At 37.0% G+C, this 288358-nt stretch overlaps 10 protein-coding genes, 2 long non-coding RNA genes and 1 other non-coding gene across 23 annotated transcripts; 6 read left to right on the top strand and 7 right to left on the bottom strand.

The window, feature by feature from the left end:
- Positions 1-19002: 19002 nt before the first annotated feature.
- Positions 19003-21899, top strand: LOC122402992 (translation factor GUF1 homolog, mitochondrial). 2 transcript variants are annotated; one of them, XM_043406248.1, is made up of 7 exons: positions 19003-19227; positions 19379-20188; positions 20310-20549; positions 20819-21084; positions 21170-21384; positions 21480-21692; positions 21756-21899. In XM_043406248.1, exons 1-7 carry the CDS (start codon positions 19142-19144, stop codon positions 21879-21881), a joined length of 1956 nt encoding a protein of 651 aa, XP_043262183.1. In that variant the 5' UTR covers positions 19003-19141; the 3' UTR covers positions 21882-21899. The 2 variants fall into 2 exon arrangements, with proteins under 2 accessions (XP_043262183.1, XP_043262182.1); XM_043406247.1 differs by having other exon boundaries at positions 19376-20188.
- Positions 21900-22064: 165 nt separating this feature from the next.
- Positions 22065-23278, bottom strand: LOC122403014 (mediator of RNA polymerase II transcription subunit 21). Of its 3 annotated transcripts, none has more exons than XM_043406289.1 (4): positions 23207-23278; positions 22949-23007; positions 22764-22875; positions 22065-22510 (listed from the first exon to the last, which is right to left on the bottom strand). In XM_043406289.1, exons 2-4 carry the CDS (start codon positions 22988-22990, stop codon positions 22128-22130), a joined length of 537 nt encoding a protein of 178 aa, XP_043262224.1. In that variant the 5' UTR covers positions 22991-23007; positions 23207-23278; the 3' UTR covers positions 22065-22127. The 3 variants fall into 3 exon arrangements, with proteins under 3 accessions (XP_043262224.1, XP_043262225.1, XP_043262223.1); XM_043406290.1 differs by having other exon boundaries at positions 23220-23263; XM_043406288.1 differs by lacking the exon at positions 23207-23278 and adding an exon at positions 23095-23196.
- A 15578-nt stretch (positions 23279-38856) lies between these two features.
- Positions 38857-46083, top strand: LOC122402995 (SH3 domain-containing kinase-binding protein 1-like). Its single transcript, XM_043406252.1, has 9 exons — positions 38857-39128; positions 39262-39474; positions 40189-40590; positions 40673-40877; positions 40963-41300; positions 43881-43982; positions 44064-44161; positions 44317-44494; positions 44602-46083. Exons 2-9 carry the CDS (start codon positions 39316-39318, stop codon positions 44704-44706), a joined length of 1587 nt encoding a protein of 528 aa, XP_043262187.1. The 5' UTR covers positions 38857-39128; positions 39262-39315; the 3' UTR covers positions 44707-46083.
- Positions 46084-54773: 8690 nt separating this feature from the next.
- On the bottom strand, positions 54774-57987 carry LOC122403005. 2 transcript variants are annotated; one of them, XM_043406272.1, is made up of 4 exons: positions 57611-57987; positions 57203-57346; positions 56912-57142; positions 54774-55027 (listed from the first exon to the last, which is right to left on the bottom strand). In XM_043406272.1, exons 1-4 carry the CDS (start codon positions 57909-57911, stop codon positions 54858-54860), a joined length of 846 nt encoding a protein of 281 aa, XP_043262207.1. In that variant the 5' UTR covers positions 57912-57987; the 3' UTR covers positions 54774-54857. The 2 variants fall into 2 exon arrangements, with proteins under 2 accessions (XP_043262207.1, XP_043262208.1); XM_043406273.1 differs by having other exon boundaries at positions 57614-57987.
- A 50-nt stretch (positions 57988-58037) lies between these two features.
- On the bottom strand, positions 58038-66757 carry LOC122403011 (adenylate kinase isoenzyme 1). The gene is made up of 5 exons (XM_043406281.1): positions 66627-66757; positions 65961-66239; positions 61976-62101; positions 61708-61893; positions 58038-58835 (listed from the first exon to the last, which is right to left on the bottom strand). The coding sequence occupies exons 1-5, from the start codon at positions 66654-66656 to the stop codon at positions 58764-58766; spliced, it is 693 nt and encodes a 230-aa protein (XP_043262216.1). The 5' UTR covers positions 66657-66757; the 3' UTR covers positions 58038-58763.
- Positions 66758-68221: 1464 nt separating this feature from the next.
- LOC122402994 (T-complex protein 1 subunit eta) lies at positions 68222-72906 on the top strand. The gene is made up of 6 exons (XM_043406251.1): positions 68222-68360; positions 68935-69195; positions 70914-71243; positions 71311-71783; positions 72142-72411; positions 72468-72906. The coding sequence occupies exons 1-6, from the start codon at positions 68358-68360 to the stop codon at positions 72748-72750; spliced, it is 1620 nt and encodes a 539-aa protein (XP_043262186.1). The 5' UTR covers positions 68222-68357; the 3' UTR covers positions 72751-72906.
- A 2502-nt stretch (positions 72907-75408) lies between these two features.
- Positions 75409-78271, bottom strand: LOC122403052. The gene is made up of 3 exons (XR_006259579.1): positions 78215-78271; positions 78045-78157; positions 75409-75731 (listed from the first exon to the last, which is right to left on the bottom strand). It is a non-coding gene; the product is annotated as an uncharacterized LOC122403052 (long non-coding RNA).
- LOC122403051 lies at positions 75922-77313 on the top strand. Its single transcript, XR_006259578.1, has 3 exons — positions 75922-76130; positions 76924-77037; positions 77125-77313. It is a non-coding gene; the product is annotated as an uncharacterized LOC122403051 (long non-coding RNA).
- Positions 78272-78486: 215 nt separating the features above from the next.
- Positions 78487-87979, top strand: LOC122403077. The gene is made up of 7 exons (XM_043406373.1): positions 78487-79588; positions 79657-79752; positions 86491-86664; positions 86869-87131; positions 87203-87307; positions 87382-87544; positions 87636-87979. Exons 1-7 carry the CDS (start codon positions 79120-79122, stop codon positions 87803-87805), a joined length of 1440 nt encoding a protein of 479 aa, XP_043262308.1. The 5' UTR covers positions 78487-79119; the 3' UTR covers positions 87806-87979.
- On the bottom strand, positions 80344-83321 carry LOC122403078 (UPF0565 protein C2orf69 homolog). Of its 7 annotated transcripts, none has more exons than XM_043406375.1 (7): positions 83284-83321; positions 81704-81804; positions 81477-81636; positions 81272-81399; positions 81049-81211; positions 80717-80960; positions 80344-80646 (listed from the first exon to the last, which is right to left on the bottom strand). In XM_043406375.1, exons 3-7 carry the CDS (start codon positions 81603-81605, stop codon positions 80450-80452), a joined length of 861 nt encoding a protein of 286 aa, XP_043262310.1. In that variant the 5' UTR covers positions 81606-81636; positions 81704-81804; positions 83284-83321; the 3' UTR covers positions 80344-80449. The 7 variants fall into 7 exon arrangements, with proteins under 7 accessions (XP_043262310.1, XP_043262311.1, XP_043262313.1 ...); XM_043406376.1 differs by lacking the exon at positions 83284-83321 and adding an exon at positions 83239-83272; XM_043406378.1 differs by lacking the exon at positions 81704-81804 and having other exon boundaries at positions 83239-83294.
- Positions 87980-90471: 2492 nt separating the features above from the next.
- LOC122403059 (V-type proton ATPase 116 kDa subunit a1) lies at positions 90472-214411 on the top strand. Its single transcript, XM_043406340.1, has 14 exons — positions 90472-90652; positions 169501-169641; positions 169868-170047; positions 192635-192763; positions 192877-192959; positions 193093-193219; positions 196452-196628; positions 196770-196982; positions 200806-201019; positions 202026-202452; positions 202993-203120; positions 203294-203535; positions 210642-211033; positions 213198-214411. The coding sequence occupies exons 2-14, from the start codon at positions 169525-169527 to the stop codon at positions 213292-213294; spliced, it is 2526 nt and encodes an 841-aa protein (XP_043262275.1). The 5' UTR covers positions 90472-90652; positions 169501-169524; the 3' UTR covers positions 213295-214411.
- On the bottom strand, positions 112423-112548 carry LOC122403086. Its single transcript, XR_006259587.1, has one exon. It is a non-coding gene; the product is annotated as a U4atac minor spliceosomal RNA (small nuclear RNA).
- On the bottom strand, positions 151864-153601 carry LOC122403027. Its single transcript, XM_043406305.1, has 2 exons — positions 153595-153601; positions 151864-153527 (listed from the first exon to the last, which is right to left on the bottom strand). The coding sequence occupies exons 1-2, from the start codon at positions 153599-153601 to the stop codon at positions 151864-151866; spliced, it is 1671 nt and encodes a 556-aa protein (XP_043262240.1).
- Positions 214412-288358: the final 73947 nt, after the last annotated feature.

Raw genomic sequence — 288358 nt, 5'->3', positions numbered from 1 at the left:
GAAAAACTGTAAAAAATAATCCAAGAAACGGACGTAAACGAATAATAAATGAGTATACCGGTCGATGGATAATTCGAAAAATAAAGCAAAATCCAAAGATAAGTGTGGTGAAAATCACAGCTGAACTTAAAAATGATCTGGACAATAATGTATGCGGTAGCACAGTGCGTAATTTTTTACGGGATAGAGGATATCACGGCAGAGTAGCTCGTAAGAAATATTTCGTAAATGAAATTAATAGAAAGAAACGATTGCAATTCTCGAAAGAGTACGTTAATGTTCCTATGGAGCACTGGAACCGTATTATATTTACCGATGAGAGTAAATTTAACATATTTGGGTCAGATGGACGATGTACAGTATGGCGGAAAAAAAATACCGAGTACGAAAAAAGAAATTTGAAGCCGACCGTAAAGCATGGAGGAGGATCAGTCACAGTTTGGCAGTTAGGCTCTATGAGTGCGAGCGGGGTTGGATCCCTCCATTTTATCGATGGTATCATGGATTACAAAATGTACATCGATATTCTAAAAGAGCATCTTCAGGTTAGTGCAAATAAAATGCAGTTACAGGGCAATTATATATTTTTGCAAGATAATGATCCAAAGCATAATGCTTATAATACACGTCAGTGGATCCTATATAATGTGCCGCAGCAATTAAAAATCCCTCCACAGTCTCCAGACGTAAATGTGATAGAGCACTTATGGAGTCATCTTGAAGAAAAAATTGGAGACTATCACATTTCTTCGAAACAAGATTTAAAAAATGCACTTTTAGAGGAATGGAACGAAATTTCTAGTACTATAACCAAAAATTTAGTAAATTCAATGCCGCCAAAGGCTTAAAGCGATTATACAATCTAAAGGAAATCCCACTAGATACTAAAATAGCAAATAGACTGATTTTTGTTACGTTTATGTACTAAAATTTACAGCTTCTGTTATAAAATTAGAAGTGTACGAATACTTATTACACGTATATTTCACGTCAATTTCTGGAAATTTGTTAATATTTTCATAATAAATATAAATAAATAATTTGTTGTTAATGACATTTGTTCCAGAGATTTCTAAGAATATGTATGCATGTTTTTGTTAACATACTTTTGTAATAAACAAAGTTCTGCAAAGTTTTTGTTCAAATTGACTAGTGTACGAATACTTTTTACACTCACTGTAGATATTGGTGGAAATGTTTGGTTGCCCAAACAATCGCTAGTAATTCCTTTTCAGTCGTTGTGTATCGGGTCTCTGCGTTATTTAAGGTTCTCGAAGCGTACGCGATCGGTTTGTCTTGGCCGATAGCCCCTTGCGATAATACCGCACCTAGGGCGTAATTGCTCGCGTCGGTCGTTAACACGAAAGGTTCCGTCCAGTTCGGGTATTGTAAAAGGGGTTGCGTCGTCAGTGCGTTGCATAGGGTCTTGAAAGCTACCTGTTGGTCGTTCGTCCATTCAAACCTTTTATCTTTTCTTAAGAGCTGATTGAGGGGTTTCGCGATTCTGGCGAAGTTTTGTATGAATTTCCTATAGTACCCGCACAGTCCTAAGAATTGCTTAATTTCTTTGGGGTTTTTGGGAACCGGATAGTTTTTCACCTTGTCGATGCGTTTCGGATTGGGTTGTACACCGTCAGACGAAATAACATGACCTAAGTATTCTAGTTCCGGCTTTAGATATTCGCATTTGTCAGGTTGTAGTTTTAAACCGCACTGTCGCAGTCGTTCGAACAAGATCTTTAAGTTGTTGTTGTGTTCTTCTAAGGTCCTTCCGAAAACTACGATATCGTCGATGTAGACGAAGCAGTTGTTACCGATCAGTCCTTGTTAAAACTTTTATATTAGGTTTTTATTATTTTAGGCGACAAGCAAATTACTTTGTTCCTGATACAACGGCTCACGCTTTACTTCGAGAGCATTCCTCACGACGCGATACATATTTATATGCATACATACAAACATACCTACATACATACAAACATACATGGTAGATATATTTGGACAATAGATGTCATGAGTCTTTATTTCGTGCGTAGATCGCGTACTGCCTTACCGATTTCAGTTATTCTTAACACTTCCCCTTAACTGTAAATCCTTTCTAACGTTAATACTTTTACATAATTATACAGAATATGGTTATATTGCGCATAACAAGTTGTCTCTAAATTCTTGTAATTTAACATAGTTTAATGGCTTTGTAAGTAAGTCTGCTAATTGTTTATTTGTTGGACAGTATTCTAATTTTATTGTGCCATCATTATATCTTTCGCTGATAAAATGGAAACGAACGTCTATATGTTTGCTTCTTTTGTGGATTATCCCGTTCTTGATTAGACTTAATGCACTTTGGTTGCCCACTAATAATTTCGCGTTTACTTTTCTATTTAACAACGTTTCCAGTACGCTTTTTAAATAAATTAACTCCTTACAGCATTCTGCCGCTGCTATACTATATTCGGACACTGTTGTCGAAAGTGCTACGATTGATTGTTTATGTGAGCACCAGCCTATTGGCCCACTTCCGTACATGATGACGTAACACGTTGTACTTTTTCTTGTAGTCGTATCGCCCGCGAAATCTGAATCGCTGTAGCCAATCAATTCGTCCATCTCTTTAAACTCATTCATCAAGTACTTTATGCCTAAATTTTTGCTACCCTGTAAATACCTAAGAATCCGTTTTATATTGCATATATTTTGATCTATGGGGTTTTCTACAAATCTGCTAACGTAGTTTACAGCAAACGCAATGTCTGGGCGTGTTTTATTTGATAGGTACTGTAAACTGCCGACTAATTCTCTATAGGGGAAACATGTTTTTGGTTTTGTATTATCTAAGACTGTATCTACATTCATACTCACGATAGGTGTTGGTGCAGTTTTTGCATCTTTCATACCGAATTCCTTTAGTAATTTTTCTATATACTCAACTTGGTCCAGTTTTAACATTCCCTTAACCATTGTAACATTTAAACCTAGAAAGCTTTCAAAAGTATTATAAAATTTTACATCGAACTCTGCGGCTAATTTTTCTTTTATACATTTTAAATCTTTTAAGTTTTTAGAGAAGACGATGCCATCGTCTACGTATAATCCTAATATTATTCCTTCTTTAGATATAAAAACACATTGATCGGATGGTATTGGTTCGAGTCCATTTCGTTTTAAAAATGTTTTAAAGTGATAATTCCACTTTATTGGTCCCTGCTTAAGGCCATATAAGGCCTTTTGTAATTTGAATACTTTATTTGAATTTTCGAAGCCCTCTGGGAGTTTAATATAAAGAACCCCGCACTAATTACATGGGAAATTTAATCCCGGTTAATCTCGTTCATTTTCACATATGTTGTAGCTTATGACCTGGTGAACAAAAAATGTAATAGGCAAAAACGTCTGTGATGGATAGTTACTGAGATACAGCTAATCAAACGGCAAAAAGAAAAGTTACGGTAGGCTCGCGCTGTCTCGCATCGGCAGGACGCAGCTCTCCTTATTCCTTGTCTTTTCTAGAAGCGGGTAAGCAAAGATAGGGTACAATTCTAGAAAAGCTACCGCCTCATCTGTATACATACATTGAAAAGGATTCTCTCCTGGGTAAAATTACATACTAGTGCAGTACAATCGTTACGAATCGTACAGAACGTTGACATAACGTTATACAGTATTTTCGCAAGCAACTGCTTTTTTGCCATTGTTCCTGTTTTTATATTGTTACGCCACGCTCACGTGTTACACGAGGTAATTGACGACACTGGGTGCTTTTACTTTGGTGTTTTACCTCACTCTTTTATTGTTACAAATACTTTACATTTCGTTAATCCTCTACACACATGGCTGTCCTCAGAAACAATCGCGAATCGCCGCTCGCGCTCTTCGCGCTCCCACTCTCGCTCGCGCGCCCTCTCATTCATACCCCGGTTCCTTCCTTACCGACTATCTGTCATCTCAGCCGCTACAATATATCTACAGTTTTATATTATATTTTATATTTATATTGATATTATATATAGTTTTTTTATATATACAGAGGTATTAAAAAACATTGTATCCAAAACTATCAGGGAGTGGTCCTTCTACAGGTTCACCTAACATTAAAACATATTTTCGCATAATTCGAAAACTGTGGCCAACCGAAACATACGTATATGTATAGTAAAAGGTTATTCCATATGTTGATGACTTCAACATATTTAAAAATCATCCGAATCGTTCAGAAAGCTGCTTTCCTCGAACTTTACTAAGGACAACTCAGTCAGAATTAGCAATATTGAAGTTCTCGTTTGGATGTTGTTGCGGTGGTCTGTGAGCAGCATCTAATAGTGTTTCTAACAATAACAAAGATGGACAACGAACATTGTCTTGATACCTTGCATACCCTAGGTACCACAGCACACTTGCCACATGTGAACATGTACCAAGGGTCCTTGCACCAGATTTACAGGTACAATAATAACCTAAAATTGGCTCGGTATCATCGTCTACACCATCTGATTCAAGAATGTTGTATGCTATAAATATTTGATGTTTTGTAGCATTTCTAAACCGTGAAAACACTCGTACCCTTATGAGACCAGGTTCGTCAAGGAGCGAATCTAATTGAAACTCTTCTGTGTCGTCACGCTGCATTTTATCCTGAACGTAAGATCGTGCCAGACGAACCTGGAATGTTCCAATCGTCAAATCTCGTAAATATTCTAAGGTCAGGTGCGGAAAATTATGTAAATGCTCGTCATTTAAATGTATCCACATTGCATTTCTATAGCACAGCCTTTCAATTTCAACTCGTGCGTGCACAACATTAACTTCTTTGGACTTATGAAGAAGTTCTTGTGCCAATTCTGTATTAGCGCCTTCCATTGAAATTAGCGGGTGATATTTGTTAATTATAGCCCCTGCAATATTATAAAATTCACCAAGATGATGAATATGGTGCATATTAATTATGTGGTTAAAAAACTTAAAAATAGACTTAATATGCCCATTTCTAGTTTCAACTATCCATCTTGTTTTCGTCACCAATCGAGACTCATTTGCCTCTTCGGTAGATAGTTGTTTCTGATAGCATTCAAGTAAGGCTGGCATCCTGTAATGAATGCCTAATTCACGTAGTAACGGTTGGGCATCTCGATACCCACGATCTAATACGAAAATATCGCCATCTTGGAACCATTGTCTCATATCATTCACGTCGCGTTCAAATTCGCTATTTAACATTCGAGCATCATTATTTCGCGAGTCAGAAAAGTATGGTCCTTGAATAGCCAGTATATATCCATCTGGAGCAACTATTAACGCTGGTTTTACCAAATGTCTACCTTTATGTACGGAATACGTTTGTCGTAAAACACGAAAGTTACTACTTTTGTTAATATACGAATAAGTCCCATCAATATAAGCAATTACTTTTGAAATACTCGGTTCAGAATTGTATAACTCATTTGCAAAAGACGTAACATGATTCGTTATATATTCATCTCGAGTTATTGCTTGAAAACCAATATTCATCGGGACAAATCTTTGTAATAAAGACTGTCGAACTTTGGTAATAGCTAAACTTACCGACTGTCTAGAGGAATATCGAAAAATGACTTTAAGAAATTCGTCAGATAATCCTTGCCGTAACTTACATAAAAAAGTCAAAGGGTCTTTTTTACTAATGTTTCGGAAACCGTGTTCTTGAGGCACTCGATCGCAGTATGTTAACAGATCCTGAAACTGTTCTTTTGTAATAGGTGCTACAGTCTTAAAATCATCATCTGTAAAACAGTTTTCACTGTCGTAGCAACTTTTACTGTTCGCTACATCTCGAAGTGCCTGTAGAAAAGTTTGCAACTGCTGCCCTTTTATTACAAATGGTCTATTTATGTAACGCAAGGCGGAAAGTAATGGTTGTAAAATATGACCATTGTTATCTAAATGTCGATTACAGCAATTAACATATTCAGGGATATAAATATTTTTCATAACGAAAACATTTACCCTGCATTCTAGAGAAAGCCGATGGACATTTGCAGAGGAATTGCAAAATATACATGAACTATTTCGGGTTTGAGTAACAATGTTCAGTCTTAAAGAAGCTGGATCGCGATTTATTTGCTTTATTTCATCCTCAATAGATAAATTACAATTAAAACATAGTCGACTTTCAGCCCCTATATCAATGGGTTCAGAACCTAATCGGTGGCGTCTAAGAATTGCAATTTCCTTTTTGATAACATTTTCTTCGCCATTTATTCGCGACATTTGTCGATTACGAAAACTACGACTGCAAACATAGCAGCAAGTTCGATTTCTATATGCCATAATGTAACAGTTTAAAAATAGAGCGCGCGTGCTGCGCTAAGCAATCGGACAGCGGAATGTATTACTACAGTGTTAGCGTCGATTTCGTCCTCCAGCATCGGCAACGATTTCATAGCTTTCGGCTGGCTAGCTAAACGCGAGATCCCTCGTGCAGCGTAGTCCCTCACCACTTCTGACAGATCGACGGTGCGGTGGAGGGGGAACTACTAGCGAGGTGGTAAAGCGGAGAGAGACCGCTGGTCAAAGTCAAAGTGAGACGTAGCGCAAGCCTACCGTAACTTTTCTATTTGCCGTTTGATTAGCTGTATCTCAATAATTATCCATCACAGACGTTTTTGCCTATTACATTTTTTGTTCACCAGGTCATAAGCTACAACATATGTGAAAATGAACGAGATTAACCGGGATTAAATTTCCCATGTAATTAGTGCGGGGTTCTTTCCAAGAACCTTATTCATCAACCGTTGGAAAACAGCAGGTGCGTTGGTTAACCCAAAAGGCATTCGAAGGAATTCGTAATGTCCTTCCGATGTAACAAAGGCTGTCTTCGCAATCGAATCTTCAGCGACGGGTACTTGGTAATATCCTGACGCTAAATCAAGACCCGTGAAATACCGATTGCCTCCCAGCTTATCGATTTGATTGTCGATCAGAGGCAGAGGATATTTGTCCTTTACAGTTATAGCGTTTAACTTACGATAATCTACGCACATCCTCACGTCCCCTGTTTTCTTCTTCACGAGCGTAATCGGGCTCGTTTCCGACCAGCTGTCTTCCTGATGGCACATAATCGCCGCCTTCAACTGCCGATGGAGGCGTTCGACGGCCCCGTTGGCCTGCGGGTGATACGCGGATGTCCTGTGATGCTCCGCTCCTAACGCTCTCGCCCAGGACTTGAACAACACGGACTCAAACTGCCGGCCCTGATCGGTTGTCACCCTGAGCGGTACGCCATACCGCGCAACCCAGCCCGCGAACAGTGTTCGCGCGACGGTCTCCGCGCTCACGTCCTCTACCGGAAAAACCTCCGGCCACCTGGAGAAACGATCAATCACCGTTACACAGTATGTGTACCCTTTTGAATATGGCAGCGGTCCCACGATGTCCACGTGTATGTGGTCGAACCGCGCGGTGGGAGTAACAAACTCCCCTACCGGCGTCGCCACTTGTCGCGTGACTTTCGCCCGTTGGCACTGCAAACACCCTCTCGCCCAGGTCCGGCAGTCCTTCTTCACCGATAGCCACACGAAACGTTGGGTGACCAGCTTCATCGTCGCCTTGGGTCCCGCGTGCGCCAGGTTGTGTAGGCTGTCAAACACCCTCCTTCGGAACACTGACGTCACCAGAGGACGGGCGTGCCCAGTAGAAACATCGCAGAACACGTCTACGCCGGACTGTAGGAAATGGACCTTCTTTATCACCAGGCCCCTGGGCTCGGCTACTATCTGCTGAACCTCGCTGTCTGTCCTCTGCGCCTCAGCGAGCGCCCGGTAATCTACCGGCGCGATCACCTCTGCTATGCGGGACAGCGCGTCCGCGGTGGTGTTGTCGGTGCCCTTGATGTGTTGGATATCTACTGAAAACTGAGCAACATAATTAAGGTACCGGAACTGGATGGGCGTACATTTCTCTGGCTTCTGACTCAGTGCGAAGGTGAGCGGTTTGTGATCCGTGTAGATTGTGAAAGCTCTTCCTTCCACGGCGTAGCGGAAATACTTCACCGCCGCGTACATCGCCAACAACTCCCGGTCGTAGGCACTGTATTTTTGCTGCGCCGGATTGAGCTTCTTCGAAAAGAAGGCTAGTGGCTCCCATGCGCCGTCCTGATACTGCTGCAGCACCGCTCCTACCGCAACCTCCGAGGCATCCACCATCATTGCCAGCTTGGCCCTGGATGACGGGTGCGCCAGTGTAGCTGCCTTGGATAGAGCTGCTTTCGTCTCCTCGAAGGAGGCCTCGGCCTCAGGTGTCCAGTCGACCTTATCGCCCTTCTTTCCGGTTGTTAGGCAGCTCACCAGCGGGGCTTGGATTCCCGCTGCTCCGGGTATGCATCGCCGGTAAAAGTTTACCATCCCGAGAAATCTGCTGAGCTCCGCCTGATTTACCGGCTTGGGATAACCCGCAATGGCCTCGACTTTTTCGGCCAAAGGGCGGATCCCTTCCTTACCGACCGCGAAACCGAGGAACGACAGCTTCGGCACCGCGAACTTGCACTTTGCCGAGTTGATTACTACCCCGAATTCCGCGAACCTCTGAAACAGCTGTTCAAGGTGTTTCACGTGCTGCTCCTTCGAGTCTGAGGCTATCAGCACATCGTCTATATACACGTAAACACTGTCCAACCCGCGCACGACCTCGTCCATAAAACGCTGGAATGTTTGCGCGGCGTTTCGCAGTCCAAAAGTCATCACCGGAAACTCATATAGCCCAAACGGCGTCGTGATCGCGGTTTTGTGCACGTCCGCCTCCGCGACCGGGATCTGGTGATACGCGCGCGCCAAATCAATTTTCGAGAAAATTGTCTTCCCGTGCAGGCTCTGCGCAAAGTCCTGAATATGCGGCACTGGGTACGCGTCGGGTACCGTCCTAGCGTTCAACGCGCGATAGTCTCCGCACGGACGCCACGCACTATCTTTCTTTGGCACCATGTGCAACGGCGATGCCCACGACCTCTTCGACGGCCGGGCTATGCCCTGCTGAAGCATATATTCGAACTCCTGCTTCGCCGCCTTCAACCGGTCCGTCGCCAAACGCCGCGGTCTCTGCGACACCGGAGGTCCCGGCGTGGTGACAATGTGATGCCTCACATCGTGCTTGGCTGCACCGCTGTTCGTCGCGGGCCGTGAGATGCATTCGTACTTCTGTAGCAACGCATACACCGCATTGTCCGTCACCGGCGCCACACACCGCACTGACTCGACCCCCCGGGTCGGTATTGTTCCCGGCACTGAGAGCCCGGTGATCTTATCAATTAACCGTCGGTCCTGAACGTCCGGCAAGAGGCCGTATTGAGCAAGAAAATCCGCACCAATAATGGGACTTTCAATGTCTGCTACGATAAACGTCCACGGGAAAGCCCGGCGTAACCTTAACTCTACACTTATGATAATTTGTCCGTAGGTGCTGAATAGCGACCCGTTCGCCGCCGTGAGCAGAAAACTAGATTTCATCCGCGCACCATTTACCTTTTTCCGCGGAAACACACTTACCTCAGCCCCGGTGTCGACCAGGTACTGGGTCTTCGTTGTCCTATCGGTGATGAAAAGGTGACGTATCATTCGTTCAGGGCCGCTTGTCGCCATCAGCGACTCTGCTCCTCGTTTCCAGCGTAAGTGCACGGCCGCGTGCACTTTATCGCCCTTTCCTTAAACCGCCAGTGGTACCAGCAGATACCTTTCGGGCGTTCTTCGGACCTCGCCTTTGAACGTGCGCGGTTCCGCCCGCCAGACACGTTGCGCCAGTACGAGCCAGGGCGGTGCAGCGCGCGTGGCCTGCGAGTGCAAGAGAGAGTACGGAATATGGTACCAATTTGTTAGTGAGGTGCACGGACGAACCCGATGCAAGATCGGGGAGCCGCTAGGATAGTTGATAACGAGGACGAACCTGATGCGAAATCAGGGAGCCTCTAGGATGGAGTCACTTACGGACGAACCTGGTGCGAAACCAGGGAGCCGTAGGAGGGTGTAATGTCGTGAACGAACCCGATGCGTAATCGGGGAGTCACTAGGATGGTTAATAACGACGCAGACGAACCCAATGCGAAATTGGGGAGCTGCTAGGAGGTTGGAAGAAACGCAGACGAACTCGATGCGTAATCGAGGAGCTGCTGGGAGGTTGGATAAATCACAGACGAACCTGATGCGTAATCAGGGAGCTGTAGGATGCGGACGAACCTGGTGCGTAAGCAGGGAGCCGCTAGGATGGTATTAGATTGCGTGGACGAACTCAATGCGTAATCGAGGAGCCACTAGGTTGTAAGAATTTGTATTTGGATTAAGGAGATGTTAATTGACCTCGTAACTTCAATTATTAGATATAATATAACCCGAGCGGTAAGGTTATATTATTGTGGGAACGTTTAACTAACAATAATCGCTTTATATAATGATGGGTTAAAGAAGATAAGTAACTCTGATTTAATAATGAAACTAGATATATTCTTAACAAACAAATAAGATACACGTGTCTTGTGTCAGTTATGTCGCGTTGTAAGAATGATTATAATTACCTAAGAATGATTTTTGCACGGTGTTGACGCACTGGCGATGCGGGGGTAAGTCGGTTGACAATAGAGGCCGTAATAGAATTTATACCGGTTCACGGATTCTATATGGTTTAAAATTGATACAAAAGGGTACTGTAGCCCGATCTCACGAAATGCAACTGACTGTCAGAACCGTGGACAGCGTAACGAGACGTGATGTTGACTCTAAACGTAACTGTACGATTCTGATCCCCCGAGTAAGGAAACGAAGGGGTTTATATACCCAAAAATCTGTGGGGGAGGATTCGAATGTTCGTTAGACATTACCATATTTGGTAATCTCTGAGCTTCGTTAGTCACCGAGCAGCTGCATTTCGTGGGAACTGACTCTACATTCCAAAGGGGTAGATAAGTAGCAGGGCGTTTTCCTAATGCACGCATGTGGTATAGAAAAATTGGGGAACGAAACGTTCGGCATACGTAACATCTCCAAGATGAAACATCGCGTTTCGCGTGATGCTTTCACATTAGGAGAACGCCTTGTTACTTTATAATGAAGAAAGAAACAGAAAAAATATATTCGCGAAAATAATAAAATACTAAGAAGTTAAACGTGTCGGGTGTAGTGTTGTGTTGTATAGTGTACTTATCGTTAATGATGATTTTTTAGCTCCGCACGACGTAGCCCACCTCCAACCAGTGTTGTGCTACGTCCACCGGTGGTTGTCCTGGGAGACGGTCCAGGTGGAGTACTGCGGTGATTCCGTCTTCCGTGTCGTCGATTTCGGTGACTCGGCCCCTCCTGTTGCACAGTGCGAGGGTCGCGATTCTTGTTATCGCATTTACCGGCCTGTTGTTCCTCGGTTTGACTCCCTTAAGATGGATTTTCACCGCCATCCATGGCAGTGCTTGGTAGCGTGGTTTGAGTGCTCGCAGCTGGCGGAGTTGAACCTCTGTCGTTTTCCCGAAGTCGCCGAGGAAGAGGTTGCATCCCTGCGTGGTGGCCTGTTCTATTCTTCCCCTTCTCCATAATCCATTTACGAGTGCCGCTACCAATCGTCCCGGCTGCAGGGCGCTCAGTGGCAGGGGGTACAGGTCTCCCCGACTCTGCATATGGTGGTGTAGCTCGTGGGCCATTGCTTTTGCTCGGGGGAGGTCTGCCTCCGTTACTGTCCATAGCTCCGTCATCCCCACCACGTGGGTCGTAAGCACTCTGGCCTCTGTGCCCAGTGCTCCAGCCGTGATGGTCTTCATCTTAATGTTTTATCGGGCTCCCGGTGTAAATAAAAGAACGTTTTCGTCCGTTACTATTTTGATTCCCGTCCAGTCTCGTTGTGGCTGCTTCCTTATTATTTTTCCTGGCTGTTGCGTTTTCCTCGTCTGCGTGGCGCGGCCCTTTCGCACTGCTCCGGCTGGACAGGGTTGATATCTTCTCGGTGTCAGGAGCGTTCGGTAGCAGGGCGTTTTCCTAATGCACGCAAGTGTATACTCTCTACTCTGTACACACTTTCCTCAAACCGTACAGTCTTTTTCACTCTCTCTTTGGTAGTTTCAGGTACCTCGCAGCTTACATTATCTAAACAAAACGCGGGTTTCAGTCTTTCTATCGAAATGTTTACCTCTCGATCACCCACGCGCACAATAAAGTTCTTCTCGCCTCGGCGCACTACCGGGTATGGTCCGTTGTACGGTGGCTGCAGCGGCTTCCTTACTGCGTCCTTCCGCACGAATACGTGCGACGCCGTTGCCAAATCTTTAAATACGAAAATGGCTTTCCTTCCGTGGCTCCCTGATCTGACTGGCTGCACCGTTTTCATGTGCTGTCGGAAACGCTCCACAAAACGTGACAACTCCCGACATTCCTCTCCCTGTAACATGTCTCCAGGAAGCCGTAAAGTTTCTCCAAAAACCAATTCTGCTGCCGTGGCCTGGGCATCCTCCTTGAACGCTGCCCGGATTCCCAACATGACAGCCGGTAATACCTCCGACCAGCTGCCGTCTGCGTGGCAAGCAATGGCCGCCTTCAGCTGTCTGTGGAACCTTTCCACCGCTCCGTTCGACTGCGGGTGGTACGCCAACGTCCGGTGGTGCTCCACCCTCAGGGCTCGCGCCAACTCCTTGAAAACGCACGACTCAAACTGCCGTCCCTGGTCCGTTGTAATTTTGAGGGGCACGCCGTACCTCGCTATCCAACCCTCGTACAACTTGCGCGCCACCGTTTCTGCCGTTGCATCTCGTATCGGAAATGCCTCTGGCCATCTGGTGAACCGATCCACTATGGTAAGGCAATACGTATATCCCCTCGACACCGGTAACGGCCCCACCAGATCAACATGAATATACTCGAACCGCGCGGTGGGAGTTACGAACTTCCCAACCGGCGTCGACACATGCCTTGACACCTTCGCCCTCTGACATTGCAAGCATGCCCGTGCCCATCGACGACAGTCCGCTTTTACCGATGGCCACACGTAACGCTTCGTCACGAGTTTGGTTGAAGCTCTTGCCCCCGGATGCGCTAACCCATGCAGCTGGCTGAATATGGTACGTCTAAATTCCTGCGTCACAAATGGGCGTGCCTGGCCTGTTGACACATCACAGTACACGTCCACGTCCGATTCCCTCCAGCGTATCCTCTTCAGCTGCAGTCCTCTCGGATCTTGTAATACACCCCTCAGCTCCTCGTCTTGCTGTTGAGCGAGGGCCAACCTCCGATAGTCGAAAGGTGAAATCTCCTCTATCCTTGACAGCGCATCCGCCACCACATTTTCTTTCCCACTGACATGCCGTATATCCGTGGAAAACTGGGCGATGTAGTTCAGATGGCGGAACTGCATTGGTGTATACCTCTCCGGTTTCTGGGCGAGAGCGTACACCAATGGCTTGTGATCTGTAAAAATCGTAAATTCTCTCCCCTCCACAACGTACCGGAAATACTTTATCGCTGCATACACCGCCAACAGCTCCCTGTCGTATGCGCTGTACTTCCTCTGCGCGGTGTTAAATTTCCTGGAGAAAAATGCCAGGGGCTGGTACTTCCTCTGGACCTGCTGTTGAAGGACTGCGTCCATCGCCGACTCCGAGGCATCGACCATGATACTTAGCCTCGCCTGAGCTACTAGGTGTGCCAGCATTGCTGCATTCCCTAATGCCTCCTTGGTCAGCCGGAATGCTGCCTTCGCCTGGTCTTCCCACACCACCGGGTCTCTTTTCCTGCCCCCCTTTATAAGGCTCACTAACGGCGCTTGAATCTCTGCCGCTCCTGGAATAAATCTCCTATAGAAATTTACCATGCCTAGGAATCTACTCAACTGGGCCTGGTTTCCCGGTTCTGGAAAATTCGTGATAGCATCCACCTTTTCCTGTAAAGGCCTGATACCCTCACTATCCACGGTGTATCCCAGAAAAGTCACGTTCGGCCTCGCGAACACGCACTTCGCGACATTTATCACCACCCCGTACTCTGCCAGGCGCTCGAACGCCTGACGGAGGTGATTTAAATGTTCGTCTATGTCCTTAGAACCTATAATAATGTCATCTATATAGCACGCACAACAGTCTAATCCGCGTAACACCTCGTCCATAAACCGCTGAAACGTTTGAGCTGCGTTCCGCAACCCAAACGTCATCATTGGAAATTCATATAGTCCAAACGGTGTCGTGATGGCTGTCTTCTGCACGTCCTCTTCTGCAACAGGAATCTGCTGGTATGCACGCACCAAATCGACTTTGGAGAAAATCGCCGTGCCTTGCAGACCCTGTGTGAAGTCTTCCACGTGGGTAACCGGGTACCGGTCCGGTACGGTCCTCGCGTTCAAAGGTCTGTAGTCCCCACATGGCCGCCAATCGCTCCCCTTCTTGGGAACGAGGTGCAACGCCGATGCCCAGCTACTCTTTGATGGTCTCGCAACCCCTGCTGAAGCATGTACTTAAATTCCTGCTTCGCTGCTGCCAACCTATCCGTGGTCAGACGCCGCGGCTTGCACGATACTGGGGGTCCGGGTGTCGTGACGATGTGGTGTACCGTCGAGTGCCTCGGCTTCTTCGCCGCGACGGAGGGTTTCGTGATGTCTCTTGGACTACTGTGGGGACCATGCACCGATGAATTGCGAGTTAGTGTGGAATCTCAACCAGTTTTACGGACTACGAAAAGAACACTTTTATCCGAAGTATCCAAAATTTTTGATCGGCTTGGGTTAGTGGCGCCTGTTATTATCCAGGCAAAACTAATTATACAGTCACTATGGCAGTTGAAACTCTCATGGGACGAATCCATGATTTTTATGCGGACCTCAGGTCACTGACACGGCTCGCAATTCCTCGGTGCGCATTGTGCCCGAATCTTGTGCAGGTAGAGATGCATGGGTTTTGCGATGCCTCTGAACGGGCATTCGGGGCGTGCATCTACCTGCGCACGATTTCAAAAACGGGCAAAACATTAACACGGCTCCCCTGCGCAAAGACACGCGTGGCACCGCTTAAAACAATAAGCCTGCCTCGCTTGGAATTATGTGGTGAATTATTACTAGCGCAACTTGTGAATAAGGTTCGAGTTGCGTCCCGCAGTCAAAAGGTCTAAGAATTCTATTGGACCGATTCAATGATCGTACTGGCGTGGATCAAAGGGTCCCCGAACCGATGGAAAACCTTCGTAGCTAACAGGGTTTCTGAAATTCGGACACTTTCGGCGGGACCATGGAATCATGTGCTTTATGGGAATAACCCAGCTGATTTATTGTCGCGGGGAGTCAAGCCTTCCGCTTTGAACAAGCTATCTTTTTGGTGGAACGGTCCATCATGGCTCGCGCAGCCATCGACAGAATGGCCAATCACTGGTTCTTTCTCAGCAGAAGTACCAGAAGAAAAAGCCATTTCTTGTATTGTAGTAAGGGAAATTGCAGCCGAATTACCGGAGTTCCTATTAAAATTTTCAAATTACACACGTTTGCTCCGCGTGATTGCTTACTGTTTGAAATTCTATCACGAATTAAAATATAGAGTAAGTCTTCGTAACGATCGTACTAATCGTCTGTGTAGCCTTCAATTGACGGTGCAGGATCTTGACCTTGTAGAAGTAATCGTCCTTCGAGTAATACAAGCTAATGCATTATCGCAACTGTCTGATTTGCGTATGTAGACAATTGGAGAGGTGGTAGGAACTTTGGTACTCACAATTCAGGTTAAAATGTTCTTTATTTTATATCAGGGTACAGACCGACAAATCAACGGAGATCTGAATAACACAAAACTGACTGACACTGACGATCTCTGATTCTGACTCTGACTATGACTCTCTGGCGATCGGGGCCCGGGCTTATATATCCCCAGATCCGATCGTCTTTTGGCTCTTTCGTACCGGGTGCAAAACTTCCCGGCGCGTGCCGTGGAACCTTCTCGATCGTTCGACGATGTTCCACGGACACGTGCAGCCGATCGATTTTTGCACCCGGTCCGAACTGGCGGCCCACGGCCTCCTTTGACGGTCTACAAAGTAACAAATCTAACGGTCTACACGTAAAAATGAAACAGTGCCATCCAATAGCCCGCTACGGTCGTTGAACCCGTTTATTGACGACAAGGGGCTCATTAGGGTGGGCGGTAGGCTCGCCAATGCGGAGCTAAAATGCCACCAGCAACACCAAGTGATTCTACCGAAGAATCACCACGTCACTCGAATGATCATTCGTCGTGGACATGAACGTGGTTTACATGCCGGTTGCGAAACGGTATTATCAATGGTTCGAACGCGGTATTGGCCATTGACAGGACGCAATCTAACCAAGGGGATAATCCGAACCTGCATTAAATGCAATAGAGCTGCTCCAAAGGGTACCAGCTACCTGATGGGGCAGTTACCTGCACCGAGAATAAGAATCAGACCGCCGTTCTTTTCCACCTGTGTCGATTACGCGGGTCCTTTCTACCAGCAAGACGACGACCAAAGGCTACCTGTGCGTGTTTGTTTGCTTAGCCACAAAGGCCGTCCATTTAGAATTAGTTTCGGATCTATCGACGGATGCCTTTTTAAATGCCTTGAGACGGTTTGTCGCGAAATATATTCGGACAGCGGCACCAATTTTGTAGGAGCACGCAATGAAATGCAGAGAATTAAAGAATTCTTTGCAGACCAAAAACGAAGGGATACCCTCTCTGAGTTTACTGTCACTGAGGGTATGCAGTGGCATTTTATCCCACCGTACTCTCCGCATTTCGGGGGATTGTGGGAGAGTTGCGTGAAATCCGTGAAACGACATTTGACTCGAGTCGTTGGGGAAACTCGGCTAACGTTTGAAGAAATGGCCACTGTTCTAGCGCAGATAGAGGCGTGTTTGAATTCTCGACCACTATGTCCTGTGTCAACCGATCCCACAGATCTGAATCCCCTCACTCCTGGTCACTTCCTAACCGGCAGCCTACCCATGGACCTTCCATATTCTGACGTCACTGACGTCAGAGTTACTCGATTAAGTCGGTTTCAGTTACTCCAACCAATGTCGCAGCATTTTTGGAAACGGTGGCAGTTGGAATACCTCCATCAGCTGCAACAGCGACATAAATGGAAAATCGCTGTACCAGAAGGATTCGGAGTGGGCACTATGGTCGTCATCAAGGAGGCTAACCTCCCTCCTCTAAGATGGAAACTAGGAAGGATCACGGCTTTACACCCAGGCGCTGACCAGATCACCAGAGTCGTTTCCATCCGGACAGCCGATGGAGTCATCAAGCGACCTGTGGCAAAAATTTGCATTTTGCCTACGGAGGATGAAAATTCATCCCCAAAGGATCAGCCTGGATCGAGAGTGAATCGTGAATTAAAAGACTCTGAATCCGTGGAAGCCGAGCCTGCACATGTATAAACTTTACTCAATGTTAAGTGTACTAGAACATTTAAATTTAGGTTGCAAGGTCATCAATCATTTGTAAATAGTAGCTTAGGATGATTTGCAATTACATTAGGTATAGATATTTGTTGAACTAGTATACTACCATTTTTGTTTGCTTCCATGTTTTTGTTATATGATAGTACTTCATATTCGTTGATATTTGTTTTGAACGACAGTCGTTCAAGGTGGGTGGCATGTTCGATGAAACAAAATGCGCACATTCCGCTGGCCGACTCGAGCGGTTTCCGGTCCTTTATGTTGCCAAATGCGGGATCGGTACTACGTTGCGAAGGTCTTCGAGTCTCCCGCATCTGGCAAATGTCAGTGCAAAAGAAAGGAATTTTGGTTTTTGAAAGAAACGCTACACTCGAGTTGACCAGCGAAGGGCTATATTGTTCCGCGGGTGGCACGGTCATTGAGGCCAAATGTAGGCACCGACGACAACGGCCATCGCCGACGCGCGGAACAATATAGCCATAAAACAGATACAAATCAGACGCAACCTTTTGTTGCGTTGATAATCCGGAGTTCCGTTACTTCCTTGATAAATTAACGCGGCCTTCGACTTGGGGAGGAAACCTCGTCCACTCTCACCGGGGTGGCCTGAGACTTTCTTCCACCACCGAGGTGAGGGAGGAGTTTCCTGCCGAAATGGGGCAGGAAAATGGGTCTTCCTCTCCCAAGTCGATGGCCAATCAATACAGTCTAGATTCCACAGAGGAATCTGGAAAACACCCCCAAACCACCTCTTGGTGGGGATCTAACCTGAGGAGGAAACGTACTCCGGACGGGACTGCACTCTTAGTTTGGTCTTTGAGAGACATAGTCTCTCAGTTTGTTTTTCGAGCGACGAACATTGAACACATTTTGTAAAGTAACACGGGGGAACAGGTCCTCACATAGTTCATCGCGTTCAATAACACATGTCTACATATACAGTCCACTTTATCATTGTAAAATAAAATAAAATTTCAATCCAACCACAACCATTTCGAACGCGAACAGTGTATATGTATCAATATAATTATAAAACTATAAGACGTATAATCATCATTATCCAAGAGCATGATCACTGCCATATACACTTAACTAGAATTTAGGGTACCGTTGGATCCCAGTAGGGAACAAAATTTAAGGAAGTTACAGGGAAAGAGCATTTTGTACAAAACATGGGGCAATCATTTGTCAATAAATAATGTTAAAATTAACTTATCGATGATCCCATACGTATTTCTCTAGCTACTATTTTTGAATAAATATTTTTTTTACACGCTTAACGACATGGTTAATAACATTATTGAATATTATTATCCTCTTACTTTTCCATCCATCCAAAAAAAAATCGCAAGAAAACGCTTTATTTCAGGTTTTTACAGTGGTCTTACCCCTTAAGGTAATATTAAACTAAATGTTGAGGTGTCCGCTAATAAAATGTTGGAATTTCCAACAGGCCCCTTACATGCACCTCTTTTTGCGCTAAAGATACATCTATGGTAACGGACGACAGGTAAGTAGCTGTGACATCGTTGACGCATGCGCAGAAAGGAATCTCACGAAGTAAAATTCCCACGAAAGTCCATCACTGCACTGAAGATGGCTCGTATCAGAGTCGACTATGGTACAATTTGTCGCCACGTAAAAACGTGCCTTAAATAGTAAATAGAATCAATGACAACAGAAGAAAAAAAATATAACCTATCATATAAATATGTTTATTTAACCGTAAACAAATATAAATTATTAATTCATTATGAAAATAAATAAAATTGTTTGTCATGTACAATATGCCAAGAAAAATCATAACTTTTTCCGAACATGTGTGTCGATGTTTAACAGGTTAGTTTTAATAAATTTTCTTCTTCTAATATCAATTTTAATTTCCTAATGCACTTAAACGATACAATAAAAAAGAAATTTTAGAAAAGTTTAGTCAAAATTTCTCATAACTATAAGGAGATAGTGATTTTTGTATGTTTAATTTCAGTAAATACTGGCACATTCGTAGTAAATATTACTCAACCACGTCAGAAGCAACTCAGGAACGCAATACATTAGTAGAAAACATTCGTAATTTTAGTATTATAGCTCATGTTGATCATGGAAAGAGTACCTTAGCTGACAGATTCTTAGAACTAACAGGTGCAGTGAAAACAAACTCTGGGAAACAAATATTAGATAATCTGCAAGTCGAAAAAGACAGAGGGATAACAGTTAAAGCTCAAACAGCTTCTCTGAACTATACTTACAAAGGGACCAAGTATCTTCTTAATTTGATAGACACACCAGGTCATGTAGACTTTTCCGCAGAAGTCCATCGTTCTCTGGCTCCCTGTCAAGGTGTAGTATTAGTGATCGATGCGAATGATGGCGTCCAAGCTCAAACAGTGGCCAACTTTTACTTGGCTATTAAGCAAAACTTGGTCATAATACCAGTAATAAACAAAATAGATTTGAAAACTGCCAAGCCAGATAGAGTGATAAGTCAGTTAAAAACATTGTTTGATATAAAGGAAACAGACGTATTGAAAATATCTGCAAAACTGGGAACCGGAGTAGTTAAAGTCCTGGACGCAGTCATAGAGAAAATTCCACCACCAGATGTCTTCAGAGACAAACCATTAAGGGCTCTAACATTCGACAGTTGGTACGACAAGTACAGAGGAGCCATTTCGTTGGTCTACATCAAAGAAGGGTCTTTGTCAATTGGAGACCACATTGTTTCAATGCTCACTAAAAAATCTTATGAAGTTAAAACTCTGTCGCTGTTGAGACCTAGCGAAGAAATTGTAAATAAGTTGTAAGCCTCATTGCTATTAGTTTTTTATTTCTGTTATTAAAGAATTAAAAAACATTTGGAAACGTAGACTTTAGAAGCACAAGAAATCAAAGTTTGAGTTTGTTTAATCGAACAGTGTTAGATTCGCAGGTCAAATAGGATGTGTTTCGTGCAATATGAAATCTTCAAAGGAAGCACTGATAGGCGATACATTGCATTTGCAGAAGTGCAGCGTAGAACCTTTACTGAGAATCAAGTCACCTAAGCCGATGGTCTTCTCAGGAGTTTATCCACTGGATCAGTCGCAATTCGGCACAATGAGAACCGCAATTGAAAAGTTGACATTGAACGACAGTGGAGTTTCCATTGCATCGGATTCTAGGTATATGTTAGAATATTGTTTTAGATTCGATGAGTCAACATTTTAATACTTTGATATAGTTTGACAAAGATTATTTTATGAACGATCTTTCAAGTAATTAAACAATTATAAGTAACGTGTATCAATTTCTGAAATCCAGTAAACAATTGGACAAATAACTATTTTGTTCGAAATTATATTTATAGAATTCTAAAAAAATGAAAAGTAAAATAGTTTCTTCGCATCAAATTTAATTTCTTTCTTCATATTTTTGTATACTTCTATATTAGTGTAGCTCTTGGACAAGGCTGGCGAGTAGGATTTCTCGGTTTATTGCACATGGAAGTCTTCATGCAGCGTTTGGAACAAGAGTATAATGCGCAACCAATTGTAACAATACCAAATGTCACGTACAAAGCGACTATTGTAGGTAACAAGAATATTAAAAAACTTGGTAGCGATACGATGGTGTTCAACAATCCTGCAGACTTTCCCAACTTACAAATTGTGTCGCAGTTTTACGAACCCATAGTGCTAGGAACTATCATAACGCCAGGTATATCCAATTGTAGAATTTTAAATCGCAGTACAATTGAAAAACAGTTAAAGATTCAATACTTTACAATTCTATATGTATCCAGTTGAATACATAGGGGTGATACTAAGTTTGTGCATGGAGAAGCGAGGAACGGAAGAAACGAGAAAAGATATTGGTAACAATAGAGTAATGTTGCAGTTTTTATTACCATTAAATGAAATCATTGTAGACTTTCACGATTCATTAAAATGCATTACTTCCGGATACGCTAGTTTCGATTACGAAGAATATGACTACAAACCAACGAACATAGTGAAGGTATCTGTAATTAGTTTTGATTTATTTATTAATCGTATCAATAAATATATGTACATTCGTATATTAAAGCAGCATTGTGTACGTATGTTCCCCAGTTAAATATCGTTTTAAACGGTATTCCGGTGGAAGAATTGAGCAGTATTGTTCACATAAGCAAGAGTTATGCAATAGCCAAACAACAGTGCGAAAAGTTGGTGGAAGTTATACCGCGTCAAATGTTTGAAATCGCGATTCAAGCTGTGGTAAACGGAAAGGTTATCGTGAGAGAAACTTTGAGGGCGTTTAGAAAAGACGTAACAGCCAAACTGGTAAGAATCGTATTACAACAACTTGTTTATATACATTTGCAAATTTGTTTTTTCCAATTTCAGTATGGAGGAGACGTCTCAAGAAAAAAGAAACTATTGGCGCAGCAGGCGCAAGGAAAAAAACAAATGAAAATGGTTGGGAAAATTTCTCTACCTCGAGACACATTCATAAAAGTTCTAAAAAGATAATAGAAATTTTACGAACGCGTATAATTTTATATATCCGTAGATACTTTTATTTAAACTTAGCAAATTGTAAAATAAAATTCGAAACAATTCGATATTAAAACTGTATTAATTGCTATGGAAAGTAAACTAATTCAGTTATTAAAACTTATTTGAATGTTTTAATAATTGGATATGAAGTATAGATGGTTGGCAAAGTTTATTTTGTGTTCAATCATTTCATATAATTAAATAATTACAAGTAAAGTGTCAATTTATGGAATCTGGTGAACGATCGGAGAGTTGATGAGTGTTGTTTGAAAGTACAGTATTTACAGAAGTAGGATTATCTTGTCTGAACGTTACATTAGTATTAAGATTAATATTAATCACAGACATAGACGCTGGGTCTTGCATGTCCAATTGACTTTGAGCAATATCCTGTAAAGCGGCTTGAATTCTTTGTAAAAGTGCTTCTCCTTGTTTTACCACTTCCTCTAGTTGTTCTCCAGCTTCTTGATTTTCCTGCTCCAGACGACTGAGACTTGCTACCTGCAATTCTTGCGATGATTCTTCGCTCGGTAGACTTTCTATCAAGGTGTCGATATCTTTCGCACATCTTGCTATTAGAGTTGCAAATAAAGCTGCATAATCTAAAATTCCATTTATGCTTTATATAGAAATGGCAATAAGAAGTCAATCATAGTACCTTAGCAAATCTTTGACGAAAAGAATGACTGCAGTTATTAAATGTAACTTGGAAAGTTGTAAAATACAAAGTATCGAGTATAAATATATTGTTTATGCATTCACGTTAATGAGAATATTAGTGTTTATGGAAAAGAATGGTGATATTTCTAATGGCAAAAAAGAGAAATATGTGTGAATTATGTTGAAAAAAATTACCTTCTTGAGGTTGGTGAGGTTGTGGCGTCCCTACACGATCGAAACCAGGAAATTTACTGGGTGTAGAATATTGTTGCAAAATACCTACACTGTTACAAAAATGTTCAGCTTGCTACAATAATATCCAAAATTAAAAAATCATCGTTCGTAAGAATTTTAAATGGGAAAACGAAAAATTTTATTACTTGATTTATGGTATCTTGCAATTGCGTTAGACGATCCGCCATATTCTTCAAATCAACCTCTAAAAATTCATACGATTATATTTTCACTATAATTAATAGCCGATACTTATTAACTTTATAACATTACTGTTACTAATTATTATTACCGCTTTAAATACTGTTCGATATGTAACTTAGGAAGTAAATTATGCAACGAACAAATCGATTTTCGTCTATTACGTGCGAAATTTATTTAGTTTTCAATATAAATATACATACATTTCGTTATTACATTTTAAATTATTGTTTTCGATGTATACTCTATTTCATATTGAACATCGTTGAACCATAAACTATAAAATTAGAATAGATGACGATACAATATGTAGTTTATATATATCAAAACTATAGATGGCGTGCAAAATCACTAACAGTGATGACAAAATCACGATCACGTCACAGCCGACTCTAGTACTAGCCGAGCTATGGAACGTGGCAACACCGCTCATGTGCGGATCGGGAGTCCTATTTTCAATAGTGGAGTTTTGTGTTCAGGATTATAATTAACGTTATTTTGCGATATAAAATTATACTAATATACAGTATTTTTTATTAATTATGTATAAGGAATATATGAATATCATAACTATAGTAAATAGAAGTAATACAGAAGTATATTAATATTTATAAATGTGGTATATATTTTGTGGGCTGTCGGAATAGTTTGGTGTTGTGATGCATTATATTTGAAATATTTACAGAGATTTCAAGAAAATAGAAGTGTGAAACAAGTTAAAACCATCTTTGAACCAAACTGAAGGATTTAAAAATTGATAAAGGTATGTATAAGTTAATAGAGACCTGAAATAGGCAAAATTATTGGTACGAAGCCAAACAGGTTAAGTGCCCGTGGAAAAAGAGGTTAGCATAATTAGCTATTGAAAGGAACAATTATGGAGTTAATTATAAAATCGTGTTAGAGGACAGTATGATAATTGTGAAAAATTGCCTCACCACCCTAGGGGTATTTACCATGGCGCGTTACCTTTTTTTTTTATTATAATGGGTGGTTCGTCAATAGCCATATCATCCCATTTTCTAAAATAAAATTGATATTTTTAAATAGAACATAACAAAAACATAACTTTTGTATTCTTAAAGAAATAAAGTATTACATTTTGAAATAATAATAAATAATTTTGAATAATATTAATAACAAAACATAAAGGAATATTGAAAGGAATAAGTAAAATATATATAAAAATTAATGTTTTAAGAAAGATGAAATTAAAAAAAATCATTGAAAATCTAGTTCCTATTAAAAGTTTTTAATTTACGATTTTTAGAAGTGATGTCTGTATGTGTTTCCAACTGACTATTATTTACAGTTTTCACATAATCGTTTAATAAAATATTTGAAAAAATTGATAATAATTTAAACCAAATACTTTGGTAAGTTCGACCACAAACGCATGTATCTGAAAATGCTAAATAATGTATGTCTGATTGAATGCTAATATATGTTAATTTACATAAAATATGTTTATGATTTCCAGATTGCAAAAATTGAGATTCTAAATTGCCATCATTTATTATGGCTTCCATTATTGCATACATATGAATAAATGAGGCTATCGCTTCTTCAGTGGGGACAGAAAGGCCCCCTCTTTGTAAGTGATCAAAATATACATCGCCTACAGTTTTACCTTTATCCTCCACAACTAATTGTTGGATTTCTTTATTGTAATTTTGTACATCGCACCTCGCTTCCAAAAACGCTTCTTCTCTTTTTTCCCGATCGCGCACACCTTTTTTTCCTTCTCACCAATCATACCCACTCATCATTCATACCAACTCATCATTCATACCAACCCAGCAAAAGCTAGATATTTTCACACCCTTCCTCAATTCAAATCGCAACGATGAGAATTGCTAATCAAGCATTTGCAAGTTGTCTCTATGTTTTATAAACAGCTTTGACACCAGTGATTTTGTTAATATGTCCGCAGTGTTTTTGTTTGTCTCTGTTGGGATAGGTTGTTGTAGGAACTACACTTCTTGTGGGGTGACAAATCTTTCTTTATTTTTCGATGTTTTCGGTTAGAGCGCGCAAAACCAAGTGTCGTTCTTCTTCGCTCGTCTCCATGTCGACCCCTCGGTTGCACTGGCAAAATTGTTAAACAACCCTGATTGGTTAACCCCACGCGTTGGGCCTTTCCAATCAGGGCCGTTTATTTTTCCCAAATCACCGCCTATTTCTTACGCCCACGGCGTGCTTGTTTTCGAAACGGCGTGGTGATTGAGGGGGACGACGTTGCGCCCTCACTGCAAGATTTCCTTCGGACCACCCGCGCTGGGCCCACTTGGCGAAACTCCGATGGGTACGCGTCGAGTGTCCTCTGGAAATCCCTAATTTACGACGGTCTCTATTTGCTGTTGAGGGACTTAGGAAAAGAATTTACTAAACGCATTCGATACGCGAGTCTGGAAAATATCTTCCTCAAAAACAGCTTCGACGAACGAGAGTCGTAAATTACGTGGGCCGTTTGCACGAGAGAAAAACTTTCCCATGTGCACACGACCGGTCGCTACATCACCCCCTTACCAGTGCAAACGTTACCTTACTATTGTACTTTTTATACTATTTACACTATTTAAACCTACTATATACAAAGTACAATCTAATTTGATCTATATACAATATATACATGTGTTTTACCCAACTTGCAAGCGGTCGGGGAACCTTACTCGTCTACCTGAACGGGTGCGTAAGGGTTCCTGCGTGCAAGCTGGCGGAGTGCTAGGCGTTTCTACGACTGCAAGTGTTTGCGCGGCGCGTACCTGCTCATTACCTGCACTTGGCTCTAACATGTAGGCGGGTCTGAGCCGGTCGATTGAGACTGACGCCTCTTTGCTTCTAACCCGCACTACAAAATACTTTTCGTTTCGGGATACGACTGGGAATGGCCCGTCGTACGGATTCTGCAACGGACCCCGTACCGCGTCTGTCCGAATGAAGACGTGCGATGTGGTCGCTAAATCTCTGAATATAAAAGTCTTTTTCATTCCGTGACGTGTACCATTCACCGGTCGTATCCCTCGGAAATGCTCGCGGAGCTGCAGCACTAACGTCGCTGGATCCGTTTCGCGGATCGGCTCGTCGCGAAACATTTCTGCCGGAAGGCGAATATTCTCGCCGTACACTAACTCCGCGGTAGATGACCTAAGGTCGTCTCTATACGCGGCGCGAATACCTAGTAGAACGGCAGGTAACGCATCTGTCCACCGTTCGTCGGCGCGACACTTTATCGCGGCCTTCAGCTGCCGGTGGAACCGTTCCACTAAACCGTTCGCTGCGGGGTGGTAGGCGGTTGCCCGTAAATGAGTACTTCCGAGCAGTACATTTAACTGCCTGAATAGGTGGGACTCGAACTGGCGGCCTCGGTCAGTGGTGACCCGTGCCGGTGTCCCAAATCGCGCGACCCACCCCGAAACGAAGGTTCGCGCGACAGTCTCAGCCTCGATATTCTCGAGCGGGAAGGCTTCAGGCCATCGCGTAAACCTATCAACGCAGGTAAGGCAGTATTTATTGGCTAACTTTTGCCCGTTGACACTCGAGACAATTGCAACACCACTCTCGGCAATCTCTCTCCATCGACGGCCAAACGAATCGATCCTTCAATAAACGCACTGTCGCCTTCGCACCTGGGTGCGACAGTCCGTGTACCAGGTCGAACACTTGGCGTCGGAAGATTTGAGTCACGAACGGACGCACACTTCCGGTTGAAACGTCGCAGTAAACGGGTGCATCGCTTATATTTATGCGTATACGTTTCAATTGCAATGAGGTGTCAGACGCATCAAGAAAACTCCGAAGCTCAGTATCCCGCTCTTGCGCGTTCGCGAGTTCTGCGTAACTCAGCGGAGCGGTTACTGCCTCGATTCTTGAGAGTGCGTCTGCGACCTCATTGTCTTTGCCGCTCACGTGCTGTATGTCCGTCGTGAATTGTCCGATGAGATCGAGATATCGAAATTGTCTCGGCGTACACTTATCCGGTTTTTGCATGAACGCGAACACTATTGGCTTGTGGTCCGTGTAGATCGTAAATTCGCGACCCTCGATTGCGTGGCGAAAATGTTTAACCGCGGTATATGCGGCGAGTAATTCGCGATCGTACGCGCTATATTTTCGCTGCGCGGGCGACAAAGCTTTCGTGCAAAAGGCTAACGGTTGCCACGAACCGCTTTGTCGCTGCTGTAATGTCGCGCCTAATGCGAAATCCGACGCATCTACCATGATCGCGAGTCGCGAATTGTTCGACGGATGGGCCAATAATGTCGCGTTCACCAAGGCAGTCTTAAGACTTCCTAGTGCAGACTCCGCTTCGGTCGTCCATAGGACGGGGGCATTGCCCTTCAACCTGCGTCCGCGCAGCAGTTGATTAAGCGGGGCCTGCAATACGGCGGCGCCAGGGTATGAATCTACGATAGAAGTTTATCATACCCAAGAACCCGCGCAATTGTTTAATTGTCGCTGGCTTTGGGTATTCTTCTATAACTTTAACTTTCTCGGCTAATGGCCTTGTACCCTCGGCGCTGACCGTATATCCTAGGAATTTTACCTGCGATTTCGCAAACACGCACTTGTTCGGGTTGACTATTATGCCGTACTCTTCGAGACGTGAGAAAAGCGCGCGCAGGTGATCTCGATGCTCCGTCTCACTATCCGACGCTACTAAAATATCGTCGAGATACGCGTAGCAGAAATCAAGTCCCCTAACGATGGTATCGATAAACCGTTGGAACGTCTGCGCGGCATTTCTCAATCCGAAGGGCATGACTAAATACTCGAATAACCCGAATGGCGTCGTTATCGCGGTTTTCGGGATGTCATCCGGATGGACCGGGATCTGATGGTATGCCCGAACCAGATCGATCGTCGAAAAGATTGTCTTTCCGGATAACATCCTCGAAAAATCTTCGATATGCGGAATCGGGTAACGGTCTGGGACTGTGCGGGCATTGAGTAATCTATAATCTCCACAGGGTCTCCATCCGTTATCCTTCTTAGCAACCATATGCAGGGCGGAAGCCCACTGGCTCTTAGAAGGACGGATGTGACCGAGATTCAATAGATCCTCAAATTCCGCTTTGGCTGTTTTAAACAGCTCCGGCGATAGCCGGCGCGGTTTGCAAAATACCGGAGGTCCTGGGGTCGTTTGTAAATGGTGAACTACGTCATGCTTTACCTGCCGTCCACCGTGGATCGTCGGGCGCAGGAGGGCTGGGAATTCCGCCAATAATCCCTCGTAGGGAGAGACCCCGACGATGGCCTTGACCGACGGTACGTCGACGGCGGCGACCCTTCCCGTCGTGGTCAGCGTTGTCGTCCTGTCGAGGAGCTGCTTCCCTTTGAGGTCCACCAGGAGGCCGAAGTGCGCCAGGAAGTCGGCGCCGATGATCGGCTTCGAAACGTCGGCGACGACGAACCTCCAAACGAAGGCGCGTCGGAGTCCCAGGTCGAGACACGCTGGTTTCAATCCGTATGTCGGGATAATCGACCCGTTGGCGGCGAAGAGCTCGTACTTGGTCTTGGGGAGCGGACCCTTGATGAACGAGCGCGGGTAAACGCACAGGTCCGACCCCGTATCGACCAAGTACTCTTCGTTTCGAGCCCGGTCGAGGACGAAAAGGCGGCAGGTACGTGGTCCATCACTGACTGCCGCGTTCAGTGCTGGGTGGTCGAGTTTCCCGACGTGTATGCACACGGCTGTCGGCACTTCGTCGACCTGTCCCCGAACGTCCGGTGGTACCAGCAGTGGTCCATTTGCTGGGGGGATTGGCTTCTCCTCCGCGATTTTGACCTCCGGCGGTTCCTGGAGGCACTGCGTGGAGCTCGCGATCGGCCGAACTCGTTCATCCGGAGTTCCATCGCCTCCAGCCGTCGCACCAACTTCTCCATGACGCTGTCTTGCGTCGTAGCTCCATGGGCTTTTCGTGGGGAAAATCTTCGAAAGACTCCCTCCCACCTCTTTGGGGAGAGGCGGGAGGGGTGTGTGGGATTCCCCGCGCCCATTATAACGGGCGCGGGACCTACCCACTAAAAACCCCACGGTGACCCTTCCGCACGATTTGGGAGGATACCGGGAATCGCTCGAAGTATACTTCCGGTATCCTCCCCGTGCCCGCGCTTTGCGCCCACCCGCGGGGGGACAAACGGTCCCCCCGGTAATCGCCCTGTCTCATAGCGGCAGGACGAGGCCACATCGTCCTGCCGCCATCCGTCCCGGGGCCGCGTCTAGTGGCGGCTGCGAGCCCCAACTCGCAACCGCCGCGACCCCCGTTTTCTACCCCTCGGAGGCCGGCAGCTCATGGCCGCACCAGGCCACCGAGGGTGCCGCTCCGTGCGCCGGACCCGGACAGGAGGCACTGCCACCCCATCCGGTCCGACCCTACGCCGCCTGGCGGGAGGGGGCTCCTATCAGGACCCCCCTCCCAGCCTGGGTCATGCGCCACGCCGAGGGGGCCGCCCGCGTCGCCTGACGCCCAGGCGACGCTCTCTCGCCACCAAACGAGCGCGAGCCTCAGCACGCCGCTGACGCTCGCGCTCCCTTCCCGCGGTCTCCTTCTGCAACATTACGATTTCGCAGAAGGAGGCCACGGCCCTCCACTTCTCCTCGCTGCCGAGCATGGCGCGCACCATGCCCGGCAGCGAGACATCCCGCCCGATGACGCCGATCAGGACACGGCGTTCACCCTCCCATGCAGCGCATACCTCGAGGGTATGTTCCGCCGTGTCCTGCTCAGCGTCACAATGGCAGCAACGCGCCGTCGGCTCCTTCCCTATCCGGCACAGGTATCTCCCGAAGCTGCCATGCCCCGAGAACACCTGTGCCATCCTGTAAGTGAGGCTTCCATGGCCTCTGTCCAGCCACTCACATAGGAGTGGCCGAACAGCCCCGACTGTCCGGTGCCCCGCGGTAGGCAGAGCCAACCGCTCTTGCCACGCGTGCACCACGGACTGCCGGGCCTGGCGCTTCAACTCGCCCCAAGCAGGTTCCTGCACACCCGGGACCGCCCCCACCCCCGCGCGACGGTCGACGCGGTGACGATACATCATCGCGTGCGACCGCGCGAGGAGATCCATGGGCGGCATCCCCGCAAGAACCGTCGCCGCCTCATGTGACACGGTCCGGTACCCGCGGACGACCCTTAGAGCCATCCGCCTCTGCACCCGACGCAGCATAGTCATGCCGCGCCGGGAGGCCGCCAGGTCGTCCGCCCAGACGGGGGCCCCGTATAGGACCACCGACTGAACCATTGCCACATAGAGGCGGCGAACTCGGCCCGCCGGGCCCCCCAGGTTGGGCAGAATCCGGCCCAAAGCCCCGACCATCCTCTCCAGCCGGGGGACCAGGCAGCGGAAATGCTCCTCGAAGCGCCAGTGGCTATCGAGGATCAGCCCCAGATACCTCATCTGGGGCTTCACCTCGATATTAGCCTCACCCACGCGGATCAGAGGGGGTGGCGGATCCTGCCGAGGTGAATGGAACGCTATCACCTCGGTCTTATGGACCGCCACCGTCATCCCCATCCCTCTGATCCGGTCGACGACGCGTTGCGCCCCCTCCTCCGCGAGACGCTTGGCCCTCCCCCAGTGCGCCCCGACGGCCAGCACCAGTGTGTCATCTGCATAACACACGGCGCTGACGCCGTCGGGGAGGTCGGCCCGCAACACTGCGTCGTACGCGATGTTCCACAGGAGTGGCCCGAGGACCGACCCCTGCGGAACACCGCAGTACACCTCCCTCCGCATATGCCCATCCCGGCTCGGATACTCGATCCACCTGCCGCGGAGATAATCCCCGATGACCGCCCCGAGACAAGGGGGGACCCGATGATATTCGAGCCCCCTCCTTATCTCCTCCCAGGGCAGGGTGTTAAAGGCGTTGGCAATATCCAAGGATATTGCCAAAGCCACCCCTCCCCGGGAGACGGCCGACTCCGAGAGGGCCCTGACACGACCTATCGCGTCGATGGTCGATCGACCCTCCCGGAAACCGTACTGGCAGTCGGCCAGGCCGGGGGCACCCCGCGCCAGGTGCTCGACGAGGCGGGCAGCAATCACCCGCTCGAAGAGCTTGCCCACCTCGTCGAGGAGACAGATGGGCCGGTATGCGGAGGGAGACTCCGCGGGCCGACCCTCCTTCCGGAGGAGGACCATCCTCGCCACCTTCCAACTGGGGGGGAATCGCCCGTCCCTCAGGCATCGGTCGAACAACCGCCTGAGGTCAGCCCCAAGGACGCCCTGGGTCAAGACCCAAACCCGGCCGGGCACACCATCCGGACCCGGGGCCGTGTTACGCGCCCCGAGCCGTCTGATGGCCGCGGCCAGCTCCCCCTGAGTGACCCCCAGTTCGGCCGCCCACTCCCTTGGGACTGCCGCCTCCGCCGGAGGACGTGGTCCCCTCACCCGAATTGGGAAAAGAGTATTGACCACGTCCTCCAGCAGCCGGGGGTCAAGACCCTCGGTGACGGGGGGCGCCCACGGGCGGAGCTTCTTCAGCACCACCCTGTACGGGCGCCCCCAAGGATCGTCATCGATTGTCTGGAGGAGATCCTTCCATGCCTGGGCCTTGGCCCGTTTGATGGCGACCTGCAGAGCAACCCGCGCCATCCGGTATGCCTCATACAGGTCATCTGCCCTCGCTCGCGCCACGCCATCGTCCGGTCGTAAACGACGGCGCGCGCGGGCGTACTGGCGTCGGGCGCGGACACTCGCGACCCGCAATTCCGCGATCGCGGCCGACCACAGCTCCATGGGCTGCTGCTACGGCGGCTATCTGGGGCTGGTTCGTCCCCTCGTGAATCTGGTCGGCTATTTCCGCCAGTTTCCCTAGCGGCAGGTCGGCCTGTGCGCTGACGATGGCCCTCGTCATCGGCGGTAATCGGCTGGCCCACAGCGTCCGCAGGAAATCCTCCGATACTGTTTTCCCTGCCAGCCCCTGCATGTGTCGCAGGAACTGGGACGGTGTCCGGTCCCCCATGTCTTCTTTTTCCAGCAGCTGTCGTATTCGCTGTGTCTGCGACGAAGACAGCCGTTGAATCAACTCCCTTTTCAGGGTCTCATACTTATCGGTCGCTGGCGGAAACTCTAGCACGTCCTTGACCTCCACCGCGTACTTGGGGTCAAGGTGGGACATAACATAATAAAATTTCGTAGAGTCCGTTGTGATGCCACTCAACACAAACTGGCCCTCCACCTGGCAAAACCAGATTTCGGGCTGCTCCGGCCAAAACGGCGGCACTTTTATGCCGACGCGCTCTATTTCGGGCGTCGCGACGCTGCCCAGACTCGCGGCACTACCCCGAACCGCGGCACTTGGTCCATTTCCGGCCGACTGCATTGTCTTTCGCAGGTTAAAAGTCAAAAATAAAATACACAAAAACTAGTAAAAAATAAAAAAACGATTGTCACTTCCTACTCTAAATCACGTCGTAGGTTGTTGTAGGAACTACACTTCTTGTGGGGTGACAAATCTTTCTTTATTTTTCGATGTTTTCGGTTAGAGCGCGCAAAACCAAGTGTCGTTCTTCTTCGCTCGTCTCCATGTCGACCCCTCGGTTGCACTGGCAAAATTGTTAAACAACCCTGATTGGTTAACCCCACGCGTTGGGCCTTTCCAATCAGGGCCGTTTATTTTTCCCAAATCACCGCCTATTTCTTACGCCCACGGCGTGCTTGTTTTCGAAACGGCGTGGTGATTGAGGGGGACGACGTTGCGTCCTCACTGCAAGATTTCCTTCGGACCACCCGCGCTGGGCCCACTTGGCGAAACTCCGATGGGTACGCGTCGAGTGTCCTCTGGAAATCCCTAATTTACGACGGTCTCTATTTGCTGTTGAGGGACTTAGGAAAAGAATTTACTAAACGCATTCGATACGCGAGTCTGGAAAATATCTTCCTCAAAAACAGCTTCGACGAACGAGAGTCGTAAATTACGTGGGCCGTTTGCACGAGAGAAACTTTCCCATGTGCGCACGACCGGTCGCTACATCTCTATATAATCTAAAATTATGAAACCCCTATTAACTAGATCCTTGATATAATGATACTTAATATCTATGTGCTTGCTCCGCTTGCTGTTTTCGTAGTTCCTTGCAATATTGATCGCTCCTTGATTGTCGACAAGCAGTGTTGCATCTATTTCCTTTTTGCACATCTCTACAGCAATTCCTTTTAATGATATTAGCTCGGCAGATATTAGAGCAGCAGCAACATATTCGGCTTCTGTCGATGACAGGGCAACGCTTTGCTGCTTTCTTGATATCCAATGTATCAAATGGTTATTGAAGAAAATTGCCCCTCCTGTTGTACTTTTTCTGTCTATTATATCTCCTCCCCAGTCGGAGTCTGAAAAGGCAACTAGACTGTATGAGTTAGTTTTTACATACCTTAAGCATTTATTCTTCGTTCCTTTCAGATATCTGAGTATTCTCTTTGCAGCATTCCATGTAGTTTGACTCGGTTTGTCAAGAAACCTGCTCAGATATGACACTGCAAATGTAATATCAGGCCTTGAACCCATTGAAATGTACATTAGACCTCCTATTAACTCTCGGTAAGGTACATTTTCTGCGCATTCGTTCCCTTCTGCTCGAAAGTTTGCTTCCATAGGAGTTGAGGCCTCCTTGCATTGCTCCATTCCGAAGTTTGTCAACATTTTGTTGATTAGAGTTTCTTGAGAGATCTTGATTGTATTTTCATCTCTAAATATTTGCATTCCGAGAAAATTTTTGATTTCTCCCAAATCTTCTGTGTGAAATTCTAATTTCAATGGCTGTATTATCTGATTGATTGCTGTTCCCGTTATCAATATGTCGTCTACATATACCAACATTATTGTTCTGCCTTTTGTGTACAGACAGAAGTCACTTTTGGATCTGTTGAATCCGTGTTTAATGGCAAAGTCATTAAACGTCTTGTTCCAGCATTTTGGTGCTTCTTTGAGACCGTACAATGCTCTTTTAAGTTTGAGCACCGTTCCTTTCTCTTCGTTTAAACCTTGAGGTGGTTTGATATATACCTCCGATTGAAGTCGTCCATTTAGAAATGCTGTTGGTATATCCATTTGATTTATTTTCCAGCCATTTTGTAGAGCGATCGAAAACAGCATCCTCACTGTCGAGAGTCTAGCTACCGGTGCGTACATAGACTCCTCTTCATGTAGTTGGTATCCTTTAGCGACCAACCTTGCCTTTTTGATACCTTGTTCTTTGGTTCTGAATATCCACTTTGTATCAATAGCTTGAACTCCTTTGGGCAGCATTGTTTTTTCCCAAGTTCCCAGCTTTTTGTGAGCTTCTAGCTCTTTGTCTATTGCTATTTTCCATTCTTCTTGTTGTACTGCTTCATTGTAAGTTTTGGGATCGGCGTTGGCCAATAAACAGTAACTCATATACACCTGATAGTCTTTTAAGTGACTAGGTGCTTTCCTAGCTCTTCTTGTTCTGTTTGTATTCTGTGGTAATTCTTCATTCTTCTCTTCTTCATTCTCTTCTTCTTCAGTGATGTTTTCTTTTTCTTCATCTGGTTTATTCTCTTCTCCCAGTTGTTCATTTTTCTTTTCTTCTTGCTGTATTTCTTCATCTATTCTTATTGTTTCTTTTTTCAGTTGATTTTTCCTTTCATCAAACTTTACGTCTCTCACTGAGATAATCTTGTCCGTCGATGGGACCCACACTCTATATCCATTATCGCAATATCCTACCATTCTTCCTTCTACTGCTCTGTTTTCAAATTTTCCTGTTTTTGGTAATATGTATGACCATGTTTTGCATCCGAATACTCTTATTTTTCCTAAATTCACATGACCATACCATCTTTTGGCTGGTATGTCTTCTTTGAGAGCACTTGTAGGAGATCTGTTCAACAGAAATGCAGCTGTCCTTGTTGCTTCTCCCCATAGATTCCTCGGTAGATCATTTCCTGACATCATTGCTCTGGCTTTGTCCAGTAACGTTCTGTTCATCCTCTCGCTTACCCCATTCTGTTGTGGTGTGTAAGGGATGGTACTTTGTATCCTTATTCCTTTAAGATTACAGAAATTTTTTAATTCTACATTTAGGAACTCTTTTCCATTATCACAGCGTATTTTGTACACTTTGTTTCCAAATTGTGCTTTGATTCTTCGTACATAGTTTTTTATATTATTAACTGCTTCATCTTTGCATTTTAACAAGTACACTGTTGTGAAGTGAGTATAATCGTCGATAATTGTCTGAAAGTATCTCTCACCATTGATGGTTGGTGGATTTATTGGTCCACAAAGGTCAGTGTGGAGCAATTCACCAGTCCTGCGTGATCGAGGATATTGACAACTCATAAATGGCACTCTTGTGAACTTACCCTCTGTGCATGTTTCACAATCATTCTCATCCACTGGTAATTCCATTATCTTCATTCCTTTTCTATTCAGGTGACCCATTCTTCTATGCCATAATGATGAATCGTTCTCCGCTCCATATGCTACGTTCCTCTCATTTCTTATTTTGAACGTCATTGTGTATATTTTCCCTTCCTTCTTTGTAACCAAACTCACGTTCTTACCTTTTATTTTTGTTATGTCTTCATCGAAGGTGATGGTGAAGCCTCGTTTTGTCAATTGGTTCACTGACAGCAGATTGTGACTTAAATTTTTTACGATAAGAGCTTCTAAGCATATTCTTTTTCCTTTATATAATAGCAACAGTTTTCCTTTTTTCTTTGCTTTTAATATATCATCATTTGCTGTTCTTATTAAGATTTCTTGAGAAATCATTTCCACGGATTTCATACTTTTCTCTAATTCATCATTTACTAGATGCTCAGTGGCACCCGAGTCGATGACAAATGTCACTGTTTTTTCTTCGCACTTTGTTTCCAAACATATATTATTTTCATTCATTGCTAGAAACGTTATATTATCATTATGTGAAACCATCTTTGCGTGACTTGGTTTGCCTCTTTGACTGAAACGCGTTTTTCCTCCTCTGCTTTCATACTTGTTTTCTCTGTGTTTGTTGGGACACTCATAGCTTTTGTGATCCTTTTTTCCACACCCGAAACATACCAGGAAACTTGTTTCTTTTTCCACGACTGTTGCAGATACATCTTCCCTTTTCAGTTCATATTTTAGCAGTCTAGTCTTCACGAAATCCAAAGTAACACTTGTCGTCATCGTTTCAATAGCGGTGACTACATTGTCGTAACTGGCTGGTACCGTTATTAGCAAATGACACACTTTGTCATCTTCCTCAATTTTTCTTCCTGAGGCTGATTCGAGATCTCTTATCAATGAGTCGAATTTAATGAAATGTTGTTCCAATTTTTCATTTTCTTTTAGCTTTAATGATAATAACTTCTTTTTTATGTATATTTTAGTGAATACACTTTTCCTTTCAAAGACATTCTGTAATGCGTTTATCATATCACTTGCATGTTCTTTGTCTTTCACATATTCTAAGTGCTTATCAGTTATGCACTGTATTATGATGGCTTTAGCTACACTATCATCTTTAGTGTAAGTGGCACCTGTGGGATCAGGATCTTCCACGACTTTTCTTACCCCTCTTTCTTCCAATATTGCCAGCACCCTAAATTTCCAGTTTGAGAAATGTTCTCCATCGAACAGTGGCAAATATTTAGTAGTTGTTTGTAACATTTTTGCTTTCGTGTATTTTTACGATAACGATATAATCTTACTTTTCCTTTCCTGACGCCACGTGGGTACTGGGCCCATAACCTTTGTTGGATTTCTTTATTGTAATTTTGTACATCGCACCTCGCTTCCAAAAACGCTTCTTCTCTTTTTTCCCGATCGCGCACACCTTTTTTTCCTTCTCACCAATCATACCCACTCATCATTCATACCAACCCAGCAAAAGCTAGATATTTTCACACTAATAAACGACATATATTGCAATTTAATTTTTTAGCAACAGAATGGGACCCATAACCAGAAATATAAATTTTAATGGAATCATCTACAACACAATCGGACAAGTATTCGGTATCGAAGATTCCTGAGAAACAAGTCACATCAGTGGGAAGATCATGAAGATCGTTATTATTGTCATCACAAATTCGAAATTTATTTTTGATTTCAGTAAGAGAAAACGAATTTGCCGATTTTGTAAATATATGTTTTAATCTAATTTTTTTTTCTGCATGAATTATTTCGTTATATGACACATGATAATTACAACCAGATAAAAGTCTATAATTTCCAAATCGTTTTTCTAATTTTTCGGTTGTAAAATGGAGGGTACTACATTCCTTATAAGCCTTGGACATCTCAACAAAACATTCTCCAGTACACCATTGGGCGATAGAATACCGTGGTACCTTTCAATATCAGTTTCTGCAAAATGCAAACTACAGACGGCAGAATATTTTGATGGTGTCCAATTCTTACGAGGAATAGCAACCCTCCATTTCTCCCGCAATTCCTCATCTTTGGGGAATAAAAATATAGAATTGTAATTATTATCTTTTAAGGTACTGTCATAATTTCCCTTGCAATTGGGAACACAGCAACGCCGTGGCATTATTAATGAATATGTGAAATTTATAAAAAAAGTGTATATAAAACAAAATGTCCAAAAATGCTATAGATTATATTAAATAAGTGTGCTACACACCAAAATCAGGATCTGTAGAGTTAATATAAATAAATGAAACACCTGGATTATTGCTCCGTTGCTCACATTTAATGGACTTCAGTACATTAATATTTGAAACATTTGAAAGATAGGCGGGAGACGGGAAGGCCGGTAGATGGAGCCTATGTAGCCCAGAGGCCGGTGGGTAGTGGGAGGCTGGGAGGCTGTTACGATAGGTTGGGCTAGGTATATCGAAGCCGGACTCCCGCGGTGTTGCCATTTTACTTTCAGCACGGCTAGTAATTACTAGAGTCGGCTGTGCTAACAGTGATGACAAAATCACGATCACGTTCATGATTAAACTCCATTCACGACCGAGATCCGAAAGATGGCGTTCTAGTAGCAGTTTTAGAAATGGCGTGAATTGCTACTTTTGAATCACTCGTGATTCGATCACGTTCATTCCCAATCATAATGATTTTTCACAATGATTCGTGATTCTTTGTGATCGCTTTTGATTGATGGGAAGCGTTCTTTTCACTTTTCACAAATTATGTCCTTAGATTAATTTTCTTATTAGGAGAAAGAAAAGGAAAAATTAAAAGTGATAAATAGATGTAAGTATAAGTTTTATTTCTGATTGTTTCAACATTCGTTTCATAAATGTTTGTGAAATTTTTCAACAAAGTAATGTATACGCAAAACTAACTTCTTTGTAATTTGAAATTCTAACTTATTTCTTTATAATATAAATATGTACAAAATGTCATATTAATGTATAAAAACGTATATAAATGTATAATATGTATGTTTTCATATAAATGAACATAAAAATTTCCATTACAGATAATTTTATACTTTTTCTTATTTTTAAAGCGAGTGTTTCATACCTAAGCAATACTTCTTATAATTTATTTAAATAATCGACTGAAACAATTTGACATTTGAAATGTACAAAATATACAATTAAGCAAGCTTTTTCATTGCTTGGACTATATTACTATACTATTTAAATTTGACGCATTTGTAATTCTTTGAATTTCCACTGAGGAGAGTTAGCGGAACACTAACGATCACAGTTAACGTAAACCGCTACTAAAACGCCATCTTTCTGGTCACGGTCATGAATGGAGTTTAATCACGAGCGTGATCGTGATTTTGTGCTTACTGTGATAAATCACTGTTAGTGATTTTGCACGCTATCCCTAGTTAGCATGCGCGTTTCTTACGCAAAATTGCATCTCGATTCTCGAATCTCGAAGTTCGTTTGAGTTGTCGACTTCGGTATCCAAGATGGCCGCGATGACAGATAGACCGAGCTGTTAACTGAACGCGGGATACGCCTAAAATTCCAGTGATCCGATCGAACCATATCTTTTCTATATTTTCGATAAAATGAACGTAATAAGTTGGTGCAGTGGTGTGAAAGGCGGAGGATCCATGAGGGACAAATGACTTTTGCACACGCGTATGCTACGTTTTGTGTTCGGTCTGTTTTTTCACGGAGATCAATTTGTCCGTCAAAAACAAGAACTCGCTCTAAGGAAAACGATCAAAGGTGTCGTATAATTCCTGTGATAATTAGTTTCTACACGTGGCTTGTGCTCGAAGAAAGAGTCTTCAACGTGGAAGAATCGTTTCTGTTACTCGTTTTTGTGCCTCTAATTTAAACGAGTGTATACTTCTTGCAGATTAAAAGTTCTGAGGCTTATGCATTGAAAAATTTGAGCTTCAGAATAGAGAAAATGGAGGCAGTCGTGCTGCACAACTACGAAGCTCAGGAACCTGACGAGCTTACTTTGAAGAAACGAGACATTATCACCGATATTAAAGTTACTCTTGGCGGTTGGTGGGAAGGTACCATAAGAGACAAACGTGGCTTGTTTCCCAACAATTTCGTCAAGGTATTTTCTCTGATTCCTATAGAATTTATGTTTCGTTGAACTTTTGTTTAACGCTTGTGTTAAAAACTGCTTTGAATCACTCGTTTTTGGCAATTGTACGCTAATTTATGTTTTGTGAAATAAAAATATATTCATAAGGCTTTTAGTACAAAGGTTTTAAACTTATTAAGACCTTTTACGAATTCTGTTAATTTCATTCCCCTAGGTATTTTAAAATTATTTTAATATCTATGCAGATTATTCCACGCTTATGAGAACAGGTTACAAATTTCAAAGTTGTCAAAGCCAATAGTAGTGTCAGACTATGTTTGTTTATTCTCAGCACCATTGTTTAATACTATATAAAAATGGTAATAGTTTATTTGAAGTGAGTTTTAAATAAATTAAAGGGAAAGCGTAGGAGCAAAATTGTTGCTATATGTTTGATTTACCTGAAAAGAAATAGGGCACTATTGAACACTGAAGAAAAAATTAGTTATTGAGATAAGGTTTAAAAAATAACATTAATTGATATATATGAACGCGAAGATTGGATGCGTAGTGGTATATGGGTGTCGATGCATTTTTGGGAGAAATAATTTTATATAATTAGACAGGGTTAATCAGATAAAGTAAAGTAAGAACAAAAGGAATGATAATGTGGTACAAACGGTGTAATGTAGAGACAGAATCCTTGTAATCCATATGGAAATCTATTAAGTAACATTAATTTAGGTATTAGAGCCTTTGTCGGGTGGAAGTGCAGGAAACGGAGGATGCAAAGTGGCTTCGGAAGAAGTTCCTTTGAAGAATGGAGGCTCGAGAAAACGATTTTGTAAAGTGCTTTTTAGTTACGAGCCTTGTAAAAATGACGAATTAAAATTAATACCTCAAGATACAATAGAATTTTGGGGCGAGGCCGAAAATGGATGGTGGAAAGGTAGACTCAAAGACAGAGTTGGAGTATTCCCCTCCAACTTTGTATCTCCGCTTTACGAAGAATCCGAAACGCACAAAGATCAAGAGAAAAAAGAATTGTGCAAAGTAATTTCCTCTTACGAAGCTGCCAATGAAGATGAATTAACGTTAAGCGAAGGAGATATAATAACCCTTTATTCGAGAGATGCTCCTGACGAGGTACAGAAAAACATAATCGTATAACTATGTACTAACTCCAAAAGGAATTATCCATGTGAAGTAAACGTCGAGTAATTTTTAGGGTTGGTGTATAGGAGAATTGAAGGGCCAAGTGGGTTGGTTTCCTGATAATTTTGTCGAAATGATAAATTCTGTAACGGATCATCAGGATCACGAACAGAGACATGAATCATATGTGAAATCGCTTACAGAACATTCCGATCGGGTAAAGAAGAATAAAAAACCGTATATTAGAAGAAGTTTGGATGTACAATCTGTAAACACAGGTATTAACTTATTTCTACAATACAGTTCAAAAAATTGTGTGAGGTCTGGAAATGGATTGTAAGGTCATGATTTTCTTAAATGTAGAATCAACTAAGGTGACCATATCAACGACTGTACCTTCTTCGATAACATCCACTTCTCCAGGTGTAGGAGGAAGTAATGGGGAAAGAGTATCGATAGGAACGCATTTAATCATATCGAATTTAAAACGCCTTGTACGCGACGTTGAACCCAACAGTGACAATGGAAGCAATAATACAGCTTTGGGCGAAGAATTGGACGGTGTGGAACGAGGAGGAGCACCACTTTCACATTTAACAGCATCTCGAGCTAAAGCACCCCGTCGGCGCCCACCTTCTTCGCGACGCTTACGACATCATGCCACTGGACCAGCCAACACCACCACATCCACCACGAAACCGGTTAATATTCATAATATTGTTCAAATACGTAAAGTCGGGCAAAGGGTATAGTCGAATAAGGGGGTATAAATGTGCCCTTGAACCAAATTTGACATATAATGGATCCATTGATAGAGCATCAGAATCAAACATTCTGTGCCAAGTTTCAACCCTCTATCTTGATCGGAAGGGTAGTTACAGGGAAAATTCGGATTATCGAATTTGTGCCTATTTTCCGTATTTAATCGAGTATGAAAATTACGTAAAAAATCTGGTGCATTGTGGTTATCGAGATACGAGTTCAGGAATTTTTTTTGATTTTTCAATTCCAAATTCTAGGCGTGAAAAATTAAAGACACAAAAAAATGCAGAAAAATACCGATTTCGTATTGAAGCTTTCGAGACACTAGATTTATATAATTACTGTAAATGCGTATTGTCATTGGTTATGTCCCTGAATTTTTTTAGATTTTTTGGCAGGGTGCGCCGTAGTGGCATAAATCAAAAACCGATTTTCCGGTATTTTTCGTGTGAAAAAGCAACTTATACTTTGAATTTTTGTATTCTCTTTAATGGGTAACTATATTTTATGGGTTTAAACAATTTTATGTTGAGTAGAACGGTGTATAAAATAGAAAAACAAAAATAAGTCACCAAATTAAAGGTGCAATGCGTATTATACTCGGAAGTATCAGCTGTATTTTCAAGAGGTGAGATGGTGCAGTGAGTAAAATGCTTGACTGTGGATACGCTGCAAACTTTTTGACACTGTTTCGTGCCCCGTTTAAAGCATATCTTTTTTTTATTATATTAATTATATATTTTTTCAATTTTCAACTATATGACAATGAAAATCTATTTAAAATATTTAAATAATATTTTCATCTAAAATATACACAAAAACAATTATGGAGCAGTTTCTATTCCATGGTTTATCTAACAAAAAATTACGCGTTATAAAAATAGTCGGATTATATTTTAGAATAGCATGCTTTCTTAACAATTCATTTTGAAAACGCTTAAATTCAAACGTTGCACTCCGTGATGAAATAGTAAACAGAATGTCAAGTCAATAAGAGTGAGATTTTAAAACTAAACACGTATATTCACTTAACGTAGAAAAAATAAAACAGTATGGTATTTAAGCGAATACACAGCTAGAGAAACGATGGAATAGAAACTGCTCCATAATTGTTTTTGTGTATATTTTAGGTGAAAATATTTTTTAAATATCTTAAATAGATTTTCATTGGCATATAGTTAAAAATTGAAAAAATATGTAATTAATAAAATTAAAAAAAGATGTGCTTTATATGGGACGCGAACCAGCGTCAAAAAATTTGCAACGTATCCACAGTCAAGCATCTTACTCACTGCACCATCCCACCTCTTGAAAATACTGCTGATACTTCTGAATATAACACGCATAGCACCTTTAATTTGGTGACTTATTTTTGTTTTTCTATTCTATACACCGTTCTACGGTCATATGTCAAATTTGGTTCAAGGGCACATTTGACCCCCTTATTCGGCTATACCCTTTTGTTTACGATTAACAAATAAAAATGTTAAATTCACTCGTAAACTAGCTTTTGCACACGGCTTTTGTGATTAACTATATTGTCTACAATATTAGACAGAAACATCTATATTCAAATTATGGAAATGTTTATGTGTCATAAATGGTTATCAATCTTGGTAAACCTTAAGTTTAGGGGAGGCAGCTGCGATGACCTTGACCTTGACACATGTTGTCAAGGTCACCCCTCTGAATGACCCTCAAAAGGTTATAGCCGTCGCTCGCTTTATATTAAAAAGTTATTAATAAAAATGTATTATTGGTATTACACTAGAATCAGCGTATAACTATACTCAATGTGATCTTGATGTTCACATAGTTTATGAAGGTCACACTCTTGAGCATCCCCCCAAAAAGTTATAGCTACCTCTTGCTTTTTATTAAAAAGTTATTAGTATATAACAATTACTGGGAACAAAAAACAAGAATATGGAATTTCATGAGCATAATATAAAACATCCCCCACGAGTTGAACAGTATCATATTAAATTCGTTTTGCTGACTGGGGGGCTGCGACCCCCAGACCTCCCTAAAAACTACACTAACTAATACCGACATCCATTTATACACACAAAATATAGAAAGATTGTGGAGGGATATGATAGCAAATATGTCTCGCTATGGCACTCATGAATATCATTATACGAATTACCTGGCAGAATTTTTATTTAAAAGAATTTGTAATTTTGACAAACGCATTCAGAGTTTCTTTGAAATAATGAGTTCTGTATGTCCATTAGATCATTTACATACTGATTAAATTTTCATTTTACATACTCATCAACTGTTTCTTATATTATATCACAGTAATCGTCTATTCATTATTGATCCATTATATAATTTTTCTATGCTAATAACTTTTTAACTGAGTAACTTTTGGATGTCAAGGTCAAGGTCGTCGGAGCTGCCTCCCCTAAATATAAGGTTTACCCATATCTCTAATAATTATTTTATGGGTATACAAAGTTTTGGAGTATCGGAGTTTTGACAAAATTTCGATTATTTTTATTTATTTACGATAGGAAGATAATTTAGCAAACTGGAATCCAGACACTATGTTAGAACAGTTTCGCGAAGAAGAATCCGAAGGACTGACTGCGAAAGCAAGAAGGAAAGCGCCATGGGTAATTAAATATGCTTACGCTCGTACAGACCTTGCAATAGTAAACGTTCAATTTATTTAATGATAAATTATTGATATCTAGGTAGAAGAATTGAAATTAAATCAACTAGAAAAGCGAAAAATAGGACCGATCGATCGTGTCGATAAAGCCGAAGTTAAGAAAGAACGCAGTTATCCACGGTAGGTTTAATTGAATTTTTTTTTCCTTTCAAGTTAGCCTCTCATTTCCTAAATTAACGGTTTCCATAAATCTGGTGTTAATCCCGATAACAGTTTCAAAACAATATCTTTACTCAACAAGTTTTTTAAAATTGTTGCTTTTAATTGCTATACAGGTTGACAACGACGTCTGCCTTGGAGTTGATTAACAAATTGAAAGCAAAAAGTGAAGAAATTAAATCAAAAGATAAGAGTCAAAAATCTGATACGTCTCCGCATCTCGAGCAAACTTTAGCTACGTCTGGTACTCCTGCTTATGTTCCGTATGGTCTCTACAATCAACTATTACAGAGGGTAAGCACAATAACAACGCTAATTAATTGGTACAGTCGTATATTACAAGTACAATAATTTTATTTTAAATGCGGTAAACATTTATTGATAAAAATTATTTAAAACAGGTTGCAGCGTTGGAAGAGGAACAAGCATTGTTGCAGCAAATGATGGACCTTTTTTTGGATCAGTTTGTACCTCTTTTGTCTTGGATCAACAGCCCTACAGATTAAGAGATTCGAACGCATAAATTCTACAGTATGTTTCTTTCTTTGTTATCGTTTTACGCATAATGTAATTGTTTCGATTTTTCTATCTATTGTAAATAGGAGAGTCAGCTGGCAATTCTTTTATTTATTATAATATGGTAACAGTATTTCTCTAAACTTGTTGATAAATGTAACATTCCGTACGTTGTGTTTTGTAGATAAGAAAAAGTATTCCTCTGGTTCGCGATTAGATTACATCGCAACTGCCTGATTATTTGATATATGCATATTTTTGTAAGTGGAGCCCAAGTATTTCAGACAGATGCATTTCTTACTATACCGTTCGAATTCTTTTATTTCTATAACGATATAATTTTTTATTAGTTTTTGATTATACGTAATTGGATGAAATTTAAAGTATGTTTTCTTAATCAGTCAACGTGGAAGCATTTGAGTCGTTACAAGCCAAAGTGATTAACTCCACTTGTTGCGCTTTTTAAAATCTCAGTATCAAAGCACTCGATTGATACATAACTTTATATTTAAAATAAAAGAAATTTAAATATTGAACCGAACCTTAAGAAAGAATATATATTATTTTATCGATTTCTTTTCTTTTCCTTTTGTGGAATTAATTGATTTGGCAAATGAGCGGCTCATTTAAGAATGTACTTACTGACGATTAGATGCTGGAGGATATTCTTCTGGGACAATTTCAGCTTAAACGTACGCTAATTTATTTGAAGTAGGACACGTGATATGTCTGAAAGCTACGATTAACAGTGCCACTTTATGCTGACCAGTTAACAGATACCTGGCATATACAGATACACGGGTAATTATTTTAAAAGTATTCTCCAACATTCATTTAAAAAATAAATGTATTTTCAACGTGTATTTAAGATACACGTGTACCAGTTTAGACGTTATTCGAATAAGGAGTAACAAATGAAATTTTATTTATTATTCGATTATAATTCTCGAAGTTTATTCATTATTTATTATTATTCGTTCAGTATTGTTCATTTTATTGATCTATGCTTGAGCATGATTGGGAAGTAGGGAATAAGGAAAACAGCTATAAACATTTTGCGTAGAGCAGATTCATAAACTAATTTCTATCTACGTTAGCTCACGAATGAACTAACTTTATTCGCGAATAAAATTTGCCCAACTCTGAACGAGTTTAGACATTTTTATTCGTTATTCGAGAATAAAATCGGTTTATTCGTTATTTGAAACAACTTTGGTCTGACGTTGGTTCGCGTGTATACAAAATAGAATTTGATATAGTCGATTTCGAAAACATTGATATACAGGGTGTTCGGTCACCTCTGGGAAAAATTTTAATGGGGTATTCTAGAGGCCAAAATACGACGAAAATCAAGAATACCAATTTGTTGATGGAGGCTTCGTTAAAAAGTTATTAACGTTTAAAGTTCCACCGTACTGAATTTTTTTTTTCAAAAATGCGTAAGATTTCGGGGGTATGCCTATTCACAAAAAATGGATGTAACTGACCCCCGCAACCGAAAATAATTTTTCCAGAACGATTTGAAATTTTTTAATTTAACTGTTAATAACTTTTCAACGAAGCCTCCATCAACAAATTGGTATTCTTGATTTTCGTCTTATTTTGGTCTCTAGAATCCCCCATTAAAATTTTTCCCAGAGGTTGTCGAACATCCTGTATAAAATGCATAAAATAGTATTAGATAGTTAATCAAATTGGCTTTTGAAATAAATTATTTATTATTTACAGGCTAAAAAGACATGGTCATTTAGTGGTCTTAGAGCTAATTATTAACCCCTTGCACTACGCTGAAATTCGGAAGAAGCCCGGATTGAGCATCGGGTGCATTACTCACACTATAAGAGCTCACATACGTGTGATCTGGCATAGTGTGAGAAAGTGTCTTCGGTGCACTTCTGGCATCTCTGAGTCAGACTCGTGTTATTCACGTTTGACATGAAATTAAACAATGAGCCTGACTCGTGATATTCAAGTTTAGTTTAAAATTTTCATCACGAGTCAGACTCGTGAAAATGGTGCAAGGGGTTAAGGAAATTTATTTTAAATATAACAAGTAAAGAGTTAATCAACTTGACTTGCAAACGGCTCAAATATCGAAATACAAAATAATCGAAAGATCGATTATTTTTTCTCTGATAAAGGCACGTGATCAAGCCCATCGCAGACGAGCAAATTTTCGTCACACGATTGTCTTCGTTGTTTTTAATTGGCAAAATAAGAAAAGACATTCGATCTTGTATAAAAAAAATCGTTCGTCCGTTTCGAGACTTTCCATATTTTTTTTTTTTTTTATAAAAAATAGAACACGATTGTTTTCTAGACTTTCGTTGACTAACATGGCTAGGTTTTCTCCCTCCGAGTGTACTTACGTAAGTCGTTAAATAATTGAAAATTATATAATTTGTATTTATTTGTTTGTTAAAGAGCTGCCTCGCAAATACAATACGATGGTTAATCATTCTTAAGTTTATCGAATAATTCAAGTGCCAATATATTTAATTTCCTCTTGCATAATTTTGTAATGTGAAAAAAACAAACGCTAAACGTCTTTAGTTGTAATTAATAATACGAGGAGAGAACTCGAACCGACTTGGATTTCATCGACCTTTTGCAAACTAATAGCTTACAGGTTCCTAGCTATACGTGTAAAATATTTTTAAAGTTATAAATAATTGAGGTTACGTAGTTTTCAAGGACCCATTTTCTGCCCAACTGTTTCACTTGAAATAACGAATCTAACGTACCCTTATAGCTGCAGTTAAAATGAAAATAGAAAAGACAGAACTTATTTTTGTTGTTAATTTTGAAAACAAATTGTAGTAGTTTAGTTATAGTAAATAAAGTTTTGTTTTTCGCAATTTTGTGATGCAGGATAATTGTTAACGTACGTATAGAAAAGACAAAAAATATTCCAGCACGATGGACACATAATAAAACCTTGTTTGTCGCACAAATATTTTTTAGTTTTTGCTTTGGAAAGAGAATTTCAATACTATACTAATAGTACCTCTTTCAAACTGTTATCTGAAAAAATAAGTATTGATTATTATTTATACATTCAAATAATTATCACGGAAAAATAAATAGGTTTAATAAGAATCGATCATAAAATTTACAAGCCACAAAATTTTCTTGTTTCGCTATTGCAATTTTTGTAACATATAAATACACTTTAGTTGTTTATATCTTTTAAACTATCAATCAATTATGTCCAATATTTCACTATTGTATCGTTAGACACCTGCGTATACCATAGTTCTACAAAAACTCAATGAAATCGAAGTAAATACTTTGAAACTAAGTTTCCTAATCGATTAGCAAAATGTATTTTCCCCTCCGTATGTAAGTTGGAATGGTGCTATGTGATAAAATAATTGTGATATGTTCTGTCACATATTATAATACGACTAAATAAGGCAGCAAACTATGATTAACAATTTTTGTCCTAATTACGATTACTAACAAACCGAGTAACAATATGTATCGATGCTCGCCTGATTAAAATCGCATATTGATAACTTTATTCCATATAATCACGAAACTGTTAAATACTTGAAATCTTTTTATTTTTTTAAAATAAACAAAATTTTAAGTAAATACGATAAAACGAATTAAAGATATATGAGATAAATACAATCTAAACGATATTTAATTTTTTATATTATTACTTCACGAAATAGACATACTTAATGCTTTGCCTCGAAAAAGGCAGATTCAAAGGTTTCCTTCGATTGTAATCGTATTATTTCAGACTACATATATCTTAATATACAGAATGTTTACTACTAATGGTCAAAATTTTAGGGGCCAACTAGAAAGAACAACTCGGAATTAATACATTAAGCCATTTTATTTATTTATTTATTTATTTATTTACTTATTTATTTATTTATTTATTTATTAAAGAAGATATAGAAAAATTCATTTAAGATGTTGGTAAACGACGTATATACATATTATATTAGAAAGTTCAATCATTAGTCATTTTGCTTAAAAATTAAACACTGAGATTTGAAATTTACTCATTAAGATTATCAAAGTTAAATATAGTTACAGTTTCATTAAAATACATTTTAAACGCAATTCTTTTCTACTAATATATTGAGAAATAAAAAAGAATGGAATAAAATCTTTCGTCATTCTTGAGTTATATCTTATTTTGGCACGTAGAATCGTCTTCCCCTAAAATTTTGCCCGCGATCATTCTATATTTGCAAACGTGTAAATACACACTATTATAAATTAGTCGAATAACGTTAAAATCCTATTGTAATTTGCAATTTAGCCAATTCATGTACCATCTTGGAAATTCTAGTCTGAAAGAAATAGATTACGGTGATTATAGAATTGAAGTGCCAGGGCCAACGATGAAACCAATCAACACTGTCATTATGAATGTCGTTCTTGACAAGTACATATGTCCTTCAAAAGGCAATGGTATACTTTAACATTCATTAAAATCGTTTTAGAAAGATTTGAAGCTTACGAATGGACGAATTCGATGTTTAAAGTACAGTAAGTCCTCGAATTTCACAAGTTTTTGTACATATTCAGTAGAGGTGTACGGAAGAGCCCGGGATTCCCGAAGATATTCGGGAAATAGTTCAGGAGGATTCTCGAAAATTTGAAATAAAACATTTTATACTTGTTATAATTTTTTTCGAGCATTGTAGTGGCTCCAATAAAATATCTCCGAAAATCCCGGGGATTTTTGAGTACCCAAACAGCTTTGATATTGACATATTAAATGAAATTTTCCTTTATTCGACGTTTATTTCCATAACGAAACAATGATTATATGTATACCAAATATATTGTACGTAGAAAGAAAAATGAGTCTTGTAAGGAGTTGTGGATCGTATTCGATCGGACACATTCCCTCGACTCATAGTACCACATTATTCTTAATGTCAGGACCAATCATCGAATTAGGTTTTCTTTTCTCCTTATAACACATTATCTAAGTTGAGGATTTTCTGTAATAGTATTGTCAATATCTTTCATATTTCGTATTTCGTTACATTTTGAAGGATGTTTGATGTAATATATAATATAGTATATTATAGTATTGTATAAAATTTTTACATATTTCAGGTGATTATAACTTATTTAAGCTGGGGTATAAATATAAGTAAGAGGGGTTAAAATAATTATGAAACAAGTATTCCGTTTGCATGCGAGGAGAGAGATACGTTAGAAAATGTTAAAGTTTGGCAGCTTTAAAATTATATGTACATTTAATTGTTTGCTTTTTTGTTAGATTTTTTTACACTTTGTTGCAGTCGATACTTTTTGCAAACTGCACGTAAAATGTAATCGTTTTAAGCATTCGAAAACAATATACTATTTCGATCACTAGAAAAATTTGTTTGTCGATCAAAAATTTCACGCCATATGTATATGCATATACATATAATATAATCATGTTACGATACATTAAATGAATTTTAAATGTAATAGGTGCTGCTTGAACGTATCTTTCACATGGTAGCCATTTTCTAGCTTAAAATACAAAAGCATAAATTTGTTACTTAAATTGAATTAAAATTCAGTATATAGATTGAATGTATACCTTTCTAAACAAATTAAATTGGTGTTTACGTTTACTATATTTAAATACAAATTTTTATAGGTTTCTTGCAATACCTATTATTGTGTGTGCGTGTGTGTATATATGTATATATATGCATGCATATATATTTATTGTATAATTGTGTAATATGTTTATGTATGATATTGATATTGTGCTAAATATATTTGATCTCCAATAATTATGTTGAATAAACGCAGTAAATAGATATAATGCAGAATAAACAATGTTAAATTTAATTGTAACTTAGTTGAAAATAATTTCCAGAAAGGAACAAGTATGTTTGCTTCGACAATCTTTGATCTTCTTCGTGCTTTTGTAGCGAACGAAACCTACGTAGAAACTTCTGAAATGCCTATCATGATTTCGAGGAATACTTCTCTAATTTCATATTTAATCGAACGAATTAAAAAATATGTAGCACACTAGAAAGTTGGACAAATTGTATTCATAAAGAATGGAATATATCAGATTAGTTTCTTGCTTAACTTCTGTTTGTATCTGTTGTTTCTAAACCAATATCTTAGTGAATAAAGTTGCAGGCAAAAAGTTAGTAAATTTAAATGTTTCATTAATTATTCATGAATAAAATTTGTCCGACTCTGACACATCGATTGTATTTAAGAAAACACCATAGAAATCAAATTCACGCTAATCGCCTATCGTTAGAAATTTTTGTATACGTTTATACATTGTTACGATTGAAACAATTTAATGTAAGATTTTTATGTAGCAATATGTTTACATCCTATAAAATCATAACTTCTATTTACCTAACGAAATAAATTTTGCACATACTTGCAGAAAGATAATACGCGACAATAACAGTACTAAGTGAAACGAAAGCAACCTTTCCAATCTTCTACATATTGTTAAATGTATCTTATTATTTTCGCGTCACGATTACTTTCGAATATAATGTAACGTTGAAGTTTTGAATACGGATTGACCATGTTTTTTAAACACATATTCAAGTTATCAATTTATCAGTTTCGTAAACTACTTAAAGTAATATTTAAAATAGTGAGACTATTATTTCAAATAGAATAATCAAACGTGTGCCATTTGCAGTGTCTGTCACTTAAAATCGTACACCTAACGGTTCAGCCGATATTTTTTCAATAAAACATGAAAATTGTACAAAATTGTTGAAACTTGTATAGAGGCATTTAGTGTAACATAACAACAATGCAAAAAAACCTTTAGCAGTACTCAGTAAATTAAATAAAATTTGAGGTTGCGTATGAAATTTCGCTGTCAGTAAAAATCGTATACTGTTGGCAACATTGGAAATCCGGTGAATCCCCAATTGTATTTTGTGTAATAATGTTTAGCAACGATTGAATCTAGCTGATTTAGTAGTATTTTGATTGTTATATGCGTTGTTCTACCAAAAAATAAATATAAAAAAGACCTAAAATGCAACAAACTACAGTAATCGTACACTGTTGGTAACATTGGAAATCCAGTGAATCCCCAATTGCTTTTTGTCTAACAACACTTAGCAACGATTGAATCTAGCTGATTTAGCAGCATTCTGATTGCTATATGCGTTGTTTTGCCAAAAAATCAACAAAAAAAGACTTAAAATGCAACAAACTACAGTAGCAGAGCGTGAATTAGTTATTTATTACACTAAAAACAAAAAAAGTTATAATGAAATTAGTAAAATTATTAATTGAAGTAGAAGCTCAATTCAATGTATACTAAAACGAAAGAAAGAAGAAGACTGTATTGTGAATAAATTAAAAGAGAGGTCTGATACGAAACTGAATATCAGAGATGAACGATGGATTGTTAGAAAAATCAAGGATGATCCGAGGATTAGTGCTCCAAAATTAGCGTCGGTAGTTGAAAAATATTTAAATAAGAAAGTAAGTGACTCAACCATTAGAAGAGTATTAAGACTAAAGAAGTATCGTGGTAGAGTTGTTAGAAAGAAGCCGTTCATAAGTTTGCAAAATAGGAAGAAGAGGTACGAGTTTGCTAAGAAGTATATCAAAGAACAGTTTACTTTTTGGAAAAATGTAATTTTTACTGACGAATTGAAATTTAATACGTTTGGTTCGGATGGAAGAAAAATTGTATGGAGGAAACCAAATACAGCTATGGATATTAAAAATCCCAAAGCAACAGTTAAATTTGGTGATGGGTCTCAAATGGTCTGGAGCTGCATGTCAGGCATCTGGTGTTGGAAATGTGGTATTTATTGATAATATAATGGATAAGTGGTCGTATTTGAGTATATTAAAAAATAATTTAAAAGAGTGCCGAAAAAATGAGAATTTTATACGGTTTTAAATTTTACACTAACAACGATCCGAAGCACAAGTTTTATGTAGCATAAAGTTGGCTCTTGTATAACTGCCCTAAAGTTCTTCAAACGTCCCCATAATCTCCTGATATCAATATCATAAAACATATTTGGAACAAATTGGACAAAAAAGTAAGATTACACAATATTACAAAGGAGAGCCTTAGAAAAGCTTTGCAAGAAGAATAGTCGAAAATAACACCTGAATTTTGTGCGAATTTAGTAAAATCAATTTCTCTACGACTGCAGTGTGTTCAAAATGCATTTAGTTACGCAACTAAATATTAATATAAACAATTTTTATTATATATTATTCTAAAACTGTATCTCATTTCCTCTGTACGATTTTTACTGAGTACTACTAAAAGTTTTTTTATATTGTTGTTATGTATCAAATAAAGAAAGATTACACTATATGGCTCTATACGAGTTTCAATAAATTAGTACAATTTTCATGTGTACGATTTTAAGTGACAGTCATTGTATGTGCATTTCTAAATAAATGGAAGACTATCGAAGTTTGCCTTGTATAAAACAGTTCTTTAGTAGTGCAAATTATTTTACTGGCTCGAAAACAAACGTTTTCATAAATAACATGTACTAAAAATGAATTCGTAATGTTTTAGATCGACAGATGTAAAAATTGTGGATCCTCTTACAGTAATCCCGCGTTACGTGACAAAGAATCAGTTCTACTGGGAAAACCCTAAACTGTTCGACGAAGAAAGCGAAAGGAATACGTCGAGAGAGTGGGAGGAAGAATAATAGCGAGTTAGTAATTCAATTTTGTATACTTTTAATTATATCTTTATGAAAATATTACTAATGAATTTGTGAGATTTTCCCAATAAAAATGAGCCTAAACATTTGAAGGGTTACGTACTTAAATCAGATTTAATTTTATAGATGTTTAAAAACAATCAATAGACTCGTGTTTAGAATCATTTTCGTTGAGAAAATCTCGCTGGATTCATTAGTAATATAATCGTGAAAAAATAATGACAAATATACAAATTTTAATCGTCAAAGTTTGAAAGTAGCTGAGAATAGAGTGAAGAATATAAAAATGTTTAAATAGCATTAACACGTTGACTGCCAGTCTTTAAATCCTAAAATTGTTTACGAGACCAATACTTTGATTTTCGGCAATTGTAAACTACATAACTTAAAAGTTGTCGTAGTAGTTATTTTTGTGACCACATTAAAATTTACGAAGCTTATTAAAATTTATTTTCTGTAACATTTCAACTTGAGAATTAATTGTTTTAGTTCCACTGTTAAAAGTTCTGTCACCCATATGTAGGCGACGTAGCAGTCAAAGTGTTAATAGCTGAAGTTCAGACAGTCGTTTTTGAAATTCATAGTTGGCCTACTCTAGTTACAAAGATAAAAAAATAGTGTTAGAGATTTCGGTTATCAAGAGAGGGATTACTGTATATGCTAAACAAATTTATACTATCTGTAACTTTAAATTTCCAATTTAAAGCATGCAAATTAATTATTAGGCAATAAATAACATAACATGTTTTCACAGTAAAACACCTAAATTACGGGAGTATAACGCATGATATGAAATGAACGAGTACCAATTGTTTCGTTCTTTTCACTTATTGTTGCACATAAAAATATTAACGAGAATATAAATGCTTGGTAAAATATATAGTAAAAAATGTATTTACATTCTATAACTTATATGTATATGGAGAATTTTAAATATTGCTTATAGTTATTAAAATGCATTCCTATTGAATATTGCTGAAATCTTTAACAAAGTATTAATGCAACATACTATTAAGTGGTTATTTTAAAAATCATGTAATAGATAAGGAAATAATTGGAGAAAGCACAACTTTTAAAAATATAGTCTTAGAATTTTACACGTGTATATATAAAAAGTAAAAATTGTATTTTTTTTCTTTTGGATTAACTAAAATTTGTAAATAATTTCACTAGTTTTTCCATTAGTAACAAAAACTATATGTGTATGTTAAACACCTGTATAGATGTATTTAACATTCGTATTTTAATTGCATCGATATATGTATATGTATATTTATGGATTTATCAAATCAATTATTGATTTTAATTACTCTTTACGTTTATTTAGTTTTCGCGCAGCTATAAAATTATTTCCAAAATTGTTTATTGGCTATTTAAATTTCTTTATTCGAACAGTTTTGAACGCAGTACACAAGTTCGCAGTGTGATTTTATATTTTTGATTGTGTAAAAGTATAATTACATCGGTGGAATTTCACAAATAAAGGGCAATGTGCTATCACAAGACAGTACTTTCCAAAATGGACCAGATCTCGATTCAGATGGTCGAAAGAGACCAACGCATCCTTTCCAGTGCGAGGGTTCTCCTTCTGCCCATGCTCTGTATTTAAAACAAGCAAGTGGTTCGCCTAAAAAATGTGTATTACGCGTTAAAATTGTTATTCTCCATTTCGAAATGATTGGGGAAAGCACAATTTGTAAAAATATAGTCTTAGAATTTTACACGTGTGTATATAAAAAGTAAAAATTGTATTCTTTCTTCTGGATTAACTAAAATTTGTAAATAATATCATTAGTTTTTCCATTAGTAACAAAAACTGTACATGTAGTTGTATGCTAAACACCTGTATAGATGTATTTAACATTCGTATTTTTATTACATCGATATACAGTGACTGTTACTTAAAATCGCACACCTAGCGATTCAGCTGATATTTTTTCAATAGAACATGAAAATTGTACAAAATTGTTGAAACTTGTATAGAGGCATTTAGTGTAACATAACAACAATGCAAAAAAACCTTTAGCAGTACTCAGTAAATTAAATAAAATTTGAGGTTGCGTATGAAATTTAGCTGTCAGTAAAAATCGTATACTGTTGGCAACATTGGAAATCCGGTGAATCCCCAATTGTTTTTTGTGTAACAATGTTTAGCAACGATTGAATCTAGCTGATTTAGTAGTATTTTGATTGTTATATGCGTTGTTCTACCAAAAAATAAATATAAAAAAGACCTAAAATGCAACAAACTACAGTAATCGTACACTACACTGTTGGTAACATTGGAAATCCGGTGAATCCCCAATTGTTTTTTGTGTAACAATGTTTAGCAACGATTGAATCTAGTTGATTTAGCAGCGTTCTGACTGTTATATGCGTTGTTTTGCCAAAAAATCAATAAAAAAAGACTTAAAATGTAACAAACTACAATAGCAGAGCGTGAATTAGTTATTTATTACTGTAAAAACAAAAAATGTTATAATGAAATTAGTAAAATTATTAGAGAGGTCTGATACGAAACTGAATATCAGAGATGAACGATGGATTGTTAGAAAAATCAAGGATGATCCGAGGATTAGTGCTCTAAAATTAGCGTCGGTAGTTGAAAAATATTTAAATAAGAAAGTAAGTGACTCAACCATTAGAAGAGTATTAAGACTAAAGAAGTATCGTGGTAGAGTTGCTAGAAAGAAGCCGTTCATAAGTTTGCAAAATAGGAAGAAGAGGTACGAGTTTGCTAAGAAGTATGTCAAAGAACAGTTTACTTTTTGGAAAAATGTAACTTTTACTGACGACTTGAAATTTAATACATTTGGTTCGGATGGAAGAAAAATTGTATGGAGGAAACCAAATACAGTTATGGATATTAAAAATCCCAAAGCAACAGTTAAATTTGGCGATGGATCTCAAATGGTCTGGAGCTGCATGTCAGCATCTGGCGTTGGAAATTTGGTATTTATTGATAATATAACAGATAAGTGGTCGTATTTGAGTATATTAAAAAATAATTTAAAAGAGAGTGCCAAAAAATGGGTATTTTGAACCATTTTAAATTTTACGCCAACGATTCGAAGCAGAATTCTTATGTAGCGAAGAATTGGCTGTTGTATAAATGCCCTAAAGGTCTTTTATTGAAAAAATATCGTCTGAACCGCTGGGTGTACAATTTTACGTGAATCACTGTATGTATATGTATATTTATGGATTTATCAAATCAATTATTGATTTTAATTACCCCTTACGTTTATTTATTTTTCTTGCTGCTATAAAATTATTTCCAAAATTGGGGAAATCACAATTTGTAAAAGTATAGTCTTGGAATGTTATATCCACGTGTATACATACATATACTTAATCCTCGAAAAGTAAGAATTGTATTTTTCCTATTTAAGGAAGTGTTCTTTGGTAGAAATAGCATTTACCAATGAGACAAAGATACGAGTAATTTATAACAAGGAAAATTAATGATCGGTGGAAATAAATTCGGTGTAATGGTCAGAATATAAATTACCAAACTCGTTTTTCCAAATGTTCTCGTGGTCGCGGTTGCTTAGCCCAATGAACGTGGATGTATTTTGCAAAATATATTTTGCAAGTTCGTTTGTACGTTGCTCGCTAATTATATGTGCGATCGAGGCGTTCATTTTTTGGCAAGAAATTTGTGCTTGGCTGTAACTCAAATCGTTGTTCGAAAACAGGAATACTCCTGTCCTAGGGATGCACACCAGTGAAAAATCGCCGCCTAAAAATAATTAATGTTCATAACATATATTTGATGTTTACACTCGTTCTTGAAATTTACCAGTAGAAATATGACTCGAATACATGCTATAGTATTTGTAATTCTTGTCTGGTACGAAGCTGGTGAATTTATGAATCTCCGGGCACTGAAGAGCTTGGCACACAATCCTTCGACCACTTTTATTCTCTGCGTCGACATTCCACTCTATGTTAATAAAATAAAACTTTCAAATAGCTTAGAACAACTCTTTCTTCAGATACTTATGAAGACTTTATTAATTGGTAATCAGTAATTTAATTAAGGGGTCTGATAATTTTAGATTTTAAAAATTTAAAGCACTTTTAGTGTCTTCTTCTCTTTTCAAATATCTTGAAAGTCATTGTCAATGTAAGTAATATTATAAGAAATTATAATAGTAATAAGTATAGTAGTAATAGAACTATAATAGAAATTAAATGTTCATCTCACCACGATGATCAGTTTCTAAACCGTAATTAAATGCCAAAGCTTTCTTGGCCGATGAAAATTGTTTGCATTCGTTGATATTTCGAACAGTTGTCCTCGACAGTATTAATTGGTTCGAACGAACATTGGATCTGATTAGTTTGTAGTCTGGTAATTTACGAGAATTGATCCTACAGCAACGATCACATAAAACGATTGATAATGTTTGCAAATATAAAGACGAAATTATTAAAACTGTGGACACTAGGTTCATTTTTATGTTCACAAAGATCTCGATCGAATATGGAGATCCTTGATGTTTCATAGTTTTTCACGGAAACGTCGTTTCCAATGATGGACAAGGCTAATTAACTCCTCGTCAACGTGACAAATACACAATGCAAACGGGAAATTAAATTTAGTCAGAGTTGGCTGGGATTGAAAAATGAAGTCGTAAAATATATAGATTTATTATTCAAAACAGACAGTAAATTTATGAGCAATGTAACAATAATTGATATTAGCAGGTACTCCCTAGGACAGATTGAATTTCTTTTTTTATTGCTATCGGAAAGTAGGTAGTCGAGACTCGCTAGTCTAATAATAATAAATTAACGGTTTAAATAATTTTCCTAGAAATTTACGAGCCAGGTTTCCCAGGTATCCAATTAGTTTAAAAAAAGTATCAGTCGAAAGTTACAGTAGATTCGCTAGTCTAATTAATAATAAATTAACGCTTTGAGTAATTTTCCTAGTAAAATAACGAGGTAGGTTCTCCAAACATTGAATTAGTTTTGGGTGCAACTGCTCTGCCCCCTAATAACGGAAAAATGGCGTCACAGTCCACCATTAAGCATTTAAACGTAAATTTTCTTTCTATTTCAAATGTATGTACCTACCGTTTTCATTGCACGGTCCTATCATGTGTATACTAATATACACGAAAATCTCTTACCAATTCTTTTATCCAGTATGGCAAAACTAATAAAAATTTGTTCATATGTTCCTTAAACATATTTAGCCGCACATTTAGAAAACCTTCCTCGTCAGAGTATTTGATTAACTAGAAATGGATGACATTGAAATATACATATACTTGACATTCTGAATCTCGACTCGGGAACCACCGAGAAATCATTTATGAATTATTATTAGGCAGTCCTAAACTTAGGCGAGCCTAAGCCAGCAAAGAATCGAGCGCTTTCGTCGCTTCTGCGAACACAGTGTCCACGGTGCCTTCAGCATTTATCTAAACAAAATAATTTACGGTCATTTTAACGAGCAAATCGTCGCCTAAATATGTAACTGGTTTTCCAATGAAAGCGATAGAACTTTGAATAAAAATAAAATATGCACTTTGAATTCTATAAAAGATTACATATCTGGTGGCCGATGCTTTATTTTTATGTACATTCAATGATATTATAAATGACATACTATTTAACTCTTTGGAGCATGCTGGGATTAACACTAGATATACTAGACCAGTCATTTTCACTGGTCCTGCAATTTTAATTCAAAATTCCTACTGCATGTAACATTTTCTTTCCCGAATGATGTCATGACTTTTGTAGCTATAACTAAAGAATCAGTTTTATGAACTGTATATTATTTTATATATATTCGTAACAAATATATTTTTTGTTATTGACACTTATACCAGTACCAGCCAAAATGACTGCTGCATGTTTCCATGCGATGAAATGACATTAGGGCAGCTACAACAATTGATAAGTACTGCAACATTTTTTTGGTACAGAATATACGATTCCAGGAAAATCATGATTCTGATGCAGTACGTGTAGTGGCCTTTGGAATTGTATATTTACTCAGGGTTTTGGGCCACACATAAGGTTCTCCTCGCAAGCAAAATTGAAGGCGTTTATTGCGATATTATATGCACGTGGGGCGTACAAAGGAAACACTTTGAAACTTGAATATTTATGGAATAACAAGTGGGGTAAAAACCAAAGTTTTACGTTACATTCGTTTCGACAAAAGAAATCAGAAGAGTCAACGTTTACAAAGAGACAAATTCGCTTTAGTTTCAACAGTTTGGGATAAATTTATTGAAAATAGCCAAAATTGCTTCAAACCAGGAGCTTATATTACGGAGGATGAGCACCTCTTTTTAACAAAGGCCAGATGCAGGTTCACACAATATATGCCAAACAAGCCTCATAAATTTGGCATGAAATTTTGGCTGGTGTCTGACGTTGAAACTAAATATGTAATAAATAGCTTTCCTTATTTCGGAAAAGATGAGGCTTGAGATTCATCAACTCCACTAAGTGAATATGTTGTACTGAAACTTGTAGAACCATGTACTTCGAAAGGTAGAACCATAACAACGGACAATTTCTTCAACAGTTTGCCTCTGGCGTTGAAATTATTATCTAAAAATACTTCGTTGCTTGGAACAATACGTGCAAACAGGAGAGAAATCCCAAAAATTTGCAAACAGAAGAAAGATAGCATGGTACATTTCTCAACGTTGCTGTACATATCAAATGGATCTATACTTATAGTTTATAAGAGTAAACTGAATAAGAAAGTACTTGTACTAAGTGCAAAGCACAAACATGTAAAAATTGACAAAACTAACAAGAAATTACTAGAAACTGTGTCTTTTTATAATAACACAAAATTTCACTTCAAGTTTTTTTCAATGTTTTAGATTTAGCTGGAATAAATTACTGGATATTGTATAAAAACACGACAGGTAAAAATATATCAAGGAAAGACATTTTGTTCCGATTAACTAAAGAACTTGCTTCTGAATATCAGACTTTAAGGGAAAAACCACAAGAAGCTAATATACCAAGTTCAAGTGGCACCGCTCCTGTACGTAAATGGTGTCAAATAGGATATTGCAATAATAATAAGACCACAACTATTTGCAATATATGCAAAAAAAATGTATGCGGAAAGTACACACAGAGCAAAATCAGCATATGTAAAAATTGTGACCAATGTACTATAAACAATTAAGCGTTTGACTAATTGATAATGTCAATAAATCTATTTATATATTATAATTAATATTATTAATCTTTTTTTATCATTTTTTAAAAGTAAGTAAAGACTGAAAACCCCACTAAGCACTTTTTCTAAAGACCAGTCATTCTGACTGGTTTTGGTAGAAATAGGTATACTTAAATAGTTGGTAAATCTAGTGTTAAAAGTGTCCCAACTTTTTGATGTACCGTAATGCATGTTGGGACATTTTTAGTCCCACCTCGAAATATTGCAATAGCTGCATGCGTATAGGTTTATAATTCGTCTTATTTTCGTAAAGCAGTTGGCATCGTCAACTAATGTTACAAATGTATTCACTTGTGTTGGCAACATTCAACATGCCAATACAGGTTCATCAATTGTTGCAAGCGGAAGGTTTATTGCGACAACTATCACTATTCTTTTTTTATGTTTTTACATTGTGATACCTTCATTAATAAAAATATACTAATTTTGTTTAATTCAAAACGCAATAAAGTTTCTATGCAACTTGGTTTATTTTATTATCTGAAATCCTGTGCCACAAAGAGTTAAATGGCTACCCTTTAAAAATGATAAAATAGTCGTAAATGGTATAGAATTGATAAATCCAATTGTGGTTGGTAGACATTTACTGGTGATCAGTGGGTTTGGACTGAATTTTGTAAATTGTAATTTGTCGTTAGAGCTCAAAGATAGAATAATGTCGTTAAAAAGTGTATTATCGAATCTGTTAAAGAATTTCTATTTGAAATGTCAATTCATTGCAAAGAAAGATTCGAACGATGTTAATTGTTTCAACATTATATTGGAAGAAATATCCCATTTGGAGAACGCAATGGACATTTTGAAAATTATTTCCAAAATAGGTGTGACTGTGTTAGAATATTCTAACAAACGAAGAATACACATTGACTAAAAAACATTAAGTAATTGTTCATTATAGAGTAATTGTAAGCCTTTTGCGTACGTTAAAATCACGATTTCATCAAACTTGCTTTCATCAAAAAACAATTATTATAAATATAATAAAATTTAGAATAATTTTACTTATTATTTCAGAATTTTTTTTTTTTATTTCTTTATTTAAATAATAGACTCTTATTGAAAAGCTCAATACTTACTTTGACAACTTTGTCTTTATAATGTTGAACGATCTCGCCGTTTTTCACATTAAATATTTCGATCCTCTTCTTTATCGTCTCCTCGTTGTCATCGGCTCTTTGTGAAACGGCCGCTCGACCCAGCAGCCTTTTTGTCATTGTTTCGTTGGAGACGTCGAAAAAAATAATCATGTCGACCGTACAAACCTAAATTCGTTAAATGCTTTGAAATTCTCGCCTTCGACTTCTTCTCAACAATAGATTTTATAGTTATTACGATTGTGCTTACGTTCTTTTCAAAAAGAATCCCTTGTTCTAACTCACGAGGGTATCCATCGATTAGAAATCCAGTTTTTGTACTTTCTTCTTTTTTAGCTTTCTCCATTCGTTCTCTTATTAGGTCCAATACGATGTCCTAACGGAAACCACATGATCTTCACACTGAGAAAAGTGTTTTTCCACGTACACTCATACATGGAAATATTTGAGCGCTTATATTTATAACATTCGTTGTTTAATTAGCTAAGAGTTAAAAATGCAAACGTCCTCGAATACTTTCGTGCACGAGTGTACAATCACGAGAATCTTGAAAAATTTCTACAAATGATTAATCATACAACGACGATCTACCTACTACTGTTCTATCAAGTATTTATATATTAGGGGGATTGGAAAGTAATGTCGTTTTTTTACATTAAATTCAAACAGATAAATTTTGAACAAGTTTTTATTTTTAATCAATGATGTAATCACCCTCGTTATCAACAACCTTTTGTCATCTAGTATGCAAATTTTCAATGCCAGATCGATAAAAATCAATTGGTTTTTGAACAAAATATCTAGAGATGGCATTTTGGACATCATCCAAATTATCAAATATTTTGCCACTTAGAAAATGTTGTAGCGATTTGAATAGATGGAAATGCGTCCCATCCCCATTCATTAATTTTTTCCAGAGTTCGTCTCACACACTGAGGTATTGCAATATTGTGTTGCAGAATAATGCCTTTTCTGTTGACAATCGCTGCGCACTTTTCAATTAAAGATTGATTTGCTCGATCCAATTGTTCACAGTAAAGGTCTGCATTCGCAGTTTGTCCAGGTTTCAGCACTTCAAAATGAATGACCACGCTAATACTCTACCAAACACACAAAAGCGTCTTTTTGGAGTGTAAACCTGTCTTAGCTGTACTTCTTGGCAATTCATTTAGAGAGAGCCACTGCCTTTTACATTTTGGATTATCATAGAGGACCCACTTTACATCTCGAGTGATCAAACGATCAAAAAATACTTCTGTATTCTACCGCTAAAGCAATAAGTTGCATGTGGTGAACCAGTTAGCTTTGTTTTCTTCGGACAGATTATGCGGGGCCCAAACACCTGCTCTGCTTACTTTACCAATCCTCTGCAAATGTTCTTGGATGGTCGATCAAGCTTGGTTAAGAGTCTTTGACTGTTCCTTGATTGTTTAACACGGATTTGTTTCCACTTTCGCCATTAACATGTCATTGTCTAAAGTTGCTGTTCTTCCTGATCGATGGGTGTCAAAAAGGTCAAAATTACCGGATTTGAACTTGGAAAGCCACTTTTGACATTTACGAACGTCTAATGCACTTGGATAAACATTGCAAATGTTTTTGGTAGCAACTGTTCCGTTACTATCCTTGTGAAACTCAAAAAGCATACAATGCCGGATATGTACCTCTTCTGGTATTTGGCTCGCCGTTTCATCATAAATTGCAAAAGAAATTTAGGATTTAATTATTTACGAGTAAATAGGTCACTCTAACCTTGCAATGTCATTGACACGACTTTGAAGTACACAATGAACTGATAAATAACAAACAAATATCTACATGCGCAGAAACGACATTACTTTCTGGTCCTTCTAATATTTACAGTGACTGTCACATAAAATCGTACAACTAGCTGTTCATCCGTTATTTTTTCAATAAACCATGAAAATTGTACAAAATTATTGAAGCTCGTATAGAGGTATATAGTGTAATATTTCTTTATTTAATACATAACAACAATACAAAAAAACCTTTACTAGTACTCGATCAATTAAATAAAATTTGAGGTTGTGTATGAAACTTAGCTGTCAGTAAAAATCGTACACTGTTGGTAACATTCGAAATACAGTGAATCCCCAATTGCTTTTTGCCTAACAACGCTTAGCAACGATTGAATCTAGCTAATTTAGCGGCATTCTGATTGCTATATGCGTTGTTTTGCCAAAAAATCAATAAAAAAGACGTAAAATGCCACAAACTACAGTAGCAGAGCGTGAATTAGTTATTTATTACTGTAAAAACAAAAAAAGTTATAATGAAATTAGTAAAATTATTAATCGAAGTAGAAGCACAGTTCAATGTATACTAAAACGAAAGAAAGAAGAAGACTGTATTGTGAATAAGTTAAAAGAGAGGTCTGATAAGAAACTGAATATCAGAGATGAACGATGGATTGTTAGAACAATCAAGGATGATCCGAGGATTAATGCTCCAAAATTAGCGTCGGTAGTTGAAAAATATTTAAATAAGAAAGTAAGTGACTCAACCATTAGAAGAATATTAAGACTAAAGAAGTATCGTGGTAGAGTTGCTCGAAAGAAGCCGTTCATAAGTTTGCAAAATAGGAAGAAGAGGTACGAGTTTGTTAAGAAGTATATCAAAGAACAGTTTACTTTTTGGAAAAATGTAATTTTTACTGACGACTTGAAATTTAATACGTTTGGTTCGGATGGAAGAAAAATTGTATGGAGGAAACCAAATACAGCTATGGATATTAAAAATCTCAGAGCAACAGTTAAATTTGGAGATGGATCTCAAATGGTCTGGAACTGCATGTCAGCATCTGGCGTTGGAAAGCTGGTATTTATTGATAATATAATGAATAAGTGGTCGTATTTGAGTATATTAAAAAATAATTTAAAGAAAGTGCCAAAAAATGGGTATTTTAAACGATTTTAAATTTTATGCCAACGGTTCGAAGCAGAATTTTTATGTAGCAAAGAATTGGCTGTTGTATAAATGCCCTAAAGGTCTTGAAGCGCCCCCACAGTCTCCTGATATTAATGCCATAGAACATATTTGGAAAGAATTGGACAAAAAAATAGGATTACACAATATTACAAACAAGGAAAGCCTTAGAAAAGTTTTGCAAGAAGAATGGTCGAAAATAACACCTGAATTTTGTGCAAATTTAGTAAAATCAATTCCTTGACAATTGCAGTGTGTTCAAAATGCATTTGGTTACCCAAGCAAATATTAATATAAACAATTTTTATTATATATTTTTCTCAAGCTGTATCTTATTTCTTCTCTACGATTGGTACTGACAGCTAAGTTTCATAAGCAACTTCAAATTTTATTTAATTTACTGAGTACTACTAAAAGTTTGTTTATATTGTTACTATGTTTTAAATAAAGAAACATTACACTATATGCCTCTATACGAGTTTCAATAATTTAATACAATTTTCATGTTTTACTGAAAAAATATTGGCTGACTCACCAGGTGTACAATTTTAAGCGATAGTCACTGTATACAAGGTGTTTGGTCACCCTTGGGAAAAATATTAATGGGAAATTCTAGAGGCCAAAATAAGACGAAAATCAAGAATACCAATTTGTTGATGGAGGCTTCATTAAAAAGTTATTAACAATTAAATTCAAAAATTTCAAATCGTTCTAAAAAAATTATTTTCGGTTGCGGAGGCCAATTGCAATCATTTTTGGTCATTACACATACCCCCGAAATCCCACGCACCTTCGAGAAAAAAATTCCTTACCGAAAATCTAATTAGGTACCTAAATTTTTCGAGAAAATAAAAGAAATTTCAAATCGTTCTGGAAAAATTATTTTCGGTTGCGGGGGTTAATTACAGTCATTTTTGGTGAATAGACACACCCCCGAAATCCTACCCACTTTCTAGAAAAAAATTAGAGGTGTGAAATTTTTCAACGGAAAAAAAAAATTTCAAATCGTTTTGGAAAAATTACTTTCGGTTGTGGGGGTCAATTACAATCATTTTTGGTGAATAGACATATACCCGAAATCTTGCGCATTTTCGAGAAAAAAATTCAGTATGGGCGGAACTTTAAACGTTAATAACTTTTTAACGAAGTTTCCATCAACAAATTGGTATTCTTGATTTTCGTCTTGTTTTGGCCTCTAGAATCCCCCACTAAAATTTTTCCCAGGGGTGGCCGAACACCTTGTATATGTTAATATATGTATAAAAGTATTTTCCACGTGTATTATTTACCGTGGGGACGAACAGGCCCTTGGACATCAGTTCTTGAAGAGAGGCTCCTCTAGGACTGCCGCTAGCGACCTCTTCCCTCAAGAGATCGCCGCTGCTTATGTGGCAAAATCCATATTTCGCGATAATACGCTCGCATTGAGTTCCTTTGCCGCATCCTGGCCCACCGATTATCCACACAGTCTTCATCTTTCCACAATTTCGTTCCTTCGCGATATTCGTCTCGCGTTCACCTTCTAATTCTATCTCACAGAAACTCTTTAACGCCGATTGCTCCTCTCCCTATTAACAATGCGTTACTCTTATTCTATTTATTAACGTTCCGTAAATAAATTAACTGCAAGCTACAGTTACTTGCGTAGATAATTGAACGTGAGATAATTCATTTTTCTATACTCGCCGATAGTATCGAAAGTATAAATAATGTAACTCATTAAATACCGTTTATTGCATTGGTGGTCACTGATAACCGGCTTTCGTATCTTTAAAACGCTTCCAATGAATAAACCTTGATACTCGTCAATTTTCAAATAATACCATTTATATTAGAAATATTAAAAATTAACAAAAACATGTGGAACGTGTCAAAGAATTTTACGGATCAATGTATTTTTTTTTATTGCCACTTTCAATTAACAATGTATGTTCTCATAGTCAAAAGATGATTACCAAACAAAGACCGTGCTTTTGTTTTTTCATCGCCACTTGCTCTTCGATTTACGAATTTTGCCATCGCTATTGTCGCGAATAATTCACGTCAATCTGTAAAATCTTTAAGCCATGCGCAGTATGTACTTCGAAAAATTGAAATTTTACTTACGACAAGTTTTTACTTCCGAGTCGTAAATGAAAGATTAAGAAGTATTGGAATAAATGTACTTGTATCTCAACATTCGCGATAAGTGGGCTTAAAAATTACCGTGGACTTGCTATTCGAGATGCAACGGACCAGAGATTTCACTATTAACTGTTGAGAGGGATAGTCGAAGCTTTCGAGTTAAAATTTCGAACATATCGATTTATCATTGGCTGTTCGTCATCGGGTGGGAGTGATTTTCACGCATGTGCGACGATTTAAGGTCAACATCTTGCGCGGAGATAGATAATTGCATATGTACACATGTATCCTAGACACCTTGAACTTTTTAACACGTTTTCCATATCTAAACATGCCCCAATTTGTTCGAATTATAGTATAAAACGTAGAAATATTCGCCAATTTAATGGCATAATTTGATACCATTTACAATTTAACTAGCATTATTTACAATTTTACGTGTATTAACTATCTTTCATTTTAAACCTTTTGTAAGTTTAAAACGTCGATCACCGGTGACCACCATGGCAATCAACATGTTAACATCCCCAAATTAAAAGTCTCGAAACACTTTAACGAATTAAAAACTCGTAACTTCGAAGGCGACGAGCTTTATGTTATTTTTGACATCGAGGTGCCGATTCTTTAAATTTAGAATTTGCTTCCTGTTACCTCGACAATACGATCCTTTTCCAACGCGTGTGCAAATGAACAATATCGATGAAATACACTTAAGATTACGAGTGTGGTGTAACAGAAAGTATACACTTCCTTGAACTGTGTGCCCGAACGTGTGTGTACGTCGCTCAAAAGCTGTATCGCGACTAAAGTAAAATCCAGAAGATAGGATGTAGATAGTCGTATGACATTAAACGTGTGCGTATATATACATATACTGTTTAAGACTGTACAATTGCAAAGTTTAAAAATAAATATGCGGCGAATGTCAAATTCTAGTGTCTATTCGCGTAATCAGGTCATGAATCATGCCACTCCATCGCGATACCAACACTCTGCATCCTCCGGGATCTTGAATCCTAATGGATGAAAAATTCTCATTTTTGTTTAAACGAACGCCATCTATCGTTCATTCGGATAAACACGACGATATAATAATAGTACACAGGGCCGTTCCTGGCGGGGCACGAAAGGCCTTCTCCAGATCGTTTATTAAATGCAAAATTTGGACTAACAAAAATAATGATCAAAAGCTTTTTACAATTACTAACCTTTCAAACGAATAGAATTCAATCAAATTAATTTTACATGTAATTTTTTTAACGCTACCCATGTATAAAACTAAACTAATTTATTGGCTACAAATATCCTTGCTCGTAAAAATTAACAGAGATACAAACGCTCGACAAATTTGAATTCTAATTTCTGATTGGTTGTTCGTTTCCAACAAACCAGTTTTCATTGAATGTGAACGACACTTGGTACTTGACGCTTGTGCCTTAATATCCTCCTGATTCTAACAGAATCGTCTCGAATGCTATATATTTACAGGTTAGCGAAATAAGTACGCTCGTGCACAGTAGTGAAATTAAGAAAAGCCGGCTAATCGTAAATAAGTTATAAAAATGGTAAGTTGTAAATACGAAAACCGTATAAACGATAAAATATCTGTACTTTTCCTTCACTGATGTGAAACCAATTTCATTATAAACCACCTTCTAACTTAATAGAAATAATATATTTCATGTTAACAAATAATTTTCTTTCTCACTGTTGGATAGAAATATTCGAGTATTTTTTATATTTTCAAGCCAAAAATGAATCTGTACGCGTAAAAGTGATAGTCATATTATAGGTTGGGGTTCTCTAACCTTATATGGAGATTAATTTCGATTTGCATGTGGGAGGAATTTCAATAATGGAACACGTAATTTGTTCCCTTGGATTTCCCGTAAACTAATTATAAACACACTGATCGTGCTTCTGTTTAGAATTTTACGTAGCAACCGAACGATGGAAAAGAATAGAAATTCATTCTTTATTCATTTGTCTTACAAAGTCTAACAAACTTCACAAGAAACGATCGAAATTTACGAGCAAAAATGGGAAGATATATGAGAGTATATTATTATCATTAATCATCACCATCGTCATCGTTCTTGGCTTTAAATATAGAAGATCATTCGAACATGTTTTTTACAGCAACCTCAAATAATTTTACTCAAAGAGGGCACCTGTGCCACTCAAGGGAAACAACAACTGATATCGAATATAAATGCGTGTCAAATGGTGGTGGATGCGGTGAGGACCACGCTAGGTCCTCGGGGAATGGACAAACTGATCGTAGACCAAAATGGAAAGGCCACAATCTCAAATGATGGAGCGACCATTTTAAAAATCTTGGAAATTGTTCATCCAGCGGCTAGAACTTTGGTAGATATTGCCAAGTCCCAAGATGCAGAGGTAAGTTATATTTTATAGATACTATATTAACTCTGCGACGAAATAAATTGGTCATGTGACAATTAATACATCGCCAGTCTACTTGTAGAGAACATTATGATTGAGAACTTACAGACTGGTAACATGTAAAAGTTACATATAGTTACTTCAATAGAGTTCGTACAGTTTACTAAATATTTGATCTTACCATTTAAGTATGTAACGTGACCCTTTCAGACACTTTTATCTTATTAATTAACAAAATTTTGCACTATTGCATATGCTTTTCGGAAACATTGATAGATTAGCGTTAATTTCATCATACGAAACATACAAATCCATTAACTGACCTCAATGAACTTTACATACTACTGATTTTCATGTACCGTTTAGTTGTCTATACAAAGTTACAATTTTTAAATATATTATTATATTAGGGGGACCGGAACGTAATGTCGTTTCTTAGCATGTAGATATTTGTATGTCATTTATCAGCTCATTGTGTACTTCAAAGTCGTGTCAATGACATTGCAAGGTTAGAGTGACCTATTTACTCGTAAATAATTAAATCCTAAATTTCTTTTGCAATTTATGATGAAACGGCGAGCCAAATACCAGAAGAGGTACATATCCGGCATTGTATGCTTTTTGAGTTTCACAAGGGTAGTAACGGAACAGTTGCTACCAAAAACATTTGCAATGTTTATCCAAGTGCATTAGACATTCATAAATGTCAAAAGTGGCTTTCCAAGTTCAAATCCGGTAATTTTGACCTTTTTGACACCCATCGATCAGGAAGAACAGCAACTTTAGACAATGACATGTTAATGACGAAAGTGGAAACAAATCCGTGTTAAACAATCAAGGAACAGTCAAAGACTCTTAACCAAGCTTGATCGACCATCCAAGAACATTTGCAGAGGATTGGTAAAGTAAGCAGAGCAGATGTTTGGGCCCCGCATAATCTGTCCGAAGAAGACAAAGCTAACTGGTTCACCACATGCAACTTATTGCTTCAGCGGCACAATACAGAAGTATTTTTTGATCGTTTGATCACTCGAGATGTAACATGGGTCCTCTATGATAATCCAAAATGTAAAATGCAGTGGCCTCTCTAAATGAATTGCCAAGAAGTACAGCTAAGACAGGTTTACACTCCAAAAAGACGCTTTTGTGTGTTTGGTAGAGTATTAGCATGGTCATTCATTTTGAAGTGCTGAAACCTGGACAAACTGCGAATGCAGACCTTTACTGTGAACAATTGGATCGAGCAAATCAATCTTTAATTGAAAAGTGCGCAGCGATTGTCAACAGAAAAGGCATTATTCTGCAACACAATAATGCAATACCTCAGTGTATGAGACGAACCCTGGAAAAAATTAATGAATGGGGATGGGACGCATTTCCATCTATTCAAATCGCTACAACATTTTCTAAGTGGCAAAATATTTGGTAATTTGGATGATGTCCAAAATGCCATCTCTAGATATTTTGCTCAAAAACCAATTGATTTTTATCGATCTGGTATTGAAAATTTGCACACTAGATGGCAAAAGGTTGTTGATAACGAGGGTTACATCATTGATTAAAAATAAAAACTTGTTCAAAATTTATCTGTTTGAATTTAATGTAAAAAAACGACATTACTTTCCGGCCCCCCTAATATTTACAATTTATAGTATGTTCAGTTTTACTCGTCACTATATATCTCTAGCTATTTTAATTTTTGAACGTTACAGGTTGGTGATGGTACCACGAGCGTAGTTTTACTGGCTGGAGAGTTTTTAATGCAAATGAAGCCATTCATCGAAGAGGGCGTACATCCACGAATCATGATCAAAGCTCTTCGTCTCGCGCTGAAAGTAGCAGTCGATAGAATAAACGCGTCCAGCTTAAAGATCGACAAAAACTGCAAAACAGAAGTTATGGAACTTCTACAGGCGTGTGCGGCAACATCTATGAGCTCGAAGTTGATTCATCAACAAAAAAAGTTCTTTAGCTCTTTGGTCGTGAGAGCCATTTTGATGCTTGACGATATGTTGCCCCTTAACATGATCAGTATTAAAAAGGTACCTGAATTTGAAAGAAATATGTTAACCGTTGAAAAATAGATTGTTTTAACTCTTTGATGCGTAGGTGGCCGGCGGAGCGTTGGAAAATTCAGAATTGGTCGAAGGAGTGGCGTTTAAGAAGACCTTCTCTTACGCTGGATTCGAGATGCAACCGAAAATATATCAGAATTGTTACATCGCTTTGTTAAACATAGAGTTGGAGCTTAAAGCGGAAAGGGACAATGCGGAAATACGCGTGGACAATGTTGCCGAATATCAGAAGGTAGTCGACGCCGAGTGGAAAATTTTGTACGATAAGCTCGAAAAGATTTACAACAGCGGAGCGCAAGTTTTATTGTCGAAGTTACCCATTGGCGACGTTGCCACGCAATATTTTGCGGATCGAGACATGTTCTGCGCGGGCAGAGTTCCCGAGGAGGATTTGAAACGAACGTTGAAAGCTTGCGGCGGTTGTATTTTGACCACCGTGCACGATATTAAAGAGTCCGATCTCGGCATGTGCGAGATGTTCGAGGAAAAGCAAATTGGTGGAGAAAGGTATTTTAATATGTTGTTATATTGGAATGCAATGTCGGTACCATTGTTGTTATATTGGAATGCAATGTTGGTACCATTGTTGTTATATTGGAATGCAATGTTGGTACCACTTGTAAGAGTGTCAATTTTGGCAGCACTGTGACAAACTGTATACATTTAAAAAGTACGTTGTGATAAATTGATAACCAAAAAATGTGAAATACCGAGTGCGTATTCTAAACTAACAAAATAGAATTAATTAATCGATATTTAAAGTACAGTGCCGTAAAAGAACATAAACTTAATATTAATTTCAATTACTATTAATTTAGTATTTGAACTCTCGTTTATTTTGCTACATCGAGGTACTTTTTCCTAGATTTAACTTCTTTTATAACGGATCGCACGCCAAAACGTGCACATTCATATTGCGCGGAGGAGCTGATCAGTTTTTGGAAGAAACCGAAAGATCTTTGCACGATGCCATCATGGTTGTCAGGCGTATGTTCAAAACCAATGCCTGCGTGGCTGGCGGTGGGGCTATCGAAATGGAACTGTCTAAAACTTTACGTGATTACTCTCGCGTTATAGCTGGAAAGGAACAACTTTTAATCGGAGCGATAGCCCGTGCGCTGGAAGTTATACCAAGGTATGCGTCTCTGTCTTTTAATGTTTACTCGATCAACATAATTTTATAAATTTCAGACAATTGTGCGATAACGCTGGCTTCGACGCAACAAATATTTTAAACAAGTTGCGACAAAAACAGCACAAAGGTATGCACACGTACGGTGTTGACATTAACACTGAGGACATCCACGATAATATGGCAGCTTTCGTGTGGGAGCCAGCTGTTGTGAAAATAAACGCACTGACTGCTGCAACCGAGGCAGCGTGTCTTATATTATCTGTAGATGAAACTATAAAAAATCCTAAGAGCTGTCAGCATGAACCAATGGCGGGTCGTGGTATGGGAAGACCAATGTAAAAAAAAGTTTTTAAAATGAATGATAAGCTTATAAACTAAATATTAATAATACACCAAATGTATTGCAACAATCCGTTTATACTGTTATGAATTATTATATCTAATACAACTTTTGCATACTTATTTTTCTTATGTTATAATATACGATAAAATAGATTTTGCAGTATTCAACAATTATTTTATTATCTTTGTCGTCAGAGCTACGAACAATTAATTGTACTTAAAAAGTACAATTTAATGGTACGTTATACGAACTTTTGCATTCACAATGTTATAAAAATATTGATTGTACGATTTTATTTTAAACTGAAAAATTAAATTAATTTTATATACTTTGATAAGTCTTCATAGTATATTAATATTAACATTAATATACAGCAGCGATTATTGTTTATTTATTATTAAACTTTAGTACATTATACAAATTTTCAAACGCCACGTAATTTATTCTACTGAATCAACGTTTATTAGATAATTAATGTGAGTAAATCCATACGTACCACAATTTTATTCACGCATCGAGAGAGTTGGGAGAGACGATAAATGTGAGCCTTTTTTCCTCGCTCTTGAAACAACTGAAATTGAGTTTCGACTGCCCAGGCATTTCTACTTTCCGACCTATGGAGGTACACTGGGTACACATAAGCCAGTTATCTCCAAAGACCCCCCATATCACGTTTTGACTATTGTAAATTACTACATTAATACAACATAAATGATTCATTATTTAGGAAGATCACATTCCTTTCAGACAATTGTTATCTGAGACTACAAAACGATTAAAGTAATTGTATCGAAAAAGCAAGATGTTATTATGGGACACATGAAGTGGCCCATCAAATTCAGGTAAGATTTTTAATGCATTTACAAATCCCAAAAAACGGTTACACACAGCAAGCTTAATTCATGTAGCAGCAAAGGAAACTGTAACCTTGGTTGAAAGTCAACATTAATAGAATTTTTTATTAATATTTAGATTTAGAAGTGGGTATATTTTATTATAAAATAAATACATATTTAAGACATGAAATAAAGTATTTCTCCTCTTCCTCCTAACTTTCCCTGCATATTGCAAACCAGCTCCTCCATCCACCTTTTCTTTCTTTACAAATCCCTCCCTATCTTGTCAAAAAAAAATCCTTCATTATCCTATATACCCTGGTCCTATTCATTGCAGATAGTTATGTCCTTTTATTTCTACTATTCATTGTCTCCGCATTGTCAATTTTCAGATCATCTATGATCGTGTTCGCTACACTCCTTGCATTCCATAACTCAATCCTCAACCCTCGCATTCGTCCACTCGGTTCTCCTCTTGCTTCCAAACCCTTCAGCATTTTCTTTTCCTTCTCTTTTTTCTTCGTTTTCCTCTTTCCCTACTATCTACTCGACCCTTGACCTCTACTCCCGCTGCTACGCCTACCACTACTCTTCTTTACTGCTTCCTAATGATTCTCTTCCCACCAGTCCGTCTCCGACTCCGGAGATTTAAATGACTCCGAGTCCTCGTCCAACTTCCTTTTCTTTCTCCAGCCTCGACGTAATTCCTATGGCGGCTCCCGCTCCTCATCGCCTTTCACCTCCACTCCACTGCTCTCCACAATTTGCTCCTCCATCGCCACCTCCACCTTCTCGTCCTTCCGTACCTTCCTCTCCTCTCTCTCTCTTTCCCTCCTCCAACTTATTCCCCTTTTCCTCCCTTCATTTCCTCTTCAATCCTTCACCCCTTTCCCCTAACCACCTCCACCGACCTAACCCTCGGTAGCCCCCTACTCTTCCCTTACTTCCTATTCCTTTCCGACATCCTCTCCCCCGTCCCATCCTCTGATTTCCTCCCCCTCCCTCCTGGCTTCACGTTCCATTTTCCCCTTCTGCCTTCCTCCCTCGCCCACATACCTCTGCCCTTCCCGACTCCAACTCCTGTCCCCCCTCAGCTTGCTCTCGCACTCCTCTTCCAACCCCCTTTTCCTAATCACCTCCAACATTTCCTCCAACAACTTTTTGTCCACCACCCTTCTGTCAAAAAACCTAATTTTCTCCTCCTCTCTCCTTCCCTCTTCCTGCGCCCCATCCCCACTCTTTTCCTCTTCCTTCCTTTTCCTGGTTATTATTGTTCCTATCCTCCCTTCTTTCACATGCTTCTCCCTCTTCTTCTGCCCCCCCCCCTTCCGCCACTTCCACGCCTTCTTACCTTTTTCTTTCAAATATCCGAACCTGCTTCCACTCTGCCACCTACTATACAGCGATGACTTGATGGCTAGGCACGCCGATTGGCCGTAGCTTAATAGCGACGCCTGCTCTCACACACATTGTCGTTATTGGCTGAGTCGCTCACAACTACAATTCCATCGCGTGACAAAGGACGCGAACGAAATGTATAGAGACAGAGTAGGATAGGACAAAACTGAGAGGCATTGGCGTAACCGTACGCTCAAAATACTAGCCATGAATAGAACAAAAGTGTATCTCTTGTGGTTATGGAGACCCTACTACTATGTAGCGTGACGTCAGAGCGGGCCTCTATGGTGGGAATAAGGCGGCGCGTAGCCCTTCTTGCCCTTATCCCGTTTAGTTTGTTGGTGTCTAGCCAACAAATCATCTCTGGATAATACTCACCTCTCCTCTCTTCTGCTGTTCGTCCTCTCTCTTACTCTTCTCTCCCCCTTCTCTGTTTTCCTCCTCTCCTCTCTTTCGGTCCAGACATTTTTCATGTTCGGGATTTCTCTATTATTATCTTACTCCTCCTCTTTATCTTTGGGAATTCTTTCTCTAACCAGCTCTCTTCCTGAACCTCTTCGTCCTCCTCATCCTCCCCATATCTACTCCCTTTTACCTCCAACCCTACTTCCATCCTCACCATCTTCCTGGCCTCTTCGAAACTTTTGTTCTTGTATGCCATTATTTTATTGGTGGCCAGCGCTACTTGTGCCACCGTGCACCTTCTGCTTAACGCCCCATGATCTCCCCCGCAATTTAAGCACCTAGGCACAGCGGCACAGCCGACTCTAGTAAGTACTAGCCGTGCTATGAAACGTGGCAACACCGCTCATGTGCGGATCGGGAGTCCTATTTTCAATAGTGGAGTTTTGTGTTCAGGATTATAATTAACGTTATTTTGCGATATAAAATTATACTAATATACAGTATTTTTTATGAATTATGTATAAGGAATATATGAATATCATAACTATAGTAAGTAGAAGTAATACAGAAGTATATTAATATTTATAAATGTGGTATATATTTTGTGGACTGTCGGAATAGTTTGGTGTTGTGATGCATTATATTTGAAATATTTACAAAGATTTCAAGAAAATGGAAGTGTGAAACAAGTTAAAACCATCTTTGAACCAAACTGAAGGATTTAAAAATTGATAAAGGTATGTATAAGTTAATAGAGACCTGAAATAGGCAAAATTATTGGTACGAAGCCAAACAGGTTAAGTGCCCGTGGAAAAGAGGTTAGCATAATTAGCTATTGAAAGGAACAATTATGGAGTTAATTATAAAATCGTGTTAGAGGACAGTATGATAATTGTGAAAAATTTCCTCACCACCCTAGAGGTATTTTCCATGGCGTGTTACCTTTTTTTTTATTATAATGGATGGTTCGCCAATAGCCATATCATCCCATTTTCTAAAATAAAATTAATATTTTTAAATAGAACATAACAAAAACATAACTTTTGTATTCTTAAAGAAATAAAGTATTACATTTTGAAATAATAATAAATAATTTTGAATAATATTAATAACAAAACATATCAAAACATACTTTGAAATTCTCTTGAAATACAACTAATAAAACTTTGAATCTTGTGAAATAGTATTCATAATAAAAATATACTAAGCAAGTAAATAAAACTCTATTAATGTATTAAAACATATTGAAAGGAATAAGTTTCTTTATTTTTAATAGGAAAATCTAGTTCCTATTAAAAGTTTTTAATTTACGATTTTTAGAAATGATGTCTGAACGTGTTTCCAACTGACTATTATTTACAGTTTTCACATAATTGTTTAATAAAATATTTGAAAAAATTGATAATAATTTAAACCAAATACTTTGGTAAGCTCGACCACAAACGCATGTATCTGAAAATGCTAAATAATGTATGTCTGATTGAATGCTAATATATGTTAATTTACATAAAATATGTTTATGATTTCCAGATTGCAAAAATTGAGATTCTAAATTGCCATCATTTATTATGGCTTCCATTATTGCATACATATGAATAAATGAGGCTATCGCTTCTTCAGTGGGGACAGAAAGGCCCCCTCTTTGTAAGTGATCAAAATATACATCGCTTACAGTTTTACCTTTATCCTCCACAACTAATAAACGACATATATTGTAATTTAATTTTTTAGCAACAGAATGGGACCCATAACCAGAAATATAAATTTTAATGGAATCATCTACAACACAATCGGACAAGTATTCGGTATCGAAGATTCCTGAGAAACAAGTCACATCAGTAGGAAGATCATGAAGATCGTTATTATTGTCATCACAAATTCGAAATTTATTTTTGATTTCAGTAAGAGAAAACGAATTTGCCGATTTTGTAAATATCTAAATAAAAGTCTATAATTTCCAAATCGTTTTTCTAATTTTTCGGTTGTAAAATGGAGGGTACTACATTCCTTATAAGCCTTGGACATCTCAACAAAACATTCTCCAGTACACCATTGGGCGATAGAATACCGTGGTACCTTTCAATATCAGTTTCTGCAAAATGCAAACTACAGACGGCAGAATATTTTGATGGTGTCCAATTCTTACGAGGAATAGCAACCCTCCATTTCTCCCGCAATTCCTCATCTTTGGGGAATAAAAATATAGAATTGTAATTATTATCTTTTAAGGTACTGTCATAATTTCCCTTGCATTTGGGAACACAGCAACGCCGTGGCATTATTAATGAATATGTGAAATTTATAAAAAAAGTGTATATAAAACAAAATGTCCAAAAATGCTATAGATTATATTAAATAAGTGTGCTACACACCAAAATCAGGATCTGTAGAGTTAATATAAATAAATGAAACACCTGGATTATTGCTCCGTTGCTCACATTTAATAGACTTCGGTACATTAATATTTGAAACATTTGAAAGATAGGCGGGAGACCGGAAGGCCGGTAGATGGAGCCTATGTAGCCCAGAGGCCGGTGGGTAGTGGGAGGCTGGGAGGCTGTTACGGTAGGTTGGGCTAGGTATATCGAAGCCGGACTCCCGCGGTGTTGCTATTTTTTTATAGCACGGATAGTACTAGAGTCGGCTGTGACCTAGGCTTTCTTCTGCATTTCCCGTGGAACGCTTCTCCACTGTTAAAGCATTTCTTTCCTCCCCCATAGTTATTCGACCAAAACGTGATCAGGGGGTCTTAAAACTTGTATTTCTGTAAACAAAATTCTTCATCATTTCATTTCCATTATGGTAATTGGCTTACGTGTACCTCCATAGGTCGAAAAGTAGAAATGCCTTGGCAGGAGTGATGGACACTCGTAGGAATTTTCCCTCGTGGGATTCCTTTCTGCGCATGCGTACGCCACATCCCAGCTACCTGTTGTCCACTACCATAGATGTATCTTTAACGTAAAAAGAGGTGCATGTTGGGAATTCCCATGTTTTGTACAAAATTGAACTTTCTACTTCAAATACTCGCCAATCACACAAAAATTAACTTATCGAAAATCCCCTACGTTTTTCTCCAGCTATACTCATGTAGATTAAGAGGAAATTTTTTGTTTTTGTCTCTTTCCCTGTAACTTCCTTAAATTTTGTTCCTTACTGGGATCCAACGGTACCCTAAATTCTAGTTAAGTGTATATGGCAGTGATCATGCGCTCCAGTGCGCATGACCAAAATTCCCACGAATGTCCATCACTGCCTTTGTCGATTCACGTTTGTCTTCTCTCTTGACTCGCCCGAAATAGTCCGAAGTGCATCTGCGCTCACTTCGGGCAACTTCGGAGAATCGAGAAAGAGAGTGAGTGTCAGTTTATCTTTCTCGACTCTCCGAAATTTTATGACGTCACACACTGCCCGGTGCACCGAGAGCTCCGTCTGGCATCACTGGGTTCAACCAGTGCCCGGTTTGATAACATTTCTCGGGTGCCAATTTATGTCAAGTTAGATACGTCTTGCTACTTCGTCTATGTTCAAAATAAACCGTGTAAATTGTACACGATGTATGTAAATAAAATGTGACACGATCTTCGATTAAAAGCATTATATCTATATCGCGAGAAACGTAACAAATGCTCGGAATACGGAAACGTAGCCTCCAAAAAGTATTAGAAACGAGAAGTTCGTGGCAGGGAGAAATTATTTCGAACCATTAGACCGCTCCCGGCAAATATGAAAACCGAAATCTCTTGGAAACGTCGTTTTCTTCGGAAAAAGTTCAAGTACACGTTGATCTGTGTTTTTATAGTCGCTGTAATTTTTGTTGTTCACCAGTTATTTTATTTCAAGCAACTTAACCAAGCAATCGTAGGGAAATTAATTAGTGGCTCGGTGCGAACATCCAATTACATCGTTACTGGCAAAGTGGGTTCAAAGTGGAACGAACCGTTGCATTCCAAACACCTACGCGACAAGGATGGTCGAATCGTATCGTTGCGTGGAACGCGCGATCAGGATATTACCAAGTATCTGCCAAACGCGCGTGGAAATTTTGTTTGCTTCGCTTCAAAGGCGGAGATAGACTTTGTTAAAATTAATGACAATTATTGTGATTGTACCGTGGATGGCAGTGATGAGCCTGGCACCAATGCATGCAACAACGGTATTTTTAATTGTGAAATCTCATCGTCACAATTTACAGGTACTTAATCACCGGTTTTTCATTGTACGTTTGTTTCGATGATGTCAACTATATCGATGAAATTTTAGTGAAAATACCATCTCACAAAGTTAACGATGGATTCTGTGACTGTTGCGACGGATCCGACGAGTGGGCGGAAGTAAAATTGTCTCACTTAAACAATGGTAAGTAATAGTATACACTTTTTCAAATGATTCGTATTAATTTCAAACAACTTTTTTTAGAATCAGGGAACATAATTTACTACCATACCAAGTGTCAAAATAAGTGCTAGTACAATATATTTTAAACGTATCGAATATCCAATATAAAGTATTTATTTCATACGAATGTCTCTGTTTTCTATAAATCGTACTATAAAAATAATGTTACGTTGTATATAAAGTTTTATAATATATGAATAATGTTTTAAATTGAAATTCCTAAGCGTAATTCAATAAATGTTACTTATTTTGTAAAGAAGTTATTGCAACAAGCTATGTAGAAATGCTGCGTAACCGACATATCATACGTATGTTATAAAATGTATTTACAGACCACATTTTTCATGTAACGTGTTAATTTGTTACGTGAAATTAATATTTTTACATTAAGGTATAATATTATGAAACGGAATTAAAATAAACAAGAACTTGAAAGTAATGTAAAAAATTATATATACCACAATAATATTTTAAATATTTGATATATCTATATATTTTAATTACCTTTCTAATACAATTGCTTAGTATTTATTAGAATCGAGTGTCATGATATTATTGCGTGTGATTTCTATTAGAAATTGGTTATTAAATAAAGTACTCAGATTTCCTTTAGACCAGTAAATCCGATTAATTTTGTACTTGGTTTTTAGTAGAAAACCTAACGATTTCCAATGACCTTGAGGATATTAAAATGCATCGTTAAACTTCTCGGCAAATCAGCAAAATGCAAAATTCGTTCTACAGGTATTCCCATATTTTGTAAAATACTGCAAAATCGATTTTCGTCTTTACGGATCCATGGGCGATGCGAATCTTTAACTTGATATGGTGTAACGTCTACATGAACATCTATTTCTGCAATAATACATTAACATTAACACATAAGGTTGCTAGAAAATTGTGAAAAAATTGTTAATTTCATTACTTAATTTCGCAAAAGATTCCAATATTGATTTTTCTGTGATCCATGTATCCTTAGAACCTGCATGGCCACCATCTAACCACCACATACTTTCGACAAGTTTTATAAAGTTATTAATCTCTATATCAGGCTCTGATTTATTTTGGTAATAATGAAACTCGTGAAGTAATTGGTTCAATACAACGCATCCTTTACTGAAACCCATTAACGATAATCTTATTTTCTCCATATTAAACTGAGCAGAGTTCTGGGAATCAAAATAGATTTGTTATAGTTAAAAATCATGATTCACAGTTTCAAACAGTGTAATTTGTGTACAACAAATATTATTGTACCTCGTCTATGTTGCTCGTTTTAAAATGTTCTAAGGAAGATTTTATTAATTCTTGTAGATGCTTTAAAGCATTATGTACCACAGTAAAAGATGGTATGCCATACTCATCCGATGGTACAAAATTATCAAAACAACTGTACACAGCACTTCTTGATACATATTTCCTAAAACAATGTTGAAAATGATTACTTTCATTATCTTAGTGGTTTTTTTATAAACTTTACCTGGATGGTCGAACAACAAGTACATGTTTATCAGGAAAATTTGTTGCAAGTATACGAGCAGAATTTTCTAAACTCCATTCTGTATATTTTTTACTATCTGTGTATTGTTCCATATTTTCTTGAATATCCTACAAAAATATATGTTGTAGACTATGCAGTTAAATAAATAGATTTTCATAGTTGCTGTTCTAATATTGCTGTATACCTGCACATCGCCCCCAAAATATACAAGAATGTCCTGGCCCTGTGGTAATATTGAACGGGAATAAATTATATCATTGCACCGGCCAGCGATACCAGGAACGTTCTTCCAAATCCAAGTTTTAAACGACATAATGTTCGAGATACAATATTTTTTCGTAAATCTAAAACGGTTTTCCAATATACTCAGCAGGTAAATGGTTTTGTAACAAATAATTGAATAAGTTTTACCAAATACAACATCAATATTCCAATTCGTGATTTGTTTAATTTAAATCATTGGTCATATTTTTCACACATACAGTCAGTCACCAAAGTCTTCGTACACTCCCCTAAAATAGTAATTTTAAAGAAAATAAGTAACAATTTCGTATAATATTATATTTAGTTATTATTATGTATGATATTATTAATTGAACCACATCAAAATTTATTGTTTTATTAAAGCATATTTTATACAATGAGGAAAAACCAAAATATGTATGTCAATCTAGTAAATTTTTGAAACATACACGCCTGGGCTTCCCTGATAATGTTTTGGTTACGTTGTCATTACGTCGTGATTCAGTTGAAAGATATCTAATAATCATTTAGCGACAATGAGTACTTCTAGGAGAGAAACAAGCGCTGAAATGCGGGAATTAATTCTTAAATTCTATAAGGAGAAGAAATCTCTATGTGAAATTGCTAACATTGTGGGTAGAAAAACATTCTACTATCCAACACATAATAAAAAAATTCAAAACAACTGGTAAATATGATAATAAAACACGTAATGGTCGTCCTAAAATCCTAAATAATAGAGATGTTTGATCTGTACTGCAAATTATTCGCCAAGATCCAAAAGTAAGTGCTCCAAAAATAGCCGCAGAAGTAGAAAATGATTTTGGACAAACAGTACACCCTGAAAATATTCGAAGAATCTTGAAAAAATCTGGATGTCGTAGTCATGTGTCGTGGAAGAAACCCTTAGTCAGTGACATCAACCGTTCTAAGAGAATTGAATTCGCAAAAAAACATGAAAACGAGAATATACAATTTTGGGAAGAGGTATTATTCACTGACGAAAGTAAGTATAATATTTTTGGAGCGGATGGAAGAGGCAAAATATGGAGGAAAAGCAGCAGAGCATTTGATTTGCAAAACCTAATATCAATTGTAAAGCATGGTGGTGGATCCGTTATGGTTTAGGTCTCAATGGCAGCCTCAGGAATTAAGAGTCATTTTGTGTCATACATATTTCGCTTTTTTCTCATTGCATAAAATATTCCAAAAAAATAATACATTTTTATATAGATTAATTAATAATATTGTACATATTAATAAGTAAACATAATATTATATGAAATTGTTGTTTATTTTCTTCAAAACGACCATTTTAGGGGATGTACAAAGACTTTCGTGACTGACTGTAATTCCGTTTTGTTTGTATTCATATTAATATCCTAAAGGGTATCGAAAATCATACACAATAATATTATAGCACTTAATTCTAATAAATACTAATCGATTGTATAGAAAGCGAAACGAGGCAAAGAGAGGCGAAGCGAGAGTAGCGAGCGGGCAAGGCATGTAGGTTAAGGCTAGGTTAAGAGTAGGTTAAGCGGGGGGAAGATAGAGAATAAGGGAGGAATTGTAAGGGAAAGGAGAGGAGATATGTAACCCTAAGGGGAACATTAAATACATACTACTACTACTAATCGATTGTATTAGCAAGCTAATGATATTAGAACATACATATTAAATATTTAAAATATTTTATACACCGATATCGTTAAGCCACAGACGAGATATATGAATAGACGTTTCACCTTATGGACTTTCGCGGCCGAATCTGACTGTCATACCGACCTGAAAATTCGTAACTGATTTTAGCGGCCTCTTCTCATGGATGGCGGTTAGTTGAGAAACTAGGCACTGAATTAGTATTGATGGGCAGCCAGCTGAGTGGGTACGTAAATACATGTGAGTTGATTATGGGAGGGATTGGAAAAGACAGTGGAGTATTATCAGACGGCAGACCCGTGCCCAAAGGGAACTGCCCCACCACTCACACACACTAATGCCAACCACCTTGTATATGAGTTCTGGCGTTTCGTATAGCTTCGTAGATTCGAGAAAGGCGGCGAATGTCAGTCTATCCTTCTTGCTCTCAACACAGCTGAAATTCGATCTCGCATATTCTCGAGCCGAGATTCTCGACTGCCTAGGCATTTTTGACTTTCCGACCTGTGTAGGCATATACAATGTATAAGCAATATACCATAATGAAGAAAAAATTACAAAAATTTGTTTTTACGGAAATACACGTTTTAAAACGATAATATTTTATGAACATATTTTAACCCTTTGCACTCGGTTGTCCCCTCTGAGGGGACATGAAAGTTTATTAGTGATTAAGAAGAATGAACTGATTTCACCGCAATTTTTTAAGAAACACATGTTTTCCTGTACTTTCCTATTAAAATGGGAAATATTCTATTAAAATGAGAAATATATCAGCCGTTTTTACGTTGGAAGTGGAAGGATTGTCGAGGATGGTCAGAGGCGTATGGTCGGATTCAAACACGTGGACAATAAACGTAACTATATAAACTATATTATTTAATGTATACTAAAATTATTTAATATAAAGAACATAAAACGTAAACGTAAAAAACTATAAACGTAAAATCGAAACTTCATTCAAAGTCGAACCATTCCTATTGCTATCTTCGTTATAAATAAATTAACGTTCTTTGTCGGACAATAGAATGAATAATAAGCTACATATTCCAAATGTAGGCCAAAGAAACCGGGACTGCATTATATGTTCCGACAGGAAAACACCAGGAGAAAGACGTCAAACAACATTTTATTGTGAAACATGTATAAATCAACCTGCTATGTATATTGGGAATTGTTTCAGAATTTACCATACCATAGAAAATTATGAGAAATAAATTTTTATTTTGTATTGTAAATATGTGTTCTTCAATGTCCATAAATACATATAAACCAAATTTCAACACAATGCCTTACTTGGTTCCAAAGTTGTACCATATAATATCACAAATATCGCTGTTACTACAATGAATTCTATCTACACTTACGTGACTGTTATATATATACGACTCGCCGATTGTTGACAAAAAATCTGCAGTATGTATACGACTCGCCGATTGTTTATTGTTTCTATAGATACATCGAGGCGGCCGGCAATGAATGCGTATAACAGCTGTGCTTAAAAACTCGATTTGTGTAGCCGGCCGCCTAACGGCGGCCACGCATTCATTTTCTATTTCAATTTTCTTTATTGATATTATCAGAAGTGGGAAAGATTTCAGCCATTATTTCGACAAATTTAATTATTAGATCATTAGCATGATATTGTCGACGGAAGAAGAATTCAACTAAATAGCCTACATAATGTATTTGGCGAGTTCCATACGTCAGAATATTCGAACCTTTGACAACAATGCAGAACTAGATTTAGCTCGACACATTATACATTATTTGTCGTCGGTTGTCATGCCGACTAATACAAACAAGAGAAAAAAGCAACGATCGTGGACTGATGCAATACAGAGCCACAGAATTCATTGTAGTAGTAGCGATATTTTGAAGAAAAATCTCGGAAACTAAGGCCGAGAGACGGTTATATGTATAGGAAAAAGTTGCTCAAAATGTTAATTTCTACAACATATTCAAAAATCATCGAAATCGGTGAGACCCGGCCTTTTCTAAATAATTACCTCATTTTCTTTCAATAATTCTCCATTGCAAAAATTCTACAGTATTCTTACATTTTTTTATATTTTAAAATTTTCCCATGTTATTAGAAAGTAGATATACAACGAAAGTTATACAATTTATAGTTCCTAGCATGTATAACATGTATATGTATATAACGCATGGTCGCTTCGTATGGAAAGTCAATGAATCTTCAAAAAGCGCCCAGGTCCGATTTCGAGAAATGTAAGGTCTGTCAGTCACGATGGCTTTTGTCGTTTACTGACGATTCGAACGGTTGGCGATGCCAGGCTTGCTTTCGAGAAATGTAAACGACGTCAGCGATGCAAGAGCGAGAAGGAAAGCGAGTATCAGCCTGTTCTTCTCGGCTCTTCCGAAACTCAACGCGCTCACGTACACGCAATTGAGCATAGTGTGCGAAAGCGAGGAATGAGGAGTTTCCGGGGCCCCGATGCACAGTCTGATTAAACTGATTTCGAGTCGCAAATACGTTTCTGCCGAGTTATTTTTTTAATAAATGATGTATTACAATTTAAAATAAAAAATAGAGAATTTGCGGTGTACGTATCAATGAAATACATCCTTATGAATTTTAATAATCTTGAAATTTTTAAATACTCTAAATCGATTGATTTCTCCAATGAAATTAATCGATTAATGTCCAATGATGGACCCTACAGCTTTAATTCCGTTAAAAAATAATAAAATTTATGTAATTTTATTTTCTGTCTCACTTCCTCTTGTGTTAATTTCTGAATCTGTTGATAACGTAGCGAGTGACACGAAAATGGTAATGGGGTCCCGGGACCCCAGAAACTCCGGCCGAAAAATTACATTACGTGAAACGTCTATTCATATATCTCGTCTGTGGTTAAGCTTCGAAGTCGCTTTTATCTTTTGCCGTCGGTCGTTATCGACAATCGATGAAAAGGACAGCGAGCGAGAGCGAATGAGAAAAAGAACATTGCTTTTTTATACAAATTAATCTTATTGATATTTTATACAAAAAATATGTAAATCGTACATTACCATTGTCATTATTTTAAGAATTATGTACGTTTTGAAAACTACCATTTCGAAACTGAACTTCGTCAGGAACGAAGTACGACAATTATTGTGTAAGACTTGAAATAAAAATAGCGAATGTTAAATCCAACTTTACTCGTATATTTTATTACAATTGTATGAGATGTTAAGAATGTACAAATTTGGTAACACTCTTAGAAAGGTTTAAATTGTACGCTTGGAGGTTATGCTTTATAACCTAATCCTTTGAATATTTCCAGTTTCAAGAAAATTAAAAAAAAATCCAATTATGCAATCTGATACAGATTCGAATAAAACAGTTTGGGATCCCATTAATGTATTAAATCCTCCCACACACTACAAATATGCTGTAATTATACTGAATCGTCCTCTTTTATGGAAACGTGATATTTTATTCAATATCTGGGAAAAAGGTATGTTTTTTATATTTTAATTTCTTAACTTTGATCCCAAATTATTTCTTTCAAACAAAGATTATAAAATTAATAAAGAGAGAATTTAAACACAAAAGTTTGATTAGAAAAATTGTACTAGAATGTGAAATAATAAAATTCTGATTCGGGTTTGCGCTGAATAGTTATTGTCAGAAATTATTTGGTAATATATTTAATATTAAGCTCAGATCAATGTCACCGTCGATGGTGGAACGCTTAGGTGGATACATTATTTAGAAAAACAAGGTATCGACCTGTTGAATGAAAAATATAGCAAATACGTGCCAGATTTAATTACCGGCGACATGGATAGTTGTTCTTCGGCAGTTCTTGAACAGATGAAATCCATGGGTTCGATGGTCGTTGAGACACCTGATCAGGATCTTACGGATTACATGAAGGCCTTGATTGAGATAGGACAATTGAACAAGAAGGCAAAGATGAAGGTAATATAGGACATTTCATGAAGTCTTTTTGTACAAATTGCGTACGATAACGGGAACATTATTGTTTGCAGTTAAAGGCAATATATGTATTTGTAGAAACTTCAGGACGATGTGATCATATTCTTGGAAATATTAATACGCTATATAAAAGTGATCAGTTTATCAAAGATGTACAGGTAATTGTACCATGCTTAGTATTGGTATTGTTTGATAATGCTTCATTCCACTGCCTGTATTCTACTTACTACAGATTATACAAATTGGAAATAATTCGTTAACGTGGCTTTTGAAACAAGGTTTTCACACTATAAATATTCCTAACACTTTGGTGCAAAATAGTAGTTCGTGCGGACTATTCCCGATTGGCGAGCCTGCTAATTCCATTACAACAACTGGTTTAAAGTGGAATTTAAGTATGTTAATTGTTTTAACGTCGTATATTAAATATCATTGAATGGCGTCTGTGAAAAATGTTATACGACAATAAAATATTTCGTGTTTCAGACAATGCGACTATGCGGTTTGGGGGTTTGGTGAGTTCTTCGAATACTTATACTTGTTCTAAAATAACTATTCATACAGAAACGCCAGTGATATGGACCATGAATATCGCGCCACTTAAAGAAAATGTGAACAGTTGTGGAGAGCTTACAGTGAATTCTGATTGTCATTAAATGACATTATCTTTGGTAAAATTTTTAGTTAAACTTCCGAAAAGCATCCATCCCCGGGGGTGCTTTTCGAACATGCACCCGGATTTTTGATTTAATATATTCGGTCCTGGTACTTAAAAAAGGAACATAAAATAAAATAACTTTCATCAAAGTCGTGGAATATTAAATCAACGTTCAAACATTTGTTTACAAGGAATAATATAATTTAATATCATATTTACATTCCTTGAGCATTTTATAATTTAAATAGTAAATAATGAAGAGACCATGTCATTAATGTGGAATAAATGTAGAAATAAGATTTCGAATGTATTTAAAATGCGAGAAAAATTAAAGTAAAATGCTAATATAAACATTTCGTAATCCTAATATCTTCTGAATTTAATATTATAGAAATGATTACTAAGCATAGATAAATAATTAACACTGTAAATAGAAATATGATGTATTTTATTGTTGCATGCAGCATGATAACTGCATCAAGCAGAATATGACATATTGAATATGTATTTCTGTTTATTAAACTAGTTGAAAATGTTAATAAATCGCAGTTATAAACGTAAGATAATGAAGTGTATATTCGGTGGGAAAATTATAAAAATAATTAATACGAAACCGTAGAGTAGAATAATTATTGCAAGAAAAATAATTATTTCAAATTACTATTGCAATTTTTGTCTCTTAAATTTTCATAAACATTTCGTCCGGAATTAAATTGTTATTCAGAAGTTTAGGAAATCGGTACATTTATCGACTTGAACCATATTTGCAGAGAGTCGAGACCGATGCATTTCGGTCACGATCACGGTCACGGTCACGGTCATTGAGATGAACTGGAATATACGGTCATTTCAACAGGGTTCTTTGAGACTTGAGAGAGGAATACCCTTTCAAGAGCTTCCTCTTAACTCTTTGGGGCACGCTGGGATTAACAGTGTCCCTTTTTGATGCACCGTAATACATGATGGGACATTTTTAGTCCCACCTCGAAATATTGCAATAGCTGCATGCGCGCGGATAGGTTTAAATTTCGTCTTATTTACGTAAAGCAGTTGATAATATCTTCAACAAATGTTACAAATGTATTCACTTGTGTTGGTAACATTCAACTTGCCAATATAGGTTCATCAATTGTTGCAAGCGAAAGATTTATTGCGACAATCTTTTTTTTATGTTTTTGCATTATGTGATACCTTTGTTAATAAAAATATACCAATTTTGTTTAATTCAAAACGCAATAAAATTTCTATGCAACATGGGTTTATTTTATCATCGGAAATCCTGTGCCGCAAAGAGTTAACCAAAACTGTTGAGACTCAAGAGAAAGGTCAATCTTTACTTTTGAAACGTAAAAAAACGGTGAAAAAGAATTCTCGAGTAGTCGAAAAACGGTCAGATTTAATGGTCAGGCGGGTCAGGTCAGGACTGAATTTGTTAGATTCGTAGTTGTTCTTCTTTACGCTTGTAACTCGACCTTTAATACTTAATATTTTACTGCAAAATACATAGAAATATTTGTATAATACATGTATTCATGATAATAATTGTATAATAACATTATTTATAAAGACTAATTTATTTATACAGGGTGTTCGGACACCCCTGGGAACAATTTTAATGGGAGATTTTAGAGGCTAAAATAAGACGAAAATCAAGAATACCAATTTGTTAATAGAGCCTTCGTTAAAAATTAAATTACAAAATTTCAAAACATACTGAAAAAATTATTTTTGGTTGCGGGGCTGAATTACAATTATTTTCGGTGAATACGCATACCCTTGAAATCCTACCCACTGTCGAGAAAAAAATTCAAGTAGGTACTGACATTTTTAGACGAAACTGAAAAATTTCAAATCATAGTAAAAAAAATATATTTAGTTACAGAGATCAATTACAAGTATTTTTTGTGAATAGACGTACCCCAGAATCCTACGCACTTTCGAGAAAAAAATTCGAGTAGGTGGACAAATTTTTCAACAAAATTAAAAAATTACAAACCGTTCTGTAAAAATTATTTTCGTTTGCGGGGGTCAATTACTATCATTTTTGGTTATTAGACATATCCTCGAAATCCTACCCACTTTCAAGACAAAAATTCGACAAGGCGTGAAATTTTTCGACAAAATTAAAAAATTTCAAATCGTTCTAGAAAAATTATTTTCGTTTGCGGGGGTCAATTACTATCATTTTTGGTTATTAGACATATCCTCGAAATCCTACCCACTTTCAAGACAAAAATTCGACAAGGTGTGAAATTTTTCGACAAAATTAAAAAATTTCAAATCGTTCTAGAAAAATTATTTTCGGTTGCGGGGGTCAATTACAATAATTTTTGGTGAATAGATCTACCCCCGAAATCCTACCCATTTTATGGAAAAAAAATCAGTTAATAACTTTTTAACGAAGCCTCCATCAACAAATTGGTATTCTTGATTTTAGTTCTACTTTGGCATCTAGAATCTCCCATTAATATACTGTATACTTTTATAAATAGATTTTCAAAAATAAATTACTTTCAATTATTGACGGAGGATGATCAACTTTTATTGAACGGCTTGGCTGTTTCGAAACTTTTGGAGGGTATTGTACGTCAGAATGATCAGCTGTAGCGATGTTTACATTTGTGGCGTCCTCGACGACGGTCCGCGTGGTGGGGTCGCGGCCACTAGCCAGTTCCTCGCGGTCTTTCGGCCGGTTAGTATCGTTTTCTTAGTAGCTTTCTTCGTTTAGCCGTAGTATCGTTTCAGTTGTCGCTGCCAATTGTTTGCGGGTTCACAGTGAAAGTTTTCTGGGGCGCACAGAAGCGTGGAGCACTCGATATGTCGGATGTCGTTGGTTAAATAATTGGTAAGTCCATTGTTATCGCAATACGTCACAGATTTCATTCGGTTTCGAAAGAGCTCGTCGATGGGAAAATACACTGTGTCGATCGAATCGTCGTGAAAACACGAGGCTCTAGTGTCGCAACTCGCGTTCCAACGTGTGCATCTATCCTTACCGCGTTTTTCGAATTGCCTCTTGTATTATAAAAAATTTTAAATATTTGTAAAGGTGTCTTTTCGCAATAGAATCCTAGGTTTTTGTTTGTAAACGTCCGACATTATTTCAGCAACCTAGTTATTAATTCTCGAGCGGTTCCTTAGAATCAGTATTGGTCCAAACTTACCGTGGGGTTTGAATGTTATTTTTTTAAATAGGTTTTTTTGAAGAATTTCTCTTGACTATTTCGACTAAGGAAAGCTACGTAGGGAGTTTAACACTAGATTTACCAGCTATTTAAGTATTCCTATTTCTACCAAAACCAGTCAGAATGACCGGTCTTTAGAAAAAATGCTTAGTGGGGTTTTCAGTCTTTACTTACTTTTAAAAAATGACAGAAAAAGATTAATAATATTAATTGTAATACATAAATAGACTTATTGACATTATCAATTAATCAAACGTTTAATTGTTTATAGTTCATTGGTCACAATTTTTACATATGCTGATTTTGCTCTGTGTGTACTTTCCGCATACATTTTTTTTTGCATATATTGCAAATAGTTGTGGTCTTATTATTATTGCAATATCCTATTTGACACCATTTACGTATAGGAGCAGTGCCACTTGAACTTGATATATTAGCTTCTTGTGGTTTTTCCCTTGAAGTCTGATATTCAAAAGCAAGTTCTTCAGTTAGTCGAAACAAAAAGTCTTTCCTTGATACATTTTCACCTGCGTGTTTTTATACAATATCCAGCAATTTATTCCAGCTAAATCTAAAACATTGAAAAAAACTTAAAGTGAAATTTTGTGTTATTATAAAAAGACACAGTTTCTAGTAATTTCTTGTTAGTTTTGTCAATTTTTATATGTTCGTGTTTTGCACTTAGTACAAGTACTTTCTTATTCAGTTTACTCTTATAAACTGTAAGTGTAGATCCATTTGATTCATATAGCAGCGTTGAGAAACGAACCATGTTATCTTTGTTCTGTTTGCAAATTTTCGGTATTTCCCTCCTGTTTGCACGTATTGTTCCAAGCAACAAAGTATTTTTAGACAATAATTTCAACGCCGGAGGCAAACTGGTGATGAAATTGTCCGTTGTTATGGTTCTACCTTTCGAAGGACATGGTTCTACAAGTTTCAGTACAACATATTCACTTAGCGGAGTTGATGAATCTCGAGCCTCATCTTTTCCCAAATAAGGAAAGCTACTTATTACATATTTAGTTTCAACGTCAGACACCAGCCAAAATTTCATGCCAAATTTATGAGGCTTGTTTGGCATATATTGTGTGAACCTGCATCTGGCCTTTGTTAGAAAGAGTTGCTCATCCTCCGTAATATAAGCTCCTGGTTTGAAGCAATTTTGGTTATTTTCAATAAATTTATCCCAAACTGTTGAAACTAAAGCGAATTTGTCTCTTTGTAAACGTAAACTCCTCTAATTTCTTTTGTCAAAACGAATGTAACGTAAAACTTTGGTCCCCACTTGTTATTCCGTAAATATTCAAGTTTCAAAGTGTTTCCTTTCTACGACCCATGTGCATACAATATCGCAATAAACGCCTTCAATTTTGCTTGCGAGGAGAACCTTATGTGTAGCCCAAAACCCTGAGTATATATACATTTCCAAAGGCCACTACACGTACTGCATCAGAATCATGATTTTCCTGGAATCGTATATTCTGTACCAAAAAAATGTTGCAGTACTTATCAATTGTTGTAGCTGCCCTAATGTCATTTCATCGCATGGAAACATGCAGCAGTCATTTTGACTGGTACTGGTATAAGTGTCAATAACAAAAAATATATTTGTTATGAATATATATAAAATAATATACAGTTCATAAAACTGATTCTTTAGTTATAGCTACAAAAGTCATGACATCATTTGGGAAAGAAAAAGTTACATGCAGTAGGAATTTTGAATTGAAATTGCAAGACCTGTCAAAATGACTGGTCTGGTAAATCTAGTGTTAAGTGAAAGTGTCAGCTAACAGTGAAAATGTAAAAAAAAAGGAAGAGCAAGACCGTTTCACCTCAGACCTGGAAGAGGTGCTAAAGGGTGGGCAAGTAGGTAACCTTGTTGCAGGAAGGGAGAAATTTTAGTCTTTGGCCGATGCAAACAATGTGGCGTTGGTTGCCAAATCTGAGGATGAAACAAAAGATACGACAATGAGATTACAGAAGTATCTGGGCAAGAAAAAGAAAGATAATGTTATTTAGCAAAGATGGGGAAGGGTAGGACCTGGATGAGGTGAAAGAGTTTGTTAATTTGGGTATGTATTCCCAAAAGAAGGGCAATATTGTGGTTAGGCTAGTATGGGAAGTTAAAGAAAGGATATTTGCGAATGACTAAGAGAAAAATGTTGGGGAAAGGTCAACGAGGTACATGAAAAAGATGAGAAGAATAGAGGAAAGGAAACTCTTAAAGTAATATTTAGAAGAAAAAGAAGTAATGGAAGGGAAAGAATAGAGTAATTGACAACGTTAAAAGTATGAGTTCTGAAAGTAAATATAAATAAATAATGATGGAAGGTGTACATAATGTTCGTCTTTTGAAATCAGTCGAACGACACTGAAAATAAACAAGAGAATTGGACATTCTGTTTTTGGTCGGACACCCTGTAAATTCGGTGTTAAAATTCATTAGGGCACGAAATCGATACGTGTAAAGTATACTGTGCGTTTAGTATAGTCGAGAACGTTTTCTTCGGCGCAACGTCATACATATAAACCTAATTCGTCTGGTACGTCTATTCTTGCGTTCATAAGGTTATTTACATTCGGTGTCTGACACCATTTTGGTAGCAGGGCACAGCACTCGGGCCAGCCTGAGCTACTTATTGTTGGCCAAAGCACGCGAAACGACGCGGAAGCGTCGAAACATTCGCTCGATGCCGCGCCGTTCACCTTGACCAGGAACCCAACCACCAGATTCAGACGTCTAAACTAAATTTAATTCTGGCAATTTTTTAGGAAATAATGATCTATTAAAAATGATCGGGGAGGCAGGGACATAAAAATGAAAATTTTAAAAAATTAAAAAATTAAAAAATTTTACTTTTGAAAAATGAAAATTTTGGTCGTTCCAAAAAAGATCAAGGAATTCAGATCTTTCAGTAATTGAAACTAAATTTTTATTCAAATATTTGCGTGTTGTATGGTCGGAGTAAAAAATGATAAAAATTCGTTCGCAGAGAGGGAATTTAAAAGAACTAAGTATCAGAGGGCCTTGAATAGTATTTTATTTAATAAACGTTTAGTATGTATAACGCGAATGGCGGCACAAATATTCGATTGCATCATTCGAGCGCGTAATCTTCTAATTATTTCGAGCGACGTTAAAAGCAGTCACGAGAAAACGTGTTATTGCAATGAATTATCTGCGATTATCGGGACGAAATTACTGATGAAAACGTCGGTATAAAGTTAGGCTGATCCGTAAATATCGTTGTGAGAATGAAATTTGGCGCTGGGGTGTTACATCAGCGAAGTTAGGGTAATAAGGCGGTCATGAGTGTCAACAGTGTCTACAGGATCGTTTGGCAGATAGACGAAATAAGTACTGCTTAACGATCGACAGATCGCATATACAGGGTGTTCGGCCACACCTGCGAAAAATTTTAATGGGAGATTTTAGAGGCCAAAATAGGACGAAGATCAAGAATATCAATTTGTTGATGGAGGCTTTATTAAAAAGATATTAATGTTTAAAGTTCCGCCCGTACGGAATTTTTTTCTCGAAAGTGGGTAGGATTTCGGGGGTATGTCTATTGACCAAAAATTATTGCAATTGACCCCCGTAACCGAAAATAAATTTTTTTAGACCGATTCAAAATTTTTTTTTCCTCGTAAAATGTAGGCTGTTGGATATGGTTGGAAAAATGAAGTAAAACTATTATTATTTAAAACTTTATGATAGGTTTTATTACAAGCAGAGAGAGATTGTGTCTTTACTCAAAGAGAGAAACTAAAAGACTGAACGTCGTGAACGAAAATTCGTCACGCATTCGTAGACCCTCTTGGGCCCTATCTCGCTTACAAGGGGAGGTCATACCCTGTCAACCTGGGATTTCAACCAAATTTGGCAGAGTTGTTGGGGCTGATGTCCAAACGCAATCTGTAAAATACTAGACGTTTATGGCCAGCCATTTTGTTAAAAAATTGCCTTAAAGTTTAAAATTTCGAAGTTGTCGGATCGACGTTTTTTTTTTTAAATTGTCGGTCTCGAAGAGGGGAACACAAAAGTCCAATACATTTTTGCCGTAACATCAATAGTTTAAACAAAAATTTGAGTTTTTGTGACGGGATAAATGCATATGTACCGTATAGTTGAAGTGTATTTTCAGCAGTCATGGTAGCCGTGGAGTTAGCGTCGAGGAATTCGGGTCGGAAGACTGGGGTTCGTGTCCCCGGAACTAGAACATTTTGTTTTTTTTTCTTTTTTTCGCTTATATTTGAATGTTTATTTAATATTAATTTTAATTTTTAAGTTCATGGAAAAAGATGGCTGTTACAAATAAATAAAATACTATTATGGTTATAAATGTTTATTTTCACACATACTTACAAACATATTCTCATATATATTTACATCTCACGTATAAATAAATACAAAAATTAGATATTTATTTCATACGGGTTTAGCAATGCATTGTATGATTTTTATCATAAAAACAGGAAAAACATAATGGTTTCATACACCAAGCGTATGTTATAAATGCTTGTTCTGTACAGCATTTTTTATTTCTTAGGTCGTGTGGAAAACATACTTGATTCACGTTACAAAAGATTTCTTTTTTATGATTCGGGGTGAGTTTAGACGCATACCATGCATATTTAATCATGTCGGTAAAAATTGGAGCAGATAATTGATAATGAGTTATGGAATGTAATTTTATTATATCCTGTCTATTGGTTAATTCTCTGTTTTCGCGGATTAATGTTAGGGTGTTTTGTAGTCTTGAAAGAAAGTTCTTAATCTGTCTAAAAAAATACACGTCACACGGTTGGCAAATGGGTGTACATTTTGGTGGTACCACTTTTAACGTGCAGGTAGCCATATTTTTATCTTCCGGATCATAAAAGATCCTGTCATATAATGCTGGATTTGTTTGTCCACCCCACGAATCGATGACTAATAAGAATTTATTTGCTTTTACGTAAGGTTTTAATATATTTTCCAAAAATAATTGATAGGTATCAGATTGCAATTTCCCTGACTTTGTGCAAGTGACATGTACATTGCCTAATTCCTCTTCTTGTTTTCGAACATCTACTGCTACCCGTGGTCCAAAAAATGCTGTACAGAACAAGCATTTATAACATGCGCTTGGTGTATGAAACCATTATGTTTTTCCTGTTTTTATGATAAAAATCATACAATGCATTGCGAAACCCGTATGAAATAAATATCTAATTTTTGTATTTATTTATACGTGAGATGTAAATATATATGAGAATATGTTTGTAAGTATGTGTGAAAATAAACATTTATAACCATAATAGTATTTTATTTATTTGTAACAGCCATCTTTTTCCATGATATTAAAAATTAAAATTAAAAATAAATCAAAAATCAAAAATAAGCGAAAAAAAGAAAAAAAACAAAATGTTCTAGTTCCGGGGACACGAACTCCAGTCTTCCGACCCGAATTCCTCGACGCTAACTCCACGGCTACCATGCCTGCTGAAAGTAAGCTCCAACTATATGGTACATATGCATTTATCCCGTCACAAAAACTCAAATTTTTGTTTAAACTATTGATGTTACGGCAAAAATGTATTGGACTTTTGTGTTCCCCTCTTCGAGACCGACAATTTAAAAAAAAAAAACGTCGATCCGACAACTTCGAAATTTTAAACTTTAAGGCAATTTTTTAACAAAATGGCTGGCCATAAACGTCTAGTATTTTACAGATTGCGTTTGGATATCAGCCCCAACAACTCTGCCAAATTTGGTTGAAATCCCAGGTTGACAGGGTATGACCTCCCCTTGTTAGACTAAACAGCAACTGTGATCAAAGAAACACAGCTGCATGCTCTCGACTAGAAACTTGAGAGTCGAATATATACCAGGATATACGGTCGATAATTTTTGTTAATAAATCAACACGCCTCCTCAAAAATTAATCGATTATTGTTAGATAAAGACACACCCTCCTTGTGCTTTCTCTGGGAAGTTACATATGGTCCAACATTTGTTGCTTAGGATTAGGGAAACCCAGGAAAAACCTAATCAGACCATTATATTGAAAGTTATACTAATATTATATATACATATATATCTAGAGAGTAACACTATGTATTAATATATCTATTTATTGTAAACCCATTCCTGTCCTTAACTCCAGGAATTTGACCGCTGGTATTGGTTTTGTTAAAATATCGGCCAGTTGGCTACCTGTAGGAACATATTTCAATTCTATTACATTTCTTTCAATCTGCTCTCTTGAAAAATGATATTTTATATCGATATGTTTAGACCTTTTGTGATAAGTAGGATTGTTTGCTATGCTTATACAGCCACTATTATCCTCGTAAATAATAATGGGTTTTAAAATATTTAAATTTATACTGCATGCTAGTGATCTTAGCCATAATGCTTCTTTAACAGCTTCAAAAAGTGCCATGTATTCAGCCTCGGTAGATGAGGCTGCAACTGATAGCTGTCTCCTTGTATTCCAGCAAATAGTACAATGTTCAAACAATTTGAATAGATAACCTGTAGTGCTTTTTCTATCATTTTTGTCGTTTCCTCCCCAATCAGAATCGACATAACCACTTAAAATATTGTTATAATTACCTCGAACAAAAGTTAATTTAATATTAATTGATCCTTTAAGATATCTTAGCACTCTTTTTAAACATATCCACAATGCTCTGTTATTTTTATTTAAATATCTACTTAAAATACTAACTGTCGTGCTCAAATCAGGCCGAGTACATAACATCACATACATTAAACACCCGACAAGATTCCGACACGGAGCATCATATTTTTCATTAGAGTTTAGAGCTGTATAATCAATCTTGTTTTCAAGAGGTGTACTAACAGGTTTACATTCTGACATATTGAATTTATTCAATATTGTTTGAATATATGCACTCTGACTCATGGAAATTTTATTTTCACTCCTTTCTATTTTTATACCCAGAAATAATTTAATATCCTTTAAATCTACCATACTAAATCTATTCATTAGATAATTTTTGAAGCTATTCATTCTTTCAATATTGGCTGTGGCAATTACAAGGTCGTCTACATAAAGTACCACGTATATGTTTTCTGTTACTTCTCCATTGTCTAAAATATATACATATACACCTATCTACTAAGGAATTTTTAAAACCTTTACTTTTAAGTGTTTGATCAAAAATTTCAAACCAGCATCTTGCTGCCTGCTTCAAACCATATATTGCTTTGTTTAATTTGCAGACTTGATTATCTCTATTTTCAATTCCCTCGGGAACTTTCATGTATATTTCCTCTTTCAATATACCATTCAGAAAAGCAGTTTTTACATCCATATGATGAATTAATAAATTAAATTGATTCGAAAATGCTACTATGAACCTGAAACTTGATATTCTTGCAACTGGTGCAAATGTTTCGTCATAATCTATTAAATATTTTTGACTGAAACCTCTAGCAACAAGACGGGCTTTATACTTTAATGGGTTTCCAAACTCGTCGTTTTTAATAACAAATACCCATCTACAGTCTATAATATTTTTATTTTCAGGTCTTGGCACTAAAGTCCAAGCATTATTAATTAACAGAGAATTAATTTCATCTTTGACTGCTTGTTCCCACTGAACTCTATCGTCTCTATTCTCAATTTCATGATATGAGGCTGGAATTTTGTAAATAAGAGATTGAGCACACAAAATGTAATCATTCCACTCATCAATCTCTTTGTACGATGTAGGTGAACGATGTTTGATCCTATCACTCCTTCTTAATTCAGGGGATATTTGTCTTTTATTTTTGTTACTATTTGATGAAGTGCCTTGTACATCTGTTTCAATTACAGACTCATTGTGTCTATGACCTAATTCGGTATTTTTACTTATCTCGATTGTTATTGATTCTGATATATCTGATTTATTACTATCAGATTTCTGAGACTCTATTGATTTTGACCGCACGTCAGGGAAATCAATTTCAGACTGTACTTCTATAGGTCTGGATACCAAATCGGTTTTATTATGGGAGTTTTCAGAATTAATCCCTTCAGGCTGTACTATTACAGGCCTGGATATCAAAAAATTAGTCTCATCTACAATTACATCTCTAACTATAACAAATTTACCACCTTCCACGTCCCATACTTTATATCCATTTGGTTCATACCCAACTAGAATGCCCTTCCAAGATTTTTTCTCGAATTTTGATTGTCTAGTTTTATTATGTACATATACTGTTGAACCAAAAATTCTTAAGTATTCTAATTTAGGTTTTCTATTTTTCCACAATTCATATGGTGTTTTCGATTCTTTTAAAACCTTAGTTGGAGTTATATTTATTAGAAATGTAGCAGTAAGGACAGCTTCACCCCAGAAAACTTTTTCTATTCCAGCTCCTGCTATCATTGCACGAGCCTTTTCAGTTATAGTCCTTACTATTCGCTCCGACACGCCATTTAATTGGGGAGTTCTTGGAACGGTTAAGTGGTAACTAATACCTTTCTCGACACAATATTCTTTCATATCATTAGACAAATATTCTCTCCCGTTGTCACAGTACACATTTACTACCTTTAAATTGAAATGGGCTTCACTCTTTGCCACATAATCTTTAAAAACTGAAAATACATCAGATTTATGTGTAATCAAATATGTGACGCAATAATGAGTAAATTCATCTACAAAAAGAACAAAGTAATTTCTATCATCAATTGTCGAAGGAGTGATTGGGCCACAAACATCTGAGTGTATAATAAACAGTGGTCGTTTAATATGATTTTTATCTTTTGCCCTTCTGAATGGTAATCGTGCTTGTTTCCCATATATACAAGCTTCGCACAAATTATCATTAACTTTAACCTTTTCTATTTGCTTTATATCCTCAACCATTTCTTTATCCTTTAATTCTAGAAATTTAGACTTTCCAATGTGGCCTAACCGTTGATGCCACAAATCGAAATTATCTTTTTCGGTATTATTTACTTTAACTACTGAATTTGCTTCATTTGAACTAACTATGAATTCCATTCCGATTAAATTATTTAGTGGCTTACCTGTCATGATGACTTTACCACTTTTACCTATTTGAACGCCTCTTTGATCGAAAGTAATCGTCATTCCGGCCTGCTGTATTCTTCGAACTGACAACAGATTGTAAGGCACATCCGGACCATAGATATCTTCTATGGTCCCTTGCACATCCATATTGGTGGTGATATTCATTCTTCCCTTCTTCGTTGCTGTTATAAAAGTACCATTCTTCGCTACGGAAATTTTTAGTGGTGTTTCCAATGTTTCGAAATTTGCTGCCAAACCTTCTCTATTAATCAGGTGATCCGACGCCCCAGAATCAAGAAGGAAGATAATTTTACTTTGATCGTCGATTTCTTGATAATCTCCGGTCATAAACGCAAAACTGGACACTGTTTCTCTGGTTACTTGCAGCACTTTTACACTGGTGTCACGGCACTCATTGTTTAATTTCACTTCGTGATCAAGAAGTCTCGTTTTTACAAACGCCAATGTCAAATTGTCCTCTGTTAATGTCTCAATCGCGGTTATTATGCCGTCATAGGAAACCGGCAAAGTTAACAGTAAATGGGACACTTTATCTGTTTCTTCCAATTTAGCACCTGCTGCTGAGAGTTCCGAAATTAAATCATCAAATACAGTAAAATGTCTTACTAATGGTGTTTCACTTTTTAATTTTAAACTTAATAATTTTTTTCTTAATGCTGTTACATATCATTCATGCATGGGGCTGAAACGTTTGGTGACTTGGGCGTTGGCTCGAGCATCTAGCGAGCAACCCTTTGAACGGGGTTGACTCATGCCGTATGCGCACACCCGGCCCAATTTTCATTGACTTTTATGGTAATGCCCCGCCTTAGTACTGGGCATTTTCAACTATATAAGGGCCGCGGTTTCTTACTCGGGGAGCTCAGTTTTACCTAAACTCTTGGCACGACGTTACTGTGACACTCAGGGCAAGATCGGGCTATAATCCCCTTCAAGCAACTATCTACGACTATCTACCTTAGCGGTTTATCAGTGAGTGTCCATTAATCGAGTAGAGCTCCCGCGAACGCGCCGCGTTAAAAGCCGATAACGAATCTTTCGCCTTCGAGGCAATTTAGCAATTGTACAACTTCTTGTAAACCCATAGCTGTACTTGAGCATCGTCAAAAATATATATTCAAGTTATTGTTCCTTACGTGTGTTATTCACTCAAGGCAACCCTGAACCATATTAACCGTAAGGCTAGGGGTATCTCACGAACCCGGTACACCTTTACCGCTCGAGGTGTACCATCACGACAGAGAGCAAGATCCTAAAACATCCTAAAACCCTACGTGGCTCCCAGGGTATAAAGCCCCTGGTTCGTCCACTCCTACTAGCGGCTCCCAGGGTATAGAGCCCCTGGTTCGTCCGTGAAACCATTCATTTTCCCTATAAATCTAACCCCGTGGCTCCCAGGGTATAGAGCCCCTGGTTCGTCCACGTAACCTCCACCTACGGCTCCCAGGGTATAGAGCCCCTGGTTCGTCCGGACCTCCTTTCTTTTCCTAACCATACCCAAAACCACCGGTCGAGTACTGCCCCTCGACCGAATCCAGGATCTCGCGCTCCCGCTCGTAACAATGCTAACTGTATGGCCAGGCTTTTTCGCTTACAAATAGCGTCCAAATTTTGTAACACTTCTTTAGCACTTTTGTCAGATTGTGCAAAACTAAGAAAAGAATCAGATAAATACTCTACAATAATGTTTTTTGCAACTCTTTCAGCCCTAATCCACTCACTAGTTAATTTATCCGGAACTTCATCGTCAATAACTTTAATTACATTCAGTTCAGTTAATAATGCACGGACTCTAAACTTCCATACACTATATTTCTCACCATCAAATGGTCTAATGTTTCTCTTTACATTTAAACCTTCCATTGTCTTTTACACTAATAAAACCTACACAAGCTTACACACTATTATTATTTTTCTAGAATAGTTATAGTTTTATTATATAGTCTTCTTGTTCTTCTATTTTATCCCACACTATGCACAGAGAGCACACAACTCAACTGGGCCCATAACCTGTTGGATATGGTTGGAAAAATGAAGTAAAACTATTATTATTTAAAACTTTATGATTGGTTTTATTACAAGCAGAGAGAGATTGTGTCTTTACTCAACGAGAGAAACTAAAAGACTGAACGTCGTGAACGAAAATTCGTCACGCATTCGTAGACCCTCTTGGGCCCTATCTCGCTTAGACTAAACAGCAACTGTGATCAAAGAAACACAGCTGCATGCTCTCGACTAGAAACTTGAGAGTCGAATATATACCAGGATATCCGGTCGATAATTTTTGTTAATAAATCAACATAGGCACTTACTGAATTTTTTTCTCGAAAGTGCATAGGATTTCGGAGGTAGGTGTATTCACCCAAAATGATTGTAATTGACCTTCGTAATCGAAATTAATTTTTTTATGATTTCGAATTTTTTTTTTCGTCGAAAAATTTAGTCACTGTCGTTTTATTTCTTAAAAAATTCGTTTTTCATTTTTAATTACTTTGATTGACGCTCTACAGAAAAGTTGTTTAATATTTTATTGTAAGTATCCATGAACTCTAATTCCCCCCCAAATTTCAATGAAATATACAGTATTGTCTCTCTATAGCCGCGCGTGTCGGGACCGGGCGCACGCAACTTGAGAGACGAGTAGTCTATTCGGCTTTCTTTGATTTCACGCTCGAGCGTTCAAGGGGGATGGGGCTCGTCGACTTTTCTTCGGCTTTCTCTTTGATATCCGATACCCGATGTCGCGGCACGGTGATTACAAACGAAGTAGTGGGGATAGCTTCGCGTCTATAGAGAATCCGAAAACGCGCGGCTATAGAGAGACAATACTGTATTCACTATTGTAGGAGATATGGCTTTTCGAAAATTGGACCATTTTTATGAGGTTTTTCTTAGTTTGTGAAGTTAAGGAATAACTCTTCGAATATTTTTGGAATTTCCACATATTCTGCACCAAAATACGTGTTGGTTACATTTTGAAACATTAAAATCGTCCGAAATTTATATGAAATTTCGGTGTACCATTTCAGGCCTGAGATTATATTTTAGGTACGGATTTTTTTTCTCGAAAGTGCATAGGATTTCGGAGGTAGGTGTATTCACCCAAAATGATTGTAATTGACCCCCGCAATCGCAAATAATTTTTTCAGAATGATTTGAAACTTTTTAACGAAGCCTCAGCCAAGAAATTGATATTCTTGATTTTCGTCTTATTTTGGTCCTCTAGAATCTCCCATTAAAATTTTTCCCAGGGATGGACGAACACCCTGTATAACCAAATTGCTCATTTCCTTTCCGTTCAACTACTACCCACTTTTCACATATCACTGTACCCGAATTACTCTTTCGTATACATACATACGTATGTACATGTATTTAACGTTAACTACTTGTTAATATATTGAATATCGTATGAATGGATTAGTGTTGGTCGAAATAAATAAATGAATTGTGTCGTACATCATAACCTCAAAAGATTTTGTTACGTGAACGGGGGAATGAAACCGTAGGATGACCGTTGACGGAATTGCGATCGATATTACTCGAGTATATCGATATATGTTATATTCGATATATCAAGTCAGTCACCTAACTGGGTGTTTTTGTCCTTTTATAGCCAAACAGAACTTTTACACGAATTCCACTCTAAAGGGTATAGCCGAATAAGGGGGTCAAATGTGCCCCCAAACCGAATGGAACGAGCCCGGGGTCATTCGATAGCAAAAAAAAAATAACCCATGTGTGCAAATTTTTAACTTGAAATCTCGACCGTGGGGGTAGTAATGGCGTGAAAACGAAAATCATGTTTTTGAATTATTTCTCTTGACCTATTGAGTAAAAAAATGTAAAAAAATTCAGAGACATTTCGGGTACCGGGGCAGATACTTTGGGAGATTTTCAGATTTTTTGATTGAAGAACCAGGTAGTGAAAAATAAAAAACAGCAAAAAATGCCGAAAAATGCCGATTACGTATTGAAGGAGGCCCGGAACTACTTTTATACTTTTACAGTAAACAGGTATTACTATTACTATTACTCTCAATTTTTTTCAGATTTTTCATTTTGGTGCGCCGCAGTGAAAAAAAATAAAAACCGAATTTTTCCTCATTTTCTGCGTATTAGAGTAACTTACACGTTGAATTTTTATGCGTCCTTCAATATATAAGTGTTTTGTAGACTGTTTAATGTTTCTACACTAAGCAGAATTACATAACAATTGAAACAAATAAAATAAAGCCAACCGTTGAGCGCAATATATCCTAGAAAATCAACGATATTTTCAACGGCGTCGATGGCGCAGTTGTTAGAGTCTCCGACTGCTGAACCGCTGCAAGTTTTTTTACCATAGGTTCGAGTCTCTCTTCTGGACTTAGGATTTTTTTTCCTTCATTATTTTTTTTTTCAAATTCTAACTATATAACAATGCTTTATATTTATTTATAAATGTTCTGAAAGCATTTTACAAATATTTTAACCTGAAATATGTATAAATATAGTCTTGGAGTGTTTTTTGCGTTTCTATTTTTTTTGTCAACCACGATTATTGTTTAACATCTCTTACACTGAAATTAATGTGAAATGTTAGTTTTCAAATCTCTTACCTTTGACTATTGTGAATGGATCGGCGCAGAAGATTGTATATTGGCTTAGATACTAACTGGTAGATACTAAAGCCGTAGCAAACATTCATATTTATCACAGAAAGAGAAAAAGAAGGAAAGATCTGCTTGATCGAAGGGCGAGAAGAAGTAATAGTAAGCCAATATACAATCTTCTGCTCCGATCCATTCACAATAGTTAAAGGTAAGAGATTTGAAAACTAACATTTCACATTAATTTCAGTGTAAGAGATGTTAAACAATAATCGTGGTTGACAAAAAAAATAAAAACGCAAAAAACACTCCAAGACTATATTTATACATATTTCAGGTTAAAATATTTGTAAAATGCTATCAGAACATTTATAAATAAATATAAAGCATTGTTATATAGTTAGAATTTGAAAAAAAAAATAATGAAGGAAAAAAAATCCTAAGTCCAGAAGAGAGACTCGAACTTATGGTAAAAAAACTTGCAGCGGTTCAGCAGTCGGAGACTCTAACAACTGCGTCATCGACGCCGTTGAAAATATCGTTGATTTTCTAGGATATATTGCGCTCAACGGTTGGCTTTATTTTATTTGTTTCAATTGTTATGTAATTCTGCTTAGTGTAGAAACATTAAACAGTCTACAAAACACTTATATATTGAAGGATGCATAAAAATTCAACGTGTAAGTTACTCTAATACGCAGAAAATGAGGAAAAATTCGGTTTTTATTTTTTTTCACTGCGGCGCACCAAAATGAAAAATCTGAAAAAAATTGAGAGTAATAGTAATAGTAATACCTGTTTACTGTAAAAGTATAAAAGTAGTTCCGGGCCTCCTTCAATACGTAATCGGCATTTTTCGGCATTTTTTGCTGTTTTTTATTTTTCACTACCTGGTTCTTCAATCAAAAAATCTGAAAATCTCCCAAAGTATGTGCCCCGGTACCCGAAATGTCTCTGAATTTTTTTACATTTTTTTACTCAATAGGTCAAGAGAAATAATTCAAAAACATGATTTTCGTTTTCACCCCATTACTACCCCCACGGTCGAGATTTCAAGTTAAAAATTTGCACACATGGGTTATTTTTTTTTTGCTATCGAATGACCCCGGGCTCGTTCCATTCGGTTTGGGGGCACATTTGACCCCCTTATTCGGCTATACCCTTAGATCGAATTATTATTCCTTTTTTCCCTCGATCGATCGACACTCGACAAACAGGGCCATCGAACTTTTACTTTTAATCGAATATCGCGCGTGATTAAATCGAGTTTTAAAAGTTCCGTGGTATGTTACGGACGCTAGCGCGAAGTTACGAGCGTCCTTGGAGATCTTATCTCGCGAGCGCAAGATTGTTCTGCAGGAGCGAAAAGTGGAACAGCAAACCGACTGCGGCGTGTATATTAACTGGAAATGCAAATACGTGCTGCAATCTAAATTTGAACACGACGATAACGCGTTTAGAATAATACGATTCGAACGACTCGATCTTAAAAATACATTTAATAAAGTGGAAGCTTTCATCAGACATTTTTAAATTCATGATAACTTCCATTACAGGGACTTGAAATACTAATTTAATATTAGTAACTCCTTTCAAGAGATAATTGTAATACACGTGCCGAATAATTCTCGAAGAGGTTATTGCTCTGGAAAATTTGATTTTTCGTACAATGGTGGGCGTGTTGACGCCGGTTTCAAGGCTGAACCTACTTCGCTGTTTAATCTCAAGAATCAAACGAAAACACTTAAGAAAGATAACAGAGGATACGCATTATTTATGATCATAGTTGTTTACGATAAATTGCTTTATAATGACCACTCGAATTCTGGACGTGATTTACGAAGAGCCACTTTTCGTTTCTTGTAACTCGAGAAACTAGATATGTACGCATTATATGTGGTTGTTGTAGCGTTTCGACCATAGACAGGGTATCGTAAAATGAATATAGAATAAAAGTTCGTCCAACGCTTTTCGAGAGAACTGATGCTTAAATCGTTGCAATAGTTTCTTTGAAATATTTGTTATTATTTGCAGCCCTATAGTCTTTGGTAGTAATGTTAAAAATCTGTAAGGAAATATTGTCCTTAGAATTGGCTGAAACGTCGCGTAGCGTCGCGAGGAAACGAGTCATTGGCGAACGACCTACGCCTACTACTTGCACAAAATGCTTAAGTAGCAGGAACCTTGGATGCGAATCAGCAGTTGACCCTAATAATTGCACGGACCATCTGTCAGTCATAACTAGAGATGGCGTTAACTACTACTTTTGAATCACTCGTGATTCGATCACATTCATTCCCAATCATGGCGATTTTTCACAGTGATTCGTGATTCTTCGTGATCACTTTTGATTGGTGGAGAGCGTTCTTTTCACTTTTCACGAATTATGTCCTTAGACTGTATATGTATTATATTATAACATGGTCCAAAAGCAATGTTAACATAATTTTCTTATTTGGGAAAGAAAAGGAAAAATCAAAAGTGATAAATAGATGTAAGTATAGGTTTTATTTCTCATTGTTTCAACATTCGTTTCATAAATGTTCGTGAAATTTTTCAACAAAGAAATGTATACGCAAAACTAACCTGTTTGTAATTTTAAATTCTAACTTATTTCTTTATAACACAAATATATACAAAATGTCATATTAATGTATAAAAACATTCTATGTACAATGTTAAAAATTAAATTTATATACAGGGTGTACGGCCACCCCTGGGATTCTAGAGGCCAAAATAAGACGAAAATCAAGAATATCAATTTCTCGACTGAGGCTTCGTTACAAAGTTATTATAAATTTAAATTAAAAAATTTCAAATCATACTAAAAAAATTATATTTAGTTACAGGGGTCAATTACAATAATTTTTAATCATTAGACATACCTTTGAAATCCTACCCACTTTTAAGAAAAGAATTCGAGAGAATGTGAAATTTTTCGACAAAAATAAAAAACTTCAAATCGTTCTGGAAAAATTATTTTCGATTGCGGAGGTCGATTACAATCATTTTTGGTCATTACACATACCCCCGAAATTCTACACACTTTCGAGACAAAAATTCATAACCGAAAATCTAATTTGGAACCTAAATGCGACAAAAAAAAAAATTTCAAATCGTTCTAGAAAAATTAATTTCGGTTGCAGGGATCAATTACAATCATTTTTGGTGAATAGACGTACCCCCGAAATCCTGCACATTTTCGAGAAAAAAATTCAGTACGAGCGGAACTTTAAATGTTAATAACTTTTTAACGAAGCCTTAATCAACAAAGTGGTGTTCTTGATTTTTGTCTTATTGTGGCCTTTAGAATCTGTCATTAAAATTTTTCCCAAGAGTGGCCGAACACCCTGTATACATGTTACTTATGCTATAACTTTATGATTAATATTATTATAAAAGCAGTTCAGCAGGGTTTGATTAAGCATATAATAAATATATTTATAATAATGTAAAAATAACAGAATATAAACAAATTTAGTTAAAATCATTGTGTTTGCGTATGAGTATATCACATGATAGATTTATATTATTAGAGGGCTCAATTATAGCTGAAGCAGCTATTATGAGTAAAAACCTACCATATATTTTAATATGCAAAGTAGGAAATATTAGATGAATTGGCGAAGGGATACTTTCAAAAGCTGGACTAATTTAAAACCATTAAAATTATCTATATTGTTATTTTTAAATAATAACCTAGACCTAGCCCAGCCTTTTTCGTTGCTTAGACTACATTACTATACAATTTAAATTTGACGTATTTGTAATTCTTTGATTTTTCACTGAGGGGAGTTACCGGAACTCTAACGACCACAGTTAACGTGAACCGTTATTAAAGCGCCATCTTTCGGATCACGGTCGTGAATGGAGTTTAATCACGAGCATGATCGTGATTTTTTGATCATTGTGATAAATCACTGTTAGTGATTTTGCACGCCATCTCTAGTCATGACTGCGTCCAGCAATGTTCACATCTTGAATAAAAAGTAGCAATTCTAAAGAAACACAGTTTCCTCGTCCCTCGATTACGACTGGTAAAATAGTTTACTCGGTAAAAAAAATTTGCGTTTAATTACTAAGCTTGTTAACCGTTCGTTCAAAGAACAGAGGCGAGACGTTCGTCAGAAATTGTTTAGGCAGACTCGGGATGATTTTACAGCGTCGTTCGCATAAAGCAGACGTCCAATTAACCGTACTGTCGCAAAGACTATACTATACTGTTTCAAAATTTATTACGACCCAAAAAGTTTCGATTCTGTCTCGAGTTTTCTTATCCTTTCCTCCCAGTATTTATTATGCCAGCAAGAAATAGTGGTCAGTAGAGATAGCGTACAAAATCACTAACAATCGTGATCACAAAATCACGCGACCGTGATGCGAAAGATGGCGTTTTAGTAGCGGTTCACGTTAACTATGATCGTTAGTGATCGGCTAACTCCCCTCAGTGGACATTCAAAGAATTACAAATGCGCCAAATTTAAATTGTAATGTAATGTAGCCTAAGCAATGAAAAAGGCTGCTTAATTGCATATTTTGTACATTTCAAATGTCAAATTGTTTCAGTCGATTATTTAAATACATGATAAGTTTGTTGCCACGAAAAAGAAGTATTGCTTAGGTGTAAAACACTCGTTTCAAAAATAAGAAAATGTCTAAAATCATCAGTAATGAAAATTCTTATGTTCATTTATATGAAAACATACATATTATACATTTATATACGTTTTTATACATTAATATGACATTTTGTATACTTTTGTATTTTTATATTATAAAAAAATAAGTTAGAATTTAAAATTACAAATAGGTTAGTTTTACGTATACTTTGTTGAAAAATTTCACGAACATTTGTGAAACGAATGTTGAAACAACGAGGAATAAAACTTGTACTTACATCTATTTATCACTTTTAATTTTTCCTTTTCTTTCTCCCAATAAGAAAATTATGTTAACATTGCTTTTAGACCATATTATAATATAATACATATACTGTCTAAGGCCATAATTCGTGAAAAGTGAAAAGAACGCTCCCCACCAATCAAAAGCGATCTCGAAGAGTCGTGAATCACTGTGAAAAATCACCATGATTGGGTCTGAACGTGGTCGAATCAGGAGTGATTAAAAAGTAGTAGTTCACGCCATCTCTAGTGGTCAGTGGTGCATTACACGTGCAAGAAAAAAGTCTGCAAATTTAATTTCCAACGACTTATGTCATATACGTATACCTTCGTTGTAAAAGCAAACATAAGCGAAACATCGGGTATTTTATAATATTATATAGACAATTTGTTCAAGTCTATTTTAAGGATACAACTATAAATAAAATTACAATTTTATTTACTTTGATTATACGCAATAAAACGTACATAAATTGCTGGTAGATTTCTTAATTAGGTTATTTTGTTAGACGATACTATCACAGAGTAAGCGTATATTACGAATAAAAGCCACAGACGAAGAACTGGTTTGGTGGTTCACATTTAACGTTCACTTATTTATTCCAACAGTTAGGGTTACGTTGCACAACGTTCTTGCTCAATGGTTATCCCACTCGTGCCTGGACAATATACATAGGTATTTCACGAAACGTGAGCGAAATAACGAGTCATAGAAGCTGCGTCAATTTTAAGGAAATATCTTTTTTACTTAGCATTTAACTACATGTATAATCATATAATATGTTTGAACGAAATTAATACTCCCTGTGAAATACTACCATTTCGTAAAATTTTTTGCAAATTAGTAAATAATACTTTTTAAAAGTAAGTGTACTGTCCCTATGAAACTACCATTTTATAAAATTGATTGCAAGTTACTAATAATACTTTTATATACAGGGTGTTCGTCCACCCCTGGGAAAAATTTTTATAGGAGAGGCCAAAATAAGACGAAAATCAAGAATACTAATTTGTTGATGGAGGCTTCGTTAAAAAGTTATTAACGTTTAAAATTCCGTCCGTACTGAATTTTTTTCTAGAAACTGGCTAGGATTTCGAGGGTAGGTCTATACACTAAAAATTATTGTAATTGATCCCCGCAATTGAAAATAATTTTTCCAGAACGATTTGTAACTTTTTTTCGTCGAAAAAAGGCAGCGCCTACCTCCTTGTCGATTTTTCTTAAAAATTTCTGAAAAGTTGTTTAATACTTTTTTGTAGATACCCATGGGCTCTGCTTCAGCAAAAAGTTTCATTGAAATATATTCACTATTGTGGGATTTATGGCTGTTTGAAAATTGGACCATTTTCATGGGGTTTTTCTCACTTTACGGGGTCAAGGAATACCTTTTTCAATATTGTTACAATTTCTACATATTCTTCACCAAAATACGCGTTGTTTGCGTTTTGAAAAATTAAAATCCTATAATCTGTTCAGGAGTTATGACATTTTAAAGATTTGCATTTCAGGGTAGTATTCTTAACCTCACATTATATTTTCGGAAAAGAATTTTTTTCTCGAAAGTACGTAGAATTTCGGGATGTGTCTATTCATACAAAAATACTTGCATTTGACCTCTGTAACTAAATATAATTTTTTTAGTATGATTTGAAATTTTTTAATTTCGTCTAAAAATTTAAGTACCTACTCGAATTTTTTTCTCGAAAGTGGGTAGGATTTCAGGGATATGTGTATTCATAAAAAACGACTGCAATTAAGCCTCGCAACCAAAAATAATTTTTTCAGAATGATTTGAAATTTTTTAATTTAATTTTTATTAACTTTTTAATGGAGCCTCAGTCAACAAATTGATATTTCTGATTTTCGTCTTATTTTGGCGTCTAGAATTTCCCATTAAAATTTTTGGCCGAACACCCTGTATAATTATAAAATGCTAGTTTCATAAGGACAGTATTAATTTCGTTCATACATATTATATGCTTATACATATAATTAAATGCCAAGTAAAAATGATATTTCCTTAAAATTGACGCAGCTTCTATGACTCGTTATTTATATATATATATATATATATATATATATTTTTTGTCCCACGTTATACGTTCGTACATAAAAAACAAATTGTTTCTTACGTATAATGTTTAGTCGTAAAATTCATATAAAATACATACTACATCTTGTACAAGAATTCCTACAAGGACGCAATTATAAAATCCTGTATAACACAGCGAGATTGCGACGATTCACGTGTAATGGCGTGGTGGATAAATATTTATGCGTGCAGAAACCACGTGGAACCATCTCTTTCCCTCTCTGTCTTACGCGCGTGAAAACCGTCGTTTAATTCGCATTCTCCATCTCTATAATTCTATTTATGAGCACGTTTCTTTTTGTTTGAGGATATAAGAGAATTATCCTTATTGATTTAACTATTTATTAATAACGTTTTGGTGTAGCGAGAAGAAGCTTGAGAACAATTATGGAAAAGAAGCAAACGTTGTTAAAAGAAATGTTTATTCAGAAGGAAACTAGAATTTTTAGTTTTAATTGTTTAACACTGTATATAATATTTAGTATACAATAAATATATTATATAATATATATATATCTATTAATCTTGGGATGTATCTCTATTAAAATGTATTGGTAGAGTGTTTAATAATATATAATTATTTATGGGTTTATCGAATCCACAATTTATATATAATAAATTAATAAATATTTATATTAATATTGGGTCAACATATTTAGTAATTGTGTGAGTAACTTTTAATAATTATAATTCAGATATTCGATTTGTTTGTATATTTAATTTTTGTAAATACGACTGTACTTATTTACTGTTAAGCCTCTTGTGAAGTAAAGAGGCCCGCAAAAATTGCATCGCACGAAGTAAAATCGTGGATGCGATATATTTGTTTAACAATGGGTTTCAGCAACAGTATCCTCACTTGTCGATCATTGTATACTTTGCTCCCCAAGACAAGGATGGAGAAATCGGTCTGCAGCAGCGGTACATATGCTTTATATGGAAATTATACTTGCGAGAAACTTGTGCCATCTTGTGGCATTCGTGGGAACCAACCAAGTTAAAGATATACATGATATATGTATTTCTATTGGAATAATTATACACACATTGTATCGGAATAATTATAAATTACTAATTTATTTCGTATCTCGTCATAATTTTTGAATAAAGATCCAAACGTCCTACGTTTATATAACGTATTCTATAACAATACGCTGGGAAAGTTAAAATCTGGGACATCGTGTGTACTTGAAAATTGTATAATATTTTTAAACGATGCAATGATTTTCACCTTGGCGATCGCAACAAGCAACTATGTATATTTGCAATTTCAACATGTTGTAACTATTTAAAGTTACTCAGTGTGGTTGATGTAGACAATGCCACTATACTATTAATATTATTAATAAAAAATAATTTATTATCTGAAATAGAATGTCTCTAGATTTATATGAATATTTGTTAAGTCTTTGGACGTGAAATTTATTAAGTAATTTATTTATTATTGCATTTATTTATTGGGGAATAATAGTCTTTTCAGAATCTTGGCACTTTTAAATAACTCGTAAATAATTGCATCATCGTTTAAATATAATTTTTTAAAGCATTACGATCGTGCATGTGCCGTGGAATGAAAGTACCGTTGTTATTCAACGTTAGAAATAAAATTTAATTGCTCGATCATTATAATTTGGTAAAATTTCAATTTATAATTTTTCAAACACTACAATACCCCAAACAAACGAGTTGAAACTATAAACCGCTGGCAATGACCCAAAAACCGCAGATGAATAATTTTGGCCTTGCATTATGGTTGGCTGCAACCTCGAACTACATACACAATGTGTGTGGAATAACGATGAAATTCTATTAAACGTTTTGAAAATCAATTACATTTGGTTTCGTGTTGGAAATATTTTTCAATCAGATTATTTTCCCATTTTTAAAAAATGGTCTTGTAGTGATTCTCGTTAAAAAAAATTTACTTTTTTTTTTGTTTTAAATTAGAGACTTATACGAGTATCTTGAAATTTTTCGGATTGTTTAACCTCTTCACGTCCTTGGCCACATATGTGGACGTTTAGTTTTTTCTTTTTATAATTATAGTTACTGTCAATAATAAATAGACCAAAAAAAAAAAATCGTCCTTGAAGAGATTAAACGTGTAAAACATTTTTAAATCAAGAACCAAGAATGAAAAAAAGACCAAGTTTTCTGTCGCATTTGAGAAATATATTATTAACACATTGATTGCACATTGTTAATTTCACGAGTTGAGACAATTTTCGAATTTTTTTATAAGTTATTGATAAGATTTTTCATTCTGTTGATCGATAATAGGTACGTTTGGTGATAAAAAAGTATCGTTTTAAATTTATTACAACGGTTCGACATTTTCTTGTTTTTCTGCTTCCTGTAGCGCGTCGCTTCATTCATGGCAAGGATATTTATTCAAATGTTGCGTTGAACCGGATCGAATTGAATCAGCAATTAAATACGCGTCTGCGTGACTTTGATTATTAAAGTTCCCCAGTTATGAGAATCGCGTGTTCGAATCCTTCCTGCGTTTACAGTTTTCCGCTAATTAGAAATTGATTACACTTGGAAAGACAGGGCATTTCAAAGTCCATTTTTAATTCTACTCAATTAAAAATTACAATTAAATGATGTCCCAATACGTGTCAAGTATGAACAACGTTTTGGCTAATTTTTATTATTTAGATGTACAGAATTTTTTTTTTCTGGTCTATATTATTGACAGTAACTGTAATTATAAAAAAAAAACTAAACGTCCACATACAGTTACTCACAAAATTGAGCGTACACCTATGTAGTTAATAAAAACTTGTGGGAAAATGAACATAAACAGACATATTTAAAAGTAAAAACGCAGTATACATTTTACTTGGACATTTCAGCAAATAATGCGTGACGAAATTTTTAAACAATATTGATTGTTCATCTATGTTTAACAAAAACTGTAAAAGTATGCTTATTTTATCGTCACAAAATTGAGCGTACAGTTTATTAGTAACTAGAAAACTAACTTTTGTAAAACTTCTCATGGTTTACAATTCATTCGATTCTATCTAATAACATAGTTCCGTTGCTATGATACGTTTGATTTTCATTTGTCATTGTTTATTAGCGAAAATTTGCACTATGGCTTCACAAAGATCAGAAACTGATATTTCTGTGCGAAAATTAGTTGTCAAATTGTAGTGTCAAGGTAAATCTCTAAGGCAAATTGGAAAAACAATAGGTAGAGCCCACTCTACTGTACAAAAAATTATTAACAATTACAAATACAATGGTACATTGCATAATCAGCCAGGACGCGGAAGGAAAAAAATTCTGACTGGAACTGACGAACGGTACATAATACGACAAATTAAAATTAATCCAAAAAGTAGTGTACCAAAATTAACAACAGATGTTTCATCGAGGATTAGAAAATCGATATCGACAGAAACTGTTCGTAGGGTGCTACGCCTTAGAAGAAGCCTTATATTTCTAAGGTGAATAGAATCAAGCGTTTGGAATTTGCAAAAAAATATGTAAGTTGTGATATAAATTTTTGAAAGAACGTAATATTTTCCGACGAAGTTAAAATTAATTTATTTAATTCGGATGGAAAAATAATAGTATGGAGACAACCGAATTCAGAGTTCAATCAAAAGAATACGGTTCCTACTGTAAAACACGGCGGAGGTTCAATAATGCTGTGGGGATGTGTGGCAGCAAGTGGAGTCGGTAATAGCGAATTTATTGAAACATCTATGGACAAACTAAAATATCTTGATATTTTGAAAAAAAATTTGAAATCGTCAGCTCTAAAATTAAACATGCCAGCCATATATTATTTCCAACAGGACAATAATCCTACACATAAATCGTATATTGTTAAAGAGTGACTGCTATATAACGTGCCAAAATTATTACACACTCCACCACAATCGCCGGATATTAATCCCATTGAGAATTTGTGGCGTGAATTAAAATTACAATTAAATAAATGTAGTTATGTAGTAATAAAACAGATGCTAAACGCAAAATTGTAGAAATATGGAATAGTATTCCGTGTTCGACTACAGAAACGTTAGTCGAGTCTATGCCAAAACGTTTGAGAGCAGTTATAGATACAAAAGGATTTGCAACAAAATATTAAAATAAAATCTGTTAGTTATTTTTGTTTAATTTGATCTGCTGTATGCTCAATTTTGTGACACTAAAACAAGAACAGTTTTGTTGCTTTTGCTAAATAGAAATGAATAATTAATTTTATTTAAGACTTTTTCCACTAATTGTCCGTCAAAATATATGAACAAAATAAATATTATATTTTTACTTTTAAATATGTCCGTTTATGTTCATTTTCCCACCAGTTTTTATTAACTACATAGGTGTACGCTCAATTTTGTGAGTAACTGTATGTGGTCAAGGACGTCAAGAGGTTAAGTACATTCTCTAGTTTATTGAGAATTAAAATTTCCCATAAATGCATAAAAATCCGCAGTCTAATAATAAGATACCCCCTGATGAATGGTCCAGTTTTCAAAAATTAATATGTATATAGCTTTTCTCACAATCCTGTACGACTAAATAATAAAAATTAGTCAAAACATTGCTCTTACATGACACCTTTTATATTTTTGCATATTAAGTAAATTCTCTAGTTTCTTGAGAATTAAAATTTCCTACAAATGCATAAACATCCGCAGTCTAATAATAAGATACCCCTGGATGAATTGTCTAGTTTTCAAAAGTTGATATGTAGAAAGGATTTTTCACAAATTTGTATGACCAAATAATAAAAATTAGCCAAACATTGCCCCTACTTGACACCTTTTATATTTTTGCATATTTAGAATAATACATTCTCTAGTTTCTTGAGAATTAAAATTTCCTACAAATGCATAAACATCTGCAGTCTAATAATAAGATACCCCCATGATGAATTGTCCAGTTTTCAAAAATTAATATCTACATATATAGCTTTTCTCACAAACCTGTACGACTAAATAATAAAAATTAGTCAAAACATTGCTCTTACATGACACCTTTTATATTTTTGCATATTAAGTAAATTCTCTAGTTTCTTGAGAATTAAAATTTCCTACAAATGGATAAACATCCGCAGTCTAATAATAAGATACCCCCGGATGAAATGTCTAGTTTTCAAAAGTTGATATGTAGAAAGCATTTCTCACAAATTTGTATGACCAAATAATAAAAATTAGCCAAACATTGCCCCTACTTGACACCTTTTATATTTTTGCATATTTAGAATAATACATTCTCTAGTTTCTTGAGAATTAAAATTTCCTACAAATGCATAAACATCTGCAGTCTAATAATAAGATACCCCCATGATGAATTGTCCAGTTTTCAAAAATTAATATCTACATATATAGCTTTTCTCACAAACCTGTACGACTAAATAATAAAAATTAGTCAAAACATTGCTCTTACATGACACCTTTTATATTTTTGCATATTAAGTAAATTCTCTAGTTTCTTGAGAATTAAAATTTCCTACAAATGCATAAACATCCGCAGTCTAATAATAAGATACCCCTGGATGAATTGTCTAGTTTTCAAAAGTTGATATGTAGAAAGGATTTTTCACAAATTTGTATGACCAAATAATAAAAATTAGCCAAACATTGCCCCTACTTGACACCTTTTATATTTTTGCATATTTAGAATAATACATTCTCTAGTTTCTTGAGAATTAAAATTTCCTGCAAATGCATAAACATCTGCAGTCTAATAATAAGATACCCCCATGATGAATTGTCCAGTTTTCAAAAATTAATATCTACATATATAGCTTTTCTCACAAACCTGTACGACTAAATAATAAAAATTAGTCAAAACATTGCTCTTACATGACACCTTTTATATTTTTGCATATTAAGTAAATTCTCTAGTTTCTTGAGAATTAAAATTTCCTACAAATGTATAAACATCCGCAGTCTAATAATAAGATATCCCCCTGATGAATTGTCCCGTTGTCCAATTGTCCTGTACGACTATAATATGCAATAATATAAAAGGTGTCATGTAGGAGTAATGTTTTGACTAATTTTCATTATTTAGTCATACAGATTTATGAGAAAAGCTTTCTACATATCAATTTTTGAGAATTAGACAACTCATCAGGGGGTATCTTATTATTGGACTGCGGATGTTTATGCATTTATGGGAAATTTTAATTGTGAAGAAACTAGAGAATGTTCCCAATATGCAAAAATATAAAAGATGTCAAGTAGGAGTAATGTTTTGTCTAATTTTCATTATTTAGTCATACAGATTTATGAGAAAAGCTTTCTACATATCAATTTTTGAGAATTAGACAACTCATCAGGGGGTATCTTATTATTGGACTGCGGATGTTTACGCATTTATGGGAAATTTTAATTCTCAAGAAACTAGAGAATTTACTTAATATGCAAAAATATAAAAGTCTTGTAAGAGCAATGTTTTGACTAATTTTTATTATTTAGTCGTACAGGTTTGTGAAAAAAGCTTTCTACGTATCAATTTTTGAGAATTCGACAACTCATCAGGGGGTATCTCATTATTAGACTGCGGATGTTTATGCATTTATAGGAAATTTTAATTCTGAAGAAACTAGAGAATGATCCCAATATGCAAAAATATAAAAGATGTCATGTAAGAGCAATGTTTTGACTAATTTTTATTATTTAGTCGTACAGGTTTGTGAGAAAAGCTTTCTACATATCAATTTTTGAGAATTAGACAACTCATCAGGGGGTATCTTATTATTAGACTGTGGATGTTTATGCATTTATGGGAAATTTTAATTCTCAGAAAACTAGAGAACGTAATGAATATGCAAAAATATAAAAGGTGTCAAGTAGGAACAATGTTTTGGCTAATTTTTATTATTTAGTCGTACAGATTTGTGAGAAAAGCTTTCTACGTTTCAATTTTTGAGAATTCGACAACTCATCAGGGGGTATCTCATTATTAGACTGCTGATGTTTATGCATTTATGGGAAATTTTAGTTCTCAAGAAACTAGAGAATGTAGAGGTTAATATGCAAAAATATAAGAAATATTTACAGTAAGATACGAATGATTGTATTCAGGGGACAACCCTCACCAAGCTACAACTTCATTATTTCTAGTAATGAAAATATGAATTTGCATAAAGATCCGCAGTCTACTTATTATTTAGCATCTTGAAAGAATCGCATGTTTAGTTAGAAAAAGAAAAGGTGTTTCGAATGTCTCGATTGATAATTAGTTGGAATGCTGTGGAATTCCAGGTCGCAGCACCGTTAATTGTTGTTGCAGCAATCTGGTACGAACGAACGATTTAATTATTCGCGTGCGACGTTTAATTAGAGCAGCGAATGGGAGACCTCGTATGTACAATTGTACATCGTAGGGTGGACGTTATTTATACTTGATGACAAATTTTTTTCGTAACGTGGCACATCGCAGTTGAAAATTTGGCATTTTTCTAACCCGTTTTTCTCCATTAACCCCTTGACGTACGATGTAGGGGGTAAAACCACTGTAAAAACCTGAAGTAAAGCGTTTCTTTGCGATTTTTTTTTCGATGGATGGTAAAGTAAGAGGATAATAATATTCATGAATATTATTAACCATGGCGTTAAGTATTAAAAAAAATATTTATTCAAAAATAGTGCAAAATGGCGGCGCTGGAGTCATTCTTGCGAGGCGAGTTTTGAATTTGAGGTGCTCTGACCCAAATTTGCATTTGGAAAAAACAAAAAATTTTCTCTTAATCTACATGAGTATAGAGAAATACGTAGGGGATCTTCGATAAGTTAATTTTAACATTATTTATTGACAAATGATTACCCCATTTTTTGTACAAAATTGAATTTTCTATTTCAAATGCTCACCAATCACACAAAAATTAATGTTTCACAAATCCCCTATGTATTTCTTTAGCTATATTCACGTAGATTGAGAGATAATTTTTTGTTTTTTTCCAGATACAAAGCGTCATTTTGCACTATTTTCGAATCAATATTTTTTTTCTTAACACTTAACGACATGGTTAATAATATTCTTGAATATTATTATTCTCTTACTTTTCCATCCATACAAAAAAAAAAAATCGCAAAACGCTTTATTTTAGGTTTTTACGGTGGTCTTACCCCTTAATTCCAAATAATTTTTCAAACGTATACTATTTAATTTGGTTTAAATTTGTTCGTACAAGGAATGGCTACGAAAAAGAATAGATTTGTTTCATGACTACCTTGTGAATGTAAAAATGTATTCATTTTAATTTGTAAGGCTTGTAAGTGAGTAGCCACATAATTGTGAAACTTGACATTAAGAACTTGTGACGTGTCAGACTCGTCATTGTATGGCAACTTGCAATTGGCAAGGGGTTAAAGTGCATTGTTATCAAACATTTTAGCACCTTTTTCTATAGAAAATCTGAAATTGATCGGAGAACGTGGCACATTGCTGTTGAAAATTTTGTATTTTTATAATACGTTTTTCTTCATTAAAGTGTATCACCATCATAAATTTTAGCACCTTTTCGAATTCGTCTTTCTACACTTTATAAGGATATAGAAACAAAATTTTGAATTTTTTCTTCTTTATAAGTCGCGATTTTTAAATTTCAAAAATTTATTGCGGAACAAAAATATACTTTGTCGCATTATATTTACTTCGTTAAATAGTACAAGTTTTACTCATAACATTTTTTTCTTTGTTTATAAGTAACGGAGATGTTTATAGTGATTTTTTAAAGCGCTTTTACGTTTTTCACTTTGTATTTTGAAATAAAATATTTTGAAACGATGTAGGTGTGTATCAAGATTATAGTTTCTTAGTTATTTAATATTATAATTAAGACTTAATTAAGACGTTATTTAATATTATAATTAAAACATGGCACATCGCTGTTGAAAATTTTGTATTTTTATAATACGTTTTTCTTCATTAAAGTATATCGCCATTATAAATTTTAGCATCTTTTCGAATTCGTCTTTCTACACTTTATAAGGATGTAGATACAAAATTTTGAATTTTTTACCTTTTATCAGTCGCGATTTTCAAATTTCAAAAATTTATTGCGGAACAAAAATATACTTTTTCGCATTATATTTGCTTCATTGAATAGTAGAAGTTTTACTCATAACATATTTTTCTATGTTTATAAATAACGAAGATATTTAGATATTTCTATTTCAATCATTGTAAAATATGGAATCGATGCAAGGGAATATACCGTAGGAAATGAATAGCTTTAAAACTAATTCTAAGAAAGGAATAAGCAGTGAAATCTGACAACGGGAAATGGTGCTACATCGAATTTGAAAATTTTGTTTTCTTATAATTAGTTTTTTTTCGTTTTAATTCACAGTCTGTACACAGTTTTATATTTTTCTGAATTTGTCCTTTACGCTCCATAACAATATAGAAAAAAAATATGATTGCATTAAAAAAAAATTATGAGTTTGAAATTTCAAGGAGTGACCTTGAAAAAAACCTTTTTTCAGGTTACATTTGCTTCATTAAACAATACAACCTTTATCAAAAGAATTTTTTCATATTTTGTTAAAATTTGATTTTGCTGTTATTGCCGTTCTTGGTCATGATTTAGAAGATTTAATAATTTGTTGGATCACCAACACGACCATACAAATATGTATACAGGGTGTTCGACCACCCCTGGAAAAAATTTTAATGAGGGATTTTAGAGGCCAAAATAAGATGAAAATCAAGAATACCAATTTGTTGATAGAGGCTTCGTTAAAAAGTTATTAACAATTAAAATCAAAAATTTCAAATCGTTCTGAAAAAATTATTTTTGGTTGCGGTGGTCAAATAAAATAATTTTTGAAATCCTACGCATTTTCGAGAAAAAAATTCCTTACCGAAAATCTAATTAGGTGCCTAAATTTTTCGACGAAAAAAAAAAATTTCAGATCGTTCTAGAAAAATTATTTTCGGTTACGGTGGTCAATTACAATCATTTTTAGTGAATAGACATACCTCCGAAATCCTACCCATTTTCTAGGAAAACATTCGAGAAGATGTGAAATTTTTCAACGGAAAAAAAAAATGTCATATCGTTTTGGAAAAATTATTTTCGGTTGCGGGGGTCAATTACAATCATTTTTGGTGAATAGACATACCCCCGAAATCCTGCGCATTTTCGAGAAAAAAATTCAGTATAGGCGGAACTTTAAACATTAATAACTTTTTAACGAAGCCTCCATCAACAAATTGGTATTCTTGATTTTCGTTTTATTTTGGCCTCTAGAATCCCCCATTAAAATTTTTCCCAGGGGTTGCCGAATACCCTGTATACAGTATTTAATATTATATTTGAATAACGTTAGAAACTATTTTATAGGAATTGAAACATTAACAACGACTTTATCTTTTTTCCCACACGTCTTCTTCCTCTCGATACTGGCTTAATAGTGACCAGTTTCACACACGTCGCTCTTTCGTTCACTCTTCGACCATAATGCATACAAATCATTTAGACCATACCACTCGTATCACACTCATTTTCTCCATACCAAACATCACTCATTTCATATACTTACTTGCATCTATGACAACCAGAACCACAAACACTACTTAAGACATCACAAACATTACTCAGCCAAACATCCCAGTCACGATTTCTAATCCTTAACACTAGAACTACCAAACCAGTCAAAATGACCCATTCGTAATTTCTAATAAAACCTGTAAAAAATTTACTCGACTGAATGTTAGGAAATTTACCGTAATTTTCTATAAGAGAATGAATAAACTTATTTCCATTGCATTATACATTTCTTCACGTATCTGTCATTTCAATTTCCTTGGTACAAATAAACCCACTATAATTGTCGGTAGTTCTAGTGTTAACACTTTGACTGCCACGTAACCCATACATGGGTGACAAAATTTACCATTAGGATACTAGAAAAATTAATGCTCAAGTTAAGACGTTGAGCAAAATAAATTTGGATAGAATTTATGAATTTTAACAACTTTACAAAAATAAGTACCGAAACAAATTTTAGGTTATATGTATAGCTTCTAATGATTTAAAATCCAAATTTTTCTTTCGCAGAATATTATACGGTTTCGATCTGGCAGTGAACGTGTTAATCATCCTGAACCTCGCACTCTTCCTGAGTCACACTGTCCCTTGACCATCATCCCTACCTCTCCCTATCTCCAGCAATAGTATATAAAAGCTTGCAATATTGAAGAATCGTCAGAAAGAGTCTAGTACTTAGTCGACCTAATACAAGTTGTACGAGTTTCTTAAAAACATAAGTTGTCAATTCTACTGGAATCCAAGAACATAATTTTACATCATTAAAGAACACTGTTCACTGTAAAAACAAAGATGGATTGAAAATATTAAATAATAATAAAACCTGTTTAATAATAAGTACACGTTAGGACTTAAAAGATACACCTTATGTTAATCGTTAAACATACCATGTACAAAAGATATTTATTAACACTAGATTTACGGAAGCCGTCAATTTGACGGATGTCTGATTCCATATTTAAAATTGCAGAACGCGTAAATATTATTTTTTAACGACTTATGTTGAATTTCATTGATGCAATGGCATGAATACATATTCTAATTAAAAGAATAATCGTATTGTAAGGTAATTGTCAACATGAAAGGTATTAATAAATATACGTGCGATCAATGCCCGTAAATCTAGTGTTAAATACATTGTTGGATGACCAACACGATCATACAAACACCACTCAGTCACATCACAAACATTACAGACTCATCCTCATCCAAACATCCTAATCACGATTTCTAATCCATACTCATCCTGAACCGCGCACCCTTCCTGAGTCACACTGTCCCTTGACCATCGTCACTACCTGTACCTATCTCCAGCAATAGTATATAAAAGCTTGCAATATTGAAGAATCGTCAGAAAGAGTCTAGTACTTAGTCGACCTAATACAAGTTGTACGAGTTTCTTAAAAACATAAGTTGTCAATTCTACTGGAATCCAAGAACATAATTTTACATCATTAAAGAACACTGTTCACTGTAAAAACAAAGATGGATTGAAAATATTAAATAATAATAAAACCTGTTTAATAATAAGTACACGTTAGGACTTAAAAGATACACCTTGTGTTAATCGTTAAACATACCATGTACAAAAGATATTTATTAACACTAGATTTACGGAAGCCGTCAATTTGACGGATGTCTGATTCCATATTTAAAATTGCAGAACGCGTAAATATTATTTTTTAACGACTTATGTTGAATTTCATTGATGCAATGGCATGAATACATATTCTAATTAAAAGAATAATCGTATTGTAAGGTAATTGTCAACATGAAAGGTATTAATAAATATACGTGCGATCAATGCCCGTAAATCTAGTGTTAAATACATTGTTGGATGACCAACACGATCATACAAACACCACTCAGTCACATCACGAACATTACAGACTCATCCTCATCCAAACATCCTAATCACGATTTCTAATCCATACTCATCCTGAACCGCGCACCCTTCCTGAGTCACACTGTCCCTTGACCATCGTCACTACCTGTACCTATCTCCAGCAATAGTATATAAAAGCTTGCAATATTGAAGAATCGTCAGAAAGAGTCTAGTACTTAGTCGACCTAATACAAGTTGTACGAGTTTCTTAAAAACATAAGTTGTCAATTCTACTGGAATCCAAGAACATAATTTTACATCATTAAAGAACACTGTTCACTGTAAAAACAAAGATGGATTGAAAATATTAAATAATAATAAAACCTGTTTAATAATAAGTACACGTTAGGACTTAAAAGATACACCTTGTGTTAATCGTTAAACATACCATGTACAAAAGATATTTATTAACACTAGATTTACGGAAGCCGTCAATTTGACGGATGTCTGATTCCATATTTAAAATTGCAGAACGCGTAAATATTATTTTTTAACGACTTATGTTGAATTTCATTGATGCAATGGCATGAATACATATTCTAATTAAAAGAATAATCGTATTGTAAGGTAATTGTCAACATGAAAGGTATTAATAAATATACGTGCGATCAATGCCCGTAAATCTAGTGTTAAATACATTGTTGGATGACCAACACGATCATACAAACACCACTCAGTCACATCACAAACATTACAGACTCATCCTCATCCAAACATCCTAATCACGATTTCTAATCCATACTCATCCTGAACCGCGCACCCTTCCTGAGTCACACTGTCCCTTGACCATCGTCACTACCTGTACCTATCTCCAGCAATAGTATATAAAAGCTTGCAATATTGAAGAATCGTCAGAAAGAGTCTAGTACTTAGTCGACCTAATACAAGTTGTACGAGTTTCTTAAAAACATAAGTTGTCAATTCTACTGGAATCCAAGAACATAATTTTACATCATTAAAGAACACTGTTCACTGTAAAAACAAAGATGGATTGAAAATATTAAATAATAATAAAACCTGTTTAATAATAAGTACACGTTAGGACTTAAAAGATACACCTTGTGTTAATCGTTAAACATACCATGTACAAAAGATATTTATTAACACTAGATTTACGGAAGCCGTCAATTTGACGGATGTCTGATTCCATATTTAAAATTGCAGAACGCGTAAATATTATTTTTTAACGACTTATGTTGAATTTCATTGATGCAATGGCATGAATACATATTCTAATTAAAAGAATAATCGTATTGTAAGGTAATTGTCAACATGAAAGGTATTAATAAATATACGTGCGATCAATGCCCGTAAATCTAGTGTTAAATACATTGTTGGATGACCAACACGATCATACAAACACCACTCAGTCACATCACGAACATTACAGACTCATCCTCATCCAAACATCCTAATCACGATTTCTAATCCATACTCATCCTGAACCGCGCACCCTTCCTGAGTCACACTGTCCCTTGACCATCGTCACTACCTGTACCTATCTCCAGCAATAGTATATAAAAGCTTGCAATATTGAAGAATCGTCAGAAAGAGTCTAGTACTTAGTCGACCTAATACAAGTTGTACGAGTTTCTTAAAAACATAAGTTGTCAATTCTACTGGAATCCAAGAACATAATTTTACATCATTAAAGAACACTGTTCACTGTAAAAACAAAGATGGATTGAAAATATTAAATAATAATAAAACCTGTTTAATAATAAGTACACGTTAGGACTTAAAAGATACACCTTATGTTAATCGTTAAACATACCATGTACAAAAGATATTTATTAACACTAGATTTACGGAAGCCGTCAATTTGATGGATGTCTGATTCCATATTTAAAATTGCAGAACGCGTAAATATTATTTTTTAACGACTTATGTTGAATTTCATTGATGCAATGGCATGAATACATATTCTAATTAAAAGAATAATCGTATTGTAAGGTAATTGTCACCATGAAAGGTATTAATAAATATACGTGCGATCAATGCCCGTAAATCTAGTGTTAAATACATTGTTGGATGACCAACACGATCATACAAACACCACTCAGTCACATCACAAACATTACAGACTCATCCTCATCCAAACATCCTAATCACGATTTCTAATCCATACTCATCCTGAACCGCGCACCCTTCCTGAGTCACACTGCCCCTTGACCATCGTCCCTACCTCTACCTATCTCCAGCAATAGTAATTAAGTAAAATAAGTACCCAGAATTTGCAAATAAAACTCAAATTGCTTACTTAATCATCCAAATTTATTTTGTCGCCTTCAAAGTAGGCCTCATCAGAAGCAATGCAAATACGCCAACGTTTTTCCCAGTCTTCAAAACACTTTTTAAACGCTGAAGAAGGTAGCGCCATCAGCTCCTTCTGCGAATTTTCTTTTATGGCCTCTATCGACTCAAAACGCCTTCCCCAAACGGGTAATTTGAGTTTCAGAAATAAGAAAAAGTCACAGGGGCCATATCTGGTGAATACGATGCTTGTTCGATCACATTTGTTGAGTTCTTGGCCAAAAATTCACGTACCAAGATCGATGTGTGCGACGGAGCATTATCGTGGTGCAGGATCCAAGAATTGTTTTTCCACACATCTGGCCGTTTCCGACGAATATTTTCACGCAAGCGTCTCATGACGCTCAAATAATATTCTTTATTTACTGTTTGTCCATCTGGAAGGAATTCCGAATGAACAACTCCACGATAATCAAAGAAAACAGTGAGCATGACCTTAATTTTCGAGCGACTCTAACGCGGTTTTTTAAGATTTGGTTCATTTTCTAAGCGATATTCCGAAGATTGTTTACTTGTTTGCATATCGTACTCATAAACCCATGTTTCGTCACCGGTTATGATACGTTTCATGAAGGAAAAGTCACTAGAAGCTTGTGAAATCATGTCTGCAGCAACTGCTTTTCGATGTTCTTTTTGCAGAAAATTCAGCTTCTTCGGAACAAGTCGTGCAGCGACGCCTCTCATGCCCAAAACTTCAGTTAAAATGTTATACAGATACATGTGAGGCATTTCCACTTCATGAGTTACCTCTCTAACACTCAGGCGACGATTATCGATGACCATTTTTTTTATCTATTCGATGTTTTCGTCAGTCGAAACCATTGACGGTCGGCCGGCACGCGACAAATCTTGCTCTCCTTCTCAGCCCTCTTTAAATGCCTTGTACCATTCGTATGTTTGCGTTTTTGATAGACACCACTTATTATAGGCTTTCTGTAACATTTTTAACGCTTCGACACAAGAAATTTCGTTAGAAACGCAAAATTTATGGCAAATTCTTTGCTCGACAGTTCTTTCCATCGCGAAAATCGCAGAGCACACTCGAGATCGACTGGTGTAAATAACTGCCGTGAACACACTGGTTCTCACATTGCGATCAAATTTAGCGTAACAACTGAATACAATGTTGCCTACTTGCACACAAAAATTTGTTTCAATACATGCACTGTGGTATTTGAAAATGAGAAATGACCAAAACTTAATCGCTAATTAATTTTTTTTAAATATAATATACAATATTTAAACAAAGCAAACCAATGAAACAATGGAAATAATTTGGACCCAGAACTTATTTTACACAATGTACGAGGTCTGTTAAAAAAATAACCGAATTATTTAAAAAAAATTTTTTTTATTTAATGTACAATTTATTGCTCTTTGTCTCCTTCAAAGTACTCCCCTCCTCTATTCACACACTTATTTCAGCGATGTTTCCATTTTATGGTGCATTCCTAGAAAGCTTCTTTTGGAACATCCTTCAATGCCTGTGACGAATTTTTCTTAACACTTTGACTGCCACGTCATCCATATATGGGTGACAGAACTTTTAACATTAGAACTGTAATAATGAATTCTCAAGTTGAAATGTTAAAGAAAATAAATTTTAATAGGCTTCGTAAATTTTAATGAGGTTACGAAAGCAACTACTATGACAATTTTTAAGTTGTGTAGTTTACAATTGGTCCCGTAAACAATTTTAGGATTTTAGAGTGGCAGTCAACGTGTTAATGTTCTCAAAAGTAGTAATGAGTCAAAACGGCGTCCTTTCAGCACTGATTTTAATTTTGGGGACAAGAAAAAGTCGCAGGGAGCAAGGTCTGGGGAATAGGGAGGTTGGGGGATGACAGTTATCTGATTTTTGGCACAAAACTGGCGAATTAACAAGGTTGAGTGAGCAGGCGCATTGTCATGCTGAAGGAACCATGAGTTGTCTCGCCACAACTGTGGTCTCTTTTTGCGAAATTTTTCGCGCAACCCTTTTAAAACGCCTTCATAGTACTGAGCGTTGATTGTTTGACCCTGAGACAAAAATTAAAAATGCACAACTCCGTTGAAATCGAAAAAAACGGTGAGCATCAACTTGACAGAGGATCGAATTTGTCGTGCTGTTTTTGGGCGTGGAGATCCTTTGTTAACCCACTGAGAAGACTGGACTTTCACTTCCGTGAGCTTGCTTCAAAAGTTCAAACGATTCCGTGAATGTTTTCCCCAGTTTTACGCAAAATTTCACGTTGCATCGTTGCTCTCGTAACTCGGACATTGCGAAAATCGCCACGAACAGTGAAGCACGTTGCACTCAAACAGCAATAACTCAGATACTAAATAAGATGTAAAGAATTTGTAAAAAGTCAACTGTTCGTTGTTATGACGATACACAAACACACAACTAAAAAAGTTCGGTTATTTTTTTTAACAGACCTCGTATAAAAGCAATATTGAAGAATCAGTAGAAAGAGTCTAGTACTTAGTCGACCTAATACAAGTTGTACGCGTTTCTTAAGAAAATAAAGTGTTGTCAATTCTACTGGAATCCAACAAATTAACACTTAATAACTAATCAATTCGTCGCTATCGAACTGAACTTCATGGAAACGTTGCGCAGAAATTGCGTTCAACATTTAATGACTGCAAACTTACTGTAATTGCAGTGTACTGGGGCAGAAAACTTTTACCAGCTTTAAATGGGGGCAGGAAAAGTCGAGAAATTAGCAGTAATTATCGCTTCTAGAGGTGTCGAATGAATAACGGGGATTCTCATAATTTCATTTACCAGTGGGAATAATCAAGTTTCAGCGGTATATGACTTATGAGAAGAATGGTGTAACCAAGTGCAAGCACTTTGTCGTGATATTGTTGGATGACCAATAGGCCAAATATCGATACGTCATCGTCTGTTAGTCTAAGGATCCTCCTCCCCTACTATTGCAAAGACATACATACAGTGAGTGTAAAAAGTATTCGTACACTAGTCAATTTGAACAAAACCTTTGCAGAACTTTGTTCATTACAAAAGTATGTTAACGAAAACATGCATACATATTCTTAGAAATCTCTGGAACAAATGTCATTAACAACAAATTATTTATTTATATTTATTATGAAAATATTAACAAATTTTCAGAAATTGGCGTGAAATATACGCGTAATAAGTATTCGTACAGTCTTTGATTCGTAACATTCTACAAAGAACGATTACAAGATAATCCATGATATGTAAACATACTTAGCATCAGTATGTCTGGAGACGCTGTCGGTATAGGTAGTATCCTGAATTCAAACATTATCAACGAAATTATCAGTAAAATGGGACGAAAACGCAAGGAAACCTCTGAAGAAGAAAGGAAAATTGTTATAAATTTACATAATAAGTGTAAAACACCGAGTGAAATTTCTAAAGTTTTAAATAGACCGAGGTCCACGATTCAAGGAATCATTGACAGATATGGCGATCGAAAAACTGTAAAAACTAATCCAAGAAACGGACGTAAACGAATAATAAATGAGTATACCGGCCGATGGATAATTCGAAAAATAAAGCAAAATCCAAAGATAAGTGTGGTGAAAATCACAGCTGAACTTAAAAATGATCTGGACAATAATGTATGCGGTAGCACAGTGCGTAATTTTTTACGGGATAGAGGATATCACGGCAGAGTAGCTCGTAAGAAATATTTCGTAAATGAAATTAATAGAAAGAAACGATTGCAATTCGCGAAAGAGTACGTTAATGTTCCTATGGAGCACTGGAACCGTATTATATTTACCGATGTGAGTAAATTTAACATATTTGGGTCAGATGGACGATGTACAGTATGGCGGAAAAAAAATACCGAGTACGAAAAAAGAAATTTGAAGCCGACCGTAAAGCATGGAGGAGGATCAGTCACAGTTTGGCAGTTAGGCTCTATGAGTGCGAGCGGGGTTGGATCCCTCCATTTTATCGATGGTATCATGGATCACAAAATGTACATCGATATTCTAAAAGAGCATCTTCAGGTTAGTGCAAATAAAATGCAGTTACAGGGCAATTATATATTTTTGCAAGATAATGATCCAAAGTATAATGCTTATAATACACGTCAGTGGATCCTATATAATGTGCCGCAGCAATTAAAAATCCCTCCACAGTCTCCAGACGTAAATGTGATAGAGCACTTATGGAGTCATCTTGAAGAAAAAATTCGAGACCATCACATTTCTTCGAAACAAGATTTAAAAAATGCACTTTTAGAGGAATGGAACAAAATCTCTAGTACTATAACCAAAAATTTAGTAAATTCAATGCCGCAAAGGCTTAAAGCGATTATACAATCTAAAGGAAATCCCACTAGATACTAAAATAACAAATAGACTGATTTTTGTTACGTCTATGTACTAAAATTTATAGTTTTTGTTGTAAAATTAGAAGTGTACGAATACTTATTACACGTATATGTCACGCCAATTTCTGGAAATTTGTTAATATTTTCATAATAAATGTAAATAAATAATTTGTTGTTAATGACATTTGTTCCAGAGATTGCTAAGAATATGTATGCATGTTTTTGTTAAGATACTTTTGCAATAAACAATGTTCTGCAAAGGTTTTGTTCAAATTGACTAGTGTACGAATACTTTTTACACTCACTGTATGTATACACACAGGGTGTCCCCGCTAAAGTGTGACAGTCGCGATACTTCAGTAACTATTGATGATACGAAATAATTGTTTATATAAAAATTGCAGGATAAAATAGGATCTTTATTATGGCGTAAACGAAAATTTTATTTATGTTATTAATTTCAAAGATACGATGGTGAAGTTTCGTTTTTTAAATGGAACTATATATTTTTGTTTGGATCATACGATAGTGTTTTTCAAGACAAATTCATTAACCTGCAATTTATTCACCCGATTTTTATTAGTTTTCAAGATATAACACTTGGAAATTTACTGATTTTTGGCGGAGACGTCTCGGCTTGAGTGGCAAGTCATAAAGGCGGTTCTATTGTTGCGCTGTTTGACTCCGCCTGTTGAAATCGATAGCAAGGGTCTTGTTCCGAACGGCGGGCCCGAAAAGTAAGAAACATGGAAAGCATTGTCCATCACGGTCCAAGTTTTCCGCATCGAGGATGGAGTCGTTAATAATTTGGATGGTCAATACTTTCCATGTTTCTTACTCTTCGGGCCTACCGTTTCGAGCTAGACTACTATTGCAAAGCATACATATGCATGCAGGGTGTCCCCGCTAAAGTGTGACAGTTGCGATACTTCAATAACTATTGATGATACGAAAAAATTGTTTATATGAAAATTGTAGGATAAAATAGAATCTTTATTTTGGCGTAAACGAAAATTTTATTTATGTTATTAATTTCAAAGATACGATGGTGAAATTTCGTTTTTTAAATGGAACTATATATTTTTTTTTGGATCATGCGATAGTGTTTTTGAAGACGAATTCATTAACCTGCAATTTATTCACCCGATTTTTATTAGTTTTCAAGATATAACACTTGGAAATTTACTGATGATTTATTTGATTACCGATGATGAATTTGTTTATATTCTGTTATTTTTACATTATTATAAATATATTTATTATATGCTTAATCAAACCCTGCTGAACTGCTTTTATAATAATATTAATCATAAAGTTATAGCATAAGTAACATGTATACAGGGTGTTCGGCCACTCTTGGGAAAAATTTTAATGACAGATTCTAGAGGCCACAATAAGACAAAAATCAAGAACACCACTTCGTTGATTAAGGCTTCGTTAAAAAGTTATTAACGTTTAAAGTTCCGCTCGTTCTGAATTTTTTTCTCGAAAATGCGCAAGATTTTGGGGGTATATTTATTCAACAAAAATGATTGTAATTGACCGCCGCAACCGAAAATATTGTTTCCAAAACGATTTGAAATTTTTTTTTTTGTAACAGCGAATAATACAAGCGGCAATATAACAAGTAAAATTGTAATAAAATAGTAAAAAATAGTAGAAAACATGAAAATTGGAACTTATGTCTAACTTAATAGTAGTTCCCTATCCCCATAGAAAAATTGATTGTTCAATTTATAAAATAACATCTAAAATTCACAATAATTTAATAGTTAGTAGTTAGAATTTAGTATTTAGGATTTTGAATTTAGAATTTAGTATTTAGAACTTCAAATTTTAAATTACATCTAAAATTCGCAATGACAGTCACGAGTTAAAATTTAGTATTTAGAATATAGAATTTAGAATTTGGTACTTAGAATTAAAAATTTACAATTTACAATTTAGGATCTGAAACTTAGAATTTAGAATTTAGTAACTAGAATTAGAATTTAATACAAAAATGTAAATAGGATATTACTTAACCTAAAACAATATTATACAGGATATTCGGCCACTCTTGGGAAAAATATTAACGGGAGATTCTAGAGGCCAAAATAAGACGAAAATCAAGGATACTAATTTGTTGATTGAGGCTCCGTTAAAAAGTTATAGAAACATTTCCGGCCACACAGTATATTTTCGGTAAAGAATTTTCTTCTCGAAAGTGCGTAGGATTTCGGGAGTGTGTCTATTCACCAAAAATGGTTGTAATTGATCCCCGCAACCAAAAATAATTTTTTCAGAACGATTTGAAATTTTTTAATTTTGTCGACTTTCTCCACTTACTTGAATTTTTTTCTCGAAAGTGCATAGGATTTTGCGGGTGTGTCTATCCACCAAAAATGATTATAATTGACCTCCGCAACCGAAAATAATTTTCTCAAAAAGATTTGAAATTTTTTTTTTCACCGAAAAATTTCAGCGCCTACTCCATGTCAATTTTTCTTAAAAATTCGTTTTTCATTTTAAATACGTTTGTTTGGCGCTGTACCGAAATTTTGTTTAGTACTTATTTGTTGGTATTCACGAGCACCACTTCCATACTAAATTTCATTGAGATACGTTCACTATTGTAGAAGTTATGGACATTTGAAAATTGGACCATTTTGATGAGGTTTTTCTCACTTAACGGTGTTAAGGAACAACTTTTCGAATATTCTTAGAATTACTATATTCTTTACTAAAATACGCCTTGTTTACATTTTAAAAACATGAAAATCTTCCAATCCGTTCAGAAGTTATGATATTTTAAATATTTGCATGAATTTTCGAGGAAGCATTTCTGGCCAGAAATTATATTTTCGGAAAATAATTTTTTTCTCGAAAGCGTGTGGGATTTCGAGGATATGTGTATGACCAAAAATGATTGTAATTGACCTCTGCGATCAAATTAATTTTTCCAGAACGATTTGAAATTTTTTACTTTAATTTTTAATAACTTTTTAATGATGAATATCAACAAATTGATATTCTAGATTTTCGTCTTATTTTGGCCTTTAAAATCTCCCATTAAAATTGTTCTCACGTTTAATAATCTTGATATACACCTACATCGTTCCAAAATATTTTTACTTCAAAATACAAAGTGAAAATTGTAAAAACGCTTTAAAAAATCACTATAAAAATCTCCGTTACTTATAAACAAAGAAAAAAATGTTATGAGTAAAACTTGTACTATTTAACGAAGTAAATATAATGCGAAAAAGTATATTTTTGAAACAGCAATAAATTTTTAAAATTTGAGAATCGCGACTGATAAAGAAGAAAAAATTCAAAATTTTGTTTCTATATCCTTATAAAGGGTAAAAAGACGAATTTAAAAATTTATGTGTTAAAATTTATGCTGGCGATATACAGTAATCCCTCCTATAACACGGTAGATTGATTCCGCGTTATAGGAAAACGTGTTGTACGAGGACGCGGCCGTAGCTTCTGCTTCCGGCTCCGCGGCCACGACGATGTCGTCACAGATATACAGGGTGTCCGGCCAACCCTGGGAAAAATTTTAATGGGAGATTCTAGAGGCCAAAATAACACGAAAATCAAAAACATCAAATTCTTGACTGAGGCTTCGTTAAAAAGTTATTAACAATTAAATTCAAAAATTTCAAATAATTCTGGAAAAATTATTTTCGGTTGCGGGGATCAATTACAATCATATTTTGTGAATACACATACCTCCGAAATCCTACCCATTTTCGAGAAAAAAATTCGTGTGATTGCTTAAATTTTTCGGCGAAAAAAAATTTTTTCAAATTATTCTAAAAAAATTAATTTCGGTTGCGGGGATCAATTACAATCATTTATAGTCATTACACATACCGCCAAAATTCTACGCATTTTCGAGAAAAAAATTCCTTATCGAAAATCTAATTAGGTGCCTAAATTTTTAGACGAAAAAAAAAATTTCAAATCGTGCTGGAAAAATTATTTTCTGTTGCGGGGGTCAATTACAATCATTTTTGGTGAATAGACATACCCCCGAAATCCTACCCACTTTCTAGAAAAAAATTCGAGAACGTGTGAAATTTTTTGACGGAAAAAAAAATTTTCAATTCGTTTTGGAAAAATTATTTTCGGTTGCGGGGGTCAATTGCAATCATTTTTGGTGAATAGACATACCCCCGAAATTTTGCGCATTTTCGAGGAAAAAATTCAGCACGAGCGGAATTTTAAACGTTAATAACTTTTTAACGAAGGCTCCATCAACAAATTAGTATTCTTGATTTTCGTCTTATTTTGACCCCTAGAATCTTCCATTAGAATTTTTCCTAGGGGTGGCCGAACACCCTGTATGTATAATCAATGTTACTGTCCATATAATCAACATTCTTACAATTCAAAAACTAGGAACACAAAAATAAAATAATTTAATTTAATTTTATAAGAACACAACTGACACAATGTGCAAACGTACGCGAAATTGATTATGAACTGTACAAATTATTATAAATTTCGCAGTACAGAAATATAACGTGGGAAATCCCCGCGTTATGTGGGGAACACGTGTTATACGAGGGATATGAAATCGCGTAATATGAAAACGCGTTATAAGAGTACCGTGTTATAGGGGGGATTACTGTACTTTAACACTAGATCTACCAAAGCAGTCAAAATGACCCATTCATAATTTTCAATAAAATTTGTAAAAAATTTACACGACTGAATTTTTGAAAATTTACCTCAATTTTTTCACAAAATAATGAATAAACAGTTATTTCCATTGCACTATACATTTCTTCGCGTATCTATCGTTTTAATTTCTTTGGTACAAATAAATACACTATAATTGTCGGTAGTTCTAGTGATAATGGAAAAAAACGTATTATAAAAATATAAAATTTTCTATAGGTTATTCCACAGGTTCAGATTTTCCATAGGTTATGTTTTCCTCTAGTGTCACAATTTCAGGAGATGTCCCAAAAAAAATTCGAAAATCGAAAATTAAGGCCCACTTTACTGTACACACCTGACACAGCGCGGCGGATTGATTTGTATAAATGACGGTTATCTTATTATACTTAAATGGAGAAAAACGTATTATAAAAATACAAAAATTTTCCATAGGTTATTTTTTCATCTAGTGTCACAATTTCAAGAGATGTCCCGAAAAAAATTCGAAAATCGAAAATTAAGACCCACTTTACTGTACACACCTGACACAGCGCGGCGGATTGATTTGTATAAATGACGGTTATCTTATTATACTTAAATGGAGAAAAACGTATTATAAAAATACAAAAATTTTCCATAGGTTATTTTTTCATCTAGTGTCACAATTTCAGGAGATGTCCCAAAAAAAAATTCGAATATCGAAAATTAAGGCCCACCTTACTGTACACACCTGATACGGCGCGATGGATTGATTTGTATAAATGACGGTTATCTTATTATACTTAAATGGAGAAAAACGTATTATAAAAATACAAAATTTTGCATAGGTTATTCCGTAGGTTATTTTTTCATCTAGTGTCACAATTTCAGGAGATGTCCCAAAAAAAAATGCGAAAATCGAAAATTAAGGCCCACCTCACTGTACACACCTGACACGGCGCGGCGGATTGATTTGTATAAATGTCGGTATCTTTACAGTGTACGATTATGTACAATGAACAACTCATCACGAGGTCTGTTCCTCTTCTCGTCCCACCCCACCACACGAAACACGGAGGTGGGACGTTGTCAAGTGTTGAATTAGATTCAGTAAAGTAAGTCGGTGAGTGCGCGACAGTCGGTCCGTTATTGTGTGGAATCGAGCCGAATCACTGGATCCTCGTTTTGTTATATAATTCTTCTCTGCCACGCAGCGTCGGTGCCGCGTCGTTTCCGCTTCTGGTGATCGGATAAAGATCGATCGCCCCGATCGAAACTGATTCTCGATTCCCGAATACCTGGTTGCATTATTCCGGTGAGTAGTAGATGAGTTGGGAAGTTTATGCATTGCTGAATCCAGTTATGTCTCATCGTGAGGCTCCTAAATCGAGGATCTTTGATTTTTTTCACTTAAATTCTAATTAGATTTTAGGCGAAACAATGCATTGTAAATTACAAGTATCGTTTATATTAGCGTCGATTGTCAGTGTCGAGTGTCAATCAAATTTTATTTGTTAAATAACAATTTTTTAACATTATTATTTACACTTTTACTGAGAAACTAATTTATTATTACGTCTATTCTTTTTAAAGAATTATTTCATATCATGAAAATTTTTTTTTAGAGAATTTTACAAAACTAATTTTCAAATTGAAACTAACCAACCTCGATGAAATGTATTAGGTACAAAAATTCGTCGTATCACAACTCTCCCTTCGCCTTACTTAAAAAAAAAGAGAAAAAGAGTTTTCCAACTTATCAAAGTTTGAAAATGACTAATATGATTGAGTATGCTACGTAAAGATTGCCTTGTCTTTCCATTATCTCGAAAAATGAAAGTTCTCTATCATAAACACGGACTTTGTATTTCCTATTGTTAACAATTGTTGCGGAAAAAGCATTAAACTAAATTAGATGTTTGTGCCGAAGGCGAGCATATTGGGGCGAGATAGCGCTAAAATATTAAAAAATATAACGTAAATTACTAAATAGAAACTAATATTTAGAATTTCTGTAACTGTAGAAACATTGAAATTTATTGTTTAGAAAATTGTTATTCCCGAATAATATTCGCAAGAAACATTGAAATGGATAAACGTAGGCCAAGTAGGTTCGTTTCATTGGTGTGATTGGCTACCGAGAATGGTGTTCGTCCTGAAGCGTATTAATGAGGTATTAGGTAGTAATTATTCGCATCGTTAATAGTTGTGCATATTGTGGGTGGTTGGTTGAGAGCAGACGAAGAAGGAAACGAGAAAAGGAGAAACAGTTAACGATGTTGACGCGATGAGGATCGTTTGAGCTCGTCGCGCGTTTACGAGGGATTCGTGGCCCGATAGTTTCCCACAGTTCGTAGGAAATGTACGCTCGTTTCGTTAATTAACGCTGAAACGAGGTTTCGCACGCGATCGTCTCGTTCGAACGCGCGTGATCACGATACGCCCTCGATCGATCGATCCATCGATCCGTCTATGCACAGTGGATGAATTATTTATATTGTTATTTACGGGCGATTAAAACATTTTTATTCGTTATTTGAGAATGAAATTTTTCCAAACCTGGTTCGTAATTATTTCTTAATAAAAAAATTCGTCTACAGGTGACTTTTACTATTATACCGATCCAGATGTGTTTCTAGTAATTACATAAGAGGGATAAATTATTTATATTGTTATCAATGAGCGAATACAACATTTTTATTCGTTATTCGAGAATAAAATTTTCCCAAATCCAGATGTATTTCTAATAATTACATAAGAGGGATAAATTATTTATATTGTTATCAATGAGCGAATACAACATTTTTATTCGTTATTCGAGAATGAAATTTTCCCAAATCTGGTTCGTAATTATTTCTTAGTGGAAAATTTCGTCTACGGGTGACTTTTACTATTACTCCGATCCAGATGTATTTCTAATAATTACATAAGAGGAACGTTTTAAATTTTCACCTGTTTCGACCGACTCTCGTAACAACGATAAGAGGAAATTATTATGCCTCGACGGTCTAGACTCCGTAATTTAATATCGTTTTGCTTATCTTGTACCTCGGTATCTCGATTCTTCCACGCAGGAACGAACTGGTAAACAATTCTGTTTGGTCCTCGATAAAATTGCATTAGGAATGTGTAGATAGGTACACACATACATACATACCCTATCTACCCTCTACGTTCGACCAGAACAATTGTATTCCTTTTTTTCACCTATTTTCCTACCTTTCTTCAGAGTCGAATTCCTGACAGCGTAAATAACATTTACATCGTAGATAAAATTTCGATTAGTCGGTACTTGTTTGCAGAAAGAATATTTGGTAAGTGGAACGGTGGCGATTATAGGCTTACGATGAAATTGTTTCGTTAATCCCGATTAATTTTAATATCCTAAGTTCCAGGTTGATTCTTGGTATTTATCGTTGACTTTATGGATCTCTTTTTCGTTGATTACAAAGTATGTAGGTATCTCGCCACACGTAGGTCCAAGAGAATAATGCGATACACTTGTTATTATCGTTGCGCGATAACATCGCGTTTTATTGCAGAGCTTCGTTTCATCAAGTCTTATCTACATATTTGATAATAAAATGGATTACCGTCACTATTGTGCAAATATAATAAACGTTATATCGTATGCTTTTTGTTTCGTAGGAATAGCGTCAGAAAATCCCAGCGCAGCATTTGGGCATTTACACAGTTGTCGAAATATTTGGAACTTTTTTTAAAAATCTGTAGGCGCTTCTGAAGAGTCAAATGGCATTTTAACAGATTTATATTGTCCAGAATGTGTAGCAAAGGCGAAATATCGTGTATGCTCTGGGTGAATATCTAGTTGATGGAAGCTATTTTTAAGATCTAGTTTGGTAAAAATATCCTTACCGTACAGTTTATCCAATTGGTCTTCGATTATACGAAAAGAATATTTTTGAAGATATATCCCTTGAATAACAGGACTTAAATTGACACTATCCCCTTTTTATCATTCCTTTTGGTGGTAGCACGATCCTTGAACAGTATGGGGAAATGCTTGGCTTAATAATACCTTTTTCAAGTAAATCGTCGATTATCTCTTGTAGTTCCCCTTTTTCTGACACCGATATACGCCTTGGTGCGTATCTAAAGAAAGCGGTCCTTTAAACGTACATACCGGGTGTTTAAACGTAAACCCGTGGGAAAAATTTCAATGGGAGATTCTGGAGACCAAAATAAGACGAAAATTAAGAATATCAATTTCTCAACTGAGACTTCATTAAAAAGTTATTAAAAAATTAAATTAAAAAATTTCAAATCGTTCTGGAAAAATTATTTTCGGTTGTGAAGCTCAATTACAATCATTTTTGGTGAATAGGCATACCCTCGAAATCCTACGCACTTACGAGAAAAAAATCGGGAAGGTGCTAAAATTTTTCGGCGAAAAAAATTTGTCAAATCGTTCTAAAAAAATTATTTTCGGTTTCGGAGGTCAATTATAATCATTTTTGGTGAATAGGCATACCCCCGTAATCCTAACCATTTTCGAGAAAAAAATTGAGAAAGTGGACAAATTTTTCAACGAAATAAAAAAATTTCAAATCATTATAGAAAAATTATATTTTGTTACAGAGGTCAAATACAAGCATTTTTGCTGAATAGACATATCCCGAAATCCTACGTACTTTCGAAAAAAAGATTCTTTTCTGAAAATATAATGTGAGGTTAGGAATGCTACCCTGAAATGCGAATCTTTAAAATGTCATAACTCCAGAACGGATTGGAGGATTTTAATTTTTTAAAATGCAAACAACGCGTATTTTAGTGGAGAATCTGCAGAAATTCTAACAAAATTGAAAAAATTGTTCCTTGACACCGTAAAGTGAGAAAAACCCCTTAAAACTGGTCCAATTTTCAAATGACTGCAGCGCCTACAATAATAAATATGTATATTTCAATGAAACTTTTTTCTGAAGCAGAGCAAATGGGCAACTACAAAAACGTATTAGACAACTTTTCTGTAGAGCGTGAAGCAAATTTATTAAAAATGAAAAACAAATTTTTAAGATAAATCGACATGGGGGTATCCCTTTTTTCGACGAAATGGAAAAGTTTCAAATCGTTCTGGAAAAATTATTTTCGTTTGCGGGGGTCAATTATAATAATTTTTGGTGAATAGATATAACCCCAAAATCCTATCCATTTTCGAGAAAAAAATTAGAGGTGTGATATTTTTCGACAAAATTAAAAAATTTCAAATCGTTTTGGAAAAATTATTTTCTGCTGCGGGGGTAAATTACAATAATTTTTGGTGAATAGACATACCCCCGAAATCCTACCCACTTTCTAGAAAAAAATTCAGTATAGGCGGAACTTTAAACGTTAATAACTTTTTAACAAAGCCTCCATCAACAAATTAGTATTCTTGATTTTCGTCTTCTTTTGACCTTTAGAATCCTCCATTAAAATTTTTCCCAGGAGTGGCCGAACACCCACTGTATAATACGCCTCACGTTCTGGAAACTCCTCCGCAATCACCGGACATAAATCCAATCGAGCATATAATGGCGAGAATTGAAACATCGTTTGCAAAAATATAAAATCACAAATAAAAATGATTTAAAAAAAGCATTGCAAGAGGAATGGCAAAAAAGTGGAGGAAAATGTAACAAATAATTTAATTGAATCTATGCCCAGGCGATTACAAGTGATTATTAATAATAACGGGTATCCTACAAAATATTAATTACTATAAATATGACTGATTCACAAACAAACAAAATTCTGTATGAATATTTTCTTCTCGCTGATTTTCTTACTTCATTCGGCATTTGAGATTTGTCTGTTGTGTTTTTATTTAAGTTACAATAAAATTCATACTATCTGAAAGCTGAGTTAATTCCCTAGCTGCATATGTGTTTTCTATAGTTAACTAGCCTTCTATAATCAAAGTTTTTCCTGTCTAAACTGAACGTGTTGCGGTGTGTGGATACTTTCTTCGGTAACTGTATGTCGGGTTTGGTAGCTACTACCAGGTAAGTTAATACATACAGTGAGTGTAAAAAGTATTCGTACACTAGTCAATTTGAACAAAAACTTTGCAGAACTTTGTTTATTACAAAAGTATGTTAACAAAAACATACATACATATTCTTAGAAATCTCTGGAACAAATGTCATTAACAACAAATTATTTATTTATATTTATTATGAAAATATTAACAAATTTCCAGAAATTGGCGTGAAATATACGTGTAATAAGTATTCGTACACTTCTAATTTTACAACAAAAACTATAAATTTTAGTACATAAACGTAACAAAAATCAGTCTATTTGCTATTTTAGTATCTAGTGGGATTTCCTTTAGATTCTATAATCGCTTTAAGCCTTTGGCGGCATTGAATTTACTAAATTTTTGGTTATAGTACTAGAAATTTTGTTCCATTCCTCTAAAAGTGCATTTTTTTAATCTTGTTTCGAAGAAATGTGATGGTCTCGAATTTTTTCTTCAAGATGACTCCATAAGTGCTCTATCACATTTACGTCTGGAGACTGTGGAGGGATTTTTAATTGCTGCGGCACATTATATAGGATCCACTGACGTGTATTATAAGCATTTTGCTTTGGATCATTATCTTGCAAAAATATATAATTGCCCTGTAACTGCATTTTATTTGCACTAACCTGAAGATGCTTTTTTAGAATATCGATGTACATTTTGTGATCCATGATATCATCGATAAAATGGAGGGATCCAAACCCTCTCGCACTCATAGAGCCTAACTGCCAAACTGTGACTGATCCTCCTCCATGCTTTACGGTCGGCTTCAAATTTCTTTTTTCGTACTCGGTATTTTTTTTCCGCCATACTGTACATCGTCCATCTGACCCAAATATGTTAAATGTACTCTCATCGGTAAATATAATACGGTTCCAGTGCTCCATAGGAACATTAACGTACTTTTTCGCGAATTGCAATCGTTTCTTTCTATTAATTTCATTTACGAAATATTTCTTACGAGCTACTCTGCCGTGATATCCTCTATCCCGTAAGAAATTACGCACTGTGCTACCACATACATTAATGTCCAGATCATTTTTAAGTTCAGCTGTGATTTTCACCGCACTTATCTTTGGATTTTGCTTTATTTTTCGAATTATCCATCGGCCAGTATACTCATTTATTATTCGTTTACATTTCACTCAGTGTTTTACACTTATTATGTAAATTTATAACAATTTTCCTTTCTTCTTCAGAGGTTTCCTTGTGTTTTCGTCCCATTTTACTGATAATTTCGTTGATAATGTTTGAATTCAGGATACTACCTATACCGACAGCGTCCCCAGACATACTGATGCTAAGTATGTTTACGTATCATGGATTATCTTGTAATCGTTCTATGTGGAATGTTACGAATCAAAGACTGTACGAATACTTATTACGCGTATATTTTAGGTCAATTTCTGGAAATTTGTTAATATTTTCATAATAAATATAAATAAATAATTTGTTGTTAATGACATTTGTTCCAGAGATTTCTAAGAATATGTATGTATGTTTTTGTTAACATACTTTCGTAATAAACAAAGTTCTGCAAAGTTTTTGTTCAAATTGACTAGTGTACGAATACTTTTTACACTCACTGTAAGTGAATGTAATGGTTCTCGAAATGGCAAATCTTTACGATCTTCGTCCGAATTTTCAGTTTCTTTTCGCAGCTTTCTACTTAAGTCTAACGGAGTCGATACCGGTTTACAATTTGACATATCGAAACGTTCCAGTAGGTCTTCTATACAACCTCGCTGGTGCATTTGTATAACTTGTTTGGAACGATTGATTTCTATTCCTAGTCAGCATTTTACGTCGCTTAGATCCCTGATCTCGAAAATGTTTCTAACATAAGACTTGATATTGTTTATCTTTTCGAGATCGCGGGAAAGAGCAGGTGTCGCTATTACGCTACGGCCAATCGGCGTGCCTAGCCATCAAGTCATCACTGTATAGTACTTGTACCGTGTTATACTCTTAATTTTTACTGTTGCATCAACCCATTAGGGTCATTAGCAACCACAATACCTTACAAACGTTTGATATACAATCAGGTTATATAAAATGAATAAATTTTATACGTTTAACATAGAAATATAAGGTACGCTATACACAGAGATTAAGTTAAATTAAATGAACTATGTTTATATGTTTAAGAAATTGTAGTACTCTGCAAGAATCTGCAGTCCTGGTTACTTCTCTGGAGTTTCCATCAATTTGGTAGAATGTTCTCTCCCATTGGCATTTCGGGCAAGAGGTAGTGACATGCTCAATCGAATTAACAGTCTAGCAGGGTTTTTCTTCTCCAATAGGTGGGCGTGTGTTAGGCTTGTGTGGCCAATCCTTATCCTTGTTAAAACGACTTGGTGCCTCCTGTCGAACGATAATGCAGGACTAATCTCGTAGATATTATTCCTGGTACGATGAATGTGTGACTTATGGCCACTTTTCCAGGACAGATTCCAGTGTTCTTTGAGAATCTTGAAAAATGATTTGAAGACTTCTTTGTGATGGATAGGTGTATTGAGGGGATGACGGGGTGAATTAGCGGCCTCTTTTGCGACTGTGTCAGCCCTTTCGTTTCCCGCAATCCCAATGTGTGATGGAACCCACCCAAACAAAATTTCAGTAGCTTGTTTGTTTGACAGAATTTCGTTGTACTTCTCAATAATTTGTCTAATAATAGGGTTTCTGGGTTCAGTAACATGAAGGGCAGTAAGTGCACTCATAGAGTCTGAGTAGATAATGAATTTGTCATTGTTATTAGCTTTTCCGATGTACTTCAGCCCCTCCAATATGTTATACTCTTGTCGAGGTCTTTCTGTGAGTATTTTTCTCGGTCTACCTTTACCTCTTCGAGACTACGTCTTCGCGATTATTTCGGTTCGCGTTTGACTCGCTCGAGTCGTCGCGTGATTCGCCCGCGTCATCTCCATTGTCGATAAGATAGATCGACATCAAAAGTCGCGTTGTTTTTCCGTTCCTCGCGATCTCTATCATCCGCTGAGATATCTTCGGAAGAGACATTTTGGAGATTAGAGTTAATTGCCTACTTCCTTTTGATTCGCATCTTATGAAAAATGGCTCCTGGTTAAATTAGTTGAACTTTTGATACGATGTAGTTCATGATGTCTTGATGAAAAGTTCAAATGTAATATTTACATTTATGTTGAAATAAGGTATACTTAACGAATGTGTTGATTAATTATCGAGGGACAAAAATAAGCGGACAAATAAAATATATAAAACTATAAAATCAATATTTACGTTGGCCACCCTTTGCTGCAATAATTGCTTTTAAACATCGTGGAATGCTATTTATCTGATTTACAATGTTTATCAATATTTTCAAACGCCAGTCGTAAATAATTAAAGCTATTGTTCTTGTTCTGCCGTTTTTCTAATCGCACGTTTGAATCCAGTACGCTCCATAAGTACTCGATTAGATTCATATCCGGACTTTCTGCTGGTCATTCCATTAATTTAATATTTGAATTCTCAACAATTTTTTTTGTTTTTCTTTTAGCTATGTGCCACTGGTCGTTGTCCTATTGCAAAATAAATTCTTCTTCGAGCCCCATTTTCGCAACTGCCTCTTCTAAATTTTCGTTTTTTGCATTCATTATTCCGTCAATCTATATCAAATTGCCAACTCCAATCCATGAAAAACACCGCAACATTAATAACCCTTTATTAAATTTAACAGTTGACGTAATAATACAAAACTGCTTTTTGTATGCTTCATTTTTTTTCTCCGTGCATGATGCTTCTTTTTTAAATGCTACAGTTTAACACGTTGACTGCCAGTCTAAAATCCTAAAATTGTTTACGAGACCAAAACTTTCATTTTAGGCAATTGTAAACTACACAACTTAAAAGCTGTCGTAGTAGTTGCTTTCGTAACCTTATTAAAATTTACAAAGCCTATTAAAATTTATTTTCTTTAATATTTCAACTTGAGAATTCATTATTACAGTTCTACTGTTAAAAGTTCTGTCACTCATATATAGGTGACGTGGCAGTCAATGTGTTAAAGGACGCCGCACAGATCTTATGGAAAATGGCCCCCGGTTAAATTAGCTGAACTTTTGATACGATGCAGTTCATTATGTCTCGATGAAAAGTTCCAATGGTCCCAAGCTCGTAAATTGAACAGTTTCCGAGATACGAGGGAGCAAAAGTCAATAATAGTGTGTCTTGTTCTAGACTACCACGTTTGAGCATATTTGAGTGTAAGAAGCACTGTTGCACACTGGTCTCAACATTCATATTGTCTTGATGGTCCCTATTAGCAGCATCTCTGGTCGTATTTAGAAAATTGCCATCTGAATATTTGACACACCTTTGATGGCGAGCAAATCCTAAAAATCATAAAACACTTGCAATATGTGCACATGTACCCAATGTTCTGGCACCGGAGTGATAGGTACAGTAGTAACCATATATTACTTCCTCTTCTAGTTCCAGTTCATTTTTGGGAATATGAGAAATAAGAACTTGATGTTTGGTATGATCGTGAATAAACTCTTAGTCTTATAAGGCTGTTATCTACCAACAAAGTGTCAATCTGTAATTCATCGTCACCATCTGTTTGCAGCTTATCTTGAATATAAGAAGGTGCGAGATTGACCTGATATACACCAATAATCAAATCTCGCAAGTAATCAATATCCAATTGAGAAAAATCACGCACTTGATCATGTAGTCTCCGCCACTGAGCATTTCGGTATAGCAGATTGTCTATCTCCACTCGTGCCTGAACAACATTGACGTCATTCTTTCGTTGAAGCATATTTCTAGCTAATTCAATCGTTGCACTTTGCATATTGATAGGAGGATGGTACCTATTAATGATAGCACCACATATTCTATAATAGTTTCCAATATGTTTAGCATTCTGTACGTTAAACATGTGATTCAACATTTTTTTCATTCATGCATTTATTAACAGGTATTAAACCCTTTAGTACAAAGATGTAATATGCAAGGAACTACAGATGTGGATTTACATAGTCAAACATTATCGCTTAGTGAATGTAACAAAATAAATTAATTTACAATATGTTGCAAGGATAATCTTAGACTTTCTAATGATTGTTCAGTTAAATCTGTTTTAGTGTGTACAAAATTTGCATTACTAATCATTCTATTTACACAATTCTGAGATCCAAACGTAGTGCGGTAACTTTCAGAGTAAAATAAAAAGTGATTTCTTAAATATCTAGATGGTATGTACAAAGGAAACAATTGAATAATTGTTGAACACGAAATATGACCTTTGATTAGCTTACTTACAAACATGATATCTGCAATTTTTCTTCTACTATGCAGTGTTTGGAGGTTAGTATTAATAAGTAAGTTATCATAATTATGAGACGCAAAAGGCATGGGTCTCCCACTATATCTAGCAACGATACGAAGAAATTTGTGTTGAACTCTCTCAATGTCATTTATGTACGTTTTGTGATAAGAAGACCAAATTATACTGCCATATTCTAGAATAGGTCTCGTCAAATCAAATCACAATATAAAATTTTAAGTGTTTTGGTTTTAACAAAATATCTGGAAACCCTATGAATAAGTCCCAAAGACCGGAGACTTTGCACAATAATTTTTTCGTAATGAATTTTAAAGGATAAGTTAGAGCAGAAAGTTATTCCAAGATCTTTAACATGATTAAGAGAGGCAAGCACAGTTGCATTTAAAGTATAATTATAACGATATTATTTTTCTTATTACTAAACTTAACAGTATGGCACTTATCTAAATTGAGGGACAATTTATTTAATGAGCACCAATTCTGAAGCCTGAAAAGGTCATCTTGAATTGATTGAGCACTTTGCTGATTATAAATGCATTTATATATCTTAAGATCATCTGCATATAATAAAAATTTAGAGTGATGGAATACCTTAGAGATATCATTGATATATATTATAAATAGAAGAGGCCCCAAATGTGAACTATTTAAAAATAGTTTTAAAATGTCCATTTCTGGATTCAACGATCCACCTCAGTTTTGTAACAATCCGAGTGTCATTTGCTTCTACAGCAGGTAACTGTTGTTGACCTCTCTCCAGAAAAACAGACATTTTGTAAACAATTCCTAAGCGCGTTAAAAAAGGTATACCATCTCTATATCCTCTATCGATGATAAAAATATCACCATTCTGGAACCAGTTACATAGATTTTGAGCATCTCTTTCGAATTCATTAACGAGTATTGTTAGACGAATCTGAGAAATACGGACCCAAAATGGATAAAATATATCCATCTGGTGCCAAAATGATGGTTGGCTTTAATAAATGTCTTCCTTTGTGAAGGGAGTAAGATTTATATTATTAGAAGAGCCAATTATAGCTAAAGCAGCTATTATGAGTAAAGACCTACCATATATTTTAATATGCAAAGTAGGAAACATTAGATGAATTGGTGAAAGGATATTTTCAAAAGCTGGACTAATTTAAAACCATCAAAATTATCTATGTTGTTATTTTTAAATAATAACCCGGACCTAACCCAGCCCTTTTCATTGCTTAGACTACATTACTAAACAATTAACACTTTGACTGCCACGTCACCCACGTATGGGTGACAAGATTTACCAATACGATACTAGAAAAAATTAATTCTCAATGAAAAGAATAAATTTGGATAGAATTTATGAATTTTAACAAGGTTACAAAAATAAGTACTGAAACAAATATTAGGTTACGTAGCTTACAATGGTCTGAAATCAAAATTTTGCTTTTGCAGAATAGTATACGATTTTGGTCTGGCAGTGAACGTGTTAAAATTTGGTGCATTTGTAATTCTTTAAATTTCCACTGAGTGGAGTTAGTGGGAACACTAACAATCACAGTTAACGTGAACCGCTACTAAAACGCCATCTTTCGGATCACGATCGTGATTTTGTGATCACTGCGATAAATCACTGTCAGTGATTTTGCACGCCATCTCTAATCACAGTTAACGTGAACTGTGGTGGATAGGTTCGTACTGGGAGAGTCTTCAGATATATAAAGTTCAGTTCTGTTGTTGTGTTAACTAAAGCCTTTATTTACATACAATGCCGTTTCCTTACTTCTAGCTTTATCGAGGCGTCGAAAAGAACTGGGCCGCAGTGTGGCCAGATCTGGCATAATTGAGTGCATCGAAATCGACAACAGTGACGACGAACTTCCTTAGCGTCTAATGGAGTGGTGGGGATAGCAGACATATACTACCGCACGAGCCACGTGTACGTGAGCTCGGCGCTTGCGCACAACTTCAGGAAATCGATAAAGAACGTTAGTGTGAGCCTTTCCTTCTTGCTCTTGTAAAAGACAAAACAACTGAAATACGACCTCGCGATAAGTGGCATACGATTCCAAGCCTCGACTGTCCCAGCATTTTTACTTTCCGACCTATGTAAGGTATAAGGAAGTTTATAAAGTATCATAATGGAAAAAAAATTTCGAAATTTTTTTTAGCGGAAATACACGTTTTAGGACCCCCTCATCATATTGTGACTACTACAAAAAAACATATTTTTTTTTGTTCCTATACTTTTGACATGATTGCATCTAAACGGCTGAACGAATTTCAATGAAACTTAACATTTAAGTTTTATGTTCTCGTTTCAACGTCTCATTAGATTTTGAGCGTGATCAGCTCCCATATAATGATGATTATACGTTTTTAGTTTTATAATTATTTCGATACATATACATCATTTGTAACAAATTTTTAAAGCGATTTATATTAATCTTAAGAAGGATTAAGATCAAATATACTTTTCTCCTATCTTTTCTAGAAAGGAAAAATTAAACGAAATCTTATGCATTGCATACCTACCTAAACCACATTAAAAACGTATTCCACAAATATTTTAGAATAATGTTGTTCAAAGCAGTCTTACTCGTAAAGGGTTAATTAAGGGTTAATTAAAATGAAAAACCACTCTTAGCCAGTACCGTCCACTCTACAGAAATAGATTACTACTGACTTTTCCCACTATGTTTTTTAATAACCGTATCAAATTGTTACACACAATCAAATGTTATATATTTGACTTAACTTTACATAACAAAATAATTGTAACGATAGGTAAAACAATAACGTGCACGCTACCGTTCAATGGAAACCACGGGAAGGTGGTGGTCACTTCCATCAGGAAGGAAATGAAAAAAATTGTTATTTCTTTGTAACATTATCACATGCCGTATATTAAAATGTTTTTATTAATGTAATGAAATTACAATATAATGAAAAACTAACTCGTGAATGCATTAATTTTTATTAATATACACACGAGCCATAAAAATGGAAAAATGATATAATTGTTTACATTTCCAAAGGATGGGATGTCGGGATAGGACGTTTGCGATTAAGCTGGCACGTTATGTCGTGCATTGTTGCTCTTACGGTACCGTGACGTAAGTGTAACAAGGCGCGACATTCTACGTCATAGCCACACTATCTACAGCAAGCAATTTCACTAACTAAAAATATACGGCAAAATATAAGCAAATAAATGAAGAAAAAAAATGATAGTTAGAGCAAGCAGAATAGTATTTACAGCAAGCGAAATACGTAAAAAAAGTAACAACGCGAGACAAATTGAACGACTATTTACATATTAGCGATGTCCAAAAAAAATATTTTGGACATCACTAACAAGACTGCGGTTGCAGTGTAAGCGCTTTCGCGTGACGTTATGGCACATACATGCATCACACCTTGTTGCGCCTACGTCGCGGTACCGTTGACGTAACAAGACCAGTCTACCGCGACGTCGCATGAAAACGTTTATACTGTCATTGCAGCCTAATAGTACGCATTTACTAAAGAGCTTTTCTCTGGAGAGAAAAATCTCTCTAGAGAAAAGCTCTGTAGTAAATCGGTACCTTAATTTTCGTCATATGACGTAGCGGGAAAATTCTCAAAGTTATTGTCATATGTTGCGTTTAATCTTAAATTACACTTTTGCTTCTTAGCAAATCTATGATATAAATTTTTGGAATACAATAGAGCTAGATGATCGTCATCTACCTCCATGGGTTGAGAGTTTTCCCTCTGCGCCTTTAACGAAGATTTCACAACGCAAATAGAGTTGACGCTGGCCGAAGAAAGTTTATTCCGTTTCTTTGTTTTTATGTCAGGTAACATGGAAAACAATCTTTCTGCATCGGCATTGGAATTTGGAAGTGATCTAATTGTATTTACTAATTTCATCAATTCAGGAAATTTAATTTTATAGTCCAAATTTCGCGTTAATAAAATTGTTTTCCAGAAACCATCGAATTTCATCTCGATAAGCGTCTGTCTACTTTTCGTTGTAAATTCCAAAGGCAATACTGACCATTCTGTTTGCAGTCCTTCTTCGTCGAAACCGTCGAATTTCTTAGCGATTAAGAGAACATTTCTGAAGGAAATGTCTCTATTTGTATCATTTAATATAAAAGTGGGTTCAAAAACATACAAGTTGCTAAGAAATTCGTCATCGATTGCCAATCGATGAAGAATTTCATTTGCAGCTGTAATATAAAACATTAAACAATTTTTCCTTACGGTTTCTACGATGTCGGACTTGCCTTCTGCATTCAGTTGATGCAGAAAATTAAGACACTCTGTTCCTAAATTTATACTATTAAATGGGAGTTGATTTTCGACTACAGAAAAACTCATCATTCTGACTAAAGCCATGTGTTTCAAAAGCTGCGGTTTCAGAAAATTGCGTAATATATCGCATAAAAGTTCTGCCGCAGTCTTTTGAAGCAAATGAATTCTTGTCTCTTGAGTTTGAAAGAAAATGCTAAAGAACCCCGCACTAATTACATGGGAAATTTAATCCCGGTTAATCTCGTTCATTTTCACATATGTTGTAGCTTATGCCCTGGTGAACAAAAAATGTAATAGGCAAAAACGTCTGTGATGGATAGTTACTGAGATACAGCTAATCAAACGGCAAAAAGAAAAGTTACGGTAGGCTCGCGCTGTCTCGCATCGGCAGGACGCAACTCTCCTTATTCCTTGTTTTTTCTAGAAGCGGGTAAGCAAAGATAGGGTGCAATTCTAGAAAAGCTACCGCCTCATCTGTATACATACATTGAAAAGGATTCTCTCCTGGGTAAAATTACATACTAGTGCAGTACAATCGTTACGAATCGTACAGAACGTTGACATAACGTTATACAGTATTTTCGCAAGCAACTGCTTTTTTGCCATTGTTCCTGTTTTTATATATCTACAGTTTTATATTATATTTTATATTTATATTGATATTATATATAGTTTTTTTATATATACAGAGGTATTAAAAAACATTGTATCAAAAACTATCAGGGAGTGGTCCTTCTACAGGTTCACCTAACATTAAAACATATTTTCGCATAATTCGAAAACTGTGGCCAACCGAAACATACGTATATGTATAGTAAAAGGTTATTCCATATGTTGATGACTTCAACATATTTAAAAATCATCCGAATCGTTCAGAAAGCTGCTTTCCTCGAACTTTACTAAGGACAACTCAGTCAGAATTAGCAATATTGAAGTTCTCGTTTGGATGTTGTTGCGGTGGTCTGTGAGCAGCATCTAATAGTATTTCTAACAATAACGAAGACGGATAACGAACATTGTCTTGATACCTTGCATACCCTAGGTACCACAGCACACTTGCCACATGTGAACATGTACCAAGGGTCCTTGCACCAGATTTACAGGTACAATAATAACCTAAAATTGGCTCGGTATCATCGTCTACACCATCTGATTCAAGAATGTTGTATGCTATAAATATTTGATGTTTTGTAGCATTTCTAAACCGTGAAAACACTCGTACCCTTATGAGACCAGGTTCGTCAAGGAGCGAATCTAATTGAAACTCTTCTGTGTCGTCACGCTGCATTTTATCCTGAACGTAAGATCGTGCCAGACGAACCTGGAATGTTCCAATCGTCAAATCTCGTAAATATTCTAAGGTCAGGTGCGGAAAATTATGTAAATGCTCGTCATTTAAATGTATCCACATTGCATTTCTATAGCACAGCCTTTCAATTTCAACTCGTGCGTGCACAACATTAACTTCTTTGGACTTATGAAGAAGTTCTTGTGCCAATTTTGTATTAACGCCTTCCATTGAAATTAGCGGGTGATATTTGTTAATTATAGCCCCTGCAATATTATAAAATTCACCAAGATGATGAATATGGTGCATATTAATTATGTGGTTAAAAAACTTAAAAATAGACTTAATATGCCCATTTCTAGTTTCAACTATCCATCTTGTTTTCGTCACCAATCGAGACTCATTTGCCTCTTCGGTAGATAGTTGTTTCTGATGGCATTCAAGTAAGGCTGGCATCCTGTAATGAATGCCTAATTCACGTAGTAACGGTTGGGCATCTTGATACCCACGATCTAATACGAAAATATCGCCATCTTGGAACCATTGTCTCATATCATTCACGTCGCGTTCAAATTCGCTATTTAACATTCGAGCATCATTATTTCGCGAGTCAGAAAAGTATGGTCCTTGAATAGCCAGTATATATCCATCTGGAGCAACTATTAACGCTGGTTTTACCAAATGTCGACCTTTATGTACGGAATACGTTTGTCGTAAAACACGAAAGTTACTACTTTTGTTAATATACGAATAAGTCCCATCAATATAAGCAATTACTTTTGAAATACTCGGTTCAGAATTGTATAACTCATTTGCAAAAGACGTAACATGATTCGTTATATATTCATCTCGAGTTATTGCTTGAAAACCAATATTCATCGGGACAAATCTTTGTAATAAAGACTGTCGAACTTTGGTAATAGCTAAACTTACCGACTGTCTAGAGGAATATCGAAAAATGACTTTAAGAAATTCGTCAGATAATCCTTGCCGTAACTTATATAAAAAAGTCAAAAGGTCTTTTTTACTAATGTTTCGGAAACCGTGTTCTTGAGGCACTCGATCGCAGTATGTATACAGATCCTGAAACTGTTCTTTTGTAATAGGTGTTACAGTCTTAAAATCATCATCTGTAAAACAGTTTTCATTGTCGTAGCAACTTTTACTGTTCGCTACATCTCGAAGTGCCTGTAGAAAAGCTTGCAATTGCTGCCCTTTTATTACAAATGGTCTATTTATGTAACGCAAGGCGGAAAGTAATGGTTGTAAAATATGACCATTGTTATCTAAATGTCGATTACAGCAATTAACATATTCAGGGATATAAATATTTTTCATAACGAAAACATTTACCCTGCATTCTAGAGAAAGCCGATGGACATTTGCAGAGGAATTGCAAAATATACATGAACTATTTCGGGTTTGAGTAACAATGTTCAGTCTTAAAGAAGCTGGATCGCGATTTATTTGCTTTATTTCATCCTCAATAGATAAATTACAATTAAAACATAGCCGACTTTCAGCCCCTATATCAATGGGTTCAGAACCTAATCGGTGGCGTCTAAGAATTGCAATTTCCTTTTTGATAACATTTTCTTCGCCATTTATTCGCGACATTTGTCGATTACGAAAACTACGATTGCAAACATAGCAGCAAGTTCGATTTCTATATGCCATAATGTAACAGTTTAAAAATAGAGCGCGCGTGCTGCGCTAAGCAATCGGACAGCGGAATGTATTACTACAGTGTTAGCGTCGATTTCGTCCTCCAGCATCGGCAACGATTTCATAGCTTTCGGCTGGCTAGCTAACCGCGAGATCCCTCATGCAGCGTAGTCCCTCACCACTTCTGACAGATCGACGGTGCGGTGGAGGGGGAACTACTAGCGAGGTGGTAAAGCGGAGAGAGACCGCTGGTCAAAGTCAAAGTGAGGCGTAGCGCAAGCCTACCGTAACTTTTCTATTTGCCGTTTGATTAGCTGTATCTCAATAATTATCCATCACAGACGTTTTTGCCTATTACATTTTTTGTTCACCAGGTCATAAGCTACAACATATGTGAAAATGAACGAGATTAACCGGGATTAAATTTCCCATGTAATTAGTGCGGGGTTCTTTATAAAAAAAACTCAAGAGCGTAATTTAGAAAATAGAGGTATGCTTTGGCCTCTGGATTTTGCATCGAGATTAACAGACGTTCCCCGGACTCTGATTTCTCGCTTATTGTCAATTCTTGCAAAAAAAGCAATACAGAGTCCCAATTCTCTAAAAGTGTAACTACGGATGTATAATGCGATAACCATCGCGTAGAACACAATTTTAAAATTTTTCTGTCGGTTGTTTGAAAACATTGCTGAAATTCGCGGAATATAGCCGAACGTTTGGGACTACTGTATATGAAAGTTGCTACTTTTCGTAACAACTCCTCGCATATGTCTGGAATGGTATTGCACGCTTCGCGCACTACCATTGCAGACAGATGACACGGACAGCGGACAGTCAAAAATTTGTCCCTGCATTTTGTTGCAAGCTTTGTCATAAAGGACGAGTGTCGCCCTGTCATGACAGCAGCAGCGTTGTCACATGACAACGCGACAATATTTTCGAACGGAATTTCTCTTTCTATCATGGCAATTTCAAATGTTTTAAATAAATTATCTGCGTCACAATTTCTGGCATCAAGATGTAATAATTCTACCAATTCCGTTCGAACATCCAAAGTCTCGGGTGCAACATAACGAACAAGAAACGTCATCCATTTCTCGTTGGTCGAGTCGGATGTTTCGTCAATATAAATAGAAAATTTAGTGTTTTGTAAAACACTAGAAATACATTTTGTTTCTAAAGGATACAAAACGTTTGATATAATATTTGAACACTTTGTTCGACCGAACGACATATGTTTCAAGACATCAGGATCTTGCCCAATGTCTTTGAAAACTTCAAGAATCGTCTCTGCGGTTCGATACGGAATATTTTTTTCGGCTATTAATTTGGCAAATTTGATTTCCGCGGATTTTATCCTTTCATCCAACGACAGAGGCGATTCTTCGGATTGCGTCGTAAAATTATTATTCAAATTGTCTGCGTCATCGTTACTCTTTTTATAATTCTCAATGTGACACTGAGAATCTGCATGATTATAAATCGTCGATAATCGACATGAAAATTGATTGTTGCAAACCGAACAGAACCACGAATAAGGGTCGCCGTCGACTTTATGCAACCATGGCTTGAAATAATCATTCTCAAGCCATTGAGGCATAAAAGTCCTTTTAGAAGTACTATTTTTTTTATGACACCCAGATTCTCCGTGTCTATACACGTTTGAGGAACCGCAAGAATAAGACTTATTGCATAAAGTACAATAAAAACGACTTCTATCATGGGGTACTGCACGTATCCATGATTTAAATCTATGATCATTTATCCATGAAGATAAAAAACCGCGCTTACACTTATTCTTCGATTTCACAACCGTTTCCATGATATAAAAGCAGAAAAGCGAAAGAACAGAAAATTACAGAAATTACGCGAAAGCTTTTTTTCAATTTAAATATCTCAGAATGACCTACGGCACGTACCTTTAAATTTGTCCTGATGTTCGTCCTCGTCGACCGAATTCAACTGACTCAAGAGAAACAGCAGTGGCTCGAGCACGTGGCGATAGTGTTTTGTTTATACTGCTCGCGCATCGATGGGCCGTTGAAATGCCCGGACGAAGAAAGGACGTAGATATCCCAGATAGCCCAGTTCCCATAGGTTTTTAAAAGGCAATAATTAGAAATAAAGTTCTATTGAATGAATAGCAGTATATAGACGTCAATTTAATATATTTCATTTTGCAGAAATGAATTTAGAGGGGAATCAAAAAAAAAGGAAAGAAGAATATAGACGTTCTAATATATGGCATGTGATAATGTTACAAAGAAATAACAATTTTTTACATTTCCCTCCTGATGGAAGTGACCACCACCTTCCCGTGGTTTCCATTGAACGGTAGCGTGCACGTTATTGTTTTACCTATCGTTACAATTATTTTGTTATGTAAAGTTAAGTCAAATATATAACATTTGATTGTGTGTAACAATTTGATACGGTTATTAAAAAACATAGTGGGAAAAGTCAGTAGTAATCTATTTCTGTAGAGTGCACGGTACTGGCTAAGAGTGGTTTTTCATTTTAATTAACCCTTAATTAACCCTTTACGAGTAAGACTGCTTTGAACAACATTATTCTAAAATATTTGTGGAATACGTTTTTAATGTGGTTTAGGTAGGTATGCAATGCATAAGATTTCGTTTAATTTTTCCTTTCTAGAAAAGATAGGAGAAAAGTATATTTGATCTTAATCCTTCTTAAGATTTATATAAATCGCTTTAAAAATTTGTTACAAATGATGTATATGTATCGAAATAATTATAATACTACAGACGTATAATCATCATTATATGGGAACTGATCACGCTTAAAATATAATGAGACCTTAAAACTTAAATGTTAAGTTTCATTGAAATTCATTCAGCCGTTTAGACGCAATCATGTCAATAGCATAGGAACAAAAAAAAAATATGTTTTTTTTGTAGTAGTCACAATATGATGAGGGGGTCCTAAAACGTGTATTTCCGCTAAAAAAAAATTTCGAAATATTTATTTCGTTATTGAAATTCACTTAGTCGTTTAATGCATTCATGTTAATAGCATAGGAACAAAAAAAATATCGTTTTTTTCAATAGTCACAATATGATCAGGGGGTCCCAAAACGCGTATTTCCGCTAAAAAAAAATTTCAAAATTTTTTTTCATTATGATACTTTATAAATTTCCTTATACCTTACATATAGGTCGGAAAGTAAAAATGCTGGGGCAGTCGAGATTTGGAATCGTATGCCGATTAACGCGAGGTCGTATTTCAGCTGTTTCTCTTTTACAAGAGCAAGAAGGAAAGGCTTACACTAGCGTTCTTTATCGATTTACCGAAGTTGTGCGAAGTGCCGAGCTCACGTACACGTGGCTCGTGCGGTAGTGTATGCCTGCTATCCCCACCATTCCGTTAGACGCTAAGGAAGTTCGTCGTCACTGTTGTCGATTTCGATGCACTCAATTATGCCAGATCTGGCCACACTGCTGGGCCGAAAGAAAGGGGGTGCGCCAACTTAAATCTAATACTACCAACTAGTGACTTAGGTTTTACTTAAACTAACTAGAAACTAACTAAAACTAGGGACTTAACTAGATGGCGCTTGCTACGCCTGTGGCAGCCGCTACTGAAGCGCCATCTTTCGGATCACGGTCGTTGTCGAGCGCGGAATCGGCCTCTTCTTCGATTCACGCTCAACACGGAGGCTCCCATTATGTTCGTGGAGCCGTTTATTTAGTAAATAGAAGTTCAATACTATTTACAAACACCTGAATTTATTTATAAATATGTACATATGTTCCCAATGTAATTTCAATGTTCTTAGTTCAATTCTTATGGAGTTCTTAAGATGTTCTAATTTGGAAAGTCCTATGCCCCACGATTTTATACAGATTCCAAAATAAGTGGAAACCTTGTTTATCCAAACAAACTCCTGTCTATCCCTCGTGGGCCAGTCTTCAGATATTCGAAATCCCGCCCACTAAGGGTGGTACAGGGGTGGGTGTCCACAGTCCCAAGGGGCAGGTATGGCCCCAAAGTACGGTGCTTAACGGGTTTATAATACGGCAATTTTCTTTTTACCATGAGGTACTTGCCAAATAGCTAATTAAGTAATTTTAAAATAACATTAACCAAATGAGGGGTATGCAAATAACTGTTGGAATTCCCAACATTCATGGTAGGTTCATGGTAGGGAAACATTCTTTCTTCAATTTTCACTTCTATAAGCCCCCTAACTGCACATTTGGGGAAAGTAGACCTGCTTGTCGACAAACTGCGGCAGCCTTCTCCAATGTCTTCAAGTGACGTCTTTGTTCCGACGTTCCAAGGGCATCGTTGCAAGGGTGTTTGGAAGGGAGGATGCAATCATTATCACTTCTTTCTCACATTTTCACATCGCCAACCTTCACATATTATTCTTAATCGTGCGTAATAAACAGTTACAAAACTCCATCACGGATAACTCAATCAGCAAGCAAACAGACAACACTTAAAAACTATTCAGAACTCAACCACACCATCTGTACAGTCAACATTTTAATTAAAGTGTAAATAAGTGTTAAGGAACTGTGTCAAACATCCTTAAAAATGACATCCCATATCACAACCTGTTGTGTTTTCTGGATGAGGTAGCCACAAAATACGCACTTTTATAATATGAATATAAAGGTATATTTAAACTCAAAACACAATTAATCATTCAATTTACAACCGACAAGACATAACCTAAACAGTTGCTATGCTACTAACCGCCATATACCATACTGCTGGGCTCTACTCCCCCCCCGCGTTGGTAGATTCTTGGCAGTGTTGCCAACACAACCCTTCGTACATTAGTTTGTATGACGAATAGCGACCGCAAATGATCAGTTGCGCCTGACAAATCGTTATCCTGCGTCGCAACAGTCGTGAATGGAGTTCAATCACGAGCATGATCGTGATTTTGTGATCATTGTTAGTGATCTTGCACGCCATCTCTATTAAATAAGCCACGGAAAGGACACAGCTGCACCCTCTTGACTTCTGTCTCGAAAAGCGAAACGCAACATGCACGTCGATGGTTTTTGTATTAGGTGTACAAATGAATAATCCAATTTTCCAGCGACATCCAATGTTTATTTTAAAAGAAAGTAAATTGAATTGTTCAATCAAAGTATTCGCCATTACTTTCTATAACTTTAAGCCATCTTTTAGGCAGCTGATGAATTCCATCTCGGAAGAATTTTAAGTTTTTGAACCCGATAAAGTCGTCAAGCCATTTTCGGATCTCATCCACTGATTGGAAGTGCATATCAGATGAGGCGTGTTGCATCGACCGGAACAGGTGATAATCAGATGGAGCAATGTCTGGTGAATACGCCGGGTGCTGCAAGATGTCCCAGCCAAGACTCATTATGGTGTCTTTTGTATGGGAAGCAATACGTGGCCTGGTGTTGTCATGCAACAATTTCACTGGACGTTCTCCTTTGCCAGTATACGGACGTTTTCGTTCCAATGCTTGACTCGAGCAGATCAATTGACGTTGGTAGCAGCCCGCAGTAACTGTTTCACCCAGTTCCAACAATTCATAATAAATCACGCCTTTGATATCCCACCAAATGTAGAGAAGAACCTTCTTTCCGAAGCGATTGGGTTTTGCAACCGATGTTGATGCTTCGCCGGGATTTACCCATGACTTTCTGCGTTTCGGATTGTCATAGAGTATCCACTTCTCATAGCCTGTAACGATTTTCCACAAGAAAGACTTTCGACGCTGCTTATTGAGAAGAGAAAGACAAGCTGCCACTTGTTGATTTTTGTTGGTTGCAGTGAGTTCATGCGGGACCCATTTTCCTTCTTTCTGGATCTTTCCCATCTCACGTAGGCGTTTGGAAATCGTTTGCTGGGTTACTGCTAACTATTCTGCAAGTTCTCTTTGCGTTTGTGCCGCATTCTCAGCGAGCAGTTGTTCCAAATCATCGTTGTCGCGCTTTCGAGGGCCTCCAGGGCGTTGTTTGTCGATTAGACTCGAATCACCGCTTTTAAATACCATTGGTGCAGTCCCCTCTCTTGCAAAGGTCAGTTCTACCTGAGGAGGACACTCGTTTATTGCACCACCTGAGCGTCTCGTTTTTGTTTTTCGAACTTCAAGCTCAATTAGCAGTAAACCGTCAAGCTAAGGACAGCATTTTTGTTTTGTAAAACCACATTAATTAAATACATACTTAGTTCGAAACTCTGTCGTATTTATTTAGCAAATAAATATTCAACACAAACATTTTAGCAGTTCTTTAAATTCGAGTTTTTACGTTTTATAAAGATATAGAAATACAATTTTGAATTTTTTATTTTTTATAGTCATGATTGTCAAATTTCAACAATTTATTGCAGGAAAAAAATATACTTTTTCGCATTATATTTACTTCGTTAAATAGTACAAGTTTTACTCATAACATTTTTTTCTTTGTTTATAAGTAACGGAGATGTTTATAGTGATTTTTTAAAGCGCTTTTACGTTTTTCACTTTATATTTTGAAGTAAAAATATTTTGAAACGATGTAGGTGTATATCAAGATTATAGTTTCTTACTTATTTAATATTATAATTAAGACTTAATTAAGACGTTATTTAATATTATAATTAAAACGTGGCACATCGCTGTTGAAAATTTTGTATTTTTATAATACGTTTTTCTCCATTAAAGTATATCGCCATTTTAAATTTTAGCACCTTTTCGAATTCGTCTTTCTACACTTTATAAGGATATAGATACAAAATTTTGAATTTTTTACCTTTTATAAGTCGCGATTTTTAAATTTCAAAAATTTATTGCGGAACAAAAATATACTTTTTCGCATTATATTTGCTTCATTAAATAGTAGAAGTTTTACTCATAACATATTTTTCTATGTTTCTAAATAACGAAGATATTTACATATTTTTATTTCAATTGTAAAATATGGAATCAATGCAAGAGAATATACAGTATTAAATGAATATCCTTAAAACTAATTGTAAGAAAGGAATATGCAGTGAAATCTGACAATGGGAAATGGTGCTACATCGAATTTGAAAATTTTGTATTCATGTAATTCATTTTTTTTCGTTTTAATTCACAGATTTTATACAGTTTTGTATATCGCTGAATTTGTCCTTCACGCTCTATAACAGTATCGAAAAAAAAATATATGATTGCATTAAATCAAAATTATGTGTTTGAAATTTCAAAGGATGATTACATTTGCTAATACAATTTTTGTCAAAAGAATATTTTCATATTTTGTTAAAATTTAATTTTGCTGCTATTGCAGTTCTTGATCATGATTTAGAAAATTTAATAATTAATCAATTTGTCGCTGTCGATCTAAACTTCCTACAAACTTTGCGTACATCATTTCAAAATATTTTGATTTCAAAATATGAAGTCAAACGAAAAGCCATAAAAACGCTTTAAAAAATCACAATAAATATCTTCGTTATTTATAAACATAAATAAAATGTTATGAGTAAAACTTGTACTATTTAACGGAGTAAATATAATGCGAAAAAGTATATTTTTTCCTGCAATAAATTGTTGAAATTTGAGAATCACGACTATAAAAAATAAAAAATTCAAAATTGTATTTCTATATTTCTATAAAGCTTAAAATGACGATTTCAAAGAGGTGCAGAAATGTATGATAGGGATACACTTTAATGGAGAAAAACGGATTAAAAAAATACAAAATTTTCAACTGCGATGTCCCACGTTTTCCCGTTGTCCGATCTATTTCAGATTTTGCATAGGTTAGGTTTTCATGTATTGTCACAATTTCAGGGGGTGTCCCGAAACAGATTTGTAAATCGAAAAATAAGGTCCACCCTACTATACAACAGCTATCTGTAGGAAAATATAGACATTGAATACTATTTCGCACGCGTTTACATAAATTATTTTGTTTGTATGAATTAATTGTAATATTAAATTATTAAGAAACTATAATCTTGATGTACACCTACATCGTTTCAAAATATTTTGATTTCAAAATATGAAGTGAAAAACGAAAAAACTCTCTAAAAAATCACTATCTTCGTTATTTATAAACATAGAAAATAATGTTACGAGTAAAACTTTTAGCATTTAACGAAGTACGTATAAGGCGAAAAATTATATTTTTTCCCCGCAATAAATTTTTGAAATTTGAGAACCGCTTTTAAACCGCTTAAACCAAAATTTTTCCCTTGTTGGAATTCGTAAAGAATGCAGTGTTGGATATGCACCATATCTGTTGCCATTTTCGACTCTACAGAATTGAATACGTTTGAAGGTTATGTTGGCTCTTTCGCTAAACTATCTTTTGTTTTAACTAGCTATATGTCAACACTATACGACCGCAAAAGAGCGGGAAAATCTATTGACTTTAAACTTGATTTTATAACTGCTTAAGATAATTTTGATTATTCATTTGTACACCTAATAAATGAAAGAAAACTTTCTCTTTTTGAAAGAGACAAACCAACACGCAATTTCCTGAATATTAAGTGCATTAGTCGTTCCACTGCCCGATGCACTCCCTGTACTTTGCATTACTATCTCGCGTGTTTCCTGCTCCCTGGGTGTACCTCCACCTGTTCTGCTTCCGGCACCACTCGGCCTCGTTTAGAGTTGGCCATCCCACACGATCGAAATGATCTAAAAGCCGTTCTAATAGATTTACGCGGCTGCCTTTACTATCAAACTTCCATTAACACTTTGACTGCCACGTGACCCATATTATGGGTGACAGGATTTACCATTATGATATTAGAAAAATTAATTCTCAAGTTAAGACGTCGAGGGAAATAAATTTAAATAGAATTTGTGAATTTTAACAAGGTTGCGAAAATAAGTACTGAAACAAATTTTAGGTTATGTAGCTTACAATGGTCTAAAATCAAAATTTTACTTGTGCAGAATATTATACGGTTTTGATCTGGCAGTGAACGTGTTAAGGGGGGACCTCTATGTAGAAATCCGAAATTAAACCGATTTTCAAGAATTATTTCGAATGATAAAGAATTAATAAATATTTTTAAGGTTTCGAGGACTATTTAGAATATACTTCAATTTCATTTTGTAATTTATTTTGTTCAAATAAAATGCAAAATGGCGGAGACACAGCATGATTTGCTAGAAGCGTCGCAAGGCGTCTTCTAAAACGGTGTACACTCTAGTGTCGGTTTTTATTATCCGAATCTGCTAAGCAACGAAATATGATTAGTATACAGGGTTTGTCCGGAAAGTAATGAGCCTCATTTTTTTGTGATGCGTCTATACAACGCACAGCGCTGCGACCGGTGGGGAAAAATGGGGGGAACCTTTAGGCTTTCCAGCGATGCCACGGGGAGTCGCCTCCGAAGGCTCCGAACTCTGGGAGGGTTAGGACGTGCTGCCACGTGAACGTCTGTAGAGTGACCTCGTCGTAGTTACGATGGAAAAAACATTAGAACAGCGTTATGCGGTGAAGTTTTGTGTTAAACTCAACAAGACGCCGAAGGAAACATGGGATATGCTTAAAGAAGCCTTCGGGGATGCTTGCATGTCCTATTCGCAGGCAAAGAAGTAGCACAAGTCGTTCAGAGAAGGTCGGGAGGAGGTTACCGACGAGGCCCGTTCTGGACGCCCACAAACATAACAATAGTAAATTTTCTAACGTTGCTCGATCTATATTGACCAGTTAACTGTTTCGACCTCTTTGGAAAATGCGTATCTAAATTGCGTCGCACAAATTTAACGATGACGAGTATACTCGTCATACACAGAGTATGCGTAATATGAAATTAGGTTGTAATAAAATGATTTTTATTTTTTTATTTCATTACTTACATTTATTTATTTACTTAAATTAACATAAATATTTTGCATGTGAACGAAAAAAAACATGAAAAATCAATTTCTTACTTTAATTTGCTGTTAGAGAATGGTATTGAGCAAAGCATGGTACAATGCATAATGAAACTTCGCAAGTTGAACACCAGTATATGAATCCGTAATTGCTTCTGTGATAACTAATAAAAGATAACGATACATTTACGAAAACTAATTCATACAATATGCGGTCTTGTTTGTATTGATTGTTTATAAACTTCTATTTGTTCCTTTCACTTCGACAGGTCTCAAAATATTTAAAACATCTTGAAGTTTACGAATATATTTTAGTTTTCACTAAAATTGCTATTTAAACTGCAAATTGTCACTACTTATTACTCGGGACGAATATACTCGTCATAATACAATATTTTACACTTTTTTCGCGACTAGTATACTCGTCAGAGTTAACTGATTAAGTAACGGGGTAAAAGTGCGTTCATGGAGACTGGTAGTCCAGTGAGTCTATTAAAAAAATCGATGTACGAAAATTTATTCCAGGGGCTGGAATTACTGAAGGTTAAACAAGAAAGTAACTACCATGGAATTAAATATTTTAGTTTTCACAAAAATTGCAATTTAAATTGCAAATTGTCACTACTCAATACTCATGACGAATATATTCGTCATAACACAATATTTTACACTTTTTTCGTGACTAGTATACTCGTCAGAGTTAACTGATTAAGTAACGGGGTAAAAGTGCGTTCATGGAGACTGGTAGTCCAGTGAGTCTATTAAAAAAATCGATATACGAAAATTTATTCCAAGGGCTGGAATTACTGAAGGTTAAACAAGAAAGTAACTACCATGGAATTAAATATTCTAGTTTAACACTAAAATTGCAATTTAAACTGCAAATTGTCACTACTCAATACTCATGACGAATATATTCGTCATAACACAATATTTTACACTTTTTTCGTGACTAGTATACTCGTCAGAGTTAACTGATTAAGTAACGGGGTAAAAGTGCGTTCATGGAGACTGGTAGTCCAGTGAGTCTATTAAAAAAATCGATGTACGAAAATTTATTCCAAGAGCTGGAATTACTGAAGGTTAAACAAGAAAGTAACTACCATGGAATTAAATATTTTAGTTTTCACTAAAATTGCAATTTAAATTGCAAATTGTCACTACTTAATACTCATGACGAATATATTCGTCATAATACAAAATTTTACACTTTTTTCGAGACTAGTATTCTCGTCAGAGTTAACTGATTAAGTAACGGGGTAAAAGTGCGTTCATGGAGACTGGTAGTCCAGTGAGTCTATTAAAAAAATCGATATACGAAAATTTATTCCAAGGGCTGGAATTACTGAAGGTTAAACAAGAAAGTAACTACCATGGAATTAAATATTCTAGTTTTCACAAAAATTGCAATTTAAACTGCAAATTGTCACTACTTATTACTTGGGACGAATATACTCGTCATAACACAATATTTTACACTTTTTTCGTGACTAGTATACTCGTCAGAGTTAACTGATTAAGTAACGGGGTAAAAGTGCGTTCATGGAGACTGGTAGTCCAGTGAGTCTATTAAAAAAATCGATGTACGAAAATTTATTCCAAGGGCTGGAATTACTGAAGGTTAAACAAGAAAGTAACTACCATGGAATTAAATATTTTAGTTTTCACAATAATTGCAATTTAAACTGCAAATTGCCACTACTTAATACTCATGACGAATATACTCGTCATAACACAAAATTTTACACTTTTTTCGTAACGAGTATACTCGTCAGAAGCAGTTAACTGGTTAAACGATACTGATAGTTCGAGTGTTTACAAACCAACACGGTCGTGGCCAGAAAGACATTTCTTCACAGATTAGCCGTTAACGACGCACTTCCAAATTCCAAGATGGCTACCTTTTTGACCGTTCTATCACCAACCATGGTTTTGCCGACTCCTCTAAGAGTTCAAATAACTTGAAATCACCAACAAAAAATCAACACCGAAACAAACTGGCGAACTATTATGAGCATATCCCACTTCTGAAATATTTGGACTGTAAGCGTCAGCTTCGAACTCGTGCTCGAAACAACCAACACGTGGTCGAATAATTAACACGTGGTTGAATAATTATATATATATTAGGTTGGGGAAAAAGAAATCCATTATTTTTGCGTGAACTTCAAGACTTTATTTAACATGTTTCGGATTTTCCGATTTGGGTCAAATATGCGCCGTTTTGTTCTATAATTTATTGCCATTTTAAAGGTAGCTTCATAATGCTTCTCTCATAGAAATCTTGGTTCTTATTGGCGAAAAACTCTAGTAACCGATTTTCACAATATTTTCTTGATGCCAATTTCTTATCACTCAGGAAGTTTTGCAATGCGAGAAAAAGATGGTAATCACTTGGTGCCAGGTCCGGACTATATGGTGGATGCATTAAAACTTCTCAACCAAGCTCCCGGAGTTTTTGGCGAGTCACTACAGACGCGTGTGGCCTGGCGTTGTCCTGCTGGAACACAACACCTCTTCTGTTGGCCAATTCTGGCCGTTTCTGGTCAATCGCTAGCTTCAAACGGTCCAGTTGTTGACAGTAGAGATTCGAATTTAGTGTTGGGCCATATGGAAGGAACTCATAATAAATGATTCCTTTTCAGTCCCACCAAATGCACAGCAGAACCTTCCTGGCCGTTAGTCCTGGTTTGGCCACCGTTTGAGCTGCTTCACCGCGCTTTGACCACGATCGTTTTCGCACAATATTGTCGTATGTGACCCATTTCTCATCCCCAGTCACCATCCGTTTAAGAAATGGGTCGATTTCATTCCGTTTGACTAAGGCTTCGCAGATGGAAATTCAATCCATCATGTTTTTTGGTGTTAATTGTTGTAGCACCCAAACATCGAGCTTCTTTTTGAATCCAGCTTTGTGCAAATGGTTTAAAACTGTTTTATGGTCGATCTTTAGCTCCTGGGCGATGCTACGACTACTAACATGCCGGTCAACTTCGATTATTTCTGTAATTTTATCGACATTTTCGACGACGGACCTGCCTGTGCGAGGTACATCTTTGGCATCAGAAATACCTGAACGGAATCGGCGAAACCAAAATTGCACGTAATTAGCCGTTACAGTATAGGGGCCATAAACACTATTTACAATTTCAGCCGCCTGGCTTGCATTTTCGCCTGTATCAACGAAAAACTATAAAATGTACCGAATTTTCTCTTTCTTGACTTCCATTTTTAACACCTTGTAACTCACAACTGAATAGACCAAATAAAAAACAACAAAAGAAATTTTTTAGTGTGAAATGTCACCTTGCAAAGAGCATAAATCTAAAATTGTTTGATCGATACTTTACGAGATATCGATCACTACAGACATCTACCGACAAAATAATGGATTTCTTTTCCCCCAACCTAATATTTGAGAAAAAGTGCAGAATGAAAAAGAAAAAGGAAATAGAATAATCTCTCTCATTTACAATATGGAAAAGTCACAATAAAGAACATAATCCTTCGTGGGTAGGAAATCACACAAACATACTCCGACAGTCTTTTGTCGTCGACTGCCTAGGCACGACTGTCGTATCTAACGCACATTCTTTTCTAATTTGCGAAATCCAATTCGCCGATAGTGGGCAATGGCCGCTAGTCGCTAACTTCGCGTTTACCGATTCGCGTCTACACTAGTATGATCGAGTATACTACTTAAAGATTGCCTTGTCTTTCCATTATCTCGAAAAATGAAGGTTCTCTATCATAAACACGGACTTTGTATTTTCTATTGTTAACAATTGTTGTGGAAAAAAAAGTAAACCAAATTAGATATTTCTGCCGAAGGCGAGCATATTGGGGCGAGATAGCGCTAAAATATTAAAAAATTTAACGTAAATTACTAAATAGAAACTAGTATTTACAATTTCTGTAACTGTAGAAACATTGAAATTTATTGTTTAGAAAATTGTTATTCCTGAATAATATTCGCAAGAAACATTGAAATGAATAAACGTAGGCCAAGTAGGTTTGTTTCATTGGTGTGATTGGCTACCGAGAATGATGTTCGTCTTGAAGCGTATTAATGAGGTATTAGGTAGTAATTATTCGCATCGTTAATAGTTGTACATATTGTGGGTGGTTGGTTGAGAGCAGACGAAGAAGGAAACGAGAAAAGGAGAAACAGTTAACGATGTTGACGCGATGAGGATCGTTTGAGCTCATCGCGCGTTTACGAGGGATTCGTGGCCTGATAGTTTCCCACAGTTCGTAGGAAATGTACGCTCGTTTCGTTAATTAACGCTGAAACGAGGTTTCGCACGCGATCGTCTCGTTCGAACGCGCGTGATCATGATACGCCCTCGATCGATCGATCCATCGATCCGTCTATGCACAGCGGATGAATTATTTATATTGTTATTTACGGGCGAATAAATCATTTTTATTCGTTATTCGAGAATAAAATTTTCCAAAATCTGGTTCGTAATTATTTCTTAGTAGAAAATTTCGTCTACGGGTGACTTTTTCTATTATACCGATCCAGATGTGTTTCTAATAATTAGTTAAGAGGGATAAATTATTTATATTGTTATCAATGGGCGAATAAAACATTTTTATTCGTTATTCGAGAATAAAATTTTCCCAAATCCAGATGTATTTCTAATAATTACATAAGAGGGATAAATTATTTATATTGTTATCAATGAGCGAATACAACATTTTTATTCGTTATTCGAGAATGAAATTTTCCCAAATCTGGTTCGTAATTATTTCTTAGTGGAAAATTTCGTCTACAGGTGACTTTTACTATTACTCCGATCCAGATGTATTTCTAATAATTACATAAGAGGAACGTTTTAAATTTTCATCTATTTCGACCGACTCTCGCAACAACGATAAGAGGAAATTATTATGCCTTGACGGTCTAGACTCCGTAATTTAATGTCGTTTTACTTATCTTGTACTTCGGTATCTCGATTTTTCCACGCAGGAACGAACTGGTAAACAATTCTGTTTGGTCCTCGATAAAATTGCATTAGGAATGTGTAGATAGGTACACACATACATACATACCCTATCTACCCTCTACATTCGACCAGAACAATTGTATTCCTTTTTTTCACCTATTTTCCTACCTTTCCTCAGAGTCGAATTCCTGACAGCGCAAATAACATTTACATCGTAGATAAAATTTCGATTAGTCGATTCTTGTTTGCAGAAAGAATATTTAGTAAGTGGAACAGTGGCGATTATAGGCTTACGATGAAATTGTTCCGGTAATCCCGATTAATTTTAATATTTTAAGTTCGAGGTTGATTCTTGGTATTTATTGTTGACTTTATGGATCTCTTTTTCGTTGATTACAAAGTATGTATGGATTTCGTCACACGTAGGTCCAAGAGAATAATGCGATACACTTGTTATTATCGTTGCGTGATAAGATCGCGTTTTATTGCACAGCTTCGTTTCATCAAGCCTTATCTACATATTTGATAATAAACTGGATTACCGTCACTATTGTATAAATATAATAAACGTTATATCGAATTACGTCCTTTTGTTTCGTAGAAATAGCGTTAGAGAATCCCAGCGCAGCACGAGGGCTCTTACACAGTTGTCAAACATCGATACTTTATATTTTTCCATACACGACATTAGTATTTAGAACTTTTTTTAAATATATTATTCTATTTTTCGTCATATTAAAAATATGAAGATTTCCAAGTGTCCAGATATTTGTCAAAGTCGCTTGTATAATTTTTCAAATTCTAAAATGTTTTTTTTCTCCGCAGGATAACATTTAAATTGCCTTCAAAATGGGGGCCATGTTCAGGAGCGAGCAGATGGCCCTCTGCCAAATGTTTATTCAACCAGAGTCAGCCTATCTTTCCGTTTCTGAACTCGGGGAAACGGGTACAGTACAATTTCGTGACGTAAGTATAATAATAACTATTTTATTGCACTCTTTAACTGAATTCTCAAGCATCAACAGTTTCATTACGCTTCAACTAATTTATTTTTCCCTCGAGTCGGATAAAATTACTAACAACAATGATTTAAACATTTATTACACGTCCGACTAAAGATTGAATCGTTTGTTTGATACGTTTTCGTGCTTTATTTAAATCAATCAGTAATTTTCTTTCGATTTCTTAATAGCTGAACAGCGATGTGAATTACTTCCAACGAAAGTTCGTAAACGAAGTTCGTCGATGCGACGAGATGGAACGGAAGCTCCGATACATCGAGGCGGAAGTGAGAAAGGACGAGGTATCCATCGCTGACAATCTCACGGAATTGCCACGGGCGCCCAATCCGCGTGCAATTATTGACCTCGAGGTAAACCTTATTGTATATCCATTAAAAACCTTTTACTTAAAGTTACTATCGTTCGCAATCGATTTTTATTAATTATTAGTCCGGGCCACGATATAGCGATATCGTAAATTAAACTCTTGAGGATTGGAACTGACTACTGCTGCGACATTTAGGGCCATACATGACATCTTGCTTGAGGGTGCCTTTCTATGTCCATAACTGCACTACTTTTTTTCATTTTCTACATGGGTCATTCCATGCGAAATCGGACACTTTTCGGAGTACGATGTCGGATTTTGTTCTACTTTGAATATGTTGTAGTCTTTAGTGATATATAAACGTATCTCGAAGGATTTTTAAAAATTTTAAAAATTGTTGGTTTTACATCTGTTTGAAATATAGAGCTCACTTTTTTCAATAAATAATAGCTGCTAAAGTAAGGAAGTTATAAAAATGAAATTTTAGGTACTTGTAGCAGACCCATGGGAGTATCAAATAAAAATTATTTCAATTAAAAAAAAAATTTGTTTAACTATTTATTTTGCAATTGTTTACAACAAATGTCATTTTTTTATAGCGGGGAAATATTTAAAAATCTGAAAAAAAATGGGCATATAGTCCTGTTTGTCCCCTTCACGGACCAAGTTTTAAAAATACGGACACTTTAAAATTGGCCTTATAAAAATTAATTGAATGGAAAGCTGCGTCGCGTCGTGACATGTTGGCTCGACCGGCCAAGTCGCGCAGTGCCTGCAACCGCCAAGCGGCTATACCTGCTATTGTTATACATAGGGTGTTGGACTGCTGGAAAATGTAACAGTTATTGGACACTCACTCTTTGTCAATGACACTTAGCATTATACACATTTAAGTTGTCAATATTCAATGCGATAGGATGTTCAATGTTCTAGTGGGATAGGATATGATAGGATGTGATGGGATTAGGTTCTGGTTAAGAAATAATGGTTGGATTGTACCAATGATCATCTACCGGATTAAATTGTTTGTTATAAAATTAATTACCTCATAACAGCTACAACTGTTGATTTGTCACTGTCTGAATAAATTCGGGCAGTTAAATGCGTTACTTCTTTAGTTGTTGTAAATAAGTGAAAATTGCGTGTTCCACAGATTGTTGTAGCCAGTCCACGCCTTTCCAGCAAGAATTCCGAATGTTCCTTATATTCTTCTTTTGAGTTGAATTCAAAATGTACATTTTTAACAGCAACACAGTTTGTAGATGAATTAGAAATCCGATTACCAAAGTTGCAAATTCACGATTTTATTGCAAGAAGTCAAAGCAGCTTTTTTAAATATTCTAAAGAAAATGTAGGACCTGATGAATTTGTTGTCGTCGGCGATTTTGCGGAAAATTATTCCTTCGCTATCCAAGACGAAATCCAAAATTATCATTGGTCCAACAAACAGGCGACAATACACACATTCATTGCATATTATCAGGTGGATATTTGTTTAAACCATGAAAACTTTGTAATTATTTCGGATTGTCTCCAATATGACAGCACTGCAGTCCATTTATACCAGAAGAAATTAGTGGAATTTTTGAAGGAAACACATGGCACAACTATCAAGGAAATCAAATATTTTTCTGACGGAGCATCATCACAGTACAAAAATAAATATAATTTATTAATTCTCAATTTCCATTTTGAAGACTTTGGAATCAACGCCGAATGGCATTACTTTGCAACATCGCATGGCAAAAATGCATGAAATGGTATTGGTGGTTCTTTAAAACGTCTTGCTGCTCAAGCTAGTTTACAAATACCGTTGGAAGACCAGATAACGACACCACAAAAATTATTTGATTGGGCAACTGCCAATATTAAAAACATACATTTGCAATTCAGCTCAACAGAAGAATATAAGAAACATTCGGAATTCTTGCTGGAAAGGCGTGGACTGGCTACAACAATCTGTGGAACACGCAATTTTCACTTATTTACACCAACTAAAGAAGTAACGCATTTAACTGCCCGAATTTATTCAGACAGTGACAAATCAACAGTTGTAGCTGTTATGAGGTAATTAATTTTATAACAAACAATTTAATCCGGTAGATGATCATTGGTACAATCCAACCATTATTTCTTAACCAGAACCTAATCCCATCACATCCCATCATATCCTATCCCACTAGAACATTGAACATCGAGAACATCGCATTGAATATTGACAACTTAAATGTATATAATGCTAAGTGTCATTGACAAAGAGTGAGTGTCCAATAACTGTTACATTTTCCAGCAGTCCAACACCCTATGTATAACAATAGCAGGTATAGGCGCTTGGCGGTTGCAGGCACTGCGCGACTTGGCCGGTCGAGCCAGCGTGCCACGGCGCGACGCAGCGTTCCATTCAATTAATTTTTATAAGGCCAATTTTAAAGTGTCCGTATTTTTAAAACTTGGTCCGTGAAGGGGACAAACAGGACTATATGCCCATTTTTTTTCAGATTTTTAAATATGTCCCCGCTATAAAAAAATGACATTTGTTGTAAACAATTGCAAAATAAATAGTCAAAAAAATTTTTTTATTAATTGATATAATTTTTATTTGATACTCCCATGGGTCTGCTACAAGTACCTAAAATTTCATTTTTATAACTTCTTTACTTTAGCAGCTATTATTTATTGAAAAAAGGGAGCTCTATATTTCAAACAGATGTAAAACCAACAATTTTTAAAATTTTTAAAAATCCTTCGAGATACGTTTATATATCACTAAAGACTACAACATATTCAAAGTAGAACAAAATCCGACATCGTACTCCGAAAAGTGTCCGATTTCGCATGGAATGACTCACATGCATATATTGTAAGCAGGTAAATTAAGATATTAAAGACTGGAGTAAAACCTATATCTGTTACGATACCTCTAAAAATGGCGACACTGGATAAAACTTTTCTTCGTACGGCCCTGGCTATGGTGTAAGACCCTTAGATGCAGTGATGGACATTCGTGGGAATTTTTACCCTCGTGGGATTCCTTTCTGCGCATGCGTAAGCGACATCACAGCTACCTGTTGTCCGCTACCATAGATGTATCTTTAGCGCAAAAAGAGGTGCATGTTGGGAATTCCCATGTTTCGTGCAAAATTGAACTTTCTACTTCAAATGCTCGCCAATCACACAAAAATTAACTTATCGAAGATCCCCTACGTATTTCTCTAGCTATACTCGTGTAGATTAAGAGGACATTTTTTGTTTTTGTCTCTTTCCCTGTAACTTCCTTAAATTTTGTTCCTTACGGGGACCTGTAAGAAAGGGTCTGTTAAGGTCAGGATAGCGGTCGGGCGTTTTGATAAAATTGACACGAGGTGGACTTTCTAAAACTGTATTCTGTGTCTGTTCATGGCCAAAGCCAATACAATTCTGTACCCTGACAGAAAACCAGGGTCGTGAGGGCACCCTTGACAGTACGGCCCTCCTTTTTCCAAGTGTCCTGGCCGATCCTCCGTTAAGGGGGGAAACGCGCCAAGGAGAAGCACATGGCCCGCTTCAGGCATTTATTTATTTCAACGTTTCTAACAGATCCAACGGTACCTTAAATTCTAGTTAAGAGTATACGGCAAAATTCCTACGAATGTGCATCACTGCTTAGCTGCTCGTATTTCTGTCAATTCACTTGTTCCGGGAGCTGAAACGTGTAAACTTTGACATCTACTTGAGTTTACGACTTCGCTGTATTACGACCGGACTATACACAGTATTGGTGGCATCGATCGAGTATCTGTTAGTATTTCTCATAAAAAAAGTTGATGTCAAGTACCACGTGTTATTCTCTTGAAGGTTATTGTTATAAGTCTTTGGTCTAGGTCTAATAATTACAACTCTATCTTATTTCTGTTACTGATTTATTGCACTCGATCTACCACGTAGGACGGGCCACACGCTTCTGCTCGCCGCCTCGTGTTCGTTCCTTTGTTCTTTCCTTTCAGGCCTACCACACATTCTTTCTTTACACCAACCATTCAGTCATCGATCATGCATTCTCATCAGTCGTACCACTCACTATTTACAACCCATTCACACCGCTACATCACTCCCCTTTCAGTAACTGAGTTACGATACAAATTAACTTAAAGCTATACAGATTATTCTCCCGTTACATTTACCTGTTTCGCATCACATCTTACAGTCTTTTTCTCGTTACTCTACATTTATAACTAGTTACGATGACTATGTATGCAAATATAGAATCTGAGACTAAATTATATTGCTTCTATTTACAGTTTTGTACTTGTTACTACCCTATACTCAGTCTTGGAATCTTAGCGGCAGTCTAATCGTTCTTTTAACGCGTGTTAATACAGTGGGTTGTGCGCTATCATCCGATTTGCTTGGCTTTCCTTCGCTATAATCTTCCTCCGGCTTCAAAATGTACGCTGGCTTGAGTCGGTCTATCGAGATATTTACTTCTTTCCCTTTTATCATTATCGTAAAGTACTTGTCCTGCCTCTTGGCCACTGGAAACGGTCCGTCGTATGCCGGTTCCAGTGGTTTTTTAATCCTGTCCACCCTTAGGAAAACATGAGAACTCACTTTTAAATCTTTGTGAACAAATACCTTTTGTTTCCTGCCTCTCTGCGACTTAGCGGGTTTTAACAGGTCCATGTGGCTTTGGAGTCTGCTTACGAAGGACTCAGGTTCCACCTCCTGTTTCGATTGTTCGAAAAAGTCTCCTGGAAGTCGTATATTCGTTCCGTAAACCATTTGCGCCACCGAATGGTTTGTATCTTCCCTCAGCGCTGCTCTTAATCCCAGCAGTACTGTGGGCAGGGTTTCCGTCCACTTGCTGTTGCCATGTGCCTTTATAGCAGTCTTTAACGTTCTATGCAAACGTTCAATCTTCCCATTGCATTGTGGGTGATACGGAGTGGTATGCAGAACTTTCGCCCCACACATCGCCATCAGGCTCCTGAATAGTCGTGCTTCAAACTGCCTTCCTTGGTCTGTTATGATACTGTCTGGCACGCCAAATCTGCTCACCCAGTTTTCGTAAAATGCTTTTCCTACCGTTTCAGCTGTGATGATCTGCAACGGAACTACTTCCATCCAGCACGTAAATCGATCAATACATGTCAAGCAGTATATGTTCCCTTCTGAAGGTGGCAACGGTCCAATGATGTCTATGTGAACTACCCTAAAGCGTGCATCTGGTACCTGGAACTCTGCAAATTTAGATTTAGTGTGTTTAGTTACTTTCGTTTTCTGGCAATTTATGCACGTCCTGGTCCACTCCTGCACGTGTTTCCTTATTCCTGACCAAACGAATCGGCTAGCCATCTCTTTCACCGTAGTTCTTATTCCTTGATGTGCTAGTCCATGGATTTGGTTGAACAGTTCCTTCCGAAACTTTTTGGGTATATATGGCCTTACCATATTGTGCGATGTATCGCACCATAAGACTTTCCCCGTTGGCAGTACATACTGCTTGAATGTCAACGATGTGGAACTTTCTTTCAATTCCTTAAATTCGGCGTCCTTTTCCTGTTCTCCGGCTATCTGGTTATAGTCCATTTGAGTGACTTCCTCGATCCTGGATAATGTATCCGCTACTATATTGTTCTTTCCGCTTATGTGTCGGATGTCCGTGGTAAACTGTGAAATATATTGGAGCTGGCGCTGTTGCCTAGGGGAGGCCTTGTCGTTTTTTTGCTTAAATGCAAATATTATTGGCTTGTGGTCTGTGAATACCACAAATTGTCTCCCTTCCAACATGTATTTAAATTGTTTAATGGACAAGTAAATGCTTAGTAGCTCACGGTCATACGTGCTGTACGCTCTCTGCGCATCGTTTAGCTTCTTCGAATAAAACGCTATTGGTTTCCAGCTTCCTTCCTCGTACTGCTGGAGTACTGCTCCTACTGCCCAGTCTGAGGCATCCGTGCATACGGATAGTGGTAATTCCGGTTTTGGAAACTGTAGAAGTGCAGCATCGGCCAAGTCCGTTTTACATTTTTCGAATTTCCTTATCGACTCCTCCGTCCACGGTACTCTTCTTTGGTCTTTCTTCTTCGCACCTCGCAGCATTTCATGCAAGACCGCTTGTGTTTGTGCTGCCTCTTTTAAATACCTTCTATAAAAGTTGACCATCCCTAAAAAGGTGCGTAAATCTTGGATGGTATTAGGTAATTTAAAATTCAGTATTGCGTGTACCTTCTTTTGCAGAGGGCGTGAACCCTCGAGGGGTTATCAGATATCCCAAAAACTCTATTTGTTCCACTCCGAACACCGATTTTGACAAATTGACGCGAAGGCCGAATTTTTGCAATCTATCAAAAACCAGTTTTAAATGTTCCCGGTGTTCCTTCTCTGACGCGGAGGCTACAAGTACATCGTCTATGTAAGGGAATACTACATCTATGCCTCGAAATACTTCATTTATGAACCGTTGAAACGTTGAAGGGGCATTCCGTAACCCGAAACTCATAACATTAAACTCATAGAGTCCAAACGGTGTGATAATGGCTGTTTTACACTTATCCTCCTCCGCGATTGGTATCTGGTAATACGCCTTGACCAAGTCTATTTTTGAAAATACTGTTTTGTTTTGCAAAATCGTGTGGAAATCCTCGATTCGCGGTATTGGATAACGATCTGGAGTCGTCAGTGCATTTAACCGCCTATAATCTCCGCAGGGTCTTAACGTACTGTCCTTTTTCTTCACCAGATGTAGTGGGCTCGCCCATTCCGATTTCGAGGGTCTTATTATTCCGTTATCCAGCATATATTTAAATTCCTGCTTTGCCAGTTCCATCCTTTCGGAATCCAATGGTCGTGCTTTTGAGTACACCGGTTGGCCTTGCGTGACAATGTGATGCATGACTCCGTGCTCGTTCGCCTCCGTTACTATCCCTGGCTTTGTAATCCTGGGATACAAGCAAAGAAGATCTGCAAATTTAGACAAGTGTTTTACCGTACTAATTTTATTGTCTACATCTATTGGCATTATTTCACTTCTTATCGACAGCTTGGTAGTATCATCAATCAACCGTCTCTTGTGGACATCCACCAACAACTGAAATTGGTTCAAGAAATCGGCACCCAGTATTCCTTTACTAATTTTGGCTACCACAAACGGCCACTGGAATGTGCGTCTCAGTCCCAGGTCCACAGTGAGGATCTTTATACCATATGTTGGAATTTCCGTTCCATTCGCTGCATACAGCTTATACTCACACGGAATCTTTGTTTCGACATCTGCGGGAATTAGTGATATATCCGCTCCACTGTCCACTAGAAATCGCATCCCTGTTTTCCTGTCCTTCAAGAACAGTCGATATTTGCGGCAGTCCTTTCCCGGAAATGCAGCAGACCCTACCGCGCTATCTACTGCATGCTGGGGGTTTCCCGGTTCTCCCAGCTACACGGCTGTTTACATCTTCCCGGGTTGCACTTTTTCCCGAACCTGTAATGGTAATAGCAAAGTTTTCCGCTAGGATCGAACGCTCTTCTCGGACCACTCTTGCTCCTCGCCCGATTCCGATCGAAACTCCTGGTTCTGGATCGTGGTCTCCGCGACACGTTTATTGCTGATATTTGTTGCTCTATCGCAGAAATTCTCAACATAACCTCTTTCCACGGTTCTACCTTACCGACATTCGCGACTTCCATATTGGCTGTTGTTTCCACCATCTTGTCCGCCATTTCCGCTACTTTTTCTAGCGTTTCATCGCTAACCACGAGCACGTTTCTCACGTGGTCCGGCATTTTTTCGAGCCACAGGGTTCTCAGAACTTTTTCTGATACATCGTCTGTGCCCTGTAGCGTTTTCATTTTACGAAGCAACTGTGTAGGCTTCATATCCCCCAATTCCAGTCCTGTAATTAGCCTTTTAATGCGCTTATTTTCGCTCTCTCTAAACGTATTTAGCAACCTTTGTTTTGCCGACGTATATTTATTATTTCCATCCTCTTGAATGATATCCCATAAATTCTCTATGAACTTTGGTTCCAATTGAGCCACCAGATAATTAAATTTGGTGTCTTCTTGTGTAATATTACAGATTTGGAATTGGGCTTCTACTTGGTAAAACCAGATCTCTGGTCTGTCTACCCAAAATGGCGGAATTTTGATACTGACCTTGTTGATCTCATATTCATTACCGTTCGGTCCCTTTTCCATTATACTTGACCCTGGCTCCATTTCCACTACTGTACGGGGTCACCACTTGTTATAGGTCTTGGTCTACTAATTACAACTCTCTTTTTTTGCTCACTATTTTATTGCACTCGGTCTGGTCTACCACGTAGGACGACCACACGCTTCTGCCCCACGCGCTCGCCCGCCTCGTGTTCGTTTTCTTTTGTTCTTTTTCCTTTCAGGCCTACCACACATTCTTTCCTTTCACCAACCGTTCAGCCATCGATCATGCATTCTCATCAGTCGTACCACTCACTATTTACAACCCATTCACACCGCTACATTATGTGTAACGATATGACGTTTTTGTAAACGATCGTTGCAGCTAGACAACGGATGTTTAGGTTTGAGAGAAAAAAACGTGTCGATTTCGAAAGGAACCTTCTCAAAGAGAAAACAGCATTTTTGCTGAAGACAGTCGAATAAAAACTTCTGCAAACGAAACAGCTTACCGCCTTTAGTTTTGCACCCTTCTGTCTGCTATACTTTGGACATTCGTAATTGGTTATAGTCCGGGTCACGATATAGCGAGCTCGTAAAATCGAGTACTTAGGCGATAAAAGTAAAAATGTTTCAGCTATCGGGACAAGCGAATTAACAGAAATTTTCTAAGCCATTTTTAGAGATACCATTAGAGGTAATGGTCTTACCCAAGTCGTTAACTCCTTGCCTTACGATTTAATTTCCAACTGTGCGTGCCAAAAGCAACACCAAGGTTTGTCCCTGTAGACTTATCACGTCTCTGAGACTTCTTATTCATGTTTGGCCCGGTAGACTTATCATGTCTCTGAGAGATAATTAATTTATCTGCTCATAATATATGCAAGTAGAAAATGAATAAAGGTAGTGCAGTTACGAATACAGAAAGACATTCAGAAAGGCATCCTCAAGCAAGATGTCATGTATGGTCCTAAGTGTCATAGCAGCAGTCATTGCAGACTCTCAAGAGTTATAACCTTGCTATATCGTGGCCCGGACTATACAAAAAATAATTACAGTTGCGGACAAAATTAAGTGGACAGGTAGGGAAAATAGGTACGAATTAAATTTAATCAAAGTACTATAACTATTATGCACTTAAGTTTTATATATTATACAGAGTGAGGCACTTAAGACCGGCCATCTGAATAACTTGGTTGCTATTGAAGATAGGAAAACATGCATGGGGTAAAAATTATTTGATATCAAGAAGCTGATCATCCGATGTTACTAGTTTTTTGATAGGTGGAGGCATCAAGGAGATATGAAGGTCGTCTCTGTTTTTTTAAATGGAACGGTATGTTTTTTTACTTATATTCTGATAGAGTATTTCAAGACGAATACATTGATCTATGGATTCTTGGTCTGGGTTAAGCCAATTGCGATGGAAAATAATTTACTTTGAGGAAATGATCAAGCACCGTTGATTTATTTATCTAACATTAATACACGACTAATACAAGTGTTCAAAATTGAATTTCAGTTGTGTTTATCGCGGCACATCTTTCACAATCTTCTTTGATTGTTGGTGTTTGATTATACACTTGCTGCTTCGTTCGTAAACAAAACTTTAGTCAAAAACAAATCATTACCCAAAATTAAAGCAGGAAGTGTATAATGAAATATCATCAACCAAAGAAGATATGAAAGAGCGTATAAGAAGAGCTTGTGTCGCGATAAACACAACTGAAATTCAACGTACCGTATTATCCGTCAAGCAACGCTTCAGAGCATGCATCAATGTTCAAAGCCACCATTTTGAACACTTGTATTAGTTGTGTATTACTGTTAGAGAAATAAATCAACGGTGCTTGGTCATGTCCTCAAAGTAAATTATTTTTCATCACAATTGGCTTAACCCAGACCAGGAATGACCTTTCCATAGGTCATTGTATTCGTTTTGAAATACTTTATCAGAATGTAAGTAAAAAAACATACCGTTCCATTTAAAAAAACAGAGATGACCTTCATATCTCCTTGATGCCTCCACCTATCAAAAAACTAGTAACATTGGATGATCAACCCCTCGATACTAATAATTTTTCCCTGATGCATTTTTTCCTATCGCCAATAGCAACCAAGTTATTCAGGTGGCCGGTCTTAAATGCCTCATTCTGTATAATGTATAAAACTTAAGTGCATAATAGTTATACTACTTTAATAAAATTTCATTTATACTTACTTCTTTTACCTGCCCACTTAATTTTGTCCGTAACTGTATCATTAATATTCCTCTATCGAAAAATTACTATTTTGATGGGAAAGATAAAGATAATGTGAGAACATAAAAAAAATGCAAGAAATATGAGGGTTGAAAGAAAACTAGACACGAAATCATTTGTAACGTGCTTAATTCGTAAATAAGTAAAAATTAGTTATGGTTGTATACTTGCAAAGGGTATAGTTGAATATGGGGGTCAAATGTGACCCAAAAACCAAATTGAACGTGCGATGGGTCTTTCGATAGCTTATCGAAAGAAAACCCTATGTGCCAATTTTTAACTTGAAATCTCGACGGTGGAGGTAGTAATGGGGTGATAACAAAAATCATGTTTTTGTACAATTTCTCTTATCTTATTGAGTAAAAAAATGTAAAAAAATTCAGAGACATTTCGGGTACCGGGGCACATATTTTGGAAGCTTTTCAGACTTTTTTGATTGAAGAACCAGGTAGTAAAAAATAAAAAACCGCAAAAAAATGCCGAAAAATGCCGATTACGCGTTGAAGGTGTTGCAGAACTACTTTTATATTTTTACAGTAAACAGGTATTGTTATTACTATTATTTTCAATTTTTTGCAGATTTTTCATTTTCAATAATAACCGATTTTTTCCCCCATTTTCTGCATGTTAGAGTAACTTACAAGCCGAATTTTTATGTATTCTTTAACATATGAGTGTTTTGTGTATTGTTCAATATTTCTACACCAAGCAGAATTACGTAAGAATTGAAAAAGTAAAATAAAGCCAAACGTTGAGCGCAATACATATATTCTAAAGAATCAACGATATTTGTAATGGCGTCGTTGGCGCTGCAGTAAAGTGTCCGTCTGTGTAACTGCTGGAAGTTTCTTGACCGTAGGTTCGAATCTCCCTTTTGGACTTCTCTATTTTTTTTCCAAATGCTGACTATATAACAATGATCTATATTTACTTATAAATGTTCTAAAAGTATTTAAAAAATATTTTAATCTTGAATATGTATAACAATTTTTGAGTGATTTTTGCGTGGATGTATTTTCTTATGTTGATGAGGTCAGGATATTAAATAATAATATAATAATAAACTCAGACACGATTGACTAACAAATTGAAAAGATTTATACAATTGCATAAACGATACATTGAACCGATGCATTCGACATTCAGTGGCGTAATGCGACGATCGCGACGACGCACAGTGTGTCGCGTAAATGGGAATTCAGAATAAAAATCATAGCTTCTAAACTAGTCAATTTTCTACCTAAGACCTCTTACACTTTTTTAAAGAGAATACAATGATACATCACGTGGTGCACAAAAATTATACATGTCGGAGAAACCGTATTTGACGAAGCTGCACTGTTTAAGTCTCTATTGTTGCTTGCACCACTGCTACCCTTGCTAGCTCCTTGACGATACTTGGAGGCATAGTGACCAGTCGCACCGCAACGGAAACGTATTACGCTCGGAGTAGATCGCAATTCCCCCGAAGTCGCTGTTGAAGAAATGACGTTTGTGGTCCTCCTCGCATTCCTCTTGAAACGACAATCCTTAACCCTTTGCACTCCTATGTCGAGTATGGTTCGACATCAATTTTTATCTCAGGAGCTCCTTCGTCAAGTTCCACTCGACATTTTTTCAAGTCCAAACCAAAGAGATATCGTACACTTGAAAATTACAAAACACAACAACAGTGTAAATAAAACAGATATTATAACAGGTAAATTTCAAATAAAACACTTAAAGGCGTTGGAAGCTGCTGGTAACAAAATTGAAATATAATTCGGAGTGCAAAGGGCTAAACCGATGTCCCGGCTTTTCGCAAAAATGGCAAGTGTTTGTTGAAGGAGAAAACGGTTTAAAACGCTTATTGTCCGCCGGGCCATCCTTAGTAAATGACGGTAAAGCTACTGCCACCTTCCTCTTCAAAAATGAAAATGCTTGTAGCTCACGCTGTAGCTTGTCCCTCGTAAAGTGAGCATGGACGTCAGCCGTGCTGCATATGCAGCTAGACATTCTCCTTCTTTTGGTCGATCATCACTGTTCAATACGAATTTTGTTTTTCCATACCCACTAGGTGATTCTTGTAGAGCTCTGTTTCCTAAACACGAATGTGAAAATGGAATTGCTGTATCACCCTCAGTTTTCGAAAAACACGAATTTTTGTGAAAACGTCCAATTTTTGCAAAAACGAGGTATTACGCGAAAATTAGAAACATCAGACAGTTCCACTTAATCTTAAAAGATAGAGAAGAGATTCCTGAATATGCTAACATCGATAGTTATAATATTTTGTACTTTTGAACGGTTGTAAATAATCGCCAAAGTTTGAAAAAGTGTCGAAGCACGTACTTTATACACAACACTTTTGTATATTTACGGAAAGTTCTTTACCTGACACGAAATCTAAACACAGGATCTGATTCTGCAGACATTTCTGAAGAAGAAACTGTCCAACAGAAGTGTAGAAGCCGTTCTCAATTGTCACAGGTCGAGACAATGTTAGACGGCAACGCGTGCACGGCGTTTTATCGCCATGCGGCCATCGCTTGCCTATCTCGGCGCGGCAGTGCCGTAGCTACCTACAAGCGAAACTGGTATAATGGTGCAATAGGGCATGCACTCTGTATACAGGGTGTTCGGCCACCCTTTGGAAAAATTTTAGTGGGGGATTCTAGAGGCCAAAATAAGACGAAAATTAAGAATATTAATTTGTTGATGGAGGCTTCGTTAAAAAGTTATTAACAATTAAATTCAAAAATTTCAAATCGTTCTGGAAAAATTATTTTAGGTTGCAGGGTCAATTATAATTATTTTTGGTGTATAGACATACCCTCGAAATCCTACCCACTTTCTAGAAAAAAATTCGAGAATGTGTGAAATTTTTCGACGTAAAATAATAATTTCAAATCGTTCTGGAAAAATTATTTTCGATTGCGGGGGTCAGTTACAATCATTTTTGGTGAATAGACATACCCCCGAAATCCTGCGTATTTTTGAGAAAAAAATTCAGTACAGGTGGAACTTTAAACGTTAATAACTTTTTAACTAAGTCTCCATCAACAAATTGGTGTTCTTGATTTTCGTTTTATTATGGCCTCTAGAATCTCCCATTAAAATTTTTCCCAGAGGTGGCCGAACACCCTGTATAGTATGTTTGATTTTTGTTGTAACTTTTATTGCTTAAGGGGCCTTTCTACCTTGTGGGATTAAAAAAATCGATATTTTTTTTTTGCATTTTCCTTTAGTATGTTGTCTCGAAAATATATCTACCAAATATTAAATTGAAATTTGAAAAACTAACGAAGTTATAACCTGCTGAAATGTACCGCGCGCAGGTATAACAACTGGACGTGAAACTTTAAAGCTGTTTTTCTCGAAACTACATTTTTCGGCACTGCGTGCGTGATAACTAAAAAACTATTCAAGATATCAACATCAAATTTATACAGTATCTTCAGAACTGGTCTCCCTATAGCATGAACTAGGATAATTGCGATATATGCAATACTTTTTCTTTTATTAACAAAAAAGCAACCAAATATATGAAAATATTCAGTATTTTTTCGTAAAATAGCTGCCATTTTGCCATTTTTTGTTTTTTTGAAAAGATCCTAGTTCATGCTATAACCACACTCATCTATATTAAGAATATCGTTGGTTTTAGGATTTCGAATAACTTGTTCGCAAGATATCACGTACGCAGTCGGGTGCCGTTCGTAAAAACTGTTGGTTGATGATCAACAAAAACAGCGTAATCAATAGATATTATGCGTTGCAAAAATTCGTAAATATAGCTAAATATATAATAAATGTATCTACAAAATCCGGAATTAATCGCTCTTTAATAACCCGCAAAAAAAAATCACAAAGAAACACGTATTTTTCATGCCTACAAGGTAGAATGGCCCCTTAATATATTTGTATACTCTAGGATACTAATCACTGAGTTAAATTTTTAAAATCCATGGAAACTTATCAATGGAATCACTCGAACATGTACGCTTTTCTAAGAACGATCTGGAGTAAATCCTTGCTATTCACACTTCGCTCTTAGGAATATTATTCCTATTCTGTAAGGCAACCCAACAATAAAATGTTGTTTATTTTTTTACGGCTTTATATTTAAAAACCATTCATATACATACAATGAACATCGAAATTGTTTAGAAATGGAAATGATCGAGAAATGATTTTTACAAATCCACAAACAGATTAAAAAATGAATAATGATAAATATATACAGGAATTGGGAGCCTAAGATATTATCGGTGTTGCATCCATTATGCGTAGCTACGGCATTGCCGAGCCGAGGTAGGCTAGCGATGGCCGCGTGGCGGTAAAACGCTGTGCACGCGTTGCCGACAAACATTTTCTCGACCTGTGACAATTGAGAACGGCTTCTACACTTCTGTTGGATAGTTTCTTCTTCAGAAATGTCTGCAGAATCAGATCCTGCGTATAAATTTCGTGTCAGGTAAAGAACTTTTCGTAAATATACAAAAGTGTTGTGTATAAAGTACGTACTTCAACACTTTTTCAAACTTTGGCGATCATTTACAATCGTTCAAAAGCACAAAATATTATAACTATCGATATTAGCATATTCAGGAATCTCTCCTCTATCTTTTAAGATTGAGTGGAACTGTCTGATGTTTTTAATTTTCGCGTAATACCTCGTTTTTACCCAAAATTGAACGTTTTTACAAAAACTCGTGTTTTTCGAAAACTGAGGGTGACACAGCAATTCCGTTTCCAGGTTAGTGTTTAGGGTACGAAGCTCTATAATAATTACCTAGTGGATATTGAAAAACAGAAAACAAAATTTAATTTGTAGAACAGTGGATCATTGAACAGGTTGATGAGAGTGGCTGCGGGAGTTTCTACACAGTCGTAATGTACCAAAAACTGTTGCTTAAATTGTGGCCATGTCATCTCAGCATACGCAACTTGAGATAACCAAGTAGATGCACTCCCCTTCAATGCACGACTTATTGCCATGATCAGGGCTCCGCCTTGCAAGTTTTGATCGGTTAAGCACAGCTCCACGATAGCACACCACGCTCGCGGTTCGGCATCAGGCTTGTCTGGGTCGAAAATAGGAAGAGAAACATGTCTCTTACTTGAAGAGGATTTTATCCAATCAATTAGACTCCTCAAATTCTGGTTTTGGGCTTCCAGGAGTGTGCGAAGCAAAACCTCACGCGACTGACGTTCGCAATTCGCAACTGACTCGCTTTGTGTCCGAGGATATCCCACTTCTGATGTCGGAGAAACCGTTTCATTGGTAATTTCTTTAGGGCGACTTGTATTAGGTTCTCTCGGGCGACCAAGCCTCTGTCTCGTTATTACTGTCAAGATGGCCGTGTCGGAATCCATTAAAAAGTTTTTATTTTCAAATTGAATGTTACTTCACGTTGTGTTAATAAAGTTATACAGTATTTTCTCTATATAAGCTCGGAACTCGTCCACGATATAGGCAAATATCATATCCCCTCTACTTATCCCCACTGCGTACCGTTAGAACTAAGCACTCGCTGTATCGGCGAGTATGCCTTCCTATGGGCGGTTCCCCAAGATAGCGGCGCGCTTGACGGTCGGTCGTCGAACATTGTCATACGATACGGGCTCAAATTACTAAGGCAACACTAGTGCAATAATACAAATTTTTTATTTTTCCTTTTCTTGTTTTGAAACTTTTAACATGTCTGTGACAGTTTTCTGATTTAACTAAGATCAAGTACAACATAATTTTTATTATTGTTTTTCATAAATTATAATATACATTTGACCTTTCTTTAAAGTGTATCCTCATCTGAAAAAAGGAATTATAATTTAATTGACCTATCATTTATTTGCCGAAATCGTGAGACAACTCAGAGTAAAATAAGTTGGTTAAACAGTTCAAATTCGCAAGTTGTATCTTTTTGAGTCATATCACTATTGCAGTAAACGAGCGATACATACATATATGTACTGAAGTTATGACACGATTTAACTAGTACATATACAATATTAAATCAACAACGAAATTTATCTTTATTTTTGTTCTTCCTTTTTTCGAACTTCATCAACATATTCGTGACAGTTTTCTGATTAAAATGACACCAAATACGATATACAATTTAGGTCCTATTTACTAACGCAATAAGAAATCAAAGGCATGCATCGTTCAAGTGACTCCACGTCGGCTGTATCGAAACACAGGCGATGTTTACACGAGCCTATACAGAATCAGTATTTCATTCTGCGACCTCTACCAAGAGAGGTAGAAGTCAGAATTAGAACACCGATTTCGTATAGGCTCGCATAAACATCGCCTGTGTTTCGTTACAGCCGACCCGAAGCGAAGGAAGCGATAGCAAATTCGGCGATGCTCGGCCGCTCAGTCCCTCTTTGTCATATGCTCGCTGTTCTTTTTTATACTCGCCGCCTCCAGTAGGCGTCAACAAAGTATCAAGAATCGTTTCTCGTCCACGATACAGCCGAGCGTTGAGCCCCGAGAGCGTCGCTTCTATAGAGACAATACTGTATTGGTTCTAATCGATATTTAAATTCAATCGATGCGAAGAATGTCATCGGTAACGCAAACGTGCGTCTGGTTGGCGTTGACGTTTGGATGTGGCCTTTGAATGTAGTCGAGTTGGTTGTCTGGTTTACCGGAACGTTTAAAAAAAGAAGTATTCGAAAATGAAAAGAATAGAATTAAAAGGGCTTCCGGACTGAAAGGACGTGCGGGAAAATTAGAAACAGAATTCCTGCAAAGGACTCATCGGTTAACGTTGTACATTGTTTCGTGTTGTTAAAGTGTTTGTGCGATAGTTAACAATTATTAGTTTATTTAGTTCAAAGATTTAAGGAAAAAAAGAAATGTATGGAATAACGAGACAGAGGCTTGGTCGCCTGAGAGAACCTAATACAAGTCGCCCTAAAGAAATTACCAATGAAACGGTTTCTCCAACATACATTTTTGTTAAAAAAAATTGAATTGATCTTGATTTTTTGTTGCATAAAAATTGTTTTGCTAATTTCTACTATTGCAATTTCTTGTCAAGTGATTGCTTTTGTTCGAAAAGTTTTTTGATTGGCTTAGAGGAAGTGCTTAAAATATCGTAGCAATCATTTCGAGTATATGAGTTAGGAGAGAAAATCATAACTTTGCATCTGTCTAATGTTTTTCCTTTATTTCTTTTTAATTAAAATATAAAATAGATAGAGATACAATTTCTTATCTTGTAAATAAATAAAAGAACATTTTTTATTAGATTAATTCCGATTCTGATTCTGATTCGGAGAAGGTATCAGTAATTGCAATAATGATTTTGATCATTTTCTTTGTTTCGGGCAAATTCGAGCAGCTAAAATTGGCGTTAAATTAAAGTTTAATGTGCCCTAAATTAATATGCAAAAAATCATGGAGGTATTTTTTGGTATTTTTTTTTAAACTCCATTCAAAGTTGATAAACATTTAACATAAAAAATGTAAAAAAGTACTATAATAGTGTACACAACTTGTAAAAATCAAATTAAAAACACAAATTTTCGGTAAATGACACATGTTTAAGAAAATGCACCGAAAATTGCAATAAATTTGTGGCATCATTTTCCACAACAAATTGGTAAATTAGTTATGGATAGTGTTAAAATCTATGTTCCTTTATTAACATTTCGGGATATAAGAATTTATAAAACATCGACTTTAGTTTTTTGATTTTTGTCCATTGCTGGACACTATGCGACGCGACGCAACGAAACAATCCGACGAGCTCGAACATTTACAACCCTTGTTTCAGTAGACGATGACTGAACACCTAAACAGTGCCTGAGAAGAATGCTCGTCCATTTTTCTAACATCTTATCTCCACATTATTTGAAGCTAACTTCACAATAATTAACGATATATGTAAATCGTTAAACTATTGCAATCTACGTTATGTAAAATAAGTACCCAGAATTTGCAAATAAAACTCAAATTGCTTACTTAATCATCCAAATTTATTTTGTCGCCTTCAAAGTAGGTCCCATCAGAAGCAATGCACATACGCCAATGCTTCTCCTAGTCTTCAAAACACTTTTTAAACGCTGAAGAATGTAGCGCCTTCAGCTCCTTCTGCGAATTTTCTTTTATGGCCTCTAACGACTCAAAACGCCTTCTCCGAAGGTGTAATTTGCGTTTCGGAAATAAGAAAAAGTCACAGGGGGCCATATTTGGTGAATACGGTGCTTGTTCGATCACATTTGTTGAGTTCTTGGTCAAAAATTTGCGTAACAAGATCAATGTGTGCGGCAGAGCATTATCGTGATGCAGGATCCAAGAATTGTTTTTCCACGCATCTGGCTGTTTCCGACGAATATTTTCACGCAAGCGTCTCATGACGCTCAAATAATATTCTTTATTTACTGTTTGTCCATCTGGAAGGAATTCCGAATGAACAACGTCACGATAATCAAAGAAAACAGTGAGCATGACCTTAATTTTCAAGCGACTTTGACGCGGTTTTTTAGGGTTTGGTTCATTTTCTAAGCGATATTCCGAAGATTGTTGACTTGTTTGCATATTGTACTCATAAACCCATGTTTCTTCACCGGTTATGATGCGTTTCATGAAGGTAAAGTCACTGGAAGCTCGTGAAATCATGTCTTCAGCAACTGCTTTTCGATGTTATTTTTGCAGAAAATTCAGCTCCTTCGGAACAAGTCGTGCAGCGACGCGTCTCATGCCCAAAACTTCAGTTAAAATGTTATACAGAGACATGTAAGGCATTTCCACTTCATGAGCCATCTCTCTAACACTCAGGCGACGATTATCGATGACCATTTTTTTTTATCTTTTCGATGTATTCGTCAGTCGAAACCATTGACGGTCGGCCGGCACGCGACAAATCTTGCTCTTCTTCTCAGCCCTCTTTAAATGTCTTGCACCATTCGTATGTTTGCGTTTTTGATAGGCACCACTTACCATAGGCTTTCTGTAACATTTTTAACGCTTCGACACAAGAAATTTCGTTAGAAACGCAAAATTTATGGCAAATTCTTTGCTCGACAGTTCTTTCAATCGCAAAAATCGGAGAGCACACTCGAGCTCGACGGGTGTAAATAACTGCCGTGAACACACTGGTTGTCATATTGCGATCAAATGTAGCGTACCAACTGAATACAATCTTGCCTACTTACACACAAAAATTTGTTTCAATATACAGGGTGTTCGGCCACCCCTGGGGAAAATTTTAATGGGGGATTCTAGAGGCCAAAATAAGACGAAACTCAAGAATACCAATTTGTTGATGGAGGCTTCGTTAAAAAGTTACTAACAATTAAATTCAAAAATTTCAAATCATTCTGGAAAAATTATTTTCGGTTGCGGGGTTCAATTACAATTATTTTTTGTGAATACACATACCTCCGAAATATTACCCACTTTCGTGGAAAAAAATCGGGTAGGTGCTGAAATTTTTTGGCGAAAAAAGAATTTTTCAAATCGCTCTAAAAAAATTATTTTCGGTTGCGAGGGTCAATTACAATCATTTTTGGTCTTGACACATACCTTCGAAATCCTATGCACTTTCGAGAAAAAAAATTCCTTACCGAAAATCTAATTAGGTGCCTAAACGACGAAAAAAAAAAATTTCAGATCGTTCTGGAAAAATTATTTTCGGTTACGGTGGTCAATTACAATCATTTTTGGTGAATAGACATACCCCCGAAATCCTATCTACTTTCTAGAAAAAAATTCGAAAATGTGTAAAATTTTTCGGTGGAAAAAAAAAATTTCAAATCGTTCTGGAAAAATTATTTTCGGTTGTGGGGGTCAATTACAATCATTTTTGGTGAATAGACATACCTCCGAAATCCTGCGCATTTTCGAGAAAAAAATTCAGTACGGGCGGAACTTTAAACGTTAATAATTTTTTAACAAAGCCTCCATCAACAAATTGGTATCTTGATTTTCGTCTTATTTTGACCTCTAGAATCCCCCATTAAAATTTTTCCCAGGGGTGGCCGAACACCCTGTATGCACTGTGGAATTTGAAAGTGAGAAATTCCGCGAACTTATTTTACACAATGTATAATAAACAGTTAAAATCCAAAGAGATTTGAGAACCCGGTTTATGACACAGTTTTCTGGTACATTGCCGTTTTTAAGAAACGTTTTTTTCGTAAGATTATTTTAATAAATTGTAGTTGGTAAAAAATTGGAATTCTGAAGTCCAATACAGAATATTTAAATCCTTCACTTCTGTTCTACATTTGTACTTCAATATCCTCAATAGTGATTGTCCTATCATAACATATGAATATCGAATCTGTACGAATGAATATACTCACGTTAAGTTCTGAGTGAACCTCTGGCTTGCAGAAGGAATAGACAGAATACGAAAAAAAGAATAAAGGTATGGATTCAGTGTTACGCACCTTGCGACCATACAGTGTTGATGTGAGATCCTAGGAACATCAGGACGCGATATTGTCATCGAGTCTTATCATAATTCATTAGTCACTCTTTAGCAAGTTACATGGTTTTCCTTCTTTTTCTTTTCATGAAATAGCATTTTGCTTGTAAAATTTTTACTATCTACCCATTAAACCCTCTTTTGGGAATTCTCAGCACTTGGGTTTATGGTACGATTGTCTATACACTGTTTTTAACAAACCAATGAAGTCTATAACGTCACTGTGAACGTCCTGGGCTGTCAGCCCAGCAACCTCCATCTCTTTCATAGAGCATGGACAATTTATAATTTGTCCCCGTAGTTTCTATCGAGCAATTATTCAAAAATTATTCTTCAATTATTCTTCGCTCAAAAATAAGCAATAAATAATCGAACTGATACTTACAAATGCGTTTATTACAAAAAAGAATCAATAACAGAGTGGGTTGGCATGGAATGATTCTTACATGGCTACGTTCGATAGTGAAGCCATAGCAAACATTCCTACTTATCAATGTTGTATTTCTTTCTTAAAACGTACGGATTTATTTGCCATAACATACAAAAAAACTTAACTAAAAACCTTAACAACTATGCAACTCTCTTTCTTTCTTCCTAGTCTCTCTCGTTCTGCCGTGACTCCTTTGTCTCCTCGATACACCCGGTATTCCCCTCACTGCTTACTACCAACCTCACTCATCATGGCTACCAACTCCCACAACCAAATCACCACCGATGTCATTCACAGGAGATTATCCCTTAACAATCAAAGAAAGAGAAAAAAAAGGAAAGATCTGTTTGATCAAAGAGGGAGTAAAAGTAATAGTAAGCCAAAATACAATCTTCTGCCCCGATTCATTTGCAATGGTCAAAGGTAAGAGATTTGAAAACTAACATTTCACATTAATTTCAGTGCAAGAGATGTTAAACAATAATCTTGGTCGACAAAAAAAATAAAGATGCAAAAAACGCTCCAAAATTATATTTATACATATTTCAGATTAAAATATTTGTAAAATACTTTTAGAATATTTATAAATAAATATAAATCACTGTTATATAATTAGCATTTGAAAAAAATAGATAAGTCCAAAAGGGAGATTCGAACCTATGGTTAAAAAACTTCGAGCAGTTCCACAGACGGACACTTTACTGCAGCGCCAACGACGCCATTAGAAATATCGTTGATTCTTTAGAATATATGTATTGCGCTCAACGATTATGTAATTCTGCTTAGTGTAGAAATATGGAACAGTACATGAAACACTCATATATTAAAGAATACATAAAATTTCGACTTATAAGTTACTCTAACATGCAGAAAATAAGGAAAAAAATCGGTTATTATTTTTTTTCACTGCGGCACACCAAAATGAAAAATCTGAAAAAAATTGAGAATAATAGTAATAACAATACCTGTTTACTGTAAAAATATGAAAGTAGTTCCGCAACTCCTTCAATGCGTAATCGGCATTTTTCGGCATTTTTTGCGGTTTTTTATTTTTTACTACCTGGTTCTTCAATCAAAAAATCTGAAAAGCTTCCAAAATATGTGCCCCGGTACCCGAAATGTCTCTGAATTTTTTTACATGTTTTTACTCAATAGGACAAGAGAAATTGTACAAAAACATGATTTTCGTTATCACCCCATTACTACCCCCACCGTCGAGATTTCAAGTTAAAAATTGGCCCATAGGGTTTTCTTTCGATTAGCTATCGAATGACCCATCGCACGTTCAATTTGGTTTGGGGTCACATTTGACCCCCTTATTCGGCTATACAGAATTGTAATTCACATTTATCGCGAATGATAATGGTCTGTTCTTGTAGGCTAACCTCGAGAAGACGAGTAACGACATACTAGAGCTGAGCCAAAACGCGGTGAACCTGAAGAGCAACTATCTGGAGTTGACGGAATTACGGCACGTGCTCGAGAAAACGCAAGTGTTTTTCATGGAGGTACCTAAAGTAGTTCAGCAGCTTTTGCTCATAGCATCGTCCTCCTTCATGTAATCGATGTTATCGTTCTGTCGGAGAATCAAGATTCGTATCATCTTCTTCTATATCAACAGGAAGAGGCCAATGACTCGATTACCAGGACGCTAATTAACGAGGAAGCACCGAATCCGAGCGCGGCTGGTCGAGGACGTCTCGAGTACGTCGCCAACTATTTATTGTAACAATATTATCCGTTCGTTGCATCTATTTCTCCTCATAGGAAAATTCTTCTTTTTCTATTTTGCGCAAAATACCAATTTTAATATTATTCCTTGTAATTGTTCTTTCAGATTCGTTGCTGGGGTAATTAATCGAGAACGAGTGCCTGCTTTCGAACGAATGTTGTGGCGAATATGCCGTGGAAACGTATTTTTACGTCAAGCTGAACTGGAGAAGCCATTGGAGGATCCAGCTACTGTTAGTATCTTTCTTTGGTAAACCTTACGTTTAGGGGAGGCAGCTGTGATGATCTTGACCTTGACATATGTTGTCAAGGCCCCCCCCCCCCCATGACCCTCAGAAGGTTTTAGCCGCGCTCGTTTTTTATTAAAAAGTTTGTAACGTTAGTTAGCCGCAACACGCCGGTTAGGTAGCGCCGCAGTACCGCGTTCGAGTCTCCTCTCGAAGCAGCGGCTGCGTCAAGGAGCGGGATTGGGACAGGTATCTAGTACGCAAGTCGTGTTAACGTTTTAATATAAATGTTTATTGGACTGACTCCGGTGTGGGGTCCTATTGCTGGGGTCGCGGCGCCGATGAGTGATTTTCGTCACAAGTTATTAATAAAAATGTATTATTAGTATTACACTAGAATCTGTGTATATGTATACTCAGTGTGACCTTGACGTTCACACAGTTTATGAAGGTCGCACTCTTGAGTATCCCCCAAAAAGTTATAGGTACCTTTCGTTTTTTATTAAAAAGTTATTAGTATATAAAAATTACCGGAAACAAAAAACACAAGAATATGGAATTTCGTTTGTGGCGCTGCTTCGTGAGAATCTCATTGGAGGCGAGAAAGGGAAAGGAGGGGGCGCGTTTCGTCCGGGCCTGCTAGTGGGGACTCATCAAGTAAGGACTTTCTAGCAGGCCCTGCCTTAGGCGACTAAGATATTGAGAAGTTTTTTTTTTTTATTATCTCGTTCTCCTGTTTCTTTTGCAGTACCCTGGACTGTAGCCCTATAACCTGCACTTAAAATGTTTGTCAGTGTCTGTAATGTTTATGAGGATGTGTTATTGTGGTTTTCCTTGGGTTAGGGCTCGAGGGAAAAGTTTCAAAAACCTCGTTTACATGCATCATGCGATGAGTGTGGCGCTGTGGATGGTTAATTTGATGATTAGTTTGGAAGTTTGTGTTCGTATCTTTAATGGTATATTTTCGGGATTGTAATTCCCTAGTGACACTACTAGGGAGTTTTTGGATGCTGGGAGTTAGTAACTTGAGCTGCAGGGCAGCCAGCTTCATGACATGCTCGCGGATATACTCGATTTTGCTTCCTCATGCAACGAAGCGATTGTGTGATAGCGTGTGTTGTTTAGAATGATGCGGAGGTATTTGTTTTGTACAATTTGGATTTTGAATATGTGTGATGTTACTGTGGTGCACCATACTGGACTTTTTTTTTTTAACGAACGTTTATTGTGCCAAGAAAACAATTATAAATATATATACAAGGGTATACAATAAACCTAAATGTACAAACGGCTAACTTATAACTAGGACTACAATTTAGACTAATGGCTCAACATAGAGCTCGCGTAATCTTAACATTAAATAATGTCCGTCGCACTTAATGCCACTTACAAGATAGTTTTAAGAATAGTTACTTATACTAGGGGCAAGATTTAATATTTTGTATAGAAAAATGGCACCGAAAAAACTATACAAAGCAAAATTAAATCCAGTTACATGCAGAGAGGGAGGTTGTTTAGGATTAAGTGAAAGATGATATACTTAAGGTACTGGGATCATTTAAGTTCGCTGCAACCACCAGTACTTGTCAATGTTGAGTCTGTGTTTATCTTTTTTGTCAATGCTTGAGAGTCTATAGTGATGATGTATATTTGCGCTATCTTGTGGTAAGTTTTTGTCATAGAGTATAGTCTTATCGTTTTTGTTTCGTTTGGCGTGGTATATTAGTGGGGTGTTGTCTTTATTCTGTATATAGTCTTCGCTGTCTAGGTGGATGAATGATTCTGGGGAAGTGTAGCCTGTCAGTCTCGTTTTGTCGAGGTATATTGGGTTTAGGTATGTAGAGCCAAAGATTAAACTATTTAAATGGATTTTGCGGGTGCTTACCCAGTGGTTTCTAATTAATTTTAATATGAACATGTCAATGCGTTTGATTTTAGTGTTAACGTAGAGTTTGTAGTTATTGTATAGTTTTATAAAGTTCGATTCGGGAGTTCTATATTTGTTTAAGCATGCTCTTAGGCATTTTTGCTCAAAAAGTCATAGTTTTTCCATAGTTCCGGCACTGATATTAAACCAAATTGGGCATGTATATGTTAAGATAGGTCTAACTAGAGATTTATAGCAAAGGAGCTTAACAGACGAGTTAAGATCCTTTGAATAGAAGAGACGTTTGTGAGCAAAAAAAGCTTTTCAAGCTTTGTCTAACCGTATCTGTACGTGGTGGTTGTAGTTTAGCTTAAAATCTAGATGTATGCCTAAATAGCAAACAATGTCTTTGTGTGGGATTCGATTCTGGTCGTTATTGTCGTGCAGGTGAAATTTTGTCTCGTGCTTCCGTACGTCGTGGTTTGCGTCTGAGATTTTAGATATATACGGTCTGAACAGAATTGTCTCGCATTTATTTATATTAATTTTCAGTTTCCAAGTGTGAAAGTAATCTTGAATTTTGCTAAATGTTTTTTGGAGTTCTGTCTGTATTTTGGAGGGCTTATTGTGTCTGCTGTATATTAATAAATCGTCTGCAAATGCTATTGCTGATTTCACGTTGCCGCTATTTAGGTCATACATTTGTATGAGATCGCTTAAAAAAATATTAAATAGAATTGGTGAGTTGATTGTTCTCTGCTGGAGTCCGTTGTGGATGTGCCTTAGACGACTGGGATATTGGGAAATCATTCGAGAAATGTATAGCAACCGAGGGGTCGGTCGAGCCCTTGTGAGAGCGCGACTCCCTCTGGTGGCGAGCATGGGAGGCGACGCCACACGTTTTATGAGCTCTGCGGAGCACAAAATAAAACATCCTTGAAACGAAACGAATTGAACAGTATCATAATAAATTCGTCGTCCCCAGACCCCCCTACAAACTACACTAACTAATACCGACACCCATTTTTAATAAAATATAATTTAATACACTTGTTTTATTTAAATAAATATGTTATATAATATAATAAATACTATATAATTTTTCTATGCTAATAATTTTTTAATAAAAAACGAGCGCCGGCTGAAACCTCTTGAATGTTACTCAGGAGGGTGACCTTGACAACATATGTCAAGGTCAAGGTCATCGGAGCTGCCTCCCCTAAACGTAAGGTTTACCCTTTCTTTTCTTTAAAAAAAGGAAATAAACACAAACGCAACACGCAAACATTAAAAAACATAAACCCTGTTAACTGTACATTTTGATATACCTACTACCGTAGAGGGCAGTTTTATTTTTGAAAATCTTTTTAGGGTAACAAGATGTACAAAACTGCCTTCGTCGCGTTTTTCCAAGGGGAACAGCTGAAAAGTCGTATCAAGAAAGTTTGCAGTGGTTTTCATGCGTCGCTATACCCGTGTCCGCACAGTCATGCAGAACGCGAGGAAATGGTAAAAGGCGTTCGCACAAGATTGGAGGATTTAAATTTGGTGAGTGAATTTTATAATTTTTATCCATACTTTGATTCCAGATTGAGAACCACTACTCTAAAATATTCTATTTTAGTAACGATCTTGTACAAGTTTTCATAAAAATCGTCATTCTCACGTTTCGTTTCCCAAACTTTGCAGGTTTTGAACCAAACGCAAGATCATCGTCAACGCGTGCTACATAACGTGGCTAAAGAACTGCCGAACTGGAGTATCATGGTCAGAAAGATGAAAGCAATTTATCACACGATGAACTTATTCAATATGGACGTTTCGAAAAAGTGCCTAATCGGGGAATGCTGGGTGCCTGTGGCGGACCTTGGAGTTGTTAGAGATTGTCTCACCGAAGGATCGGTTTGTTTTCGAATCACTAAGTAATAATTTCTATATAATCCTCCTATAACACGGTTGATTCGTTCAACGAAGTCTTGAACTACTAATGGATTGTGTAAAATTTGCGTAAATACTGTTATTCTCACTTTCATTTACAGTGGATTAAAAAAGTATTTGTGCACCTCGTTTTTTGGTGATATCTTTACATAGGCAAGGGATTCATTAACAAAAACTGCTTTCATTAACAGTCTATTATAAGCTGAGACAATGTGCTGAGTAACAATTGTTAATAATGCGTTACAAAAAAATAATACAGAAGAAGGCCAAAAAGGTGTTTGTACACTTATGTATATAACGATAAACTTATATGGATATAATATTGTACTATTTATCAATTAAAATTAGGTTACCGGCCACTTTTGGAATCTGTATCAAAGATGAGGTATACGAGTAGACCTCTCACCTTATGAACTTTCATGGCCCAATCTGACTGCCATACAGATCTAAAAATTCGGAGGTTATTGTAGCGTCCTCTTCTCATGGATGGTGGTCAGTTGAGAAACTATTCACTGAATTAGTATTTGTGGGCAGACAGCTGTAGTGTGTCTATGGAACGGATTAAAAACACAATTTTCAAACGACCATAACACCTACAATAGCAAATATATTTCAATGAAACTTTTTTCCAAAGTAGAGCTCATGGGTACCTACAAAAAGTTATTGGGCAACTTTTCTACAAGGCATTAAACAAAATTACTAAAAATCAAAAACGAATTTTTAAGAAAAATCGACAGGGGGTAGGTGTTTTTATCGGCGAAATTGAAGTTTCAAATCACTTTGAAAAAATTATTTTTTATTCCAGGGGTCAATTGCAATCATTTTTGGGCAATAGACATACACACGAAATCCTAACCATTTTCTAGAAAAAAATTCCTTATAGAACATATAATTTTAGGTTAGGAATGTCACTCGAAAGGACAATGTTAAGTCATAGAGGGGTTTACTGACCCAAGAGCGTACAGCCTATGCTACACACCGTTGGAAAGGTCTCGCCAAGGCGAATCGACTGATACCGTTTTTAACTTCGATATCAGATGGGATCATGTCGAAAAATGGCCTCAAAGTTCGAGATTTTGCGGTTTTGAACAAAAGAATCCGGTCGTAAAAGCCCATCCGGCCCGAGGGACCTCGGGTAGGCACCTGAGGGAAAACCGAGCGGTGTAAGCGATACTCTAGCAGATTGAGACGGCAAATGTGCCCCACCACCTTCATTTCAGTGCCGTGTTGGGCCTGCGTTTGCCGCATGGGCCCCGTTCGAAATGCCCAGGGCGAAATCGCCAATGGATCAGTTGTTTTTCATGAACATAATATATTCATGATAGACGATTCGCAGGTATGAGTTGGGAATGTGCAGGTTAGTATTCAGTATTCACATCATTATGTTTCGTTCAATCAATAAAATGTCACTCCATTCACTATTGTAAGTGACGCATTAGTCTGAATACTAACCTGCACATTCCCAACTTATACCTGCGAATCGTCTATCATGAATGTATTATGTTCATGAAAAACAACTGATCCATTGGCGATTTCGCCCTGGGCATTTCGAACGGGGCCCATGCGGCAAACGCAGGCCCAACACGGCACTGAAATGAAGGTGGTGGGGCACATTTGCCGTCCCAATCTGCTAGAGTATCGCTTACACCGCTCGGTTTTCCCTCAGGTGCCTACCCGAGGTCCCTCGGGCCGGATGGGCTTTTACGACCGGATTCTTTTGTTCAAAACCGCAAAATCTCGAACTTTGAGGCCATTTTTCGACATGATCCCATCTGATATCGAAGTTAAAAATGGTATCAGTCGATTCGCCTTGGCGAGACCTTTCCAACGGTGTATAGCATAGGCTGTACGCTCTTGGGTCAGTAAACCCCTCTATGACTTAACATTGTCCTTTCTTGCGTATCTTTAAAACGTCATAACTTCTGAACGGATCGGAGGATTTTAATGTTTCAAACGGCAAACAACGCGTATTTTGGTGAACAATATGTAGAAATTCTAATAATATTGAAAAAAGTTGTTTCTTGACCCCGTCAAATTAGAAAAACCCCATAAAAATGGTTCATAATTCCTGGAATAGTGAATTTATTTCTATGAAACTTTTTTCCCGAAGTAGAGCTCATGGGAATCTGCAAAAAAGTTTTAGACAATTTTTCTGTACGGCGTCAAACAAAATTACTAAAAATTTAAAAAAATTTATAAGAAAACTCGACAGGGGGTAGGTGCCTAATTTTTTTGGCGAAATTGAAAATTTCCAAATCACTCAGGAAAAATTATTTTCGATGGCAGGGATCCATTGCAATCATTTTTGGTCACTACAGATACCCTTGAAATCCTAACCATTTTGGAGAAAAAAATTCCTTACCGAAAATATAAATACAGGCCAGAAATGTCACTCGCAAACTTCTTGCGCATTTTTAAAACATCATAACTTCTGAACGAATTCGAGAATTTTAATGTTTCAAACGGCAAATTACGCGTATTTTGGTGAAGAATATGTAGAAATTCTAATAATATTGAAAAAGTTGTTCCTTGACCCCGTCAAATTAGAAAAACACCATAAAAATGGTCAAATTTTCAAACAGCCATAACTCCTTCAATAGTGAATGTATTTCAACGAAACTTTTTTTCCGAAGTAGAGCTCATGGGTATCTGCAAAAAAGTTTTAAACAACTTTTCTATACGGCGTCAAACAAAATTACTAAAAATCAGAAAGAAATTTTTAAGAAAAATCGACAGGGGGTTAGGTGCCTAATTTTTTCGGCGAAATTGAAAAGTTTCAAATCACTCTGGAATAATTATTTTCGATGGCAGGGATCCATTGCAATCATTTTTGGTCACTACAGATACCCTTGAAATCCTAACCATTTTGGAGAAAAAAATTCCTTACCGAAAATATAAATACAGGCCAGAAATGTCAGTCGAACACTTCTTGCGCATTTTTAAAACATCATAACTTCTGAACCAATTCGAGAATTTTAATGTTTCAAACGGCAAATTACGCGTATTTTGGTGAAGAATATGTAGAAATTCTAATAATATTAAAAAAGTTGTTCCTTGCCTCCGTAAAGTTAGAAAAACCCCATAAAAATGGACCATTCTTCAAACAGCCATAACTCCTGCAATAGTGAATATATTTCAATGAAACTTTTTTCCAATATAGAGCTCATGGGTAGCTGCAAAAAAGTTTTAGACAACTTTTCTATACGGTGTCAAACAAAATTACTAAAAATCAAAAAAAAATTTTTTGAGAAAATCGTTCTAAAAAAATTATTGTCGGTTCCGGGGGTCAATTACAATCATTTTTTGTCATTACACATACCCCCGAAATCCTAGGCACTTTCGAAAAAAAAATTCCTTACCGAAAATCTATTTAGGTGCCTAAATTTTTCGACGAAAAAAAAAAATTTCAAATCGTTCTGGAAAAATTATTTTCATTTGCGGCAGTCAATTACAATCAGTTTTGGTGAATATACATACCCCCGAAATCCTGCGCATTTTCGAGAAAAAAATTCAGTACGGGTGGAACTTTAAAAGTTAATAAATTTTTAACGAAGCCTCCATCAACAAATTGGTATTCTTGATTTTCGTCGTATTTTGGCCTGTAGGATACCCCATTAACATTTTTCCCAGGGGTGGCCGAACACCCTGTATAAAGATATCATCAAAAAATAAGGTGTAAAAATACTTTTTTGACCCACTGTACATTGCAGTTTGCATTCTGTTATAAGAGGATTTACTGTCTTTGTTCATCGTAATCAACGTTCCGTTAACATTTTATGTTGTCCAGCGTCTCTGTGGTAGTTCAATACCATCTTTTCTGAACGTTATCTACACGAACGAGGATCCTCCGACGTTCAACAGGACAAACAAGTTTACGAGAGGTTTTCAAAATTTGATCGACGCCTATGGCGTGGCGTCCTACCGCGAGGCTAACCCGGCCCTTTACACAATTATCACTTTCCCATTTCTGTTTAGCGTCATGTTCGGCGATTCTGGCCACGGTAAGCAAACTACCTACAGCGGGCGTCAATATAAAGTTAACACTTGAAATTTTTAACTTCTCTTTGTAATAATTTAAAACGTATGAAAGAAAACAGGAAAAAGGTATATGGTTTTGAAAGCTCAATTTGTCTTCTATAAAAAACATATTTTTTTTAGTAATAATTAATGCAAAGAACAAAAAAGCTCCTTTTCCTTGAGTCAATATAACACATCACAGATCCCCCTTCATGTTTGACTGTATGGACTAAGTTCTGTTCCTTCAAAGCACTATTTTTACTTTTTCATACTTTCGGCGGTTTTCTGTCTTGATAGATTTCGAATTTGCTCCCATCAGTAAAGAGAACATCATTCCAGAAAGATTCATTATATTTGAGGTGGTCTTTAATGGTCATCACTCTCATTGAGTTTTTTTGGTCGCCGTTTATGATCAATATTACTTAACAATCCGAGATTATTATAGTTATCAATGATCTTTTTCACAGCCACATGGCTTCTTTGCACAACTTTAGCAATTTCTTTTAAAGACTGTCTATTTATATGCATTTCAATTATTATTTGATGCTCTTCAACAGTTGTTTGTTTACCCATTTTAAGATTACACAAATAGTATCTCCTGTTGTTTTGCAATGGAAACAAAACACGGGGATTTCCCAAGATCATATTACTAAACACTGATGCCAATATAACCAGAAATTGTTTCAATAGTTATAACTATGTACATAAAAGCAGGGGTGTTAACTTTATATTGGCTCAAGAAAAAGGGACTTTTTTTGTTCTTGTCATTGTGTTTGCTTATTGTTAAATTATTACTACAAGAAATATATGTTTTTTATAATAGACAGATTGAGCTTTCAATACCATACACGTTTTTTCTGTTTTCTTTCATATCTTTTAAATTATTTCAAAGAGAAGTTGAAAATTTCAAGTGTTAACTTTATATTGACGCTCACTGTACGTACGGTTGATTTAAATATACATATTTTAAACATTGATTTTTCACTGCAGGTTTGATTATTACATTGTTCGCTGCGTACATGATTCTAACGGAGAAGAAGTTTTCGGCGCGAAAATCATCCTCCGAAATTTGGAATATATTTTTCGCCGGTCGTTACATTATACTGCTAATGGGTTTGTTTTCCATTTACACTGGCCTCATCTACAATGACATATTCTCGAAGTCCATTAACTTGTTCGGATCTAGCTGGCAAATTGGTAAAATGAAAGTGGAAACCATCATGGATAATAGCGTGCTTCAGTTGGATCCAGCTACAGAGGAATATAAACAAGTGCCTTATCCGATGGGTATGGATCCAGTTTGGGTGCAGGCAGAGAATAAGATTATATTCTTAAATTCGTACAAAATGAAATTGTCGATCATCTTCGGTGTCGTGCACATGATTTTTGGTGTCTGCATGAGTATCGCCAATATTATGTAAGTTCAATTTCGATATACTGCATATAATTAACACGTTGTGGACCCGTTTGGGGTTTATTCTACTTTTAGAACTTTTAGTTAGAAAGGTATCGAATCAAGGTTATACTTAAATTAAATGGAATCGACCAGTCAAAGAACAATGAAAGTCGAGATATCACATTTTGAGTAATTTCATAATCGAGCCATTTACTTGATCGATACATAACTTGTTATATTTAGAACAAATTTTCTTAATAATTATGCTCAATGCTGTAAATTGAGGAAAAGAAAGTCGAGAAAAAGTTATTTCATAATTTAGAATTAAATATAACTTGGAAGTACATTGTCGATAGAAGAAAATTATTTTATATATAATTCTTAATCACTGCGAGGCATCTCTTACGAATAAAATTATTTTTTAATACTGAAACGATTCTTCCGCAGAAAGTGTCCAACGTTTGATTGCATTGTTCCATCTATAAAATATTATTTTCTAAACAAATAGCTTTTTCGAAACGATCGAACATATTACTAACAATATCTGCATGCTACTCTTAGGTATTTCAAGAAATACCCGAGCTTCTTCCTTGAATTCTTGCCACAACTGATCTTCCTTGTTTTACTATTTTTCTATCTGGTGGTTTTGATGTTTGTAAAGTGGGTTTTGTACGATGCCGCCGCAGAAGGTGCGTATTCTAATTTTTAATTAACGGGGCATTCTAGTCTACGCATGGATATATTTAGAATTCTGTAGAGAAATTGATTTTTCCAAAGTATCAGATTAAAAGAAGACCCCGTTAAACGATTAAGCTCACAGGCTCGTCGAGACATTAAATACGTTTTCTTTTACTATTTATAGATAAGGATACTTATGGTCCAACGTGTGCTCCATCAGTCTTGATTACGTTTATCAATATGATATTACGTGGCCATACTATCATGCCAGGACGTTGTTCGGAGTACATGTACCCTGGCCAAGCTACCGTACAACTCGTATGTGTTATAGTGGCGGTGTTGTGCATACCTATAATGCTCTTTGGCAAACCAGTTTTCTTTTTGATATCGAAGAAGTTAAAGAAAAAGAAATCGGACAAAATTTTCGTAAGCAAATATAATTTTTATAGCTTTATTATTATGTTTACATGTACAAATTCTCTTATTATTGCTTTTGGTATTATTGCATATATGTAGGATTTTTGCAAAGGATTACAATGGATTGAAGGAAAATGAACTAATATATCGAACACACCGCTCGCAAACATTAATGATAACAAAAACACTAATCCTTCGTCTTAAAACCATGCAACTCGTGTCTCGCTCGCAGCCTCCCACTCTCACACCCGATTCAAACTAAATTGGACATCATTCGCTACATCCTTCATTCCTACACTCGGCCATCCTGCTTGGACATTCGACCTCGAATGTCTTCCTCAACGTCGTTATTTTCTTCATCCGTTGATTCTTCGCTTTCACTGCTGATCCACAACTTTATGAACTCAGCAGATGTAGAGGTCTGCTTAGGATCTTCTTCTTCACCAATCTTCTGTGCTAAATAACGCTGATTGCGAAGAACTCGAATTACCTCATAGGGCCCAAGGTATTTATGAGCCATCTTAAGACCCGGACCTTGTTGAGTTTGTTTAATGGCAACCAAGTCAACCTTGCAATAAACCCTTGCCTTTCGCCTACCTTCGTTAAATGTTCGTTTATTTGCCTGCACTCGTAATTCATCTCTCTCTTGAAACGTCGCTATTCATTCTTTATGAAGCAGTTCTTTGATATCCGGGTAGTTCTTCAGTCATGGATGAGTTCCGAAAAGGAGATGGAATGGTGATGTGTCACTGCTTCCGATGCACAGCTGAATTTAAACATTGTTGGGCGATGTTTATACCGATCACAGGGTTCTGGAGCAAATAATTTTGTCAACAATGATATCAATGCCCTGTTAAGCTGCTCAACTTGACTGTTGACCCTCAGAACACCTGCAGCAATTGAGGAAAGTTCTATGCTCCCGTCAATACTGCTTGAACGCAGCACCTCCATCCTCGATCCACTGTTCAACCTGTTCATTGATGACATCCCTTTCAGATGGTGACAGTCGTCTCGCCGACTGATAAATAGGCTCTTCGTCCGAAAGTACTGGCTGCATCTTTATGTCTGACTCGAACGTTCCATTTAGCTTATCACTACTCGCTGATCAGGATTTACAATGTGTGACCCATCGATTTACTCCATTACATGCTACATCAATTGCAAATACCTCGGGTACGCATTCTCTTTTCGCATCATCACACGCTACCGACTGTAATGGACGAATAGTAACGTCGCTGCCCCTCAAACTAACATCAGTCTTTTTCAGGAAATTCGCGCCGATTAAAAACTTATGTTTAAGTAAAAGGTTAGAAACAACCTGCACGCAAATCGAGTATGTATGCCCATCTGCCGTAATCTGTTTCGAATTCTCCCAAGGTTATCTTCCGAACCCATACCGTCAAAATGGCGCTCGCCAGACGAAAATCTCGGGGACCCTAGTTTAATATATTCGTCCGCACGGATTAAACTAAAATCACTCGCCGAATCTATTATTGCCTCAATCTCGCGCCCATTGAGCTTAACAATTTTAAAATATTTCCTACACGCGATTCTCGAAATGACACAAGTCTCATTGTTCGCTCTCACATGTCTTTGGACATGTGGCGCTGCTTCGCTGCGGTTAGGGTCTCGAGAGAATTTGTAGGAGGACAGAAAAGGAAAGGAGGGGGCGCGTTTCGCCCGGGCCTGCTAGTGGACTCATCAGTAAAACTTCCTAGCAGGCCCTGCCTTCGACGACTGGGATATTGGGAAGTTTTTTTTTTTTTTTTTTGGGTTACTGTGTGTTTGCAGTACCGTGGGTTTTACTCCCTATAACCTGCAATTAGCATGTTAGGTTGGTGTTGTTGTGGAATTGTGTTGTGTAATGTTTTATCTAATTAGATTTCATGTTTGGAGTTAGAGGGAAAAGTTTCAAAAACCTCTACGACATGCATCTTGCGATGAGAATGATGGGTTGTATGTCAAGTTATGAAATGGTTAGTGTAGGGGTTTTTATGCGCATTTTGAGGGGAATGTCTTCGGGTTTGTAGTTCCCTAACGCGGCTACTAGGGAATTTGGGTGGCTGAGGTTGGCGTTAAGTGTTTTACGAGTTATTCTGTTTATGAATGCGGAGATGAGTTCTATTTTTGCCTCTATGTGTAGGGAAACTGTGGTGTGATATCTGGGTTTATTGAGAATTATTCTGAGATATTTGTTCTGAATGACCTGAATTTTGTGGAGGTAGGATTTGGGTGCGGTGCACCAGACTTGTGCGCCGTATGTGATTATGGACCTGATGCAGGTTTTGTAAAGGCGAATCTTCGTTTTTAAGGGGAGTGGGCTATTGTTGGCAAGTAGGGGGTAGAGTGTATGTAGGACGCCAATGCCCTTGCAGGCTCTGTCTTGGATGTTGGGGAGCCAGCTGAGTTTTTTATCAAACCATATGCCTAGATATTTGACCTTGTTAGCCCATTGTACAGGGTGGTTGTTTACTCTGATGTTGTTTGCGTTGGGGGATCTTTTCCTGGTAAAAAGGATGGCCTCAGTTTTTGTGGGGTTAAGGGTTAGTTTCCAAGTATCTGTAAATTGGGAGATTTGATCTAGGTGTGCTTGTGTATATTTTATTGCCTGATTTGGGTTCCAAGAAGATGCGTATATTGCTGTGTCATCTGCATAGAGGGCAATTTTGGTGTTTGAGTTTTTGGTGATATCGTTGATGAATATGTTAAATAATACGGGGCCTAGGACTGAGCCTTGGGGGACCCCTGTGTGGATAGCTTTGTATGTGGACTGGGAACCGTTGAGGGATACAGTGATTTTCCTGTCCGAGAGGAAGCTCTGTACTATCTTAATGGTGTGTAAGGGTAGGTTGATTCTGAGGAGTATGAGGAGGAGGCCATTGTGCCATACAGTGTCAAAAGCTTTCTGTAGGTCTAGCAGTACTAGTACCACTGATCTGTTCTTGTTGATCTCAAGAGCAATGTCCTCCTGGAGTCGGAGGGCTTGATGGATGGTGGAGTGGTTGGCTCGAAAACCAAATTGCTCCTGTATCAGAGTACTTTGAGCTTGAAGGTGCCTAGTTAGCTGAATTAGGATGATTCGTTCGTATATTTTGCCTAGCAAGTTGAGGAGGCTGATTGGCCTGTAATTGTTGGGATTTAATTTGGATTTACCGGGTTTGGGTAGTGGGATGATTTTAGCAGTTTTCCAGGAAGTGGGGAAGTAGGCGAGTCTGAAGGATTGTTTATAGATGTAGTACAGTTGAACTATGATTTTTTGTGGAAGGTTTTTGAGTTGGATGGCTGTTATGTTGTCTGGGCCGGGGGATTTCTTGTTGTTCATGTTTTTTATTTGTTTGTGGATGAGTGATGGGGTAATGTGGGAGTTGTCTTGGGGAGCAGTAGGGGTGAGGGTTAGGGATCTGGCAAAGTGATTTGCTTCCGCGTCTATGGGGGAATTGTTGATGAGCGGGGGTTGAAGTTGTTAGTTATTAGCCAGCATCTCTGCTTTTTCTTGGTTAGTGTAAGCTGTGGTGTGGTTGTCATTTAGTGGTGGGATTGTGGAGAGTTTGGATTTGAGTGATTTATATAGTGTCCATAAGTAGTTGGGATTAGCCTCGGATTGTATTTGTTTTTGCTGCCATGAGTGGATTTTGATTTCTTTGGTTTTCGCTAGAATCTGTTTTGTGAGTAAGTTCCTGAGGTGTTTGTGGAGCGGGTAAAGTGTTCGCTGGTATCTGCGTCTGTATCTATTGCGGAGCTTGATTAGGTTTAGAAGTTCAAGGTCAGGTTTGATTGTTTTAGCGTAAGTTCGGTTTTTGGTTGTGGCTGCATTAAAATTTGTAGTTATGGTGTTTTGTAGTCTGTTTATCTCTCTGTCTATGTCAGGAATGGTGTCAATGCGCGGGTTTATCAAATATCTGCTGCACTGGCTACAGAATTGCTGCCAGTTGGTGTTGGTGATAGTGCAGTTTGTGAAGTGAGTGGTTTTGTTGGTGTGTTGTAGGATAACCGGGAGATGATTTGAAGGGAGGTCGTGGATGGAGTGACATTCAGAATAGTGCGGTGAGTTGGTGAGGAAGATGTCTATGTTGGATGGTCTGGCTCTGGGTTGTAGGTGCGTGTATGTGTCACTGTGCAGGATATGGTAGCTGTTTTTTGTCATGTGTTTGTATAGTGTATTGCCATTGGAGTTGGCTGAGGTGTTGTTCCAGCTAGGGTGTTTTGCGTTAAAGTCACCCCCGATGATAAATTTGGCAGCGTGTGTGGTTAGTGCGTTTAGGTCGTGCTGTGTGAATCTTTTCTTGGGTGGTAGGTATGCGGCCCCAACTATGATTTTGGGTTTGGATGGAATTTCGATGAAGACACCCTCAACGTTGTCCAGAAAAGGTTGGGGAAGGTTGTTATATGCTAAGGATTGGTGAATTATGATGGCGACACCCCCGTGTGGCGTTATCCGGTCGTTTCTTATGATTCTGTATCTGTTTAGTTTTATTGTATCTGTGTCCTTCAGCCATGTTTCTGACACAAGAGCAATGTGGATTCGGTGGTGTTCAAGGAACATTAGAAGTTCTTGTGTTTTATTGAGGATGCTGGTGGCATTCCAGAGTAAAATTTTCGTAGGCAGGTTAGCCATTGATTAACTCAGTGGCTTCTAAGAATGCTTGGAGTTTTTGAGCCTTGGTTTTGCAGGTTATTAGTTTGTTGTACAGATGGTCTAAAGCAGCTCCTATGATGGTGATGTTAATGAGCTCATTTATGGTCTGAGCCTTGGAGAAGAGGTCCGATAGCTCGCGGGTTTTGTTGGGTTCGATAGGTGCAGTCTTGGGGATTTGTCTTGCAGCCGTGACAGATGCATAGGATCTTGATGTGGTTGCAGAAGGCATTGGGTGCGAGTGGAGTGGCTTGTTGGTGGCACGTGTAGGTTGCGGTGGGGTAGGTGCTGGATAGGAAGCAGGGGTTGTGTGTGTTAGGGTGTGTGTTCTTTTTTGTATAAAAGCGAGAAGCGAGGGGCATTGGCTATAGTTTGCCGGGCGAGGGCCGTGGCAGTTGCAGCAGGTTGCCGGGGTGTTGGGTGACTTGACACAGTCTTTAGTTGGATGTTTGCCTGCGCACTTGACGCATGTAGGGGTTTTGGTGCAGTTGGCCGAAGAGTGGCCAAAAGCCTGGCATCGGAAACATTGTATATAAGGGCGGGAGTTGTTGAACTTCTCCCAATAGGCTCTGGTGTGTCCTAGCGATCTGACATGATTTATCTGCTGGAGAGTGGTGCCCTTCGCGAAGATTATCTTATAAGTGGCTAGATAGCTGGCCTCTTTTCTTTTTAATTCGGAGCAAGCTAAGGCATTTAAGCCCTTGGCTTGAATTTCTAACAGGATTTGCTCGGTTGGGAGCTTGGGTAGTCCTTTAAGGACAACTGCAATGGTCTTATCCGTGTTAAGAGTGTATGTGTGCATTTGTAGGTTGTTTTTAATTAATAATTCTTTGACCGCGAGGTGGTCGCTGATTGTTGCGAGTGTTATTTTTGTCTGATTGGTGAGGTATTTAATTTCAAATTTATCTTTTACCGTACTTTCTAGTAGCCGGCAGAATCCCTTGTGGTCCTTGATCGTTGAGTGAATGAATATTGGCGGTGGCTTACCTTGTGTTGTCTTGACAGAATCAGCTGGGGTTACCTGTGGTGGCGTAATGGGGGTGATTTGTTCGACATCGAATATGTCCGACAAGATGGCGAACCTGTTGATTACTGGGACGTTGTTTGTGGCTGCGGGCGTGGCGTGGCTGGCCGATGCTGATGGGGTGGTAGTTGATTCCTTGGAGGTTTTCCTCTTCCTTGGAAAAAGGAAGCCTTCGTGGTCGGTGTTCGGTTTGCTGGTGGTGTCCATTGGTGCTGCCTTGCTGAATTCGACTTCAGTGAATAGCGTAGTGGAGGGTCGTCCGGAGTCCGAAAGTGACGCCGTGCGCCGCCTTATTATGTGGATATATGGCTCACCATCCTGCCTGGCGGCTTGACGGTGGCGGAAATTTGTTTTCTCTGGCCCGGCGGCCAGCGCTGGTCGTTGGGCCGTGCCTTCTAGTTAGGCGGGTATTTTCCGTGTCCTGCTCGTATGCCTGGTCAAGTGCCTGAGTTGTGATCCTTTGTTCTTGAGTAAATTCACTTGTGAACTAACTTCGCGTGTTGAGAGTGCCTCGATGTCGACTCGATGAGAGTCTCCGTGAGAATTGGATATTGGGAAGTCGCTCGAGGAGCGTATATATAGCAATCGAGGGGTCGGTCGAGCGCTTGTGAGAGCGCGACCCCTCTGGTGGCGAGCATGGGAGGCGACGCCACAGACGTATCAGCTTGCTGATCGTCACCGGAGTCTCCTCTTGCTTCACTTCCTTCGTCCTCTGTTCACGATTCCGTGGGATCAGCTTCCAATACACGGGCAATTAGCTCGATTTTTGAGCCTATGCTAGACAGCCTGTGCATCAACAACTCTTTTAATGCTGATACAGTATATCTGTTCAAGTCTCTCGTCGCAACACTCTTTGAACTGCATGCACTACGATGTTCACTGTCGCCACACTGTCTCTTCTCTCTGTCCTCGCTTTGCATCGTTTTACTATTTTCATTATTCTCGTTTCACTATCTTCACTATCCTCCGAAATGCTCCCTTGCTGTTTGTAATCCCGAACGAGCCCCCAATTTATGTAGAATTTTTGCAAAGGATTGCAATGGATTGGAGGAAAATGAACTAATTATAACAAAAACGTTAATCGTTCCTTCGTCTTGAAACCACGCAACTCATGTCTCGCTTGCAACCCCCCATTCTCACACGCGATTCAAACTAAACTGAACATCATTCACTACATTCTTCGCACCTACATATATTTAAAAGGTGTAGAAATGAATTTTACGTCTTTTCTTGATAATTTTAATATAAATTATCAATAGATTTTGATTTTTAGACGTATCTAAATTTCCTTCACCAGTCAATCGCTAGGTGGCGCTAATAACTCTATGTACTGTTTAGCCTTATGGCTTCTATGTTTAAACGAGTATAACTTTCTGTACGATTCATATACCGTTGTATCGAACTTGAACGATCAAAGTGTTCAAGCACAACGTTTGTAAAAGTTTTATCTTTTTTCAGAGTAATGGAACCACGTCTCAGGATATCGAATTGCAATCGGAGACTCTGCAGCCCGTTTCCTCGAGCAACGAAGCAGCCAGCCATGATCACGAAGAGGAATCATTCGGCGAACTTATGATTCACCAAGCCATTCATACCATAGAATACGTTCTCTCCACGATATCTCACACTGCTTCGTATTTACGTTTATGGGCCTTGTCGTTGGCCCATGGACAATTGTCCGAGGTATTGTGGACAATGGTATTACGCAAAGGTTTAGGCGCCTCGGAGAATGATTATACGCAGAGCGTTGTTTTATTCTGCCTCTTCGCCGCTTGGGCCTTCTTCACCCTTTCTATTCTCGTCATGATGGAAGGGCTTTCAGCTTTCCTTCACACGCTTCGACTTCATTGGTAAGTGAAAACAATCATAATGCATAAGGTTTTCCAATAAGAACGATGCAAATTGTATTATTAGGTGTACAAATGAATAATCCAAATTATCTTAAGCAGTTATAAAATCCAATTTAAAGTCGATAGATTTTTCGCGCTCTTTTGCGGTCGTATAGTGTTGACATATAGCTAGTTACGGGGTCATTTTACCTTGTAGGCACGAAAAATACATGTTTCTTTGTGATTTTTTTTTGCAGGCTATTAAAGAGCGATTAATTCCGTGTTTTGTAGATACATTTATTATATATTTAGCTATATTTACGAATTTTTGCAACGCATAATATCTATTGATTACGCTGTTTTTGTTGATCAACAAACAATAGTTTTTACGAACGGCGCCCGACTGTATATGTGATATCATGCGAACAAGTTATCCGAAATCCAAAAATCAACGATATTCTTAATGTAGATGTATGTGGTTATAGCATGAACTAGGATCTTTTCAAAAAAACAAAAAATGGCAAAATGGCAGCTATTTTACGAAAAAATACTGAATATTTTCATATATTCGGTTGCTTTTTTGTTAATAAAAGAAAAAGTATTGCATATATTGCAATTATCCTAGTTCATGCTATAGGGAGATCAGTTCTGAAGATACTGTATAAATTTCATGTTGATATCTTGTATAGTTTTTTCGTTATCACATACGCAGTGCTGAAAAATGTAGTTTCGAGAAAAACAGCTTTAAAGTTTCAGGTCCAGTTGTTATACCTGCGCGCGGTACATTTCAGCAGGCTATAACTTCGTTAGTTTTTCAAATATCAATTTAATATTTGGTAGATATATTTTCGAGACTACATGTTAAAAGAAAATGCAAAAAAAAATTCGATTTTTTAAATCTCACAAGGTAGAAAGGCCCCTTAAAACAAAAGATAGTTTAGCGAAAGGCCCAACATAACCTTCAAAAGTATTCAATTCAATAGAGTCGAAAATGGCAACAGATAAGATGCATATCCGACACTGCATTCTTTACGAATTCCAACAAGGGAAAAATGCTGCAAGAGCATGCGAATCGATTTGTACCTTTCTCGGTGAAGGCATTGTATCGTATGATGTCTGCGCATTTCGGTTTAGAGCGGTTTAAAAGCGGTGATTTGAGTCTAATCAACAAAAAACGCCCTGGAGGCCTAAGGAAATGTGACAACGAATATTTAGAACAATTGCTCGCTAAGAATGGGGCACAAATGCAAAGAGAACTTGCAGAACAGTTAGGAGTAATCCAGCAAATGATTTCCAAACGCCTACGTGAGATGGGAAAGATCCAGAAAGAAGGAAAATGGGGTTCGCATGAACTCACTGCAACCAACAAAAATCAACGAGTGGCAGTGTGTCTTTCTCATCTCAATAAGCAACGTCGAAAGTCTTTCTTGTGGAACATCGTTATGGGCTATGAGAAGTGGATACTTTATGACAATCCTAAACGCAGAAAGTCATGGGTAAATCCCAGCGAAGCATCAGCACCGGTTGCAAAACCCAATCGCTTTGGAAAGAAGGTTCTTCTCTGCATTTAGTGGGATATCAAGGGAGTGGTTTATTATGAATTGTTGGAACCGGGTGAAACAGTTACTGCGGACTGCTACCAACGTCAATTAATCTGCTGGAGTCAAGCATTGGAACAAAAACGTCCGTATACTGGCAAAGGAGAACATCCAGTGAAATTGTTGCATGACAATTGCAGACATTGCTCCATCTGATTATCACCTGTTCAGGTTGATGCAACACGCCTTATCCAATATGCACTTCCAATCAGTAGATGACTTTATCGGGTCCAAAAACGTAAAATTTTTCCGTAATGGAATTTATCAGCTAACTGAAAGATGGTTTAAAGTTATAGAAAGTAATGGCGAACACTTTGATTCAACAATTCAATTTACTTTCTTTTAAAATAAACATTGAATGTGGCTGACAAAATTGGATTATTCATTTGTACATATAATAAATAAACTTTTCTATATCTTCCCGTTTCTCAGGAGGTCGTATTAATTCGTAGAATTTTTTTACTTTGATGCATGATATTCTTATTAAAATTGTTTTGTAAGCTTCAGTTCACGGATCGACCACATCATTCCTCATTTTCTAGATATTTGTATCCATCATTTACATGTTTTTTTCCCTTGTTTTTAAGGGTGGAGTTTATGAGCAAATTCTACGAAGGCCAGGGTCACGCCTTTCAGCCATTTTCCTTTAAGAGTATTTTAGACACCGAGGAAAGCGAAGATTGAGCCACCTTCGATCAACAATATTTATAATACGTCTGTCGTGCTACGCGTTAAGACTTTGTTTTTATTTTATAATCAACTCAATTGTATAAAGTATCAATCACAGAACTTGATTAATAACCAGATATTTTAAGATTCGCGACACAGCCTTAAATCCAAACTATTTGTAAAGTCGTCGGGCAACAGTGTTCGGCGTATGTCTTGTAAATGCCACAGAAATTTATACTTGACCCTCAATTTTGACATCCTTTTTCGGATGTACTTCGAACAATGACCACCTTTGATATGCCAGTTTTTCATGTCCTAGAAATTTGTTCAAATTATCGCCTGAAACATAGAAATGTTCGATGAATCATTACTTACAATTTTACAAGTATCAAGGTTCTTCTATTGGTAAACAGTATTGTAGCAAATTGAAAGTGCCTGTCGTTCGAGGGACCATCATCACGGCAATCTAACTGTTAATAATAAAATTCGGAAGAATAATGATAAAAGAAAGATATTTATTGAAAATCGTGTTACTGGATATAAGAAGAAATTAGAATGTATCTATAATAACAATATATTTTTGTTACTGGCGTACAATTTGATATAACTTTTACAATAAATTTAAGTGTTAATCTTCAGCATTTTATAATAATATTGTGATCGGGTAGAAATTACAGAGTATATGTAGTTTCTCTCTGAACCTAAGTTTTTGTCAGAATGGTATTTAAAGATGCAATGTGCACAGAATGAACAGTATCGTCATTAAAATGATGAAAATAATTTACAATCTTCGGTAATACGTTGCAAAATATGAAATCTGAGAGAAGGGATGGCGTAAATGTACATACTATATTGTTAGAGTACAAATTGCTGTGCGTGATTGGCAGAAAGTATTCGTCCTTTATCTAATAAAGAAAGGTGTCATTAAAGATGTATCCGATACGTGTAGATATTAATATGACATTGGAAAAGAGTGTGATGCAAATACACATATATGGCTATATTTTGTCAACATTGTAACAGTAATTTGTTTAAATACCCTTATAACTTTTTTCTATTTTCAATATCGTATCACATGAAATGTCTGAAGGCCGCTTCATTTACATTGATAAAATGTGAACGATTTTCGGATAGTCGTACCTTGTAGCTCGTACTTTTTACCTTATACTTCAGGTAAAAAGGGATATAGCTGGGAAAAACAGTTTTATGACATTACCTGCTAACTTATGTTACTGTTCTACAATGAAACGCTATGTTTTGTACCTTTAAAAATATTCGACTATGTGCTTTTAAAATTTAAGATACAACCCATACTTTGTATTAAACTGGCAAACGGGATCACTTTTCCTTTGTTTCTAGTTAGTTCTATTTAGTTCGTCATAACCAATTGATACGGTTATTTCAAAACAATCGAGGAAAATCATTATTAATTAATTTCTGCAATTATTAATTCTACTGTTTTGTTTATGTTATAAAAGTAAGAACTCTTCTTATTGAAAAATACCACAACGTGCACAATACTGGTAAAGAGTGGAATCTCATTTTAATTTATTAATTTTCAATCTTAAAGTATTTTGATTTTCAAAAATCGTATTAATAATATACATATGTGTGCTCATACATGGGAATAAAAAAAAATTTCTTTTTTTTCAATAATTAAAATATGATCAGGAGGTCTTAAAACGTGTATTTCCGTAAAATAAATTTTACAAAATTTTGTTTTCATTATGGGTACTTTGCTTATGTGCGCCTACATAGGTGGGAAAGTAAAAATGCCTGGGCAGTCGAGAATCTCGGCTCGAGAATCCAAATCGTATGCCGTTGACTGGAGGTCGGATTTCAGTTGTTAAGAGCGAGAAGGCAAATGTGAGCCTTTCTCTCTCGACTCCCACGAAGCGGTCCGAAATTACTTCGGGCAGCTTCGGAGAATCGAGAAAGAGGGCATGCGTCAGTTTGCCTTTGTCGTCTTTCCGAAACTCCACGAACTCACGTACGCGTATCTAGCATGTGGGAGTGTGCACCCGACGGTGCTTTTCTGGCATCACTGCATAGTTGCAGGGAATATGGCACCAGCATCGCCATTTCCCCTAGGTCGCGCCTAGGGCGATCATACGCCTAGGAGTTGGCAGCGCTGCTGCGCACGGTGGCGCCCGAAAGAGAAGAGTATTGCTGTGTCTGCTGTTTCTCCGCTCTCGTTGGGAACAGACGCATGTACAGTTTGTAAAAAATAAAGAGTTTTGTTTTCCACGTCCATATTGGACATACCACAGTGTTTATTCAATTGTTCGACAACACATCGTACATATAGTAGGCTATGTTCCTACAATTGGTGACCCCGACGTGATCTTGTTGCTGCTGTTCACCGCCGGCACGTGGTCTTCACTATCCCGTACAGGCGTGCATTCTGGCCTTCGCGCGGGGGTGGTGGGGGCCAAGTGGCCTCGTCCTGCCGCTATGAGACAGGGTGATTGCCTGAGGGACCGTTTGTCCCCCCGTGGATGGGCGCAAAGCGCGGGTTGGGGAGGATACCGGAAGTATGCTTCGAGCGATTCCCGGTATCCTCTCAAATCGTGCGGAAGGGTCACCGTGGGGTTTTTAGTGGGTAGGTCTCGCGCCCGTTATTCCATGAACGCGGGGAATCCCACACACCCCTCACGCCTCTCCCCAAAGAGGTGGGAGGGAGTCTTTTGAAGATTTTCCCCACGACAAAAAAAAAAAGAAAAAAAAAAGCCATAAATGATATCTTAGATATCAACAGCCCTAGATTTCCTGTACACCAAACTCAGCCCATGCCAAACCAAAGTTCAAAAACTCCTAGCATTTCTTGAAGCCGCTGAACTCATCAATGGCTAAGCTACCCCCCAAAATACTCCTCTGGAATGCGACTAGCATTCTAAACAAAACCTCAGAACTCCAAATCTTCCTAGAACACCATCAAATCCAAATAGCTCTAATCACAGAAACCTGGTTGAAACCTACTGACTCCATCCGCTTAACCCGCTATAATATAATCAGGAATGACAGACTCACACCACATGGAGGAGTAGCCATCATCATCCACCAAAACCACAAATTTAACATTCTCTCCCAACCTTTCCTGGACAGTCTAGTGGGCATATTCATTCAACTCACCACCAACCCAAAAATCACTCTCGGAGTAGCCGATCTCCCCTCAAACAAACGTTTCTCCCAGCACGACCTCAATATCCTAACCTCGCACAACCAAAAATTCATCATCGGGGGTGATATAGCCAGCAGCGACACTTAGTCCCACAAAGAACCGCATGCCAGACCATCCAACATAGACATATTTCTAACCAACTCGCCACACTACTCGGAATGCCATACAATCCACGACCTCCCTTCTAATCATCTCCCAATAATACTCCACCACACCAACAACTGCACCCAATTTACCAACTGTGCCCTCTCCACGAATGACTGGCACCTATACCGCTCCCAGGGGAACAAGTACCCCATTAATCCTCATCTAAATACCACACACGACATAGACAGAGAAATCACCAAGATTCAAAAAACAATCAAACAGAACTACAAAAGAGCAACCACCACTACACACGCCTACCATAGAACAATCAAACCGGACATAGAACTCCTAAATATCATTAAGCTGCGCAACAGGTACATGCGCAAATATCAGAATTCAGCCAACCCTTTACACAGACACCCCCGAAACTCCCTTACCAACCAAATACAATCCAAAATCCGAGAATTAAAGAACACCTCATGACATCTCAAACTCTCCAAAATAGCAGCCAATCCCAACATGCTCTGGACTACCTACAAAACCCTCAAACAGACCAAACACACCATCCCGCCGCTTACCGAGGGCAATACCACAGCCTACACCAATACGGACAAGACCAAACTCCTTGCCGATGCATTTCATCTCCCTCCTATCTCCCACAACAATTCTCCTACAGAACGTGATGCTGAACAGCTTGTCAGCATACTAACCAACCTCAACACTACACCACCAAACCCTTCGTTCATCACCCCCAACCTGTCCATAATTACATCAGAAACCTAAAAAATAAAAAATCGCCGGGTTCTGACAAAATCACTGCCAGCCAACTCAAGCACCTTCCTCACAGAATGATCCTCCAGCTCTACTATATCTACAGACAGTCCTATCTTCTAACATATTTTCCCGCTACCTGGAAAACAGCACATATCATACCCTTTCCCAAACCCAAGAAATCCCGCCTAAATCCAAATAACTATAGACCCATCAGCTTACTGAGCATACTTGGTAAAATCTTGGAAAAAATAGTACTCTCTCAAGTCATCACACATCTCCAATCCAACAACATCATTATACATGAGCAATTTGGCTTCCGAGTTAAACATTCCACCATCCAACAAGCACTACGGCTCCAGGAAGATATTGCCTTGGAGGTGAACAAGAACCGTTCGGTGGTCCTAGTACTCCTAGACCTCCAGAAGGCCTTCGACCTCGTCTGGCACAATGGCCTCCTCCTTAAACTTCACCAAATTAACCTCAACCCACACCTAATCAAAATAGTTTACAGCTACCTCACTGACAGATACATTACAGTCTCGCACAACTCCCACTGCTCTCCCAGATTACTACATATTGGGGTACCGCAGGGATCAGTCCTGGGACCCATCTTATTCAATATATTCATAAACGACATCCCCAAAAATCCCAACACCAAACTAGCCCCCTACGCATACGACACCGCAGTATACTCCTCCACGTGGAAAATAAACCAGGCGATTAAATACACTCAAAACCACCTCGATCATATTTTACAATTCACTTCCACTTGGAAGCTGACAATAAACCCCACAAAAACAGAAGCTATTATCTTCACTCCCAAAAGACTCCACAACCCTGACACTCTCACAATAGACAAGCACCCCATTAACTGGTCCACTAAAGTTAAATACCTGGGCAGGTGGTTCGATAATAAGCTAAAATGGCAACACAACTCCAAAGATAGGGCTTGCAAAGGCATCGGGGCACTCCACACTCTATACTCACTCCTAGCACGAAATAGTGCACTTCCCACAGAACTAAAAATCCGGCTCTACAAAACCTGTATCCGCCCCATTCTCACGTACGGCGCTCCAGTATGGTGCACCGCAGCATCACATGTATCCAAATTGTACAAAACAAATACCTCCGCGTCATTCTAAACAAAACGCGCTATTGCTTGTGTTTGCAGTTCTCTATTTGGTATACCGTCAATGACACAAACAAGTACATAATTCTGTTTCTGAAACCGGCACCCGGTGTGCCAGAATTATTTTAGCGTGAACATAACACTGTTCAACACGAATTTTGTTTTTCCGTACCCACTAGGTGATTCTTGTAGAGCTCTGTTTCGTAAACACGAATGTGAAAATGGAATTGCTGTATCACCCTCAGTTTTCGAAAAACACGAGTTTTTGTGAAAACGTCCAATTTTGGGCAAAAACGAGGTATTACGCGAAAATTAGAAACATTAGACAGTTCCACTTAATCTTAAAAGATAGAGGAGAGATTCCTGAATATGCTAACATCGATAGTTAGAATATTTTGTACTTTTGAACGGTTGTAAATGATCGCCAAAGTTTGAAAAAGTGTCGAAGTACGTACTTTATACACAACACTTTTGTATATTTACGGAAAGTTCTTTACCTGACACGAAATCTATGCACAGGATCTGATTCTGCAGACATTTTTGAAGAAGGAACTGTCCAACAGAAGTGTAGAAGCCGTTCTCAATTGTCACAGGTCGAGAAAATGTGTATTGCCAACGCGTTGCACGACGTTTGACCGCCACGCGGCCATCGCTTGCCTATCTCGGCGCGGCACTGCCGTAGCTACCTACAAGCGAAACTGGTATAATGGTGCAATAGGGCATGCACTCTGTATACAGGGTGCTCGGCCACCCTTGGGACAAATTTTAGTGGGGGATTCTAGAGGCCAAAATAAGACGAAAATTAAGAATATTAATTTGTTGATGGAGGCTTCGTTAAAAAGTTATTAACAATTAAATTCAAAAATTTCAAATCGTTCTGAAAAATTATTTTCAGTTCCGAGGGTCGATTACAATAATTTTTGGTGAATAGACATACCCTCGAAATCCTGCGCATTTTCTAGAAAAAAATTCGAGAAGATGCTGAAATTTTTCGAGAAAATTAAAAAATTTCAAATCGTCGTGGAAAAATTATTTTTAGTTGCAGGAGTCAATTACTATCATTTTTTTATCATTAGACATACCCTCAAAATCCTATCCACTTTCGCGAAAAAAATTTGAGAATGTGTGAAATGTTTCGACGGGAGAAAAAAATTTCGAATCGTTCTGAAAATATTATTTTCAGTTCCGAGGGTCGATTACAATAATTTTTGGTGAATAGACATACCCTCGAAATTCTGCGCATTTTCTAGAAAAAAATTCGAGAAGATGCTGAAATTTTTCGAGAAAATTAAAAAATTTCAAATCGTTCCGGAAAAATTATTTTCGGTTGCAGGGGTCAATTACAGTCATTTTTGGTCAATACGTATACCCTCGAATTCCTACGCACTTTCGAGAAAAAAATTCATTACCGAAAATATAGTTTCTGGCCAGAAATGCTACCCCGAAATTTCATGCGAATGTTTAAAATGTCATAACTCCTGAACGGATTGGACGATTTTAATGTTTAAAAAAGCAAACTACGCGTATTTTGCTAAGGAATACGTGGCAATTCCAAAAATATTTGAAAAGTTATTTCTTGACTCCGCGAAATGAGAAAAACCCCACAAAAATGGTCTAATTTTCAAACAGCCATAACTCCTACAATAGTGAATATATTTCGATGAAACTTTTTTCTGAAGCAGAGCCCATGGGCAACTACAAAAACGTATTAGACAACTTTTCTGTAGGGCGTCAAACAAAATTACTAAAAATGAAAAACGAATTTTTAAGAAAAATCAACAGGGTAGGTGCCTTAATTTTTCAGGGAAAATGAAAGGTTTCTAATCGTTCTGGAAAAATGATTTTCGATTGCGGGTGTCAATTACAATCATTTTTGGTGAATAGACATACCCCCGAAATCCTGCGCATTTTTGAGAAAAAAATTCAGTACAGGCAGAACTTTAAACGTTAATAACTTTTTAACTAAGCCTCCATCAACAAATTGGTGTTCTTGATTTTCGTTTTATTTTGGCCTCTAGAATCTCCCATTAAAATTTTTCCCAGAGGTGGCCGAACACCCTGTATAGTATGTTTGATTTCTTTTGTAACTTTTATTGCTTAATATATTTGTATACTCTAGGATACTAATCACTGAATTATATTTTTAAAATCCATGGAAACTTATCAATGGAATCACTCGAACATGTACGCTTTTCTAAGAACGATCTGGAGTAAATCCTTGCTATTCACACTTCGCTCTTAGGAATATTATTCCTATTCTGTGAGGCAACCCAACAATAAAATGTTGTTTATTTTTTTACGGCTTTATATTTAAAAACCATTCATATACATACAATGAACATCGAAATTGTTTAGAAATGGAAATGATCGAGAAATGATTTTTACAAATCCACAAACAGATTAATAAATCAAAAATGATAAATATATACAGGAATTGGGAGCCTAAGATATTATCGGTGTTGCATCCATTATGCGTAGCTACGTCACTGCCGAGCCGAGGTAGGCTAGCGATGGCCGCGTGGCGGTAAAACGCCGTGCACGCGTTGCCGATGAACATTTTCTCGACCTGTGACAATTGAGAACGGTTTCTACACTTCTGTTGGACAGTTTCTTCTTCAGGAATGTTTGCAGAATCAGATCCTGTATATAAATTTCGTGTCAGGTAAAGAACTATTCGTAAATATGCAAAAGTATTGTGTATAAAGTACGTACTTCGACACTTTTTCAAACTTTGACGATTATTTACAACCGTTCAAAAGTACAAAATATTATAACTATCGATGTTAGCATATTTTGGAATCTCTCCTCTATCTTTTAAGATTAAGTGGAACTGTCTGATGTTTTTAATTTTCGCGTAATACCTTGTTTTTACCCTAAATTGAACGTTTTCACAAAAACTCGTGTTTTTCGAAAACTGAGGGTGATACAGCAATTCCGTTTCCAGATTTGTGTTTAGGGTACAAAGCTCTATAAGAATTACATAGTGGATATTGAAAAACAGAAAACAAAATTTAATTTGTAGATAATCAGCGAAAGGTTCTTCTGCGTCCCACCTTTTTGCCTCGAGGTCGTGTCTCAAACGTACAGGATCCAGGCGTTGCCCGTACATTCTCTTTAACTCCCTTAAAAGCTTTTCGGTGCCTAACTCCACACAGTCCATTCTTGATTTATACCGCTTCCGTACGCGATCCGTCAGTCTGTTGCACACTAGAGCCCCTTCGGGTGGGCCCGCGAGTGTCCATGAGGATTTCTCTACGTACAAAAAAAAAAGGAATAGTGAAAAAACCTGAGTCCTTATTGGTAGGTGAACAATTTCTTTCCTGAATATTCTGAATATTCTTTCCTTATTGGCCGGTTTTAAGTAACTGCCCCGAGAACTGCGATAAATGCACTGCCGGTCGAGTCAGTCAGAAATTCCACGAGCAGCTCTGGAAACATTGGACGCGAGATTACCTCACTCACCTCCAGAACCGCTGTAAGTGGCGTACCTCCCAATTGCAGTTCAAACCAAATGATTTGGTTTTGATACAAAATCCTCTTTGCACTGTCCAATTATGCGCAATTTTTAATCGTGTTGGTGTAAGGCCACTTCGCAAGTTCCACGACGAAATAATAATCGGACAGGGTGGTATCAAACACTCGTTGATACAATCTAATTCAATGTATTTTACAAACAATAACGTAACTATTTAGAATATCTTACAACTAGTTTAACCCACTGACTGCCAACTACGAGATATCTCGTAGTAAGCGTATGTACCAAAACTGCCGACTACAGGATATCTCGTAGTGTCTTTTTTTCAATAAAAATTAGTGTAAATGCCATTTCAATACTAAATCTGTAACTTAGTATTATTATATTTTGGAAAATTTCATGTTTTCTTTAAAATACAAACTTGGCTCCCAGGGCAAGACGCTCTAAAGGGTACAGCCGAATAAGGGGGTCAAATGTGTCCCCAAACTAAATTGAACGTACGATGGGTCATTCGATAGTTTATCGAAAGAAAACCCTATATGTCAATTTTTAACTTGAAATCTCGACGGTGGGGGTAGTAATGGAGTGCTAAAGAAAATCATGTTTTTGCACAATTTCTTTTGTTCTATTGAGTAAAAAAATGTAAAAAAATTCAGAGATATTTCGGGTACCAGGGCACATATTTTGAAAGCTTTTCAGATTTTTTGATAGACAAACCAGGTAGTAAAAAATAAAAAACCGCAAAAGATGCCGAAAAATGCCGATTACGCATTGAAGGAGTTGCAAAACTACTGTTATATTTTTACAGTGAACAGGTATTGTTATTACTATTATTCTCAATTTTTTCAGATTTTTCATTTTGGTACGCCGCAGTGAAAAAAAAATAAGAAACGAATTTTTCCTCATTTTCTGCATATTAGAGTAACTTACATGTCGAATTCTTATGTATTCTTTAACATATGAGTGTTTCGTGTACTGTTCAATATTTCTACACTAAGCAGAATTCCATAAGAATTGAAAAAAATAAAATAACGCCAACCATTGAGCATAATACAACCTAAAGAATCAACAACATTTCTAACGGCGCCATTGACACAGCAGTAAAGTGTGTGACTATGGAATCGCTGGAAATTTTTTGACCGTAGGTTCGTGTTCCTCTTTTGGACTTATCTATTTTTTTATTCATTATTTTTTTGTCAAGTGCTAACTATATAACAATAATCTATATTTACTTATAAATGTTCTAAAAGTATTTAAAAAATGTTTTAATTTTGAATATGTATAAAAATAATTGTGAGCGATTTTTGCGTTGAAGTATTTTCGTATCTCCACATCATTTGAAAATAACTTCAAAATAATTAACGATACATATTGTTAAACTATTGCAATGTATAGTAAACAGTTAAAAGCCAAAGATATTTAACAATTTGGTTTATAACACAGTTTTCTGGTACATTGCCGTTTTTAAGAAACATTTTTTTCGTAAGATTATTTTAATAAATTGTAGTTGGTAAGAAATTGAAATTCTAAAGTCCAATACAGGATATTTAAATCCTTTACTTGTGTTCTACGTTTGTACTTCAATATCCTCAATAGTAATTGTCCTATCATAAGCATACGAATATCGAATCTGTATGAATGAATATACTCACGTTAAGTTCTGAGTGAATCTCTGGCTTGCAGAAGGAATAGACAGAATAGGAAAAAAAGAATAAAGTTATGGATTCAATGTTACGCACCTCGCGACTATACAGTGTCGATGTGAGATCCTAAGAACATCAGGACGAGATATTGTCATCGAGTCTTATCATAATTCATTAGTCACTCTTTAGCAAGTTACATGGTTTTCCTTCTTTCTCTTTCCATGAAATAACATTTTGTTTGTAAAACTTTTACTATCTATCCATTAAACCCTCTTGTCTCTTTGGCGGAGAATGACCCTTATATTTCTACGTTAGATATTGAAGTCGTTGCAAATATTCACATTTTTTAAGGAAAGAAAAAGAGTGGGAGAGAACTGCTTCATCTAAAAAGAAGGAGAAATAATAGTAAGCCAATATATAATTTACTGCTCTTGTCCATCCACAATTATCAAAGGCAAGAGACTTATAAACTAATATTTCACATTAATTTCCTTGCAGAAGATATTAAACAACAATCATAATTGACAAGAAGGACGTAACAGAAAAAGGAGAGACACAAGAATCGCACAAAATTATTTTTATACATATTCAAGATTAAAATATTTTTTAAATACTTTTAAAACATTTATAAGTAAATATAGATCATTGTTATACAGGGTGTTCGGCCACCCCTGGAAAAAATTTTAACGAGTAATTCTAGAGGTCAAAATAACACAAAAATCAAGAATACCAATTTGTTGATGGAGGCTTCGTTAAAAAGTTATTAACAATTAAATTCAAAAATTTCAAACCGTTCTGGAAAAATTATTTTCGGTTGCGGGGGTCAATTACAATCATTTTTGGTTAATAGACATACCCCCGAAATCCTGCGCATTTCCGAGAAAAAAATTCAGTACGGACGGAAATTTAAACGTTAATAACTTTTTAATAAAGCCTCCATTAACAAATTGGTATTCTTGATTTTCATCTTATTTTGGCCTCCAGAATCCCCCATTAAAATTTTTCCCAGGTGTGGCCGAACACCTTGTATAGTTAGCACTTGAAAAAAAATTAATGAATAAAAGAAACTAGATAAGTCCAAAAGAGGGACCCGAACCTACGGTCAAAAAATGTCCAACGGCGCTGTTGGAAATATCGTCGATTCTTTAAGATATATTGCGCTCAATGGTTGGCTTTATTTTATTTTTTCAATTTTTATGGAATTCTGCTTACAATTAGTGTAGAAATGATGAACAGTACACGAAACACTCATATGTTAAAGAATACATAAAAATTCGAAATGTAAGTTACTCTAACATGCAGAAAATGAGGAAAAAATCGGTTTTTATTTTTTTTCACTGCGGCGTACCAAAATGAAAAATTTGAAAAAAATTGAGAATAATAGTATAAAACAATACCTGTTTACTGTAAAAATATAAATGTAGTTCTGCAACTCCTTCAATACGTAGTCGGCATTTTTTGCGGTTTTTTATTTTTTACTACCTGGTTTGTCAATCAAAAAATCTGAAAAGCTTCCAAAATATGTACCCTGGTATCCGAAATGTCTCTGAATTTTTTTACATTTCTTTACTGAATAGGACAAGAGTAATTATGCAAAAACATGATTTTCTTTGTCATCCCATTATTACTCCTGCAGCGGCCATTGTATAGCCACTACGCCCTTGCCAGAGTATGAATGGGAATGGAATGTAAGGATAGTTTTAAGCTTTCTATTTTTCCATTTTCCCAGGGTCTCGTGCGAGCCTGGTCGTCCTGTTAAACACTTGGCGGCCAGAGCCGTGCGAGGCGTCTGTTTTCCCTCAAGGTTTCGCCTGGGCCTCGGACCACCCTGATCCGGGCCCGGCGAGCCTCTTGACTTTTATGACTCTCTTTCGCTAAACTTTTCCTACACTGAGTATTTTCCAGTTTCGTTTTTCCGTCTTTCTGTCCTGTCTCTTTTTCTCTACCTTTGCTATTAGGGTAAGAAATTGTATATATTCAGGGGACGTGAGAAGAAAGACCCCCAGTCTATTTTAGACCCGAGTCTGGCTAAGACGTCGCGCGTTTGCGAAGCCAGTGTTATTAACTTTGACCTACGTGTGGCTACACCCCCGACACCCGCGGAAATAAACTCTTTAATAATTGTTGGGGTAGATTGAGGTTTGTCACGTGAACCTCCAGCCCCCTCAACTCCCACTGTCGAGATTTCAAGTTAAAAATTGGCACATAGGGGTTTCTTTCGATAAGCTATCAAATGACCCATCGCATGTTGAATTTCGTTTAGGGGCAGATTTGACACCCTTATTCGGCTATACTCTTTGTTGTAAGTTGCAAAATGGTGACATGGGCGACCCTGGGACAGAGTAGGTACGGTTGGAGTTAACAGTCGGCCCCCTGGTAGTGAGTGCAGGTAGAGACATACGCAATAAAGGCATAGGTCGCTAGATCTGTAAGACATAATTTACAAGGGCGAAGAAGTCGTAAAAGGGGAAAGTTTTGCAAGGTCTTGAAAATACTTAAAAAGGGAAACTGCTGCGACATCAAATGACGTATGAGTTTGGTAATTATTTACTTTAGCGTTTCCTCGCCAATTTCGATGATCTTGAAATATATTGTCAAGGTCACTGTTATGAAGATTTTTTCTCTATACATATAACTGCCGCTCGGTCTTAGTTTCCGAGATTTTTCGTAAAAAATTAATGGTAAAAGTTTTTCATTCTTTCATGCTCATAACACATGTCAAAACTTTAAAGGCGTTTTTCTCGAAACGCGATTTCTTAAAACGGCACACAGTGTTACTTCAACAATTTTCATTCTATTCACTCCAAATTTTGGCCATATCTTTAAACTAACATTCCGAAGAGAAGTACGAAGGGGATTTTCGATAAGTTGATTTTAGCATTATTTATTGATAAATGAATGAACCATATTTTGTACAGAATTGGACTTTTTACCTCAAATGCTCGCCAATCACACAAAAATGAATATTTTAAAAATCCTCTACGTACATCTCTAGCTATACTCATGTAGATTAAGAAAAAATTTTTTATTTTTTTCCAAATACAAATTTGCGTCAGTTACACTGCGTGCCGCAGAGCGCCTCAAATTCAACACGCCTCGCGAGAATAGCTCCAGTGACGTCATTTTACACTATTTTCTAATAAATATTTTTTTATAACACTTAACGACATGCTTAACAATATTCTTGAATATTATTATCCTCTTACTTTTCCATCCATCAAAAAAAAAAATCGCGAAAAACGCTTTATTTTAGATTTTTACAGTGGTGTTACCTCTTAAACCTAACTATTCTACCTAGTAAATAATATAATGGATTAGGTTTGGGTTAGATCTTCTTATACCGGCCGCCGTAGAGCGGTCGGCCATGCATTCATTTTCTATTTCAATTTTCTTTATTTATATTATCCGATATTAGCTTGACCTAGTATACATTATTTGTACACTGGTATTTGAATATTGGTTTGTACCAAGTTGATATGGTGTAAATATTATGTTTGAAATTTTACATGACACTATGTTTGTAAGCAGTTATAGATACGGTATTTCACGAATCTGTTCAGAATTTACAGTCGCATTTTGATTATTACCTTGGCATCAGTGATTATTGAGTACCTTATTCTAAGTCCTTAAAATGAAGTTATTTTTTATATAATGGCAGACATTTTTCCAATTTCTGTTAATAATAACGATAATAATAATAATAATAGTAAAGAATAAAGTTTAATTTTTTATCCCCAACTCAATCAGAGGCTAATTCAGACATAAAATTATTTTTGCAAATATCTCGAAAACAAAGGGCGAGCGGCGGTAACATGTATAAAGAAAAAATCTTCATAACAGTGACCTTGACAACATATTTGATGGTCATCGAAATTGGTGAGGAACTGCTAAAGTAAATAATTACCTTTCGAATGCATGAAGGTTCGGAACTGAACACTCTTCTCCTCCCGAATTAATGGGAAATGGTAAGAATCGAGAAAATATTCCCGGGCGAGGATAGTCACGTGCGTGTTGTTAAAGTACGCACAGCCACGTCCACTTACACACGTCCAATTACACGTTTGTGTAATCTGCCCGTCGATGAGTCAACATCGGCATCGACCGTCGAAGCCGCAGATGGGATATAAACAGTCCCGAATTCCGCTGTACAGAGAGACATAAGACAGCGAGAACAACCATTTGAAACAAAAACGGTGTTTTCACCGCACATTCCATCTGCGTCTCTGGTGACAAATACGGAAAGAGGGGAACCTAAATCCTACCATTCCGTCAAAGATCAGGAAGGGAGCAATTCGCGATTCGCGAGCGTCCTCGCCCGTAAAAGCAGGACTCGCAGGCCGAATACATTCAGTTTCTAATCGATCACCAAAGATGTCAAGCGACGAAAGTGTAGCAACGGTTGTGTTGGACCATGCAGCGCTACCAATGTTGGAAATAAACTTGGGGCAAGACGTCTTGAGGGTGCCGGTGCACATCCCATGGACGTCTCGGCGTTACAAATGCCGCGTGCCTGGAGGGAATTTTGTGCTCAAGTGGGCAAGAGGCGGTAGGCTAATCGCTTGTAACTTTCGGGCCGAGGTGGACCCTACCACCCCAGAGCCAGCCGACCAACCACTGCCGGGACCACCACCAACAACCGCCGCGAACCAGCCTCGAGCGGCTGGCAACCCAGAGGGGCGATCTCGGCGCCGGAATCGGCAGCGAAGGAGACGGGCAGCGGAGGCGACCAGTCAGGCAATCCTCACGGACGTCCTGACCTGGCTTCGGCTCCTGCAGAGCCAACAACAGGCTTACACCCCGGCGCCAAAGTAAGTAACTTAATTTTGTAACCCCTTAACGTTCATGCCCGAGTCTGACTGCTTTGAAAAACAATATTTGTTTAATCCAACGGTTCAAGGGATGATAATATTTGTTTTCTTTCAAATTATACGTTAGATACAACATTGTAATTAACAAAACCGTATTTGTAGAAACAAATCCAATAAAGAAAACTGATCATTGTTGGTTAACCCGAAAAATATGAGCGTTACGGGGTTAATTAAGTGCATGAAGCCTCTCTGTGCTGGGTGCTCATAGTGTGGTCGCGATTTACGGCTACTCCAGATCATTGCACGGACCATGCGGTTGGGGAGATGGGGGGCGGTGTGTCTAAATATCGCGTTAATTCGACGCGTTTAACAAAATTCTTCGTGCGGTATTGGTCTCAGTGTGCGTGACATTCCAGAGATTTCTTTGATGCGTAGTCCGTTACGCGGAACGGTACAGGTTAGAAAAACCAAGGTTCCCAAGTTTTTCCGACAAACGTCACGCGATCGACCTAATAACGTTTATTTACGAACGAGCGTTACTACGCAAAAGTACAGAGAGGGTAAGAAGATAAATTAAGAAGAGACGGACAATGAAAACAACGAAAGAGCGGGAGGGCGACTTTCCCTCTCGGAAATACACGTTTCAAGACTCCCTGATCATATTTTAATTATTGAAAAAAAAAAGATATTTTTTTTATTATTGCTATGTATGTATATTATTAATACGATTTTTCAAAATCAAAATACTTTTAGAATGAAAATTAATAAATTAAAATGAGAGACCACTCTTAGCCAGTATCGTGCACGCTGTAGAATTTTTCAATAAGAAGTGTTCTTCTTTTCATAATATCAACAAAACAGAAGAATTAATAGTTGCAGAAATTAATTAGTAATGATTTTCATCGATATGTTCTGAGATAATCGTATCAATTTGTTATGACGAATTAAATATTATATGCCATTTTAATACAAAGTGTGGGTCGGATTTTAAATTTTACAAGGATATAGCCGAATATTTTTACAGGTACAAAACCTAGCGTTTTATTTTAGAACAGAAACATGAGTTAGCAGGTAATGTCATAAAACTGTTTTACTCAAAAATACCCCTTTTTACCTGAAGTATAAGGTAAAAAGTACGAGGTACAAGGTGCGACTATTCTAAAAATGGATCACATGTTATTAATGTAAATGAAGCGGCTTTTCCACCAAAATTTAATACAAAATTTTGTAATTTCTGTGAAAACAGAACTTTCATTCGATGTATGTGGTCCTTGAAATTGTTATGTTCTGATTGTTTTTACGAAAAGTAGCATCCAGATACATATACTTTGTATGAAAATAACATATGTTAAATTTAATAGGTTAAATTCACCTTTTAGAAAAAAAAATATTCCAGGGTCAGACAAAAATATAATGTCACATTCAGCGTACGATTAAAATATGATTGAAAAAGTAAAAAAAAAGATTTTTATAGCAGGGTTGGAACAATGCACAGCAAAACAAGCTTGAATTTGCAGGCAAAACAAACATCACTCACACCACGCTGGTTGCTGGTGGATGTAGTTCTATTTCTTCATTCCAACTTTTCCTTGTTAGAACCGAGTTTTCAATTTGTCTTAGCGAAAATCGCAGTCATATTTTGCACATTATTCTAAAACATTTATGGTATTCGTTTTCAATGCGATTTAAGAAAGCATGTAATGTATAAGGTTTCATTTAATTTTTTCTTTTCTAGAGAAGATGGAGAAAATGTTTATATAATTTTTTTTACATAAAATTTAATTCTTTCTAAGATTTATATGAAACATTTAAAAGATTTTTTATAAATTATGACTATATATCGGAACAACTATGAAACAAGAGGTATAATCATTATTATCCATGGGTTAATTATAGTCAAAGCCTAACCGGACTTTGAAATGAGAACATAAAACTTAAATGTAAAGTTTCATTTAAATACATTCAGCTATTTATACTCAATCGTATTAATAATATACATATGTGCACTCATACATGGGAATAATAGAAAAAAAATTTTTTTTTTCAATAATTAAAATATGATCAGGGGGTCTTAAAACGTGTATTTCCGTAAAATAAATTATACAAAATTTTTTTTTCATTATGGGTACTTTGCTTATGTGCACCTACATAGGTCGGAGAGTAAAAATGCCTGGGCAGTTAAGAATCTCGGCTCGAGAATCCAAATCGTATGCCGTTGTCGGGAGATCGGATTTCAGTTGTTAAGAGCGAGAAGGCAAATGTGGGCCTTACTCTCTTGACTCCCACGAGGCAGTCCGAAATTATTTGGAGCAGCTTCGGAGAATCGAGAAAGAGAGCATGCGTCAGTTTGCCTTTGTCGACTTTCCGAAACTCCACGAGCTCACGTACGCGTGATCTGGCATGTGTGAAATACACATCTCCATCATATTGTGACAATTAAACAAAATAAAATTTTTTTTTGTTCCTATGCTATGAACATGATTACATCTAAATGGCTAAATGAATTGCAGTAACGAAAAAAAATATCAAAAATTTTTTCAGTGAAAATACACGTTTAAGACCCCTTGATCATATTGTCACTATTAAAAAAATATAAATTTTTTTCTGTGTCTATTTACGCACGTACATACGTATCCTATTAACATGGTTGTATCTAAACGGCTGAATAAATTTCAATGAAACTTTACATTTAAGTTTTATGTTCTCGTTTCAAGGTTTGATTAAATTTTGAAGGTGACCAGCTCCCGGATAATGATGATTATACGTCTTATAGTTTTATAATTATTCCGATACATATACATTACTTATAAAAATTTCTTTAAACGTTTTATATAAATCTTAGGAAGGATTAAGATCAAATAAACTTTATCTGCATTTTTTGTATCTGCTGTTGCGGCAGTGACTCATGCAGATTGACGACAATGTTTTGTTTATACTTCTCGCGAGTCGCTGGGTAGTAGAAACGACGAGGTGGAGAAAGAGGGGGCGTAGCCATACATACGTAGCATAGTCTTCGTAGGTTTTTAAATGGCAATAATTAGAAATAAAATTCTATTGCATGAATAGCAGTTAATTTAATGTATTCCGTTTGACAGTAATGAATTCAGTGGGGAATAAAAAAAAAGGCAAGACGAATGTGAACGTTTTAAAATATGGCGTGCGGTAATGTTACAAATAAATAACGATTTCTTGCATCCTAATGGAAGGGGTGAAATTGAGATCCATTAGATATCCATTGAACGGTAACGTGCACGTTATTGTATTTCCTATATTTCAAATATTTTGTTATGTAAACTTAAGTCAAATATACAGGCTGGTCCACGCAACATGTACAGCTCTGTAACTTCCAAAATATGCGTTGGACGAAACAATTTCGTATATAAAAGTTGCATTGCTAAAAGGGGTACATTACGTTGTACATGTACTTTTTTTATAGATGGAGGCGTTTTTAAGATTTGAAGGTCAACTTTGTTTTTTTAAATAGAATACTATATTTTTTGTATGAAAATATGGAAGAATATCGAATTCTGAGTAAAAAAGTATTGACCTTTATTAGTCCTAAATTTAATAGCTAACGAATAATTTCACTGCAATTCTTGACAATTTACTTCACGTAATATTAAATTGGAGACTCAACCTTATCACAGATTTTTGGAGAATAGTGAAAATTATCAAGAAATAAAGTGAAATTACTCGTTAGCTATTAGGTTTAGAGCTAATAAAGGTCAATACTTTTTTACTCAGAATTCGATCTTCTTTCATATTTTGATATAAAAAATATAGTATTCTACTTAAAATAATAAAGTTGATCTTCAAATCTCAGAAACGACTCCACCCATAAAAAAAGTAGATATACTACGTAATGTATCCCTTTAAACCATGCAACTCTTGTAGATAAATTTTTTTCGTGTAACGCATATTTTGGAAATTACAGAGCTGCTCAAGTTCCGTGAATCACCCCGTATAACATTTCATTCTGTGTAACAAAATCATACGGTTATTGAAAAACATAGCGGGAAAAGTCAGTCTTAATTTATATCTTTAGAAAATATTTGTTACTAAAGTTTGTTATAACATGCTCGGTACTGGTTAAAAGTGGTTTTTCATTTTAATAAATTTTACTTATTTCAATTTCTAAATATTTATCTCTTAATTAACCTTTTACGAGTGAGAGTGCTTTGAACAACATTATTCTAAAATATTTGTGGAATACGTTTTTAATGTGGTTTAGGTAGATATGCAATGTAAAAGACTTCGTTTAATTTTTCGTTTCTAGTAAAGATAGAAGAAAAGTTTATTTGATCTTAATCCTTCTTAAGATTTATATAAAATGTTTTAAAAAATTTTTATAAATAATGTATATGTATCGAAATAATTATAAAACTGTAAGACGTATAATGATCATTATCCGAGAGTTGATCAAAATCTATCTAATCAGACCTTGAAACGAGAACATAAAACTTAAATGTAAAATTTCATTGAAATTCATTCAGCCGTTTAGATGCAATCATGTTAATAGCATACGTATCTACGTGCGTACATAATCACAGAAAGAAAATTTTTTTTTTTTAATAGTCACAATATGATCAGGGAGTCTTAAAACATGTATTTCCGCTAAAAAAGTTTTCGTAATTTTTGTTCATTATGGTATTTTCCTTATATCTTACATAGGTCGAAAAGTAAAAATGCTGGGATAGTCGAGACTTGGAATCGTATGCCGATTATTGCGAGGTCGTATTTCAGCCGTTTCTCCTTTACAAGAGCAAGACGGAAAGATTCACTTTAGCGTTCTTTATCGTTTCCCCAAAATTGTGCGAAGTGCCGAGCTCACCTACACGTGGCTCGTACGATAGTATATGCCTGCTATCCCCACCACTCTGTTAGACGCTAAGGAAGTTCGTCGTCTCTATTGTCGATTTCGATGCACACAATTATGGCCGATCCCGATCTGACCACACATCTCGGGGCTCTATCTGGCATCTCTGTTCGGCACTCTCTAGCTGATCCCAGCCGAGAGCGGATCGATTTTCGATTTCGCTCCGAACAGACCTACAATACTTCGAAAAGTTTACAATTTTCGAACTTTTCGTTGAGCAACAGAACGTCGAAGCAGACGTTTGAACTGGTGTGGACGCACAATTGAGACCTCCCTGCTCACTGTTCTTATGCCAATAAACCGATCGGGTCGTTGAACGATCCCATTCGAGACTGTAGAAATCTCGTTGCTTTCCAACTGAGATTTCTAGATCAGCCGGTGGCTAAAGCGTCGATCGTATCGCCTAGAAGCGATCGTGTGGCAGGAATCGGGAGAATCTCTCGTTTTCCTCCTGATTATCGCCCGGCTTTGGAGTCACCTGTAGGGTGCCCTTTAGGCACATACCTCTGTGGGCTCGACGTTCCTCGAATCAGAGCTTGGGTGTCAAGTACGCCCAGTATATGGCATTTAGGTTCGAAGATCCGTCTCCGCTAACACCGCCGAAGTCCTATAAGGGCACACCTGCGGGGGAGTTCGTGATCTTCGGCCAGCTCGAGCGTCGTTCCAAGACAGCCAGTGTATCCCTTACACGTTCACTGTGCGAAGAATGCCGCTCGAAGGGCACAGTGGTGCAGTGTGGCCAAATTTGGCATAATTGAGTGCATCGACGTAGACACTAGAAACGACAAATTTCCTTAGCGTCTAATGGAGTGGTGAGGATAGCAAGATACACTACTGTACAACTTCGGGAAATCGATAAAGAAAGCAAGTGTGAGTCTTTCCTTCTTGCTCTTGCAACAGCTGAAATACGACCTCGTGATAATCGGCATACGATTCCAACTCTCGACTACGCTAGCATTTTTAATTTCCGACCTATGTAAGGTAGAAGTATCATAACGAAAAAATAGTTTTCAAAATTTTTTTTAGCGGAAATACACGTTTTAAAACTCCCTAATCATGTTGTAGCTATTAAATAAAAGAAATTCTTTTTCTGTGCCTATTTACGTACGTACATACGTATGCTATTAACAAGATTGCGTCTAAACGGCTGAATGAATTTCAATGAAACTGTACGTTTAAGTTTTATGTTCCCGTTTCAAGGTCTGATTAGATTTTGAACGTGATCAGCTCCCGAAGAATGATGATTATACGTCTTGTAGTTTTTAAATTATTTTGATACATATACATTATTTGCAAAAATGTTGTAAAACGATTTATATCAATCTTAAGAAGGATTAATATCAAATAAACTTTATTTCTATCTTTTCTAGAGAGGAAAAGTTAAACGAAATCTTATATGTATATTGCACATCTAATTAAACCACATTAAAAATGTATTCCACAAATGTTTTAGAATAATGTTGTTCAAAGCAGTCTCACTCGTAAAGGGTTAATTAAGAAATAAATATTTAGAGATTGAAATATATAAAATTTATTAAAATGAAAAATCACTCTCAACCAGTACCGTGCACGCAGTAAAAATCTTCAGTAACAAATATTTTCCAAAGATATGATCTAAATAGGAGATAGATTAATATTGACTTTTCCCGCTATGTTTTTCAATAACCGTATTCATTTGTTACACAGAATCAAATGTTATACAGAGTGTTCGGCAACCCGTGGGAAAAATTTTAATGTGAGATTCTAGAGGCCAAAATAAAACGGAAATCAACAATATCAATTTCTTGACTGAGGCTTCGTTAAAAAGTTATTAAAATATATGAAATCGTCCAAAAAAAATTATTTTCGGTTGGAAGGGTCGATTACAATCATTTTTGGTCAATAGACATACCACCGAAATCCTACGGACTTTCGAGAACAAAATTCCTTACCGAAAATCTAATGTGAGGCTAGAAATGCTTCCCTGGTGAATTTTTGAAACATCATGACTCCTGAACGGATTGGACGATTTTAATGTTTCAGATTGCAAACAATGCGTATTTTGATGAAGGATATGTGGAAATTCCAAAAATATTCGAAATGTTATTCCTTGACTCCGTCAAATGAGAAAAATCCCATACAAATGGTCCAATTTTCAAACAGCCATAACTCCGCCAATATTTCATTGAAATTTGAGGGAGAACTAGAGTTCATGAATGCCTACAAAAAAGTATTAAACAACTTTTCTGTACAGCGCCAACTAAAGGGTATAGCCGAATAAGGGTCTCAAATGTGTCCTTGAACCAAATTTGACGTATGATGGATCCGTCGATTGAGCATCAGAATCAAACATTCTGTGCCAAGTTTCAACCCTCTATCTTGTTCAGAAGGGTAGTTATAAGGAAAATTCGGATTATTGAATTTGTACGTGTTTTCCGTATTTAATCGAGTACGAAAATTATGAAAAAAATCTGGTGCATTGTGGTTATTGTGATACGTGTTTGAGAATTTTTTCCGATTTTTCGATTCCAAATCCTAGGCATGAAAAATTAAAAACGCAAAAAAAACGCAGAAAAATAAGGATTTCGTATTGAAACTTTCGAGACACTGAATTTATACATATAATTACTGTAAATGCGTATTATCGTTGGTTATGTTCCTGAATTTTTTCAGATTTTTTTGGTAGGGTGTGCCGTAGTAGCAATAATCAAAAATCGATATTTTCGGCGTTTTTCGCATGAAAAAGCAACTTACACATTGAATTTTTGTATTCCCTGTAATAGATAACTATATTCTATGGTTTCAAATATTTCTATGTTGAGCAGAACAGTATATGCAATAGAAAAGCAAAAATAAGTCACGAAATAAAAAGTGCTATACGCGTTATAGTTAGCAGTATCAACATTATTTTCAAGAGCTACGATGGTGCAGTGATAGATCACTGGACAAAAATAAACAGAATCACATCCAACTCACTAATATCACATACACTCTATCCCAACCCACAATATTTCACAAAATCCAGACATACAGGCTACACCCCATCAGAATCGTTTATCTACATGAACGAAAAGGGCCTCATCCAAAATGAAAATAACGTTCCTCTAATCTACTACATTAATAGAAAAACGTCAAATAAGAAACTGCTATACGATAAAAACATCAATGTAAACGACGAAAATCTCAAATTCATCCGTAGACTCTCATCCATAACCGTTGCTTGATGGGGATTATAGCCCGATCTTGCCTCGAGTATCAAAGTAACGTTGTGTCGAGTGTTTTAGAAAAACTGAGCTCCCCGAGTGAGAAAACGCGGCCCTTATATGTATACTAGAAATTGAGCCCTTACAGTGGCGGGGAATTATCATATAAGGTAATGGAAATCGGGTCGGTTGCTCACATATGGCATGAGTCAACCCCGTTTGTGGGGTTGTACGCTAGATGATCGAGACAATGCCCAAGCCACCAAACGTTTCGATCCCATACATGAGTGGTATGTAACAACAGAAAATAGGCACAATTTCGATAATCCGTATTTTCCCTATAACTACCCTTCCGGACAAGATAGAGGGTTGAAACTTGGCACAGAATGCTTTTTCTAATGCTTTATCAATGAATCCATCGTATGTCAAATTTTGTTCACTGGTACATTTGATCCCCTTATTCGGCTATACCAGAAGTCGACAACCTTTTAGTTGGGGTGTGCCAAACTATTCTACCAATATGATTCAAAGTGCCGCGTTAATTCTTTGTACCACAAAGTAATAGTATATGCCCATCACATTATATAATAGAGGAGTTCCAGAGGAGAAGAATTTGATACCTTTATCTTTTATTTGAAAAATAAGAAACATTAAAATTAAATCAACAAAATACAAGTCTTTACAAAGAAACTTAAGTAGGCTTCACAGAACTTCGCTAGCGACAGTTATGGAGTAAAAATATTTATTTAATTATTTGATGTTAAAATGTAATAAATAATTTTCTAAAAAGCGGTCTTTTAAATTTGCGAGCTACCATTTCATCATACATTGAACTTATTACGTTTGTGAGGTTACATTTATAATTTCTTATAATAATATTCCTAGTATCTTCGTATATCTCACTTTGGTCTACAATATCAGTGGTGACGGGCACGGTCTTCGCGTGATACGGCGGCCATTAAAGTGTTAAAATAATTAAATCGTGCACGAGTTTTGGCCGAGCAGCGAATCGTTCGAGCGAAGACCGTTACCGCCGAAATAATCGTCAACACTCGACGCGCGAACGGCCGAACAGCTGATGGGTGAACAACCTAGAGAGTGAGAAACAACAGTAATGAAGAGAGGAAGAGGAAGAAGTTCGGCAACTGCCAAACGTAGGTAGAAATGTGTTGAACGAAATAAATTCGAGTGAGTCGCGGAAAATTGAGATAGACATTGTCGAGTATTAGCAGAGTAATATTATCGAGTACTAGCTTTTGCCCGCGGCTTCGCTTTCACAGGAAACCGTTTAGTTCCCTCGGAAATAGATACATATTGTTTCTCTCTAAAACCATTTAAGCCCCCATTCACCTCTGTAGAGTTTTAATTTTATGTCATGTTGCCATCTTATATTTCAAAATTGATACCATTTTCGCAATTAACGTCCTAAAAAACCTTCATAACGACACCCATACCGATATTTGGGCGTATTTACACCATTGCAAAGGTTTAGTGATGAGATAATAATTACGTACTTACATGTTAAATTTGAAGTTTCTAGATCCATTTACGGAAATAAGGCAACTTTAATGCGAAATAAGTGTATCAATGAGCATTCAGACCAAGTATCAGGTAAATCCGACCACGAACAAAATATGTCTCATACAAATGTTGCTACCCCTTTTCACCATTTCAGAGGTTGAATTCTTTAAAATGCCGAAACAGGTGTTTGATTAATTATGTCAAAGAGCATTAAAACCAAGTTTCAAGTAAATCCGACCACAAATACAGTGACTCTCAAAAATATTCGGTCACTAAGTGTGGCTAACTTTATGGCTCAATATTTCGGTTGTGTATAAAGCAATCACCCTGGTTAATTTTTCTAATAATAAGTCATTTATTAATGATGATAAACATATACCATTTATCTAAAAAATTCACATACATTGTAGTCTAGAAATTTTGATAGAGAATAATGCCGTATTTTCTGCTCACAAAAATATTCGGACTACTCCAATGGAGCAGAAACGTGTGTTTACAAACAGCATTTAGAAGTACCTTAGAAGTCCTTGGCTTCTCACTGCTCCTCAGTAGCAAGTGTGACTTTGCCCAGCATAAGTCGTAAAGGAAAAAATGCGACATTTGATATGCGACAACTTGTTATTTTCCACCGGGAAAAACTTATCGAGAAATTGTTGCCATGCTTCGTATGAGCAAGAGTACAGTTGCTGATATCTGTCGACGATTTCATATCGAGAATCTCATCGAGTCTATCCCGCAAACTGGCAGACCAAATCTTCTAAGTACTAGGGAGAAAAATAGAATTATTAGAAAGGTGAAGAAAAATCCGGAAATAAGTGCTCCAAAAATAGGTAGTGAGCTATTAGAAGAAAATTCTAAGGAAGTGTCGGCCGAAACAATTCGCAGAACGCTTCGACAAGCTGGTTACAACGGCAGAGTAGCTAAGAAAAACCGTTTATTAATAAGATTAATAGGAAAAAACGAATAAGCTTTGCAAAGGAGCTAATTTCCAAGGATGAGTCATGGTGGAAGGATGTGATATTTGCCGACGAAAGCAAATTCAATATCTATAATTCCGACGGAAGAGCTATGGCGTGGCGAAAACCGAATCAGGAATTCCATTTCAAAAATACAAGAGGTACGGTGAAACACGGAGGATGTAGTTTAATGGTTTGGGGTTGTATTTCGTCATATGGAGTTGGAAGTTTGCTGTTTTGGACAACATTATGGATAAGAACATTTTCTTAAATATACTTAAAAACAATTTAGCTCAAAGTGCCGAAAAAATGGGAATTAATAATACATTTAAGTTCTACCAGGACAACGATTCCAAGCACAGGGCACGCATTATGCAAGAGTTCTTATTGTATAAATGTCCCAAAATTCTTCATCCTCCACCGCAATCACCGAACTTTAATCCTATCGAAAATTTATGGGGTAAATTGGATGGGAAAATTCGGAAAACACCGATTTCTTCAGTAAATGAATTAAAACAAAGACTCGAACATGAATGGGCGTGTGTAACTACAGAATATTTAAAAAAAATTATAAATAATATGCCAAACAGGCTAAAACTTGTTTTAAAGCAAAATGGTTTCGCTACGAAATATTAAAATTATTCTATAATATTAAATAAGGAATAAAAATGAAAAATGTCCGAATATTTTTGTGAGCGAAAAATGCAACATTACTTTAATAGTTTTTATTGCACAACATATGCAAAATTTTTCAAATAAATGATATATCTTTATAAACATTAATAAATGACTGATTGTTAGAAAAAATAACCAGTGTAATTGCTTTATAAACAAGCTAAATATTGAGCCATAAAGTTAGACGTACTTAGTGTCCGAATATTTTTGGGAGTCACTGTATATAGATAGAAGATAGATTATCGAGAGAGAGATTACTGTGAGTACGAATAAAGCATTTGTAACATTAGTTACTGTGTTTTATTAACAACCACGGTCCCTGATGATCCCACAATACTCTAAATTAACTGCTATTCATGCAATAGAATTTTATTTTTAATTCTTGCTCTTTAAAAACTTGCGGGGACCGGGCTATGTATGTATATATACAGGGTGTTCGGCCACCTCTAGCAAAAATTTTAGTGAGCGATAGTAGAGGCCAAAATAAGACGAAAATCAAGAATACTAATTTGTTGATGAAAGCTTCGTTAAAAAGTTATTAACGTTTAAAGTGCCGCCCTTACTGAATTTTTTTCTCGAAAATGCGCAAGATTTCGGGGGTATGTCTATTCACCAAAAATGACTGTAATTGAACCCTACAACCGAAAATAATTTTTCCACAACGATTTGCAATTTTTTAATTTTCTCGAATAATTTCACACCTTCTCTATTTTTTTTCTCGAAAGTGGGCAGGATTTCGTGGGTATGTCTAATGACAAAAACTGATTGTAATTGACCCCCGCAACCGAAAATAATTTTTCCAGAACGATTTGAAATTTTTGAATTTAATTGTTAATAACTTTTTAACGAAGCTTCCATCAACAAATTAGTATTCTTGATTTTCGTCTTATTTTGGCCTCTACTATCGCTCATTAAAATTTTTGCTAGAGGTGGCCGAACACCCTGTATATGCCCCTTCTTTCTCCATCTTCGTCGTTTCTACGATCCAGCGACCCGAGAGGAATATAAACAAAACACTGTCGGCAAACTTCATGAGTCACTGCCGTAACAGCAGATAGAAAAAATAGAGATAAAGTTTATTTGATTTAAATCCTGCCTAAGATTTATATAAAACGAAATAATTAAGAAATTACAAGACGTATAATCATCATTATCCGGGAATTGAGATCATAAAACTTAAACGTAAAGTTTCATTGAAATTCATTCAGCCGTTAAGACGCAATCATGTTAATAGCATACGTATGTACGTGCGTAAATAGGCACAGACAAAAATTTCTTTTTTTTTAATAGTTACAATATGACTGGGGAGTCTTAAAACGTGTATTTCCGCTGAAAGAATTTTGAAAATTATTTTTTCGTTATGGTACTTCTACCTTACATAGGTCGGAAACTAAAAATACTGGCGCAGTCGAGGCTTGGAATCGTATGCCGATTATCGCGAGGTCGTATTTCAGCTGTTACAAGAACAAGAAGGAGAGGCTCACATTTGCTTTCTTTGTCGATTTCCAGAAGTTGTGCGAAGTGCCGAGCTCACGTACGCGTGGTTCGTGCGGTAGTGTATGCCTGCTATCCCCACCACTCCGTTATACGTTAAGGAAGTTCGTCGTTTCTAGTGTTGACGACGATGCACTCAATTATGCCAAATCTAGCCTCACTACCGTGATGTAACCAAAGATGCCAGAAGTGCACCGAAGGCACTTTCTCACACTATGCCAGATCATGCGTACGTGAGCTCGTAGAGTTTCGGAGAGTCGACAAGGCAAACTGACCCATGCTCTCTTTCTCGATTCTCTGAAGCTGCCCGTAGTAATTTCGGACCGTCTCGTGGGAGTCGAGAGAGCAAGGCTTACATTTGCCTTCTTCCTCTTGAACAACTGAAATCCGACTTCCCGTCAACAGCATACGATTTGGAATCTCGAATGCTCAGGCATTTTTACTTTCCGACCTACATATGTAGGCGCCATTAGCGAAGTACCCATAATGAAACAAAAAGTTTGTGAAATTTTTTTACGGAAATACACATTTTAAGACCCCGTGATTATATTTTAATTGTTGAAAAAAAAGAAATTTTTTTTTATTATTCCTATGTATGAGCGTACATATGCATATTATTAATACGATTTTTCCAAATTAATATACTTTAAGATTGAAAATTAATAAATTAAAATGAGAGTCTATTCTTTACCAGTATCGTGCACGCTGTAGCAAAACAAAAAAATTAATTCTTGCAAAAATAATTAATAATGACTTTCCTCGATATGTTTTGAGATTACTGTATCAATTTGTTATGGCGAATTAAATATTACATGCTTGATTTGGCTTAACTCTGCATAAAGAAATAATTGTATTGATCCATCAAAATGAATAACGTGCATGTTGGTGATCGAAAACTGAATTCTTTTGCCATGAGTCACGAGATCCCCATCATCAAATCGTTTTCAGAAACAAAGGAAAAGTGATCCCGTTTGCCATTTTAATACAAAGTATTGGTTGGATTTTAAATGTTACAAGGTTATAGTCGAATATTTTTACAGGTACAAAGTGTAGCGTTTTATTTTAGAACAGTAACATGAGTTAGCAGGTAATGTCATAAAACTGTTTTACTCAATTATACCCCTTTTTACCTGAAGTATAAGGTAAAAAGTAGGAGGTACAAGGTACAACTATCCGAAAATCGTTCACATTTTATCAATGTAAATGAAGCGACCTTTTCACCAGAATTTAATACAAAATTTTGTAATATCTGTGAAAACAGAACTTTCATTAAGATGTAAGTGGTGCCTGAAACTTTTATGTTTTGACTGTTTTTACGAATAGTACCATCCAGATTCATGTACTTCGTACATTGAAAATAACACATGTTAAATTTCATAGGTTAAATTCAACTTTCAGAAAAAAAATAGTCGAAGTCCAGACGGAAATATAATGTCACATTCAGCGTACGATTAAAATATGATTGAAAAAGTAAAAAAAGATTTGTTTTAGCAGGGTTCGAGGATGTTAAAAAAGTGCCAAATTTATATCCCGCCAGACACCTTAGATAACTATTTGGCATTATTCTACAGATTCTGCACTTTGAATTGTGCGCAATTGTTTATAGCAGATGTGTTGGGCAAGTCATGAAAAATGTGGTTGAAGTTGACGAAGCTACGAAAGACGAATCATAGACGACTATAACTTCGAAGTGAATACATGAAACGTAACAATTCCGACGCTATTTTGTAAAGAAAAGTCAATATTTATATAATATACAAGGAAATGTTGCCCAGATTGTTGGTTAGTAACAATAAAACGCAAGAGATTAAGATGATGTATTAGGATGCAAATATTCCTAAAAATATGTTTAATGGTGTGGCGTCGCCTCCCATGCTCGCCACCAGAGGGGTCGCGCTCTCACAAGCGCTCGACCGACTCCCTCGGTTGCTATATACCGGGTGTTCGACTACCTATAGAAAAAATTCTAACGAGCGATAGTAGAGGCCAAAATGTGACAAAAATCGAGAATATTAATTTGTTGATGGAGGCTTCGTTGCAAGCTTATTAACGTTTAAGGTTCCCCCTGTAGAATGACAACCCGCTAACAGCTGCGTTTGTGTGGACGGTTGCGACAGGCCAGTGCTAGTGGTTCTCACGCAGCATGAAAAATTTTACTTACCGACATTATCGACAACCTTAGATTTTTGTCCACTTATGGGAATACGAACACCTTACGTTGAATAAGATTCAACCTGTCTTATGAAAATCCAGAAGGGCATATCAAAATTCGCCCGACGAGATTTTCACAGAGAAAGGGTGAATGCCAGTTCCAATGCACAATGTTGTGAACAAAAATCACCCACACGCGATTATACACGCCCCACGATTGTCCACAGTGTCCGCAAGTGTCCACAAATAATCCTATCAGGCTCTAACCACTATGCAATTAAATAAACACGCATCGCGATTATGTTATTCGTGAGTGTCTATGTTTACGTGCACCACGATTCTCCCAAGTTACTTACGAAAGAACTATTATTAATTTTTCAAATATACTTTAATTTAATAATGTAAAATATTGACTTTTCTTTACAAAATAGCGTCGGAATTGTTACGTTTCATACATTCACTTCGAAGTTATAGTTATTTGAAGTCAGAAAATTATGATTCGTCTTTCGCTGCATCGTTAACTTCAACCACATTTTTCACAACTTTCTCATCACATTTGCTATAAACAATTGTGCACAATTCGAAGTGCAGAATCTGTAGAACGATGTACATATATGTACGCTCATACATATGTCTGAGAAGCCGAGTCGTGAACCATTTCCCTAGGGCGGTTAGTATTTGGTTCTCTCCGGCGACTAAGCCTTTGTCTTGTTACTCTATGCATTTTTTAATCTTTGAACTAAATAAACTTTAACTAATAATTAACACAAATACTTAAACGAAACGAAAGAATGCTCAATGTAAACTAATGAGTCCTTTGTAAGGATTTCTTTTTAGATTTTCTCGCACAACCTTTCCGTCTGGTCACCCTTTCTAAATTTTCTTTCTTCTTGTTTTTAAAAGTTCCGGTAACCAGACAACCAACTCGACTACCTTCAAAGGCCACATTCAAACGTAAACGCCAACCAGACGTACGTTTGCGTTTCCGATGACATTCTTTGCATCGATTAAATTTAAGAATCGATAAAAAAATGTCTTTTTCTCAATAATTGAAATATGATCAGAGGGTCTTAAAACGTGTATTTCCGTAAGATCTAATAATTTTTTTGCCATGGTACCCTAATCATTTTTTACGTAGAATGAACAGAAGAATCGATCTGTGTAAAAAAAATATGCATTTCTATTTAAAGAAATGATGCAATTGTTAATTGCACATGCACTGCTGCATCTAAAAAAAATTTAAAGGCCTACAGATGTAGTGCTCTTCGAACCATTTATCTTTTTCCTTTGGCATTTTTTCGGAAATGCAATAATACCGGAGTTATGACTTGTAACAATTGCGTGGACCACCCTGTATACCCTGTATATCAGAGCTTTGCCAGTGCGACATCAATACATTCCTGATAGTTTTACGATGAAAATGATACCAAACTCCACATAATTTGGATATTTTTTACCTGAAAAACCAGCGAATTTCTAATCCACCACGGTCGGTTTTATTCGTGGACAAAAAATTTTATTGCACACTTTTTAAATAAAGATATATTTACTTTACCTTATTTGGCTGTTCTTTTAATTTTTACAATAAAAATCTTACATGAGGTGCAGAAAGCAAGAAGTACCAAACACGGCATAATTCGGATATTTCTTACATTCTGCTCTACGTGTAAGTTTCATGTTTTTTACTGAAAACACTGAAATTACAGCCAAGTAAGGTAAAATGTCAGAAATGTGGTACGTTTTCTCCAATTGTGCACAGCCGGTGCACCGAACGGAACCGGCTGTGGACAATTCCGCAATTCGCTGGTTCTTTAGATAAAAACTATTTGAATTATGTGGTGTTTGGTTTCATTTTCATCGGAAAAACATAAGGAATCCACTGATATCTACTATTTTGATGAGAATCTGATGAAAAATATAAACATTTTATGCGTAGATCATTATTTTACGATAGACTGCGTCTATCCTTTGTTCTCCGCTGTGCGCGTATATACCTGTGCTCACTCGGTGCCTAGGGTTGAATGGAAGATAACTATAAATTAAACAAAAAAATTAAATTGTTTGTTCTTCATCGTATCGATGTGAAGGTGGTACCAATGGATTCCTGGTGTTCTACCACTTAAAATAATATCTCATATCGCGTAAATCGGACTATTTTTAACGAAGTTAGGTTTCAATTATGCAACAACATTTTTCATGTAATTTCGTTAATTATTGTTCAAATTATGTCGTGTTTCGCATTATTTTCATCAGAAAAGCATCAGGATTCGATTAATATCGCTTCCGCAAAGGTCTGATAAAAAATGCGGAAGTTGGTATTTTCATTTCTTAACGGCAAACCGACTTTTTTTTGCGATTCGGTTTCCACTACCTAACATTGTGGTGGGGATAACTCCCGGTCAATTAGAGAAAATGTTCGATGAACAGTTAAAGAGCCAATACTGTAGTAGTTTGTATAATGATTATTCAAATTACTGGAATTACTTAAATGTTGTTAATTGTTAATATTTCACTACATTTATTCAATTGTGGGCAATTTGAAAAATATATTCTTTGAAATATATGATTAAGACTCAAAGCGGTAGTAAATTATTATTGGGTGTACGGCACATCGAGAGATTGTTTGGATGTTTTTTTTGTCTAGTCTAATGCTAAGTATAATACGGTGTTAACATTTTGAAGGAATAACATATATTTTTAGAATTACGACCGGAGACTTATTTTTCTAAAATAAACATTTATTATGATTATTATTATAAAAAACGGAATTTACAAGAAAGGCAGAGGTATATTTAGAAAGTTCATTCCTTTGCGATGTAAATGAAAACAATACAGTCAGAATTTTATTTTTTCGTTTCGTCCTGAACAGATAATCCTGTTATAAACTCGATCTTTCCAATAGTAAATTAAAAACAGGACTTCGACCTTCGTGTAAAAAAAACCCGCAGGAAAGCCTGCGATATTTACCTATAATAAAAAAGAAGGTAATATATCATTCAAGTACTAATTAGTATTACAGTTTTCATTTTCTTGCATACTTACATATTTTCATTGGATGACCAACGAACGAATGGGCCTAATTAGTCCTTCTCGTTTCAAAGTGGGCGAGTCATTGCTTCGTCTTCTTTTAAACATAACTGCGGGAACCTTTAAAAAACGAAAATTAATATATTATTCAAGTAGTAATATAGCAACGAGTAATAAACTTTTTATGTTTTTGCATACTTACATTTTTTCATTTGTGAAGTGTCCGAAAATTACCATTTTTTGTTTTTGAAACATCATTTTTAAGTGTGTATATCGACGGTGTGATCCACGAGCACAATTGCAGCAGGTTGCATATTAGTTTTCTGATTTAATGTAGACTAATATGGAGATGTTTCTTTTCTTCAATAATTGTCTAAATGTGGCCATAATATCTTTTTTGGATTTTGAAACATCATCAAATATTTCCCAGCTTCCTGTTAATCTTCTACAGTGAGAAACATAATGTCCTACACTGTTGGAATTTATATTCCCTACATACTCAATTGCTGAAACTAATTTAAATTTGGTGCTGTTAAATAGTATCTCTGTTGGTACTTGTAGTAATGTGAAAGTTCCTTCCCCATCATAAATATTTTCTGCTACGGCTAAATGTTTATACTATAACGGCTCAAGATCAAGAATAAGTTGTTGTCCGGGAGCAGTTGTAATTTTACCGGTGTTATTTTTACATTTGCTACAATATTTTATTTCTCTAAGTGCAATTACTTGATGAAATGAACTTTCTAGTGCATCGATTCCATTCGTATAAAACGGTGTCACATTTACATCCATAACTGCCTTAAATTCTTCCTTAAAATAATTGCATGTTGAACATTCTTGTATAATTTTTAATGAATGTTCTCTTTCAAACAAAAGTTTGTTAATTAAACTACTAATATTACACGCGTAGTCCATATAACTTAATTCTAACTTAAATATATTATTAAGTTTTATAGCTTGTTCTTTGTAAATTTTTTTGCAAATACCAAGTTCCGATAATTCTTTTATAAATATAAATAACGCATTTTGTGCATTAACAGCGCATTAACAGCGCATTAACAGCGTTTGAACAAAGGAATCAAATGCACATGTATTTTTCACTAATCATGCTTGCCAGCGATTAATTGCGGCCCTAATAAAATACCATTTTCTAACTTAGGGTCATTCCATGCGAAATCGGACACTTTTCGGAGTACCATGTCGGATTTTGTTCTACTTTGAATATGTTGTAGTCTTTAGTGATATATAAACGTATCTCGAAGGATTTTTAAAAATTTTAAAAATTGTTGGTTTTACATCTGTTTGAAATATAGAGCTCCCTTTTTTTCAATAAATAATAGCTGCTAAAGTAAAGAAGTTATAAAAATGAAATTTTAGGTACTTGTAGCAGACCCATGGGAGTATCAAATAAAAATTATTTCAATTAATAAAAAAATTTTTTTGACTATTTATTTTGCAATTGTTTACAACAAATGTCATTTTTTTATAGCGGGGAAATATTTAAAAATCTGAAAAAAATGGGCATATAGTCCTGCTTGTCCCCTTCACGGACCAAGTTTTAAAAATACGGACACTTTAAAATTGGCCTTATAAAAATTAATTGAATGGAACGCTGCGTCGCGTCGTGGCACGCTGGCTCGACCGGCCAAGTCGCGCAGTGCCTGCAACCGCCAAGCGCCTATACCTGCTATTGTTATACATAGGGTGTTGGACTGCTGGAAAATGTAACAGTTATTGGACACTCACTCTTTGTCAATGACACTTAGCATTATACACATTTAAGTTGTCAATATTCAATGCGATAGGATGTTCAATGTTCTAGTGGGATAAGATATGATGGGATGTGATGGGATTAGGTTCTGGTTAAGAAATAATGGTTGGATTGTACCAATGATCATCTACCGGATTAAATTGTTTGTTATAAAATTAATTACCTCATAACAGCTACAACTGTTGATTTGTCACTGTCTGAATAAATTCGGGCAGTTAAATGCGTTACTTCTTTAGTTGGTGTAAATAAGTGAAAATTGCGTGTTCCACAGATTGTTGTAGCCAGTCCACGCCTTTCCAGCAAGAATTCCGAATGTTTCTTATATTCTTCTGTTGAGCTGAATTGCAAATGTATGTTTTTAATATTGGCAGTTGCCCAATCAAATAATTTTTGTGGTGTCGTTATCTGGTCTTCCAACGGTCTTTGTAAACTAGCTCGAGCAGCAAGGCGTTTTAAAGAACCACCAATACCATCGCATGCATTTTTGCCATGCGATGTTGCAAAGTAATGCCATTCGGCGTTGATTCCAAAGTCTTCAAAATGGAAATTGAGAATTAATAAATTATATTTATTTTTGTACTGTGATGATGCTCCGTCAGAAAAATATTTGATTTCCTTGATAGTTGTGCCATGTGTTTCCTTCAAAAATTCCACTAATTTCTTCTGGTATAAATGGACTGCAGTGCTGTCATGTTGGAGACAATCCGAAATAATTACAAAGTTTTCATGGTTTAAACAAATATCCACCTGATAATATGCAATGAATGTGTGTATTGTCGCCTGTTTGTTGGACCAATGATAATTTTGGATTTCGTCTTGGATAACGAAGGAATAATTTCCCGCAAAATCGCCGACGACAACAAATTCATCAGGTCCTACATTTCTTTAGAATATTTAAAAAAGCTGCTTTGACTTCTTGCAATAAAATCGTGAATTTGCAACTTTGGTAATCGGATTTCTAATTCATCTACAAACTGTGTTGCTGTTAACAATGTACATTTTGAATTCAACTCAAAAGAAGAATATAAGGAACATTCGGAATTCTTGCTGGAAAGACGTGAACTGGCTACAACAATCTGTGGAACACTTAATTTTCATTCATTTCCTCCAACCAAAGAAGTAACACATTTAACTGCCCGAATTTATTCAGACAGTGACAAATCAACAGTTGTAGCTATTATGAAGTAAGTAATTTTATAACAAACAATTTAATCCGGTAGATGATCATTGGTACAATCCAACCATTATTTCTTAACCAGAACCTAATCCCATCACATCCCTTCATATCCTATCCCACTAGAACATTGAACATCCTATCCCATTGAATATTGACAACTTAAATGTGTATAATGCTAAGTGTCATTGGCAAAGAGTGAGTGTCCAATAACTGTTACATTTTCCAGCAGTCCAACACCCTATGTATAACAATAGCAGGTATAGGTGCTTGGCGGTTGCAGGCACTGCGCGACTTGGCCGGTCGAGCCAGCGTGCCACGGCGCGACGCAGCGTTCCATTCAATTAATTTTTATAAGGCCAATTTTAAAGTGTCCGTATTTTTAAAACTTGGTCCGTGAAGGGGACAAGCAGGACTATATGCCCATTTTTTTCAGATTTTTAAATATTTCCCCGCTATAAAAAAATGACATTTGTTGTAAACAATTGCAAAATAAATAGTCAAAAAAATTTTTTTATTAATTGAAATAATTTTTATTTGATACTCCCATGGGTCTGCTACAAGTACCTAAAATTTCATTTTTATAACTTCTTTACTTTAGCAGCTATTATTTATTGAAAAAAAGGGAGCTCTATATTTCAAACAGATGTAAAACCAACAATTTTTAAAATTTTTAAAAATCCTTCGAGATACGTTTATATATCACTAAAGACTACAACATATTCAAAGTAGAACAAAATCCGACATGGTACTCCGAAAAGTGTCCGATTTCGCATGGAATGACCCCTTAGGCAAATTTTTATTTAATTTCGGTTTTGCGTGTAAGTCTTTAATATCTGGACAAATATTTAAATACTTTCCTCGCTTTTTGATCGGTGAATTTACTTTTCCTCTCCAGTTCTCAGTTTTGTTTAAAATTTTGCTTTCTTTCGAGGACTCGAAAATATTATCATAATTAGTAAAATTTATATTTTCCGTATTATCATCACTGTCTACAGTGTTATTTCGATGAAGTTTTCTTTTTCTTGAAGTTAGTTTATCTACTATTGTTTTTTTATTTAAATTAAAATTATCCACAGGTACCATAATATCTATCGAACTATTATCTATTGGTTGAGAACTGGGAGAAGGTAATAAACTATTTTTATCAACCAAATGAATTTTATCGTATGCTTCAGTTTCTATTTGCGGACTACTAGTGGATAGAATTTTACGTTGTTTACGTTTTGATTCCCTTGACTGACTAGCATTCAAAATTTTTATATGGCCTGCTAATGATTTAATGTGTTGCAATATAAATTTATCTAAACGAATATTTTTTGCGTGCTTTAAAGTTAATTCTTTCAATTCTCTGAAATATTCCTCTACATACGCCGACGATGGGACATCATTTGGACCAGATAGCAAGGAAGTCCAAAGCGGAAAATGTTTACATATGTGCCGAAAGTTTGCGAGCACATCAGGACACCAATACGGATTTAGTCTATCAGAGATGGAAACGTTAAGATCTAAAGACTCATCTTCCACTTCGAGAAATCTTAAAAAGTTATTTAAACTATTACTATCATTCATATTAAAATCTGTTGTTCCATTAAAATCGCTATTATCATTATCGTCCGTATTGTCATACTTGATGTCTGTTTTATTTGTTTTTATAAAATTAATTGTTCTTTGTTGCGAAATGTGAGAAAGCGATCTATATGTGTTTAATTTAAATAGACCGTCGAGATGGGCGTTGTTCATGTCGTTGAATGTTTTGTTTCTTTCGTCTTTGAGATGCGTTCACACGACGTTACTCGGTTGTTGTTTGGTTGGCATCTCGAGCTGCAACAGCTAACATGCGCTCGTTCATATTTATATATTTCCTGTTGTATTAAATATATTACTTATTTAAGCATATACTGTGTGTTAATTCTGTCACGAAATAATACACAATTCGTGTTCTGTTTGGAACATAGATACTGTAACTATATCTCGGGATATAGTTCGAAACAAATTTATATCGTCACATATAGTTAATAAGGCAATGCGACGTACATAAAAATCCTTTACCCGATTCGGTTTATGTTTGAAACAATTCCATCTACATATAATTTTAATAAAATGAGCAATATCTATTTTAATGATACTTTTTGGTTTGAATGAGGTATTATTAGTTTCTAAATATTGTATACAATTATCAATGTATCTTGATACATCCACATTATTAAACGCCAATACTACGGCATTGAGTAAAGCAGAAAAATAATCTATTATGATGTGGGAAGGAACTTGAACCAAACGTGATCGAAGCCATTCTCTCAAGAAAAATGTAATCATATTTGTATCATGACTTTCGGAAATCATTTGAAATACTGGAAAAACTTGATTTTCGAAAGGGACAACTGCTTGGTATAACAATATTGTTTTACTAGAACCATCTGAGTTTCTTATTTTTTTAACAAGTGACCCTGTAGCATCGATACATAAATGCCTACATTTGTATGACTTCTTTTTCATAGTTTGTGTATATAAGGTACACCTGCTCCGGGCTCCAATACATTACAAATATATCGTTTACTCCAATCTGTCTCACTGCTCTCCTAATTTCTAAATTTTCTTCCTTCATTTTTAATAAATTATATAGTGGGTCAGACAGTCTATCGGCTCCTAATTCTTTGTCTCCTTCTAACTGCTTTGCCTTCCACGAAACTTCTGGTTTGTAAATATGCGCAGGTACGCCGAATTCCATTTCTTCGTTAGCCTGTTCCCTAACCCAGGCATATGCACTTTTTCCTTGAAGATCTTTTACTACATTTCGACGTGTAGCCCCGCGTAATTGTCATTGTTTAGTATGACTAATACCTTTTGTATCGCATGTGGAAATGTGCAATAGCAATTCATTATTAATTGGACCGTTTATGTTATATCCATTTAAATTATTACAACATTCAGTGCATTTAGCAATTAATTTAAAAAATAATTCATTATTTAAATTGCATTTAACTGATTTAAATGCAAAACAGCATGGAAGCTTTAACGTTTTCCATATTTCCCGATTTATCACGTCGGCCCAACCGTCTTTTAACACAAAATATTCACGATTTTTATACAAAACACTCTCAGGTGCGATTTTTGTCCATTCATGCTTCGTGATCGTTACCGTGGTACGTAGCAGAGGCATGCCATTATCCAAATCGCCGGTAGACCAATTGGATTCATTTGTAACTATACAGTCACTAAGACTATCACTTTCACCAACAGTGTTTACACTTCACAAAACTTTTAAAGAATCTAGAATACCAAATCTGTTTTGTAATATATATAAATATATGTGTTTTTTTGATAGCACATCATTTAAACTGCCACATGCAACAATAATTTATATTTTTCATTAAAAACGTTTAAATCTTTCACCGCCTCTAAAATTTCGTCGCAACTTAATTTTGCTTTGCGCGGCATGGTGACTCGTTTTCACGCACTAAAAACTACGTACAGAATATACGTTTACGACGCACAAATATACTATAAAAGTCTCTGTTCGATCTGTGGTCGAGTGTTGCTCGTTCGGTTGTAAAACTTCGGCTCGTTCGGTTTGCTGGTCAAAAACCAAGTGTTCTATATCTAGAGACGAAGTCTTCGGCGTTCCTAAGGCGTTAATTTTTTGTACCCCCTTCCGCCAAAAGTTTCCGTGGCGGGGGTGCCACGATGCCAACATAGCTTGGCGTCCAACACTGGGGATTCCCCACCACGCGCATCGGTCCCTGGGCCCGCGTGTAAAACTAACTACGAGGACAAGGGAGGCCCACGTATGCGAAGCCGAGCACGTGTGGGCCATCCGACAGTCCGCAGGGGTTGCAACCACTTGAGACTGCCTTCGCCAACCAAGTTTATGACACTTTGTTCTATTAACGAAACTTTTGCCCACGCTGGCCTTGACTAAAACGCGGTCTGTGTCATAAGCCTGGTCGGCTCACCGAAGCCCAAACATGATCTATTTGTTAAAACTGGCCGTTTATTGCAAGCTGCGATTCGTACGAGATGCGTTCTTACGTATGACTTGGTTGGCGACACGGAAGAGAATGATTCTTTTTTCATTCCTATAGCGATTCGGTTACGCCGTGAGACCACGTATGAACCGCAGAATAAAGGTTCGCGATAAGGCAATTCCGCACACGTCCGAATCGGGCCGGATGCTGGATATTTCCTTTACAATTCAAAATATTGAACACGTGTTAATCAGGCCGCATGCCTAATATATCCTTACGTATTATACAGAGTGTTCGGTAACTGGTGGTGTCCCGTACGTCGCGACAACGTTGAAATTTGATTTGATTTGATTGGCGAGGACCTTTAGAATATTCTGCTCGGATTTATACAATGTTCTTGTTCGGATTTTTACAAGAATCTCCTACGCTGCTTGCAGTCTGCGTCACATATGTAATTTTAGTGGGTGGAGACGCCGGAATCGGAATGGAAAATTGGGAGTGGTTTTATCAATCATTGGCTAGTTGGGAAAAATGTAGGCTGGGACCTAGGAAATGGAGTGGAGGTATGCATAACACTGTTTTGGAAAAGGAAAGTCGGTTAAGAGGTCACCAGGTTGAATGTAAACATAATAGAAATATGGGTGGTCGAGCGGCGCCTCCAACCACCTAGCCGACGTCTGGCCTTAAGCATGGCACTTGCCCAGGCGACGAAAAATTCCTAATAAAGGGACGAACAAGTGGTTGGGCCTACCCTAACACTTGGGCCTACTATAAATCTTATATTGCGTCGCGACGGGCCGCTCGAGGGTCCCCGACGCAACAAGTGGTACAAGCGAAAAGGGGGTGATTCTACGTGAAAAGATAAGTCTAAAACATAAAATAATAATTTTTCATGTGAGGCTTTGTTTTCGAGAAAGTCGACTTTGAATTTTCGCCGGGTAAGCGTACTGTTCTATCCGTGGTCGAGTGTTGCTCGTTCGGATGTTGTAAGTTTGCACGTGGTGTGTCGACTAGGTACACAACTCGAAGGACCACCTTTAGCGAAGGAAACTAATGGTTCGTATTCGGTGTTTATTAATTTCAACAAGAGATACAATGACATTTCCAACTATAATTTTCTTGCTAATCTAAAAAAACTCTTCCGACGCTCTTTTTATATACTAAAATTGCCAATGAGGAGTAACGAAACTGACCAATCGGCCGACGTCCCCGGTTGGGGGTTGGATTTTTGAAATCCGCCTTGTCCAGGTTGCCGCCCACCAGCCGGGGTGCAAACTGAACCCCCCGGAAATGGATATTTCCCAGTACTCGACAGGGGCCGGGGACCGTGCCCAGGTACCGAGGCCGATCATCGACCGCGCGACTTGTTGGATGGTTTATGATACGTCAATCGCTATTGAGAACGACGGAGCAGGGCCCTGGTACGAGTTCCTGATTGCTGTAATTTTGTAATAATTTTTTAATGCCCTGACTCCTCGTTTAGCTGTAATTATTAACAAGCGAATTGAAATTAGCTATCTTCAAAAATAGCGGTATTCACAAGAGACCGCATCGTAAACCTTGCCAAGTTCCTAACACGTACACTTAACTATCTCTCATTGAGACAATGCTCTACAGCGAGGTCCGTTATAACAAGACATGATCAAGTGCACAAGTATCCGGCGAAAATACAAAGCCGTATTCTCGAAAACAAAGCCTCACATGAAACATGTTTAATCTATAACTTAGACTTATTATTCTATGTAGAATCACCCCCTTTTCGCTTGTACCACAAGTCACCGAACACCCTGTATAATCAAAAATTTGAGTACAATTTTTTAACCACCAAAACTGTACTACATACATACAGTCTATTATTAAATAAAAGCTATATTCTGCATACCAAATATACATGTCAATGCTGCATTTTTTCAAACACATAATTTGATACCAATTAATATATCGGGGTACAAACGTCAAGGAAACTGTTTCCGCAAGAAGATTCGAAAAATATTCAAAAATGGCAAAGTTACCCCTTGACGATTTTTCAAAGCGTGGCTCAACCGAACCGTTTGGAGTACTAACAAAAACAAGGGTGGTACAAACGGGTACAAACGATTCTACTTCTGATGGCGTCGAGATAATTAAAAAATATTAAAGTGGGGTTCTGGGCTTTTTTCACCCCTCATTATCTTTTCATCCCTTAAGGTATAAACGAAAATAAGGGTGATACAAACGGGTACAAACGACGTAGAATTAGATGCAATTGAAAAAGAGTAACTTCTTGAAAGTCGGGCGCCCGGTTCAAGTAGGTCCCCCCCTATACATATACCTTACTACTCCCGCCCCATTCGTCCCCATTCCCTTTATCGTCGATCCATCCGTATAGTAAACTACCGTACTCTCCCTCCTCAACCCTTTCCAACACCGGCGCCCAATACTCCATCACCGATTGTACCAAGGCACGACAAGCGTTACCAGGTATTAACGCCTAGACTTGTCATTTTTTGTTTCAGAGGAACGAGACGCAAGCCATAAGGCCGGGGTATAGAGAAAAACATAGGCGATGAAGTTACCGCCGGGTTTTTCTAACGGAAGCCCGACGTCTCCTTTTTTTGTTGATTTTTTTTTCTTTTCAATTTTATTTTGTTCCTTATCTATAATTAGCTTTAAAAGTAAACGGGAAAAGAAATTTTTCATGTACCATTTAATTTCCTCAACATTCCTTTTCCTCGTGATTCGGAACCGTAGTTAGACAAAGTATTTGGTTTTAATAAAACTTTAAACCGTCACATCCTAACAATTTTCAACAATAAGGCCATAGGAATAAGAAGCGTCTCTTATTTAGTAATCGTTAAGAGTTTGGCGTGTGCAGTTCGCAAAATATTATTCATTAAAAAAGTGAATGTGTAGAGAAATGGAGATCAGAAGTTTTGATGAAATATATTTGTTAGAGCTTGACGAAAGTAAAATTATTGGAACAATGCTTCCTAGCAATAGACATAGGCATAGTGTGTTATGTTTCTACGTACGGAAAATAAAATTGTATCTCAAGATAAGTGCCTTGATCGTGACCAAATCTAAAAAACTATTAGCATTGCATGAAACTTGACGTACATTACAAGTGAATTGCAAACAGCAAAAAAGAAAAGGAATTTCCTAATTCTTTTGATGATCTTTTTGACATAGCTCATAACAATGCGTTAACTATGATTAAGATCGAAGAAGTACTGAACTCGAACCAGATAACGGTAGGGAAATGGAAAAGGAGACCAAAGGTAAAAACTATAAGAAAGATCTGAATAACAGAAAACTATGACTATGCAGTTGAAAGATGGTTTCTGGGATCTCTCCTCTTCTACTAACCCAACAATCAAGCGACTGATATTAATTCTCGTGAATAAAAGGAAAAGAACTTTGTCCTAGCACAATGTAAATAAACGTAATTTTGTTGACACACGATCGTATGTGCCTCCTTGTCCTTTAAATTGACAATAGTCATATGGCAAAAGGTGGTACACCTACGTTCGGTTTTAGTTTTCGTAGATTAGGAAAAGCCACGAATTATGACTCACTCCCCGCATTTGAGCATTTGTGCGTGTGTGCTTAAGGGTTGATTCTTTTTCGCCGTGGTTTCCATCGAGCAATGATACTTCATTCAAAAATAAGCATTGACCGATCAAATTGATACATAAAAATTCGTTTATTAGAAAAAAGGATCATTGACAGAGAGTGGGTTAATAGTTTTGGCGTGAAATGACCATTACATTTGTACGTTAGGTACTAAAGCCGTAGCAGACTTTCATATTTTTCAAAGAAAGAGAAGGAGATTGACAGAAATGCTTGATCGAAGGGGGAAAAAATATAATACTAAGCCAATATACAGGCTGTTCGGCCACCTCTGGGAAAAATTTTAAGGGCGTTTCTAGAGACCAAAATAAGAAGAAAATCAAGGATACTAATTTGTTGATTGAGGCTTCGTTAAAAAGTTATAGAAACATTTCAGGCCACATAGTATATTTTCGGTAAAGAATTTGAAAATGACCGCAACTGAAAATAATTTTTCCAAAACGACTTGAAATTTTCTAATTTTGTCGAAAAATTTGTCTACCTTCCTGAATTTTGTTCTCGAAAATGCGGAGGATTTTGGAGGTACGTCTATTTACCAAAAATGATTGTTATTGACTCCCACAACCGAAAATAATTTCTCCGTGAATGATTTGTAATTTTTTAATTCAATTTTTTAATATTTTTTTAACGATGCCTCAATCAACAAATTGATATTTTTGATTTTCGTCTTACTTTGATCTTTAGAATATCCCATTAAAATTTTTCCCAAGTGTGGTTGAACACCCTGTACAGTCTTCTGTTCCATTAGATTCACAATAGTCAAAGGTAAGAATTTTGAAACCTAACATTTCACATTAATTTTGGTGTCAAAAATGTTAAGCAATAATCGTAGTTGACAAAAAAAAGACTACGACGCAAAAAATGCTCCAAAATTATATTTATACGTATTTCAGGTTAACACTTTAACTGTCACATAATCCATATATGGATGACAAGACATTTCACTATGGAACGAAAGCAATTAATTCAATTAAATTTAAACAGGATTCATGAATTTTAGTGAGATTACGAAAATAGGTACTAAGGAAAATTTTAAGTTATGTAGTTTAAAATTGTGTAAAATTAAAGTTCTGGTCTCATAAAAAATTGTACGGTTTGGTTTGGCAATGAACGTGTTAAAGTATTTGTAGAATACTTTTAGAACATTTATAAATAAATATAGATCATTGTTATATAGTTAGAACTTGAACAAAAAGATAGTTAAGTTTAAAACAGAGACTCGAAACAACGGTAAAAAAAACTTTCAGCGGTTCCGCAGTAATACGCTTCAAAAAAACGTCGATAACACTTTGGAATATTTCGCGCTTAAAGTATTTTCCATCGGTCGGCTTCATTTTATTTTTTTCAATTCTTATGTAACTTTGCTTAGTGTAGAAACATTGAACGGTGCACGAAACACTAATGTTAATGAATAAACAAATTTCAACTTGTAAGTTACTCTGCATGCAGAAAAGAAGGAAAGAATCGATTTTCCAAGAATGAAGAGTCTGAAAAATAATGGGAATAATAGTAATAACAATAGCTGTGTACTGTAAAAGTATAAAAGTATCCGCCGCCATCTTGGGGAACCGCCTATAGGAAGCCATACTCGCCGGTAGAGCGAGTGCTGCGTTCTAACGGTACGCAGTGGGGATAAGTAGAGGGGATACGATATTTGCATCGTGGATGAGTTCCAAGCTTGTATAGAGAAAATACAAGGTAAAAAATAATTAAATTAATTAAGTAAGTAATTATTTTACTTAATACAGTTTTTTACTAGGAAAACACAAACAGAATAGGACAGTTATGCACTCATCCTAACATAAATGAACGTCTGATACACAAAGTAGTATCGAACGCATATTATAATATATAAGATTATGTCAAGGTTATGTTATGTGGGATTTAGAAATAAGGAACGAGGTGATAAAAATATTTTATTTCGCCGCTAATCGATACAACTGAAATGTGTTCGCGCTCTGTATACACTCTTTCGAAGACTCTTGTTTCTGTCAGGTGTTATGCTGCTTATACAGGGTGTTCGGCTACCTATGGCAAAAATTTTAATGAGCGATAGTAGAGGCCAAAATAAGATGAAAATCAAGTATACTAATTTGTTGATGGGGGCTTCGTTACAAAGTTATTAACATTTAAAGTTCCGCCTGAATCGTGGCAACCATCGAGCATATGCGTAAGCGCGGTAGGTCAAGAGACGATGTATTAGAGGAACCGAGCTTACCGACTTATCGAATCACCTTTCGTGTCTGCGTCAACTCTCAGGACGGCGAATGTGGTACGTTGAATGAGATCCGACAGACCCTCGTTTTTGCATCAACTCCCAGGAAGGTAAACGCATATCGTCGAATGGGATTCAACCTGTCTTATGAACATCCAGAGGGGCATATCAATACTCGCCCGACAAGATGTTCACAGAGAGAGGGTGAATGCCTCTTTGAACACACACACTTTTTTATGTATAAAAATCACACACACGCGAGCATACGCGCACCGCGATTGTCCCGTCCGCGAGTGTCCACATACACAGAGAGAACTGCCCTGCCTCACAATAGATGTTCCACGTGGCCACCATTCTCTTGTAGGCACAGCTGCATTCTCTCTGCATTTGTCACATATTTTCTAAATTAGCCCCTTCTCTTGATTCAATAATACCCGCTGAAAACGTAATCCGGTATTTGAGTTCCTCGAGCGAGTTTACTGGTGTTGAGCAAACTAAATCCTTCAAATGGCCCCAATAGAAAAAATCAAGGGGATTCAAATCAGGTGAACGAGCAGGCCACAGCTGAGGTCCTTCTCGTCCAATACACTCGTTTTCAAAGTACGCGTTTAAATGCCCGCGTACTGCCAGTGTGGAATGGGGCGGTGCACCGTCGTGCATGTAGGTACCTCATGTTTCTGCGTACATGTAGTGGTACATCCTCCAGAAGGTTTGACAACTGCGTTTCCAAAAATTGCAGGTACAATTGTCCTGTTAATCGTTGTGGCAAGACCACAGGTCCAATAATTTTATTGCCAAGTATGCCTGCCCAAATTTTGTAGTTTTCTTCTGCCCAAATATGGGCATTGTGTGCGGTTACTGTACCGCGGCGATTGAATGTTGCCTCGTCGGTAAACAGTATGTTTGAGATAGAATCTTCGTTATCACTAATCATGGCTAACATCCATGTGCAAAAATCTTTCCGTTTTGCAAAATCACTCTCTTCTATTTGTTGTACCCGTTGAAAATGGTACGGGTGTAGTTGCCCCTGCCTCAATATCTGCCAAACAGTCGAATTACTGACATGTTCGGTTGCTGCAATTCTTCGCGTGCTGGTCCTGGGATCTTTTTCAATTCTTCGAACTACTCTTTCTTCCAATTGTTGGGACTGTTGATCTCGCCCACCAATTGGACGGGTCAGGACCGACCCCGTATCTCGTAAACGCTGGTATGTTCTTGTGAACGTCCTCCTGCCTGGTATTCGCCTATCGGCGTATTTTTCGGTGTAAATACGGCGTGCTTCGCAAGCATTGCCTTCTGCTTGGCCGTAGCACATGATCATGTCGGACAGTTTGACCAGCGCGTAATTGATACCCGGCATTTTTTCCCGTTCCGCGCCGCGCACTACACAACACAAACCGCGTACCACACACTACACTGAACTACACTACACAACTTAATACAACTCGCGGACTTACGTATTCCACGCACTATCACGCAATAAAAAAGTAATACTGAACAAAATTTTATAATTACTAAATCTAATTAATTACTAAATATTAAATTCAGATTGCAGAGTTCGTGAGCTATTAAAGGTCCGTATTCGTTGGCGACTGCCTTCGAAATGAGAAAAGACAAACGATGACGAGTGGCGATAAAAGCAGACACATTATTACAGTGCCGAACGCGCGGCACTGGAAAAGCATGCAGTCCACAAAATAGTTCGTATATTACGAACTGGAAATTCCCCCCTCCTGTACGTTCGTATTACGAAGCCAGGAGCGCGAGGAAACGAACGCGGCGAATATACCTGTAACGTGTTTATGTGTGCCTAACACATAGCCGTGTTTTTCTGTTCACAGGAATCATAGCCTACCTCATCGAGCCAGATCGACGACCGAGGTCTCGCTAAACGGCCAGGTATTAGGCGTCTAATCAGTTATTAAAGATTGGATTAATTTATTGTAGTTTCTTAGATTTTTCTTATTTTGTTTATTTTATTTGAATAATTTGGTAATAAACGGTCGACGAAAAGAAAATCAATTTTGTGCCCAATTCACTTCCCCGATAAACTCCTATTCCTCTATCCGGACTTTTTAGTTAAAAGCATCAGCTTTTTAATAGTCAGCTTTATGCTTTTTTTGGTGTATCGAAGCAGACGCTTCACTTTTGCAATGGTTTCACTTTAAAAGCCTTGCACATTAGGCGCCATCTCGTAGCGACTGCCTGAACTAAATTTGTCACGTGACTTGCTCTGCTATTACCCACGTAATGGTAGAACTCGCTTTTGGGAATGCAATTCCGAAATAAGAGATTTTGCCCTTACATGAACAGCTTTTGGGTCGGATGAAGTCTCATTCGAAGGAGGAAGGTCCAATGCAGCGCGCGCTGGTCAGTATTGGAATCGCACAATTCTTTTAGTAACCTAAAAAGACCTCCATTCTATGGCTGTATTGTGTGAATTTTTTTTCTCGACTTTCACCATTGATATTAATAAATGTGAACACAATCTCGTTCGATACTGACAAGCGCGCGCTGCATTGGACCTTCCTTTTTCGAATAAGACCTCATCCGACCCAAAAGCTGCTCATATAAGGGCAAAATCTCTTATTTCGTAAACCCATATTTCGGGCTCAATTTTGTCGGTATACAGCGCGCTGCATTACTCGTGCCTACCCCCTTAAGACTCAAACGACGGTTAAACTGCCTAAAGAAAAAAGGAAAAGAAACCGTCCGTTTGGTATTACCGATCAGCTGTCGATCACCGAAAAGTATATATGCGACAGGCGAACGACCGAGAGGGAGCGAGTGAAAGAGAGTGGGAATGAAAATAAAAGCGAGAACAGACTATTAGGTGCGATAACCGCAAAACTCATGTATGTGAGAACGTGAGTGAGTGGCGGGTATATTAGGAGAGGTACATGATAAAAACCGATAGTTTTTGGAGAAACGCCCTTTGCGAGACAGCCAGATAATGGGAGTACAGTATTGTCTCTATAGAAGCGACGCTCTCGGGGCTCAACGCTCGGCTATATCGTGGACGAGAAACGATTCTTGATACTTTGTTGACGCCTACTGGAGGCGGCGAGTATAGAAAAGAACAGCGAGCATATGACAAAGAGGGACTGAGCGGCCGAGCATCGCCGAATTTGCTATCGCTTCCTTCGCTTCGGGTCGGCTGTAACGAAACACAGGCGATGTTTATGCGAGCCTATACGAAATCGGTGTTCTAATTCTGACTTCTACCTCTCTTGGTAGAGGTCGCAGAATGAAATACTGATTCTGTATAGGCTCGCGTAAACATCGCCTGTGTTTCGATACAGCCGACGTGGAGTCACTTGAGCGATGCATGCCTTTGATTTCTTATTGCGTTAGTAAATAGGACCTAAATTGTATATCGTATTTGGTGTCATTTTAATCAGAAAAGTGTCACGAATATGTTGATGAAGTTTGAAAAAAGGAAGAACAAAAATAAAGATGAATTTCGTTGTTGATTTAATATTGTATATGTACTAGTTAAATCGTGTCATAACTTCAGTACATATATGTATGTATCGATCGTTTACTGCAATAGTGATATAACCCGAAAAGATATACATAACTTGCGAATTTAAACTGTTTAACCAACTTATTTTACTCTGAGTTGTCTCACGATTTCGGCAAATAAATGATAGGTCAATTAAATTACAATTCCTTTTTTCAGATGAGGATACACTTTAAAGAAAGGTCAAATGTATATTATAATTTATGAAAAACAATAATAAAAATTATGTTGTACTTGATCTTAGTTAAATCAGAAAACTGTCACAGACATGTTAAAAGTTTCAAAACAAGAAAACGAAAAATAAAAAATTTGTATTATTGCACTAGTGTTGCCTTAGTAATTTGAGCCCGTATCGTATGACAATGTTCGACGACCGACTGTCAAACGCGCCGCTATCTTGGGGAACCGCCCATAGGAAGGCATACTCGCCGATACAGCGAGTGCTTAGTTCTAACGGTACGCAGTGGGGATAAGTAGAGGGGATATGATATTTGCCTATATCGTGGACGAGTTCCGAGCTTATATAGAGAAAATACTGTATAAATGAAAATATATACTTACTTCGTTAAATACTACAAGTTTTACTCGCAACATTATTTTCTATGTTTACAAATAATGAAGATTGTGATTTTTTAAAGAGTTTTTTCGTTTTTCACTTCATATTTTTAAGCGATGTAGGTGTATATTAAGATTATACTTTCTTAATTATTTAATATTATAATTAATTCATAGGGGCAAAATAATTTATGTAAACGCGTGCGAAATAGTATTCAATGTCTATATTTTCCTCCGGGTAGCTGTTGTATAGTAGGGTGGACCTTATTTTTCGATTTTCAAATTTGTTTTGGGACACCGCCTGAAATTGTGACAATACATGAAAACCTAACCTATGCAAAATCTGAAATTGATCGGACAACGGGAAAACGTGGGGCAACGCAGTTGAAAATTTTGTATTTCATTAACCCGGTTGCTCCATTAAAGTGTATCCCTATCATACATTTATGCACATCTTTGAATTCGTCCTTTTAAGCTTTATAAAAATATAGAAATAAAATTATGAATTTTTTATTTTTTATAGTCGTGATTCTCAAATTTCAACAATTTATTGCAGGAAAAAAATATACTTTTTCGCATTATATTTACTTCGTTAAATAGTACAAGTTTCACTTGTTACGAGCCAGGGCCGTGCAGCGCGAGTGGCCTGCGAGTGCAAGAGAGAGTACGGAATATGGTATGAATTTGTTAGTGAGGTGCACGGTCGAACCCGATGCAAGATCGGGGAGCCGCTAGGATAGTTGATAACGAGGACGAACCTGATGCGTAATCGGGGAGCCTCTAGGATGGAGTCACTAACGGACGAACCTGGTGCGAAACCAGGGAGCCGTAGGAGGGTGTAATGTCGTGAACGACCCCGATGCGTAATCGGGGAGTCACTAGGATGGTTAATTACGACGCAGACGAACCCAATGCGAAATCGGGGAGCTGCTAGGAGGTTGGAACAAACGCAGACGAACTCGATGCGTAATCGAGGAGCCACTAGATTGTAAGAATTTGTATTTGGATTAAGGATGTGTTAAATGACCTCGTAACTTCAATTATTAAATATAATATAACCCGAGCGGTAAGGTTATATTATTGTGGGAACGTTTAACTAACAATAATCGCTTTATATAATGATGGGTTAAAGAAGATAAGTAACTCTGATTTAATAATGAAACTAGATATATTCTTAAAACAAACAAGAAAGATACAAGTGTTCTGTGTATGTTTGTCGCGTTCAAAGAATAATTATAAATACCTAAAATGTTGTTGCTCGGTGTTGACGCACTGGCGATGCGGGGGTAAGTCGGTTGAAACTAAAGGCCGTAATAGAATTTATGCCGGTTCACGGATTCTATATGGTTTAATATTGATACGAAAGGGTACTGTAGCCCGATCTCACTAGATATAACTGACTATCAAAATCGTAGACGCGTAACGAGAGACGTGACGTTGACTCTAAACGTGACGATACGATTATGATCCCCCGAGTAATGAAGTCGCGGGGTTTATATACCCAAAAATCTGTGGGGGCGGATTGAAAAGTACGTTAGAAATTACCGCATTCGGTATTCTCCAAATTGTGTAAATTACCGGATTCGGTATTCTCCGAATTGTCTTAATTACCGGGCTACTGTATCTCGACGGAAGTGACCCCCATTCCAAAGGTTAGATACGTAGCAGGCCGATTTCCCAATGCACGCAAGTGACAAGAAAAATTTGAGGGACGAAACGTTCAGCGTACGTAACCCACTCATAACATTTTTTTCTATGTTTCTAAATAACGAAGATATTTATTGTGATTTTTTAAAGCGTTTTTATGTCTTTACGTTTGTCTTCATATTTTGGAGTCAAAATATTTTGAAATGATGTACGCAAGGTTTGTACGAAGTTCAGATCGACAGCGATGAATTGATTAATTATTAAGTATTAATTATTAAATTTACTAAGTCATGATCAAGAATTGCAATAGCAGCAAAATTAAATTTTAACAAAATATGAAAACATTCTTTTGACAAAAATTGTAGTAGCAAATGTAACTTGGAAAAAGGTTTTTTCAAGGTCAACCTTTGAAATTTCAAACACATAATTTTGGTTCCATGCAATCATATATTTTTTTTTATACTCTTATAGAGCGTGAAGGACAAATTCAGCGATATAGAAAACTATAAAATCTGTGAATTAAAACGAAAAAAAACGAATTACAAGTATAACAAATTTTCAAATTCCATGCAGCCCCATTTCCCGTTGTCAGATTTCACTGCATATTGCTTTCTTACAATTAGTTTTAAGACTATTCATTTAATACTGTATATTCCCTTGCATTGATTCCATATTTTACAATGAGTGAAATAAAAATATGTAAATATCTCCGTTATTTAGAAACATAGGAAAAAATGTTATCAGCAAAACTTGTACTATTTAACGAAGTAATTATAATGCGAAAAAGTATATTTTTGTTCCGCAATAAATTTTTGTAATTTAAAACTTACAACTTATAAAAAACAAAAAATTCAAAATTTTGTTTCGATATCTTTATAAAACGTAAAAAGACGAATTTAAAGAGGTGCTAAAATGTATGTGTTGAATATTTATTTGCTAAATAACTACGACAGAGTTTTGAACTAAGTATGTATCTAATTAATGTGGTTTTATAAAACAAAAATGCTGTCCTTAGCTTGACGGTTTTCTGCTAACTGAGCTTGAAGTTTGGAAAAAGAAACGAGACGCTCAGGTGGTGCAATAAACGAGTGACCTCCTCAGGTAGAACTGACATTTGCAAGGGAGGGGACTGCACCAATGGATACTCATTAAAAATACATGAATCCAATGATAATTATCAACAGTATGATAGCGATACAGTTTAATGGAGAAAAACGGGTTACAAAAATACCAAATTTTCAAGTCTCAATTTTAGATTTTGCATAGTGTAATTTTGTCGAGGATGGTTAATAACACTACGATCACCAATTAAAACTAGAAACACTTTCACCAGTATCTATGGCGGCTCACATTCCACTCGGAATGTAGACGCCTAGGAACGTTAGGTGGCGCTGCAAGCGCCAGGGAAAAGTTTTCCACTCTTGAAGGAAAACAGGCATAAAAGAGAAGGTGTACACAACGTCCTCGTTCAGATTAGGTCGCGACTGCTCGTACTAAGATAAAAAGATTATTATTTTTACTTATTCTTATCCATTGTGTTATTTATTGTTGAATAAAGTTAATGTTAAAAATATATAAAGTCTCTACACCGAACGATCACAAAATATATACGTGTGCTCGTGGATTAATTACACCAACCGAGAGAGCCACATATCTTTATTAATTGCTTATCGACTATTTCCGCCTGCCTTCGGCCGTTTCCGCTCTTTTCACACAAATACACACACACACACACACACACACACACACGCCCACATATGCATATACTATTTCTTAGAATAGGATATTTTTTCATCTAGTATCACAATTTCAGGGGGTGTCGGCAAAAAAATTACGAAAAAAAGTTTTCATCAAGTATAAATAAGGTCCACCCTATAAATAGTGTCCGGTGTGAATTATACATTTCACTACGTACTTACTCGTTATTTTTTTCGATGATTGTCCCGATTAAGCAGATTCGGCGTCAAACACTATCAGTCACTCCGACGACGATACGAAATTAAATTTTGTTAATCGACCAAAGAACCAAATTCAATTGTTCGCACTCCAATAGCATATTTTAACTGTTACCAAATAAAGCAAAGTGTTAACTTAATTTAATTTAATTTTTAAACTGTGACAAATTTTAAACTGACTTGAGTTTGCTTCCTTTTAACTAACCTTCTAAATGGTATTCAAATTAGAGACTGATTTACTTGCCAAGAATTACCTGAGCTCCCGGACTTTCCTTAGTCGGGTACTATGGCGGGGATAACCAATCCGCGATATTGTATCTTGGAACACGTAGGTCAAATTTGATTTCTGAACAATTAATAACAACTTTGGAATTTAATTTACAAATTTATTTCTGGAATAAATCTTAAATAAAATTTAGTTTACGACTGAATGTAAAATTTTTGTACGAAAATCAAATTTCTCCAATTTCTATAAATAAGTGAAGATTTATCGTATGATTTTGATTGATATAACCGTTTGAACGATAAACAGCGACTTTGCTATAGGTCGTATCAAGCTATTGTATTAAAAGCATTGTTTGTGTCTCGAGTCGAAACAGCTACAGAACATTTTTGAATAAGTCTGCCTAAACTGTTTAAACGAAACTTTCATAATAAAATTCCTGATAATAAGTACAAGTTGTAGAACAGAATTTGAAAGAAGTAAAGTAATTTATTATGAAAGTTCTATATAATTTTTTTAACGGAGCTTATGAGAAAAAGATTTGTAGTTGTTCAGACCCTTGATTACATTTTATGATTTTCAAACTGTCGTAAATTGCTACTGTTTTGCCACGTAGGAAATATAGTAACAGTGGACTCATAAGAAATTGATTTAATGAACTAATTTATTTATGGAATAAACCCTTTAATCGTGGGAATCGCAAATTATAATAAAAGTGATAATTTAAATTACGACATTATTAAATAAAAAGTACAATTAAAAAGAATTCGTTGGTCCTCTAAAACCTGGGAAATTTTCATAAATAAATCCTTTGAATTCATAAAATTAATTGAAAAACGAACGTTTGCAAAATACAGTATTTTCTCTATATAAGCTCAGAACTCGTCCACGATATAGACAAATATCGTATCCCCTCTACTTATCCCCACTGCGTACCGTTAGAACCCAGCACTCGCTGAACCGGCGAGTGTGCCTTCCTATGGACGGTTCCCCAGGATAGCGGCCCGTTTGACGGTCGGTCGTCGAGCATTGTCAAATTTTTTATTTTTCCTTTTCTTGTTTTAAAACTTTTAACATGTCTGTGACAGTTTTCTGATTTAACTAAGATCAAGTACAACATAATTTTTATTATTGTTTTTCATAAATTATAATATACATTTGTCCTTTCTTTAAAGTGTATCCTCGTCTGAAAAAAGAAATAGTAATTTAATTGACCTATCATTTATTTGCAGAAATCGTGAGAGAACTCAGAGTAAAATAAGTTGGTTAAACAGTTCAAATTCGCAAGTTTGTATCTTTTTGAGTCATATCACTATTGCAGTAAATGAGCGATACATACATATATGTACTGAAGTTATGACACGATTTAACTAGTACATATACAATATTAAATCAACAACGAAATTTATCTTTATTTTTGTTCTTCCTTTTTTCGAACTTCATCAACATATTCGTGACACTTTTCTGATTAAAATGACACCAAATACGATATACAATTTAGGTCCTATTTACTAACGCAATAAGAAATCAAAGGCATGCATCGCTCAAGTGACTCCACGTCGGCTGTATCGAAACACAGGCGATGTTTACGCGAGCCTATACAGAATCAGTATTTCATTCTGCGACCTCTACCAAGAGAGGTAGAGGTCAGAATTAGAACACCGATTTCGTATAGGCTCGCATAAACATCGCCTGTGTTTCGTTACAGCCGACCCGAAGCGAAGGAAGCGATAGCAAATTCGGCGATGCTCGGCCGCTCAGTCCCTCTTTGTCATATGCTCGCTGTTCTTTTCTATACTCGCCGCCTCCAGTAGGCGTCAACAAAGTATCAAGAATCGTTTCTCGTCCACGATATAGCCGAGCGTTGAGCCCCGAGAGCGTCGCTTCTATAGAGACAATACTGTATACTAATAATAGTGATTTTACTAGTAACTTATGAAATCGTAAAAACTAACTATGCATCAGAAATTTACAAGTTACAAACGTATAAATTCGTTAATAATTAATCGAATATTTTGCAAGAAGCCACTGAAGGACGAAATTGAAACGGATATGTTCGTAGTTTAGTTGTTTCGACGCAAGAAATGTGTCCTTATGTTTCCTTGCGGAATGTTGTGTACAACATACAGTGAGTGCAAAAAGTATTCGTAGAGTGATTAGTTACGACGAAAATGTTAAATAATAATATTTATTAAACAATATTTTGTAGAGAAACATGTTACTTCAAAGTCTGTGGAAAAACAAAATCAAATAAACAAAAGAAATATTTATACTGATTATAAACAGGGTGTTCGGCTACCCCTGGGAAAAATTTTAATGGGAGATTCTAGAGGCAAAAATAAGACGAAAATCAAGTACTCATACATATACTAATACTAATTTGTTGATTGAGGCTTCATTAAAAAATTATAGAAACATTTCCAGCCATACAGTATATTTTCGGTAAAGAATTTGAAATTGACCGCAACCAAAAATAATTTTACCAGAATGATTTGACATTTTTTAATTTTATTGAAAAATTTGTCCACCATCCTGAATTTTTTTCTCGAAAGTGTGAAGGATTTTTGAGGTATGTATATTCACGAAAAATGATTGTAATTGATCCCCGCAACCGAAAATAATTCTTCCGTGAATGATTTTAAATTTTGTTGTCACAGGAAACCGTTCGTGGTATATCACGAGACGAAATCCGTTAACGGTTCAGCGTTGCACACGTCGTGGTGTGCACATGGCGTGCAATCGCCCTTTTCGGTTAGGGCGATCGTCGATTGTTAATCGAACTGTTCTTAAGACGAGCACCGTGCCGTCCGTTCTTCAGATCGTCACGAGTTCGCGTCCAGACACAACGTAGCAGATCATTATGTATTTCACCTTCTATAATGAAGTTTTCTGCTCGTTATTGTTATCTGTGCCTATACTTTCGACCACAGAGCATCTCCTATTGCTATCCCATTATCAATAGAATTTAATTTTGTAATAACTTTTTAACGAAGTCTCAATCAACAAATTGATATTTTTGATTTTCGTCTTATTTTGATCTGTAGAATTTCCCATTAAAATTTTTCCCAGGGGTGGTTGAACACCCTGTACAGTCTTCTGATCCAATAGATTCACAATAGTGAAAGGTAAGAATTTTGAAAGCTAACATTTCACATAAATTTTGGTGTAAAAATGTTAAACAATAATCGTAGTTGACAAAAAAAATGACTAAGACGCAAAAAACGCTTAAAAATTATATTTATACATATTTCAGATTAACACTTTAACTGGCACATAATTCATATATGAATGACAAGACTTTTCACTATAGAACGAAAACAATTAATTCATTTAAATTAAAACAGGATTTATGAATTTTAGTGAGATTACGAAAATAGGTAGTGTGGGATGTGAGTGTGCGAGTGCGTGAGGCGAGTGACCGGAGTCAGCTGTGCGAGCCTGGAAACGAATCGATCGATTGGGTTATGAATTGACGAATGCAGAATGCGTGTGGTTTTTGTCAATCGGGCGTGTGTGTGTGTGCGCGGAGGAGAGTGTTAGGTAAGGAGTGACCGGGGAGAACGATTGGAGCGATTGAGGTGTGCGGAGTGTTTTCGTGTAGTATCCGTCTTTTGGTATTCAATAAAGTTCTGTGTACAAGGTTCGTCGCGTGCATTAATCCCGCAGCAAACTACATCCTACAGTACTAAGGAAAATTTAAAGTTATGTAGTTTAAAATTGTCTAAAATTAAAGTTCTGGTCTCATAAAAAATTGTACGGTTTTGGTTTGGGAATGAACGTGTTAAAGTATTTGTAGAATACTTTTAGAACTAATGTTAATGAATAAATAAAAATTCGACTTGTAAGTTACTCCGCATGCAGAAAGGAAAGAAGAAATCGATTTTCCAAAAATGAAGAGTCTCAAAAAAAATGGGAGTAATAGTAATAACAATACCTGTGTAGTGTAAAAGTATAAAAGTAGTTCAGCAATTACTTCAATGCGTAAAAATCGGAAAAACTTCCAAAATATGTGCCCGGGTACCTGAAATGTCTCGGAATTTGTTTTTATTTTCTTATTCAATAGGATATGAAAAACTTTGGAAAAATATGATTTTTTTTATCGCCCTATTACTACCTCCATCGTCGATATTTCGGATTAAAAATTTACACACAGGGTTTTTTTCGATAAGCTATTGCCCCATCGCATGTCCAATTTGGTTTGGCTAGGCGGCCGTCTACTCACATCGAGTTTTTAAGCTCATCCGTTATACGCATCCATTGCCGACCGCCTCGATGCATTTATACATAAAAACAATCGGCGATTCAACGCTTTCACACACGCTGCCACAGACACGTACGTATATATAGAATTCATTGTAGTAGCAGTGATATTTTTGAAGAGAAATCTCGGAAAGTTAGGCCTACCGGCGGTTATATGTATAGGAAACAGTTGTTCGAAATGTTGATTTCTACGACATATTCACAAATCATCGAAATCGGTGAGACCCCACTTTTCTAAATAATTACCAATGTAATAAAAATTACTCTTGTGGTTTATACCACTTGAATGTAAAAAGCAATACTTACATCTTCTGAAGAATGTATTATGACTGTTTCTCATATATATTTTCTTGTAACAGTACTGGCCCCTTTCAGTTGCAATTACTACTAGTAGAACCTATGGTAGAAAGTTAGAACAAATTGTAATAATTTGGTATACAATATAAATTTAAATGTGTGTGTGTGTTTTTTTTGTTTTTGTACGTAGGGAAATCCTCATGGACACCCCGTGGCCCCAAGTAGGGGGGGCCTCGGGGTAGTGCCGGACTGTTACCGGGTGAAACCCCACGGTGACCGTCCCCCGGCGCTGCGGCGGAGAACCAGGAACTCTAATGAGACATCACAGAATACATTATACTTTTCAAAGTATTTGCCCGTCGTGTTGCCTTCCGTAATCGGATGCCGAAATTGGATGCGGTTAATAATTTCTTTCTATAAGCTATCCAATTCTCGATGTTTGCTTGATCGCGAGTTTCTGCTTCAATGTGACATCGCATCGTTTGCCACTCGTGCAGTATAGCCAAGTGCCTTTGACACTCCGAAAAGTATACTGCTTTGTCCATATCTGGTTTCTCTGCACTGGGGCCGTAATCCTGGTCGTACGATTGTTTTTTACTCCGGAAGGAAGATGCTTTCGCTTCTTGTTTATATTTTATTGCCATTTCCACTGCATGCTTACGACTTTCTTCCATCCTTTTTGCAATGGCTGTCAGCTGTTTATTCATTGCCGCGCTCACTTTGCTGAATGCCTCTTTTGTATTAAATTGTACGACGGCAGCGGAGGCTCTACCTTGATAGGAGCCTCTAAAACCAATAACAAAAACGTATTTCTTGAAAATTTTATGGGTGGACAAAAGTATTGGCACATGATGTTAAATGTAGTATATCCGCATTTGTTTGAAAAATTTCCGATCGTCGTTTTAAAATGTAGGTAGAGGACTCCCCGATTGTCATTTTTAACAACGATCATCCTATAGTTTAGTCGTCTAGCAACAGGGAAAGTAAAACAAAGTAATAATGTCAAGAAAAGAGAAAGAAACGACAAACGAAGAGAGAGAAATAATACTATAAAAAGCAAAAATCTTATAGTGAAATATCACAAATTGTTAATACAAGTCGTTTTATTATTACAAGCACCGTAAAACGATTTATAAATCAATCATATTTTAATAGTGCGAATCGAAATGGTCGTCCTCCCAAGTTATCTGTTAGAGATAAACGTAAAATTGTACATGAAGTGAAGAAAAATCCTAGATTAAACTTTTCAGAATTCGGAATGATATTAAATAAAGAGTGCCACACAAGGAAGTTTAGAAACTGTGGAGCGGGGTATGAAAAACTGCCGCATATTCTGCGTGTGTTGCACGAAGAAAACCATATATATTGGGGAAAAAAATCGAAAGATGACGGTTGAATTTGCCAAAGAATTTATAAGGAAGAATTCTACATTTTGGAGGAACGTACTGTTTTCAGATGAAAGCAAATTCAATATATTTTAATCGCATGGTAGAATATTAGTTTGGAGAAAGCCAAATACTGAAATGGATCTACGAAATTTACAAACGAATGTAAAACATGGAGATGGTGGAGTTATGGTGTGGGGTTCTACGGCAGCGTTTGGAGTTGGCAAATTAATTTATATAGATAATATTATGGACAAATACACATATTTAAATATATTAAAACAAAATTTATTCATAACTGCGGAAATATTAAACCTTCCACGGAATTTCTATTTCCAAGAAGATCGCGAAATATTCATTTATATTTCTCATTCCCTAAATACACCATCCCAGAGTCCAGACATGAATCCTATGGAACATGTCTGGACCGAATTACAAAACATCATATAATAAACAAAGCAGACTCGAAGAATGTTCTTTTAGAAGAATGGAACAAAATCGAGCTGGATTTTACAAAAAAGTTACTTGATGCGATGCCTAAACGATTAAAGGATTAATATTTAATTCCAACTCATTTTTAAATATTTTTATTCGAGTGTGCCAATACTTTTTTTCACCCATAAAGTGTTCGATAAATTCATTTTTGCTATTTTTTTGTGAATCAATGCACATATATTATTGCTTCTGTTATGTAATAAGTTAAAATAGATAGTAAATGAATATGTAACAAAAGTTTTTCCTTCAAATGAATGTATTTATTAGTTATAAGCATTTGTACCATCATAATCATGCTGTGCCAATACTTATGTCCAACATTGTACATGCTTCTGACATATCACACGCTTTAGTGCAGATGAATTCACATATCGCACCAAAATGATCTTCTCGATTTGCCTGACGACGAAAAAACAATCCGTAGGCATCCGCAGGCATCCGCGGGAACGACACGCGTTTTCAAACTCCACCAAGTTCTAATTTTTGGGCGGGCCGATGACGAATCGCTCGGTCCTTGGTGTAAGTGAAATAGAAAATATTGAGTGACTGGAAGAGCAGTTTGGGCCTTGCCTACCTTCGAGGTTAGCAGAGCCTCCATTGCCAGAAAATATCGAGCTGTCGCACAGTGAAGACCGTAAGTACCTTGTCGCTTACTACCCCTGTGTGTATGTGTTTGCCGATTATGGTGAAAGTGGTGTAATTACAAATTTGTTACTGAATACATTTTACATATTATTTGTATATTATATTATGATAGTGCAGTTCCTTTTTGTTTACTTTCAAGGAACACCACTTTTTTTACACATGTTGCTTGAAAACCGAGACCGGATTTAGACATGTTTCGGTTAAAGTTTCATTACCGTTATCCTGTGTTTTCATTCATTCTCTATTTCTTTTTAGATGGCAAAGTACGAGAAAATGGAGTTTGAACAGATGGCCGCTGGAAGAAGCCTGGCCCCAGCACAACACAGCCCGGTCCGGGAACGCGGCGTGTCCCGTCGCCGGAGTGCAGACCAGGAACGCGGATCTAGCCCGAATTATGAACAATATATACATTTATATAGAAAGCAGGTATGTATAGTCATAATCACATATTTCATACATTCGTATGACAATGTGAAGTCTGTACTTTGTACATCACTGCAACATTTAACATTACATTAACATATTCATTATTGCAGATCAGCGAATCAAAGTTGACTAGGCGAAAGCCACGGATCATTCGATAGCAAAAAAAAAATAACCCCTGTGTGCAAATTTTTAACTTGAAATCTCGACCGTGGGGGTAGTAATGGGGTGAAAACGAAAATCATGTTTTTGAATTATTTCTCTTGACCTATTGAGTAAAAAAATGTAAAAAAATTCAGAGACATTTCGGGTACCGGGGCACATACTTTGGGAGATTTTCAGATTTTTTGATTGAAGAACCAGGTAGTGAAAAATAAAAAACAGCAAAAAATGCCGAAAAATGTCGATTACGTATTGAAGGAGGCCCGGAACTACTTTTATACTTTTACAGTAAACAGGTATTACTATTACTATTACTCTCAATTTTTTTCAGATTTTTCATTTTGGTGCGCCGCAGTGAAAAAAAATAAAAACCGAATTTTTCCTCATTTTCTGCGTATTAGAGTAACTTACACGTTGAATTTTTATGCATCCTTCAATATATAAGTGTTTTGTAGACTGTTTAATGTTTCTACACTAAGCAGAATTACATAACAATTGAAACAAATAAAATAAAGCCAACCGTTGAGCGCAATATATCCTAGAAAATCAACGATATTTTCAACGGCGTCGATGGCGCAGTTGTTAGAGTGTCCGACTGGTGAACCGCTGCAAGTTTTTTTACCATAGGTTCGAGTCTCTCTTCTGGACTTAGTATTTTTTTTCTTCATTATTTTTTTTTTCAAATTCTAACTATATAACAATGCTTTATATTTATTTATAAATGTTCTGATAGCATTTTACAAATATTTTAACCTGAAATATGTATAAATATAGTCTTGGAGTGTTTTTTGCGTTTTTATTTTTTTTGTCAACCACGATTATTGTTTAACATCTCTTACACTGAAATTAATGTGAAATGTTAGTTTTCAAATCTCTTACCTTTGACTATTGTGAATGGATCGGAGCAGAAGATTGTATATTGGCTTACTATTACTTCTTCTCGCCCTTCGATCAAGCAGATCTTTCCTTCTCGTTCTCTTTCTTTGATAAATATGAATGTTTGCTGCGGCTTTAGTATCTAACGTAGACATGTAAGGGTTATTATCCTTTCCTTACTGCTGGTTTTAAAGATAATGGAAACACTTGTAGGACCAACCTCTACGGACCATGCCAAGTAATTATGTATAAATCCCATCGCATACAGTAGCTTGAACTGAGTAATTAAAAAATACATTGTGAAACCCGAATGCGACAATCACCCATTGACCTGAACGGTCTGGGCCCTCACCCAACGAACCTTTATTTCCTTCGTAACGCAGGTAGGACAATTAATCATTTTTCCCCGTGGTTTCTATCGAGCAATGATACTTCATTCAAAAATAAGCATGAAACTGTGGCGGCCAAGGCACCACATACGCCTTAGCCGTTCGAAGCCGCTACAATGTATGGTTGCACACGAGACGATGGTTGCACACGAGACGACCAGAGCCGCGTGAGCCGAAAAGCCGTTGTCGTCGTCTCTGACCGTCTTTTGTTTTTGAAGGCCTCTTGGTACGGTGGCGATGATCGTACCAGAGAGTCGAGCGTAACCCGCACCACGAGTCACGTCGTTGTACGACAGCAACTATACAATTGTGCGGAACGGAACAGAGCGGAGTCATTATCTTCCCGATCCCACATTGGTGACCCCGACGTGATCTCGCCGCGCAAGTAAAGTTTTTTTAAGAAAATTTGGACATTTTTTGTATACGGACAATATTAGTTAGTGTAGAGAAATAAGTGTATAGTGTTAAGAACATAAGGAAAGGACACGGTCTGACAAATAGTAGGCGCGGTGTGTGTGTGCGGTGAAATTAATCTTTTGTGACCAAGACTGGTAAAATGACTGACCCTACCGTTAACGCGGGACATCCGGGAGTGTGCCGTTGGCAGTTGATCGCGTCGCTGTACGAATACCCGAGTTTTGTCCGGGAGACCCGGAGATGTGGTTTTCGATGGTAGAGAGAAGTTTTGAGGTATCCAATGTAACGTCGGAGACCACGAAATTCGGGTACATTCTCGGCGCGTTAAGTGCGCGACACGCCGCGGAAGTAAGAGACATTATCATGAATCCTCCGGCCACGGATCCGTACACGACGCTCAAAAATGAGTTTATTCGCCGGCTTAGTGCTTCGCAGGAACAGAAAACGCGACGGTTATTGGAACACGAGGAAATCGGGGACAGAAAACCGTCCCAATTTCTTCGTCACCTGCACGGATTGGCCGGTACGGCTTTTTCGGACGGTGTATTGCGGACGCTTTGGATGGGCCGACTACCTGCTAATATGCAGGTGATTTTATCCACGCAGCGGGACACCCCGCTGGATAAGGTAGCAGAGTTGGCAGACGCTGTCGCGGATACGATGACACCGCGGGTACACGTCGCGGAGGCCGCGATTACGAGCGTATCTGCATCCTGCCAAATACCCCCGCCGGGCCCGAGCATCGAGGCCATGTTAAACATTAAGATGTCACAATTGGCTCTTTCCTTGAGGCAGGAAATTTCTGCCATCCGTGAATCCTTGGTGGACCAGGGGCAATCTTCCCGTCGCAGGTGGACCCACCGAAATCATCCAAACTCGCGCTACCGCAGACGATCTCTATCGCGATCGCGAGAGCGGCCCGCGGGAGGACAAATGGACCATCAAGGGAAATGCTGGTACCATTGGCGGTTCGGTCCGGCCGCGCAGAGGTGCGTTGCACCGTGCAATTGGAACGCCACGGATCAGGGAAACGACCTCGGGAGTCGTTGATGGCGGCCAGCGACACAAATCCAGCATCACGCCGCCTCTTCATCTTAGACAACAGCTCGAAGACGGAATTTTTAGTGGATACCGGGGCCGATTTGTGCGTTTTTCCGCGCCGCCTGCTAGGCGGATTGCGAGAAAGATCGGAGTACCAGCTGGCGGCGGCGAATGGGAGTGTAATTAACACCTACGGGACAGTGTCGTTAAACCTGCACCTCGGCCTACGACGGGATTTCGTGTGGCGATTCGTGGTTGCGGATGTTACAAAACCCATAATCGGGGTAGACTTTCTCGATCACTTCGATCTTATGGTGGACATCCGCAATCGTCGCCTCGTCGATCGGACCACGTCGTTAACGGTCCGCGGAACACGAGCCGAGGATGAAACGCCGTCGGTGAAGACAGTAGCAGGGACTACCGTTTACCACCAGCTCCTGATGCAGATGCCGGAACTTACACGGCCTAGCGGCACCCCGATGAGGACTACGCACCAAACGGTGCATTACATCGAGACAACCCCTGGACCACCCGTTTCCAGCAAGCCGCGGCGGCTTGCACCGGACCGGCTCAGGGCTGCCCAGAAGGAGTTCGACGCGATGGTGAAGATGGGCATCGCTTGTCCTTCGAAGAGCGCGTGGTCAGCACCCCTTCATATGGTTCCGAAGAAGGGCGAAGAAGCTTGGAGGCCTTGCGGTGACTATAGAGCGTTAAACGCACGGACAATTCCCGACCGATACCCCGTGCGTCACATTGAGGATTTTGCGCAACAACTGAGTGGCAAAAAGGTATTTTCCACAATAGATCTCGTCCGAGCTTATAATCAGATTCCGGTTGCGTCGGAAGACGTCGGAAAAACGGCCATTACAACGCCGTTTGGGCTTTTTGAATTCCCGTACATGTCGTTCGGGTTACGAAATGCCGCGCAAACATTTCAGCGCTTTATCGACGAAATTTTACGCGGTTTCGATTTTTGTTACGCGTATATAGACGACATTTTGGTCGCCTCAGAATCCCAAGCCGATCACCTGCGCCATTTAGAATTATTATTTAAACGATTAAAAGATTATGGCATTGTTGTTAATCCGAATAAATGCACGTTCGGACAGGAAGAAGTTAAATTTCTAGGCTATCGGGTAAATGAAAGCGGCACTCAACCTTTGCCCGGCAAGGTACAAGCCATAAAGTCATTTCCCCTTCCGAAAAACGCGAAGGATTTGAGGCAGTACTTGGGAATGCTTAATTTTTACCGCCGTTTTATCCCAGATGCCGCTCGCTTTCAAGCACCCTTGAACGACCTTCTAGCCGGCAATTTAAAGGGCAAGACCCTGATAGCCTGGACTTCGGAAGCGCGTCAGGCTTTCGAAAATACCAAAAATAGTTTAGCAAACGCAACCCTGCTTTCTCATCCTGCGGTCAACGCTCCATTGTCGGTTACCTGCGATGCTTCTGATTACACCGTAGGAGCTGTTTTACATCAGTACGTCGGCAACGAACGACAACCATTAGCATTCTTTTCTAAGAAATTAGGATCTGCCGAAAAGAAGTATTCAGCTTACGACCGGGAACTACTTTCTATCTATTTAGCAATAAAACATTTCAAACATATGCTCGAAGGCAGACATTTCACGATTTTTACAGACCATAAACCCATAACTTTCGCTTTCAAACAGAAATTAGATAAATGCTCTCCTCGACAATTCCGATACCTAGATTACATTGCGCAATTCTCTACAGATATTCAACATATTTCCGGTAAAGACAACGTCGTTGCCGATGCACTGTCCAGAGTGGAAACGGTTAACCACTCGATTAATTTCGAAGAATTGGCAAAATCGCAAGCCCAGGATGAGGAGTTGCAGCGGTTGTTGAATAGCGAATCTAGCCTGCGATTACGTAAAGTCTCGTTGCCTGGCACGTCTTCCGAAATTTTTTGCGATATTTCGACTAAGAATGTAAGACCTTATGTCACCCCTCCTTTCCGACGCGCAGTTTTTAATATGTTACATGTATTATCACATCCAGGTATTAACGCGACGATCAAGCTCATAACGCAACGTTATGTTTGGCCGTCGATTAAAAGAGATGTTCGCACGTGGACACGTTGCTGTATACCGTGCCAAAGATCAAAAATTTCCCGTCATGTGACTGCACCATTGGCTACATTTGTTAAACCTTCTGCGCGATTCGAACACATTCATTTAGACATAGTAATTTTACCGGTGTCCGAAGGTTTCAGGTATTGTCTGACCTGTGTAGACAGATATACGCGGTGGCCGGAAGCCTTCCCCATGGTCGATCAGGAGGCCCAAACCGTAGCTCGAACCTTTTATGACGGTTGGGTAGCGCGGTTTGGTGCTCCCGTACGGATTACCACCGATCAGGGTAGGCAGTTCGAATCCAAATTATTTTTTGCGCTGAACAATTTAATTGGATCCACACGCCTTCGCACAACGGCGTATCACCCAGCGGCCAATGGGATGGTAGAGCGTTTTCACCGACAGCTCAAGTCGGCTATAAGGTGCCACGGATCCGACAGGTGGACAGAAATACTTCCGACGGTTCTACTCGGTATTCGTTCCGCCTGGAAAGAAGACCTCGGCGCTACCTCAGCGGAATTAGTTTATGGCGAGCCATTAAGATTACCGGGAGAGTTCTTGTCTTCGCATTCAGCGGAAGGCACAGAAAATGCTTCCGATTTTACTAATAGACTACGCAACCATTTTTCTAAATTGAGTCCCTCTAATGCATCACGCCATTCCGTTAATCGTACATTCGTTTTCAAAGATCTTAGCAGTTCAACACATGTTTTCATCCGAACAGATTCAGCCAAAACTATTTTACAACCCGCTTATGAAGGTCCATACGCCGTAGTGCGCCGAGGCGAAAAAACATTTACAATAAACATTAGAGGTAAGGAAATAAATATATCAATTGAAAGGCTAAAGCCTGCTTATATGCTAGCAGAAAACAGACCGGATCCCGTGAGCATAGAAAATCAGCCGGTCACACAAACAAACGTACCTGACAATGCGCCGGTTATACAGCAACGTGTTACGCGTTCAGGTAGACGCGTACGTTTTCCCGAGCGATTTCAAATTACGCGGTAGTACTTAAGGCTTGCGCATTATTATAATAAGTATCATATACCATTTATTTTTATCCATCACTTTTATGTACTTTCATGTATTTTTAGGTATTACGTATTATATATTAAACTCCATGTAAATTCCTTTTTTTTTTTCAACTCTGTTCAAATACTGTAATGTAAATCTTAGTTAGGATAACGTATTTTATATAGTAGAGTAAATGGTAGTGGTAATGTAGTCGGTCAATTTTTCGTAATTGTGCCAATTACTGGCAGGGGGGTAGTGTGGCGGCCAAGGCACCACATACGCCTTAGCCGTTCGAAGCCGCTACAATGTATGGTTGCACACGAGACGATGGTTGCACACGAGACGACCAGAGCCGCGTGAGCCGAAAAGCCGTTGTCGTCGTCTCTGACCGTCTTTTGTTTTTGAAGGCCTCTTGGTACGGTGGCGATGATCGTACCAGAGAGTCGAGCGTAACCCGCACCACGAGTCACGTCGTTGTACGACAGCAACTATACAATTGTGCGGAACGGAACAGAGCGGAGTCATTATCTTCCCGATCCCACAAAACGATCAAACTGGTACTTAAAAATGGGTTTATTAGAAAAAAGTATCATTGGCAGAGAGTGGGTTAATAGATTTGGCGTGGAATGGCCCTTACATGTCTACGTTAGATACTGAAGCCGTAGCAAACATTCATATTTATCAAAGAAAGAGAAAAAGAAGGAAAGATCTGCTTGATCGAAGGGCGAGAAGAAGTAATAGTAAGCCAATATACAATCTTCTGCACCGATCCATTCACAATAGTCAAAGGTAAGAGATTTGAAAACTAACATTTCACATTAATTTCACTGTAAGAGATGTTAAACAATAATCGTGGTTGACAAAAAAAATAAAAACGCAAAAAACACTCCAAGACTATATTTATACATATTTCAGGTTAAAATATTTGTAAAATGCTATCAGAACATTTATAAATAAATATAAAGCATTGTTATATAGTTAGAATTTGAAAAAAAAAATAATGAAGAAAAAAAAATACTAAGTCCAGAAGAGAGACTCGAACCTATGGTAAAAAAACTTGCAGCGGTTCAGCAGTCGGACACTCTAACAACTGCGCCATCGACGCCGTTGAAAATATCGTTGATTTTCTAGGATATATGGCGCTCAACGGTTGGCTTTATTTTATTTGTTTCAATTGTTATGTAATTCTGCTTAGTGTAGAAACATTAAACAGTCTACAAAAGACTTATATATTGAAGGACGCATAAAAATTCAACGTGTAAGTTACTCTAATACGCAGAAAATGAGGAAAAATTCGGTTTTTATTTTTTTTCACTGCGGCGCACCAAAATGAAAAATCTGAAAAAAATTGAGAGTAATAGTAATAGTAATACCTGTTTACTGTAAAAGTATAAAAGTAGTTCCGGGCCTCCTTCAATACGTAATCGGCATTTTTCGGCATTTTTTGCTGTTTTTTATTTTTCACTACCTGGTTCTTCAATCAAAAAATCTGAAAATCTCCCAAAGTATGTGCCCCGGTACCCGAAATGTCTCTGAATTTTTTTACATTTTTTTACTCAATAGGTCAAGAGAAATAATTCAAAAACATGATTTTCGTTTTCACCCCATTACTACCCCCACGGTAGAGATTTGAAGTTAAAAATTTGCACACAGGGGTTATTTTTTTTTTGCTATCGAATGACCCATGGCTCGTTCCATTCGGTTTGGGGGCACATTTGACCCCCTTATTCGGCTATACCCTTTATACGTGTACCATTTACTTTCCCCCACATTCCCACTCCCTCGTAATTCGGACTCAACGTTAAAGTGTGAGAGAGAGAAGGTTTTGTATAAACTCTCCGCACAACTCGCATTTATTTGAACAAAATTAATGTGAGATTATCAGGGATCGTGGTTATTCGTAAAATAAATCGGAATGATTGCGTTTATGAGACGGGTGATATACGAAACGAGACGGGTAATTGTACGAAAATGCATATATTATCAATGTTTAAAGATTGCATAATGCCGAGCGATTACCCTTGGCCGCAATTACCGTTAATCCTGTTAGCGTACAATAACCAAGAGATTATTTCTAATAGAATTTGTACAGCGAGTAGTGATAGAAAAACGCGTGTTTTATTTGTTTTTCTGGCATAGGTAACGGCTCATTACCTTCGATTCGAGTGTGCTAACGGTGTTGGTGACGTCAGTACCGTGAGAGAGTAGCGCGTTGATAGTTTGACAAAGATAGACGGCCGAAATTTAGATAGCGCCACGAAACGACTAATTAGAGTACCACGGCGACGTCTTCGGCTGTCAATCCGCACAGTCTAACACCGACTTCTGCCACAAACACATCGGCTCCCGATCGTGTCCGTCCAGAACTCGAGTGCGAATCGAAAAAAGATATTCTTTTGAGCTAAGCACAGAGACTGCAATTTACAAGGGTGTATCGAACAGTTGTTCAGTCTGGTGTGGGTTCATCGATGGGCCACGCACAGCTGAGAATTCAAAAGGCTCGAAAAAGTGTGGAATTTTATTCCCATTTTGCTTGATAAACGAATCGTATTCCGGTACGTACAAGTGCACCCATAACCTTAATTAGTTTCAGATATTGCAAATTCTGAGGGCTCGAGAATACACCTATAAGGTGCTCGACCTTCCCTGTGCAGAATTGAACGGTCGTTTCAAGCGTATAAACGTTTGAAACACAAAGAAGTCGATGAATACCGTCCACACTTTTTTGTGATTGCCATTCGGTTGAGGAGACACCGAAGGGAGGCACCTACGTGGTGTACCTCCAGGTGGGCTTACTGTAGTCAGGTCGACGTACACTTAGGGCGTCTGACCTTCAGTTTTCGCCTCCTTACTTCTACAGATCCCGCCGGTGTAACGCTTAGAGGAGCACCAGTGCGGGAGGTAACGGAGTCGTGGGTGAGGCCCCCACGTAGTTCTAAATACTGTTGCGAATCACTTCGAGTAGTACATTCGTGAAGTGAACAACGTAATTCACACAAAACAGTTCGTATATTACGAACTGGAAAATTCCCCGCTCCTGCACGATCGTATTACGAAGCCAGGAGCGCGAGGAAACGAACGCGGCGAATATCCGTGTAATGTGTTTACGTGTGTTTAACACATAGCCGTGTTTTTCTGTTCACAGGAATCATAGCCTACCCCAACGAGCTGAGATCGACGACCGAGGTCTCGCTAAGCGGCCAGGGATTAGGCGTCTAATCAGTTATTAAAGATTGGATTAATTTATTTTAGTTTCTTTGATTTTTCTTATTTTGTTTATTTTATTTGAATAATTTGGTAATAAACGGTCGACGAAAAGAAAATCAATTTTGTGTCTAATTTTTTGTAGTTGTAATTTATAAAAGTGAAGTTTTAATAATTATAATAATGAAGGCACTACGAAGCACATTTCTTATGTTATCTCATTCTTGTTTCTTAACACGTATTCTATGCTACAGTACGTATGTCAGCGCTGCTACCGTTCGATGGGTTTATAGACCACGTGATAGAGTACTATATCATAACATAATTTTAATTCTTACTTCAACATAATTCACTTCCCCGATAAACTCCTATTCCTCTATCCGGACTTCTTAGTTAAAAGCATCTGCTTTTTAACAGTCAATATTATGCTTTCTCGGGGCGTATGTAACGTAGCTCACGCTTCTCTTTTGTAATGGTTTCACCTTCAAAGCCTTCCTGATTAGGAGCCGTCTCATAGCGACTGCCTGAACTAAATTTGTCACGTGACTTGCTCTACTATTACCCACGTAATGGTGGAACTCGCTTTTGGGAATGCAATTCCGAAATAAGAGATTTTGTCCTTATATGAGCAGCTTTTGGGTCGGGTGAAGTCTCATTCGAAGGAGGAAGGTCCAATGCAGCGCGCGCTGGTCAGTATTGGAATCGCACAATTCTTTTAGTAACCTAAAAAGACCTCGATTCTATGGCTGTATTTTGTCAATTTTTTTTCTCGACTTTCGACGTTGTTATTAACAAATGTGAACACAATCTCGTTCGATCCTGACCAGCACACGCTGCATTTGATCTTCCTCTTTCGAATAAGACTGTTTCGTCGCGTACCCGTCGCGAACTCATAAACCCTAGCATTCGGTCACACCATAATTTTTCCTTACTTTGAAAGTTCGTTGCTTTTTCTTTATCTGAATTACGGCCCTTAAAATTCTCCTATCCACGATGACTTGCAGCAAGGATCGTAAAAATAACTTTCCAAAGTGGCCCGAGGCCGAACCTAGTGGCCAAATGTCTGGGTCACGTCTCGGGCCCCAAGGAGCCAATTGGCTGGAAGGAGGCACCGGTTAGAGGTCGAAAGTCATCCGCTAATTTTCCCGTTTTAGACAAAATGCTACATCGCGTCGGCACAAAAAAAAATGGTTAGACTACAACGAGCGCTTAACCAAGATACTTCGAGAACGTACACCTTACAGGACCGTTTACTTTAACATTCACAAACCCACATTTCTCATAGATTAAATAGTTATTTGTTAATTTCGTTCAAATTCATTTCCCATTATCCCTTCCTCAGTAATACGTGGTAGGATACAATTGCAATGCGGTACCGTATAAACGGAGACAAGGATTTACACCCCTTGTAAGCACGAGCTGCCACGGTCTCGTTTCATCGCGATGTGTCGTAAAAACAAAGACCTCATCCGACCCAAAAGCTGCTCATATAAAGGCAATATCTCTTATTTCGTAAACCTATATTTCGGGCCAAATGTTGTGGGTATACAGTGTGCTGCATTAGCTGTATTCTAGAGGTCAAAATACAACGAAAATCAAGAATACCAATTTGTTGATGGAGGCTTCGTTAAAAAGTTATTATCGTTTAAAGTTTCACCCGTACTGAATCTTTTTCTCGAAAATGGGCAGGATTTCGGGGGTATGTCTATTCACCAAAAATGATTGTAATTATCCCCCGAAACCGAAAATAATTTTTCCAGAACGATTTGAAATTTTTGAATTTAATTGTTAATAACTTTTTAACGAAGCCTCCATCAACAAATTGGTATTCTTGATTTTCGTCTTATTTTGGCCTCCAGAATCCACCAACAAAATTTTTCCCAGAGGTGGCCGAACACCCTGTATAAAAGCCATTATCTAATTAAATGAGTCTTGTGGATGGAAGCGTCATCTTGCTGAAAATAGTAATTGTCAGAAAGACCTAATTTCCGTGCGATGTCTTTCGAATTTGATTTTAAAATTTCTAAATATTTTTATTGGTCTACTATTCCATCATTGAGATGCAAGTTCCTCAGGCCATTTGCGGCCATACAGCCCCATACCATAAGGCTACTTCCGCCATGTTTGACTGTAGGTCTAATATTTTTGGGTCTTTAAGATTCTCTCGTTTTTCTGTACACTAATTTTCGTCCATCTGAACCTCAAAGTATTGAACTTGCTCTCGTTTGAGAAAATAACTTGTTTCCAAAAATCTGATGATTTATTAAGTTTGTTTAATATCGTTTTTGGACAAATTTTGTTATTAGTTCTTGCTTCTAATTATGCTACAATTTTAGGTGCACTTTCAAATGGATTTTGTTTTATTTTCTTTGTAATAGATCTTTTATCCCTTTGAGTTAACGTACTCAGTTTCCTGGAACGACGCATATTTTTAATTAATCCCGTACTTTTCTACTTATTAACTATATATTGTACACTAGCATGACTCCTTTTTACCATTTTACTAATCTTGCGAAGTGATTTCCCACTTTTCCATCATTCAATTACAATTTTTCTTTCCTCTATTGCAGTTCCCTTATTTTTAGCACTCATTGTGATACAAATTATGATTCTTTAACAAACCACACTAAGAATTGACGGAATGCTATGAAACAAAAAAAAAAAAATTAAAAAAAAGACGAGATTCTCCCAAGATTTTGATTTTTATTGGTATATTTCATTAATAGATGTCACGTATGATTTTCTTACTTCACTCGGCATTTGAGATTTGCCTGTTGTATTTTTATTTAAGTCAGTATCAAATTCATACTATTTGAAAGCTGAATTAATTTCCCAACTGCATGTTCGCCTTTCATAGCTAGGTAGCCTTCTATAATCAAAGTTATTATTGTTTAAACTAAGGGTATTGCGGTGTATGGACATTTTCTCCGGTAATTGTACATGTATCGGAATAATTAAAAAACTACAAAATGCACAATCATCACTATCTGGGACCTGATCACGCTCGAAATCTAATCAGACATTGAAACGTGAATATAAAACTTAAATGTAAAGTTTCATTGAAATTCATTCAGCCGTTTAGACGCAATGATGTTAAGAGCACAGGAACAATAACAAAATTTTTTTTTTATTAATCACAATATGATCAGGTGGTCTTAAAACGTGTATCTCCGCTAAAAGAAATTTTCGAAATTTTTGTTTCATTATGGTACTTTCCTTATACCTTATATAGGTCGGAAAGTAAAAATGCTGGGGCAGTCGAAGCTTAGAACCGTATGCCGATTATCGCGACATCATATTTCAGCAGTTTCTCTTTTACAAGAACAAAAAGGAAAGACTCACACTAGCGTTCTTTATCGTTTTCCCGAAATTGTGTGAAGTGCCGAGCTCACATACCCGTGGCTCTTCCGGTAATACATGCCTCCTATCCCCATTCGTTCGCCTACCCTCGTAGGGGTCGGACGTCTTAAATGAACGCTCCGCTACCGAGCAGTAAAGTGCCGCTAACGGTGATCTACAACGCGAACGCAGTGCTACATCGGCTAACCTACTTTAATTATTAATTATTATAAATTCACAAGTGATTCTATAATATATTACTATTAATAGACAATAGAGCCAGCGCCTAAGCAAATAGGGGATGCATCCCCTAAAAGTGTAGTCCAGCAGGGCATAGTGAAACCAGTGAACGAAGTGAACATCGCTCACCCGTCGCACGTTATCACGACGGACAAAACTATTATTCAAAAAGACGACTTAATTCTCTCGACTCTCACGAGAGAATATATTAAGGCTAAAACAAATGTCAAAAGACTGAACCCAGCGCCGAGGTTGTCTACGCGTAAGGTCCCGGCGCTGCCGGAAATCGCCAAGATGAAGACGAAAACGAAGGAGAAATCATCAATCGAGGACAAGCCATCATACGAGGAGTTGCTCAAAATGATAAGCAACTTAAACTCAACCATTGCCGAGCTCTCTAAGCAACTGGCAGAAGAAAGAAAAATTAGAGAAAAGAAGGAAGCAGCCGAAACAAGGTTGCCAGAAACAAAGGCGCCCCGGGGAAAACCAGTGACGTCAGCGGCCGTACCTGAGGACGTCGCCATGTTGGACGCGTCGAAAGGAGACAATGGCGACTGGAGCACAGTCCCGACTAAGAGGAAGACCGCCCAAACCAGCGCCGTGGAAAACAAAGGGAAGAGGATCGCCACCCCTTCGACCAGCCAGCAGGGACAACCCGTGGCAAATACCCAGACGACGTTACCTAAAAAGAAGCCTAGGTTCACCGACGAGGTAACGGTACCCATAACTACAAATCCGAAAATTTCTCGACCACTACCAATAACCGTTTATAGTACTAATGCACGTATAACAGTAGAATTAATAGCAACCGTCACGAAAGATTTCTATATAAAAAAAATCAACAACTCAAAACACACAGTACACATAAACGCAATAGAAAACTTCAAAACCGCGTGCGCAACTTTGAAGCAAAACAACATAGAATTTTTCACGTATACACCGAAACAGGAAAGATATCTAACCATTCTATTAAAAAACCTGGAAGGAGACTACGACCCAGAAGTAGTACTCGCCGAATTAAAAAAGCACAACATTAATAACGTAAACTTCATGGCCGTAAATAAATTCAAAACGCAGAAGTCAATTAGGGAAGGCAAAAATCTGCCAATGTATATTGTCCAATTAGCACCTAACAGCAAATTCGAAAATCTTCAACAAATTAAAGTTTTAC

Source organism: Colletes gigas, unplaced genomic scaffold, assembly GCF_013123115.1.
Source record: "Colletes gigas isolate AHSC1104 unplaced genomic scaffold, ASM1312311v1 Colletes_gigas_Sc00043, whole genome shotgun sequence".
NCBI classification, from domain to species: Eukaryota; Metazoa; Arthropoda; class Insecta; order Hymenoptera; family Colletidae; genus Colletes; species Colletes gigas.
The sequence above is the reverse complement of the archived record's forward strand: the minus strand, read 5'-3'. Positions and strand labels throughout refer to the sequence as shown.

Excerpts from the sequence above, each read along its gene's own strand:
- LOC122403014 (XM_043406289.1), bottom strand. The coding sequence starts at position 22,990 with ATGGCGGATCGTCTAACGCAATTGCAAGATACCATAAATCAA. Across the intron at positions 22,876-22,948 it reads TGCAAGATACCATAAATCAA|CAAGCTGAACATTTTTGTAA; the intron begins GTAATAAAATTT and ends ATATTATTGTAG. Across the intron at positions 22,511-22,763 it reads ACCTCACCAACCTCAAGAAG|ATTATGCAGCTTTATTTGCA; the intron begins GTAATTTTTTTC and ends ATGGAATTTTAG.
- LOC122403077 (XM_043406373.1), top strand. The coding sequence starts at position 79,120 with ATGAAAACCGAAATCTCTTGGAAACGTCGTTTTCTTCGGAAAAAGTTC. Across the intron at positions 79,589-79,656 it reads CTCATCGTCACAATTTACAG|TGAAAATACCATCTCACAAA; the intron begins GTACTTAATCAC and ends ATGAAATTTTAG. Across the intron at positions 79,753-86,490 it reads ATTGTCTCACTTAAACAATG|TTTCAAGAAAATTAAAAAAA; the intron begins GTAAGTAATAGT and ends GAATATTTCCAG.
- LOC122403078 (XM_043406375.1), bottom strand. The coding sequence starts at position 81,605 with ATGTCGTTTAAAACTTGGATTTGGAAGAACGTTCCTGGTATCGCTGGC. Across the intron at positions 80,961-81,048 it reads AAACGAGCAACATAGACGAG|AACTCTGCTCAGTTTAATAT; the intron begins GTACAATAATAT and ends TTTGATTCCCAG. Across the intron at positions 80,647-80,716 it reads GGAATCTTTTGCGAAATTAA|AAATAGATGTTCATGTAGAC; the intron begins GTAATGAAATTA and ends GTATTATTGCAG.
- LOC122403011 (XM_043406281.1), bottom strand. The coding sequence starts at position 66,656 with ATGAAAAAACAAAAGCACGGTCTTTGTTTG. Across the intron at positions 62,102-65,960 it reads AGGGCCTGTTCGTCCCCACG|GACATCGTATTGGACCTAAT; the intron begins GTAAATAATACA and ends GGTTTCCGTTAG. Across the intron at positions 61,894-61,975 it reads GGATTCTTTTTGAAAAGAAC|GTTTGTACGGTCGACATGAT; the intron begins GTAAGCACAATC and ends TAACGAATTTAG.
- LOC122402995 (XM_043406252.1), top strand. The coding sequence starts at position 39,316 with ATGGAGGCAGTCGTGCTGCACAACTACGAAGCTCAGGAACCTGACGAG. Across the intron at positions 40,591-40,672 it reads CGAGAGATGCTCCTGACGAG|GGTTGGTGTATAGGAGAATT; the intron begins GTACAGAAAAAC and ends AGTAATTTTTAG. Across the intron at positions 40,878-40,962 it reads TGTACAATCTGTAAACACAG|AATCAACTAAGGTGACCATA; the intron begins GTATTAACTTAT and ends TCTTAAATGTAG.
- LOC122403059 (XM_043406340.1), top strand. The coding sequence starts at position 169,525 with ATGGGGGCCATGTTCAGGAGCGAGCAGATGGCCCTCTGCCAAATGTTT. Across the intron at positions 192,764-192,876 it reads CGCAAGTGTTTTTCATGGAG|GAAGAGGCCAATGACTCGAT; the intron begins GTACCTAAAGTA and ends CTATATCAACAG. Across the intron at positions 211,034-213,197 it reads CACACGCTTCGACTTCATTG|GGTGGAGTTTATGAGCAAAT; the intron begins GTAAGTGAAAAC and ends CTTGTTTTTAAG.
- LOC122402992 (XM_043406247.1), top strand. The coding sequence starts at position 19,142 with ATGAAAATAAATAAAATTGTTTGTCATGTACAATATGCCAAGAAAAAT. Across the intron at positions 19,228-19,375 it reads TGTGTGTCGATGTTTAACAG|TAAATACTGGCACATTCGTA; the intron begins GTTAGTTTTAAT and ends GTTTAATTTCAG. Across the intron at positions 20,550-20,818 it reads TCCATTGCATCGGATTCTAG|TGTAGCTCTTGGACAAGGCT; the intron begins GTATATGTTAGA and ends CTTCTATATTAG.
- LOC122402994 (XM_043406251.1), top strand. Across the intron at positions 69,196-70,913 it reads CCAAGTCCCAAGATGCAGAG|GTTGGTGATGGTACCACGAG; the intron begins GTAAGTTATATT and ends TGAACGTTACAG. Across the intron at positions 71,784-72,141 it reads AAGCAAATTGGTGGAGAAAG|ATTTAACTTCTTTTATAACG; the intron begins GTATTTTAATAT and ends ACTTTTTCCTAG.
- LOC122403005 (XM_043406272.1), bottom strand. The coding sequence starts at position 57,911 with ATGAAACATCAAGGATCTCCATATTCGATCGAGATCTTTGTGAACATA. Across the intron at positions 57,143-57,202 it reads TTCGAGTCATATTTCTACTG|GCGGCGATTTTTCACTGGTG; the intron begins GTAAATTTCAAG and ends AATTATTTTTAG. Across the intron at positions 55,028-56,911 it reads CATTTGGAAAAACGAGTTTG|GCGAACCACTTGCTTGTTTT; the intron begins GTAATTTATATT and ends CACATTTTTTAG.